This window comes from Cygnus olor, chromosome 3 (genome assembly GCF_009769625.2).
Source record: "Cygnus olor isolate bCygOlo1 chromosome 3, bCygOlo1.pri.v2, whole genome shotgun sequence".
NCBI lineage: Eukaryota > Metazoa > Chordata > Aves > Anseriformes > Anatidae > Cygnus > Cygnus olor.
The window spans coordinates 46,901,062-47,189,419 of NC_049171.1; the positions used below are offsets into that span (position 1 = coordinate 46,901,062).

The window sequence follows — 288,358 nt, forward strand, 5'->3', positions numbered from 1 at the left end:
TCCTGTGCCAGAAGTTTTGTGTTTGAGCAGCTGGAGTAAAACAAAGACCTGAGGAGATGATTGACGTAGCTGTGCCCAAGGCATTGCAATTCAAGGCACCACCACAATTCAGCTCAGTTTCAATGTCCAAGGAATGTGCTTTTCTACACACCCTGTCCTGCAAAGCTCGTCTTGGAGAGAAAGTTCTGTCCTCTTAATGATACTGTAACATTCAATAAGAGGCCAGATGCTGCAACCCTTAGGTGTTACCATCAGAGATGACATTGCTCATGTCCTTTGTTCCTGCCATTACAGTGCAGCTGTTAAAAATTCCATAATGATCTTAGAAGATAGTTCCCATGCCTATGGGAAAAGGGTGGGGAAGAGGGGCTGAGCTGAACTTGAAGCCTGTTTTCACAACCTGGAGGGAAAAAAAATCCTTGACCCCTGTTTGTCTGATTGTTTAATACAGTGCTGTGATCAGAATACATCAGTCCATAATGTATCTGGCAAAAGTGTAATACCCACAAACAAGCCCCAGATGACATACAGGGTTTTGCAGTATGGTATTTCATAGCAAAGCAGACTTTTTTTTTCCCCCTCAATAAAATCAAATTATGTATTATAAAGGCCTTGGAGGCATGATCCTTCCTGGGCTGCAGATGGAATCAGGAGAATCCTGAGAGCGTGAGAGAAACAGCGTGAATCTGGTGCGAATAAATGGCAGCCTACTCCACTTTTAAACACCACTCCGTCTTCTTCCTGGGCTGAGACATCATTTGTTTAGAGATAAAACTCTTAAGCCCACAGTTAAAATACCTGCCTTAGGGTCCAAGCACGAATATGACAACAAGCATGATTCTGGAAGAGTATATTAGTTCATCCAAAACTGGAAAGCGGCAGTATTTTCTGGAGGGACAAGACGACTAATAATTGGTAGAATACCTTTTTGCTCCCCCAGATCAAAACCTAATTTGCTGCAGCGCATCAGAATTTAGACAGCTAGCAGGGAACATCTACTCACATCTGCTTAATCGCTCTACAGCCTAAATCAAAGTCAGGAAATGGCAGCTCAAATACTATGTGTGTCAAACCATTAAGGAGTCTGCCTACGTGCTTTTGTTGTTCTGCAGCCAGGACTAGATTATATGTGTATCTTCAGATTTTGGCTCCTAAGAGAATATTCTGTCAGATGCATCTGGAAAACTTAAATTTGAACAATCTGAACAAATGAGTGTCTGGTCTACTGTTAAGAAATAGTTAAAGAGCTAACAGCAGACAGGGAACACTGTGAAGTGTATATGCGTACCTGGACTGAGCTTAGAATGAGAATCTAAGAATTCTTCAAGTTTTTCTCTTCTATGTGGAAATAAATGACGGAAGAGAAAATCAGTGATAGTTTGAAGTCTTTTTAGAAAGAAAAAAAAATTAGCAACACTGATATCATAGACTGTAACACAGTTACAAACAGCATGAAATATAAGGTTTTTAATAATATTTCGGTAATTAATTACCCAGATTACCATCTCTTCAGTATTTCATGATTATTAAAGAACACTTTCAATTTCCATTCTTAAATAAGTTACTGTGTAAATAAAGTATGCTCAGAGTTCTTGTATGTGGACAGTACTTACATTTAATTACAGTTGACCTGGATATGCTTATTGGTGCAAAATACATTAAAATTGTTTACATGAAATCAGCTCAACTAGCACTAACTCTGGAATCTAAATGCTCACGATAGCACTGACAGTAGCTCAGCTATTTATCTGAACATGCTACTTAAAACGTACTCTGAAACGCAGTAGAAAAGAAATTCAAAGAAACACTAAAAAAAGGGAAGCACAGAAGATCAAAATTCCATAGCAGGTTGGATCAATAAAATATTAAACTGCAGTTCTTAAATGTAAGTACTACACCAAGTAGTAGTCTGGTTGGTCTTAAATGGTGTTAAAGCCCTTTTTTCTAAAGGAGACAGTAATAAACATTTTGCCTATTCAATCCAATCAAGACTTAGGCATCGTGCTATAAAAGCAAACATATCTGACACTTCTTCTATAACTTTAGCAGTTGGCTTTCCCGCTCCATGCCCAGCTTTGGTGTCAACGTGGATGAGAAGTGGATTGGTTTGTTTACGGCTTCGGCCCACAATGTACTGCAGAGTAGCAATGAACTTCAGCGAATGTAAAGGGACCACACGATCATCGTGGTCTGCTGTGAGGAGCAGCGTAGAGGGATACTGGATGCCATCATCTTCTGGTAGTCTGACATTGTGAAGCGGAGAGTACCTGAGGAAAGCACACAAATGTTTACATATTTTTTCCTCAAGACCCAACAAGACAGTCTTCTCCTGTTGAAATAGTCACAGCGGCATTTGATAGCACTCATAATGCTACAATTCTCAGTTGTAAAGGTCAGAATTATACCACTGGCAAACGATACGTCATAGATCTCTGGCTCTCAAATGTGAAGTACATCGTTTAATTTCAGAGAGGCATATGCATACATCTTATAGAAATATAAAAAAAATCAGGAATGGGTAACAGGGAAACTTCAGCAAAAGCTGTAAAGTTCATTGCAGGATCCATCCTGCAGGGAAAATCAAGACTTTTCCCCAGCACATATGTAGTCCAGGTCTGCATGTGAATAGCTTTTTTCCATGCAAATTTGGAAACAGATTCTGATAATAAGCCACAAGTGCTGTAGGCTTACGAAATTTGCTTCCTCTAATATTTACACCACTTTTGAACATGCATAAGGGAATACCATGCAGGAAACTGAAAGGAAACTGTAGGTTTTCCTGATTTCAAAGGAAGACTGATTCCTATTTTTTGACCAAGGAATAATCTGACTTACAAAAACTTGTTTTCATTGCAGCAGAATTTACTTTTTTTTTTTTTAAACTACTGCAGCATAATATTAAAAATATATTTGCATATCTCAACACGAGATACTCAAGATACTCTCAGATTTTAGAAATTAAACGTAATAGTAAGTCACACAGTATTCCACCTAACCATTTCACACTTCATTTAGACAAAGCTACAGCTAGAAAGAACGTTACATTTCTTAAATCAAGAGTCGGTTCGTAGTTTTCTTTTTTTTCCTATTTCATCACAGGAAATACAAAGAGAATTTTGCTTTACTTTTTAATCAATTTCACACGTGGATGAGTATTTGTACAGTAAACCCAAACTATTTTTAAGAACACATGACAACACTTGAATGTCTAACCCAACAGATTCCTAGCGTTATTTTTTAGGAATGAAGAAATCAGTGAATTTGTAGATGATTTGTTTTGAAAAAAAGCTAAATAATGGCCAGCACATAGCAAACTATTTGCCTTAAGTATTTTTTCAGTATCTGTAAGGACGACATCTATGCAACACTACTTATCTTGATGCTTTGATACTTTGACAGTTGAACACGAAACAAAGCAGCTGAACTTTTCCCATCAAGAAATAAGTATTTAATGTATTGTCATGGAAGATGTTTTTAAAATTATACATTTGAATTTTGTGAGTTAAGTATAATGAATATAAGTAGGTACAGAATGACCGCTTTCTACGTATGCGTTTCTCCTAATCACAGGCTGAATTTAAAAACTTTGCTTCCACTTTACCTTTTCAGAGTATCTGAATTCACACATGTTCTGGCAAACTTTATTGTTCAAAATCATCAAGATTATCTGGATCATTTTAAATAATCTTGTTTTGAAAGCTACTAATAAGATGAATTATGAGATTTGTTAATTGTTTTGTGCACTATATTTACAAAAACGTGTTTGCCACTGAAACCTTAAATGGAACAGCAGGAGGCCTTGAAACAAACTAATTACAGTGGGCCCAACTGACTCTAGCATTTGGATATGACTTTTTTTTTCTAAACTAAAAAATGTATCTAAACACTATTACATTTCAGACTAGCCAAATTGTTTAGTATGTCTGAGGCATTTTCCTGTAATGTCAATCTTCATTACTAAAGGTATAATAAATACAATAACAGGAGATGAGATGCCAGAAAAATATTTTAAAATGATGGCACTCTCGGTCATTATTTACCATACAAATACTTAGACCATTTCTGTTTGCACACAGTGTTTCTTTGATTTTTTTTCTTCTAAATAATCTTTCCAGACCTTCTCAGCAAGAGGCTGAGAACTGAATTAATATCCTGTGTTGTGGTCTACTGCCATTCAATTCCTACAAATAAACCCTATCCACTTTGTATAATATAATTCATAATGGTGATAATCTATCCCCCATCATAAAAAGTACAATTTATGTAGTGGCTCACTTGAGTAAATTCTGTTGTTACAGCCTAAAGTAGTCATTATTCAGAAAGAGTATCTTATAAATCATTAAAGCTGATAGTAGAATATGGTCTTTGAAACTATGACCAGTTGAATCAACAGGGTTTCGAAGACAGTTGTTCAAGCAAAGCTGACTTCTAAGGCAATTCTAAACTCCCTAAATCCAGTGTGGGAAAGGAGGAAATAATTCTTTGCAAGGATGAAATAATTCTTCGAATAGCTATTGATCATGACAACCTGAAACTGTTGAGCAAGTTTGCATTTTAACAACCACAGAAATATTTAAAAGACACTTACTTGCACAGCCATTCAAACTGCTCTTTACAGTCAGAGCAACCATAGTCAGTAGTCCAAGCGTGGCCAATGGTGTACTTGTGGAACTTGAGCATATCCATCACTCCCACTTGGGCAATAACACAACCAAAGAGGTCGGGGCGCTGATTAGCACAGGCAGCTTTGACAGGAAAACAACTCTGTTAGTATTCTTATCTTAAAGAATTAGGCTCAGCAGTGAAAGGTCCACTGCCAACAAGTTCATGTCAGACCAACTTCTGCATAGCTGTCTTTTATAAATGTGGAGTTTCTTTTCAAAAGAAAAAAAAACAACATAGAACTGTTAAGTCAAAACAACAAGAGAAGAAATATAGGTTCCCATACAATATCTGAAGCCGAAGAACTTGAATACAATATAAAACCAATTACACAGAGAAGCCTGCCGGTGTCTAAGAAATCAAATAGTCTTTTAAGCAAAACAGAAAGCAAATATACAAATGGATAAATACCTCCCAAAGATGGCATTTTCAAAAAAGCTTAAGCGCTACTTCCCTCCTCCAAACATACTGTTCTTAAAAAACTGCCTTCCAAAGACAACACGTACTTTTTAAATATGTGAGCTTTCAGATTACTGAAATTGAAGTTTAGTAAACCATTCACTTTCTGAACTTCTAATAACACTGTCAATAAAGAAAAGACATTAAGGAGAAAAATACTCCATTTACTGATGAAAGTTTTCCTCTATAATTACTATGTAAATCCATATGAAAAGAGTTCTAATAAAAGCAAATTATTAAAAATCAGAGGAACAACCTCATTTTAATAAAGCAAATTAGTTTTTTTTAATGATTTCCATCTTCCTGCTACTGGAATAGGTAATTTCTTTAAGAATAATGCTTGCCTCATATTATAAAAATAAGCAGAGTATTTCTCCATCTAGCTCAGCGTTCAATTTACAAGAGTGGCAACTGGCAGATGCTGTGGGAAAAGCTGTAAGAAATAAAGCAAATACTGAGAGATTTCCTGTACATTACCAGTTTTTGCAACTAGTTGGTTAGGTTTACCCTCAGTTAGAGATTATCTGCAGGCATCAAAACAAATATCCTCCATAAATACAATTTTTTCCTTTCTGAATGTTTATGTATCTAGTGTTGTGATAACCTGTAGCAATGAGTTCTTCAATCCAACTTCTGTTGCCTGATTTAAATCTATCGCCTGAGGATTTTACATATTCCCCTACTTATCTGTAGCATAAGAAATAATATCACTGAGATTTTCACCAAACTACAATGGATCTCAGAATTCCTTCCTTAATTCAGAGCTAACCACCGTGCATCCACATCTAGGCACAGTTGTTCCCAAATTCTTTATCTTCTCATTTTTGTCCATTGTGAAAATGGATTGACTCCCATTTCTTTGCTTTCTGCTAAGCAGGCTATTGCTGTAACATGACCTTCCTTCCAGCTCAGCAAGAACTTTCTTGCATAGCCTTGCGCAAGGGATTTTGTCAAAAGCCTCTGAAAATCCAAGAATAACTAGACCACTGTTACAAGCACCACATGCTCCCTGACTCCTTCAAGTAGCTTTAAGATTTGCAAGCTGCAACTTCAGCCTGAAAAATTCTTCCCTAGGCGTGTCAACTATTACTTATTGGTTTCAATTAGCTTGCCTGTTACAGAAGTCAGATTTACTGATCTGCTGTTTGTGGACTGCCACTTTAAAAATTGGCATTACACTCATCCCCTTCTGTTCCTCAGATATTCAGACTTAGTAGTCTGCAATTTCACACTGGAGTTCACTTCAGATCTTGTGTGTGCACCATCTGGTCCTGGCAAGATGCTGCTTTTCAGTTGATTGATTTATTCCAAAACCTCTTCTGCTGATGCTTCAGCTTGAGTCAGCTCCTCAGAGTATTCCCCACAAAGACAGACTCCGGTGCAGGGAACTCCCCGTGCTCCCCAGGAGGGAACATCAACATAAATGGAGCATTTAGTTGTTCTGCTCTGCCATTATCTTTCTTTAGTGCTCCTTTTATACCTCATGACCCCACAGATTCTCTGGCCAGCCTCTTGCTTTGATGTGCACAGAAAGTTTTTATTGCCAATCTTTTTGATGAGCAAATTGCTAACAACAATCTCCTGTGCTCCATCAGTCCCTGTCAGTTTACCTCTATCCTATTTTCTTCATTTCCATGTGATTTCTGCTTTCTGGAAGATGTTATTTTACTTCTGGTCATCTCTGACGTATAACCACATGACTCTTCCTGGGTCCTTTCTGTGCCGTCTCCACAAGGTACGTATGGTGTCTTAAATAGCTGCTGCCTAAAAGGTCGTCATCCTTTTATCTGTATCTTTTGATCAAACCCCTCCTTTTAATGTTATTTCCTTTTTTGAACAGAAATGCTGTTCTGGTAGGAAAAAAAAAAGCCAAAATACCTATTGTAAGACTGAATTTTAGTACCCTTCATTGCAGAATCTCTTGAAGCACCATGTATTGGTTGGGACTGTATCAAAACTGCTGCTCTTAGCTCTCTGAATTGTTACTTCAGTAAGAAAACACTTATGGAGACTCATCAGTTCCCACTGCACCCCTTTAATTAGCCATAATTACATGCATTAATGAACTGTTACCTCGGACAAGAATTTACTCGTGAGTTTTACCCCTCTACACATTGAGCTTTAAAATTTGGTACTAAAATAAGATTTCAGAACCTCGGAACTGTTTGTCCAAGCAAACACGAGAGGTCGAACACTGCATTTGCATGAAGGAGGTTTTCAGCTCACAGCTGTGCTACTCTGCTAAGCTTTGGGATGACACTCTGCAGGACAAGGAAGTCTTGTTTTGCAGCTGAATGAGGCAAGAGCTCAGAGCCCTGCACTCCTCAGAGGCACCTCCTGTTAGTTAAGCCTAAAAAGGAAACAGTATTTTGGAAGAATAACAGTACTCTTCCTTGTCAGTTTTTTCCTCAATAAATGAAAACTAAGAAAATCTAGCACTGTGTCCTTGCACCTAAAATATCTGTTATGTTCTCTAGTGTTGCAGGAACAGCTATTGCAAAATTTAGGTTTTCTTTGATGAAAAAACTCTTACGAGTATTTCCTAAATTCACCTAATTTTACCCAGTCAAGAAAAATCCCTATCTGGCTCAGTAAGAGCAAGAAAACCCGGCTGGATTGTAATCAGCCTGCAATCGCAACTGAACGTTTCTAACACTAGGCTTTTCACAGCAGAGAGGTTTAGACTCACAGCACCTGTCTCACACTGGCATGCTGTGCACTCTGCAGATGTCACTTGCTTCCCCTAACCAAAACAAGGAGCCCAGCTGACTTTTTCAGGCAGAAACACAGATTTTTTGATGGCTAAAGCTGGGTAGGATGAATCCCATCCTGAGTGAAACTGAAGTCCAAGCAAGCTTCTGAAAATACTATTTTAAACTTCCAACATGTTACACAGCATAACTGAATGTTCAGATAAATATTTGTGCTCACATAAAATGGACTTGTGCAGTGCTTGCACTCCCAATGGTGTGCAAACCATTTTTCCTTTTCTATTTTCATCCATTTCTACTAATGTTCTTACTTACAATGCACAAACACCTCTTGCCATCTGTAACTTAGAAGGATATATGCAGAAAGCAAAAATATAACTTTACATGTATACTTAAGATGTTATTTAAAGAATTGACTTTTTTTTTTTTTAAATAAGAAAGCAGGAATGGCCAACATGGCTTGGACCAAAGACTTGTGTAACTCCAAATCTTGTTTCTTAGAGAGGATACCAGCTTACTCAAAAACAAACAAAAATCAATAGAGCCAGTATTCAGCAGCAGATAAATAGGGAGGAGTATAAAAAACAGAGCATGCAAAGGGTGGTCCTACTAAATCTGCTCTTTTTCTATAAACCAGATGTTTATGAACTTGAAATATGCTTTTTTTCCTTCTCATGAGTAGCTCATCTCTGTCATACTGTCATATGTATTTCATGTTGTTTAAAGAAATCCAAACAAACCTCAACATTATTCCTTTGCACTTCCTTCTCCTTTCAAGACTGAATAAAATCATATCTTTTTCTTCTACCACTTTTAGACACTGGGATATAACCAGAAATAAATTCTGTAGCTCTTTAAACTACTTAGACTATGGGATTTTTGTGAAAGCTTTTCTGAGAACGCTATTAATTTTCTTGAATTTAAGAACACAGTAGTATATTATGTGTGAACAAGATGCCTTTGTAACAATGGTATTACGTTTACATAGGCTGTCAAAAGACCATGACTTTTTCACGTAACTGTACTTGCATTTTGCATTTCATTTTGCATGGTTTTATTTGTGGTCCTGTTTTAACTCTACACAATTAGAGTACAGTCAAGCAGTCAATGTGTTTCTGTACAGAGACCTTAAATGCAGAACTGTCATGTTTTCATTTTCCCTCTAAGAATTGGAATGCACGACTACAGAAAGACTGAATGAGAAACTGATGAAGGACTGCAGAACATGGGATTCTGGTTTATGCAACATACAAAGTTTCCTGATGCTATATAACAGATTTTCTGTTTGTTCTGTTATTGATTCATACTAATTAGCCTTAAGAAATAAATTAAAATAACTAACCTTTTTTTAAAGCATTCTTACTCTCTGATTTTACCATAGGGTTTGCTCTAGCACATAAAGTAATCGTAAGCATGGCTTTTAACAGTCAGCATTTGTTAGACTGCACAGTTCCAATGTTCTTTGGGAACGTCAAATGAAGTGGAACTGAAGTGGAATTTAATGCTTGGTATATATTATTGCGCTGACATTCTGGCAATCCTTGAAGAAGAAGATCTGATACATTTTAGTCTGGTTACTTTGATAAACCCCCGGAAAGCACCAAACCCGGGAAATATACAAGCCATTCTTACCAACTAATAGGCCCCCATTTGAGCCTCCATTAATAGTCAACTTCTTTGGAGATGTGTAGCCTTCTTTGATGAGGTATTTGGCAGCACACTGAAAGTCATCAAAGCAATTTTGTTTGTTGGCCAAGATACCACCTAGCACACAAATAAAACAAATCAGTTGATTCCAATTCCATAAAATCCACTTAATACCACCTATTCAGAAAAACATGTGTGCAAAAATACCTGGGAACAGTTCCAGTTTCATGAACATTTTAATAATTGATACAGGTCAGAAAGACAGCAAAAATGAAAGATTCTTTCAACACAGAGAGTATAAAATGGTTCTGTCGATAACTCTTAATGCTTTCAGAAACTCTGAATAATACATACCTATACCGTGGAGTGAGTGCCAGGTAACATTCCAAACCAGAAAAATTAAAGCTAAAAGCTTTGTGTTGCAAAATATAAACAAAATGACCACATACAATCCACTTGAGGTTTGATTTAATGGGACTTTAACAGCATTAAACACAGTGGCACTTTCTTAAGGGAATAAAACTTCAAATTTGCTCCTATATAAAATAAGGACTTCTAATTTCCTGGGCATAGAATATGTGGCTGGCAATTTACCTTTTTTTTCTATTATGCTTTCAAATCAGGTGATATATGGCTGTGGTCAAATAAGGACTTCACTCTAAAATAAGTGGAATGAGCTATCATCTGGAGGTGTCACTATCTCCACTGTCTATCCAATGATCCCACACACTCAGCTTACCCTGGATGCTTCATTTCTCTGTTGCAAAAAGTCAGGTAAGAAAACTCTAGCTTTTAGTCATATAGATCTCCTTGTAGGATTGGAGTCAGTAATTTATTTTTTTAAAACAAACATCATTCTCACATTAACAAGACTGTAGAAGAGAGAGACGTTGGGACAATGAAAACGTTCTTCAAAAGTGTGGCAACAAAGGAGAAATAAATCTTACTACTCTGCTTAAAGTTCTGGTGTAAGGTCAGAATCCTGTCTATACAGTTAAACAGTCTTCTGTAATTGCTTTTAGAGTTAACAAAGAACAGATGCATATCTAATTTCGCAACTGCAATAAAAGACTTGGGTCAAAACTAAGCAGGAAATAGGTGGACTAAAAAAAGCATTATCATATTAAGATAAATTTTATTAAAACCTATTACAAATCAATTGGCAAATTAAAATTAATGAAGGATACTTCACCTTTAGCAACAGTATCCTGCATCTGCAAGCTTATATAGCTTCTATTTATAAAACCATTACATCTTTAACTCAATTGTGAGGAAATGACCCAGACAAAAAGTTACCACAGATGAAATGAAAATAGACAGATGTAATGATCTGGGAATACCATTTTGTTTGATGCAAAGTTATTATGGATTACTCCCAATGCAAACTGTTGCACCATAAATATCACTGTTCTGGTCCATTTGCCTAACTGACATCATCTCCAGCAACTTATCCATCACATTCTTGGGATATTAATAAGGCATCATCACTGAATAATGACTGTGTATGTTATGCAGCTGAGTGTGACTTTCTTCAGCTTTTTCCTCTAGTGAAGGGATGCAGAAAATTGTCAACAATCAGACAAGCTGACAAAGGCAATCAAAGGATTTAAACAAGGACCGTACTGCAAAAATATGGAGTAATACATCAAAGGTACTAAGAAAAAGGGAAAGAGATTGACGTAGTTCTGTAGTGAGTGACCTGGCTTCCCTGCAGCATTGAAGGCAGCTTAAAGAATGCCTGTCTACAAGAAGCTGGACCTCCTAAGAGTACAGAGTGTGTGATATGCCACTGCATTTGTGGAGCTGACTGAAGTTTGTATGAAAATCTCATTCTCTAAATAAAAAATGAAACCTGGCCTATTCATAAATTGTGCAAAACCAATCTGTTGACGTCTGTTTTCTAACATGCAAAGCTGGAATAGATGCATTTTGAACTCCACAGTTCACACCTTCTGTAAGGTTCTGCAAATGGCTAACTTCTTTCTGTGATACCAAGAAAGACTAAGCAGTCAGTTGGTGTTGCCTTGGGGATCTAGAACTGTGGGGTCACGTGCAACTATACATAACATAAAAGGTATGTGAAAGTGAGGCGAATCTCTTGCAACACAGACATTTTTGGAAGATAGTTCAGATAAATAGCTAGATTTCCAGATGCTGTGAGTCTAGGAAGGTCATCTTATTTAAAAAAAAATGTAAGAATTTTCTTGGAATATATTGTTTTTCTACAAAAATATTTTAAAGTAGGTTGCAAAAATTCACTGGAAATATCAGATAACACTGGACAAGCTACATGCCATATGAATAAGAAAAAAAATGTACATATATATATTTGAATAAGAAAAAAAAGACTTTTTCTATGGAATAATTACAAGCCAGAAGGTGATATGAGTATGGAAGAGGGAAAGAAAGAATGTTGTCATCTTCATGGCTAAGCCTGCAGTTTTGTTCCTCTGCTTGGACTGATTTACCTTTGTGCCAGGTCTCTCCATATTCACCACCACCCCTGATGTTTGCCACTGCTAGAACACCTCCTAGGTGTCGCACAAAAATAAGTCTGGACACACTGAAAAAGCAAACAAAGGATTATTTTCAGATTTCCAACCGCTTACATTCCTAACACTTTTATAAAAATACTTTTAGGAAAAGATCTCTCCCAAGATCAATGATGAAATCATGAGCAAAGTCCTGCCCTGACAGCAAACCTGAGTAGCCAGGCTTTCTTCAATGGTTTTCTGTGGAAATGAAACACTCTGCAGCCTCTCAAAAGGAACCTGCACTGCTACTTTAGTTCTGCACTTTGGAGGAGAGCAGCCAGTGATTCTGCCTAGAAGACAACCCTCCAAGACATGTCACCATTTTTTGATCATCTTTGAAGCCTTCAGTGTGGAGACAAAAGCTGTACAGTACCACTGGATCCCCATGGCTTTCTAACTGCTCCTCTGTGGAGGGCCCTTCGCTTTTTCAGGGTTTAGCCCAATGAAGAAAGCAAAGAATTAAGACTTATGATCAGCACATGACCTTTGCTTATGGGCTGGTATTTTCAGCTTCTGCTTAACACTTTTTCTTTGACCTTTATAAAATTGCGTTTGCAAAGAAAAGTTCTGCAGGGTCTGCAGTCAAGTTCTGGTCAATCCCCTTCCCTCATTACTTTCTACTTGCATTGTTAAATGCATAACAAATAGTAAAAACTGAAATTACAAGTTCTGCCTTCCCTGATATCTTTCAAACCTGTCTGAAAGGTAACCTAACATGAATTTTTAGAAAAATGTTAAATTGCAAAAGTACCAAAGTTATTACTATATTTTTAAAAGGGATTGAAGTAACTCAGATTATATTTAACAATTAAGAAGAAAAATAGATCTCTGACCTGTTGAGGCAGTAGCTTAACATAGCAAAAGCTCCAGATGGCAAACCATGCATATGCCAAAGGGAACAGTAATATATTCAAACTTAATCCCAACAATTTTTTTTTCCTAGTAGGTTAAAATTTCTTATCTTCTTGAAATCTTTGCTCTTGCAAGAAACCATTGCCTGCAAAAATTAATCCTATTCAACGACAAGAGCAAGGGTTGGGCCTTCTTATTTTTAAGTCCCCCTACTGCTTATCAGAAATGTCCTGAAAGACAGTAGTCTTACAGCGTCTCACACGTGGATGTAGTATCAAAATATGTATGTTTCATACCTCCCAAAGCAATTATCTATGTACTGGCATTGGTCTTGACAGGATATACCAAGGATTAAGAAAACAAAGAGAAAAGCAAAAGGATGACTGGTAAGAGATTTTTGTACTCCCATAACCCAAAGGAAAAATTTTCAGCCTGGGCTGGTTATCTGTGGCCATCAGATGGCTCAGGAGGCATGAATTCTCTCTGCTTCTGTGAAGATCAATTCTTAACTCCATCACTATGAATCATATTTTTCCTTAGATCACTAGGACATGCTGATCAGATTTAAGATTTATATTCTTTAAGCATATTGTGCACAGGTCAGAGAGCATTATTCTGTCAAACTCCAGGATGCCTGATTTCTACAAGTTGATACATTGCTAATGTGGACACAGAGTAACCTGATAGTGGCCTAACCCATTAGATGATGGCTTCTTAGTTTTTGATATGGTAAAGTCACAAAACCTCCCAGAATATTCTGCACTACTTTTCCTTGTCTCTGTCCCAAACAAAATCAATAGAAATTTTGGTCCAACTTACTTATCTTCTAATAATCAAAGGTAAAAGAACAGGAATTGAAGGTAAGGTATGAATTTGTTACGCAAATATATTGCCTGAGAATATTTAAGAAACAAAACATTCCAGAACAGAGTCCATCTTTCCCATTTGCTGAAAGAAACCGTGCCTATCTGAGGAATCAGCATATTTAACCAACAAAGAATCTGAGCAATGCAAAACCAAATTCTTGAGTGCATCCTGTCCACAGAGACTCCTCTAGCAGAGATGCTAACTTGAAGGTAATTTGCAGAGGGGCCTCAGTGACTTGTGATCTCATAAGATACTTAATTTCAGAAGAGTTCCTAATGCAGTCAGTCACTGTTATTATAGGAAGGTAGTCCCCATTTCCCTGAGCAAAGGCTCTTTCTACCACACAGATCCTCAGTGGGATGAATTCCAGGGTTTGGGAACAACCATTATATTGCCAAAGTAAGGCTTAGTACATCTGTGTTCAATCTCAGCAATACTACTGTGATTTAGGCACTTCTGATAATATTACTGCCATACCCCACAACTTACATATCTACTAACGTCGTTGCAAAAACCAATTAATACCCACTTGGGTATAGTTAGTGGTAAAGTGAGTCGGGAGTCTTAACTTGACCAACACTTTGAGGTAGATGTGCCTAAAGCTTATAACAAGCTTTCTCAAAGCAGCTTTTAAATTCAAGGAATCAGGTTTTATTAGTATATAATCAGGACTCACTAACTTTTAAGTGAAAATCCGAAGCAATCAGCGCAAAAATAAATTTTCAACCAAACCCTGCTATTGCCTCCTGCGTTATTCCAGGTAGGTTTTTGCTTCCAGATTCAATTTCAAGTCAACTTGCTGCTTGAGTCATAGCTAACTGCCCAGTAGCCCTGGATGTCCAGAAAATGCCTCGTTACATGGCTCCCTGACCTTCTTAACAGTCTCTGTAGCCTTTTTCTCATCAGCCCTCTTTGTCTTCTCCTGGAAGCAGGGTAAAGAAAAAATAAAGGAAAGATTGACAAGGTCAGCAGAGGGAGGAGAGGGTAGTTCTTTCCCTGGAGAGCTCCCTCCTATCCTTGTTATCTTTTTTAAGAAGTATAACAAAAAAAAAATAAAAGAAAAAAAAAGTACTTTTTGCAGTATAGAAGGACATGAGGAGCTGTGCTTCAAGGAACAAGAATGCTTTCCCAGAACTAATGGTGTACTGTTGGGTATTACAGCTGATCGCTGCAGCTTTCTTTGGAGGAATGCAGGCTGATGGTGGTAGGGAAAAATATCCTGTGTCACTTAACTTTGTTGCTTTCTTGGCTTTTGTGAAGCTGAAGGGAGTGGTAACAGAGGAGTAATCTTGCACTCTGCACTGGTCTATGCTGTGTTGCTTGACCTTTTTGTGGGCTTACGGACTTCCCCTGCACTCTTTCCTTAAAGGCTTGCTCAAATCTGGCCCTGTAGCAGTGAAATAGAATTTCAGTCTGCTTCACAATCAGATGTATTTCTGGATACATTAGAAATTGCTTCTACTGCACCTACAGAGGTACATACAGAACAACACAGCGAAACACGTTGATTCCTGCAGTGTAATTAGCAGAACCTGTGGCATTATTGGTGGGTTTGCAACACCATTTCCACAGCTGCTCTGTGAACCCACAGGTGCTGATTCCATCAATTTTAACTTTCACTTGCCACACAAGCTGTATAATTAATGACAGTGCTCTAGTGTGCACCATATTAGAAATGCTACCAAATACAGCTCTTCAGTCCAAAGGAACATAAAAGATGCATGCTTGTATTCAAAAATAAAACACTGCTGTAACTGACTTAATGACTTCAGCCTCGTAGTTATTTTTGGATCCTCTAACTTGTTGATTTGTTTCTCTTACTTTCAGGGGAAAAAAAAGAAGTGTATGTGTTAAAGAATAAGTGAAAAGCAATATCTGTTTCTGAATAGAGCAAAAATTAGTTTCTCAAGCTCAAGAGCTGGCTCCTGTTAATGGGTACATTTTGTGAAAAGTTACAAGAGCCTTAAGTTCAAATAAAAATCAGGAATATTTACCCAGAAACAGTGTTTTATTGTTGGTGGTGTCTGACAGGTAGGCTGTTATTCAGTTGCATTTCCATAACTATCTTGGCTCAGCATCAGATGAACTCTGTGGCAGGCCTCAGCCTTGACCATACTGTGGCTCTTTTCTAGCACTTGTGCCTGAGTTCATCTACAAAAAAAGACTGGTGTAGGGCTGTGGTGGGAACAGCACTTCAAGCTGGGAACTACTCCTGAATACTGCAGTATATAGTAACATGGACATAGTCACATGTTACTTGAATCCCCCAAGTAAATGGGGAGCTAGAAAGAAGTCTCACCTTTCCGGCATAGGTTCTCTATTACAATTTCTTTCCCTGATCTTGTCTGCTTACTTTTGGAACATGCTTCCTCATCAAGTATGCAATTCTGAGTTTACTAAAGATAAAGACGCATTCCAAGGCTTTGGCTTTTCTTATTTTTCTTTTAGAAAGAGAAAGGTTGAGGAGGGATGTGTTGCTGTTATGGGGAGAGAATGAGGAGGGAGGTGCAGCACATCTGTGTTTTCTTTACACTGTTAGTGGAATAATGGATGTTGATCTGGAGGTGACTGATAGTTCACTGTGTGTTTACTTTTAAGGGACTGTTGCAGGTTCATATTCTTATTTAAATCAACTGTATAACAAGAGTACAGTTTCATGGGGCTCAGGAAGATCTGGGTCACTGCTCCCTTCTGTCAGCTACACCTTCCTGCTGCCTGCTCATGTTTGCTGGACTCCTGTGAGTCAATTCTTAACTTGCCAAAATGGCAGAAAACCACCCATTCTTTTTGTTAGCAGAGTTTTCTGCCATCCTTGTGAGGGAAATGAGCAAAGGTTCCAGCAAGCATCCGGGCTAATGGAAGGGAGACAGAACAACATACTGTGAGATACTTATTCCTGCTTTTGCCAGCAACCAACTCATGTCTGCTCTACAGTATGTGAAATTTTAACCCAAATCAATAAATACATTATATTTACTTTAGAAAAGAAAACATGGTAGGTTTTATCACAGTTTTCAGCATCTACAATAAACTGTAATAAATCAATGCTCAAGTCTAATCTAAAAAGGAATTTAAAACCTATTCTGGTTATATAATTGTGTCTCACAAGAACTACAGGAAATTAAAAAAGAAGTTTTACAAGGCATATAAAAAACTTTCAAACAATCACACATTGCAAGATGTGAGGTCCATTCTTAGACAAGGTATTTGCTATAGAGGACCAGAATTTGTAAATGCTATTTAGAAATACAGTCACAGTGACCTGGAAGAACAAGCAGTACAAAGGATTTATTTAAATGTGCTGACTCTAAAGCAAGACTGGTAGCACACAAATTTAATAGGACAGTTTAATAATACATTACTTTTGTGTTAGCGAGCTGCTCTTCTACTGTCTGAAAAACTGCTCTCCATTCAGTCCTTTGCATTTCTTTTTGCCTCTTACCTAGGAGCACTTGTTATGTATTAAAAGCTCTAAGACAATCAGTGCCACTTTTGCTAAGTCTATTCAAATTCCCTGGCTGAGGAAATAAGCGTTTTCTTTAAAGAGATGATCTATTCAATAAAGTTTATGGCTTTTGAGGGCTACAAATCCTGTTTTGCAAACAGCATTTTTGGTTTACAATGCATTGCTTTGCATATGCAGAGCCTGCATCATACAAACCTCGAGACAGAATCATCTTTTCTCTTTCCTGATTATAAAGGAACAGCATATGATTTTGCTTCTGACAATTTCATCAGAAGTATAGCGTGAAAACACAACTATTTTCATAATTTACATTGAATACATATTTTCTTTAATATTTAGTCATAAGTAATTGTATAAATTGATAAAAGGGTAAAAAGGAAAATTCCTACGTTATTAGTTCAGCAGAAGGCTCAAAAACTTGTTTAATTCATTATGTCCATATGCTTTTCTGTTAGTGACAAAGGAGGAAGAGGCTAAGCTATAACCAAAAGAGTAGGGTGCTTGCTGTAAACCTCTGAAAAGCACGGCACTTCTCTAGTCTGACACAAATTTCTTCTGTGACCCTTGAATTCAGAACTAGCAAAGCAGATAAACGCTGCCTGAACACTGATGTACAGTCCTTGTGGCCCCATCTTACTTTTCAAGGACCTGAAATCTTTAACTCTATCAGATCCATAATCCATCCAGCTCTCAGTCCTGTCTGACTGTTGTTAACATCAGATACTTTGGAAGAAGGCATAAATTATCCCGCTTACCTGTAGCTTGGTGTAATTGATATGTTGAAGCCTCCGTATCCATACAAGAAGGCAGGATGAGAACCATCCAATTTAATTCCTTTCTTGTGAATAATAAACATTGGGATCTTAGTACCATCTTTACTAGGGTAGAAAACCTAAGACAAGACAAGAAGAAATGTGAAATGCTGTTATTGTTGTAACTCTACGTAACTGCTGTAAATGAGAAGTAGAGGTTATCCCTTCCTTGCTGTACAGTGGGTAAAACTTCCTCAGCAATCTGCACCAATTGCTACAGCCTTTTCCCTCGCGTTTTATACTCAACCTGGTCATGTTAAGTAATGGCCATCACCAGCTTGGTTGTTTAACAGCTCTGGAAAACATCAAAATGAGACAGTACAAAGGGTATGGCTGTATCATTTTTACACATCCTATACCCTGACTGAGCTGGCAAGGAGAATGAACAGAATTAAAGCCAGATTTTTAATCTAAAATTTTAATTTCTAAATTTATTTCATTTTAAAAAATTCTAAATTTCTGACACTAGAGAATAGTGTATAGAGAAAAAACAACCCACGGTAGGGTAGTGACTTAGTGACACCCAACTAAACTTTACACTGCTTTGGATAACAAAGAGCTATGTGACTCCCAGACAAATATATAAAAACTCCCTGAAGACTTGTTCTTGTACTGCTAAAATCACAGAGAATTATTTTATTGCAGTTGATGCAGTGGTCTTTGCTTGTAAAAATACAAATTTAATCACAAGCTGAAGGCGATCCAGCAAACATGGATCAAGCACCAGCCAGTCTTTCCAAGCTGTCTCAACAACCACTTCACCTCATCACGGTGGTAACAACCAATGGCAGATACTTTTGTAGTATTTGGTGTATTTTCAGGCATTTCCCAGCAGTTAGAATCAGGACTGCTAGCACTGCAGAACCCCCAAAACCATACAGTGAGACAACACAGCTATCTGCTGGTTTTCAGGAAACCAACTCCCCAAATACCAAGCATCCACACACAGCATATGCTTTCACATATGCCTTTCTACTACTGTCACAGCACTGTAGTAAGATAGAAGCTCAATTCCATGTACAGAAATATCCACTGCAATTGCTTAGCATAATTCCCATGTCTTCTTGTTTTGATGCATGTATCTGCGTGCATGTTCTAATTTAGGATCCAGCACATCTCATTTTGACAGTCAACAAAACGTGGGTGTGAATGGAGCTTACTGCTCATCCTCAAGTTCTGGTTGACTACTTCTCATTGCTTTCATTTTGGTATCAGTATTTGCAGCTTCTAGTCTAACTAGAACATAGAAGTAACAGAGGATTACATTCATACTTCACTGCATATTTACAACCTCTGTGCTTTTAAAGGAAACAGACCTATCGTATTTTATAAAGCATACATGATCAACGGGATCTATTTTTATAACTAATGAAACCCAACAGTAATATGATCCTGTGCAACACGTTTATTCTGAGCGCTGCCTGTAATGTGAAACACGGAAATCCACATAGCATGGCCAAAAAAAAGCCCATTTGATTTTAATTTGATCATGGCTAAGGAAACATGAGAAATTTCATACGAAACTATTTCTATGTCTGAAGGCTTCACCAAATCATGTAGGATTATTATAGGTAAAATTCAGTATTTTAGTTCTCATTAGATGGAAACATTCAGAACAAAACACTGAAGGCATTTTCACACAGATTTCCAGCTACTGCCACAAACATATCTTACCTAAAGTGGTTATCAGAACTCACTACAAGAGAACATATTTTAAGTATTTAACTAGACGCCACAAACAAACTGAACACTATAACCAAATAAAACAGCTGATGGACAAGAGAACTGTTGAGGCAGAGATGAGGCATTCTGGAGAGACTCCTCTCTGAAATGCTATCCATCAGCTCCAGTTCTTGCTGGCAATTTACACAAAGTGAGCACCTGGCCCTTCTGTGTTTCCAGTAACACTCAATGTTGTTGGCCAGTCATTGCCTGATGATTAAAGGACACCACTAATTTTCTTGTTTCTCTCTGACCAAGAGACTTTTTTTTTTCTTTAAACAACTCTGAAAACTGACTTCCGTAGGGCTTTCATCATCATCAGTTAAGGTTAAATAACACACCATTAAATGAAAACTCAACAAAAAAGATGCACGTCAAGGTGACATTTGCAATTTAAGAGTTTTCATTCCTGTCTTTGCTAAAATAATGATTACCTCTCCCGCCAAGATGAACAAATGGGAGGGGGAAAAAATCAATTCAGTGAGACACCGAGATATACGAAGCTATTTAAGCTTCTCCAAATAGACTATTTTCAACAACTGATTCAATCTCACCTTTAAATTAGGTGTTATCTCTGAAGCAAGTCCAATGGTTTATTCATGTAGCCAATAAAGGGACGTGCTTCTATCTCAAAGATTAAGGTAAACTGGAAAGGGCAAGCCCTAAAGAATTTCCCATGATGACATTTCATGCCTAATTTTAGAAGATGACAGCTTTTACAAGAGTAAATGCTCATAAAAGGGTACTAGTGTTTTCTGCTTTATCACAGTTAGGAGTGATCCACTTGTGCTAGCCACATTATATTACTCATTGCTCACATATTTTCAAATAAAGACTCTCATTTCACTACAGCTATTAGCACATATAGAAAGCAAAGCAATGTCCCTATCTGTCACATGGCAGAGAGGTCTCAGTGCTAGAAAGAATCACTCTCAATTCAGCCACTGGAACCAGAAGCATTAATTTAGAGCCCTTATTCTTATTAGTACGATCCAGAGAGAAAGCAACGCTGCTTGCACAGCTACATTACTACAGAGTAGTTGAGGATTAAACTACAAACAAAAATCCTTGTCATTCTTCTTTCGTACATACATACATATATATATATATTTAAATAAACAAGTTTTAGCATTTGAAAACAACGTATGCACAATTTCCATCTAACAAAGACACTGGAAGTTTAACTCTGCAGAGTAAGGTCTACAAGTAAATGCAGTTAACAGCTGTGTGATATGATTTGTAACTTTACTTACTGGTTAAGTAGGATAAAAAAATGTTCTGTACCTTTACTCCTATGAAGGTCTTTGCCCTCCTAACTATTGCTTGTTTTAAAAATTCAGAATTTGTTATGTGATCTTTACTTAGGAAGCAGGAAAACCACCACCTAGCATCATAGTCACAGACCTAAATTCAGAAAGATGCTAAGTTTGTCCATTTCTGCCTCTGCACTGACAAGCGTCCTCTCCTTCACATAGTAGTTTAGCTTTTGAAAAGTTAACAGGGTTTGAATGAGAGAGGTTGAAAACAAAGTTTTTCCTTTTATTTTTATTAAGATAATATAGCTAGATATCGAGACTTACACACTGAATAAAAAATAATTTTGGCAGCCATCCACTATGTGCTTCTCCTGTGAGTAAATATGAAATCAATATCTTTTTATACAAAAGGAAGCGATATGATCATCACAACAAACAAAATGAAACTGCCCAAATACTCACACTGCATCACACGGCTAAAAGTACTTTAAGCTGCTGAAATTAAATACAAACATCCACTTTTAAAAATAGTCAGCAATTTGCAAATATTTGGTTTCACTTTTTCTCACTTTTAAAAATCTTTTGTCCATTTACAGAATAGAGAGATGGAAGGATGAATGTAATCACAGTTGTTCAAGGAAAAAAGGACACGTACATCTGAAACCCCTTTACTTTTATAAAACTGAAAATCATCCTAAGCAAAAAACCTGCCCCCTACAGTTGTACAGATTTTAAATTAACCTTAGAAAGGTAAGATTCAACACAGGTTTTGAAATATTGCTGTGAAACGCAAAATAATTTAAAAAATCTTATCCAAATAGGTCTAATGTGTATATTTTTAAGCTGCAAACAATATCTGAATGTCTAGAAACATTTTAATTTTTCTGGCTCATTAATAGTGAAGAGAATTAAAATCCAATTAAGAAGTGATTAGTTCGGCTTTTCAGAAAGAATTATTCCTTGCATATACATGAATTTTACATATGAAAAGAAACTTTGACTTCTGGGATTTGCAAACACCCTTTAAATCACAGTAGGCTAATCATTCTTAGAAAGACACTAGTGATTCTAAAAATGTCTCTCTCAACCTCTCTTTCAAGATTAGTTGCCACATACCACAGATATCAATTCTTTCCATGTCTGCGTGTGCTTGATCCAAACCAGGTAAGATTTGTCACTGCACTGACATTCATTGTGCTAAAATGCCAAAGAATTTTACAAAAACTAAGGCGGCATACAAATCACGAGTGAACAGTCCTCATTAAAATCGTGTGTTCAGTAACTTAAATATGGGAATAACAAGACAATGCCTTCAAAATGACTTTTGTTCCCATGTCTTCTACTACAGTTCTACTGAGATAATTTCTTTTCTTTTGAAACAAATACAGCACATAGCAGTCTTGTGAAATTTAGCTGTTTTGTGCTGCTAGATAGGAATGTCTGCCCTTTCAGAAGGCTGCTGTGACTCCACTTGTGGCCACCACGAAGATGCACGCAGTGCTAGGGAAGCACAGGACTACACAGATGGCAGCATCCGGGTGTTTGAACCTGTATTTAGGTACACAGCACCCAAGGCTGAACGATGCTATGTAGCAACACCTCCCACTGACAAACCCTAGCAGCTGCTACCCAGCACTTCAGGGAGGTAAGTCACAAAGACTCTGCCTTCACATCAGCAAGTCTGAAAACATCAGCACCAGCAGGCAGGGGGAAAATCCTCTCCTCGCTTGAGATGTCGGGGCAGAAATCTCAGATTCACACAGAACCAGTCTGCACCCCAGTCTGGACCCACGCTTGAAGTCCAGTGGCCCAATGGGCAGTTCTGGCAGCCAGCCAGTGGCAATCTGTATGAGAAGCTATTGCTAGCCACCATTTTGTGTTCTCACATACACAGGATGAGCTAGAAGTCAGGAGAATTAACAGGGAGCTATTACCACTACACAGCAAATCCACAGCATCTGAGGCTTCCCTTCTTCAGAGGGGAATCCTCATCAATCTTCTTTAAGTCCCTTAAATTAGCTTTGAAGCAATTCTGTGCTGGTTGCAAAACTTGCTTAATACAGAACTGGACAAAGGCCAAAGTAACTCAGTACAGCCAGAATTAATGCAGGTACAACCCAGGAAGAAGAGCACTCGCTAAAGACATTTGCAAAAGCACTATGAAAATAATCAAGAAACCTTTTAGGAGAAATTGTTTCGCTACCCACCTGCTGGGACAAAAAGCAGCCTCATGCTGACAGAGGCGAAGTGCCAGGAGATGGTCTTTTAGAAGAAATGCCTTCTTGCTAAGTTCAGCTGCCTAACTGCAAACGACTGCAGGGAGGTAGCTCACAGGGTGGCGGTGGGGAAAGGCAAGAGAAAAATGCAGTCAAAAGTTCAGAAATCCTGCAGGGCAGGCATGGCAGAAAATGTTTTTAAATCACATTTTTCTTGATTAGTTAAGAGGCAGCATTCCTATTACATAAACCCTTAGTGGTGAATTGGATCCAAGGAATCCCCTCTACTCCACTTCTGCAACCTGACCAACTTGTTGGCTTCTCTTTCAATGTTAATCTTTGCTCCTTTCAAAGTGATCGCAGAGCTCCCTACAACAGAATAATTAGCATCTGCCACTGGAATATAGCTATTCCTTTTCTTTCTCAATTTGCTGGAAAGAAAACTGAGTGTACAGTGGAGAGACATATCAGGTCGATATACTTTACCTTCTGAGTTAAATATATACTGCAGTCACGTTAAACAGAAAAACATCTCACAGGCCTACAAAAGTTACGGTTTCTTTCCTGCATTACCTCTGTACTTAGGCATTCAAGAAATGTATTACTGTGTGAAGTAGTACAGCATGAAGTAAGTTAAAGGATGTCTCAGTGGAAGTAACACTAAAATGTGTAAGTAACAAGCTGCTGGCTAGTGCAATTTCTTTCATTAAATCAAGATTTACTTCATTGAGAAATCTGCTCTGACAGGAGACAATTCACTGTAACACCGTGTAGGCATTTGAAAGCAAACATCATTTGTCTGTACCATGCTGGAAATTCAGGTTGTAATGATAAATACTTTTATTCTTCAAGTGTAGAGGCAACTTACCCTGGGGTAAGCAAGGGAGAGAACTTACGTTACGTAGGCTATTCCACAGTAACTATTCTGATTTATGCTTTTATACCGTGATAGAAACACACATCTAATTGGATGTGCTGAGAAAGAGGTACATTCACTCAAACAGTAACCAGCTAATTCAGCTTTTCCTGATTCTATTTTGTTCAGAACTTGCTTGGTTCTCTCAACACAGCTCTGCTGTTGATCTCTTGCAGGCTTCAAAAAGATAACCCAAACCTTGTTGTTTCTTCTTCCTAATGCAAGGGCATCTAGAGTATTCAAAGTATTCAAATTTTGCCCATAAACTTGTTTCCAGAAGTTCTCACACAGAACAAATTCAGTCTTGACACTGGTGATGTAAAGTACCCAGCTTGTGTCGAAGCCCGCCAGAGGACCCTCACTTAAACTGCCAAGAAGCTTGATTTATGACTTCCAATAGCTGGACAGTTTCAGTGATCTGCTCTTTCTTCCTTAGAAAATAATCTCTAAAACAGGATATGTCACTGGCTACCCAAAAACAGAGGCACTCTAAATCACTACACACCTACAGAAGCTCTGCATGTGGCTAGTGCAGTATTGAAAAAATAGGTCATACTCTTCATTTCTACTCTTTGGTTCGAAAACAAACAGGGATTACCTACACTGGACAATGCATGTTACAGAATCCTCAAGAACTTACAGAAAAACAGGTCACTTAAAAGTACAGTGAAACATTTCTACATGACGTTTCTCAAAGTATAGCTAAAAATTTAGTATCTGAGATTTAAGCTTGAATTTAAAGTTCCCCATTTCCATGCCTACATGCTTAAATCAAACAAAAGGGCAGCAGAATGAAAAAACACCAACACTCGAAAATGGTCAAGGACAAATTAAAGTCCTAGAAAATACCTAGGGAGCCTGTTTAGAAGAAGAAAATTCTAAGGATCAGATCCTGTTGATTTTAACAGTTGTATCTTGGTGCCTGCCTCTTCACTTGTGGAGATGGGACACTTCAGGCTCATCTATTGTTTTCAGATTTACAATACTCGTTCTATGATGAGGAAAAAAATCACCCAGTGAGTAGCAGGAAGCAGAAAAGAATGATGGGAATGAGTTTGTGATATTGCTGTAACAACGGGGAAGAAATACACTAAATGAGTATAACACAACCCTGCAAAAATTTCACTTTATGATGCAACTTCCAGACACCAACAAATGGAAGGAAAGTGTTAGGGATATTCCTATTGGTAAAAGATTCTCTAATTTCAGGTATTGTACCGTTATATATTTTGAATCTTTTCTGTAGGTTATCTATTTTCAGGCATTACCAGTGATCACTGTGCATTAGTACTTTCAAAAGTAATTGTTAAACTGTCTGAAAAGCAAGCAGATATCATTCACCTGCACAGTTTGAAAACTAGTTGTTATGAAAAACGATGATGCTTCTAGGAGGCTTCCCTTATCCCATAAATTCTAGAACATGTCTCAAGGACAGAGCAGAAATAATTAATCTACGGAAAGATGATACTCTATTGGTACCTCCGGGCGGTGTTGATAAAATCAAATCAACTGCTAAATGAAGATGCAAACTAGATTACCCTTAATAAAATCGTGCACTGATGAATTTGCATCAGATCACATGCAGACAAATACCCAAAGAAAAAAACCTCTTAAAACTAGTTACTGAACTGTTTCTGAGTGGAAAGCAAAGTGCTAGCTTCCTTCCTTTTCTTTGGGAAAAACATTCTTTCAGAATATGCCAAGATATTGTCATCTAAAGATTTTTAATATTTCTGATCTTACACTGAGGACAGGTAAGAGAGAAGTCTCCTGAACAATCCCACACAATAAGAGTGCTCCACATACAGAAGCTGACAACTACCTCAGATACTTATCAAAGCACTTTAATTTTGTCCCATCTTTTCACTAGCAAATGACAATTTAAAGAAAAAGAAAACCAACCACCAGACCTCTCCAGATTGAAGAAAAAAACAGAGTATTGATGAAGAAGCTTTTTTAGCTCTGCCTTACCTACAAGCACAAATTTCTGTGCTTAGTAAAAAAATGAAGACTATATTGTTGAGAGTCTAGCAACACCAACATAATATTAAGAGGCTTGATTGTGCCATTTTGATCTCTGCCAAAAAAAAAACACTGACAGAAGATAAACCCTGAAGAGGTTCTCCAAATACCTCTCACTTCTATTTAGTAAGAATTGTTTTTTCAGCACAAACTGAACTACTCATAACTACTGTATGGCCATCTTACTTAAATTGCATCCTTTACTAAGGTAATCACATTCACAGTGGAAGCAAGAGTCATCACTTCAGTTTAAAAATATGCTAGTATTTGCTTCCCTTTTTCCTTTCAATTGCCAAGTCTGCTTTAAGCAGTAGTCACAAAGCTTCATTTACTTTCCAGAGGACTCCCAGGTTATGAACAACTTAGTTACCCTATTTGAAGCACATCTATTTAAGATCTCTCCACCATTTGAAATTGTTATTTACTGTTAATATTCACCACTCAACTCTATCCATCCATCTTTTACCATGGTGATGAATGTTAATTAACAACAACAATCACCTTAATCCACCACCCAGCTTCGGGCCTAGGTGAAAAGCACAAGTAGAACTCTATCAGGCTGCTGTAATATATATATATATATAAAGTTTATGGGCACTTTTCATTACTTTTAGATATCACTAATTATAATTTTTGACACCTCAATGTAGTTAATACATAGTTAGCATATTAATCTTCCAGACACAATTTATTGCTCTGCCTTGCTTTCAAGCTGTGGTTGGTAAGGGCCCTGCTACGGCCTACGTTTGTATAGCTCTTCAGGATGCTGCTAAACATGGTCCATGACTAAACCTCCAAAGTGCTACAATAAAACAAGTTGATAAAGAAGCAATAACATCCTGGTTTGTTCTCTGTAGGCTGCTGTACTATGTTAAATGTCTTTTCATCAGTTGTATCATGTCAAGCTTAATATATGATTGCATAAACTAGCTACTAACTTGTGTGTACTTAGAGGCCTGCAGCCCTGAAACACAAATCTCCTAGCTCTGCCAGAGCCGTTTCTGTTCTGAAAACACCCCAGTTCCTCGGTAGCCTGCAGGGACATCATTCAGAAAGAGATTCATTCACTGTGAGGTATCTAAACGGAATACGGAACTGCAGGGAAGCTTCACTGCTAACACAAAGCACCAAGACTGCACCAAAGAGGGGACAAGGGAGTGCTTTTTGGATAGAGAAATAAATGTAAGACAAAACTACATGAAAAAGTAAAATACAATCCAATAAGGCCAGAAATTCAACACATTATACTCAGACAGGTGCAATCACCTATAGGGTGGGGAACAACTGACTGAAAAAGTAATTCAGAGAAGCGTCTTGGAAATATTCAAACATGCCAAATTGAACCTGAGCAAACAATGATTTTTGAGACAAGAGAGAAAACCCTCTACTGGCACAAATAGGCAGAAGTCTCACATGCAATATGAGTATGACATATGAAGCAATCCTTTCTGCTGTATTTAACATTTACAAAGCCTCAGCTACAGTATGGTGATTCAATTTAAAACATGGCACATCATGTGCTGGCCATTTAAAGAGATTCTAGGGAAAAGGAAGAAGAGCGTTAAGAGTGATAGGAGGCGGGGAGGACAATCCACGAGAAAAACTGAACAGACTACAGTTTTCTCCAGTTTAAAGAAAAAAACAACAAGGGACACATGGTAACGGTCTCTAAATATACAGAAGTTTGCTGTAACTAGGAAGAAAATTGGCTGTCTTCCTTGTCTGAGAGGGATGCACAGCAATGCATTGCAAGTGTAGTAAGGGAATTTAGGTGAGACCTACTGGTGGACACTTCACTCCCCTGTAACAGAAGTTTTTTTTTTTTTTTTTTTTTTTTTTTTTTACAATAAATACAGTGAGACGCTGGGACAGATTGTCTAGGGAAGCTGAAGGTTTTTATCCGCAAAGTAGATAAAAGCCAGTCAGTCTGTAATGGTGCAGGCAGAAATGACCTGCAACAGATCCCAGCACACTAGCCTTGGAAGCCACAATGGCTAGCTCCAGTACATGGGTATATGACCATGTTGCTACCACATGCCACGACACATTCAGGCACTGCAGTTTCTTCTCTTTCCCGGTTTTAATGTCCTTCAGTTATTACAGCAGCTCTGCCACAGGTTTTTCTCTTCACAGCTGCAATATCACCTGCCAGGCAGTAACAGCTGGCTCTTGCAGGAAAAGCCAGTATCTTAACTCTTGGACCTCGATGGATTCAATGATTTTTTGAGGTAATTTTTACTAACATTTTATATGATTTCAAGAAGCGAGCCTTCAGAACTAGAACAGAAGTGGAGAAAACAAGGGGATTGAAAAAGAATAAGTGTCTACCTTCTGCCTTTCACAAAGCCATAATATAATAATATGTTCAGGAAGAGCTGATGAGAATAGAAGTTCAAAAATCCACCAACAGCATTGAAAATTTGTATTAGTTACATTCCAGAGAGTCTTTTAAATAATTAAATGAAAATTGTAATGTTATAAAACATCCCTATACTTATTTTGCAGTTGCATAGACACCTATAAAAATGGAGTGCTCAATATTTTATTCACAAGTATCAGGGGCTTCCCCAACAAGTAAACAACTACAATTACCATTGTTCAGCAAATCTGCTCCAATTTCAAAATCATCCTGTGGCAGAAACAGAGAAATACCTGTCCATACAACTTATTAAATATGAGTCCTCTTCTTTGGAAACCCAATGACTATTCAACAGACCTACATGACACTACTAGCACAACACTTAAAAAAAAAAAAAAAGTATTTAACTTGCCAGCAGCCCTCTAAAGAGTCTGGCTGTCTCAGTGGCCTAGTAATGGAACTCAGTGTATTCCCCTGCTAGATCAATGGCTTGAATGCTTGCCCACATTAGTGAGGACTGACAACTGCAATCATTTAATGACCTTCTGCCAGCTAAGTGAATAAAACCAGTAATTGTAGTCCCAAAGAGATCTGTCTTCAACGTAGCACTATCATCACCATTTAACACCCTACTGGGTAGGTGCAGTAAGGCAAAGTACTGAGTGGACAGGATGGATTAAAAAAAAAAAAAGATCCCATACTTGCAGAGGAACACTCTTGTTATGAACAATGCTGGCATGTCAGCAATGTCCAACATTTAGCCCCAAGAAAGGGATAGAGAAAGAAAACTGGCAGTTACCACTACTTTCTTTCAGAGGAGAACTATACATGTAATCCCTAGTGTGGTAAAATTTTCCATTTTTATGACTACTTGCATCCAAACAAGAACTGAAGAACAACAAACAAGGTTTGGGTGCAGTTTTTTTGTGGAAGTATCCCATGTGTTCGACCCTCCACCACGTATGGAACATGACTCTTCAATCTGTACTATATACAACACACAAATACTATAGTGATCAAAAGACTGTTTTTTGTCATGATATAATACGGTTGGAGATATTGGGAGTTGTTTTTTGTTGTTGTTTTTAATTGGTGTTAAAGTTCTCTGAACTGTTGTTTAAGACTAAAAACTTAAGTTTTCTAACCAGATCTGAAAGGCCAGCTCAGGATCAGCAAAAAGAGTAGCAGTGAACCACTGGCATTAGAATAGCACACTGTACCCAAACATATCCCTAGTGCAACACCTCATCAGTATGTAGCCATGGACAAGTCTCATTCTGAACGCTTCTGCTCCTGTAAAATGAAGTTAATAATACTCACTACCTTTGAGAAATAACACTGATAGGCTTATACAAAGGGGAGAATAAAAGCTGAGAGAATATACCCACTGAGAATCATTAAAGGGAATTCTTTCTTATCTTGTAAGGAAGTTAATTAAAATAGTAATGTGTTCATGGTTAATTACTGGAGGTGAGATCAATCACAGCAGTGAATATGAAAGCTGGAAAAAAAGCGAAGGGAAAAATCTTCAGTGATTTGTTTACAAAGATGACAAGAAATAAGCATTTTCCCTGCGACAGCATTCTCATTTTAATTTCCCTATATTGGCAAAGAATCTACCTACCTGAGGGCTTAAACAGACATGTTCTTTTAAGGTGCTCAAGTAAACAATGTTTTCAATCTTTTTTTTCTTGATGGCGAAATGCATTTAGCCATTTACTGGAGAAATCTAAACTGTTTTTATTCACCAGTAATGATGCAGTAATTTAAGACACGGGAGGCTGTAAAACAATCCTTTAAGTTCCCTTACATTTGTTTAAAGCTCGTGTATTTAAAAATGGATTATGCACACTAGATTCAATGATTATAGCTCTGTTTTAATCCATGTTATTCCACCTTGTGTTTTAAGAAATTCTGAGAAAGAAATGGAGCACAGCAATGCAGCTCAGGATCAAGCAAGCCGGCTAACATCTCTACTCATTAGAAAAGATGAAAACAAAACCACTGCAAGTTCAATCAAAAGTTCTACTGAATAAAGCATAAGAAGAATGTTTTGAAACGAATTTTAGTTAAGCTACTGAGTAATCACTTCTCTTGTATATTTAAAACCAATTAACACTTTTATAATGCTTTGAATATGAAGGTTCTACAGACTAACGTTTTAAAGAAGTTCTTCAATTCCCTGCACATTTAGCAGAAAAAGAAACCATCTCATATTAAAAAGTTTGGAAATAGTGAATCACAAAGCCTATAAGCTGATCCAAATGAATGAGAATGGTATTTTAGTATTATTCCCCCCCCCACCATGGTCTGGTATAGTGCTAATTCTTCCTAAGAACAGTTCTGTACTCCTCCATCCCAAACCACATTTCTATTGTTCTGCATTCTGCTGAACAAAAGCTCCCAACATCCTAAACTGTGCAGCAATCCTCTGTGGTATGTAAGAAGGGGATAGAGCGATCTTGGACATTTAGACTTTAAATCGGGATTTGAGCTGGATTTACAAAGAAAGCAATGCAGTCTCCTATCACTTCATCCTCTTACTTGGAATAGGGATCCCTGGTTCCTGCTCCTGCACCTCCAGACACTTAGGGAATATCATGCTTCACCAGAATTACTGGTGTGAATTATCTGAAGTGCATTGGATGGGGCTGCTTAAATATACTGGGTGTAGAGTGAACCGCTACTCCTCTACTCAGGCAGAAGGACTTCAAAGTTCAAGAGCACGCAAGGTCATTATGGGAAATCCTTCACTTGATGCTCTTCTAGACAAAATATCCTTCATACTGATAATTTTCACCTTAAATGGAGTGCACTACAGCTGCAACTACGAATCATTTTTAATATACAATCTCTTGGCTGTAAAGAAATACAGAGCCTAAAAGCTAGAAGACTGTTCTCAGGTAGTGTTTCTTCACTGACCTGGAATTAGAAAAGGTAATGGCAGATTAAAGTGTTGTTTGTAACAATCACATGCCAAGGGTGTAAGAAGCTAAATTCACACAGGCATACTGCCAATACTGCCACAGTTGTCACTGTGATTTTGTTGATGCCCTCCAGAGTAAGGCTGTTGCCTTGGTGCCAAAACCACAGCTATTACCAAAACACTGGCAGAGCTCAGAACTGAAGACTTCAGCCTTCTTCCTGGGAATCCTGATAGAAAGTGGAGCTTCTAAAAGCTCCTTTTCTCCCGGGAAGATGGCAGGTGTCTGCTACTCTGCGGCAAGCATTAAAACCGATATGCTTCTTCACATTCCGTCCTCCACCACAGTATTACTTCATTTTCTTCCCCACTGCAACATGAAACCACAAGGAAATAAAATCCAAACAAGCAACAGTAAGCAACTTGTTTCCCCCAAGTATTAACTCTATTCCCCCACCCCATCCCATGAGATCAGAGCAGGAGGCAAATTCCAAATATTGTTAAAAACAAGAACGTCCAGCTCCTCAAAAATCAATCAGTTCTCGGGAGGGGATGGAAAAGGATGCCAAAACAACTTTTTTTCCCTAAAGCAAAGGGAAGAATTGTCTCTGCATTAGATTCAGTGTAAAAAGTACATGCCCTTCTCTGCCAGGGGAATGTTTTTTTCTTAACACAGGTGACAGAGCTACCGAATTTCTTTCCAAACTCCAGTGATCTCTTCATACCTATTAGACAAGAGACAGAAACAATATTAAAATAATCTCTTTATAAACACTGAAAAAGCAGTAATAATGTCAGCTCTTGTATCGCTAAGCAGGTTGAGCTCACTACAGCTTTCATAGGACACCGCTTTCTTCTGCTGCCATCTCTTCTCTTACTCTTTATTTCAATGAGTGCATTTAATGCTCGTGGAATGACACTAACAGCAAGGGCAAGATCCAGGAATAGCGTGGGCAGGTGCCGTGCACAAGTTTCTCCCACAGCTCTGCCAATCAACCTCAAGCCTGACTCATCTTCCCGGTGTTTTATTTTCCTGAAACAGAGACTAACAACTGTGCCAAACTGTACGGTGTCAAGTTCCACCAGGAATTAGAATGACTGGAGGTTAATTTTCCCTACCAGTGACTCAAATAACGAGATCAGCGCTTCAAGGGGTTGAAGATGGGGGTGAAAGGAGGAGCAACAGAACAAACTTTTTATGACAATCACTTCACCTATAGAAATAATTTTTGCAAAAGAGGAAATGATTCATCCCAGCCACAAGAAAACAAATATCCTTTTTAAGACTTGTCCCAACCACCAACTGCTTTCAAACCAAACTAAGTAGTACTACAAATTTCACAGTTCTTCTACAAGACCTAATCCAAAGTGCATCTGTCAATAGCATCAACTATTTTTGGTTCATCTCAAACTATTTTAAGTATAGCACTGGAAGGTATTCAAAGAATGGCAAAAGGAGCCAAACAACATTTCAATTGTTGCAGTTTCAACACTGACAATCACACGTATCAGCCTAAAAGTAGGTGAGTTCTGAGCCAGGACAGAGCGCTGCTTATCCATGCCTAGGTGTCACAGTGAGGTGTTAATGCGGAGAGGCACATAAGTGCTTTGTTTGTAAAAATAAAATAAAGGCCTTTATTTAAAGCAGCAGTTATTTATGCAGTGAACAGCTAATGCCAACTGCCATTTGTAAGTTCCTGCAGAAGTGTTTCTCCTCTCCCGTAAAACCCACCCATGGATTTCAGCTACTTCCTGAAAAAGTCTGTCACGGTGACGGATGAAAGCATTCAGGGATGCAAAGACAAATTTTGCAAAGCATCTGGTAGAAAAAAGTTATTAACGCTACTTAATATGTCATTTAACAAACACAGTCAGGATACAATTTTGATGTGTGATAAGCATTTCACACAGCCTGATCCTTAACGAAGGTCACACATGAGTCTTTCAAGGTAAGTTACACTAGGTGCTTGCAGTGTGTCCCACAGAGCCAACAACCTGTGGGCACGCTCATACCCTGGTGTAAATGTCAGGTACAGTGAAACAGCTCTCCCTTCGGTGCAAGATGAGTTGGCTAATTTGTTCTTACTTTGGGCTGCCAAAGAGTAATAACATAACCTCAGGTACTACAAAGCAGCTGCTCTGCCATAAATTTACATACTGTAGTAAACTTTACTGCTGGTTCATACTTTCGAAGACTGCAAGGAGTCCATGAAATGCTTTAAAATGGATCCAAAAGAGCAAAAAAAAAAAAAGCACAGTGGCATTTTCCAACTGCCATAATTCAGATTTCATACACACAGAATCACAGAATGGTTTGGGTTGGAAGGGACCTTAAAGCCCATCCAGCTCCAACCCCCTGCCATGGGCAGGGACACCTCCCACCAGAGCAGGCTGCCCAAAGCCCCATCCAGCCTGGCCTTGAACACCTCCAGGGGTGGGGCATCCACAACTTCTCTGGGCAGCCTGTGCCAGTGCCACGCCACCCTCTGAGAAAGGTCTAATTTATCTATTAGATTAAATTAGATATCTAAAATATCTAATTTAAATCTCTCCTTTTTTAGTTTAAAGCCATTCCGCCTTGTCCTGTCTCCATTTGCCTGTGTAAAAAGTCACTCTCCGCTTTACGACACCTCCACCACTATGACACCTTACAACTTCAGTTCAAGTCTTCTTAACTCAGTTATGTTCAAAGACTGCTAAAGAACAACTCATTAAAATTTCATATATGCTACACAAACGAAACTAGGGAGATTGCTAAGCTTAATGGATATTTCTTCAGGTATATGAGAATAAAGGAAGAACCTTTGCAGGGGACCTGCCTTTCATTAAGGGCATGGATCTGAATAGTGCCAACATTTTCCTTTACTACTTTAATAATTCAGATGGAAATTAATATTCTGAAATACATACCACCGTGTTGTTTATTCTTCTGTAATTAACAATCTTTGTCTATCCTCATAATTTTTCTTTTATTCTTAATTTTGAATTTCTTTCACAATTCCCTGAACTGTTGCCTGAGTTTTGAAATGGCTATGCAAGGCTGAGTGTTATTTATAAATTGCTTTGATGAGCTACCACCTCTCTTTCCCTCCTCCAACACCAATTTAGCAGAAAGACCACCAAGCCACCTAGGACCCCACAAATGGGATGAGGACTGGGGCCTGGCTGAAGCATGCAAAACTATCAGGCTGGGTTACTATGATGTAGTACAAGGTAGTTCTAGCCTTGGCCTTGACAAACAGCCTCCTCCATGGCTCATCTGAAAGTTCCCCATGGATCCAAACGATATGGGAAACTAATTTCTAAGACGTTGCCACCTTGAAATCATTTGTTGATAAAAGGCAAAACAGAAAAGGTGGTGATCCAAGAGTGCTCTTTATGAACACAGATCTCAGCGTAACTACACAGCTCACATTTACCTAGAGGTGGCACTGAGGAGGAATAAGGAGAAAACCAGAAACAGTAATATTGACTTTACCTCGTCACAACTTAGCAGTGAACCTCTGCCAGTGATTCCCAGAGTAAAAGTTTCCAAGGGCATAGCACAGAATGCTTCCCCCTTGAAATAAGGTGTATTACTACTCCGCTTTACCCTAATTTAGCATGTAACTGATTTAAATGTAAAATGAGATTTTATTTTTCCATTTATTACATTAAATGCTAGAAAAAATGCATTATTTCTAGTTTATTGCAACCCCTTCTAAATCCTTTTTTTAATTATAAGGGTATTTGTGTTCCATTATTATCCTTGAGTTTGACGGCAGTATTATAACTGTACCAAATTCTTCCCTAAAGAGAATGCTCTTTTCTTTCCCTTTTTCAGCTCACTATGCCCTCAAGTTATTCTGTGGAAGTCTCTGTCATGAATTTGAGTGAAACACACTCTGTGAGTACATTTTCAGCAAACTGTCATCTGCAAAACTCTTATTTCTGTCTGCAGATGCACGGACAAACAGATGGGGTTGTTTACAACAGCCTTAGGCGCACACACTACTGTCATTCTGCTTTTACAGAATCTGTCCTGTATATGTAGCAGGGGCAAAATTAGAAATAAGAAATTAAGAAAAATACCAAATCTCCTTTCAAAGATTTCAAGCCATGGTGTCACACTGTTGCTTAACTATACTATCTCTACACATCTGTAAGATACATACTCTGTAAGATATATAGATGTATTGAGTATAAGATATATTCTCTATCTATAAGATATATATATATATATCTTAACTATACTATCTATACTAGGTAATTTCACCTTTTTCCACACTAGGTATATTTAAATTCCGCTTTCAGGCATTGGTTTTTATACCTTTGTCCACAGAAACAAAAATCCTCTATTCCATTCTGACTCTATTGCAAAATCTTACATATAAAGAAACTAAACCACCCTCCAAATGTTCTTCTATAAGTTGCAGGAATTAAATATGCTACACCTCATAATGTAATGACTATATTCTAATTCTTTAACAAATTTATATGAGCGCTCTCTAGAAGCTCCATATCTTTCTTAAGGTCTAGGGTAGAGTATCTTACTGGGGGCTTACCAAAGCTGTGCTTAGTGGCAAGATCACTTTCTAATTAAAATGTACATTTTACATAATCTTTTTAGCCACAATATTTGTTATGAGCTCAAAGCACGTGTCTACAAAGAGCTCTGCATTTTCCTTGGCCTCTCATCCATAGCTTGATGTTTTCATAGGAGTAATTTCACTTAACTTTATAAGCCTTAAACTTAGCTAAGTCTTATACGTGAGAAACAGGCGCCTCCAACGAAGTCTCTATGTTACTCAACTGAGATACCACTCTGAGCCTTTAGAGACTATTTTGTGAACCTACCATAACATTTCAGTTCAACACAAGTGTGGTTTTAAGTAAGTCTCCCCACCACTCTGCTCGTGTTTTGGTTCACACAGTAGAGAGGTTTATTGCATGCAGACTGGATTCCTTCTGGATGAAGCTCAAGTAGCAGATACACTGCATGAGTACACCAGAAGTGTTTCAATCAGTTCACAACACAGGTCTACAGCTAGTTCTAAGTAAAACTCACAAAAACGTGTACTGGATCATCAGCACAAGCTGTTTTACTCTACAGATCTGCTCCTGTTATGCCATCCTGCTTATTATTATAGATGTAGCTGATGGCCTTCCAGGGATTGTAAAGAGACCTCTGGGTAACCAACTGACACAACGCACATGATTTCAGATTGTGAAGTGCAATAAATCTCTCTCTGGTGTCCAGATATCTTACCTTCACTTGGCTATATACACTGAGTGACAGATTGTCATAATGGGATCATTTAGTAAAAGTTTACATCATTAAAAATCAGTAACCTGTTGTCCTTGTTATTGCTATCTGCCAATCTTTGTTGACGCCAAATACTTCATTAGCAAAGATTTTATTCTCTAGATTGCTGTGAAATTTACTGAATGGCATTAGACTTTGCTAGGAAAGATATTACTCATCTCTCCCCATGGAGAAATGGTTTGTAGACTATCCACACACATCTTTTTGACACTACTCTGCAAACTTTTAAATCCAGAGGCCTTTCTTTTATCAAGGCAGAAAGTCTTTTAAGAAATTTGATCCTTTGATAGTTTTATAAAGCACCCATGCAACCTTCCGCTTCCAAAAGGCAGCAGGCATGTTTGCCATGAAACAATTCCACAGAGGACAACTACGTTTCCCTTTTAACTCTTTATTCCTGGAGTCCCAATGAATCATTACAATGGTAGGGAACAAGTAAAACAGAATTATGCAGTTCTAACCTACTACTTACTAAGTACTGCAGCAACATCCCATGGTCCCAGTCCCCTATGGTAGCAGGCAGCGTACAGATAGAATGAAAAGATCCCTGTCCAAAATAATTTAAACTTCTAATATCAAAAGATGTTAGACCTGTACAGTAATTGCTTCATGGTGTTTTACATTGGGAATGTTACTTACATATACGTATGCATGTATTTTAAGTTACTCTTATCTTTTGTTCCTTGTTCTAGTTGCGCCAGCACTTCAGGCAAAGGGTCTAATCCTGTTTTTATGGAAATCAAAGTGAAATGTTTCAAGTGTAACTGCACTGATACATTAACAAACATAACATACTACATCACTTCTTGGAAAGGTGGACAGAGTAGGGAATTCTTATATAACGTGAATGAAAGTCATTTTTCTGTTCACATCACTAGATATTTTCCTTTTGTCCCAAATCATCACAGTTAAGACATTTCATACTTCTCTGGCAGACTTCACATATTTGATGCTAGCTCTGAATGAACAAATGCATTTCCTTCTTTCCTCCCACTGTCTTCTTGAGGTCTTAGAGGTCCACAATAGAACTCTGTGGCAAAAAACATCACTGTTTTCATATAAGAATGGTGGGAGGAGAGAGAGTTTTATCTATTATTGCTACTTCCCACTGTGGGCCCTGGCATACTGTGCAAGTGCTGGAAAGAAGACTGGTTATTCCATCTTTCCTCTATTTCTTCACTGTGTCTTAAACCTTGCCCTATTACACCCTTATTAGAGCCATGGCAAGTTGCCCTGCTGAAAGAAATAAACAAACATATGAAAAAGAAGCAGCTTGATGTTAAAACAAATATCAAAGAATAACATAACGCACACCAAAAAAGAAAATTATAGAACACAGTGCCTTTTATCAGTAGACACCTGCTTGGTTACTTGTAGGATCATCTTCCAATCTCTAACAAAACGTAATGCAATGCCTTCAGAGCACTATGCTTCCCACACAGACCTGCAACCCAGCAGGTAATGAAAGCACTCTCACCCTCAGCCAAGCACAATTTTGTTAAACTCTCATGTAAGTGATTAAAAGAAGACAGAAGGTTTCACATTTATTACCTGAATTGTCTGGTAAACCGAAGGATCAAATCCTTTCACAGTCACCTCCCGGAAAACTCTTGGCTCCAGTTCCTCTTTGGTCAGATCACAGTGATAAATAATACCTATAACAGAGTGCAGCTTTGTCAGCTTAGTGTACGGGCATCATTAAAAGGATGCTGGCTGAGGCACTGTGATGGAGTAATGAAAGCAAAGGTAACTCAGCAGGGTGAAAAACAGTAGCTCCTGATACGTTCTTTCAGTTGATATACATTAACATATACATATATGCACTTCATCTAAGAGGGCTGCAAAGGCTTTCCATAAAGACAGAATAATTCTGGCTGCCCAAAGTCAGTATTCAAAGTGGGTTAAACTGAAAAAAAAAATGTTTTAATGAAGTTACATAACCTTTCTTGAAAATGATAAAATTAGAAGAAAGAATTACAAAGTCCACTTTAAAACATCTACTCCATAGCCAACAGCCTGAGAATAAATACACCAAGACTTTTATTCAAATCAACATTTTTCTCTCTATAATACGGTGTTTTTAAATTACAATTCAAACAGAACCCTAGATAATGGAAAGAGCTGGGCATCTCCTTGAAATTGTGGCAGAGTAGCAGAGGTTACCTATGAGACTGAACAGAATTTGGGTCTACAACAATTTATTTTACATCCTGATCCTGAAGGCTTGAAGGCAATTTGGCTTGCTTGAGCTGCACCTATGATTTCCAAATGACTGTGCACATGAGAAAACTTCTCTCTATGAGCAGTATAAAACTTCTACGCTTTAAGGTACTTTTTCAGATTGCAACAGAGGCAGAATCACAGAGACTGTAGCAGTCTAGACACTACGCATATGTGTAATTGGCCAAGAATAATTTTGTATTTAGACCAAGTCACCTATTCTGTCAATCAATCCTGGTAACACTTGAACACGTGCCATACAGGGTAAGACCTTTAGGAAAGGGGCTCAGGCTAACGTTGTGTTTGCAAACTAGTTAACATACTACAAAATCCTACGATTCATGCATACAGTGCAGATACATATGATATATAAAACTACCCGCAATGTTAATTATTCTGGTTTTCTGCTTTAAAACCAGATGGTCTCTGCAGAATTTTAAATGTGTACTAAGGAAAAGAACACTAAAAGTTGAAGGCAACAAGCCCTCTATAGAAATTCTCACTGTAATAAAATTAACCAAGGTGGACAAGACTTGATTGAAATAATGCTGTATTGTGTATCTTTTAGATAATTACTTCTGTTTTCCTGAAAGTATTACAGAGGTTATGGCTATAAAAATTATATTGAAAAATGAAATAGTGAGGACACATCTGATACAAGTTAATTGCCTCATTAAATCATTTTTATGGACTGTGGAAAATCAAAGATACAGATTGGCAAAGAAACACTGACAAAAAGCATTGCTTCTAATAACTGATAAAGCCTTTTTCCATAATGGTCAATTAATAGGGGGATAAAAGGAGGACCACTCTAATCTGCTAGGAATACTTTTCCTTCATCGCGTGTGTTACAAAGTGCCTAGCAAACTTAACTAATGCGGGGTGACAGATACAAATAGGCATTAAAGAAGCATTTCCCTTATGCATAAGGATCCAGAAAGTGATGTGAAAACGGAAAACACACCAGCTGGTCACAGGCAGGGCAGTTGTTTTATTGCTGCCCAGAGGAGGCAGAATAGCTAACAATGTTTTTCAGGGAGTGGCAAAGACGATTTTTATGGTGTCAAAATCTAAAGTTTTAGAAGTCCTTTATTCATTATTTCAAATATTTCACTATAAGTATTAAGCATCAGTATGTCAGATTTATTTGTTTCTCATTAGAAAAAAACGTTAACTTTATGCAAGTGCAAATAACACCGCATTCTAGCAGAAATGTAGGAAGATTTAGGTTAACCAAGGACCAGTCCTATAACTTTCATCTGATTATTCTACTGATAAAGGTTTTAGGCAATTAAAAAAAATTATATCTATCTATCTATCTATCCGTATCTCCACACATTTACCTAAAAATTACCTCCCTGGTCTGCTTTCCTCACCCCTTCCTTATTGCCATACATTTTACCTCCATTTGTTCCCTTCCTCTTTCTTCAAGATTCCAGGTGCCTCTGCCACACAACGCAAAGCTACTTCATGGTGAATTTTCTGTACATGCTAAGCACTTGGGGAAAAGGAGAAAAAAATCTGCCTAACTGATCAGTCAGAGCAGCCATTGCTGGCTGGCTGGGAAGCCAGGAGCTAAAACAGATCTTGGGGCTCTTCCCCTCCACATGTTTAGCAGCTGCAGAGACTGCTAAGATGAATGGCACAGGCTTGTAAGACCAGCGACTTCTGGCCCACAGAGTGGGATGTGAATAAGTGAACTATCTAAACCATCAAGTTGGGATGAAGTTAGGTGTAAAAGCAAGAGTAAGAGTGTCCTCAAGCTCCTCTCCAACTGATTGTAATGATCTGAGTGCTGTTCAAAAGGTATTTTTTTTTTTTAAGGAACTGGAAACATCTTCTTTCTGGTTGTACAAACAATGAGATAATAGGAAAATCACCACGCTTCTTTTCTGCTATGCTTGATACATAATTTTGATAATTTGACACAATCCTTTCTAGAAAAACCACCAAATCTATCAAAACTAGCGTACAGCCATTTTGTACTGCGGCTGTGCTCTGACGACTGAGACAGAGCAAAACTATACAACAGATGCTCTAAGAACATTTTTGATCATCTTATCACTCATGATTACTGATAACTCTGGAAGAGGCTAGAGATTCTGGCTAAAGATTCTCCTCTCCCCATGTGAATCCTGTCCTTTATTAACTATTGAATGTTTGGGAGACAGAGCAAAAAAGAAAAAAAAAATCAAAACCCACCAAACAAAACAAAACCCAGAAGTAAATACATTTTTCTTATCATATACTGACTTCAACTTGACAACTGTGTAGGAAGTCCTTTCATTTTTCATAATCCAGCAATATTTATTAAGTGTGCTATACACGTACTATGAAATGCTTTGGGCAGCTCTTGCCTCATAGGATTGTACAAAGGGGATTCTTACAGCACCCAAAAACTAAGGTGTTGTAAGGACAGCTAGTAAGGATGCTCTAATGATGTTATGCATAAATGGCATCACAAAGCTATCAGAGGAAGAATTTTTGTGATTTTTACTAATGTTCTTCAAAATTGTGATGAAGATCACATTAAATCCCAATTCAAGCAATAATTATGCAATACTTCACAAGCCTTTCCAGGCTAAAGCTTTTGTGAGTATCATCCCCTTAATTACAGTTTTATACTACCATCTACTACCATCTATGCCATTTTTATGCAATATTCTTCATGACACAGCAGTGTTGCAGTGTCTTTCAATGCACAATGTACTTTCTTCATGGTTTTGGTCCTTCTGAAAATGAAGTGACAAATACGACTGTCATTCAGCACATCCTAACACACATCTATTAAGCAGTCCTAAGATGCGGTAGATGTGACCTGTTTCTTCTCCACCTGTAGGAAACAATCAGTTTTAGCTGGAAAAATTAGACTTGAAAACTTTCCAAGTGTTAACAGACTTTGGCTTTGCCTCTACTCCAGAGAAATGCCTTTTCATAGCTTATAGCTGATGTGTACCCATTCCAATGGGTGGGCACCCAGGTACTTTGGCAAAAAACAGATATTAACTCAATGCTTTGTCAGTAATACTGACATTAATTTATGAAAACTAGAAAAGTTTCCCAGTTCTTTCTCCACATCAAGTTGAAGAGAAAAAGGAAAAAAATAAAGCTGTTTTTCTCTTGAAATCTTTTACAAAACAGATTCCATAAAAGATCAAGGCATCTTCTTTTCTTTAGAAGACACACTTCTGAGACAACAATCATAACTGTCCTGGTGTCTTAATTAAAAGTGACATGATATATGCTCTCTGATCTTATGTGAAGTATTCCCTATGTCAAATGAATCATCTGATGCATTACTTTCAAACCTGAAAACTGAAATTAATACTCAAAAGTCATTATGAGACACTCACCTTAGTCTTTTATCAAACCATAGAATTTGTACAACAACTTTTAGGTTCTTTTAAAAACTACAAAGGATGGATTTCAAAATAACTTATCAGTATGGAATTATAAAAGCAGCAGCAAGTGAGCATTGCTATGAAGCTTTACCATCTAGTTTACCCGACTGTTACTGTTAAGAATGTATGTCAGGTTCAAAGAAATCGTTCAAAAAGTCCAAGCAGATTCCAAAATAACCTAGCACACAGGGGGTTTAGCTTTGTATCTCTTGTTAATGCAGTGACATCATTACATGACTGGGAATCCCAGCATTAAATCCCCGTGTTTGCTCTGAAGATGACCCTTTTAAAGTTCAAAGTAGTACACCAGCGACAGTGGCCTTTTTTCCTTCAAGTCATTTGTACCTGACTGCAGCAATAGAAGGACTTCTCTGTTGGGAATAAACACCACTCGGTAACGTGGCTTTCCTGAACAGTACACAATCAATACTGCTCTTGGAAGATAAAGTGTTTCTTTACTGTTATTGTTAAACACAATACAAGGAACATTGCAAGAAAACTTTATTTTAGTTTTCACTATTGTAAGTTAATTCTAATTCCTGCATTATATATTATCTCCTGATTTATTTCAAGTTCATAATGAAAGTATGAGTTAAAATTCAAAATTTTTATTTGAATTCCCAGTAGCTAATATTAGTTCTCATTCTACCTTCCAAGAAAGTTCTTGATTTGTTTGCATTTCTTCATAATGTCAAGCAATCAAAGGCTTGGTTATATATAAGTTTTGCACATCTGTAAACATGCCAGAGTCACAAACGTAACTACTGGATTCTAAATATGGATGGTGCAAGAGATCTAAAGTTGATTCCATCTTGCAACTAACACTACCACATTTTGTGCTTTGCTCTGTACTGAGGTCAAACCTCTCATTACAGTCATGCCAAACCTACCTATTTCTATATTCAGTGAGCGGAATGATACCGCTTTGGAAAAACGGAATGTAACAGTAGGGGAACGAATACCACTTTGATGAGGGAAACTCTCAATACAGGCCTATGCTATCTTAATTAAGATGGCCTTCAGGATATATTCCTATTTGCAATGGACTTTAGTTCTCCTTCTTCCCTCTCTGTAATTAGAATCCATGTATTAACCTCAACAAAACAATACCTATCTAGCTATATTATCTTATGCTATTTTGAAGACTCTAAGCTTTTAATTAGTTTTGCTTTGACCTCTTTACACCCTCATTTTTCTCTCTAAATGATAGTAATCATGTGAGAATCTCTGAAAACATGAACTACGAAATACAGCGAGAAATATGCCTCAAAATTGTTTTTAGAAAAAGTCCTTTCCAGTTGGTTGTTCATTTTTGTAAGTAAGATGCAACCCAAATTGCCATCCTTAAAGCTAGTGGGAGCTTAAACAAGTAGAAGAAGAACAAGTAGTAGAAACAAGGATATAGACAAGACTGGGAAATTTGTAAGTTTCCTTAGATCCAACTAAAGCTGTTGTTCAATTTAACATGTATTTTCTGGAAGAAGAAAGAGGAACCTTTGGTTTAGGACATGAAATAGCTTTAAAAAGGATTCACTGTCTGCACAACTAACTTGCTTTTTTCAGGTGAGAAGTGCTTCTGTGGCAGCAGTTACACTAAGCATACACTGCAACACCATTTGTAAACTTTTATTTTGCTGTATGAAGCAATGACAATGCTAGAACTTCATCTCTAGCACAAGACAGTCTTTTGTGGTTTCTGAATACAGATCTCAAATGTTAGCTGGCATATTATTTAGGCTTCACAGATCATGCACTTCTCCACTGGTACATGCTGAAGTGCTCAGGTTGCCCATAGGGTGAGGGAAAGCAATTTTATCTGCATCTTAGATGTACCTAATACGTACTAAACAACAGAAAGCAAATCCCCAGGAAAAGGAACAATACATAAGAGGAAAAAAAAATCTTACCTGGAGATAAAAAGGAAGTAAACTGATAGAATATTTCACTATCCTTCTTTTGACCACTATATCCCACAATACTGCCAACCTCTAGTGGGAAAGTCTTGAGATGTGCACCAGTAGCTAGATCATGAAGTTGCAGGACATTCTTCACATCATGCAGATAGCACAAAACCAGGAAGTTGGACCTCACACAGGCAACCCATTCTGCACAGCGTGGAAAAGAAAAACAAAGACGTAATAAATACAGATAAATTGCACAAAAGAAAAACAAATCAGGTAAGAGCTGACTCAAATTGTTTAACATACCTAAAAAAAAAAAAGCACCAACCCTTCTGACACTGACCAAATTTAACTCTTAAAGCCTCAAACGCCTTCTGAAACCAAAAAAATGAATCCAAATGTAAAAGCTGACATCCTTTGGACACGCACTAATCACGTAGATTTACATTTATGCAGACGCAGATATAAAGAATTATTTAACCCAGAGTTTTCTGCGTTTTTAGTTTATGCATCAGTATCGTTCTTAAATATCATATATTTCAATGAAAGAAAGACCAAACAAAATGACCACCAAAAAATTGTTTTAATTTTCATGTATTTCCATAAGTATTGCTGGCAGAATTCAAATCATCATGATGTAGACTTAAGCTAAACTAATAACAAAAGAGAGACATGTTATCCTGTACTTCACAGTAAGTATAGAACCTAGAGGCTACCATTCATCCTCGTTTTACCGTCAGTATTCAGGAGACTATTCTTGTAATCAAGCTTTGCTCAGTATAAGGAAAGGGCTGTTCTGAGCCCTGTGATGTTCTCAAACACGCCATTTTCAAAAACCAAACAAAACAATGACCCTCCCCATCCACCCCCCAGAAAACCGTAACGGAACACCAAACCAACACCTGCTTATTCAAGAAATCCACGTTTTCAAACAGGGTTTTTGAGACTATATAGGAGGGACAGGACGCAGCATAGTGACCTCAGCCTGGCATACAGACCCAGGAACAAATGGCACTGCAGAACCTCCTTTCCTTTATGCCTCTCCTGACAGTCCCAAGCCCCTGCAGAGCTGTGGACCTCAGATGCATAGCTGTGCAGGAACGAGAGCTGCTGCTTCACCAAACTTTCCGCGTGCTGATTTTTTCCCCAAAAGAATTACAGAAAAAAACCCAAACCATAGAAATGGGAACTTTTTCATGTAATGCCAATTTTTTAAATTCTACTTTGGAAAATCCAAGCTAGGGTTAAAAACAAAAGTTTGGCCAGGCAGTTTCTATAAGACTCCCTGCAATTCTCCTGGTCATTTCACTTCAGTCCCCATCTTTCTATCCTGTTAAGTGTATGAATTCTTAAGGGCTTCAATTCTCCCAGACCATACCTTGCCACATCATCTTTCCTGTCTCCTGAACCACTGGATTTGGATCCTTAATATGGCACGACACTATCTATTTACGCACACACATAGGAGAGAGACTGAAACCTCTTCCTCCCTCCTAGCCTTTCTGTCATTTAAGAAACTAGTTACCCTACTTTGTAATAAAGTATTTCAAATTCTTCTCATTAATTTGCAAATCAAATACAAATAAGGCAAAATACAAATAAGGGTAAAAGTCAAGAACAAAAAAGGATAGAAGGAGGGACTTTTGTTTGTTTGTAGCACAAAGTGAGGCTGTGGTTATTGCCTTCTTCCAAACACATATATGCTACTTTTGCCCTGAAAAGTGCAACCGGAAAACCAAATCATAGACAGGGTTCCAGCATTAGACAACATCTTATCTACTGGAATCAAAACCAAAAAAGATGGACTCAAATAAGCAAGAAAAATGAGGCAGGACTGACTGGAGCACACTGCAGTGTCGAAGTAGCACTGCCAGGCGGAGAGTTTAAAGTACCAACACAGGAAGAAAAGACAAAATAAAACAGAAGCAAGAAAAAAATGACTCGTTTTCTGTCTTATACTATTTTATATTATTCACATTTTAACAGTTCTTTCCATTTTTCTCAAAGCCTTATAAAACCAAGTGGTCTGAGTTCACAGAGTTGTACTGACTACAGCCTTATTAAAAGCATCTTCAAGCATTCAGGTTTCAGAACAAAGTTCAAAGACATATCCTGTGCCCTTTCCTTCAAGGATAACAAGCTCTTTCTGAATTGTAGGTCAAAACTCATTACTCTGCAAAGCACAGCATCTTGAACTGTCTCTGCTTTTATATACAGTTCAGGTCCATCACGATCCCCAAGAGTTCAAAGACCTTCAAATCCTAATAGGTCCAGGGAGTCTGCTTTCCTCTCAGCTCGTTCCTGAAGAACCAGCAAAATTTAACTATTCTGACTTTCTAGCCATATGAATTTGTGACAAACACTACTCCCCAAAGACCACCAATGAAATTACTTTTTTTTTTTTCCAGGCTTTCCAACTCCCTCATGAGTTTGTAGCCTAAATCTGTAAATTTTTGAGACAAAGCCCCAGAGTACAACGCTAATTGAAATTTCAGCCATGAAGCCATGACCTGAAATAATAAGATACAGCACAACATAAGACTGTCTATAAATTTTATTGCTGTGTAATTTTTGCTCTGGAGCGAGTTAAACCTCTTAAGTGAGACTGGAGAAGACAATAAACTTCATAACTTTGTTATATCCAATTACAGGTTTTGAAATATAGAACCATTCCTGGCTGTACACACAAGGAGAATGTGCAGTCATTTCAAATATTCATTACGTTGTTGTTGCACAAATCTGCCAACAGTCACATGTGTAACTGGTTTATTAATAAAAATCTGAATTAAAAAAATAACATCCCTACAGTAACATCATGCAGTAAGAATCTGGTCTTGTGAATTTGTTAGTATTATCAGTAACGTCTGTGACTAAAATGTCCAGTTTTACACTGAAAATTTCCTGATAAAGTTTCACAAAATGGATTGAGATACTGTCAGATCTACCTCAAATATATATAACTTGTAGCTCTGATTCAGCAAAAAATACCTTTCATGCAGTCTTTATTTTAAAATTAAATTGTGATGAACCTTAATTCCTCACTCATTTTTTTTAACAAAGCATTGCAATTTAGTGGATGTTTTCATTAAGCTGAAGTACATGAGATATTACTCTTTTCTTAAAAACGATTCAATTGCTCAGGGGTAAGGCTCCTGGCTTACCTGAGGATTTCTGCTATGGAACTTGCCCAGGAAGCAGCAATATTAACTTCATCACCACCCCTTTCATTTACAATTTGAATGCTTTCAGCAAGGTGAAAACAGCAGATGAGAATACAGTGGGAAATGTTTTTTGTCTCTGAGATTTAGGAATACAGCTTCTTTGGCATACCTGTGTTAGGACTGGTTTGGTGCCTTGCTAACTGACTCCAGAACTTCCAGTAAGGGAATCTACATAGAAATGTGTAAATCAAAACATAACAAAACAATCGAAGCAGACAAAAGAGCAGAAGAAAAGACGACACCTTAAGAACCAACATTTATATACATAGCAAGCAAAAACAACGCTAAATTATTAACAAGAGCTATTTCTGACTGCAAGCTGAGTCTGTTACTCCCATGATCAGCACTGAGAACTGCAAATACCCTGGAGTTTGTTTTGCTAGTCAGCCTCTCCGGTTTTGCTCATGCTCTGAGAAAAGCATCCTGCATGCCTCTGCACTTTCTTGAAGCTTTTAAGATTGTGTGCATGCAGCTTCGCATGTCTAGAAGTTAAGGCTGACATCATTGCTGTAGGCTCCCTTTACAGACAATGGGCAGAAATAAGCACCTTTAGGATGCAATTCACCCAACTATATTGCCTACCCTGTTCCTGGACGCTGTGAATTGCTTACTGAGTAATTTCTCTACAGACTCACAGGATTTTTTTTTTTTTACAGGTTTACCATCTGAAAACTCTCCAACACATAGGGTCAGTTTATTTTCAGTTAATACCAATGGACAGATTGGTTGTTCTCACATTTTTTTTCAAGCTCAGGTACACCTAAATTCGTTAATTGTTCTCCAGCATACCTACAATCCACATCGGGCAAGGCATTTATTTTACTAAATAACAAACATGTGGATGGTTGCCTTTTCCAACCTGACCCTTTTGGCTTCAGCATCAGAGATGGATGGACACATTTGGAAGCACTGGTCAGGGCTAAAAGCAAGCGTAAAGGATTATCATTGGCACTGCCCAGTTCTCTTAGAAGATGACGATGTCCACCTTGATGACTACATTGTTAAACAAAATTCTTCAACTGCTAAATTTGGGCTATAGAAGCTGTTTGTTAATGCTTTGAGCCCAACCATCTCTCTTTAATAGAAGTGGTCTAGTTCAACCTTTTAGAAATCCATATGCTGATACCTTCCAAAAGCTAGCTTACTTTGGCAGCTTTCACAGCAACACTGCGAGAGCCAAACTAGTGCCATGCATATTAAAAACTTATGAAATAGTTTTAGGAAAAAAACACTGAATCCTCACAGAAATGTTGAGCCCTCTGTGCCACTAACCTTAATTACTTATACCAGTTCTGACCTTTCATTTCTGCAGCAGTAGCTACAGCATGCTAAGTGTCCCAGTGTACAAACATGTTTTGACAGACGCAGGTTGAAATGTTGATGGTGGAGGATATGCCAGGACAGAACTATGTATTCATAAGAAGAAACAGTTGAGTTAGTTTCTGTACAATATGCACCCACTTAATAAATAAGAACACATTTGAACGGACTACCAAAGCTTTAGCTGAAAAATAGACCTGCAAGGCCATTTTCGGTTTCTTTCATCATCACAGATGGCAACCATAAGTTTCAGTGCCCTGCATATTAACAGGTATGCATGTTGATCTCAAATAAAGTGACCCATAACCACCACTCAAGGCTATCTACAGGCAGACTTGAAAGTAAAGCATTAGCAATTTACAAAATAAAGCATGAATCATTCTGAAACATGTGAGTAAAAACTCATGAGCCCTCAGAGCATATGCCTTTTCTCTGAGACACCACCCTCAGCCCACCATGTTTAAGTTAAGGGCAAGGCTCCAACCAACTTCAACACAACAAGGATTTTATACTCCACCTTCTCTTGGTACAAGACATAAACAAGAAAGAGCAGGAAGGCCCAGCTCTTCTGAAGCTACAAGGTCTTCTGAAAGCTTCTTCAAGTAACTGGCAGGCTTTAGTCATCTGGGACTGATAGAGGTTTTTCCATGGTAAACTGAGTTAAATTGAGCCACAAAAGCCCTAGCAGAGGAGCAGAATAAAACTCTCAGTGGGACACACATCTGGACTTCATCCTCTCCCCACGTCCCATAGTGACTGAGGGACTGTATCTAGCTTGGCCAGATCTCAGAGGGTAGTTTTTGTTGCTAGGAAACATGGGAGCTAACCCACATTTTTTAAAAAATTAAAAAACAAAACACACATTTCACAGTAGAAGCTTATCAATCTGGTCCTTTGCACTGCAGCAGATTTCTTCCTCTCTGCCATACCTCTGTGCTAGCTGTCTTCCTCAGCGTACTTCCTCAGGGCCCTAAGACATAAGTTCTCACACCTGTTCCTCAGAACATCCATGCAAGCCTTCATTTGCTTTACTTTGAACACAAAAATCCCCAATGAGGAATACAGGTATCTTAAAAGACTACACGGGGTAATGGAATGCACAAGTCTCCCAACAGAGATAAACACAAGGGATTGCTCACACCTATACACATCCTTGTCATTCAGGATTAGCGATTTTGTGACAACTCAGTTCAGACTCTCTCTCCTGGTTTTGCTACAGCACCAAAAGATAGTTGTCTCCAAATACGTATGATCATTCTGGGTGTTTGTTCATCATTTCCCAGTACAACCTATATCCAGAAGAATTAAATATAATCTGAAAGATTGCCTGTTGTGCACAATGCCGTACGTCGTATTTGTGATGAAAATAGGGGTGATAATGTGGGGATGTTTCAGTCACTGCAGAGCGGTGCTCGCACAGAGCCAAGGACTCTCCTGCTCCTGGTGCTGCCTGGCCAGCGAGGAGGCTGGGGGTGCCCCAGGAGCTGGGAGGGGACACGGCCAGGACAGCTGGCCCAGGCTGCCCACAGGGATGTCCCACACCCTGTGGTGCCACGCTCAGCAACAGCAGCTGGGGGAAAGGAGGAAGCAGGGGGGACATTGGGGTGATGGCGTTTGTCTTCCCAAGGAGCCATGCCGCGGGGTGAGCCCTGCTCTCCTGGAGGTGGCTGAACCCCTGCCTGCCGACAGGGAGCAGTGAGTGGATTCCTTGTTCTGCTGTGCTCATGCGTGGCTTTTGCCATGCCTAGCGAGCTGTCTTGGTCTTGATCCATGAGGTCTTGCGCTTTCTACCTTTTTGATTCTCTCCCCCATCCCACCCAGGGATAGCGAGTAAGTGGCTGTGTGGGGCCGAGCTGCCTGCTGGGGTTAAACCACAATAGAAGGGAAGCATCTCGCATGCACTGTTTTAGGTATGCAGATGTCTGCAAGGTACAAGAACATTGCTAGCTTTACCCATGTTTGTTAAATGGCTGAGATTCAAGGAAGTGGTTGAGGTCACTTACCTGATCTATGACACATTCCAGAACACTTAGTTTTCTTAGCCCTCCCTACTCAGGAGATCTACTGTATTTTTAACTGTCACAGCTACATACATATCCAGATATAATTGGATAAAGCTGCATGTTACTGCTACTTTCAAGATGCCCTGCTCCACAGGTACTGGGAACTTTTGAGGTGATCATCTCACTCTCAAAAAAAACTATTAAACTTTCTGAAGACCACAGGTTTGTCCTGTACCTGAGGACCAGGGTCCAAGTGCCCATAATGATCATGGTGCAGTCACGGCTTGATAGCTGCCTTTTAACTAACTGAGCACACCCAGTTGCAGCTCTGCGGTCATTTAAACCACTAGCTCAACATTAGACATGAACCTCACCTACGGTTCAATTTTAGACTCCCTGAAAATTAAAACACTTTATAAACAAACTCCAAAGGTGGGGGGAAAATGAGTCTCATTGTACACCAAGATGTCCTCAGGCTCTTCTTTAAATTTCATTTAAAATAGGTACCATTTATTTCTTCCCCTCAGCTCTCAGAGTAGAGAACTAAATTTACCTCAACTCTGTGTGAAGTCCCTGCTGAGAGTTGTAAAATGAGGTGTACGATCAGCCTCATTGTAGGAAAGTGTTTCCCCCTCCCTGTATTTCCCAAATTAGCTCATTTCTAAACAGTCCTGAAAACAAAACTGTCGAAGTCAATATAAAAAAAATATATATTTAGAAGAATATGTTGATGAAACCAAACGACCTTCACACTGCCTCGTAAGCAAGTATATTTATTTATTGGTTAAATCACATTAGCTATAGCATGTTCCCTAAGAATGCATTTTAACACTTTGTGGAATTTATTTTCACCATTAATGGAAACTATAAGAGTTTTATCACTCATAGTTCCTAATTTATTAATCATAAACAAAATTGATTGCTGTATGTGCATGGTGCAGCTTTTCTGAAACTGAATCCATTAACACATAGAAACGAAGATCATGCTAGAATAGGAGGCTTTGAGCAGAGTAACTATATTTTCCAGTAAAAGTACAAAGATACATTTGTGACCTAGAGGATCACTGACTGTAACATTTAGAATGAAATTCAAATACAGCTAGATATATCTGGGTAAACAATCGTCCCCACATACGGAAAACTGGACAAGCAGCAATACATTTACCCTTTGAATCACTGCTGTCCTAGCTTTTGCAGAAGGATTTTCATTACAGTCATCTCTGGATCACACAAAATCAAATTCCCTTGACTGCAAGGCTTTCAAGACAATGAATTATTAACTGCCTTCTGCTATAATTATGTCTTTCCAAACTAAATCTTAGAAAGATTAAAACAAAATGACAGAGACTGGTTTGCTTGTTGACTTTGAGTGTGAACGCACATTATTTTTTGTTGTTGGTTTTTGTGTGTTCTAATTTATTCAGGCGATAACCTCCTGAAAATGATAAAACTCCCTTACCTTGGAGCAGAGAATACAACATTGATTTGCAACTGTGAGCCACAAAAAAGCAAGTAAACAGATCAAGTTTACTGTAGCACTAACTCTGAGATTTACTTATAACTCATCTTCTTATAAAGATGTTTTCATTTGCTCATTTAACACAACTCCTTTATGTGCCACCCCAAAATGCTGAAGAGAAACACATGCATATGATTGCCTACTCTGGCTCCAAATTCAAATACAGGAGAAGCCTGATGATAACATAATAGACTCCTGAAAGTCACTGGGATGTTTTCATGTGACAGATTATGTTTGCCTTCAAGTATGTAAGAGCGGAATGACTGTTGTGTTTATAGTCTGAAGGCCAGTGCCCTCAGTAAATCCATTTATCTGAACTTTTGATTCTCTAACAGCAGCACTTGTTATGTTTATACAGTCAAGACTGCCATGTATAATCCATTAGAGGAGTGTCGCATACATTCTATACACATACATACATACATGTGCACAAATGTGAACTCAATATGACTTGGTCTTTAGAATGAAAACAAAATGGAGTTAAGCTAGATATCACATTGTGGTTAAGAAGAGATATGTTTCTAGGAAGAAACATATAGCTAGTGCCTATATAGCCACTGTTTAATGTTCCTAGGCTGCCTAGACCACATCTCAGTTAAATCCATACCCAGTAAACATTTCATGCCTATCACATTTCCTTCTGATTTTATTTGGAAGTGCCATCCCCAAGCCAATTCTTCAACTTTGTCCCTTTTTATAAATTGCTGTATAAACCTAAAAATGGCTTCATGGACTGTCAGCAAATTTGTATGCAATCAGAAACTAGACTTGGAAGTAATTTTTCGCTTTTACTTATTCTTTATGATCTGCCTACGGCTTCAAAGGTACTTCATTTAAAATCCAGATTGTTCCTGATTCAAAGGGTTCACAATCTTAAGAAGATGATTTGTTTTCCATTAAGTTCTGCTTGCTACTTTTGTGTTTAGCAAAAATTTGGCTGCACTCAAAACCCCATCTGTTTGCAACATCACTACAGTTCTGGATGTAGAATAGAATCACAGAATATCCAGAGTTGGAAGGGACCCACGAGGATCATTGAGTCCAAACCCCTGGCTCCACAAAGGACCACCCAAAAAACAGACCATGTGTCTAAGAGTGTTGTTCAAACACTTCTTGAACTCTGTCAGGCTCGGTGCCGTGACCACTGCCCTGGGGAGCCTGTCCCAGTGCCCGACCACCCTCTGGGTGCAGAACCTTTTTCTAACACCCAGCCTGACCCTCCCCTGTCCCAGCTCCATGCCTTTCCCTCAGGTACTGTCGCTGTCCCCAGAGAGCAGAGCTCAGCACCTGCCCCTCCGCTCCCCTCGTGAGGGAGCTGCAGGCCGCCATGAGGCCTTCCTTCAGCTTCCTCTGCTCTGGGCTGAACAAACAAAGGGACCTCGGCCACTCCCCATACATCTTGCTCTCTAGACCCTTCACCATCTTTGTTACTCTCCTCTGGATGCACTCCAATAGTTTTTATATCCTCTTTATATTGTGGCGCCCCAAAATGCACTCAGTACTTGAGGTGAGGCCGCCCCAGCACAGAGTAGAGTAGGACGTGCTCTATAGGTGCCTAATTTTCCCTCCCAAATCTGTTATATGAGACAGATGGGACAGGGGCTGGCCAGACAGCTTTTGGTCATCTGAAGAACCTACCAAACATTGTGTTATAATAGCTTTAGTCTTCATTTATATCATACTGGAGATGCAGCCTGCCTAGTCTGTGGCAGAAATCAGAGGACACATTGCAGAAAATGAATTATTTTTAGAGGTCCTGGAAAGATCTTCAGAGGAATTTGAAATAGTAGCCAAATAGATTTGTCTTAGTGAGAAAAGACAGAAGTTACTGCATATACACTTATCAATCATATACACAGAGAATTCTGCTCATTCTAAAAAACAGCTCTTCACTGGAGAAGTAACAGACAATGAATGAGTGGAGCTGTATAAAGAAGGATTAATAAAAAATAAACGCTGAGTCTTTCTGCATAGCTGTAATTATGCTACTCAGATAAATCATAGTTATATCTTGCACTGTCTGGAGAATAGACTACATAACTGTACAAAAAGCATTTGTTAAAAAAAATGGCTCAAGGGAGGTTTTTCTGTATTATCTGAAACTAATTCAAGTACTAAGTTTTAATATAATTTTCCCCAAAATGAGGAGATTAAGAAACACCCTAATGCTGAAACTTATTTCAGAAAATTTATCACAACACATCCTTTATTTTTATCAAAATCTAACTTTTATGTTTTGAATGTTTTCAACTTGCTTTTACACTCAAAAAATTCCATGCACTTTGACTTTCCTAAGGCTTTTTTCAAGTGGTGCCTATTCCTCTTATTTTAGGAACAATAGATAAACCTGCTTCTGACCAGTTCTGTTCAATGTGCTACACTTCTAGGCTTGCTGTTTTCCTTCTTCCTGATTACAAAGCACCCCTTGCTGTAATTCCTGGCTGTCTAGTAAACATTTACTACATTGACACAAAGCAGGAAAATACTTTCCCCCCATTTCCTACAAACACAAGGACAGATGAAGTGACTTCACTATGGCCACACAGGATGTTAAGAGAGTAAGAAACAGAATTTGGATCTCTCATGTCTCGGGCAAGCCTTAATTGCAAGCAAACATATCAAATCCTAAACAAAGTTTAAACACAATAAAAAAAGTAACGAGGTCTGTACAGGATCATTCAAGAGACTAATGACTGAATTAGTTTGAAAAAAACTGAAGAGTCTTACTTGACATAAACTCTTACCTAGAACATCTCTTTCATGTTCAGGGATGAGAACTTTCCATTTGGATTCCTCTGGGTCACTGAAGTCAATGTTGATTAACCGATAATTTGGAGAATGACGATTTGTCTTGAAGGTGAAAACTGTTCCTTCATTGGTGACATACTCATACTCAGCCTCGAAGTTATCTATCAGCTTCACCCAATGAAGAATTCCTGCAAGATCAAACACACAGAGCAAATTCTTCACCTCCAGAAACAAAGATTTTTATTTTATTTTTTAACACCTGAGAGCAAAGTCTTCCCAACAATTGCTGTAGGCTCTTTCTCCAGCAAGAGCACTGACCAGAAGGGGTTCAGCTATGGGAAGGGCTGAATATATACTAAATATTAGGAGCTTATGAAGAATTGGCCAGTTTAATAGGCTGCAGAGGAAAAATGCCAGATCATGGACATGTTAACATATTGGTTTTGAGGAATTTCTAGTTAAACTCATGCACAATACTGACAGAACCATGCCCGACTTTTCATCAGCTTTCTTAAGGGGCTGCTGGAAAGCTCAGATATTCACTGTGCAGACACTTCTACCACACTGTCTGCCCTGGAGCCAACAATGCTGAGTGCATGAGGGTCTTGGCAACAGACCTCACCAGCCCCCACTTACATGGATTTCTTGGAATTGAGAGTTACGGCTGAGCCAAAGAACTCTGCAATAAGCTTTCAAGCTTGATTCTACTAAATAGCTTTTTTTTTTTTTTATATATAGTACTTAACCATAAAAGAAGTTCTTTGTTTTCTTTCTGAAAAAAAAAAAGTTATTTTTTCTTGAAGCATAAGGTTTTCCATCTTCCCTGAAAGCACAGAATTTCCCACAGAATAGAAATGATGATAATTGAATTGAGTATAATAAATTTAAATATAAAGCCTTTCCCTGTCAATTCAGGGATGACATTTCTGGAATGTTATTCTACAGAAGCTTGTCACCACCACCAAGAACGACTACACACAGTTAGCTAAAATGTTAACTTGCAGGTTTGTCAAGAATGATATTGCATTTTTCCCTATCAACCTTCTACAGTATCACACCCATTAATAGACATGCACACCTCTCAAATATGAATTGCTTCAACTTATTTGCTCTCTGTCACAGTCTTAGTATTGACTAAACCTAGAGTTAGGAGTGAAAGACTACACTATTTATTCACATTTCACTGTTTTGAAATAGGTTTAGAGGGTAGCAGAAAGAAAAAGAAGCAAGGCTAGATCAGGTATGTAATATGCTTGTTACAGCTACAACTCAAGCTATCAGCCAAATGTACTATCATAAAAACTGTGTATTAGCTATGCCAAAAAAAAATCATCCTTACTGATGAGAGAAACTGAAGCCTTAATATCTGAAAACAGATGCCCACTCCCTACCTCATCCCTAAAGCTAAAGGTTGGGTCCTTGCTTTTAAGTCGAAACAAACAAACTGTGCATAAGCCTGCTGTTGAAAGTCCACAATATAACGTTTGCTTCCATAAAACAACATGACTTATTTTATAATATTAAAAGCTGAGCAAAAAAATAGAATTAGATCATAGCTGAGCTATAACTGCTCTAAGGAATAATTGAGGAAGGAGTGAGATGGCATTTTAAACCCATTAAATGCAATAAGATCTAGTACATTCACAAAGTTCAGGTCTCTTAATTGCTGTTTCAGTTTAAGGAAAATTTCCCTGCCTCTTCATGTAAACTAAGGAATTAGCCAATTAAATTCTACTTTTTAATACTACTGCAATACAAACTTTTCAGATAATCCTGTCAACATAGCATTCTGTCTGAGTGGACCAATTTCATGTGAAATTTTGATTTTTCACTGAGGTCCAAAGCTTCATTTTTCTCAAGAGATTTCATGCTAAAGAAAAATACTGCTAAGTTCCTCAAGTTCCACAGAAAATGTGTGCTTTGATGCCCATGAAACAGAAAATCCAGACTACATCCAAGTCTGATGTACACCTGCAAAACTGTTCAAAGATCTCAAATCAATGCACAAGTGTTTTGGTAAATAAAAAGTTAATGGCAGAGTAACACTCTTAAAATATTGGTACATTTGTATTTTAGTATCTGACAGAATGGAACCATTCTACTAAGGAAGAACAAAACTTCATAAAAAGGAATCCCAAGACTGTTGAAAAAAATCATTTTTTATGGTAAATACACACAGTAGCTGTAGTCTGCACAGTCACAACAAAAAATATATTCCATAGAGAAAAAGGACAACACTGTTACATTAGCGATTTACATCGCTGCCTTGCAACTCATTCATACACTCCCAAATGAACAGTCAGCACACAGCGAGAGGGTTGATATTCTACAGGGAGACACTAAAATGTTATTACAAAAATGAAGAGCATTCATCTTGTTAAAGTGGATGTTATATAGTCCTTAGAAGACAAATACTGCAGATGAATTACCTCTAAACCATTGTCTCACTGAAGTGGTTAATTACATCAATATCTGCTCTGAGTTAAGAGCCAGTAACGAGACAACTACAAGAAGCTGAAAGGGAAAGTTACATCCAGTACATTGGCTACTGTACAAATTAGTACTTGTACTTTCTCAGTGAGAGGAAGAAACCCTTTGCACTGAGATACGTCAGCCATAGAAGTGTATCTTCATGGCTGGCTGCAGCTGATCCAGATGAGGCTTACAACTGAAATGCACATCCTAGGATTGCCTTGGATTGCTCTGTCTTGCTCTCCTTTCAGCTAGGAATAACAGCTTTCTGACCGGCATAGGCAGCTTACTGGGCACTAACATGACTGAAGAATGACTTGGGGTGGGGGAACATTTATAAGGTGGCTGAACTCCTGACTGCTGATCTCCAGATCTCACCAATGCCAGCACAAGGGAGGGGGCAGCTGTAGCCGCATGGTCTGCAGCATGGCACCACACCGTGGTGAGCAGCCCGACCACGCAGCTGAGTTTATCTAGCATCTCTTCAGTACCTGAGAGGAGCTGTCCTTCACCCTACTGCTGTTTTTAGCCTACACCTGTTTCACTCATCTGCCCTAGTAGCAAGCTGGCTCAAGTAATTAAATGACCAAAAACACCTGTGCTACCAAATAAAGTTTCTCTCTTTCCTTGCCTGAACCAGCTCACTGTTAGAGCAGAGGAGCACTAGTATTTACAAGGCAGCCAATATGCACAAAGGCAGCAGCAAAGAGGCAGAAGATCACAAACATTTTTCATTACCAATGAGCCATAAGATAAGCTTGACTGCAGAACACTGCTCCTTCCCATCTCGCCCTCCTCCTCCATCAGCATGTCTCCACTTTCACACTTGGTTTGGCATTTGCCTGAGTGAATAGTAAAGCTCATTAAATTAGTTACCCTAGAAGAAAATTAATTTTTCTGTTCTACAGGAGACAGTTTTTTCCCCCTGACAGATTAGCAAATGCAATCACCTGCTCATAGGGTGAGACAGAAGATGCTGATTGACTTGAATGGAGGGGACAGCGGTAGGTAATGCCCGTGCATGTGGAGATAGATGGGACATCTCTCTTCCAGGGCAGCAACTGCTTAGTCTGGCTCTGTCTCAAACTGCTCTCTCCAGTACCCAAAGCACCCAGGGGAACAGACAAAGTACACTGTTATTGAAGACAGGATGCTACACCAGGAGGCGAGTTTGTTTGAATGAACATAACTTGAAGTGTGAAGCATACCTTGGCAAAGATTTTTTGTTATTGTCAAGAATAAATCTACAGGTCTGCCTAGACAGGGAGACATGCATTTCTGATTTAAACTCAGTGCAAGTAAATTAAGCGCAACTCTTCTGTTTTTTTGTGTGTCTTTTGTTTACACGTGTGACTGTTTACAGGTGTGACTATGGAAAGCATCTGCATGCAGCTTTTACCTGGCTTGAATTCAGGATGATTCTGCAGTAACTGGTCAAACACTCAAAGGCATGGCCAAATTTGTACTGCAGACCTTAAGCAGCACACACTTCCTTACAGCATATTCACTATCCGCAGGTTATAACAGAGCACGCTCCTACAGGAGCTGAACAAGCTGGGCTGACAGCTGTTATCCTAAGCACCATCAGAAGGGGATGTTCCAGTGATCAGAGGTAACCAGAAAGGCAGTTTTGCATGTTGTGCAGATATAGGAAAGCATGCTTGATCGTGGAGGACCCACATTATAACTATTGCTGGAAGAAGAACAAAGATGACTACACCAGAAGAGATGGGAAACAAAGCCTCCCAAGTCACTTGTTGCAGCACAAAGTCACATGTACCCATTCCCAAGGGACCTGAGAAAGTCAGTGACGATATCGATGAACATGCAGCTGTAGCCAAAAAAGCATATGCCTTACTGAAGGGCATAAGGCTAAGGAAACAGGGAGATGAACTACATAGTTTCTCTAAAACAAGGCACCCCGGTCTAGAGGCAGCTGAAGGACCCTTGTTTCAGATTCAAACCCAGAACAAACAGCCTTTAAGCAAGAGAAACAATAGCACATCTGTAAGTTATGAGTTTAAAAAGCCCTCCAAAAGCAACTTTTATCAAAACCTGTAACTAAAAAACAAGGTTTTGATAAAGATTTGCAGTTTTAATTAGCAACCTTCTGAGAACAAGCCTTTGAGGAGAGCCATTGAGAAGTGGCATTTGTAGTCCAGGCTCCCTTATCCTTAACACCAAAGCCATTGAAGACCCAAGACCTTAATCTACATGAGCATGCAGTGGAGACAGATTTATTACGTATGGAAAAAGCATAAGGCTGAAGCTCTTGATAGTTCTCTGTATACTGTTGCTATAACCTAATCCTTTTCTCTGCCAGTCCTTCCAGTAAAACACATTGCTGAAGAGCTATAGATGCTTTTGCATACATACTTTACCAGACTGCTATCCATCATAAGTAACTGCATCACAATAGGAAGTAGGGGGGACACAGGATTTATGATCTTTAGATGATGGTCAGTAAAAGATGTGCCACATTGCAGAAAGTCATAATCCTATATAGCTGAGCCCTCTTCAGCAATATTTAGAACAATAACAACCTAGAGTGTACAGGCAGGATTTTTAAGCAAAATTTTCAGATCAATGAACACAAAAGGGAAATGATATCAGTAAGCAGCACAGATTCAATCCTCAGCAGGCTTCCAAACACAGCAAAATGTTCAGTGGTCTGCTAAGGGCTCTCTGTATGATGAAGCAGTTTTGTGGCTGACTGATGAAAACTACAGTGGAAGGAAAAACTAATTTGAACAAACTGTGATTATAATAGCATGGATGATCACAGAGAGCCTGCTGTCAACCCTCTTTGAGAAAGACAGAGAGCTTGAGAGTCACTGTTCATCAGTTAGCAAATGTTCTCAATAATTCCTTCTGTATTTCCTGGTTCATGGAAAGGCCAAACAATCCATTTGCAGCAAATAACCTCTTGGCTGTGCTGGCTGTAGAGACAGGGTTTACTGATCAGCTAATGGTAATTTTTCATCTGCTGTTATAAAAATCCCTCTCATTCAGCTCTTTTCATGTACGCTAGCAGTCAAAGTTATCAGGTAAAGATATAAATGCTAATTTCCATTAAATTATACTCCATCCCACATTATGTCAGTTACATTTTTTGTAAGACAGACAGTTTTTCTGGAAACAGGGGAGTGCTGAGAATGAATGATCAGGGGACCAGGTGAACCATGAGCTTTGGTTCAGAATGAAGGGATAGGCATTTTATCTGAAAGAGTTATGCCAAATTTCATTATGGCATACACATTATGTAGGCAAACTTCTACTCAAGGAAAGATCATGATTTTTCAACTCTTATATTTTATTCTTAATTGATTTTTCAGGGAGACACTGGAGGATAAGCATGTAATATGCTCGTCTCCGAACGATAACTGTAAAGTTAAAAAGATCTGAAAACAACAAAAACAACAACCACCACCAAACAAACCCAGACAGTTACCTTCAGCCTCTAAAACAGAGCCTCCAACGTAGCTACAGGTCTGAATTTTTAAACTGAAATAATTTTGATAATATTCACCAGTTGTTTGGAATGCATTTCACTTTTCATCCTAAAGATCAAAATTTGTTTGATCATTTCAATAGGAAGACTTTTAAACAGAAGAAAATTTCAAAACAAAGCAAAAATGCCTCTAAATCTAAACTGTTTACAGAGAAGCCTTAAATACATATATATGTCATTGCCAGACTGAAAGTACACACACATACAGATAGTAAGATCCACCATGAGCATCTACATGCTATACTGTAACTTTAGAGCACGCGGTTTATAAGTATGCTTTACATAAAAATTATAACGCATCTACTTCCTAAACTTGAATGATCAATGTATTCAGTACTACCAGACTTGGAGGCAGAGGAGGGAGAAACACGCTGTTTTAATTCAATACTTTGCTACTGACAGATTAATCAACATACACATCTATATAACACCACATCCTAGTAGGACACAAGAGAACATTAAATTCATGGCCTTAACACATTGAATTTCAAAACCTGGACACTGCGATATGTAATGTTGAACTACTGCATGCAACATGGCCCTAATTTACCATGAGCACTTATTGAACGTTTTCTTCCTACATTTCTCGTTATATCATAGAGCATACTGTATCACATGCTGATAGCAGCTGGATATTTAGGATGTAACAGCAAATCCATTGCGAGGTTGCTGTAATCTTTTAGACCAAGTTAAAACAATCTGGTTTTGCTTTTGGATAGCTACTGTACACAGCTTTCAAATACAGACAACAGCACCTTCCTACGTGAAACAAGAGCAGAGCAGATCAGATCATGGCTATACACGGATGTATTTTGTGCCTATCCCTCCGGCCTGTCTCAGAGGCTCTATTCCGAATGGGCGAACATACCCAAGAAGCTTACTGCATAGCGTATTTCTATCAGCTAGTGTACCTCAACTGAAATGGTTTTACTTCATCTGCAAAACCCAAGCCATCACACTGATGTTAATCTCTTGCTTCCTACTTCTTATGTCAGTAGCTGGGATCAGCTGTGCATCTTCACTTGATTTGTGCTTTCCATCTGCTGGAGACTTCTTCAGAAACACTGTGAAATGATAAGCCAGCTCCCTAGCTCTACACTGTGGTTCTGAGACCTTAGGCTTTGCTCTACCAGTAGCTTTCTTACAAAAAGCAAACAGAATAATTAAACAAACACAACCAATCTAGTATAAGACATAAGAGGGTGGCAGATCATGCTTGTGTGTAGCTAGCTATTCCTATTTACCAAGTACAGAGAAAAAATGCATCTAGTGGAGAACATCTACTGAATTAGTTAATCATTAAAGTACCACACAAGCTTTTAAGAACACCACCATATTGTTTCTGATGTTTTCAATGTAAAAAATGTCCTTGTTACCTCAATTTCTGAGCTTGTTACTGTGGGTGCCAAAGAAAGCTGAATTTATTAAAAATAATATGAAAAGATTTATCCCTACTATAAAATTTCAAGCCATTTGTTACCAGAGAAGGTATCTGTGAAGACAAAAAACACATGATGTTTAGGATGATAGTTTATATAGCCATCATCTTTTTCTGGTGTCTAACATAGGCACAAAAACCAAACCAAAACAAAAAAAATGGTGCTAGTGAATACGTTGCTTGGAAAAGTAATCATGTTGACTAGCAGATGAAGTTTATCTTTTAATTTTCACCATAGCCACTTATACCAGCCAACAGCTTAACTGCACAAAGCCAGCATGGTTTAGGATGCAGTCACTATATAAGAAGTATCTGAGTTTTCATGCAGAAGCACGTTTTCATTGCAGAATACCAGCAAATCAGATCCATCAGGCTTTTAAGACACTTTTCAGACCCTGAAAATACATATATTCAGAGGCTTCTAAATTTCAAGTACCCTCTAGGAGAAGAGGTTTTGAAAACCAGTCATTTACTCCAGCATTTGTCACAGTATTAATAAGTTTTGTTCAACCCATGATAGATAATCTCATGGTACATACTGTGATTCAAACTGGAAATGACTGTTTCATGGTGGTATGACCACAACATATCCTGGAAAATGAATGACAGCATGCAGCCCTTCACTTGGGCATCAAAATGTAATTGCATTTTGAATCATGCAATACCTGGCTTGCTTTTAAGCTCTCACTCAGAGCTAGGCAGCTACAGAAAAGAACTCAGGGTTGGTGGTTTTTTTTTTTTTTCCTCTTTCTTCTTCACTGCCACAAGCCTTTAATTGTGTCATTCCGGTCTCCAAAGGTAAGAGAGCATCCAAGAAACTTGGACTCTTAGACTATTTTTGAAGTTAACATCTCAATCTCTTGGGACCAGACTTCACTTAGGAACATCTGAGGGAGAGGAGGTATTAAGGGTTCCTGAAAGCAATGCAACTTTGTGTTTGTACTGAGAGGGCTCTCAGTATCACTCATGCGGTGGATGATGGCTACTCACTCATCATCAAAATACAATGCATTATTCCTCTGAGTTAAAAAGTTCAGACGTGTCAAGATATATCAAATACTAGCCCAGAAGAAAGAAAACTTTTATGAGCAGAGATTTCTCCATCAGTTTCAAGTCTTCTATTTTACTTCCATTTGGATGATTACTCAAAGGACAGGAGAGAATATATATATGCTTTGTTTTGAGAGTTATAGCTTATGTCTTCATGCAGCAGAACAGAACAGAAAAACAGGAACCATGTGACCTCTCTCACACCTCGCCTTCTCTAATGCACAAATACATAGTCTAAAAAATAACCTCACTGTGAGTACTACTTATAAATGTTATGCCCAGTCAGGCTGAAGCCTCACAGCCCGATGTTGTTTGAGTAAAGCTGAGAAAGCAACCTGTCTCTGGACCAAATGTTGGCCTCACCCACTCCTCCTTTTTTCTTCTTGACCAAACCACACAGCAAGCCTTGCTGAGAGCCAATCGGCACACAATTAGCGTCTCAGCCCCACCTTGCCAAAAGTGTAGATCTGGTATTCAGAAACCTGTTTTGTGGATGAGAACTCCAACTATTGGACAGGTCGATGGGCCTGGACCTCTCTCCTTCCCAAGCAGGACACCTCTTTGGTAAGAGGCTTGTCTCCAACTCTGTCTGATGTTACCTGGGAAAATATGGATGACTAAAGCACTGAACTATTAACTCAAGCTCAATCCTTGCAGTAAGAGAATTTATCAACGACAATTCTGAATCTGTTGTATCTGTTGCCTTAATAAGCTACCCATCTTTTCAACTTTGCCAAACTCAGTGAAAGCCCTTGGCAGGGCTCTGAAAAAGGCAGATACTGACTCTAATAAGAGGCTGTATACATAACCCTTTAGACATAAACCATTGAGCAAGTCTGGGACCAGGACTGGATCCAGCCGCACCTAGGCTCCCCTCTGAGAAGGGGTTTGAAAAGCAGGGGGATCCTTTCTGAGCCTTGTGACTCAACAGGAGGGCCTCCCTCAGCCACGTACCCTTAACACGACATGAGGCTTCCACATATTTTCCAAGACTCGATTGTTTCTTTACTCTCTGTTTGCTAGGGAACGAGGATGTAGTGGCCTAGTTTCAATATTGATTTTAGAATATATATTTTTTCTTAAGTTACTTGAATCACAGAAAAGACTTTCAAAAAAGAGTATGCTCCCCACCACCATGCTCAGCTTTCTGGCTGATGACTACTGTCTCCTGTCTTTTCTCTTGTTCATTTTCCTTACAAAGGTTTTGATCCACATTTTCAGGCTACACAGCAATCACATACTGAGTCATCCTTTTGATGTTACTGTATATAGATAGTACTGTTCATTCCTTTTTATTTGTTTATTTTAAAGATGACCTTATAAACTGCAAGGCTGAGCTAAAATACAAAAGGTCAGATAAATGGATTTTCAACAGGAAGTTGAGAAACATCACCTTTGTTTTTCTACCTGCCCTCAAAGCACATGTACACTTTCTTTAGTGTGCCTAGGAAAAACAGAACTTCCTTCCAAACAAAAGAACAAAATAAAAATTCTTATAGCTGATAACCCTGCTCTTAAAATTCCTTCTTGCAACCTATCCCTACCAGCCTAGTACAAAGCAATTTCATCTGACGACTAAGCAACTAGCAAACTCTGAACTTCAGCTTTTGCTCAATTTTTCTTGCCTCTTCCAAGCCAGTAGTTTTCAAATACTTTAGACTAGCTTCTCTTCCTGTTCCCATGTCCTCCTCCTACCTCTCTCTGTTCCCACCAGCCAAACTACCAGACTCCAAGCAGCCCCAAGTCTCCAGTTCCCATTACCCAAGCATAAGACCTCTCACCATCGTGTCCTTCCTTTCTCACTCTGTTCTCATGCTTTAGCTCCCCCCAGGAAAAGGAAAGATCCATCCAGAGCTCTGAGGCAGTGACTCGTAAATCAGCTCTATGGTGCTACAACCAGAGGATCCCGTTTCTTTATTAGGCTTCCTAACTGCCACAATACAAAATAAAGAAAAAGGTCAGTATTAAGAACTTCGAAAAGACCAATTGGCCATGTCACCTTGGTTTAAGTTTTTAGCCAAGGATGATTAAAGAGCTTTCATTTGCTTCTCTTTGCACACCTACAGATTTGTGCTAAATCCCCTTCTACCTTCACCAAGCCACACATTCAAAAGAATAAATAATCAAGGCTGACAACTTAATCAAAAAACATTTTCTAGAAGGGAAAAAAATTATTACCAGACACAGAAACAATAAGAGACATGTCAGGAGAAAAAAAAAAGTTACTTTTTTGTAAGGTGTACAACAAGGTTTGCTAATATCTAAGTGCTTGATTGCTATGTATTCAGCTGTTTGGCTAATATGATGTAGGCATACTGAGAACACCAGTTAAGCAAGGTGACGAATGAGAAAAGTTTTTTTGTTTGACTGGTTCAATATGCAAACTCCAGAATGTTGCCAGCATTGTGGAAGACAAGTTTGATCAAACAGCTATTAAAAATTGTGCCTTACAGTTCTCAGCTACTGGGCAACTGTGGTTTTTAAAATAAATATTCACCATTAAATCATTTTAAAAAGTGTTATAGAAGTCTGTGCTTGAGAAACCTATGTTCAGTTTGGCAAGACAAGTAAAGAAATGTGGAGTCTTGAATGAGGGATAACCTTTGGAACATGAACCCACAGTGCTAGCCTTCCTGATAAAAGGCGCAGCTGCCGCACCTCTGCTACTAAAATCTCATAAAACAAAATTAAACTTCATTAGTCTGTTCAGTGGCTGACAAACAGCAGTGGAAAACCAGCAAGACTTCTGACACATTAATTTTCCCTGATCTTTCTAAACCCAATCCCATAAGCACCCAAAGAGGCATACCTCCTTCAGGTTGAATACGGCAAGAAAGTTTTTCCACAAGCTTAAATAATAGCCCAGCTGTCTTCCACTGGTGTCTGACTTCTCATAGTATTGTGAATTAAGAGCACAAGTATCTAGTCTTGAAGAATGAAGAATTTGCAAAGCACATTAGAATTAAATAATATAAAGCTTTTTTTTTTTTTAAGGTGCATTTGGTTAAATTGGCTGTAAGCATGAAACTCTGGTTAATAAGCCTGGCCATTCATAACATTAAGAGTTCTGTGGTAAAAATTAAGCCACGAACAGGGTTAACTTGGTGGGATTTGTGAGGTTACACATGGTAGAAGGGGAGGAGGGAAAACAGTATTCCCCCAAACGTCTATGCAGCCTAAATCAAAACTCTCATTAAAAAGTAGCACTGCATTTGTCAGAAGTTACTTACACAGTGATTTTCTATTCTAAAAAGGAGCGTTCATGGCACAAATAGATCACAATGGCGCAGTTAAAAACCCTAGCAAACTGAATATTTGAAGAGCAAGATGACTTAGTCTGTATATAGTACGAGGGATTGTGAAGGAGGGAAAGGAAGTGTGAAGAACATTTTACCTAACCTGAGAAGCAGAAAAGATGCTTCCTTTAATGTTATTAGAAGGAAACAGAAGGACTGTTTTATAGGTTATCTTCTAGGGAAAACACATCAACAAGGATTATTATAGAAGATTGCACTGCAAATTCAATTAACCCGTGGCTGTTGACAAAGTATCATGAGTACTCCCATGCAAAAGATTGGAAAGGGCTAGATGACACTTAAATTTTCAAATGTAGAAATAAGCAAATGAAATCTATTGTGTTTCTTAAACATCTAGAAGTAGCCCTTTCTTGTTTGTTAGATGTGATCTCTACTCAGAGTCAAGATCATTTCCTAACCAACACAGAGCAAGTTGACTTCCACAGGTCCACATCCACTGAAATAAAGAATCAATGGATACACAAGACAACTACCCTCACAGCAGCAAAACTAATACAATGTCATGCTTGCAAAGAGTCTTTAATGATATCATTATCTCCTCACTTGTAAATTAAACGGAGTACCTACAAAGAGAAGCCACAACTCATACTGTGCTGGAAGTTAATGAAATGCATTAACTCAAGATTAATGCAGCAATAATGAAATGGCAAGTATTGGGAAAACCATGTTTCATAAAGAGATGACTTGTGAGACAGTTAAGCCAGAGGTTCCCTCTACATCAACGTGGTTTAGTTGGACTGTCTGACATCTAGAATGCTGTACTGAAACGTACAGCAGATGATTTCCACAAGTAACATTTTCCCCATAGTACTTAAAATAGCAGTTTTCAGATTTTGACTTGATTAAAATGCATATAGCATCTAAGTTAAGAGGCTAAGTTGAAGACAAAGTATGGAGTGAATACAGAATCTCTTCTCAAAAAACATCTGCAGTCACAGCAAAGACAACAGTATGTGTTCTCCATACTATGCCCGTCCTGTGAGGAATAAGTTTTTGTTGAGGTACATGATTGTAAGCCTTTTGGAAATCCAACATAACTGTACAAATTCACATCACCTACATACAAAAGCCTGCTGTTCCCTTCAAAGAACACCAACTGGTTTATAAGACAAGGTTTTCCTTTACAAAACCCAGGCAGACTCTTACTTATTCAGGTGCCTACAACTCTATTCCTATACTTTCTACCAGTTTATCTTGTACAGACATCAGACTTCCTAAAAGTCTCTTACAGATTTTTGCATCCCTTTCCTACCTTTCATTTGCTACCCTGCACACTACCTCAATAGTTGGGCTATTTTACCTCGAGTTCTTCTAGAACTCATGGGTGAGTTCCTGCAGCCTTATCTATCTGTTCTGCTAAGTGGATTGCTGTTTTGTCAATTTCTTTTCCAAAACCTCTTCTGTAATCCACCAGCAAACTCAGACCACGCTCACTTCAATTTTAGATAGATCTTCTGATAAGTTCCCTGAAAAAAGTAATTCCAGCATTGTATTAGCCACATTTCCATCACTAGTCCCCCCACACAGTGATCAAAGAAACACTTAAGACATGTGTTGTTTAATTCTTATCTACAAGTAATTCACAAACTAGCTTTGGATGTTGTACAGACTAGCTGGTATTACCATATGCCAAGTGAATCCCACTTGGTATTCCCAAGAAGGTAGCTATCCTGCTACATAAACATTAGTCCTACCAAGCCATGATGGATAATTTACCTGAGATTAAAAAAAAGACTGTTCTACAGAAAAAGCATGATCCAAAAGAATTCATTGCTCAGTAGTTTGAGCAAGATACCCCTCTCCAGACTTAAAGATATATATATATATATATATATTTAACAGGAAAGATATAACATGCATCTGTGTTAATGGTATTTGAGAACTATTTAAGACTAGCAAAGAGACAGGACAAAGTTCACAAATCAAAAGTCCTGTTCTTAAATTTGGTAACTCACTGCAAGTATATTTGGTTCTTACATAATATGACTGTTTATCTCCACCATGCTGTATTTTGGAATGCATTTAACAGAGAATTCTTCTAGCCTGAAGAAACAGCACGAATACAAACAATGCCATACCCACTAAAAGAAAAACAGATTGATTCAATTTTACAGGATTATACTGCTAACAAAGTCAGCTCCTTCAAGGTACAAAGGATAGGCAAGATAAATTTAGCTCCTAGCAAAACACTTATCTGGCAAGAGCACCTGTACAGAATTCATTTTTAAAACCAGGACTGCACACTGAGAAGGTATATTCTAACTTCTAAACCAAAACTAACACAGAAGTTAGTGAGATGCTTAAACTACATGGTCACACCAGCCATTTTGAACCTCTATAAACCATTGAAAACTTATTTCATAATAAGGAAGAGGGGTAGTAAAGAACACATCTATTCAAAACAGGACAAAACGTGGAAATGTACTTTATGTTCCGTATTTGTAATTCTTCTTCACTAGCAAGATTACCTAAGATGATGCCCACTCTTGCAAGTGAAAGCATCACATTCCATAGGAAAAAAAATGGAAATTATTGTAACTAAAGACAGCTAAAGATACGTGAGCTATGTCAGGCACCTTGAGACGACAAAGCACTAAAATTGTCACTGCCCACCGGATTCCCTTAGGAAAACAGATGAGTGGAGTAAAGAAAAGCTTAAAGGAGCTGAAAAAGAATAAAGCAAAATCACTGTCAGGAATAAGAGACAAAGGAACAGCTAGAATGCTGTTCTGCTGCTTTGGAAAGTAAGCCATTGTTCCTACTACTAATAGATTGTTAACAAAAAAGGGGTGACCTTTTTATTCAATTGTTCCATTCCTGCTGATTCTCGCGGGATGATCTTGATCTTCCATTTCAGCCTCTCATATGGAAAAGCTGATGATTCACTTATTTGTATTGTCTAGATATCCAATGAAAAACAGAATGAGCATGTAATTAACCATAAACAGGAAAAGAGTTTGTAATTTAAGGAAGCAAAAAAGGTTTTACAGCTTTACTTTTCAATTGGATATTCTTTTCCTGTTGTACTCATCTTTTCAAAACAGCCAGAAACAAATTAATTCAATTTGCAGTTAAAAATGAAATCCTTTTCTTGTTATAAAAACATGCTGTATGTAAACAAAGGTAAAAAGGGAATACTACACATTCCTTCCATCTGCTGGGGAAAGAAATATCTGAACTCCTGTAATCCTGCTATGGGTTACATTGTGTTGCACAGTAGTTCCCACAGTAGCTGACTCATCCTTGAATTCACAATCATCTTGAGTTCTCTCAGACAGATTTCTGGAAAGTGTTTTTCATTTCCACATATGAAACAAACTGTTTCATCATTTTGCATTTCTATTTCTTTTTTCTTTTCCCAAGATGTAATTTTTTTACCCACTTCTTCAAACTCTCCTGCAAGGGTAAGCCAAATAATTCAACTGGATACTGTATTGTTCAAAGGACAATTATTTATTATTTTTAGTTTTTGTCTTTCAGACTAAAAATAAAACTTTATTCTGAGCTTTCTAAATAGATAGCTCACGTGTTTTTTTCTTAATCGCACATTTCTAACGTATGCTAAGTCAGAAACACAAATAGCAAGAATGAAACACCTTAACTATCCAACAGTAATTTTAACATCCCTTCATAATAGTGTATTTACTGCTGCAATGTAGCTTTCTAAACTTTAAAATATAAATTCAGAACTACGTGAAATTAGTTGATATCAGACTTGAAATATTCAAAGAATGTAACTCCTGTATCTGTGCACTGAATTAAGACTAGCACAGCTAAAATCAACAGAAAAAGATTAATAGTGGAAGACACTATCTAAACCTGACAGAGATAACCAAGTTTCATACACGTGTATAAAGTCTGCCACCTACCAACCTCCAAGTAGTACTGTCATACTGCGTGACCCCACACACACACACTTTTTTTGAAGGCCCTTTTAAAATGAGAATAAGAAACAGCAATTGCTTTAAACTTTAAGCTTCACAGCACAATATCACAGGGATCCAAGCTATGAAGCACTTCACGGCAACACAAGTGTCTTCCACTAAATAGAAGAACATCATACTAGACATCAAAACATTGCTATGCTGTACGAGAAGGGCTATCAACACGTATTATAACTACAAAATACCTGGGACAACAATAAATGGTATTAGTTTATTAACCTGATCCCTCTAGTTAAGGGAAGCCCCACATTTGTTTTGCCCCATCTAGACACGAGTAGTAAGATCTGCCCCCATGTATCTTTCCGCCTTGCTGCCACAGCCATTATGCTGCTGTGGAGAGACACGATCAGTACAATCAGCACGTGAGCTTCTACAATGCAAGGGTAGCTTTAGTCCTTACGTATACTCACATGTACTTATTATTTTGACCTGCTGCTCAAAACAGTATTTAAATTATGATGCGTCTCAAGGAAATTAAACAGGATGAAGGACATTCTTGTAAGTTAAGAGAATTTTGGCCCTGTCAGATCTTAAAGTACATGTCCAAAGACTGTAGGGGACAGGGATGTCAAAGGCCTCTAACAGAACAAGGAAGGAGAAGAAAAAAAGATAACCCAAGCATAGAATTCCTATAAAACCATTTATAATACCAGAAACCTAGTCATGACCCTTCAATTTTAAGGTACAATCCATGTTTTAGATCCTTTCTTTTAAATTATCAGCTGTTCTTTCCTCATTACAAAACCAGAGTACTATCTCTGGCATATGTGACAGAAGCTTTCTTTAGTCAATCACCTTCCACAATCCAATACTTAGTTTAATTGATTTTACCTTAGCATGGTGTTAAAAAAAAAAAAAAAAAGTGTTCATTTTCTCAGCTTCCAGTTGCGAAGTCAGACTACTGGCACATGTCTACAGACAGTAGTCTGTCAGACTACTGGCACATGGCACATGTCACAGCAAGCTTCTACAGGATGTAAAGGTATTTTGATTGAAGCAACCAAAGCCCCTCCTATTTCTAATTTGATGCTATTTCATCTCTTCTTTAAGGTCACTAAATTGGAGTTACACTGTCAAAGCACTTTCTCCTTACAACACGTAGGAAGCACCTGTATCAGATGTGTTATCTGGTAGATCTGGGGCTGTCCTGATTTTGGTTGCGATAAGAGTTAATACCTGTAATATCCTGACATTTTCTTTCATTTTTCAATATCCCTCGTTCCCTCTTTGCCTGTCTGTACAATTTCTGAAATAACTAATGCTCATTTAAATAGTCCTGCAACTAGTTCTCTGAGATCTTTGTGAACAGCTGCATCTTAATTGCCTCATTTTCTCCCTCACTTCTGCTGTGTACTTTTTTCAAATACCACAGGAGGAATTTTTGCCTTTTAATTTCTGAGAGTGGTCTTTAGTTTTGTGGTCTCGCCCATTTCTTTCTCTCCCTTTTTATTTAATGAGTATGGGAGATAACAGCCTCACTGCCATGGGTACCCCTTGCATTCAGCACAGAAGTCTAGGCCCATACAGAGGCCACGCGTAATTATCCTGAGGATTTGGATTTCACAGGGCCTTTTTCTGCCTAATAGCTACAGGGAGAGGGCAGGAATGCAGGAGCCTCAGCAAATGGCTTACACAGGTCAACTTTGTCCATCCCCTCCTCTAAGACATCTAGGTTCTGGAAGTTGGAAGTGACTCTCACATTACCTCTTATGCAGAATTCAGCAGTGACTGCATTTTTGCCGTACAGCATAACGTAACGAAGTTCATTACCCATGCTAGCCAAATGGGATCTCACTGCAGTGAATAATGCAACTAGCTGTAGGATTAGCTTAATGAACACATGAAATCAGAAGAGACTTAAAACAACTTAACCCCATTAGTACATACGCAACCTACATCTCAGTTATTAGCCAGTTCAAGAAAAAGGACATACAAATTTAAAACCAACCACTACCTTATATTTGTTCACCATATATGTCCTTTAAATAATATACCACATTGTCTAATCTTCCTTCACAAAGGTATTCTGGTACATTTCTCCAGTTATAACAGTTAAACTGTATTTCGACTCTGAGAATACAGTTGTAAAACACTATGAATTGATTTCTGACTTAGTTGTCATCCCCAGGAACAGTCAGAAAACAACTTAAGGAGCTCCCTAGAAACACAGCTGTTTCTTACTGCTCCTTCCAGTCCATGGATCAGTTCTGGAACTGTACCATCTCAGGTCACAATAAAACCAGCGATGACATAACCCTGATGAAGATGACAATAGTTCAAGTAAACAAATAGACTGGAAGCCTTTCTGCATCTACTTTCTAGCTGAGGACTTATATTAAAATAGCAAGTGGCATCCTCCAGGAAAGTATGCAAGTTCTGTAGAAAACAAATCTATACCAGAAGTCCATCAAGCCCACGCAGTATTTTAGTCATGAGATCAATCATCCCCTCATCAGGGACAGGAGCCACTGCAATTTTCCAACATCTTTTCATTCCTTTCCTCTCATTATTTTGTGGTAGTGAAAGAAATTTTTAATCTAAGTCACATATTCTGAAACTTGGTGTACAGACTTGTAGGAAGTCATTTGTTGACATTTTAACTCAATTTGTATTAAGATTCAGCATAAGCAAGATGCCATCTTACTATTCATCAGAGAATTCACAGAGAAGAGCACTGTTATTAATGTCACAACTGAAGGACAAACTTCATTGATTTTCGTGTCTCAGGTAATCCATAGGGGATAAAAGCTGAACTTAAAGTGTCTCAATCTACTAAGGCAAAAATGTCTTCTGAAGCTTTCTCCATACCTCAGGCATCCATAATGTTACTCATCTGAGTGAATCATCAAGGTATAACAAGATCAAGTTTATGTTGCAGTCCCTCAGGCAACAGGTTCTTGCTTCTCCCTGGCTACTTGACCTTCCATGCATTATTGCGAAGGTTGCACCGTTTGGACCTATTCATCACAAGTAGATTGAATGTAGGAGCCAATGGTTCAAAATGCAAAGTGGGATTAAGTACCTCTTATTTCCATAAAAAAATAAGTTAAGGAATAGAAAACATCCATACACAAAGATCCATTAGAGAAACTAAGGATATAGCAGCTATAATGTATTATCTCACTCTGTGCTACTATTCTGTTATCCACCTGACTAAGCAGGGCAAAGAGTATCCTTGCAACTGGCTGGCCAACCTAATAAGGAGAGCTTTAAACTAGAAATGACAGGGGAAAGTACAGAAGCTGTGATTGGGTAGGCAAGCCAAAGGCCTGGGTGACAGGAACAGAAGGGATGCAGTAATCAACACAGCAGAACTGAAGTGGAATCACTCCAAGTGTAAGCACATGAAGAAGAAAGTGCCTGCTGAACAGCCTCATTGGGAGGTTCTCAAACCTGCACTGGGGAATCGGCTTGGTCGGGTGCCTCTCTGAAATGCCTTTACATTAATGTACACAACATGACGAACAAACATGAGGAGTTATAAGTCTGTGTGCCATTACAGGGCTATGAAGCTCACTGGGATCATGGAGTCGTGGTGGGCTTGGGATATATCAGGAGCCAGACCAACATGGGGGCTACTGTAGTGGATATCTACTACAGACCTTCCTGATCAGGAAGAATAAGAAGAGGTGGTCTGAAGACAACTGGAAGAAGCCTTATCTTTACTTTTTCTTATGGGGAACTTTAACCATTGTGATATCTGCTGGAAGGACAATACAGCAGGGTTCAAGCAATCTAAGAGATTTCTAGAGTGTCTTGATGATCTGAGACAGGTGATGAAGACAAAGAAAGAAAGGTGCTCTGCTTGACCCAATACTTACAAACAAGGAAGAATTAGTTGTGGATGTGAAACTCTGAGGCAGCTTTGGCTGCTGTCTGGTTGAAGACAAGTCACTAACGGTGTTTCCCAGCAGTTAATACTGGAGCTGATATTCTTTAACACCTTCACTGACGATCTGAATGCTGGGACAGCATGCTCAAGGTTTGCGGAAGATACAAAACCGGAGGGAGTGACTAATAAACCAGATGGTTACGGCGTCATTCATAGGGACCAGGACGGGTTGGTGAATTGAGCTGTAAGGAATCTCCCGTGATTCAACAAGGGAAAGAATAACCCCATGCACCAATACGCACCAAGGTCCAGCTGGCTGGAAAGCAGCTCTGCAGAAAAGTACCTTGGAGTCCTGCTGGACAGCAACCTGAGCGTGAGCCACCAGTGTGCCACCTAGCATCAAAGAAGGCCAACAGCATCAAGAAGAACATTGCCAGCAAGTCACAGGAGGTAAAGCCTCCTTTCTACTCAACACTGGTGAGGCCACATCCTGAGTACCTGTCTCCACTTCTGGGCTCCCCAGTAGAAGATGGATATGGACTTATTGGAGGCAGCCCAGCACAGGACAACAAATATGATTAAGCATCTCATACATGACAAGAGGCTGAAACAGCTCTGACTTTCCAGTCTGGACAAGAGAAGGCTTGGGGATGGTAGGAAATGTATCTTATCGATGTGTATAAATACCTCATAGGAGAGACTAAAGAAGAGGGAGACAGACTTTTCTGAGTAGCACACGCTGACAGGACAAGAGGCAATGGGCACAGATTAAATACAGGAAACTAAATCTGAATACAAGAAAACACTTTCTATGGGGTGATCAAACACTGGAACAGGTTGCCCAGAAATGTTGTGGAATCTTCATCTGCTGAGATATTCAAAACTCAGTTGGACACTGTCTTAGAAAACCTGTTCTAGCTGACCCTATTAGAGCAGGCAAAATTGGACAAGTTAATCTCAAGAGGTCCCTTCCAGCCTAAACAATTCTGTACCTGACAAATTAGCGCTTGGACAAATATAACAGACATACGTATAGAGAAAGAAGAAGATGAAAATCATCTCTTAAGGAAACAGAGAGGTTTCTATAAGTTTCTATAAGTCAGCTTTTTGGTAGAAGTGATATATTACAGTCATTACCATCATTTACCATCCCTGTTTTGTGACAATTGCTCCTTAAAGGCATGTAACTTTCATTCAGGCAGACTGCAACTGTATTGCTTTTTTTTCCTCACTTCTATCACCCAGTGCTGCCATCTCCTCAGCTCTTGAATTGCTCATCTGGAAACATGCCACCTAGATAAAAGTCTATACTCAATGCCAGGTAATTCACAACCCCAGCTGTAGAAGAAACCAACACAAAACAGGCTGCTGTGTCAAATCAACCAGGTTATATATACACATGAGTATGTGAGAGAGCTGGGACACAGGCTTGAGGTGCTGCTCCATGACTTCTGTGCTGTTTAACTGTTAGTATGACCCCTTGTCACATTTTTGGTCTGTGCCAATTATCAGACAATATGTGGTCACAGTATGGGAGACGGTGTTTGCCAAAACCATTCCCAGTAGACAACTTGGCCACAGTCACAATGCCTGGGAGTGAAGAGAGCTCTGGCAGGTGGAGGACAGCTGGCCTGCACCTCTTGGCTTCAGTGTAACAGCACAAGTTAGTTTTGTGTTAAGAGCATAAACAAAGCTCAAGTTACACAGGCAGACTATCCCATCCCTAAGATGAAGCAGTGGGAAGCCTCAACACGAGCTTCAATCAGCCAGAAGATCTGAAGGGCTCAGGACTTCCAGCAGGAGGGTAGTACTGAGAACACACAAAACCTATGGACGCATTGCTGCCTCCCCTGTTTTGGTTGCAAATTCTGTGCAAGGTCTCTGTTTCAGCAAGAGGAAAAGGTAGTAGAGGGTATATTGACTGGGACCATCGCTAAGGGGTGCCAAAATACCTCAGACTTGTCTTCTTTTCAGGAAATACAACAAAAAAATGGTACAGATTATACACTGATAGATGGGAACTGCCTTTTAGCTACCTTCAGTTCATTCTTGAACCTGTGAGGACAGTAATAATTAATTATACTGCTTCATTGTAAAATTTTATCTAGGTAATCTGTTAATTGCATTTAGAAGTGTTATTAGGACAATTAGAGCCCAGCTGCCTTGGAAACTGGATTTTTGTCAGTTTTGGAGATTGCTACCGATTAAGAGGTACACTATGAAAATGCACCATGATTTTTCTGAAGAGGCCAAATATATTTTCTTCTGTTCTCTCACTTCTCCCTAAGGTGAGGTTTTTCAGCCTGTATTTTCATCCCCTATAAAACAAAAATGAAAAGACTTTGTGACTGGACAAGGTTAAATTATAATTACAAGCTTTCAAAACACTGTAGTCTGGAAAAGTAGATCATTTGAGTATACTTTTGGAAGACACTAATTACCACTTTTTTCACTGTGTTAATGAATGACACTACTGGATAAAGTATGAAATAAAGAATACTAATAAATTCTATCACTATACACGCTACACAACTAATAACCATCCAGGCTCAAGAGAAGGAAAAAAAAATCTCATTTCATTCAGGGAATGGTGTTATCCAGGGAATGTGGTGTGTTATTGCTAAGAGAAATTTCTTCATGCAGCCTTCACCGAATAGAGCAACATGGTTCTTTTTGGGTAAGAACGGATTGTTTTCAAGAAATTACCTTTTTCAATTTATCATACTCCTACTGACTTATTCAAGGCTACAGCAGATCCTGATGTTGTGAAATCTCTGGAGTATTTGTTCAGTACCACTGACGCAAGTTTTAATCTTGATGACTGAGGTGTAAGACAATCCAAGTTAAAAGAACAAAAAAAATACTACTCCTGTTACCCTTAGACATTAACTCTGTCTAGAAATCAAGATAGCCACAGGTAGAGTAACAGATGAATGCTGAAATGTGACACTAAATATGACAACTGAAAAGCTGTGAAACATGCCTCACCATATAAACATAAGCAGGCAAGAAGTTAGCCATTTGCGGTTTCAATAACATCAGCGAAAGAGACTAACAGATATTACTACCATCACCACAAAAAGATTCAGTAATTAAAAGATCTGATGCATATTAGATAATAAACTACCAATTTTTCAATAATAACACGCCAAACCTAGGTCTGATGCAACTTTTAGGTTGTATGTTATCTTGTCCTCACATCCTTCCTACTGAAAAAGACATTACACAGAATATTCTAATACAGACTTTGCCACAAGTATAAAAGAAGAGAAGGCTGTTAAGGGAACGTGCATGCTCACATGTATGTACACACTCTTCTAATACACCCTGCCATTTTCAACCCTCTCTCTAAGAATTTACCTCTAACCTACAGATATGGGAGCTTTCTCCTCTCCCTCTAGGTGTTGGCTATTTTAATTCTTAACATGAAAGACACTTTTGCAGCTCCCATCCACCAAGACATTCTTTCTAACTTTCCAGAGGCAGAAACTGTTAATAACAGTATGTATTTTGGGGTTTCAGAATTCATCTTCTTTGCTTTTGAACCATCAAAAACATTCATACAAATAAACAATTGCACTATTTAAAACAAAACAAACTATCACATTTTTCTTGAATCATGAAATATGGAATTTATCTCCTAGTAAAAAGATAAATTTCCCTGCCTTGGGAATAAACTACGGGTCTTGAACCACAATTAATCTAATTTCACAGACACCCCTGCAATTTTCCAACAGCCAACAACCTGGCATTTTTTAAAATTCAGTACTGAGGTCGCAACACTGAACTTCGTGACTTCTTCACAACTATTTGTGAGCAAGTGGGCCAAATAAGTCGCCTTTTTCATTGCAACCATCGTCTCAAAGAAATAGTAACAGAACTACAATTAACTCCACAAGGCCCTCAGTACATCAGAGGGAAAAGAAATTCAATCTTCAGCGGTCATATTTCTTGACTATGAAAACACCTTTTTAAGAAAACTCTTTAAACAACTAAGAAATTTGATTACCTCCTGTCAAAAGGAAAGACTGCACTGCTAGCAATCAAAAGCAAGAAAGGTGTGCCTAAGTCAGTTAACCTGACATTCAGAAATAGGTTTTTCAGGTAATAAATCACAGATCAGAATCAGCTCTGTGTATTTTTGTGCAATTCTAAGCAATAGAAAATTCTTTAACTCATGACTTTACACAGGGGCATTTCAAATTATGCAGTGGTATGTTGACCTTGAGAAAAAGCATTTTAAAAAGAAATTCATGATAATATAATTGAAATGGTATTTATAACCAATATTTGCTACAGAATAGCTTTAAAAACAATCTGTTAAAATGTGTCATTCTATAACTAGGGTTTTGTTACAGGCTTCATAAGAATTCGAATCTCATCCATTACCTTCTGATTAGCATTTGCTTTTATTTCCTCACCAAAAAAAAAAAAAAAAAAACTTGGTACCTTCTAAAGACTTCACTGCCTTTTGTGTTCAACACCCTCTGAATAAGTCTAAGGAAGTATAATACTTGAAAAATCTAAAGCATAAAGAAAAAAATAGAAAGAATGACTGCATCCTTGGACAACCTGGATTAAAAGAGCAAGGAAGGAAGAGAAATGTCTGAGAAACTAATTTTTTCTCAATCTCAAGTACCATCATTTAAGAGGAGTTATTCTGAACACTAGAATGCATTTTTGAACAAACAGACCGTCGTAAACAGGACAAGTAAAAAGGCACAGATTAAACTGTCAATAGTTCTGAGAAAGGAAAACCATAAGAAGTATCTTAGATGTAACCAAAGGTATGAATTCTTCTCATTATAAATAAATTCTATTCTAAAAGATAGAAGGATAATGTAATATTTTTTAAAGTACAGATATTTTTAAAGTAAGACTTGATTCCCCTGGTTTTGTCTTCAAGGTTATCCAGTGTATCTATAAATGAGAGGGTGAATAGAGGAGGAGAACTACACTTTTTATGCATTCTATCTCTAGCTGGAAGATGTCATCTTGAATGACAATACAATTTATCATTTACAAAACCCCTTCACTATACTAAACGGTTTTACCTCCTCAGTTGTAATAATGTCCCAAGGAAAGCATCTGTGATAATTTACATTAGGTCTGCCATTTTCTACATTCAAGAGGACATTAAACAACTACTTAAATTGCCTAAGACAAATTTAGAAGTAATTAAGAAATATTTTTAAAGGGTAGAGTTACGTGCCTATAAACAAACAAACAAAAAATCAATCTCCCTGGAAAATAATTTGAAAGTATAAATTATCATCACTAACACTTACCTCACCAAAATTCAAACTACTGTACTAAGTCTTGTTGATCAACTAATTGAAAAAAGACCATGCAAGCAACCATGTAGTATAATAAAGGCACTGACAGGGAGAAAAAAAATACACCCCCTACTGCAGAGCTGCTATCAGTTCTAATCACTCTCATAAGCCTTGAATATTCTGTTTATGGCCAAGAGAACAAGTTTCTTAAGATCCAATATTAAACAAGGAGCTACTGCATTATTTATTGTCCCTGAAGTTTTTGAAAATAGAAACAGCAAAGAATCAAAAAGAACTAAGTTGTTTCCTTCTGCGTAAAACATAAATTAAGGAAGAGATTTCAACAATGCAATAATTTGAGAGTACAAAAACCACCAATCATTAGAAAAATTAACTATGCCAACCATCAACCATAGCACCTTACTTTCTGCCCACAGTATTGAAGCTAATACAACAAATACACAAATGCCAAAAGGTAGTCAACTATCCAAGCAAGTAAATGACAGTTCATAAATGTGTTTGAATCCTTCGTAGATATTTCTACTGTAAGAATAACAGTACTACAAAACAAAGTTTTTAGTAATAAAACATTATAGTATTTTGTTCATGTCCTGGTACTATGCAAACAACAAAAAAAAGCATAGAAATTTTTTTGGGGGGGGGGTTAGGTTTTGTTTTGTTTTAAAGGGCTGAGCAGTTCTTTAAGAGACATGCATTTTTGAAATGTGAAAAAAATTAAAATACTACTGGTGTAGAAAAACCTAAAAAAAGCCTAAGACTGCCTATATTATTTCAATTTTCCCTTGTGACCTTTTAAACAAACTACAAAACTAAGAATGGATTTTTCCATCTACTGTTATATAACAAAGAAAAGCAAGTTCTAAAACTGCTACCTTCTCATACTCTTAGAAAAAAGACATTAAGCAATACATATTTCAATATATATGTTCAAACAAATATTTAAAACTGTCTTAAAATGAAGAAAAAGCTGCAAAGCAAGAAAACACATACCTGATATACCCTGAGACTCCCTCTGTAGGTCACAGTACCACAGCCTGTTCACTGGATCACACCCTTCTCGAATAGACAGCAGGACATATCGACCATCATCTGATACCTATAAATTATAGAAAATCAAAGCCAATTCATCCTCTGGAAAAAAAAAATCTAATTTGAAAAGTTAGTCCCTAAAACCCTTGCAAAAAAAAATGAACTGATGCTACATTTAGCTGAATTAACAGATGTATATGGAATATGAGAACTCACCAGGAACCCTCATTCACCATTTATATCAACAAACAACATCAGTATAATCTGCTGACATTTCGGGAGATAAAAATCAAACAGCTTTATCTGTTTATTCCCAGCTTTAATTAAAAAAAAGTTTATTATTAAAAGTATTTGAACAAAAGGAGTCTATGTGTGAAACAAATATTCTTGCTATATCAATTTATTTTTACTAGAAAAAGCTGTACACTCCCCTAACTTAATACTATTATTCATAGTGCCACACAGAACAGAAGGATTTAACCACGTGGTAGAGGATAGCTTTGGATTTTTGGTTTGCCTCATTACAATGAGCTTCCAAGGTACCTGTTAAAGTCTCTGCCTTCCTTGGAGGTGCAAAGAGGCTAGCAGCTTTGTCTCCCAGTGACCGTCTGAATGACAGTCACTTCTTTCACAGCAGAATTTGTCCCCTCAGTTTTTGAAGTGACAATTAGTTAGCTGTGTTTTGCGTCACAAAGCAGTACACAACGTCCTAGAAGTCATCCAAGATCCTAATTTTAAGCATATATGCACTTACTGTGGCAAATTAAACAATGCTTACAAAATTTTAATTTTTGTCCTTTTCATTAAGTTTACATAAAAATCCAATGCTGTTCAAGTAATATCAAATTACAAACACATCATGAATTTTCAGATGAAGCTTCTGGTTTATGCCTTTGGAGAAACACATACACATGACAAAATTTCCAAAATGGAGTCTGTTGGTACATAAACTCATCAATGAAGCCTTCTTCCTACTCAAGCTTTGCAAACATACCCTGCTTCCTTGCAAATCTTTTGAAAGTGCAAGTTCATGAATGGAAGGCAGGAAGTAACAGGAAGTCATCAATTTAAAGTTTCCCTCTCCTTGCAGGGTTGTTTTGAGTGCGTTCCAAAATTACCAGGTTTAGATGTGTTATTAACAGCTGATGTAGAATGTTGGTTCCTGTCCACATTCTTACATAACAGCGTGTAATGGAAAAATCAAATCTTTAGTCACAAAGTATGAGTCCAAATTCTGGAAGCTTTCCATTTGGCCCTAAGCATCTTCAAAAATTTTTACTCATAGATTGCAATAACTTAGACTTACTTTGGTTAACATCCCTAACTTTAGTTGTGCATTGTATTTGTAGACTTAGTTATGCAAAATAAATTTCAGAAGAATTAGCCTGTAACTATACTGCTTCTCAAACACATCCATGGTTTTGAAGGACACAAAGGAACTTAAAATACAGCATCAAATCTCAATATAAGGAAGCTGACTAAAAAAAAAGACACCAACAAAACAAAACCCAACAAATGAGTGTTTCCAAGTTATCTTTTTGACAAGCATTTTTATCAACAATGTATTATACCACTAAAGATGTCCATACATCTGAAAGTTTACAAGATTAACAGAACTGAACACCTAAGAATCCTACTGGACCAAGAAAAACAGCTACGACAGGTTCAGCGGGACAGTCTGCAAAATTTAGACATTTTGCCTCCCCCTTTCCGAGATGGATTATATCCAGAAATGAAAACCAAGATCAGGTGACCTCTTTTGAGAGAAGCACCTTTAGTGTTTTTAGACAAAAATTAAGTTTTAATTAAACCAGTTACTGCAATATGCTGCTTAAACAACTGTTCATACTTGTAAAAGCACCAAGTTTCTTTCTTTTCCTCACTAAGTCATAAAACGTGCTAAGAAATAGCAAGTGCCATACACAAATATAAATTTCAGTTTAGCTCAACATTATGATGAACAAAAGTCTTTCAGTCACAGCCAGAACCCACACAAATCTGTTCTTTGATGCTGTGAGTTAACAGTTAACAGAAGACTGCTCACTTTACCCAAGAAAGAAAACTTATTTGCAAATTTCTGATGTTGTTGTAGCGAGGGCAATTCAGAACCTCTGACGATGGCAAATTTGAGCACATCTAATGAGTTTTTCCTTCCACATTCCCAGCTGGACGAGTGAAGAGTTGATAGCAGTTTATGTTTAATTTGAGGCAGGAATTCCCAAAGCATATTGCTGGTGGGATGCCAAATGGGTCTGTCCCTATCACTGAAGCTGTTCTTACATCAGTGAGTTCTGTAATCCAAAGGAATGTGACAGAAACAGGACGAGACACTGTTGACTGCAGCATGCTCAAGTGTTCAGTATTATAGCACAAATTTAGACACTGGCATTCCAAAATTACAGCTTGATGAGCAAATTTGGGCAGCAGTACCAGCTTATGCAGTCTCCACCTCTAGCTCTTCTTTCCGCTATGGTTGCTTGTATCCATACAAGTTCATTTCCCTAGTCACACCAGTGCAGGCATCTACCATTTGGGTAGCAAACTAGACTAGGGAACTGATCCAGCTGTTAAAATACCATGTCCAAAAACAGCCCTCACTGCCCCTTGCAAAGAAAGAAAAACCCAGGGGGAAGGAAAAAAGGAAAAAAAGGAAAATCCAGAAAAAAAGGAAAAAAAGAATAAAAGGGAAAGCCCCTCTGCCAGAGTAGCATCTCAGTCAGTTCACTGTGCAGCTGCTCAAATGGCTGAGCTAACAGTGCACCGAGCAACCAGAAACATGAGTAATAGGGGCAGAGATTGCTTTGAAGGCAGCTCAGATGGTAGCACTGATGAATGTGTAATCACGGCCTGAATGCCCCTGACTTCTCTATACTGTAAACAGACAAGAGTCTTGCTTTCAAAGTGACAAAGGAAATAGGATTTCCCAACTATCATTTGGTTATCCTTACACAGATACATCATCATGAGGTCAACTGCAATCCTTGCTCTTGGCCCACAAACTTATGAATTGAAATCCCATACCAGCATTTCACTCAAATCTTAGAATAGATTCATGGTTCAACAGCTGTAATGTCAGAATTGACAGCTTGAATCAGAAGTAAATTCTTCTGTTTTCCCACATCCAAGCTGAAAGAGAAACATATCTCAAGAATTTCTCTGAGAGACGCACAACACTCAGTTCACATTTCTCTCACTAATATAATTTCTATCATTTCAGACAACACCTGCTGATAAAAGGTAAGGAGGTTATAAAGCAAATAAACATCTTAAGGTGACACTTAGGTCTTGGCAAAATAGGCCAGAAGTAGTCCTGTAGCCTTTCAACTGGAGCTGAGCTCCTGAGTCTGCTTAACGCTTTTCAAAGCCTTCAGCTTAACAATGGCTTTATTGGCATAACACAGCAAGAAACCCTAACTCAGCACTGGTAAAGGAAGGATTATTTCAAAGAGCAGCTGTTGGTATATAGCTTGTAGTTTTGCTGTTGCTGTTCAGTCAAATGACAGTTTTGAATGGATTAGATCTGCTACTTCTGGCATATTTTTTCTGTCTTTACTTCTTTGTGTCTACGTAGTGTATCACTACAATAGCGTAGCTCACAAGTAATGCTCTATTTAAACTCTCAGCGATCACACCCTCTAAATCAAACCTCCTCTACATTTTACTTTCTAGGGGATAATTTTTGGTTTTACTAGCAATGTTGTTTCAGTGTTACCTGTTCTCTCCATTTCCATGGAAAGTAAACATTGCTTAGAAAAATATTGAGAGGAAGCAGTTTACTTGTGGCCTGGATAAGTTAACTGATATACGTTTATTTATTTAAAGCCTAAGCAGTGCATACATGTAAAAAGCTTTCCAACTACTAACATTGTTCCTTCTTTTACAAAATGTAGTTAACTCATAGTACAAGTCATGTAAGGAACCCCAAAGAGTCGCATCTTCTGCATTTAAAATAGCAATAACAGTCTATGAGGATCCACAGCAAAGGCGAAGTTTCAGGCTGGCAATCAGGAAAAGGTTCTGCACCCAGAGGGTGGTCGGGCACTGGGACAGGCTCCCCAGAGCAGCGGTCACGGCAAAAAGTTTAAAAAGTGTTTGGACCGTGCTCTCAGACACATGGTCTGATTGTTTTGGGGAAGGGGAGGTAGTCATTTGGGGATCCATGAACTGGGCTCGATGATCTTTGTGGGTCCCTTCCAACTTGGATATTCTGTGATTCTATTTTGTCTAACAAAACTGTGATTCTATTTTGTCTAACAGCAACACATTTCAGACCAGAAAGCCATACATAATTAAACAAATAAACAAGAACGAACAGAAGGCTGTAAGGTTTTCAGACTTCCTGGCTTTATGTATTGCTGCTCAACTAAAAAGTCAATAGGAGAGACATTAAAGTGCTTTGCTTCCAAATAAAGTGACTTGACAGCAACCCCAGTGAATATTAATGCTAGTTTTGAGTACTACCTGGGTAGTCACCACTGCAGGATTTAGGATAGGGAAGAGCCTTCTATTTTCAGTTCACGAATACAATCCCTTCAAATGCATATTATTATATTAAGGCCATTTTAAGCTAATCAATTATAAGTTTTTACCACTTTTGCCCTTTTTATTATCAAGGTGGAAAATTGGGATGGGGAAGAGAATAAAATAAATCAATCACAGGTTGAGATAAAGACAGTTAATCTCAGAAAAGGAAGGGAACTTACTATTAATAATAATAAAAAAGAATATACAAAACAAGTGATGCATGATGGAATTGCTCACCACCTGCTGACCGATGCCCATCCCATCCCCAATCAGTGGCTGAACCCCAGCTGCTATCGCTGAGCATGGTGCCACAGGGTGTGGGACATCCCTTTGGCTATCCAACGCCAGCTGTCCTGGCCGTGTCCCCTCCCAGCTCCTGGGACACCCCCAGCCTCCTCGCTGGCCGGGCAGCACCAGGAGCAGGAGAGGCCTTGGCTCTGTGCGAGCACCGCTCTGCAGTGACTGAAACATCCCTCTGGTATCAGCATTATTCTCATCCTAAATCCAAAACACAGCACCGTAGCAGCTACTAGGAAGAAAATTAACTCTATCCCAACTGAAACCAGGACAGCTCGTTTGTTTTTAACGAAAGGAACATATAATTTCGGAACAGTTTTCTTTTCAGTGGTTCCAAAACACATAGCTCCTATCATATTTTATGCTGTATCATTTTTTGAGATGAAAACTGGAAGGAGAACTTCCTTTTACCAAGCAGCCTCTTCTGACCGTCTGCACAATCCAAGCCCACTGAGAAGGCTGCAAATGTGTGTTTTGTTTTCTATTTGTATCACGCTGGTTTAATCAACTACATTTCAAAAGAACTAATAGTGGGTGATCACAGCAATAGTTGATTTCAAGATCAGGTCTAACAGAATCCCACTTTCTACATCAAGGAACTAGCTGGATATACTCTAGGCAGCACACGGCCTTATTATATGTAAACATGTCAATGTGCTCTCCCCATCCATTGCCCAGCCTAGAAAAATTATTTTGAGCATTAACTCAATTTCCCTATTCCTTCTATTTCCTACACAAGACAGCCTCGTTCCAAAGGGAACACAGCAACAGGCACATGGGTATTTACAGACATTCTCCTTCTTAAGTCTAGTACAGAGTAAGATTAGTAGCCTTCTGAGGTAACAGACTAACATTGAATCTGATTTTTTCTGTGGTCATTAACTTGCTTTTGAGTGCAGTGAAAGCCCCATAGCATCAGGAACTTGGCTCTGTAAGAGATTGCCATCCCTGTTTACAGCCAGAAAGTTTGCTTGGCTGTTTCACTTGAGCAAACTGACAATGTTTTGAGCCCTTCCTGTTCATTCTCCCCCTGTGGATGCTGCACTTTCACGTTCTTGCAGTGAAAACATGCCCTAGCACACATCTGAATTTCATTTGCAAGTTCACCTCCCTGGCTGGGAACCGCTGATGTAAACTGACAGCTCTGAACCTTAAAAAAAGAATATATTTTCATCAGGTTATGGATTGCACACAGTGTGTGTCAGACAACAAACTGTACTTGTTTTACTGCTGGCAGAATTAGGACAGGAGGGTTCCCCAACCCTCTCCTTTCACTCCTGTTTACATTCCTGCCTCTACAGCAGCGACTTTTAACACCACCAACTGTGAAAGGCTCTTATATAATTTACTGTTTAACTTTGAGAATAACAGTCTGGCTGTGAAAGACAGTTATGATATATGAGTCTGGAGAAGAAACAAGAACACGCCACAGAGATAGAAGCCTGGGAAGCTCCTCTACTTTCAGAGTACCGATGACACTGCAAAGGTTTTGAAAATCTTCATACCAGACTGCCATCTACTGGGATGTTACTCGAGCTCCATCCCTGCTTCTTCCCAACTCCTCCACCATCCTAAAATCTGTACCAGAAAAGTTAAATGTTTTCTCAACTAATGAAAAGATTTGATAGCATCTTCAAAACTGACATAGATATAAAGTATGACTAGCAATGAACAGATTTTTCTCAAAGGCAATCCATTCAAGTGAGGAGATGGAAATGTATCTGTCTTTCTATCCCAACACCATTTTCAGCACCACAGACTTTGTTTAAAAATCACGCATACTTTGCGCGGGTTCTGAATGAGTAACAAGTTAAGAAGCTGAAGATATTTTCTTGCATGTTGCCCTGCAAATACAGTAAGCTCACAAAATTTTACTCGACCCTCTTCTGTCCTAATCAGTCACCTAGCTTCTTCTCTCCATTGAAGCATACGCCACACCAACTCCTTACAGTGCACCCAAGATTACTTATTTTTCCAAGTATGATGGCAACATTAGAACTTTTGCAGTCTCTGAAGGATCTCCTTGCCAGGCACTTTTTGCTGGCAAGTAAGGTATTTTTCTCCTTCTACCTTATGGTTGCAAAACCTGCAATTTCTGCTCAAAACCTGAGTACAAAACTTCAGGTTCTATCCCTGCTATAAAGAAAGGTTGAGTGAGTTCATACTTAAACCACCCACACCATAATCCAACTGTCTTCCCTGGAGCTCATGTAAAACAGAAGAAAATCCAACTGTCTATGCCTATTTGGCCAGCAAGGCCCTGTAATAAACAAATGTTTTTATTTTAATCTGACAGGAATGCAAGTAAGCAGACTTTCATAAAATGCTGAGCTGTGCAAAGCTGCATTCTAAAATCCCTGGCAGCATATTAGTACCAGGTAAGAATATTTATATTTAGGGTAGCACCAATAAGCTGTATCATTTGAGTTTTACTAAAGCTACTTTAATTTTTCCCTATTATTTTGTGGTCTTCCACTTTCTCAAAGACATGCTTTAAAAAAATTGACCAGAAAACTTGTTTGAATGGTCTGAAAAGGAGATTTTTTGACCTATTCCATAAAGATGAAACCACATTTTGCAATCACAGTGGTATACTTTAATTGCAGAATATTTGTTTTCTCCTGACAATTAAAAACCATCTTTCATTAATATCAGGAAGACAGAGCCACATTTAACAGCTAGAGCTCACAGCACAACCCTAGAAAATCATTTGTTTTATATAGTACCATCACTTAGATAAGTAAGAAAAGCTCATGGTTATTTACTGAGGCGGATCTCTGCTTTACCACACCTTAAAATAGCATTTCTTCTTAAATATCAGTATCTCCAGAAGATTATGCCTCCTACAGATTAAGAGAAGTTATAAGCAGCCACATTCATTTATTAAACAAGAATGCACAATAGTGATGCGTGTTCTCTATTCACCACCTTCCCCTTTTTCCCAGTATTCAGGGGGATGTTTCAATCCCAGTGATTTCAGAACTAGCACCTGCAATAGGTTCTATTACGCTCATATTCTATAGCGAGAACTACTACTACCGGTACACTCTTCCTATCCCTTATATTAAATGCTCAAAAGTCTGTGGGATGTATATTCTCATCTATCACAAATATTACCCAAGCATTTGGCATCAGAGAAAAAGAAACTTTTTATGTTTAAGCTTACCTTAACCTTTTTACTCACAACAGAAGAGCCAGAAGATGCAGGATGGCTACTTCTCCACAGCCTGGCCTGGAAAACCTTTTGCTACCCACTACAAGCACTGTGCTATGAGTTCTCTTCCATGGTCCTCCTAATATTCAGTTCTATATTTCTGATCTTGAAATGCTCCAGCACTGTTTGTTCAACTCAGGTGAGAAAAGGCTCTGTTACTGCGCTATTATCTCCAAGATGGTTTCGCTAAACAAGACCTCACCTGTAAGAAGAGTACCTCTACACCGAATACAGAAGATAGCATTAAATTACATGGAAATTATATCTGAGTCTGCAAACTTTCGCTACCTTAATAAGCAGTATATGCTAATGAATCAAGACTGCAATACCACTCCCCCAAGGAAAAGGAATTTGCATCACAACAACATGTGTAGTTTTGCTCATGACACTGCAAAGCAATAATAATCACTTGATGCATCACTTGTGTGAGTCAGTGGATACATCACTACAAGACATCTGTCGCCAACAGAAAGAAACCCATTTATTTATGGAACTAGGGAAAAATAAGGATAATGATTTCCAAATTCCATCCTATTGCTAGTTTAACTCAACAAAACAGACTAACTTTTGAACTGTAAAAAAGTTTCAAAGCCCCATTTGCACGTTTATACTGATATTCAGGTCAGATGGTAATGAACATGATGACAGACTTCATGAATAGATGACATTATGTAAAAAGGTTCTGTTTATCTGTAGGTTCTGTGAAAAAAATTGATTTGTATAGACAAAGTTCAATGTGGTCACTTGGTGAAGAACCTGTCACATGCACATTCGCCATCTCATTTTGAATCTCAGAGCTCAAATTCTTTGAGAGAAGCTTTGTTTGCTGGCAGCCCACAGAAAAGATCCCCCCAACATTTTCACGTGTTGATATATTGAACGGCGAGGATAAATTGATGATCAAATCTTTAAAAGGAGGTACTCTTAGGGAAAAGTAGATCCTGGAACTGAGTACCGAGTACCCCAGTCAGGGTAAGTGCCTTCCATATTCTGTCAAAAGTGTTAGACCAAACGAGACCTTCCATAGAAGCAAAACCTACAGATTAAGCATGGTAGCCAGAAAAGTACAAAGAATTGCAACAGGATGTTATCCACCGGTAAAAAATGTAAGTTCCCTGACTAACAGAATGATCTCTATGTTCCAACAGCACTTCAACAGTGCTTAAGTGACTGTGTAATTCTAATACAAACAATAAAACACACCAATGACAAAACTTACAGTCTTTTGAAGCATTCAAGTAAGGAAGAAAAGAGCATGGCTACCTACAACTATGGGTAACTGGGACTTTGAACAATGTAGATGTAGCTCAACAAAATAAACTTAAGAAGGCATTTTCAGCAGTCACTCTTTCCATCTCCAGTAACACTGTCCACAGCATATTTGTGTTGATAAAGTTTGTTGAAGGGGAAAATTAAAACTCTCCATCTGTGCACATGGTAATAACAGAAAGTTTAATCTATATGTCTCCACTCTTCAAGTAAAAGAGACAGACTTGTTTTCAGGAAAGACACCAAGAAAACAAAAGCAAAATAAGTACGTGGCAGGGAATATCCAGACATGATGCTTATTGGAATAAGCTTTTTGTGCAAGAAATGAAGGCTGGGGCTTGACACTGAGCAAACAGAAAAGTGACAGATTTTCCATCAAATGATCCTTGTGTATCCTGGAATTTACATCAGACTGAATGTCCTCAAAGAATTATTAAAAAAAAAGTACATGATGGTGTCATTACAGACTTGAGGACTGATTTAAAGCAGACCAGTCTTACTTTCAGCAATTCTTAGTCAATAATTCTCAGCTCTGCAACACTAATAAAAAGCTTTCTTTTAACAAACTGTTTTCCACTCTGCAGCTGCTACCAGCTGTTAGAACCTGAAAAGCCAGACTTGATGATAAGCTTCACAGTGTTTACCATACCTCAGCTCCACCCATCCATTTTGGTTCATCAGGGAATTCAGCGCATAGGATATCTTCTGACTGGTTAGTTCCTAATACATGATAATGCAGCTTTTGGTGCAGATTAGTGGAGGTCTCAGTGCCTAGTGAAATGTAGATATTTAAACCAATTAGTTGTCAAAGAAATCCAACAACACCCATATAAAACCCTCAGGACCTTCAATAACCCTCTACATTTAAAAAAAAGAGAACCATTCAGGAGAAAGAACTAGGAACAATTCAAGTCTACAAACCACTCCCCTCCAAACAAGCAATGTTATATACAATAAAGACTGAACAGGTCTGCCACAGGGTTTGAAGTTACCCTTTCCTTTTATTGCAGATACTTTCATCAAATGTCAGTTCATCATTTCAGGCTTCACTTTCTAGAAATACTAAACAAGCAAAGAAAAACAACAGTCTCTGCCACATCATTCAATGATGTGTTTGCTCCCAACTCACCTTGAGCAATTAAGGGGAGATCTACTACTAATCCTAGAAATTTTCTTATTTCCATCTGCTGAAAATAAAAAGCATTCTAAAGAGCTGCAGGAAGTGCTATTTGTCCCTTCCTTTTAATATTGTTCTTGCAGCATTTTCCAATGCAACACTTCAGCTTCTGAACTACAAACATGCTTAAAAGTAAAGAAAACACATGGTGTGTACTTAACTTGCAAGTTTGGCGAAGTTATAGGCTGCATATATAAATATAGACAAAACTTAGGTGCTCTCTCTAAGGTTTAATAAAGAGCATAGCTCCAGAAGAAATTTTTCAGTAGTACTGCCTTACAGTAACAGCTGCTAAATTCCTTTCTTGTGCTACTCCTCGAGTTTTGCTAGCTTAAACTGGGCAGTGAAATGCAGACGAATTAACCTGATTGAATAACAAAAACCTTATGCCCCAGTTTGTTCTTCACCAAGTCAACTTCCCAAGTCAGTTCACCTATGCCCATAAAAATGCATAAGGGGCAGTAAACTAAGTAAACTAAACAAACGGTTACGAGACATCGTATTCCAGCCAACAACACCCTGTATGAAAGCAAAGAAAAATCAGCGCAGAGAAAAAGAAAAGGACCAGCAAACTTCCAAAAGAAAGACAGGGCCTAGCAGATAAGAGTGTCCTTATGAAAGGAAGGGACACTAATTAAATATAGGTTTTGGTCATACAAGACAATCTGATATCTAATTGTACAAAGTAGTATAGCTAACTATTTGTTGCACCAGTTTACTGAAAAGGTCCTTTTGTTTCCTCATAGCACACAATTAGTGCAGCCATACTTACCATCACTTTTCCCATCTTGTTTTGGATAGCAGTTATAGAACATTCCTTTTCCATCATGGGTCCACGCCATGCAACTGAATTTAACTCTCTCCAGCGTATCCGGAAGTTCCTCAGGACCTTCCACCTTCATAAACTTGATAGTAACCCAGTCAGAACCACTGGAACTCAGGCCGTATGCAAAGTATTCGCCGTCTTCACTGAACGCGTAGCCTAGGAAAGTGGAACCAAACAAGATGCGGTAAGAACCAGTACAACGAATCAGTATTTTCAACAGTGTTTATTTTGCCACACAGCTTTTTACTACTTACTACACGATGGTCAAATCCCAACAAAAGGGAAGTGAAACTGTGAAAGCAGGTAAAAGAACTGTGTTTACTCAACACCAAGAGGAGAGGATTTATTTTCTAAAAGACAGTGGAAGCAGCTACATGTTATTATTTGGGACGTGCAGCACTTTTCCTGTCTCTGTGGACTTCTCATATAATTCATAGATCCATGTTTAGGCATGCATGCTCAAAAAATAGGTTCAGTAACATCACTTATGTCCAACATCTGATAGATAATTTGAGTAATAACTCTTCTGTTTCCCTGAGGTTGGGGTTAGGGGTGAAGACTGAAAATGCACATAGCTAGAATCTCATTTTATGGTCTGTAAGACAGTAACAGCACCAGAGAACTCAACATGAATTGAAATGCAAACAATACAACCTGATATAAAGCAGCTACCACTTCAACATTGGAATAACTGAAAACTAACCCCTGCAAAACTATGAAAACTGAAGTAACTGGAAAAATTCCCCACCAGCAAGCAAATGGGTTCTTTGCTGGTATTCTCAGATAAGATCCGAGATATATGTAGTTCTCTCTGAAGTGTGAAGAAAAACTGATTGTGAAAAAAATTCAGAAAAGTTTCCACTGTGGTTGCCAAGGATCAAATTCACTTCTGCAAATCAACTCAAGTGAAGAGGCTGAATTACTGCAGGCCTATCAACACCTGAAAGTTACAACTGGAAAAAACAAACAAACAAAAAATTGCAGAAATTTTAGGTTTGAGAGACGCCATTGTAGCACCCTAACGTTCTCCCCTCCAAGAACATATGAATGGCTGTTCTGATTTAGAACAAGATTCTGTCTAGCTGTCTTTAGAAGTAAGTACAAGGAAGTGCCTGGAAGAGCAAGAAGGCAAGCACATATAATATTTCCCATAAGTGTTCTTCCAGCCTCTGACTATTTTTAGCTTAAAAGACTTCTTTCCCATGAAGTAGGCTGTTAATTATCATCAATGTTTCCCTCCTCCTTGACCTTCTCCAGCTTCCCTTTAAACTCACAGTAAGCTGTCTGCATCAATGACATCCAACGTTGCCGTCTAAATCTGCTACTTCCAGCATGAACAACCACCTTCTTGAGTCAGTCGGTCTTGACTCCCACTGCCTTCATTTCATAATCCCTCATTCTTGTAATAGAAAAAATGATGAATAATGACTCCCTTTTCACCTTCTCCACGCTTCTTCATGTCGTAGAGGATTTTGTAGACTGCTACCATACCCTACTAAATTCTCTCTTCCCCAAACTGATGGGTCTGGGCACATTCAGCTGTTCCTGATCATTGCTCCACACCTGTGATTGTTCCTATTGCCCTCCTCTGAACTAGATTTCAGAGCCCCTGTTGAGCTGAGGGGACCAGAACTGTATTTAATATTCAAATGCTACTGTATAACCCCTGGGTTACTAATGTTATGGCCTTTTCTGTTCTGTTCTCCATTTCCTTCTCAATCACTTCTGACATTTTCTATGTTTTTTTTGGCCACTACGGAGAACTATGGTGACATTTTCATAGAACTATCTATTGATTACAACATAAGAATTCTTCCGAAATAGTCATGGTCAGCACAGAATCCCATCCATCCTTTCCAAATGAGGTCAGGATTCTTTGTCCCCTGTGCATCACTTAGTTTATCTACATGGACTTTTAATTGCCAATTTATTGCTCACTTACTATCACTAAGGTCTTCCTGCAGCTCTTCACTCTTCAGTCATTCTTCAGCCTTTACCTGGGCTAATCTTATATTAGCAAACTCTGCCAGCTCTCTGTTCACTCTTTCTTCTATATATATGAACATACCAAACAGTTTAAGTCCTAGCATAGTCCCTGACAGAACTCCACTGGAGATTTCCATTTTGAGAGCTGGTCAGTTATTCCTGTCCTTGCCTTTAAGTCAATTATTTATCAATGCCAGGGCTTTCACCTCTTGTTCTGTGGTTGTTTCCCTCTAAAAAGCAGTCTCTTTCAAATATACGTCTCTTTCCAAATGCATTTAGAAATACAGCACAATTATACGTACACGACCTGTAATATCCACACTTTAAGGCAGGACTTCTCCTTAAGAAAACCATATTGATTCTCTTCAACTGTATCATTCTTAAAGAAGCATCCCCTAATTCTGTCTCTGCATAGTTTTTATTAATTGATCTTGTACAGACTTCAATGACTTTGTAGAAGCAAGGCTCTTGAACTTAGAAAAGCCAATGGCAAGTGGGAAAATGGACAGATAACATGAGTTAATACCCTAGTGAACACAAGTCATTTCGTGATTCCCACAGAAGTTAATGCCGTGCTCCTTCAAAGCATCTTACATCAGCTTGCTGGCTTTAAAATGTTAAGAGAATTAGTTGATACAAATGCATCAACTTTTCTTTCTTAGCTATGGACAGCATCAAGATCAGTTCATATTTCAGTGAAATACATTCCAGAATTGTGAGCAAAAAAAACTTTGTTCATTTTTGCAGTATTTTGTGAAAAAAATGTAGATTTAGAAGTGTTCTTCTGAAAGGCTATACAAATCCACATATGGCTACTGTGACTGCTTTCATGCAAACACACCACTCTAGCCATACTTCTACACATGAAGAGCTGTAAACCATTTCCAACTTCTGCCGGAAAGATAAAATCCGGATTTGTTCAGCAGGAACTGCTGTTTCACCAACCTCGTAAAGCCACAGTGCCATCATCAGAAAGCTTATTTGGATCGAGAAAAACTTTGGCATCAGCATCCAAGGAGTCTTGTACATATAAAACTCGCTGATTCTGTAGTCCAGTATTGTAAAAGTGAAAATACCTAAAAGAACAAAAGAGGGTAAAATCAGTATGAAGAACTCAGATTTTCAATTAGGCTAGCAAGATAAATTTGTGTAAGATTGTCAAGAAATAAAAGGCAGATAAAAATATATAGAAAAACAAGCTTTGCAGTAGAGCAAGAACCATGGCTTCCTTTTGGCAATCAGAGAGTCATTCATCCTCTGTAGGTGCCTTGCCCCACCCTTGGCACAGAGGAGGCCCAGACACTAATTTCTGTGAAGATCAGAGGAATCTCAGCTCAACAAGATATAAAGATTATACAAAGGAGACTGTAGAATGCACATAGAATACCTTTTAGCAATAAAAACTGCATTTACTACAGTGCATTTCAAACAAAGCAAAACATTCTATAAATTCCAAGTAACTGTCTGCTAAAAAGCTCTGGCAGTCTTAGCGTTTCTGTTACAAGTGTTGGCAAAGGTTCCCACCTCCTATGATCTATGCTTTGTCATTCACTTATCTGCTTTCAAGCTGCACTGGGCGGTAGACAAATGTTCAAATGAAACAGAACTGAAATTGTTTCATCTGTATTTCCCAAGATCCATAACAGGGTGTGCATTTTGAAACAGCTGTAGGAACAGAGTTACATAATTCTCTTCAGTGAGAGATACTGTTCACATTAGAAGACACTAGAGAAGACAAAAATTAGTAACTGTATTTTATGTAATTCACAGGTACTACAGTTTCCTTCCTTCAAAGAACTTGTCTGAGTTCTACTACAAAAACCTGCAACTTAAACCAAATAACAGCTTCACCCAGGGGAGCAGGGAAAGCTATGAGGTAATGTTCAAGCCTGAACATAAGTTTACCCATTCCCTAAGAATGTCTAAGACTTGGACACAGGCATGGGAACCTGGTAAACCCAGAATGGGGAACTACACTTGCAAAGGCCTAGCTAACAATCTGCACATTGAACATGTTCAAACACTAAACGTATGTTCAGTGAGCAAGAAAACAGAAATATTCAAAGCAACAAAAGAAAAATATGTCATCTTCTATTTGACCATGCATTTTCTAGCCAATTGTATCTCTGCAATGCTAAGCAATAAGCTGAGAAGCAAAGGTCAAACAATACGACTGTGACAGCAGAACACTCTTCCTTTTTGCAGAACATCTTTTACAGAAAGATGTTTTTACATCCTTTTACAGAACATCTCTTCAGACACTGTCCTTCAGCAACTGTTCTTCAGCAGAAAATTGGTATATATTCAATTTAGGATTTTAGAAGCTGTTTTGAAAAAAGGAATTCCTAGTGCTTTTCACTGGCTGTGACTAAATAAAAGTCCGACCAGCTGCTCAAAGTAGGACCAACATGTTTTAGAAAATATTTAGAACAACGTGCACCTGACAGACTTGTGCTTTTTCTAGGATGAAGTGCCTCTACCTGAGGGACCTGGAAAGGAACTCCTCAGAGTTTTACTTTTACTTGTTCTACAATGTAGTTTTGATAAATTCATTATTCCTGTTACAAAAAGATGACAAAAGCACAGGACGATAATATGACTGGGAATTAGAGACAATCAAGCATCTTATGCTCTGCATCATGCAACATATTAATACTGGCTTGAACACATTTTTCCTAGGTCCCAACAATAAAGGAATAAATGCAAACATGATTTCCAATTTATCTTGTAGTTGCTTTTGACTTGCTCCACATTCATCATCATCTACAAAGACATTCCTCACATACCTCTTTCCTTTCTTGAAGTGGCAACTGTACTTAGGATAATCGTACAGTTCAGTCATTCGTTCTTTGAATAGTCCTCTGACGGGACACTGCTCAAGAAAGGGTACTGTAAGCTTGTTCTGAGCCTCCACAAATGCCTGTAAGAAAAAAATCCCCCCCAGAATACATGAGTTCAAGCAGAAATTTACATTTCCCACAGGAAACACTTTTTTTGATGCAATGCATTGCCAACATCTTTCCCCCATATAGGGTGTGTAGAGTCACACCTGAACAGCCTCACATACTTGTCTGCATTATTAAATGCTGCAATGTTCTAACTAGATTGATTCTATATCTTGAATAATCTATTGCACACATTAGGGTAAGCAGTGGTCAGGACAAAGACAAGCTTGATTCCTGCCACTCCCCTTTAAAAAGAGGGCACCAAAGCCTTTTTTTTTTTTTTTTTAAAAAAAAAAACTCTCCCTGTATTTATCTAAATGGTATAGATAAAGCTAAGTTACAGAAAACACCTAGGAAAAGTCACCTCTTACTTCATCACAAATATACAATACTCCAATACTGTAGAGCAGATCAATTAGAAAATTGGTAACGAATCCTTTTGCCCATATCTATGACTATCATTTCAGGAACCGTGAAGAGCTGGAAAATGATACAAAATGTCATGTGTACCATCTGGTCATCCTATTAACAAAACACTTAGGATTAGTCCCAGCCAGTATTTCTTGGAAGGGCCAAAGTACTGTCCTTCACAAGTACAGATGAGGCATTTTTTCCCACCCCATCCACAGATCAGTTCTTAGTTACAAAAGACAAGAATATGTAACATCCAAGAAGCTAACTTCAAGGGGTCTGTTTTCTTTAAAACACTACCTCAAAGATGCAAACATGTAACTACAGTGGCCAAAACCATTACCACTCCAGCTGCTTGTTAGAGGCTACCACTCCCATGACAGAGATGGAAAAACTGGTGCTATGTAGGTGTTTCACCATCCCTACTTACAGCACAGTGCATTAACATAAAATTAATACCTAAGCATCTCAAGGTGACAGGGTGTGAACCACAGCTGTTAAGAAGCAGACACACAGGCTCTTCTGTTAAGATGGAGTAGAAAGGACAGGGCACAGCACACGAGCTCTAAGTCACAGCCAGGCTTTGCAATGCCGGCATTTTGCAGCACCACGCAGAAGCCACCCTCTGTCACCGCAATGTAGCAAGGACTCCAGCCTGAAATCCCAGACCCCACCTCTTGCTTACACGGGTTTCTTCCCCAGTTCCTTTGAATGAGGTTATTGTTTCTACCTGTCCCGATTCTGTCACGCAGCAAGCAGATCAGTGCATGGTAATGCCTGAGCTGCATTCCACAGCAGGGTATGAACTACAGGAGCAGGTGGGCTACAAACCACTTTCTATAACCTGCATTTCACGACTCTTCAGAAATGCCACCTGCTCTACAGAGCACCCGACACACATTTACCAACTGCCGTCAATGTTTACCCATTTATCAGTTCTTCAGGTAAAAAAGCGGAAAGAATAGAACATGAAATTCTTTCAGTGGCATTTTACAGACATTTCACACAGCGAAAAGTGACTCCACGAAGCAAGGAGAATGACAGATTCCCTCTCTCATTCACCTTGCTGCCACAGCAGTACATGGCCAACAGCTGCAATGCATGCCAAGCTTTGTTTTCAGAGACTTGTCAGGCTACAAGGTAAGGAAGAAAGTGCATTAATTAGGGTCACTCTCCACTTGAGAGGTATTTGTTCATGTCCAACAAAGCATACAGAAAGCGATAAGCTTTAAATACAAGTGCAGAATTAGTAATGCTCTAAGAACACTTGGCAAAGTGCTGAAATACATTAGTTTAAGAACACGTGGGCTGGTTACATGTAAGTCACCGCTCAAGGATGACAAAAAAAATAAAAATGACCAGCACAACACTGAAAAGGGAAAGGTACAGAGGGCTAACGGTTATGACTTCCGGACCTTTACTCGAGTTAGACTCCATGCATTGGTGAGGACAGAGTCAGGAAATTATCTCCTGAGAAAGAAGAAGGAAAGAGGTGAATACATTGCTGAGGAAAAGCTGATCTTTTACGTCTGATTTCTCTTTGAGGATGGTACTGGCATAGGCAGTTTTAGCATCCAGCACGGCAGCACAGCACATCCCAGTGGTATGTCAAAACATTTCTCTGCTCAGAACAGCTGCAGCCACCACCTTGTACCACTCTAACACTGTTCCCCACCTCCATCAGACGACAAAATAACTTAACCAAATCTACCCAAGAATTACATATATCTGAATCTGTTTTCTCTAAATGGAAGCACATGAATTTCAAAGAGCACAGACATGAAAATCCAGACAGCACATACCACACTACCTACTCTAAGTGCTGTGACACCCTCAGAGCAAACCTGTCTTATTACGAAGATGTATAAAACTATCCATTAGACAGGCAAAAGCACTTTACACTTGTATTTAGTGGACAGAAATCAGCACACATCTTTGTTTCCTAGATCAATAATGTGACCAAAACGGCAGCATTGCCACAGGGGTATAATGGGACCGTGGGTTACTCACTTTGAACTATGGCCACCCTTTTACCACATTTGCTTTCATCACTGGTATTCAAGGAGAGAAACTTTTCCTTGCAAGTGTTCATTGCACAAGAACATGCTTGCAAATCAACTGTTGCACTCAACTGAATTACTAGTAACCTTGCTTTTACAGCAGTTTCGCACACTTTTCCCTACTTCCACTTAGATTCATCTTTGCACCAAAGATGACCAGACTATAAACGGGAATATCATTGCTATCTAAAAAATGAGGTAGGAATTACAGGTTTTTGAAAGAGATCCTGTGCAATTTGGGATATGTTCTTACATATTTGATCACGAGGTTGCACTCATATTCAAAAGTCACTATATATTTTAAATATCAACTCAGTATCAACCGTGCTGAGTTAAACAGATGCCACCCATGGTATAGGACTAACAACAGCTGTCCATACACCTTCATGAACCTCCAGAGAAAAGATTTTACCTGTTGAAATCCACATCTGATAAACTATCATCAGCCTTGACCCAGCACTGAATTTACTACTAGAAGAACAGAATAAGGGTCAGTGTAAGGCGTATGCTTACGCACGCCTCAGAAAATAACGTAACTTTGAAAGGACGATTTCTAAAGCGTGGCAGTAGGAGCAGAGACGTTCTACTTAAGGCTGAAGTGTTTGGCTATCACTTCAGCATGTCAATTGTTATTTTTAAAAATTTTAAATTTTATCTGAACAACAAGTGACAATTTTTTTAACCATGCTTTGTTACAAAGTATCAGCTTTCCACATGCTACCACGCTATTCTCTCAACAAGATAACGGTATCTACCCAAGAAGAAAATTGCCAAAGGCACTCACAGTATACTTTCCAAGGAGAATTCTTAGGATAGAAATTGTATTTAAAACATTACCAGTCTTTGTCATTAATCTGTAAAGAATTTACAGTTTATTAGTTACCTCCGAAGTCTCCATATGTATCTTCTCAGTGCACTTCTGAATACAAGAGGGCACATACGTTGTATCAAACATTACAAAACTAGGACAAGAGGGAATGGCCTCAAGTTGCGCCAGGGGAGGTTCATGTTGGAAATTAGGAGACATTTCTTCTTAGAATGAGTGGTTATGCATTGGAACAGGTTGTCCAGGGAGGTGGTGGAGTCACTGTCCCTGGGGGTGTTTAAGTGGTGCTGGATGTGGTGCTTAGGGACATGGTTTAGTGGGTGACATTGGTGGTAGGGGGATGGTTGGACAAGATGATCTAGAGGTCTTTTCTGACCTTAATGATTCTATGAAAATAAAACTACACAGATTTCTGGTGGCTTGCCCCTTAGCATTTACTTTTAGTATTACCTCAGGATTTATCAAAGCAAAATTCAAAATGCAATTGCAAAACTATCAAAAAAGTAAATAAAAGTCTGTTCTCTTACAATTACAAGTCCATCTAGTTTTGAGGGTTTCAATTCTAGTCTCAGCCCAAACACACACCTGTTCATAATACCACAGGTCAACTGTCTGCTACATGATCCCTGCTTTTTCATCCCTTGTCCACACCTCATGTCTGAAACAAGCTACACATTCCTGTCTACACAGCTGTTTCAGGGAGGTACGATGTTGTATATGACTGACTTACAGAAGCAAAAGACTTTCCTAGACTAAAGCAGAGCTTATATCCCACAAAGTGTAAAACAAGCCAAGAAGCTGGAAAGTCCAACCAAACCAAACCCAAGACACTAGCAAAGTGTGGTTTTGCAGTTGTGGCCTATGTCACCACCAGAAGTGTTTTACCAGAGTAGCAGAACACTGCAACTGAGCCAGGGAAGTTTCCTCAGTTTGTCTGAAAGGTCAATGAACAGTAGAGCAAGAACCCACCATCTGCCCTCTTTTCTCCAAAGTAAGATAGGAATTTCCTCCTCGGATTGGTGCTTCCGTTTCTATTTACGTATCTGCAGAAGGGATTTTTAGTTGCTTATAACTGTGCATAACTACATGCAGCATTCACACACAATAAAAATAGTACTACGGTAAGCACACAGATCATGGACATGGAAGTGTGCATTTCTTGAACAACGGCTTCTCAAGAGACTGAGGATGTGACTTGATTATTGGCTTCATCAGCTCTAGAACTGCTCACCTGACGAGAAACAGTCCTGGTTACGTACCTGCAGATTTCAAAAATTTCTTGTATAGATGTCTTTTTACAGATTTTCAATAATTTCTTTTAAGTGATGTTTCACTGACACCTGTCAACACAGAAAAAAAGCAAGCCTACCCTTTTATTTTCTATGACCACACCAATGCCTGACATGACTATTTCTGCAAAGTCTAGAGTTCAAATGTAGAATTCTAAACGTATTTGTCCAGCTATTCAACAGCAAACACTAAACACTATTTTTGTGTGAGGAAATATTCCTAACCACATAACTGAAGTTCACCCTTCACTTTTAGCATAAACCAGAATTTTCCCTGTTATACATACACAAATCAAGCGTGTTGTAAACAGGAACTGAATAGGAGCTTTTTCACTGCAGATAAGCATGAATGCCACAGGAATTCTTCTAGTTCTGTCTTTAATATGTAGCAAATTAAAAGGTAGCCTATTGGACGGGGTGGACACCAGACATTTGACTTTTCCCCAAAACAGATGGAAGTGTGGGACACTAAGGAGCACATAAAGAAAGAGCGGGACTTGGAAGAGGAGTAGGGAAGGACACAGATCTCAAGATCAGTGACTTGAAGTCTTGAAAAGTCTACAGAGTATGCTCCGAATTCTCTCTGAAGCCTGCTCCTATACCAGCGTCTGGTTATTATTTGATCTGGTGGGTACAGAACAGCTACTCTTCATGAGTCCTGTAGAATAATCTCAAGAACATGGAGATAAAACTACTGAGAAGGGCTAGCAAGAAAGAGTGGTTGTCAGCAACCTCTGCTGCAGAGCACGAGAAAGCAAGCAATAAAGCAGATGAAAGGCTTAGCACTTCAAGACTTCTTTCTGACCTCTTCTGTGAAAGAAGTAGGAAAGCAAAATTCCCTGTTGCTTACTAACTCCTGGAACATAGGAAAAAGAGGACCTACACAAATACAAACAGGAACTCTCTCCACTGTTTGCATCATGCTACTGCAGCACTGCAAAATTCTGCCAAGGCGTATGTTTTCTGGAGTACAGGCAAGTAAGATTTAACAGCATTTTCATTCCACCAAAATGACACCTTGTGTCTGGGCAGCTACATTTTTCACAAAGATGTTGCAATTCCCCATTCCTTATTTTGTCTGCTATAAGCTACAACCTCTAGAGGAGATTCACCCTCCTTTAACTTTTCTTCCCCAATCTGTTCACAATATGTGGGAAAAGCATTGAACATGGGGGCTCAAGAAGTCATGTACTGTCATTTTCTCAATCCTACCTCTCTTCCACAGGATTCTGAAACCACCTGAATGGGTATTTATATGGTTGCTATAAGAGAAAGACAGAACCGTAACTCCCAACAAATATATCCCCCTGAATTTCACATAAAACGATCCTATATGTACCATTTCTTAAGGATACCAGAATCAAAAGATGAAAATACTCCAAACTTACTACCAATCTAATTTCCCTTGTTAATGTCCCCAGCTGAGTTTTTCATTAAAATCCTAGTTTTTCACTAAAATACGAAACCTTTTTAACGCAGGTGAATATTTATAAATCCTGACAGCCTCCTATTTCTTACTTTTAAATCTGTGTACATTTTATTTTACTCTAACTGTTGCAGTAAATTATATTCAGCCATCCTCTAGCTCATCAAAATGTTATCGTGTAAGCATATACATGAGAAAACCTGGAAGAAATCTCATGAATGGAAAGATACTTTGCAGGATTTTTTTTTTTTTAAACAAAGAACCTGCCCTCTGTCTTCTTTCTCACACAGACAAGCACAGCATATAGAACCCAGAGCTGCAGCTCTGGAACTACAGCTGTCACAAAGTTATTAGCCATTCTAAGGGGGAATCACACACTTGTCACTGTACCAAGAAGGAAAGGCAAAGGAAAAGTTTTTTTTCTACCCTTTCTTACCTGTTTCAGTCTGGCAATTTTAAATGTACTTACGACGGAAGTATAGTGCTCTAAAATCAGAGCATTTCTCTTCAATATGCCAATATAACCTTGAACATTTGAATTGCCTAAGAAAAATGGGTGCAAGTCAAGTAGGGCCTCTGTTTTCCAAAATGTTTGACCGACCTAGGTTACACCAAGTGTCTCAGTCTTTCCCCCACCATAACATAAAGGTGCAAAATAACAGCACTACTCCGTTAGCCCTTTAAGTATCAGGTGTACTACATTACACCTACATTCACAATGGGAAGTTTTAAAAAATTACGGAATACCCATGTACTTAGCCTGTAAGAAAGATCTAAGTTGAAATGGACATTCCTGAACAAAGAAAGGTTACCTTTGTCTGCTCGCTGTCGGGATCTTCAAGCCAGCAGTATGGGTCGCTGATTTTATGTCCATGGTAATCCAACACCTGAATTTATAAGAGACAATGCTTTATAAAAAGAGACATGCATACAAGCAAACTCCATTAATCAGAGGAACAAGCTGCATCAAAATGAAGTGTATTTGGAAATTCACACAAGTACATAGGACTAAGAAGCAAAAGATGAGAAAAGCAGCACCTTGCTGTCAGGTGAGTTGCTAATTTTATCATTTTTGGTGGAAGAAATGAGGTAGCAGATTTATCCTCAGAAAAAACACAGGGCACCTGAGACATGTGGAACACAAACATCAATTCCTTCCACAAGCTAGACGAGAAGAATGACTTAAAAAACAAACAAACAAACACAACCCCTCTTCCAAATCCAGATGCTCAAGTGCAATCACAAAACCTGATTATGGGATACACCCAAAATGTAATTTCTGGTTATGTCTCTGGTTTTTAGGTGATTAACTGCCTCCTCCTGCTAATGTTCCTTGCAAATATTCGAGCAAAGTGCGCACAACAATATGGAAGTAAAACCACATGTTTTACCACGCAGGTTAAGTCTTTTATCTGCTTGCTTTCTCCAGTATACAAAAAATAAAACAAAACAAGATACCTGCTGTTAGGAGTTGCACAGTTCTGCCTTTCACTCAACTACTACAGGAAACACTGAAGCTTTTCCACTGCTGGCTCATCTCGGCAAACATTTTGGTTTAAAAGTGAGGTTAGCTGTGTAAATAATTCCTGGACCGGTGCCTGAGGCACGGCACTTTGTGGAAGCAGACGAAAACTGGCACAATTTTAGCCGAGACGACACGGTAACCCCCGTGTGCACCAAGTCATGGCCGCGACACGCGGAGAGAGGTCTATTTCACCTCCGAAAACAGATCCCTGGCTCTGCCGCAGCCCCGCTCCCCCCGGGGGAGGCCTGGCTTTCCCGGGGACACCCAGGCGGTTCGGGAAGCGCTGGGCTCGGCCCTGCCGGCCCGACACGAGCGGCAGGAGGCTGAGCGCCGGCCGGGAGCCCCCCGGCCCTGCCCCTGCCCTCGGCCAAGCGGCCGCCACCCGCGCCCGGGGCGGCTCCCCGCGGCCCAGCGAGGCGCCGGGAGGCCGCGTACTCACGGCGGTCTCGTCGCGGTACACCTCGGGGTACTGGAAGGCCTGCATGGCGACAGGCGGAGGGCAGCGGCGGGGAGAGGAGGAGGACGACGAGGAGGAGGAACCGAGGCGCGGAGGCGGCCGCAGGGCTGAGGCGGAGGCCGGGGCGGCAGCGGCCAGCAGCAGGCGTGCGGTGCGGCCCAGGCGGAGCGCGGCCGCCATAGGACCCGCCCCGCGCCGCCGCCATAGGGCCGGGGCCCGCCCCAGCCGGGGGAGGCCAGCGGCGGGCACGGGAGCTCGGCTCCCCCTGCTGGGAGCCGCCGCCCTTGGCGCAGCCTCTCCCCCTCTGCGGGGACTCTTTCCTCTTCGCCACCCCGCCGATGGCTTTCGGCTTCCTTAGAGTGAACGCTTTGGTTAAAAAATGAAATAAAATTGCGTTTTGATGCTTGGGTTTTGGGTGGTTTTTTCCTCAGCTCGCGCACCTTGATGCTGTCGGTGGGGAGAGGCTCGGGCTCTGCTCTCTCACACTGCCTGGAAGCTGCTGGAGATGAGGTTTCACTCTAAAAGCAAAGTCCTAGCTGGCCACCGATTCCCTGTGAGACCCATGGCTCCAGCACACCAACCTGGCCAGCTGGTGTTTGTCCCAGTCCCTCTGGTGTCCCAGCTCTGGTCCCACACAGAGGCAGGCTCTGACCTGCACGACTGGCCTGGGTGGAAGTTCATCCAGTGAAGGTGTTTTGGATGGATGACTTTGGGGCTCGTCAGCCAGGTGTTTATTTTACAATAGGGCTTCTCATATTGTACAGCTTATAAACCCTTTTCCTTTGAAGTAAGCAACCCACTGGACTCTCATGTCATAAAAATAGTGGAAACATGCAGCAGACAGTCTCTTGGTTCGTTGTCCAGCAGCATGGCTAAGCTGCTTTCCTTCCAAACTGCTGTTGCTTCAAAGTTTCCTCTCATAGCCCTCACAAAATCATTCTGTTACTGTGGGGAGGGTTTAACTGAACTTCCCCAAGGTAAACTCATGTGTACGTGTGGTACGTGATGGGAAGCTGGAGGCAATTATGTTTACACGTAGTGGTGTCTAAAGGCTAGAGCAGCCCAAGGAGTGTTCACAGTCCCCAGTAAAGACACAGTTTGGAATGACAATGACATAAAATATCCCAGAAATTGAATCAAACATTGATAGTTGCTGGCTCAGAAATGTGTCTTGATTGGTTTCTCTTAATGAAAAGAGTTACCATCTCTAATTGGGCATACTTTGGGGAAGGATTGTGTACATTCAATGAAATAAGGCAACGCAATAATGATCATTGTCACTAATTGACATAACTATGTTCATCAGCTTCATTTACATCCTAAACAACACCCGTATGGCTTCTTGTCTCTCATCCCTTCTCTTTTGGTCATTTTTCCTTCTTACCTTGTTGCTCTATTAATCTTCTTCTTGTGTAAGGCTGTAGCATAGCTGTCAACTACACCTTTTGTTCTACCACTCACAACATGCAGCCAGCAAGGTGGTTAATGGCAATGCCTTGATGATCCCAATGCTGCCAAAAGTTTGCTAGTTTTCTGGGTGATTTGCTCAGATAAATACTGAAAAGGAAAGGCTGAGCTTCCCAGGCAGAATATATATGCACATGAATTGCTATCATATAGAGAATTAGCTCAATACTTCTGTAAAGCTTGCCTGTGTGCTACACAAATATGCTGTATGTGTATTGTATATCGGAATCACAGGACAGTTTAGGTTGGAAGGGACCTCCAGAGGCCATCTGGTCTCGCTCAAGCAGGGACACCCAGAACTGCTTGACCAGGACCATGTCTAGATATTTTTGAAGATCTCCAAGGAGGGAGACTTCACAACCTCTCTGGGCAACCTGTGCCTGTGCTTGGTCACCCACACAGTAAAGAAGTGCTGGTGTTCACATGGAATCTCTTGTGTTTCAGTTCATTCGCTTTGCCTCTGGTCCTGGCACTGGGCACAACTGAAAGGAGCTTGGTTCTGTCCTCTTTGCACCCTCCCTTCAGGCATTTGTATTCATTGATACACATTGATGAGATCTCCCTGAGCTTTCTCTTCTCCAAGCTGGACAGTCCCAGCTCTCTCAGGCTTTCCCCATAGGAAAGGTATTCCAGTCCTTTGATCATGTTTGTGGCCCTCTTGGACTCTCTCTGGTATGTCCAGGTCTCTCTTGCACTGGGGGCCCAGAACTGGGCACAGTGATCCAGATGCAGCCTCACCAATGCTGAGTAGAGCAGAAGGACCACGTCTATTGACCTGCTGGTGATAATTTGCCTAACGCAGCCAAGGATACCATTAGCTTTCCTAGCAGCAAGGGCACACTGCTGGCTCTTGTTCAGCTTGACGTCCATCAGGAGCTGCAGAGCTGCTTTCCAGCTGGCTGGTCCCCAGCATGTCCTGGTGCCCAGGGTTGTTCCTCTCCACATGCAGCACTTCTCCTTGCTGAACTCCATGAGGTTCCTGTCAGCCCATTTCTCCAGCCTGCCAGGGTCCCTCCAGGTGGTTGCATAGCCCTCTGGTGAGTCAGCCATTCCCCCCAATTTCGTGTCACCCACAAATTTACTGAGGGTGCACTCTACCCCATCATCCAGATCATTAATAAAGATGTTAAAGAGGACTTGAACCAGTACTGACCCCTGGTTGTTACTGGCCTCCAGCTAGACTTTGCACCATTGACCACTGCCCTCCAGGCCCAGCTGCGCAGCCAAGAGAGTTTTGAGTAGGCTCAAAATTTTTGAGTAGCTGAGAATTTTGAGTTATCTCAACTGCAAATTCACTTTGTACCTAGCAAAGGCCTAGCATCTGATTCATATTTTCTGATTTCAGTTTTCTTGCAGATGTCTTCTTTTTCAGACTTAAAATGTTGTCCAGAATGAATGTATTTCACAGGAAATGTCCAGGATTTCTGGATGTTTAGCAGCTTGGTCAGACTTGCAGGTAGCTCTGACTGAGCAGCCATACATCCAAGCAGCCCAGACATTCCCACAATGTATCTGTAGACCAGCATCCTGCAGTAATAGTATCCCAGCAGACACGTACTGAAGTTTTGGACAAATGTACCTTAGGCACATGAAGAAATCTGACCTGCCAGGAGAGGGCAGGCTGACTGCATGCCACCATACAGCTGACCCAGAGGAGTGCCCATATGTTTCAGACTTGAGCAACCCTCTCAAACCAGTGCACAGCAATTACTGCATGGGCTGGCGAGCATCCAGTAATCACAGTAATTATCCATTATAATACCTTCCAATTCATCCTGGATACAGAGAAGGCGGGAATGTACAAAGAAACCCAAGTACATGGTTGTCCGAGATAAGATCGTTGGGCCTGTATTTTACAAGCAGTAATTTTCTTTCAAAGGTGAGCACCAGGGACAGGCAGAGAGTGAATTTTTTCTTTAATGTAAATTTCTCTTTTGTTTCTTGGGGTGTGGGGGGTGGGGGAAGAGATTGCATGTGAACAATAGCTGAAGGAGAAAATCTACACTGTCTGAACTTTTCTTATCAGAAAAGCAGTTATTACAGGTTACACAGTGTCTAAAACACTGCCCCAGACATGTTTTTCTTACCGGTGAGCTTGTACTCCCTGTACAAATGAAAGGGAGTGCAGTGTGCACTCTGTTAACAGAGGTACTTATTACAGAAGATGTAGCAATCTTCTCCCTTTTTCCGTATGTTTGTTTAACACAAAGTTAAAAGGGATTAATGTTGAGATTGTATCATAACTCTGAAGCCTAGTTTAATTGTTTAGTGTTGCAGCAGCAGGTAAAAATTTTAGTAAAATTTTACCTTTTCTTGGGCCTAAAAAAACCAAGCAGAATTCAGATATGATATTTGCTGAGTTTTGAGGATACGCTTCTGAGTAAGCAATAATTCTCTTCCTGTTCTTTAAAAGAAAAAAAAAGGAAATCTCTCAGTAGTCTTTATCATCTTATCACACTCCCATGTTAGCATGAATTTGATCATTTGAGAAACACATTCTCATCTCTGCTGATATTAATTACACTTCTGCTGATCATCCAGTCATTAGTAAATTTCTTTCGCCTTAGTCAGCAGATCCACAATGACTCACTGCAAGTTGTGTATTGACTCAGTAGGAAGTGACCTCATTATCCTTGTCAGGAAAGATCTTTTTTTTTTTTAAAAAAAAAGGCAAATTTTCTTTTCACCTTTCCTTTTCATTCTTTTCCCCAACCTCACTCTACCACTATGACTTGACAATGACTTGAAATTTTTCTGCTATAGCAAAAAGCCAGGCTTGTACCTTTGCTCTCGTTTTCTTAGTTTTTAAGATGTCATTTACTTGATTGTAAGGCACCAGTTCTGCTGTTCAGACATTTATCAACAGGTGTCAGCAGAACCTCAGTCTTTCATTAACGGGAAGGTGCTGAGGTGTACAAATAATTCAAGTTTCAGAGGAATGTGATTCTAAAAGTGTCGGCCCTGCTGGTTTTCTGTTTTGAAAGCACTGATTCAAGGGACTAAATCCTGTTGATTTCCAGTGAATCATAGATGTCTAAATATTGTTCCCCTACTATACACTTTAAATATGAAAATTCAGTATAATTTACAGTTAATTGAAGGTTTCCTTATTTTTTGAGCTGATTTATAAAGTACCTTACGTAACACAGAATATGTTTTTACTATTTAAGTTACAGAAACTACTACATGATGTAGGACTGGTCAACATTTGAAAGTGCAGTCAAGCAAAGCACTATTTCATTGTCGTTTACTGCTCTGCACTCTAAGGGACAGGATGGGTGCATTAAAGTCAGTGGCATGCTACAGGATCGTACTCTACCCTGGTGTTCTGGGCTGGTATGCTTACGCTCTGGTGCTATGAAGTCAGTTAAGTAATGTAGGGATATTCACATGGGGAGTTAGCATGGAATAGCAATTACAGAGAAGCTATTTCAAAGTATCTCGGGCAAATCTATCATGATTATAGTGTGATAAACCATATCTAAACTGGTGTATGAGTATCAACATAAATATCATCTTAGAATAACTACCTTCAATTAAAATATATTTTCTTAAACTGCAGGAGTCTTTTCAGACAGGTAAGAGTTAGTGTTTTAGGCTTACCTTTTCCTTCCACAGTGACCTTCCTTGTGAAGTGAAGAATGAACAAAATTCTAATCCTAAAAGAGGTCAATGACCAAATTTTTCTTAATTGGCCCTTTGTTTTTATTCCCCAATTGTTATCTGATAACAATTGGCCATTAAAAGAAGGATTTACCAAACATCAGAGACAACATAGGAAAATCTACTCTTGTATCCCTGAGTAGGGACTTTTACTGAATTTGGTGTCTCTGGGTCTTTTTATAGTTATCAGGTAGTCCTCCCGAGATTGTAAGGTTAGGTAACTATCTACTTATCCACCAGATCATGGTGTATTCCTGACACTTAGATTATATATACTTCCTTCAGCATTTCTGGAAGTGCATCCTAATCTTTTACAATTCAGCTGGGACTCCAAGGTTCATGTGTTTTGCTGTTCTTCTGAAGAAGGCTTTTTCAGAAAAGTTAGAAGGGTTTGACCTTTTGTTGCTACACACCATTTAACAGATGAGAAAGACTGTGACATAAAGCTCCACACAGTCAACGGAAGTTTTTCTACCTACTTTTTTCACCCCACAGATTTCACCGCTCAACCTTTCCTCCCTCCCACCAAACACAATTCTGCAAAACGAACTCTACCTTTATAAGCATCATCTTCTGTCTAATGAAATTATATTCATTCTTTTGTGTGGGAAGATAGCAAATCCATATTAATAAAAGGTACTTTTTTTTTTTTTTTTGTCTTTCTGTCTTTTATTTTTGGTGTTTTATGCTGTAAAAAAAATTATAAGCTAATTCCTGTTTTCAGGTCTTAAAACCAACTCAGATAACTTCCATATTGTTAAGAAAGACAGTATAAATAATTGTTACATGGCAGTATCTGAAAAAAAAATAGAGAGAGATATAAATATGAATTGGAAGGAGGCTTTTTATTCCTTCCAGTGCTGAAAATATGAGAAAGTATTGTTTTCTTGCTCTGGATGAAACATTCTCCCCACTGAAGTCAAAGCAAGTTTTGTCATTAATTTTAAGAGGGTAGGAATGTCACCCCTAATCTTGGCAGCAAGCAAAACAGAAGGCAGCTTCCTGTTAACAGCTTATGACTTGTTGACAGAATTTGAAATACACTAAACATAGGAAAACTGATATATTTTTCTTGGAAGAGAAAAGAGTTTTAGCTCCTTCTAAAAGACTCCACATTTAGAAATATCTTCTTCTGAACTCATCATCTATCCATGCTTAATACATTTCGAATACATGTGTTCAAATACCTTAGAAAAAGAGCTTTCCGTTGTGCCTCAGAAAACATTTGGTTTGGGTTATAATGCTATAGAAACTATAGATCCCTGAAGAAAAAATAAAATTTAGAGCACCAGAAATGTGATTCCAAACAAGACTTGAACATACCTTTGAGAAGAACTTCTCAATATGTGGGAAAAAGAAGGAAATAAGACTGTCTGCAATTTAGTGACCACTGAACTGGAAATGCAAACGACATTGGACAACGTACTAGGTTATCACTTACTGTAGTGCTCTGGCCACCCCATATAACAAATGATTTAAAATACTGTAACTACAATTCAATAATGGAGACAAAAATTAAAAGAAAGATGTAATTTTAGTTCCAGAAGTGCCTTCTAAGAAAGGCACTACATTTTGGTAGACACTAAATACTTATATTTGTTAAGGATCCAATTTTATTTTTATTCTTTTTACATTTAGAGGTGATTTTAGTATCACCTCTTTTAAAAGAGTATGAATTAAACCTAGTTCTGTATCTGAAGAACACATTCCAACATTTGTATAGCTGCATGTGAAATCTCTGTATTTCTAGTATTGCAGTGTCTATGCAATTCAGACACGGACCAGGGCTTCACCGTGCACTGTGTATTATTTTTTTTTCACAGATTGCTCCTCCCAGACTGGAAGGACAGTGTAGAAAAAGTAATGGTGTAAAAGGTGTGATGACTGCTGGCACACCTCTGGATTATCAGAGATGACAGTAGGGCTGGAATCTGCACGGAGGAAAATTATGTTGTGCTTGGTAATGGGGAAGATGGTATGATGAAGCAAGGAGAGAGGAAATCTGTTTACAATTGTGAGTAAAGAGGAAAGAGTGGGAAAGCACTCTGTCAAAACTGGGGAGGACCGTCTTGTGGGAACAGACATGCAAAAGGATGAAACATGGACTGATAATTTTAGCTGTGTGGAAGTATGTGGGAGGTCATAGCTTTGAAGTCTTATGTATCAAGATTTACACGGAGCCTTGATATGAGAAGCTGAGGCAGATAAAGATCTAGTCTAAGGGTGCTGACAAATTCAAGGACTAAGCAGCAGACGGGACGGTGATGTTAGCCATAGCAACTGCAAAAAGCAGCAGCAAAGAAAGCTTAGAAGAAAGATTAAGTGCTCTGGTGAGCCGTACTAAGCTTGAGCCGATGGCTAGACATTCAGAGAGAAGCAAGCTGAGATCTGGGCTTGGACAGAAGGGAGCATGAGTGGATTTGAGTCACCAGCATGAGCGGTCGGGCTTGTGTTTACAGACGAGCTTACCCAGAGAGGAGGTGCCCTCAACAGAGGGGGGACACGTTATTCACCTATTTTAGCATGAGATTTATTGATAATAAATGCTTTTAATAACTATGTGATTTTAAATCCTACCACCAAAACTTTTTAATACATAGATTCTAATCTAGTGCAGAGCTGGTACAGAAACCCTTTGTTGTTTACTGAGAAAATAGTCACTTTAGGAGATGAATTTTAAGTTTCTCAGGTTAAAACAACATTATTGAAAACAAATGCCTTGAATATATTTTATTTCCTACTCATGGTAAAGTGTGCAGTGATTTCAAAGGAACAGGACTTCCAAAGACTCAGTAGATATTCAAATAAGTATAACTTTTTTTTTCTTTTCACTTGGAAATTTTCATGATTTTTCAAGCTTTCATATCTTTTTAATTTTTTATGTTTATAGGGCTTGGAATTCTGACAGAAAGTGAGAGGAATAAGAAACTAAGACCAAGTTTGTGAAAATAAATTCCTTCTCTGAACATTTTAATTAGATGTTCTTCTTTTGCCTTCATTCTAGACAGAGGAGGCATCCTCTTTACTGACTGGAACAGGTTCCCAAGTACTGCCAGAAAACATAGAGCAAGTCAAGGAAATTGCAGAAATACGTATGACACATTTTGATGGAAGAAAATTGCACAAAAAAAATCCTCACAAACATCTAGTTCATATAATTCATCAAATTCTGGCAGGAGTCCTATTCTAAATCCTGCAAATGCCTGAGTCATCTAAAGACAAAGGACAAGGTGAATGTATAACCTTTGGTTATAGGGCAGACCTACTATTCCAAAGCTCTGCTGAAATTACCCAGAAGGACCCTTTATGCATCTTGGGAAAAAAAAAAGATAGCTTATGTGCTAAATAACAGTGACATGTCCTGCTTCCCATTGCACTTTCATAGGTACCCTGTGGTACCCTGAAGTCAATATTCAGCAGTCATTGCAGAACAGTCGACTGCTGCAGGTCATTTGATTCCTTACAAAAATTATTTAATTACCAACGGTTAAGTGTTCTAGATGAAATAAAAGTACTTGGGAAAGTAACTTAAAGGAGAGTAATGCAAGAACTAAGGACTGGGAGACCACATCTTCTACTGCAAGAAGGGTCTTGTTTGCCTAGTAGAATTTCTTTGATCTCTAATTATGTTAGATGTTAGTGTTGTAGTAGGCTTTTTTTGATCCCTAATAATGTTAGATGTAATGTCATTGATGTTAGTGCTGTAAATAGCCTCTCTCTGAATTCACTAATTAAATCTTTTAGTATTATTCATTCCCTCCTACCAAAACGTACTTCAGTAATCAAAAATATGATGGTAATTTATTCTGGCAATGTGACTATTTTGTTTAGATATTTACTTAAATAACTGTATTTTAGTAGAACCTCACAAAAGTTCATCCTCATCATTTAATTAGGTATGTATGTGAAAAGCCAGGAGGTATTTGGAGCTCGGCTGTGTTTGTTAGCTTTATTTATGCCCTTACTCTTGCGGACGTCAGGGTATTTACAAAGGTATAAAGGGTAATAGTGGTTACCACACCAAGTAAAACTTGCAAAATATCTCCATTTGCTTCATGATAAGCATGTTATCTAAATCTTGTAAGCACTAAAGAGATCGGAGAAAGAAATGTACCTTTCTCTTGTGTAATGCTACCTGGATTTTCTTTTTGTCTTGCAGGAGACTGGCACATTGCTGTTAGCTGGCCCTCACTGCCCCAGACTGATACACCACTGTGCCCGGTATCATACAGACCCAGCCACAGGCACGTGGCAATAGGCACATTTCTACACAGCTCATAGGATTTCCTTTTTTACCAGAAATAACTGAAGGTTGCTGCCTTTGTAAGGGCTTTCTCATGCTGGCAGGTCACGATCTGAGGCGGCAGGTTTGGCCAAAGACACGTGGAGGCACCAGGTAATTAGTGGGAATAGCAGACTTGCTCCAAGGCTCAGCCTTTGGAAAAAGCATAGTAAATTTAGTAACTGTGCCCCTACACCTACTTAAGAAACTGATCTGGCCTTCCAGCTTCAGGATAATAAATGTAACAGCCTCATTTCCTGGAGGGTGCTGAAAATAAACGAAGCCAGCCCCTTCATTCCAAGGAGTGGAAAAGTTGGCAATCCATCTTCTCCATGAGAAAACAAACAGAAGCAGTCCCTCAGTCCCAAACACTGGACAGCCCCCCCAGTTCTCCTTGCAGAAGAGCACAGAGCTGCAACCACACTTGACTGAGTTAAAATAACCTTTTTCTCTACCCTGGGGGCTGCCTGATGCACAAGTGAGACACTGGGCCAGGCACCAGGCTGGAGCAGGCAGTTTCCCTGCTGAGCCATCCACTTCCCTCAGCCCACTGTGGTGTGGGGAGGTTGAGCTCCTTCATTTACTCCTGCTAACTTCTCCTTTTTGGGAGCATTTGCTTGCCAGCTGGGAGAGGGACTCAGTGATCACAGGGAGTGCTACACCTGTGTCTGACGCTTCCTAGGTCATGTGAAAAGGGAATTCTCTCTGTCTTCCCCGATGCCATCCAACAGCTCCAGGCCCACTCATAATCCATTCCTGCACAGGCAGGATCAGGTTTGGAAGGCCAGTGTGGAAGTGGTGAGGGGAGCCTTCATCCCCCAGCACCCTGGGGCTCTGCCTTAGCACCCAGGCAGCCAGCTCATGGCTCTCCCAGCTGCGCTGGTCCAACGACTGGGCTCATGCCTATGGGCAGCTCTCCTGTGGTGCCTCATGGCTCTGTCACTCCACCAGGCCCTCGCCTTTCCTCATGTACATCTGAAGGACATCCCCACCATACGTGAACAGAAACAATTGGCTGTGGTTTTCCACACCTGGGTCAAATCTACTTTGGGTGAGAACAGCCATTCTGCAATACCTGCGTCAGTTCCTCAGTCACTGGTTTTTGCAAATCTCATGATCATTCCCCAGAGAGGAGCCCACCCATTCGAGGGAAACAGGCAATTCTGGAATGGCACTGTGGGAGGACATTCAGCAGGTCCGTGGTCCAGCCTGCAGCTCCACTACAAAGCAGGTGATGAGCTTCTAGCAGGAGTGAAAGCTGAACCAGGTTTCCAGCCCTAAGCCCTTCTGTCAAGATTCAGGTCAACTCTGCATCTTGCAATATTTTGCTGCTAATCTTACAGAATCCCATATTCACACAAGTGCATGCACTGACAGCCCATGTACCAGTACATACCACACCACCCAGTATGGTAAAAAATGCCCACTCCATGGGCTCAGGCTCCCTCCTCCCTTTTCCCTGCCCTTGCATACCTGCACACTCAGCGCTTCCCTCATACACAGCATGAAGATCTTCCTCTGGGTTTGCTTTGCTTGCTTATCATAGTCTCAAGAGTTAGTACTATGCAAAGTTAAAATCTGTTGAGCACAAGGGCATTTGACCCTGACCACAACCTGCTGTTCCTTTAACAAACAATTAAGACATTCCATGTGTGACTGAATTTGAAAGCAAACCCAAGAATTAATCTGCTTGTTTTAAATAGGGATATAAATAAGAACCAGCCCAGCCATTGCCCAAGAGATAAGCCAAAACTTTGAGGTTCAATAAAAGTTCAGTCACTTCCGTAGCTTCTTAGGCAGGTTTTGTTGGGTCTTTATTTAGGGAAAAGGTCTTTATTTAGGGTTTATTAGGGAACACAATGTCCCCCTGAAGCTTGAAGTATGTGCTCCCATTTCTATTTGAGTAACAATTTCCTCTGGGTATGGATCATACTAAAGGAAAATAGTGTAGCCAAATCCATTCCTACCTAGCACAAATGGTATTTCTCTGAGACTTCTACTTTTAGTGTGCAGTAGCAGCAGACAACATAGTTATAAAGGTGTCTGCATAATTCTGCACTACATGTATCTATCCCATGGTTTGTGAGAAGTGAATGTCTTACAAGAATCTCTGTATTTAAATCATGTTTGGCTAGCAAAGTACAGCATAGCTTTTAAAAAAGATATTAACAAAAACACTATCAAGTTTTAAAACTAGTGGCACCTTGTTTTATCAATTTTTTAAAAAAACATAAGGATTTTATATAAGATGGTATATTAGACTCTTGAATGACCTAAGTAAAATACATCTTCCAGATACTCATAAATTTCTGTTACATTTTTAGATCATATAATATAAAAAAATTATAATAGTTTCAGTGTTTTATATAAGTAAAAATGCTATAATAAAACTGCATTTAGCAGGAGAACTACTGAAGTAGCTTTTTAGCATGAAAAGTTTCTGTGTGGCAGAAAAATAGATGGAAGTAGAGTTTTTGTTCAGCTTAATACTGTGAAGTTAACAAAATCAGCGATAAAATTATGAGATCATGGAAAGTGACTATACCCACACATTTTTTGAGGTGATATGGAGTGCGGAGAGTTCATTTTTCAGGGTTTGTAGATTGAAGATTACATATTAACCACTAACCTAACTGATAACTCCATGGACAGAGTCCATTTTTCTGTGTAATATGGCCTCACTTGTCCCGTGCATAATGTTTTATGAGCGCTCTAAAATTTATGCTCACGGTGGTTTCTAGCAAATTATTTTGCGTGTAGGTTATAGTAAGTAAATAGGGCCTTTCCTAGAGGATTCAGCAAAATATCTGTGGATTTTCATGTAGATAAAATGAAACCTTACATGAAAACTGTATTGAACGGGATTTTTACTTTTGAAAACTAAAGTGAGCAAGTATTCCTAATAGTATTGAAAAGGAATTTGGAAGAGCATGGCTTTCTGCCTAAGAATTGCCCACTGCAACCTAACGTTGCAGTGTAAAGCTTAAATATTACAGGGTATTTAAGTGCCTAAGAAGTGTCATGATCTCAGAGGGTCTAGATGCATGAATATCTTTGAAGTCTTACATGCCCTCTACATAAAATCAATAGCAGAAGCAAGGGCACAAGGGGATTTCATGATGCCTTGGGCACTTCTCATTTTTAAGAGGTATTTTTTCAGGGTAGTGGGGAAACTGTTAATTTCTCTGTAGTTGCTAATTTAATACTTTTTTATTTTATTTTTTTATTAGCAGAAGATATGTATGCTGTTGGAGAAATTCTTATAATAGTAAGATTTATTTTTTTTTGAAAAGAAAGAAGTTTTCATACAATGTTTTAAAGAGAAGTTTTATGGCAGTATCAGGTATGTCCAAAGAAAATCAGAAGAACCATTTGTTCTGCAAAACACACAAAAAATATAAGCATATAATGGTATAATTTTCTTTCAAGTTGAAAGCTTCCTGTTTTTAAAGCTTTTTTAAACTTTTTTTTGAAGTCTTACTCTGCAAGTGAACTAAAGTCATGTAGCCATTAAAATAGGCTATTACTCAAACACAACACTGCAGGATCAATACTGAATTCTATTGCTCTGAAAATTCTTTTGGATGGTTTTTTTGCAACCTTCTGCAAATCAGCTATGCACATGCTATTCATTATCAAGAGCTTAATTTTACTTTTTCAGTTGAAACATTAATGAAACATGTTTCCAACTTCATCATTTTTTATGTTTCTTTGTTATAATACTACAGAAGTGTTCCAGGCACCATGAAGTGGACATTTTTCTATTATTGATGAAAAAGAATATATATACATATTTTTTAAAGCAAAATGATTCAAAGGTAATTTTCCTTTAGAGCAATCTTAAAATGCATTTCTTCTCTGCAAGATATAAGAGATATGTTACCTTTTCACTCAACAAAGGCAACAGCTGCCTTTTTGAAAGGCTTCAAAAAAGAAACCGTTTTGAATAATTTCAAAGAAATCACGTCTTTTTGTTTTCCTGAGGACTCGCTTGAAAAGGCAGAGTTATTGTTTGATTTTTGCCTGTTTTGAGGAGGTTCCTAAAGATCAGAAAGTTTAGAGGTCAAAGAGACGATCTGACCCTTAGCAAGTGAACCCCTAATTATTCCAAATGACCTCGGCACCAGGGATCTGGGATCTTCATTCTTCTCTGAAGCACCGTGGTCCCACTGAGCTCTGTTGAGAGATCCCTCCCCTCAATCAGCTCCTTGCCTGCCCAGCAATTCTATACTTTACATTCTTTCTCTACAGATAGTTCAAAATCTGTCAGATGAAATCTAAATTTGATATTTGTTATCATGTTACATGTTATCATGATGCGGCGCACATTATATGATTTTAAAATAGCACCAGAAATTGTTGGATACCATTTCTGAAAGTGGGACTGTTTGAAGCCCTCAGACACTGGGGATGTCTTTTCTAAACCTTCTTGAGCCAAAGCCAGTTAGAACTGACGAGACATTTTCCACTGACTTAAAAGGTGTGATTCCTCAGGGTGCAATAGGTGTTGTATGTTATAATCAATAAATAAATAAATAAATAAATAAATTTTAATGACTAATATTACAATGATGCAAAGGCTCCATCTCTACACCCTCATTTCTTTGGCTCTTGCTTGGACAAAATGATTCTGGTGCAGATTCTGAGAGATACCAATTATGTTAAGGAATTTTATTATGGGTGTACCAAGTCAAAAATGAATCAAACCCGAGGATTTTATTAGTAAAATTAGTGACTGACCATTGAGGGAGCTCTGGCCTGGAGCTCTACCTGAGCTAAATACAATGCTATTCTATTTCTGTATTGCTGCACCCCTCAATGAAATAGCTTAGCCTTTTTGTAACGAAACAGCCAGGTTTCTGTCTTTCACCCATTTTTACTACAGGTTCCTGTCTTCTAATTTCAGTTTGTACGGCTGCACTGTCTGCAGCCCGCTGCTGTCCCCACAGAACCCTTTGTTTCCTACCTTTGAAAACATTCAAAACAAACAAGACCCTTTCTCTTCCCATAGATGGCACACGTAATATTAATGGTTATCTACCTGCGATAAGCAAAGCAGTATCATTTTACATGACTTGAAAGGGCCATCCATATCGTCAGGCACAATTAACTTGTCTTACTCTCACAAAACAGGCTGGGGGAGGTAACTAAGAGGCTGTACTTCTTCAAATAACTCAGAAAACAGTTCCAGGACAAGGGGATGGCCAAAAGATACAGAAAACTTGCAAACAACAAACACAACATCCTTTTTTTGTTAGGACACAAGAAGTTGTGCTGAACCTTCTTGATGCGGTACCTTCTGCGGTGCATGTGGGAGTATTCAGTGGAAATGATCAGTTGTGTACAAGTTTGAATGATTCTCCTTGCACGACTTACCTTACTACTTATCCCACTTTTAAAAGAAGAAAACTCTGTGAAATTTTTCTGGAAAAGAGAATGGATTTCAGTGAAAGTTGCTTTGAGGATCTATCCACATTACAGCAAAGATTGTGCTGAAAGCTTGCAGAACTTGCACTGTTTTTCTATATTCTTTTTGTTTTGCCAGCATACATAGATCAGAATAGAAAACTAAGAGTGAGCAGCATCTCTAATTCCCTAAAGGAAGCTTCCACGCCCTATATGCTAGCTCTTCTTCAGCCCTCAAAACTACTACTTTTAAGAAGGACCCTGCTTTGAGCAAAAAACATCCAGGAAACATGTTGTGTAGAGAATGGTGTTTGAAACACTTTGGCAGGTTAGCGTAGCCCTTCTGAGTCCCAGGTGATGTTTCGAGCAGTACTTGGCTCTTGAGGATGCCGTCATTCAGACAAAATGATGTTGACCACTTGGGTTGCGGAGAATTGCATGGCACTTGTCACAATAACATTGCTATTAAATGTGTGACGTGACCAAATACCAAATCAAAGTATTACTCTAGCCACACATATCATTCCTGCAATTAAGTGAAACATATTTCACTTCCTGTCTTAAATAACCAGGTAGTGTTGCTGCTGACAAGGTGCTGAGTTTCAGCAGACGAACGACTGAATGTCAGTAATATATCATGGAACCCCTTAGAGTATTTATCTAGAATGTTTTAGGATACTTTGGAAGGAAACATCCTGGCCAATGTACATTTTTTTTACTATTAATAACACAAGTCTGAATGTGCCATTTTCTTTCTATGACTAATTTGAAAATTTTTACAGATATATGTAGAGCGAGAGATGGCCAGAAGAAAGTCAATCTTTTTTATTTAGGTAAATTTTTAAACAGAGAAATGACAGAGAAATGTCTACTTTTGCCTATTCTTGCAAAGAGAATAATATTAAGTCTGTAGGATTATTTTCTTCAGTAGAAACAAATGTTTTGAAAAGGAAAAGACAGTCTTCCTACATAACTTCTGTTTCTTTAAAAATTATTTCCTGATGATGGAATCACTCTTATGTGTATTTTCCCCTCAAAAAGAGGAAAGTTGGAAGTGCTTCAGAGTTCCTCTTGGATTTCTTTCACAGGGATTAAAGATAAACCGCGTGTTTTGGTGGAGAAATCAAAATCTCCTTTCCTCCCGAAATCCTGCGATGTCAAACTTTTCCCAGCTGTGTGCCGAATGAAGGCAGCCTGCCTGAGCAGTGGGGAGGTTCACGGGGGTTAAAAATAAGAAATTGTGGAAAGCGAGCACTGCCCGTGGCAGATGGACGAGTGGCTGCGGTGCAGTGTGGGGTGTCTCAGGGTACCGCTGGAGACGGACCAGCTCTGTCGCGGCTGCCGCCGAGGGCTGCTGTAACATGAAGCTCCCCAAAGGTCAGCGGCCGCGCTCTGCAGCCTGCTCTCTGCCTATCTGTGCCATCTCTTGAAATAACAGGGGCTTCCAGGGCTCCTTCAACTTCTTCCCTGCCTGACCCCTGCATCCCCTCCCTCCACTGCTCCCCGGTCCCTCTCTGGCACACGTCCTTCAGCACCACTCTCTTTTCCTTCTTGAGCTTTTCCTGTTGTCATCACAAAGACCTCTATGTCCTTTATTGTGGCGTGTCCTCGCCTTGCCTGGCTCAAAGGCTATCTCTGGCTCCAGAGATAAAACCCTTCTTTAAGAAAAGGATGGAGATTTAATTTAGAAAAACAAAACAAACAAACAAACAAACAAAGGATTAAAAAAAGAGGAACACTGGTGTCCTGTCTGAGGGGCAAGTTACCTAGTCAGATAGCACATTTGAACTTTAATCAACTACTTTCTCATTATCATACCCAAACTTTGTGAATTTCCTGAACAATCTATTTATGACCAGTTCCCTTGAAACTTGGAAGCAGTTCATTTAAGAGAAGCTTCCATATTGCTCTGCCAAGAGCATTACCAAAATAGACCTGCAGCATTGTTATTTTTAAGGATTCGTGACCCTTCATTAGTTTGTTTGTTTGTTTTAGAGGGACTTTTTGTTTGAAGCCATTTTGTCTTGGTGACAATGAAAGTTGAAAGAGGTGTTTTAAGTAATAAAAAGTGACTGTTTATGTTTGCAGTGCACATTATTTCAGAAGGACCTGCACAGCTGATAGAACAGGAGCTCACACATTACTGCTCTAACATACTGCTAAGTGGTGTAGAAGGTACTAGAAAATATGTACCATATGGAGAGTCTTCACTAACCTGGAACTAACTTCTAAGGTAGAAAAGCAATTTGCTCCATGCTTTTAGCACATAAAGCTCAGTTCAAATTCCCTTCCAAAACCAGGGCACTGTCCCCAGTGCAGGAGCTCTGGCCAGGGCTGAGTGTTGGGTTCCTTGTTTCGGCTGTGCATGCAGCAGGGGAAGGTGTTGTGTGCACCCTCACATCTCCACCCAGAACAGTTTGAGGTGTCCTGCTCACCTCTTTCCTCCCATGCTTTGCTAAATCATTTTCCTGCAATGCAGTGCAAACAGAGGGAAAAATCTGCAGCATCCAAAACATATGCCTACCCAAAGAATAGTTCACATGAAAGAAAGCAAGTAAAACAGGTAAAATTATTAATGTAAAAGAAATGTGATGAGCGGTGCACATAATTCTGCAGATTTTGTCATTAACTGTTCCTCAGTTCCTGCTGAAAATATTTAATCAGGTTGTTGAGGGAAATTTAGTTACGATTATTTTAAATAAAGAAGACAGTAGAGACTATTCAAAAGGAAAGTATTTGTAGTAGCATAGCTGGAAAATATTTGCAGGACTGACATAGATTGCTTTTAAAAACTGTCATGCACTTTACCACAATGCTGTTTACAGATCCAAAAAGACACGTTGGCTTGTACAGACAGATGAATCACAATAAACTCTCAAAAATCTATGCCGGAGTTATGTTACACTTTAGGAGTATCCTTATATCTACTCTACAGAAGATACCAAATCTTATTCAAGTATCTTCTTCAACTCTGAGCATCTGCAGTCTACTTCAGGACAGAGCATTTAGGGAGGAGTCTGAACATATTTTATGCCTTTGTAAAAAATACCATACCTATGCAAGTCGCCTTCAGCGACTTGCATGGTACCTATCTTCAAGCGACAGCATGGTACCTATCAATCAGCAGTTCATTTGCACAGCTTGTTCTTTAATTTACTTTTGAAGCTCCTAGCACCCAAGACAAATCTAGCCCAAGACTTACAGGACTTACAGTCCTTCCTGACTTGTGAAGGAAAGTTCCACTGTGGGACCTCTGAACTGAAATTGCCGATCTCTCTCTCAGAGAATGAGTATCCCTTGCCCTTATTAAATGCATAGTTTGCTTCTTAGCACTGAAGACATCTGACCATACCATAGATGAATACCATTAGATAAACCCCCCATTTGTAAATATGGAGGAGTTATATGCAATTTACAGGCTCATCTACTTGAAACTAATATTTTAGATCCAGGAAAAAAATATTCTTTAATATTAAGGATTATTTCCTAGTTCCAATGAGTAGGTGTGCTTATAAGGATATGCCTGCATTTCCAGACCCCGTGTTTAGTATTTTAAAATGATGACCATGACATTGTTGTCTCCACTGAGAGAACTGGTAGGGTTTCAGATCAATGAATGAAACCACCATCTCCCTGGAGAGAGTCCTAGTCTTTACATCTCTTCTGTCTTTCTTTTACTGCACTATTACTGCCAGAATAACCCTTTTATTGGACAGATCAAATTATGAGCAAAGATTCACAGATCTGAAATAAAGCCATGACAGAAATTGTGTGAGTGGGTGATGGAAAGTAATTTGATGATCCTGTGGCCAAAGTGAATAGTTTTCTTGTCTTTAATTCAACCTGTGTATAGAAATATTGTTGAAGTCCTGCTCATCCTAAATGACAATGCAGCTGCTTTTCTGTCATCTGTAGCTAGTGAAGAATTTCCATTTCATCCTAGTACATGATGATGTGTCTTTGCTCATTTATGTCCTTTAGCTAGGCTACAGCAACATGATGTTCACAGGCTTTCAGCACAGAAGAAACTGCAAAGGGTGCAGGACACTACTGTACATAGATTATCTGAAGGTATTGAAATCTTTTTCTTTTCCAGCTTCTGCAAAGCATTATGTGCATAACCCAAGAGCTCCTCATGCTCCTCAGCAAAAACTTTCTTCTGCTGTAGTAAAGCTGTGTGTAATAAGGATAACAATCTTTGCAGAAGACAAATAGTCAGACTCAAGAATGAACTCCTGGGGAGTTTGAGGGTTACCATAAATTCCATCAACCTCATTTCCAAGGGCCCGGCACATGGGGGCCCATTTCTTGGACCTGGCCTGCCCTACAGTAATCACTTGTGTTTAGAACAGGAATTAGGAAACATTTTCCAACCTTTGAGACAGCGGGTTCTGAAATGGTCTTTCTACTGAATTGTGGGGGAAAGAATCCAAAAGTATTTTAAAGATAACTTTATGGATGGGATTATATGAAAAGATAAAACAAACCCAGAATACAGATTAATGTTTAAGACATCAGTATTTGGCTGCTTCATTTTTGGACCTCTTGATCATTACTGAAAGTAGATGTGATCTCTTTTGTTAATGAGTTATGTCATATTAATGTAAGGTTTCATATTTCTGCTGGCCACCTGCAGAGACCAAAGATTTTTTCTGTCTTCCTTGATTTAAACTTTGCTCCTAGTTCACTTTGTTCTCGAAATCATTTCTTCTTGCTTCCCCCTGCAGCAATAAACACTGACCACAGTAAGACCAAGGATGTCTTGCAGGATGTGCTGGGGCTCCAACTTTAGTACATAAAGCAATCACCAGATTTGAGATCAGGTACACTTTTCCCTCACACCATATTGCCAAGGCCAATGGGTGTTTTGGAGGCAGTGGGGACTTCTTTACAACAGGGAAAATAAATCATTTTCCATGATCATGTGAGCAAGACGAATGGCAAATATACAGAGGACAATGTCATCGATCTTGATTTCACTTGCTCCCTTCTTGTGGCACTACACAGTTCCGCAAAAATCTTCACAAATCTTTTTTCTGTGGCATGCCAGAAATATATGGCTTGTGGTACATGGAGACATGTGGAATACATGTGCTTGGCATCCTTTTAGGCCTGTTCTCAGTATCCCAGTCTGTGGGATAGTCTTAGATTCCTACATAGTAATGTGTATATTGAAAAAACAAATGGAAGGCAAAAAAGAATTTTAAAAAAGGCCAGAACTTTGTACCAAACCCAAAGCGTTTTCACTGCATGCCTCTCCTCTTGGGGAATGGTTGAGAAAACAAACAGCTTATGATAGACACTAACCATGCAGCTTAATACATTCATAGCAATTACTTACCAACTTCTGATGATCAAGCTGTAAGACTGCAAAGCACAGGCTGGAGTTGTGTAAGACAAATTAATAGGGACAAGTAGAGATTTCACTGTGTAACACCATAAATATTTTTAGAATGCTAAACGTAAATTTCCTTTGATTGTATAGATAGGGGAACTCAAAGTTAAATAGAATTGCTACTATTCAGTGTGCATACGTAAGTTTTGTTATTTATTGAACATTTACACTACGAACAAATGTACTTAAAGACACTTGGTGGAAAGTGTTACTGTCTGCTAAAGATCTCTTCACGTAATGTTTGTAGAGTCCTGAGTGGTTTGCAAGGCAATTAAACACTGATGTAACAGAGATAAACACTTCCTACTGAGAAATGTCACATCAGTCTTTCTGCTTCATTTCATTGTGTCATTTAATGCACTGAAGGGCGTTCAAGTGACACGGCACCAGCTTTAATATCATAGCAAAGGCCGTGGAACATGCTGAGCCATGTGCAGATGGGTAAACAGTACTGTAATTGCAGAAGCTTGCACAGAGAGCATGCAGAAGCTGTCATGTATTTACTTTTAGGGCAAACTAACATGCAACCAGAGTCTTGATAAATGGATTTTCTCTCATGCATTACTCTCCAAGCAGCAGCATGCAGGCATGTGCAAGTTAACACCCAGTAGCTCTCCCTTCCTTGAAAATTAAAACGTCTGGCAGCCAGCACTGTCAGGATCCTTTTAGGATTAGGTTTCCTCTTGTTTTCTACAAATGGGAATATTAGCAATCTCTGTCACTCCACTCTACATAGCGCATCACTCACATTACTCAGGGTAATAGACAAAGCACTGGACTTTGAGGAGCGCCTGAAGAACTGCAGTCCAGTTCATGCTTACAGCTTTTCAAATGGCTGAAATTTCCACCTACTATCAGTTCTCTTTCTGAAGAGCTCGAGAGGCCTCTTTTTCTTAAGAGCCGTGCTGTTACAATGAAGGTAAAAGCACGCCTGGTGAGCAGAGAAACCATATGTCCCGATTTTAATATGAGGCCTCACAAACTTGGTTTCAAAATACTTGAAAGCTTCCAGATTTTTATTTCATTGTTTTGATGCTCCGCTATTGTTGCTAGTGCTTTGTTTGACAACAGCAAAATCTATGTTCAGAGTTGACTCACAATTCATTAGTATATTGTGTGCGATGTTTCATTCATGTATAAATACTTGGAAGAAGTTTGCAGTAGTATTAAGAAGTATTTTTGTGAGATAAACACTGAACAAAGACAAGAAGAAAACTGAATGCATTTGGGAACTATTAGACTTAGTCTTGCACTTCAAGTAAATGCTGGTGTCATATGATTCATACTTTATGATAAATTAATGCAGCACCCTGAAATAGAAATAAATAAGTCTCCAGTTCTCAGAAATGTGCATACATTACTGTTGAATCAGAGCTTGGCAATGATACCACTGGCACACACGAAGAAGTGTCCTTTTGTCTTCTAAGGGGATATTTTTGGAACTGTGTTTTGAAAATACTGTAGAGCTTGTAGCTGCAGCAAACCAAAGAGTGCTAGCTAGCATATATAGGCATGAATGAATCTTGCTGCATTTCCTAACTGAAGCTGTGACACAATTTTTTCTCTGTTCCCATTGCCAGCTAGTGCTAGGCATCCTTCCCACTGCCACGGTTCACCGTGCTTCTGGCAGGAGGTGCATTAGGTAGGAGAGACATGGGTCCCTCAACTGCATCCATGCCTTTGCTCACAGAGAACACCTTAAGTTGACCTAGACTCTTTTTATGCATTCATAGACATTTATCATGTTACTTTTTAAATATAAAAATAGAAATTGTGTCCAGCTCTGGGCTCCCCAGTACAAGAGGGACATGGACCTACTGGATTGAGTCCAGAGGAGGGTTACTAAGATGATTAGAGGACTGGAGCACCTGTTGTATGAGGACAGGCTGAGAGAGCTGGGCCTGTTTAGCCTGGAAAAGAGAAGACTGAGGGAAGACATCATCAATGTGTACAAATATCTGAGGGGAGGGTGTCGAGAGGATGGAGCCAGTTTCTTTTCTGTTGTGCCCAGCGAGACGATGAGAGGCAACGGGCACAAACTGAAGCACAGGGGGTTCCAGCTGAATATGAGGGGACACTTTACTGTGAGGGTGACAGAGCACTGGCACAGGTTGCCCAGAGATGTTGTGAAGTCTCCTTCTCTGGAGATATTCAAAACCTGCCTGGATGACATTCTGCGCAATGTGCTCTGAGTGATCCTGCTTGGCAGGGTGGTTGGACTAGGTGATCTTCAGAGGTCCTTTCCAACCTCACCCAGTCTGTGACTCTGTGAAATTAAACTGGAACTAGGAAAACGCTATTGAAAAGAACTGAAGACTTCAGCTTGCTTTCTGGTTTCAGGAAAGAAACAAAACATGAAGAGATAAAAAGAGAAATATGTATAGAAAACCAAAGGCAAGGTTTTGTATGTATTTCTTGTCACTCTACTGTATACAAGGGAAAGTCATTAAGGTTACGAGTCATGACAGTTCTTCTTGATGATAAAATTGCTTTGTCAACAAAAGGGCTGAGTATATAAATATATCATATATCATCTCTTTCTGTCTGTACATTATATGCTTGCTGCTTTAAGTATAATAACCCCCAAAATACACAGCTTATTCCAGGCTTTTTATGTAAAGCTAACTGAAAACAGATTTTACTTGGAAAAAGAAAACAAAATCCACTACAGTATTTGCAACCGAAATGCTTCAGCCTTGGAGTCAGTTCTGTGAATGCAGAAGGAAGGCTCTCGGTGAGCTGTCACTACCCGAGGCTCCCTGCTGCAGGTCCCTCTGGCAGAGGGGAATTCCCCATCTCCCTTGCTGCATGCCCTCCTCAAGAGAGCACGACATCAGGTGCTTTCTTATTTACTCTCCTTCTGGACCTTTGGCTTGCCCTGTGTGTAACTCACCCTGACTCATCTCCAGCAGGAAGGGTGGAGGTTTATCTCTCCCAGAAGAATCAGTCTCCTTGTAGTTACAGGGCTTTTCTGGCATGTGGGAATTGTGGAGTCAAGCCCTCTGAGGCTGAGGAGACAAGCCAGATTTCCTGCTTCCTGGACGAGGGGGCTACGGCATCATGCCCAGGGTGAGCACAGGTACTTTCTTCTTCATCCAGGTTTAAGGAAACACAGGGCATAATATTGCTAGCCTGAGTACAGAAAAGCATTTAAGGCTCTGAAGCCCACTTTCACAAGGCCACCAAATCCAAGCAAGAGAAAAGTATTCCTGACGCCTCTTTCTTCAGCACTTCCTTAGGCTGATTCAGAAGTCCTGTCATGCTGTGTGCTTGGTGCTGTGAATTCCTTCTTGTGTGCTCACCTCTCTCCATTCAGCCACCTGGGGGTGTAGGTACCTCACCCAGCATCGTGAAGTCCCCCTCCACAGCCAGGAGGAGCCCTGTGGTGCAGGTTATCACAAGAGCAAAATTCCTTTGGGGACCTTGGTCACAACACTGCTCTGCTTAAGCAATAGGTGCTTAGCATTGGTGTGAGCCAGCTGCTTCAGTTCATCCTTGCTCTGTAGTGAACAACACATGCCATCAAGTGCTGAAGGTCTCTGGGATGTCACTGGAGGGGAGTCTGGGTATGGAGTAGTCCAGGTATGGATGAGTCCAGGTGTGGACATATATGGCCACAGCACTTTAGAGAGAGACTATCAGATCTTCAGTAACCAGGGCACTGTCCAAAGTCTATAGGAGTCAAAGACAGAAATTGCTGCCAGTTCAAGTGAAGGAAAAGCTCTGTTGTCCTCTTGGAAAAAAATGAGCTTTTCTTCCAGCACAGGCCAGCTATTAGAAAGCAACATTAAGTTAGTACACTGTTAAAACTAACATTAGCTAGTAGACTGTTAAAATAGACTAAGGTGAAGCTTGTTGGGAAATAACATGAAATTCTTTTGAAATGGTTTGGGGTGGAGACGCTACACTCTTCCCAAACAGGCAGATAAGAACACATATTAAGGAAAATTATCGGAGAGCTTAGATCCAAATATTAAGTAATATAACCTCCTAAGAATTTTACCAAAAATCCTAAATTTTACCAAAAGCCTGGAATTTTTGTTTTGGGGAAAACCAGACCTGTGAAATAAAACCAAAGACATCTGTGATAAAATGCTTCAACAATCCGGTTCTTGGGCAGCATCTCACTCTGCGGCTCGTAAGCCCAGACTTGCTGTCCCACAGTGCACGCAATGTGAGTGAGCAATGTACAGGATGAGCTGCCCTTTCATATCTTAAATCCCGGCCAGACTAACCTTCTAAATTGCCGCTTTGGTGGTATCACAGCTTAAAATATATCTTTCACAGTTCCTTATGTGCATTAGCCTGAGAGTTACTCTTGAGGCTACGGAAGGCAGGAAGTTAGGTGCTGTTATTTTTTTCCATGTGTTTGTAAAGCTTTATAGACTAAACTAGCAGGGTCAACAATAGGCAAAATTAAAGCAGTTCTAAAAATGAACTAGACAAGAGGAAACAATTACAGGGCTGCTATTTGGAGGAAACAAGCACTGGGTGGTTCAGTTGCTAACACAATGAAGGAGACAGCCCACGATGGTGCTTCTAAACCCTTCCTGGTCTGGTATTCCCAAACTGTCCAGTGTTGTTTACTTGCCTGGAACGATGCCACAGACACATCCTGATAGGTTAGATATGATGCTTGGTGATTTCTATGAGAAATAGGAAGTGGGCAGAGAGGGCAGCACTAAGTGACGTCTGCTCGTTTGAGGAGCAGAGCAGCGACAGCTTTTGTGTCCCTCGGCTGTCTGAGGCAATGCCTTTGGTCAAAAAATAGATCCAGGAGGTGTCACGGGCTGGAGGAAGCATCGTCAGATAGACCTTCTCAGGTCTACCTTGAAGATGTCAAGGTATTTGGTATTGTCATACGCCCAAATCATTAACAGGATAGTAATTAATGAAAAAAAAAGGAGATGCAACCTTAAGCCAACTGCACTGATCAGGAACTCAGAGGGCTTGTCCTGGCTTTTGTGCTGACACACACCCACACAGTATCCTTGGAGGTCTCAGCTTCCCGCCTGTGCTAGCATTGCTTCCTTTCTCCTCATCCTTTGAATGACACATTTCAAATGCAAAGGTTTTTCAGCAGGGACTGTGTCACACTGGGTGTCTGTGCTGCACACTGGATGGCAATGGCAGGTTTCAGGCTACCATAACAATAATGAAGAGACACTGCTAAGTCCATCTGCCTCAGTGCTAGCTCATGAATTTGTTTATCAAATTATATATCTGTACAATAATTGTTGTTTCATTTTCAGTGATAGACATTAGCCAGGCTCTCAGATGTCTACTTAAAGGTTAGTGATTAACAGAAAAAAAAAAAAGCTGTTCTTCCCTTGTTGAAGAAACAGCAATGTCAGAAATGGAAAGCCCAACAGATATATCATGCCAATACCCATTAATCAAGCAAAACAAAGAAAAGGGAGAGTTTCTCTGCAGTGTCATTTTTGTCTGCCTTCCCAAAAGTTTCTGGTAAGTGAATGTATTTTAACAACTATCATTCAAAACACTAAATAAATAAAAAAAAATATAAATCCTCCAGACCTCTGCTCTGGAGAAATTGTGGAAGGCATCCTGTGCAGATCCTCCTGTCTGTCAGGTTTTATCTTGTGAGGTGAGAGTGGTGGGTTTTTTTGGATCCAGAGAACAATGCAGACCACAAGCATGTCATCAACAACTTACCACATACTTATTCTTTTTTTTTTTTCTGTGAACATTTTAATTGCAGCTGCAAGAGACTGAAAAATCATGCCTGATAAGCGTGCTTTTCTGCTTCAAAAATACAATCAAAAGCATTCTGCTAGCAAGCCTACACAAAAGCTCATTAAATTAAATGCCAGGAATTATCTCTGAAGGTAAGTGAATATAGAAGGCAGGCGGAGATAACGAAAGTAGGATATTATCCCATTAACCTTTGTTCTGTTCCTGCACCCATTTGCTGTCAGTTCTCATTAGTATCCCACCAGAAAGCCTCAGACTATCTGGTAAGGAGAGCACAAAAGGAGTAACCTGCCCCTCCTGCGAGGCGAGGGAAGGTGGTGATGACTTGATGTCAGTCAGGGCGGTAACATGCCGAGGAAAAGTGCAAGCTGCAGGCGAGGCTACAGAGCAGCGAGGTGCCTGATCCTCCCTTCTCAGCAGAGCCAAATGCTGTCAGTGATGCAAGAGCAGTGCTCTCCGCGCGCCAAAAAAGTGTATGCTCTTTCAATGTTTCGTTACCTCACACCACCCGCTCAGCTGCTGATGGCACTCCTTCTGCGGAAAAGTGATCGAGCACGATGCACGTGTCCCGCAGCACACACAACACCTCCAGGCCCTTCTTTCATAGCCAAGAACTAGGTGTACTCTTGACAGGCAGGCTGGCTAGGAGGGTGGTGCGGAGCCACGCTGTCCCCGGGGCACCCGCAGCACAGGAGAGCCTCCCACCGTGCCTGGGCAGTGGGAGCGGGATGGGGGTGACAAGGGTGGAGAGCCTGAGTCCTGGTGGAGGGGGAAGGAGAGCCACTGGGAGCTAGGATCATTCAGGAGAGTCCCTTATGATGCCTCCCAGCCAGACAACACTTGTACGCGAGAGCGGAGTTTGCAGGAGACTCGCCACAGCTCCTTTCAGCTGATGCTCTCCCTAATTTTCCTTTCCCTCCTTTTCTGCTCCCCTTCTTTCCCTTGCCACCAGAGGTCCTCCTGTAATTCCTCTCCCTTCCCTGCCTTGCTGTGTAACTAATCTCCTCCTAATTAAATCCCATCCCCAAAACCAAACTCCCAACTCAATAAATCACGACTCTCCCCATTTTTATGTTTTCGTTTTCCTTACCCCATCTCTAGTTTGTTTACATACACTAAAAAAAGATCTGTTGAGGTGTGGAAAGCCCATTATTCCATGTTCTTTCCCCTCTTTTCTTCCCCTCTCTTACCCCCTAACTTGCCCTAAGGCCCTGAGTTTTATAAACGTAAATACAATTGCGTTTGGCTTTCAAGCACAATCAATCCCATAGAGCAAGGTGCCCTACAGAGGATAACGATAAGCCACGCTTCATTTGTTTTTAACTGTTTTCTTCCCTCCGCTCCTGTTTCCATTGTCTCTCTGTTTTTGTTTGTCTCCTCTGCCCCATTTTTCATCCAGGACCTCTCTCTGCCTCACCCCACCCTTGCAGCCTCACCTCAGTGGAATGCAAACCAAATAACCATTCAAGGCTGATGAACTTTAAAACGCATGACATTCAAGTGGGCTGGAAAATAGACAAAACAATTTCACCCATCCCTTGTTTAGGGCCCTGACAAACAGCCTGCTGCGGCTCTCGGGTTAGTGTGCATGAGGATGTGCTGCTGCATGTCTCCCTTTCATAAGGGAAATGCAGGAATGTGGCTGTGTATCAAAAAGCCTGTTGGAACACGGTTTGTTAGAAGGACACCCTGGATCCCCCACAAGCATCTCACATAGGGCGCTTTTCAGCTCACCTCCTTTGATAGCGAGCTCATGGAAATAGCAGGCTGAGTCTTGTTGGTTGCTGAAGCAGAATAATTGTTTAGGGTAGTGAACAGACTAGTCAGCAAATCCGCTTGGCCCAAGCTGAAGATCTGTCCCAAACAACCAAACAGAGTTTTGTTTGCTTGAGCAAGAACATGAGATTGAAAGGAGTGCCCCATTTTCACTTTCGTGCTTTTTATAAACCATTTCTCAAGAACGCCTAAAAAAGGCAGTGCCTTCATTTTCTTCACAAATCACTTCCAGGATGGGTCAGAACGACATTTTATTTACTTAGCAAATCATTTAAGCAGGGTAACTAAGAGCAGAACCTGGGTACCCAGGCCTGAGATGCAAGCTGGGGGCTGTTCTCCTGTGCCGCTCGAGCAGCAGGGCAGTAGGCAGCAGCAAGAGCCCTTTGATGCAGGGCCGGGGGCTAGTGCCAGTGCCTTGATGGTGCTCATAAAAGCAACAAAAATCGGTGCCCTATTTATTGTGTTCTCAGCCCACTCACTCACTCTTTTCACAGACAAAAACAAGCTTGCTATTATCACAATAACAAAGTAGGAATTGAATTTTTTTTCTGGAAAACCATTATTAGCAGTTCTTGTTTTGGCTCTTACAGGACTGAGCTATTCTTTTTACAGGAAGGGGCTGAGATTATTTCTTGAAAATGAGCTAACAAAGTGAAAATGAAGTATTTTAAAATACAAGAGAAAGAAAGTGCTTGAATCCAGATTCCATCTGATCTCTAGAGGCATAAATCTAATTTTCCATGCAATTAGTTTCAAATCATGATAAGTGACAGATGTTTCATTTATTTGGCTGAATTGCGACAACATTCTCTCCTCCCACCCCTTCCTTTTTTTTTTCTTTTTTTTTTCTTTTTTCTTCTTTCTCTCTCTCTCTTTCTCTCTCTCTTTCTCTCTCTCTTTCTCTTTCTTTCTTTCTTTCTTTCTTTCTTTCTTTCTTTCTTTCTTTCTTTCTTTCTTTCTTTCTTTCTTTCTTTCTTTCTTTCTTTCTTTCTTTCTTTCTTTCTTTTTTCCTGTGGCCCTCAAAGCCTAATCCAAAATCTACTAAAGCCAATGGAAAGACTCCCACTGTCTTCATATGGGTTTTGGATCAGGACCTAATTAGCATTGGGCAAACCAATAAACTCAAATACTTAAACTGTTGTATGTTGAGTCTCAAACCATACTTTGTTTTCATTCTAAGTTTACTAGAAAAGCTATGAATAGCTTACCTCTCTTAATTTAGGAAAAAAAATAACTAAATTAGGTTGTATAAAAAGCCCCCAACAAGTTAAAAACCTACTCTGGGAACATTATACCTATATCCTGTTAAGAAAGAATGGGAAAAGTGTACATCTTTCCATAGACACAATGTGAATTTCAATCACAGCAAAGATCATACCCAGCAATCTTCCTCCAGCTTTCTTTGTATTCACTAATGATAGTCTGCTGTATGTCTACTTATACCGTAGCTGCTGGTGTATGTATTATATGTATATATAAAGATTGTCTGCATACACAAAGGTGCATATTAAATATAGCTATAAGCAACTATAATTTTTATTGACGTAAATAAACTACACTAGCTGAAGGATATTTTTGCAGATATAATTATACCTACATTAGAGTTCTTCTGGCATGACTACGTGCTTCAGGTGAATTTTTCACACTTCATAGCAATGCTGGCAAGACTTTTAAGAGTTATTAAGTCGTAGGCTGGATAACATTTTAGTTGGCAAGGTGTAAGCATCTTAACTTGCTCTGCGCTGATGTGATACACCAGAATTTACCTAATGAGCACATTGGAGAATGCACTTGATTCAGGTGCTTAAATCAGAATCCTGAATCCAGAAGAGATCCAGTGCCAATCACAATGTTTATAAAGACTAAACAATGCAGAAAGGGTACAAAAACAAGTGCAGACAGCTGCCTTTTCACTCTGTTTATAATGAGAGTAGGCTGTACCTGCCTAGCCTACTCCCTTCCAGAAGTCAGGTAGCCACATTATTATTGCCACATACTCCTCCAGCAATGTGGTTTATTAGTGTGGGCTTGCTGCCATGATAGCACAGCTACATGACTTTCAGAATGGACCTGGCTTATGTCTGGCTTGCTCAGAATGGAGCCGTGGAAGAATCTGTTTTGTTGTTATACTGGGTGGGACTTACGGTCCAAAATTAGACATTTACCATGTAGGTGTCCTATGTCTGAGTTACATGTCAAGGCTCTTTTTAGAAGCAGTGAAGGGAAAGAGCTATCATCTGGGGGTTCAACTCATCTCATTTGGAGGTACGTGTCTAAATTAGACCAGAGGAGTTACATGTGCAGGTGTGTAAATTTAGCTGAGGTGATTTCCAACCACCTTTGCAAACGACTGCAGCTTGGGCTTGATAATACACAGAAGATGCACTGGTTTAAGTAAAAGTGAGATGCTATAGCATGCTAATGAAATGAATGCCGCATATAGTCATGGCCAAGATATGAAGCGGAGATGTGTTTCCTATGGATAGGAAAGCCTAATAATTTCAAGGACACTACTGCAAAATCCTGCTTTGGAGACAGATGAAATCAGCTATGTTGTCTAGTAAAGTAATTGCTGTATGCCTCTACTGTGCTTATTTATTTGGAGCTGCTGGAAGAATGACCAGAAAGGTAATGCAATGCCTCCCCAGATAAGACTATCTCAGAAACAACTTGATAAAGAATGAATCATAGAATCATAGAATGGTTTGGGTTGGAAGGGACCTTTAAAGATCACCCAGTTCCAACCCTCTGCCATGGGCAGGGACACCTTCCACTACATCAGGTTGCCCAAAGCCCCACCCAATGTGGCCTTGAACACTTCCAGGGATGGGGCATCCACAGCTTCTCTGGGCAACTTGTGCCAGTGCCTCACCACCCTCTGAGCGAAGAATTTCTTCCTTATTTTTGATCTAAGTCTATCCTCTTTCAGTTTAAAACCATTACCCCTTGTCCTGTCACTACATGCCTTTTTACTTTGTAAAATGTCTCTCGCCATCCTATAAACCTCCTTTAAGTATTGGAAGGCTGCTAAAAGGTCTCCCTGGAATCTTCTCTTCTCTGGAGTAAACAACCCCAGCTCTCTCAGTTTTTCTTCATAGGAGAGGTGCTCCATGAAGGAGGTGTTAAGTGGTCTAAGTGGTCTTTGAAAGATACTGGGAAGATGGAGAGTGAGATGGATTTTGAATTTAGGGAAGGGACTGTTAGCATCCAATAAGTCTTATTAAATCAGATAATTTGCATGAAAATGGCCAGCCCAGCCTTAGGTTAGAAAACTGATGCAAGCTATCAGCAGCCATCCAGCATGAGACCTAAATATTTGAAATGAATAAGCTGATTGTTGTGCGCCAGACATTTCTTTTTGAGTTTGAAAGAAAAACATCAGAAAAACCTGTTCACACAGCATAGTTCCATATGTTCAATCCAGTAATTAGCCCAACTCTTCTGTGAAACACCCTGTAAGTAAACATATTTGATCTGCAGCAATTTTCATCAATGATTCAGAGAAGTTAGCCCAGTGCATTTTTAAGGAGTAAATCTGCTGAAAGAGGTATTTATTTTATTTTATTTTGAAGAAATACTTTTAACAGATCTCAGCTGCACAGTAACGAGCAAATAGTTGGGTTTAGAAATTTCCACTAGCAGTCATATAGCTTCTGCTATGTATTTTATTTTCAGATAAATGTTCATGTCATAAAGGCACATCCTATCTCCCTTTACATGGAAAGCAGAGCTTTTGCATTTAATCCTTCATGCTTGCTGATGACCAGATAATTATAATATTCATGATATTTCAATGAGTCTTTTCTCTGACAGTGTTATAGTCGGCTTAACAAATTTCTCTCATTACAAACGTATAGAGGTCAAAGAGGCATATCCATATACATTTGAATGAGGTGTATTTTTCTACACTCTCTCTAGTCTTCCTTGGCTTCCTGGTTTACCATTACCAGAGTATGTGCACACAGAAGTAATTGAATCCAAATCAACAGCCTTCTTCCATCTGTGATTTATTTCATTCATCTGCTGAAGGACAAAACTCTCTCAAGATCAGTCTTTCAGTGAAAACTACAGATTATTTTCCTTCTGAAGAGGGATAACATTATTTAAAACCCCAGGCTTTTCAGGCTGGAAATACATACCAAGAAGTACATGAAGTATGAGACACAACATCTAGTCCTTGACTGAAGACACCTGTGAGAAAGGATTTATTCTTCTGTACAGGAGATACTTTTCCCCTTCATTGATTCTTCCTCTTAAGGCCACTAAACATATGTACCTAGACACACCTAACTTTTTCATATCATAGTTTAAGGCTTGCAGTTGTTGAAAAACTTTGAAGAGAGTAGTGAGTAAATGTCAAAGGGATCACTAAAAATAGGGATACATAAGTCAAGTAGTACAATGTAGTGTCATTTAAGATGCTATAACTGTCCATACTGCTCTTCAGACTGTCATAACCTCCCAATTCTTAAGCTATACAGGCAATTTCTAGCTGTCAGACATTTGTTCACTGTGCTTTGAAAGAAAAGTTAGCAACTTAGTCCTGGGGCTAAGCTAGAAAACCATTGACCCAACTAATAAATAAGCTAGTGTTTACTTTTTTTTTTTTTACAAGAGTGGTTGGCAGCAAATTTCACCAATGATTTGCCAAAATCCTTCAGAAGAGTTCACATTTATACTGGCACTTGTTTTTTGCCAGGTATAGTATGTCCTAACAGATGAAATCAAAGTTTCTTTGAGTACATGAACTCTGTAAGGTGAGACACAGGTCAGGGGATGATTAAAGGCTGCATGTCTGTCCCTGGGATGCCAACATGTGGGTGTAACGTACCCATGTTGTTCTTGGGGCAGCTCAGAATCAATGTGCCCTGCCTTTCCCAGAGGATCTGGCTGCCTATGACATGGGTCTTTTCAGCAAGGAGCATGCACTGGCTCGCTTGCCTGAGTGTGGTTATTTGACAGTGCTGTAAGGCACTCTGGGATAAACTCTGGAAACACATGTTGAGCCTGCTTGGCCTCTTGTGCTGCAACTGCCCTAGCTGCAAGGAGGGCATGTGGACACGGACTAGGCCAGGCAGCATGCCCCAGCTTCCCCCTCTCTCCGAGCTTGGGTTTGCTCAAGGCTCTCACTGGAACCGCTGGCTTTCATCAAAACATTTTGGTGAGCTTGGGCACTGATGTGGACTTAGTCCCTTGTTCAAGAGAACTAAAATCAGAGTAGGCCAATGTGATGCATTATCAGCCAAGTATGCCAAGATTTTTCTGTCCAGAGTTCTGGAAACCATTTGGTTTTGATCAAAGGCCAGACTGGGCTCAGCTTTGGCAAAGAGAGGTAGTGGGGAGGTCTGGTAGATGCACAGTAGATTTCCTGACCTCAGTGCACCCACATGAAAATGAAACTGCATTGCTGTGCTTGGATTTTCTGTTTTCAGAATCTAATCTCAGTGGGCAATTTGTCAGTGGAGAACAGGATAAATGCTTGCCTAGAAAAAGTATTTCATGAGGTGAGTCAGTTGTCAGCCTCTGCTCTCTGCCCTACTAGGCAAGTCCTTACTCAAATGCTAGTCAACAAAGCAATTAGAGAATTATATTAGCTGGTCATCCAGGCAGAAGTTCTATAATGGTGTGAAGAAAGGAAGGATATTCCTAAGCATTTACCGATACACTTATCCCCACCATGAGGAATTAAATTCCAGCTCTCCAACAGGTACATGGCAAAGTTCACTTCATACAATGTTTATGTTCAATAATTGTATTCACAAATTAAACTTACAGCACATTTCTTCCTAGAATTTAAAAGAATGAATAAAATAATTTTTTCCCCATGGAAATTTCTTGGCAGAAGTTCTTTAGTACTTTCAAACATTATTTTTGAAATGTCTTTCTAAAAAGCAGAAATTAGTGCATATTTACTTGGCCTTAGATAGGTTTTCAGCCTCTGGTTTGCTGTTGCATAGCCTAGAAAAACAAAACAAAACAAATAATAATAATAAAAAGTCCCTCTCCCTCAAATGAAAGAAGTTTTATTTGTTGTGAGCCCAGGGCCAAGATGCTATTGAGCTCATGCCCACCATTGACTACTTTAATCTGTGTTGTCCATGGGGTCCTTTTACAGGGTACCTGTCAGCACTCCAGAAACCACTGCCACCCCAACAGCCCCACTGCCTTCTCACACCCCCAGGCTCGCTAATGGCAGGGCATCCCAAGGGTAATCCTATAGCTATGGTAGGGGCAGGGCTCTCCTCGCTCCCACTGCCATTCAGCGGGACCTGCACAGTCGCAGACCCCGCTCCACTCCTGGACCATGCTTTGCAAAGACACCATGCCACTCTTTTGCACCCGTGCCAGGCTCCCTGTGTTTGTTGAATGACTGACCACAGCCAGACAGAGATGAGGGCAGCTCCTAGCAGGGCTTCCCCATGTTGGTGCAGCCACACCATCACGGGCTGCTCAGACAGCCTCCTCCATCTGCCAGAAGAAGCTGATCCCATCAGATGGGTGTTTTGAATGGGCAAAAGCACTGCCTACAGCCAATGTGCACACGCGGGCAGGCAACAACAACAAAAAACATGAACAGGTGTGGTCTTTTTTTTGGATGCAAAACATTCCCCACGAGGCATGGATTTTGGGACGTGTGGTGTCCTGACTCGCTGGTTGCCTTCCCTCCAGCTCACCCCCAGAGCAGCAGGCAGGGGGGTGAGACAACGTGCGGCCACACACGTGCTCTGGGCTGACTGTCTGGCTCCTGGGGGTCACACATTCAGCACAAACACACACCAGCAGCCTGGCCTGGCAACATCACTCCCTGCACAGGACCTTTGCACTCCTTCTTGTCAATCATAAATAGGTTAGTGTGTTGCTGAAGTTTCCGGAGAGGCCTGTGAGGCTGCCAGGGCTGAAGAAGGCATGAGGCTTACCTCTGAGAGGCGCACTCTGGACATGGTGGGGCTGCTCTCAGCTCCTCCTAGAAACTCGCAGGCCTAGCATGCTGGGGCACAGGCCTGGTGTGCAGAGGGTGGGGAGGGTCTGAACCAACAGAGAAATAGTCTTCAGAAGTGCTGTGACCTTTGCAGGCAGTTGGTCTGGGCCTATTTTTCGCTCTCTCACTGGCCTCACCTTTCTCCCCACTTCTTCCACTTCTTAAAGTTGCAGCCGAAACACTGCCCAGATCCCTGTTACTAATCTTCATCTGAACTGCCCACTCCCAGGACCTCTCGGCTCCGCGCCGCTCAGGCTGCTGAGCTGGCAAGAGAAGGAGAGATACTTCTGTGCTGGAGAGACACTTCTGTGCCTTCCTGGTTTCTAACTAATGCTTCTTGAAAGACATCCTGTGAGATGCCTTGGGAAGTTGTCTTAGGGAGATCCTGGGCCCAGGGAACAGTCTGGGGATCACATCCTTTGTACCACTGATTCCTCAATTTGGAACGAATAGCATTCAGAGAGTCTTGGGAATAATTTAAGTGATTACTAATTTTATTCCACAATGTGTCTGAGATGCTCCCAGAGCTGCCGCAGACCATCTGCAAAGCAAATTTCTTTGCAGACACAGTTCTTCGATGGGCTAGGAACTCGAGCTGGTCAGGACAGCCAGCCAAACAACAAAATCCTTAGGGAGGGTATGGGGACACTGTTTTTTGAAGAGCCTTTTCTTATTCAAAGCTGCATTGCCCAATGCATTTTTTTTCCAGGTCTGTTGGCTAAGTTGTCTGATTTGAAGCTTGGCCTGAAAGGAAAGAGTGAGCGTCAGTGCTGAATGAAATGATGTTGACACACTTGGCATGTTGCAGCATGGCAGAATGGTTTCCCTTGCAAATGCCTGTCCTCTCCGGAGCTCTCTTGTGAGGGTCCTGGGAGCTGATGTTTTTTTCCCCGCTTCTGAGTATTTTTGTGAATCCTGGAGGGTGCAAGGCATAGCTCATACATGTCCTCTCCCATGGGGGCAGGCTGGAAAGCCAGTCCCTCACTCACAGCCTGCGATGATTTGGGAGAATGTGTGTGTTTTATTCCAGGCAGTATTAACAGCCTTTCCCTCCCAGTAGTAATAAGGCTTTGTCACATTACTGACCTGTGTCTCATCTGGCTTGGTAATGTGGGAAAGGACAAGTCCTAAGTCCTCTCACGCCAACATGTGCGCAGTCCCAGCAAGGGTTAGCACCACCACTTGGCAATGGCAAAAGAGAGCCCACACCTCATTCATTGTATATGCCCTGTGTCCTGGCTCCAAAATCCCAGAGGGAAGAAAGGGGAGAAGCCTCCTCTGTGCATGTAAGCAACCAGACAGGCCAACTTTGTGTAGGTGGAGTCTGGCTGCTGTGTCCTCCGCTGGCTGCTGGGCAGAGGCGCAGACAGCCCTGGGGAAAGGGTGCAGAAGGTGGCCAGTCCAGAGCTCTGTTGTCTGGCCCACAATTTTCCCTATCCCTGTCTTTTGCTAGGACATACTGGTGGATAACGTGAGTCATGCAGTGCTTATGTGGTCTGCTGCATTTCTCCTGTGGACTGTAGGTGTTTTGATTTTGTGGTTTGAGGTTGTTTGTTTTTTTTTTCTTTTTTCCCCCTCTGTCAATAGTTGAAATGAAAGGTCAGGAGGAACAAGCAGAAAGAAGGGGAATGGAAGTGCTTATAAACTGAAGTAAGATCCTGTGTGGGCATCTTGTCTGACATCTATGTTTTGCACAGAATACGCTGGTAGCTTTTGCTGTTAGAGATGATCAGAGCAGTACAAGCTCCAGCAGAAGAGCCTCTTCTGACCACTTGCTGGCCCATGATGTAGGTGCAGGGAGGAGACAACAATGCCATCAGCAAAATTTAAAGCTGCTACAGGTTCTCCTTGGAAATCTCCCAGCCTGTGACTGACACCTAAAATACCAAAACCAAGGCAGGGCTGAACCAACTTCATTCACCAGATTGAGAGGCAGGTTCTGGAGAGGATAATGGGAATCAACACTCTCAATGTGAGTTTTAAGAGACAACCTAATTCAACTAATTCAAGAGACAACCTATATTGAACTCAGCATGTCCAAAGAATATTTGCTTTGTATCTCAGTTGTATACCTGGGGCTTAATTGCAAAGGTATGAATCTGTCACTGGCTGAAGTAGGTCTCAAGGCAGTGTTGGCTTTATCCTGCTTCATAAAGCAGGCCAGCATTGTTTTTGCTTGCTTCTGCATCAGCTTTTTATCATCCTGATAACATACCTATCTTGTTTCTTGCCAATTTGGACAGAAACCAGTCATTTCCAGGTAGCACTAAGTAAATTTTTCACACTTACAAATTAGCTTTTCAGTTCCCCAGCATCTTGCTAGTGGTGGCAGCTGTTTATTTTAACAAGTCTTGTGGATGCATTTTGGGAAGTTGGAAATAGGCCAAGGCGAATGTCAAGAAGATCCAAAAGGAGAGGACTGTAGTAGCTAGGAAGAAAAGTAGTCTGGTTTTCTTAATGATCATCTGAATATTCCATCTGAATATGAGAGGGCACTTCTTTACTGTGAGGGTGACAGAGCACTGTCACAGGTTGCCCAGAGACGTTGTGAAGTCTCCTTCTCTGGAGATATTCAAAACCTGCCTGGATGCCATCCTGTGCAATGTGCTCTAGGTGATCTTGCTTGGCAGGGGGATTGGACTAGATTATCTTCAGAGGTCCTTCCCAACCTCAGCCATTCTGTGTGATTTTGTGTGATCATGGAGAACAATAAATTAGTTTTAAAGAGGCTGTAGAGGTGAAATTGATTGGGTTTAGTAACTACATCTATGAGGAAAAAGTCTTCTAGACCATGTCCCTCTGAAATAAGTAGGGACAACGACACTACAAATAAGTCATTCAACAAATTTTCTTCTATTTCTAGCTTTTCTTCTTCTCCAGTTCACTGTAAAAATAAAGTAAGAAATTGAAAGGAGAAGAGATGAAAGGAAGAAAATCCTAGTCTAAAATTCACTCTGGGATGAAAAAAGCTGAGAAATGAATCAGTACATCTTCCCTAAAGTTGCCATGAAGCATTATTACCATTTTTGTTCAGCTCTTATGAACAAAATGTTAGATGTGATTTTGCAACAATAGGGTCACAAGAAAGGGCCAACGTAATTCTTGGCTGCTGGGCACAGACAGATGTCATTAAAATAGTTCTTTTCTATGCTAACTAAAAACACATACTGCAGTCGGATTAAACTACAGGAAAAATGATGAGGGGTCTTGAAAGAATTAATTTTTGAGAGAGGATTTACAGATCAGAGGTGTTAAATGCATTTTTTAAAGGAGGACCATTTCTAATAACTGAGAACTTTAGGCCATACAGATATGTATGTCAAAAATGGGAAGAAATAGGCAGGAAAATTTAATCAGAGTAAGTTCTACGATTCCACGTGGATTTGTCTCCCACAGGAGCTGGTGGAAAAGCATGTTTATTTTGATTAGATCTGACAAAACACCAGACGCTAGGACAACACTGCATCTTCATAAGATTGATCCTCATGATCAACCTGATTTACTTCTTTCACGAAATTTCCTCTCATAAAGAGCTCATTCTGTTTTCAAAGTTAAGCAAGAGAACCAGCACTGCAAATCTGATACTTACAAATAGGTGAAAACAAAGGCAGGAGGTGCTATCAGGATCTTTCCTAAACTGCTGCTGTGGCAGCCTGACAGGTAGCATTAGCAATTCTGACATCTCTGCAGGAATTATTGCACTTTGTTATGCAAGAACAGAAAATACTCTGATCACCTGGTTCCTTTTCACTCATCTGCTGCATAGAGGTTAGACTGCAGTGAACCACTAGATCTTATCAAAGCATTGGGAGTAAAAAGAAATGAGTAGGTCTGTGAACAGAAGAGCTGATAGAGGCTGGTCCACGAGGAATTGCGTCTTGTGGTTGGGTTCTCTGATGTCTGCTAAGGTGTGAGTTTTGCTTGAAGTTTTCCATGCAAGATGAGCTTTCATTCACCATTTCTGTCTCCCATATGAATCTTCTGATGCTTCATGAGGGGTGTACTCATGCCACATTGATTTCTTGGATCTGGCACAACTTGGCTCTCATTTCTGTAATCTCTCCTCTGTTTCTTTGACACCTATAGACACACACACATCCTTTGTGACTTGTCTATTTCTAACAAATGTTGTTTAGTTCAGTTGCGTGTACGCCCCAGCCACTCCTTCCCACCTCATCCACCCACCTTCCTGGAGGCTTTTGTTTGACCAGAGTGAGGAGCTGAGTTGCCCAGAAAAAAATAATTGTATAAAGCTCTTTGAGTGGGCCAGATCAACTACGTGTGATCCAGTTCCCTGAACTACATTCTTCCATTGGGCTTCAGAAATGCTGGTGCTAACACAAGGAAGGGGGCAGGCCCAGGGCATGAATGGGGAGCTGGGGCAGGAAGGGAGCTGGGTGTCTCCTTCCAGCAGCTGCAGCAGCGATGAACCTGCAGTATAAAGATCATGTCTGGAAGAGTTAAAATGTAGTCCCTGAAGAAAGTTCACTGGCTGAAGACAGGCAATATGTGATCACATGTATTCACGGGCAAGCCATCAGCAACCCATTAGGTACTAGGATCGGGCTGGGGCAGGCGTTGTTTCTCTGGTAGAAATCACCTCCTCACCAAAGCTGAAACACAGCAGGCACAGAGATGTCTCCTTATGGACACCTAAAGCATTGCTTTCTTCTCAGATAAAGGCAGCTTCAACCAAGTGGAAATCTAAATGGCAAAAGTTACAAAAAGGAGAGTGAGTGTTGTAAAGGAGCCATCTTTCCGGGACACTGTGTTTCTCACCAGCTGCTATTCCCATTCCACCTTCAATGCCATACACTTCATCCTAGAGGCAGGCTGTAAAGCCTGGTGGCTGCAGCAAAATGTTGGGAACTGGGAGAATTTCAGGGTGCAGTCCCACCTTAACAGGTATGACTCAGTGTGTGACTGTCTAAATCACTTGACCTCTTTTTGCCTTGGCCCACCAACATCACTGTCTGGGCAAGACGTGGAAGTGAAAAAGAAACAGATGCTGACATAAGCCTATCTGAGTCAGTATGTCAGAAATAAGTAGCTGGTGGTGAGCATTTGTAGATTAAACTTTACACTGTTTATGTTATGTTATGTATGATGCTCTGGTCCGAAATGATATGGCCGTCACAGAGAAACAATAAACACAGTAAAATCTTGGCAAGTTAAGGAAACCCATGGTAAACCATCTATTTAGATGAGTATCATTCATATACGCAGCAGCTGTTTTAGTTCCCATGGCTTCTGGTAAACTGAAATGCTGTTTTATGGTAAATCTCATTGCTTTAAACATCTTATTTTCAGTGCTACTTCCTATAGACTTCCTATCAGCCATCATTTTAAGTGATTCTCTGATATTGCCCTGGTAAGGTAAATTTAACTGCTTTGTGTTTTGATGCATTATTTTGAAGCTCTTCCACTCTTTGTTTGCTGTTGTAGATGTGTCAAACATGCCCTGACTGATTTAGCTTTGTCTGCCTGTCTAGTCACTGAGGACTGGAAAATTTACATTCATGCAGAAACACCGAGTTAATAATGATGAGGTGCTGAAAAAGTTTTGGGTCACATCCAAGTCTGTGTTTCTGAAAATGAGACCCAAGGCAAGAACTACATACTCAGAAAAATATAAAATTCAGATTCACTTTTCAACCTTACAAGGGTTTTTGTCTTGATTTCAAAGGAAGTTCAGTTCGGCTACACACATGAAACTTCAACAATTTGAGGATGTAATCCTGTAATTCTTTGTCAGGCAAGTCTCTCATTGACTCAGTGATTTCAAAAGCACTGTTGCTTGTCTATGAATGGCAGGATATGGTGTAAATTTATGATCATGGAGAGCTCTGCTGTGTCTTACTTTCACATATTATTTTTTTTAATTCACTTTATGGGAACATCATGGGAAAAGATCGTGGCCTCAATTCATTCAACTGGAGCTCTGCCACTCCACTCACTTCCGCGGAGCCAGGCTTCCACCCATTATGCTTTTTAGTAGACAAATAAATCGTGGTACCTCTGAAAACAGCATCTCTAGAGTGAGCATTGAAATAGCATCCAAACATTGCCAGGCGGAACGTGATTAATTTTAAGCAAAACAGATTTTTTTTTTAGTCGATGGTGAATCAAGGGTGCATGACTTAAGGCACTGTAGCAAGAATGTGCACTCTGAAGCAAAAATCTTGGGGCACAGTGACTGTAGCTTTGACAAAAAAACTGCTTATGTCTAATGTGCTAACTTGCTTATCCTCCCAACCTCCCTTTTTAATATGAACTGTCACGATAGAAGGTGAAGGATAAAATGGATTAATAGAATAGCTGTTCTCCACACCTAAATCGTGTACAAAGTATGATCTATGGCACAGCTGGTGTCATAAAATAGAGATGTGATATCATTACCTTGACATTATCTCCCTTGCTACCCTTGAACTCCAGAGACTTAATGTCCTTCAAATAAATGGTATTTAAACAAACCACTTTTCAAATGATCTTGTAGAGCCTTTTTAATCATTACCAGGAATAAATGGTCATTGCTAAGAACTGGATTTTCCTGGCTGCACAAGTAATTGTCAGTGTGCTCAATCCCTTGTGATCAGAAGTTGGTTTAACAACTGTTTTGAGCACAACTGCATTATTTAATGAATTTGAAAAATGATTCTAGAGATTTACCAGCCTCCAATCACAGCTTAATCATTAGGAGCATTCTGCTGAGCTTAATATATGAGCTCCTATGGGTTAAGTGTACATCTTCTCCACCTTTCTTCGTGTCTCTGTCTTTCTCTCTCCATAGGTAATACCTAGATATATATCTTATTAGCCCTGAATTTCTTAATTTTCACATTAGGGCCAACAAGAACATGACTTAATCCAGGACTGGGACTGAATTCAGCAACGGCTAATCCTTACGCTTCATATGCTAGAAATAAGATTCCCCATTCCTTATCCAAATATGCAATTAGTCATAGTGGTTACTGTAAAAACAGAGTGAATCTGAGAAGATGCATCTGCTTAGAGAGAGACAGAGAAAGAAAGAAAGAAAAAAAAAAAAAAAGCCCCAAGCAACTGGAAGTACTTTCTTTCTGGTGTAATTTCACTAGTGTAGCAACAGCAAAGTTCTTCAAGCATGAGCTTCTTTCTTTAAGCATACCCATGGAATGCAGTGGTGGATGCATGTACGTGTTATATCAACCTTTTGACAAGTATAACGATAGTTCCCATCTATTCTCATTTTTATACGGTATGTTTTAGCCTATTTCAGCTTTATGCCATCATTCATCTGAATGGGTAGCTGTGGATCTTAAACGCTGGCATTTATGTGTGAGATGTAGTAAACTGGGAAGTTAGATGGATCATTGTAGACAAAAAGAAAAAAGCTGTTATCTAACAAAATCCAGTGCTCCATATGTTGTCTTGCAGGTGTCCCTTTATGTTCTCGAGCTGGGTATTAATGGCTCTACTTTGTGCATAAGCACTGTCAGATTTTCTTTACCTGTTTATATCGTCATGTCCACCACTCCACACAAGTATTTCCTGCCAGAGAATTGCTCTTCATGCCAGTTCGATGAGAGCTATTTCTCAGCGAAGCCATCCTTGCTATGTATGAACTTTCCCCCCATCCTGAAACATTTTTCAAAACGCTGAGCTGTTCTGTGAGACAAGATACGCATCTTCCTTGGTATGTAAGTGCAATGTCACAGATTTTTTGAAGGTCGGTGGAACAGCCTCAGTTCAATGGAGCAAAGCAAGCTTTTCTCCTCATTGCGAATTACTTTGCCTGAAGATAGTGATGTTTACTTTAGCTCCGCAGAGCCTCAGCCCAGGCTCTGCCCTGCTGTACTTCTCCTCTTCCAGCACTAGTTGGGGCTCACTGCAAAGAGAACAACCCTCGTCCGTACCGGGTGGCTGGAAGCGGCGCTTTCTTCGTGGAAAGCTCGACTCGGTGCCATTCCTCTACTCCTTAGCACGGTCCTTCTTGCTTTTATATCAGCGATTTACAGATACTGCATCTCAAGTGACTGTGGAAGTACCTAACGCTTCTGGAAAGCCTCTGCTTTGAGGAGCTCAAAGGCTATGTATGCTTCCACCAAAAAGCGAATGTAGGAGCTAGCTAGCCATTACCATCCCCATTTTACAGGTAAGGAAAACTAAAAGGCAGGTAGAGTATGCAGCTTTCTCAAAGGCAGAAAATAAGACTGTTTTGGGATCCAGAACAGGATCTAGGTAGACCCTTTGCCAACCTTTTGTTTTAATACTGAATAATTTGCCATCTAAAAAGGTCCTAAAATCCGTGCATGGTTTTAAGGATGTAAGTAATACCACTGACTTCACTAGAATTACTCATATTACATCGTCTAAAATATTTAGCCCTGACTTGGTTTTATTAATGTATCAGTTGTTTCACATTCAGGGAGATGGCTTTGCCAGCCCTGAAGAGGAAACCTAAAATAGAATAAGCTGCAGTATCTATGGTTCTGGGTGAAGTTTCAGTTTTAATCCTAAATAGCCCTAAATCCATTCTTAGTAAGACATGAATCATCATGTTTATAGTCAGAGCTACAGAGATAAAACTCGGCACAGTCTGTAAAAACAATTTCGTATTAAAATATGAAACTACAGCTCCTCTTCAAGTCCTAAAACCTGACACCTGATACTAAAAAATAACAACCTCTTAGCAGAGGTGCCAACTCTGTTCAGACAGGAAAACCTGCCACAAGGCTTGTCTCCACTTTCCAGTCTCTGCAAGAAATGGCCTTTCATGGTCAAATCGTTCAAGCTACACAACAGATTTTCTTTCATATTTGATTCTTTTCAGGTTTGTTTGTTCTATCCCCTCCTCACAGCCCACGTTCCTCTGGTACAACTGATAAACAACGTCTTTTATTGCTATAGGCAGCCAGTCCTGCCTAATACAATAGCAGACAAGACTTGGCGGGACTGCAAAGTGCAGGTGTTTGGAGTATTGTGGTCATCCAAACCAGATGCTGAGGAGATGGAGCACCTGTTTCCCTTCTTTTCGGCACTGGAGAATACAGCACTGTGCAGGCTACAGAAACAGCCTGAAATTAATAGCGCTGCTGCAGTTTTCCCCTGACAGGGGAACAGAGATGTACCATCTACAGCTTTTGTGAGCACTCCTGTGAGTGCTCATACACATCTGCTGGATTTTTATTTTATTTTATTTTTTTTTCAGAGCAACAGAAGGGAGTCAGAGATGGGTCTGTAACTTCATTTCTCTCCACAGGATTTTATTTGTCGTTAACCATGCCCTGGCATTAAAGAAAAAAGTTGATGGTTTTTATAGCCCTGACAGCAGTGAAGTTAAACCAAAGCCCGTCATATTAATGTACATTTTATATCCATTTTTATAGGTTCTCTGAGTGTCTCTTTTGGACAGGGAAATGTGGCTACAGTACCGTGTTCAGGATAGTTGTCTCACTGCTACTGCCTCTGCAGGCAGTGGGAAGCCCGCTATTGATGTGAAAAGAGTCAGGATCCCACCAATACCGAAAGGTAGTAGCAATCCTACAAGAAAGGCCCTCAAAAATAATAATAAGCTTTCTTTTCTCTGTCTGATAGCCCCTGTGGATTGCATGGCTGGGAGGCAGGAGCTGGGCCGGGAAGCCAGGCCTCAGCAGGGTGCAGTGAGACCTCCCTGGCCTAGGCCCTTGTTCCCCTGCCCCTTCCCGCCTCCCCTTTCCCCAAAGCAGCCGCTTCAGAGAGGAAGAAAAGAGCAAACATTGATTTGCAGCCTCTGCTGGGTCCAGGGGGGTGATAAAACATATGGAAAAGACCATTTTTTTGCAGGCTGGAGGACCGTGTCCAACACAGCAGGCATAGCCCTTGTTTGTGCTATGCCATGGGTTGCAGTCATTCTTTAAATGAAGAAACACAACAGGTTTTAAAACAATGGAGAAGGCAAAAATGCCAACTGCTTTACAGGTTTTTTTTTTTTTTTTTTTTTTTTTTTTTTTTTTTTTTTTAATGTAGGGAAATTTGGGTTGTTGGCAATATTTCCCAGTTTCTGGAAGTGCTGTTCACAGAAGTGTTTGTGTTAAGAAAATGTGAGTTTTTGCGAAAGAAAACTGCCAGAAAGGTAAAATCTGAAAAACTTGAAAGAACTATGTTTTAGGCCATGTCACTTTTTAAAATGGACCTTCTCAAACCTACTACTAAAAAAGAAATCTTCCTTATGGAAAGACAAGAAAATGTCATTTCAGTTTTACCACAATATAATCACACTAAGATCCAACTTCCACAGGTAAAAGAAACTCCTGGTGCTGTGGTAATATCACAGCAAAATGAAAACTGTGATTTTTGGCTCAGGATGGCTCACAGATATCAGCAGGTAAAAGATGCAACCATTTTTATGCAGTCAAGATGACTGTGCAAGTACTGCCTTTTCTGTCTTTCCTCTCTCTATCAGACAGTATGCATGCCACACACACAAACACAGAGTAAATATGCAAGCAAAGCTCGTGCTGGAAATGAGAACAGCTCCAGCTCCTCAGCAATTAAAGCAGCTTTCCGGATGTTTTAGTTTCACAGGGATTTGACTGAAAGTGTGCAAAGCACAGAGGCAGCAGCTCACGTGTATCATTACATGTGTGCCCACCTCGGAGCAGGGCTGAAATTGCTCCTGGTTTCCTCAGTGCTTAGCCAGACCCACCAGTAAGGTACAAGTCAGTCAGAACAGATTGGGAGCTTTTCCTTGATTCCTTACAATCCACTGCACAGAAAGACTTATAAAGAGAGCTTGTCATTGCTACCAGTTGGTATTTCTGAAACTTTCTCTTATTTCTCCCTGGACAAGGTACACTTTTTTGCTGTACCCATTTAGAGCTACCCAAGGAATTCTACCTCCCCCAGGAACTTTAATTTTTACAGGTTCTGGCATATCCTTCATTTTAGCCCCAAACTGCTCTTGAACTACAGATAAACCACGTCTTAACTAAGACTAGAAGTATTAAAACCCTGCTACATCTCTCCCGCCTCCCCCCCCCCCAAAAAAAAAGGAAAGAAAGAAAAAAAAAAAGACTGTGTTAAAGAGCCAGAAAAGGTTTTCAATCAGGAAAAAGGGAATTTTGGCAACTAGTGTTGTATTTCTGTAAGGATTCAAAAACAGAATTAGAAGAAAAATGTTACAAAGAAGCCATTTAAGCTGGAATCACAAGAGAGAGGGAAATTACCCAAACTGGGAGACAGGCAGAAGAATGCCAAGTTGGAAGACAGATATGCTGGGTAGACTTCAAGGTCTACAAAAGATTGGTTGTCTCTTTTGGGGTTTACACTCTTATTGTCTAATTAGACTAATAGGGGTAGAATAGAACAGGGGGAGATTAAAATCCATGATAAACAAGGCATCTTTTATTTGATATTATTGGAACTGGTTTCACTTATCTTCAGAGATCTTTCTTTTTGTGCTCCTTAATTTGTCCTTGAAGTCCTGTATCTAATCATTAGTTGAGCAACCAATAATCCTCTCCCAGCCCCTCCACCCCTTTTTATGACCAACTTTAATCTTTCAACTCAGTGAAAAACATGTTTCCCCTATCATAACTAGTTTAACAAAAATTCCCTTTCAAGTTTAGATTGTGCAGATACAATGGCTTTCCTGCAGCTTCATGCTGGAGAAAGGAATTTACATTAGAAAAAAAAAAAAAAGAGATTTATGATAGCATTGTATTTCCATTTGAATATGGAGAGTTAATAACATGCATATGTTTTTTTTATTATTATTATTTTAAGGTTTAAGTTATGCCATAGGCAAAAGGAAACCTGGAAACTGTGGGACTGGCAGGGCTCAATGAATAACCTAATCTGGATTTCATTCACAAACAGCAGCTCACACACAGGGAAAGGGCTGGTGTGTTTCGCCAAATCGGAACTGGAGTAAGTGCCAGGATTTCCTGATTTGTTTACATTTCTCAAAAAACTTTTTTCCCCTGGATGAGGCTAGAATTAGACTTCCTTTTCCACTTTTGGCCCTTTCCAAACTATTCTTGCTTGACATATTCTCTCCTTTTCCCTGTATTCTCCTTTGTTCCAGTCTCAGCTGGCTCTTTTGTCTTGGAAAACAGAAAAGGCAATGAAAGATGTCAGTCTATGATAATCATGATAATGTGGCCAGGTTTGCATGACAGCAAAACAATGCCGCAGGCTTTTCCAACACACTTGGATCCACCGTTCTTTCTGCAATGATTCAGAGGGGAGAGAGTGTGATCTCTCTGAGGCTGTATACTGGAACAGCAGTGTCACAAGGCAAATGAGAGAAAAAATCCCAACAAAACCCTGCCACTGAGTTAATCAGAAAGTGGAGGGGGCCTGTGCACAACTAAATCACCTCTTCATCATCTGACTGGTCTTGCTGAGCCTCTGAAAATGTCATTTTCCCTACCAGTCATTTTTCACTTTCACTAACTTTACTGTACGTTACCCATTGTCTGCAACCTCAGTGCAATCACTGCAGAAACTTGTTTTGGAGACCTTCTGTGAGCCTTTGTTTATAGCCCTTTGATCATCCCACAGAAAGAAAAACACTGCAGCTTGGACCGAAGCCATTGTTTTCTTTACATGACAAGAAAGCCAGCCTGCAATCAGTGTTTGATGCGCATGTGTAAAAGCGCTGGTAAGGACTTCCTACAATTCTGGGAAGACCAGCAGAAATGCCTAGGGCTTGGGCACCTTGCTGAGTACCAGAGAGGGTTTTAAATCCTTGATGCAGCTCCTCTGCCATGGCAGAACAGCAGCCTGCGGTGTTGTTTCCAGTAGCAGTGCTACAGCAGCACAGTTACTCTTCTTAGGATGTCACCTCAGTATTGCCCTAACTGTTGTGGCCAGAGAGCTCTGGCCAGAGAGTTCACGTTTCAACTGGATGAGGTGGTGGGGAGGGGCTGAAGGAGGTACAGGGATTCAGTGCCGAGGCAAAGCGTTCAAAGCAAGGAGAGGCAGGGGTGCAAGACTGACTTTCTGCATTTCAAACAAGTGTTGTCAGCCAGGATTTTAGCTGACATCACTCTGCTGAGATCAGTGTACCAATGCTGAATACGCGTCTGGGAGAACAGGATGATAGGATGGAGGTGCAGAAGAGTTAGTCGAATAGGAAAAGGAAGCAAGGGGGAGAAAGATGGAGATAAAAGGGGGAGAAGAGACATGATCGTGGGACTCAGGAAACATCAGTTGCAATATATGGCTGTGGGAAAATGATTAGAAGAAATTGCATCAGACTGGACACCAATTTTGCAATTCCTGCAGCACCTTTTCAAGATCCCATACGGAGATACTGAGCTGAATGTGTGTGGCTGGATATTTGGAACAAGTCCAACCAACAGGCCAAACGCGATCAGTCATCTGTGTTTGCTAGTGCTGTGTACTGATGTTTCCTGTGCAGTCATTGGAGTATATGTCTGCTTTGGTTGCTCTGAATTCTATTTTTCACCTTTAATGTCTGCTTTGTTTGCTCTGAATTCTGTTTTTTGTCTTCAAGTATTTGTTTTGTATTTAATTACTTACACTGTGTATAAGCACCCATTTTTAGAACATCGTCTGATACGGGGTTATATGGACCAGAAAACACTGTTCCACTGTTACTCACCAGATGGAGGGCTGAAAGAGAGAGAGATGGGGTAAAGCTACATGAAAGAGAAAGGGCTAACTTTGGAAAAGGGGAGTAAGCTACAATAAGGGGTATTAGAGAACAGTTTTACACATGAAATCACTAGCCAGCTTCTTTCACTTTAGGAAATCTCTGCAGAGAAGCAAGAGGTCAAAAGCTGTTTTGCTTACTTGACTGACTTAGCTGATCTCAGTAGGGCTACTTGTGTGAGTAAGGTGAGCAGGAAATGGATTAATGTCAGCAAGCAGCCTTCTCTAGAAACCCACACCTACCCTTTCTGCTTCATCAGTTGTCTGAGCCCGCAGTTTCACTATTAGGTTTTGGTGGTACATTTTTAGATTTCCAGTTACAGCTTGCATGACAACAGCCAGTAGTTGACATCTGACCATTTACTGCCATTTAACTTTATGAGAACCATAAAGGAAGCATTCTTGCAGGAGAAATCATAGAGGAAGGCACGAGTGTATTTCTAGTGCTTTCAAATAATTATGATTCATGGCTTGTGACAGTTAGAGTTCTCACTGACAAGTGTCAGTAAGAAAGTTTTGCTTTAAGTAAACACTTCTGCTTTTTTTTTGCATTACTGATAGCTAATACAGATGAAACCACAAACCTGAAGAATGCGGACTTCACCAAATGTTAGTCATGCATCATTTGGGATAACTCAGTACTTGATGTTAATTGTTAATTTGGATGTTACTTTTTCCTTTTCTTGCAACCCCAAATAAATTTTCATTTTTCATATTACTGCTTAAGTGGCAAGAATAACCTGATTATTTGAACATAAAATTAAGCCAAGATTCCTAAATCAGTATCTCATATGAGAGATCATGCAGTAACTTGCAGGGGAGATCACATGAAGGAGCCTGAAGAGGTGACTTAATGCACCCCCTTGGACCACCCAGACTTCTAGCGACAACTTAAATGACAAATTGCATTTGAGTTACTTAGTTTCACAAAAAAAAAAAAAAGTTTTTGTTTTTGTTTTTTTGCATGCCTCCACATCCTATCTCCAGGAAAAGAGCAGCTGAAAACTACAGATGCATCATGCCGCAGCCCCTTTCCTCTGCCCAAGGCCACAAGCTGGTGATCTCTGCACTGTTCTGCTGTAGCCCTCTTACTCCTGACCTGAGCTTCAGGGTACACTGAGAATATTGTAAGTCCTCCCACCAGTGTCACACACTAGCACGACAGTGGACTACTTGCCTCAGGCAAGGCTCATCCTTTGGCAACAGGATGTCTCTGGAAGCTCATGAATTCCATCCGGTGGAGAAACAGTGGCAGCCAAACAAATGGTGTAGGTGGCTTCCAGTGATCTCCATCCTCTGCGGGAATGAGCTATTGCCGAACAACAGGATTAAGTTTATGGTCAGCAGGATGTGACTACTAATTCAGGATGATATTTGCAATTAGATAACTATGGCTGCTGTGCAGCCTGTGGGTCCACAGGATGGCGGTACAGTAGGCGAGTGGAGCTGGACAGTCGTGGGCAGGGTCTGAGGGAAAGTGATGCTGAATATTTGCTTGAAATTTTTTGGTAGGGGTTAGCCAAGAACTGAATCCAGAAAAGCCCTTCAATTTGTAATGAAAATCATACTCGAAAGCACAAGTTACTTTTTACTATCCTCAGACTACAGTATAGGAAACATGACTGACCCAGAAGAAATCTCAGAAATCTCTGTGTTCCCCACACAGACAGGGAATTCCTTTTCTGTTAGAGCTACAAGAAATAGCGTAATCTTTTATTTTTATTTTTTCTTTAATGAAGAATTGTTTTTGAAATGCAACATTTTTGAGAGCATTTGCAACAACTCCTGAAGTGAGTCCAAGACATAGTTCTTCTGTTTCTCTTGATGGTATTCATATTTTCTAAATTCATGCAGAATTTATGTAAAATGACAGTCCTTTTCCCTGCAAGATTCCTCTTCCCAGCCCAGACCCTTAAGCTTTCCTCTGTCCTTTCATGATAACAGTGAAAGTAGGACACAACTGACAGAGGTGAGATATGTGGAACCTTTGCAAAACTCAACTTCTTAAAACATTTTTTTAAGGGAAAGACCATGATGGGACCAACAAAATCCATGTAGCTCAGTAGCCTTTTTTTAACCTCAGCCAGCTGAAGGTGGCTAAGCAAAGAAGAGAAGAAAACAGGCAAACTGAGGAGAAACTTCCTTGGGCAAACCATGTAACTGCCAGCAATCAGCAGTTCAGAGAATTTTTGAGCCAGAGGTTGCATCTGGGCCATTGTTTTTGATGTTCATCAATGGGCCTATTCTTTGTAAAATTCTGTATTCTTATTTTGAATCCATTTATATCTCTTGGCTTCCACGACATCCTGTGACAATGAGTTAATTATGCTTTGGGTGAAAAAATTACTTTTTTTTTTTTTTCTCAAACACTATGTCTCATAATTTCATTTAGCATTCCCTCTTGCACAGTAAGAAATAGTGAATAACTGGTGCCCATTCACCTTCCCTATATAATTCAGTATAGCAGATTTGCTGTATTAGTCATGTCTTTTACAAGCTGAATAATTGTATTTTGTTGTTCCTGTTGATTCTCTAACCCTCATCGTCTTTATCAACATTTTGTCTGTATCTTTTCCACCTCTACTGTATCCTTTGGAGATGAGGTGAACAGAACTGCTGTGGACTGTGACAGCTATGGAAATAATCTTGGAGAATCTAATGAGCCATAATGTCAACTCACAGGTATTGTGAATTTCCTTAAATGCCATGCCTTCTATTTAAGCTCCATTTGTTATAACGGACAAGAGAAAAAAATAAAAATAAAAAAATAAAGCCTGAAGTTTCTGTTTCTCTATTTCTAAAGCATACCACTCTCAGGACCATCTCTGGGTTTTGCTTTTATTTAGTTATTTTTATATGGGAGACTGATTCATGATTTTGGGGACCAGCAATAATTCGCATATGTACTTCCCAGGACTTTCTTAGGTTTCTGGCTCATCTCTCTTTCTCACACTTCTGGCAACATGATATCCAAGTGAACTCAATCATAAACATATCCCATTTTTGGTGTTATGCTGCATTAGTCTCTAAGGAAAGCTCTCACTATTTACAATTTCATAGCATGTTTATGTTTTAGATCTGAGCCGACACAACCCATTCAAAGATAAAGACATCAATTAATTAAGCAGTTGTTGAGACCAGAAATCTGACACCCATATGGTGTCAAATTAAGGTCTGAAAGCAGTTAACTGCTAAGAGAAGCACATGCATCTGTTGCAAGAGATTAAAATGAAGTATCTATTAATTACTACGAGTTTCTTGATTGACTTTAAAATTATACTGCTGAACCAATTCTTTTTGTGTTATTCATCTCCAATGTCATCACTTGCAAGTAAAGACTTACTTCAAAAATATCAAGTTCCAAGCAAATAGTAAGTACCCTCTAAAAAGCAAGGAAAGGAAACTCAACTGTGAAGAGATGCCACAAAGCATGTGCGATGTGTTTTTCCACAAAACCAGATGTATGCAGGATAGAAATGTCGCCTGATGTAACAATGAGTAATAAAGAGTATCTCACAATCATAGGATGCAGGAGACAATAATGAATTGTATATTACATGCTTGAAAAACACAATTAAAACTGTCAATTTCTTTCCAGTGGAAGTTCATTGGCAGAATTGTGATATAACAAAAATTCCACCTCAGGTCTTTCATGCTATTTTCCTGTTTTCATGTACTCATGAGTAAGAAAAAGTGCAGATGTTGGAAGCGCACACACTGTCTCTGTATCCAAGGAAATAATTGTTTTAAAATACACAGTTATCCGGTTATCAATGGCTTATTTTTAACATCCTAAAGTCAAAACTACATCTGCTTTGATTACATTGAATCGCAAGTCAGACGTGTCTTAGTCAGGCCTCTTGATGCAGAAGGAAATATTCCTGCAAACTCAAATGGTGACAATCTTTCTTCTGAACCAGTGACTTAGTATTATTTTTATGAGGATATATATTCTGTTTCTTTAAACATGTAACAGGAAACCAGGCAGGATGAGGATGGGGAAAGTCTACAACAGCATCTCTACAGTGAGGAGAGAGCGAGCACGAGCATACGTGCTTTTTAAAGAAAACACTCCTTATTATAATAAATATCCTTCTACAGGCTTTCAGAAAAAAAAAAAATAAGTGATGGTTACATTACATGGGGAATACTGCTGCTTGTGCATTGAGGTGACAGAAAGTAACCACTGATCATTAAAGCTCTCAGAGAACTGGTGTTAATCTGACTGTGTTGTACAAGTCCATCACCAGCAAACAGATCCTGGCTACCTGTGTTCTTGGGTAACTGCATCCCCATACATTTAGAGGTTTATGGATAAAAAGCAACACTTTGACTCCACCTGGCCACATGCTGGGGATCAACACCAATCCCTGAGACCCAGTGCAGTGTGCTTCTGAGGTAGATTCCCACCTGGTAAAATCGCCCTATCCTGTGCAAACCTTGGTGGCAGGGGGCTCTGTGCAGGTACACCGAGTGCTCCTGGCCCTAATCCTGCCCCAGGGGACAGGCGACTGTGGCAAGGTCAGGCAGCTGCACCTTGACCAGGACAGAAAGCCCCTCACTGTCAAGACTGGGGAGCCCATTCTGATCTTGGAGGGGAAATGGAAGTGGGGCATTCACTTCTGGACATAAAGGTCTTCCCTTACTACTAAAGACTGAGTGTAAATAATTCTCAACCAAGCAACCTGCTTTCTACCTGCCCTATCACCAGATAAAATATGTGGAAAAACTTAATTGGAGGTTATCAGCAAAATGACTACTTTAGAAACTTTATCCCCTACTCATTTGTTCTTGCAGTGATCTTCTGCACATGCTGTGTAAGAAAGCTAAGAAACAGCTGCCTGAAGTACCCTGTCCCTGCAACGAGACTGCAGCTTTCTGGTCATTTCCTTAGAGAAAACAGGAACTAAGCTGCTTAACACCAACGAACTTCTCTACTTGTAGCATAGGCAGATCAATAAATCTTCAAACCACTGATATCAAAGGTTAGCAACAAATCTAAGGAGCTTTGCAGACATTGTGGTCTCCTGCACACAGATAATGATCGATGACACCTTTGTCTAATAGTCAAACTTGTAAGCTAAATCTACAGATTTAAGGAAATTAATATTTCAAGGGAATAGCTATCCTGCCACAAGCTTCCTATTGGCTTTACTCCAAAAGGGAAACTGAAACAGCAAGATTATCAAGCACATAATTTTAAAAGCCTCTTTTTGTGAGGAAATATTTTGTTACACAGTTTTCTGGTTTATTACTGAAAACTAAACCTCTTAGGTGTTGTTTCTTTTGTTGTTTTTTGTTTGTTTGTTTGCTTGCTTTGTTTTCATTTCCTCTTTCTAGTTTTTCTTCTCATTTTAATCTTTAAGGAAAGTCATCTCTTTTCTCATGTAGAGAAGCATCCATGGAGTTACTAAATAAGATAGATATTCTAGGTGTAACATTTGGGATGCTACCCTCCTGTTTTGTCTTCATTATCTGCAGGTAACCCTTCAGTGAAGTACAGTGGCTTTATTTTACCCTAGCTAGAATATTTCTGTATGCTTTCTCCTTCTGCCCATTTTTACACAGTCCTATTTCCTTCTAAACATGGTTACATTTCAAGCACATGTGATACAATCCTTCACGTTTGGGGAATGTAGCTGATTAAAGCCATTAGACACTCTGCAACTTCTGGATTACTGAAGTTACAGAAATGCAAAACAACGATACCAGCTTTCTGTGGCATTTAGAGAGAGCTTCAGTTACAACTGGTGAGCAATCTTCACCAAACTTCTGAGTTACGCTGGTCTGATAGATTTTGTCTTCATTATACGTTTCCAGAGATGTGTCAACTGGGCTGAAGAATGAAAGAAAATGCGCAAAAATGTTGTTCTGGCTAAGGCATGTGCTAAATCAGACTGCTCTTAACAAATTTGTTTTTAAAAAAAAGGCTTGCAAGAAAAAGATTTTATCATTTTCCATCATCAGTGTTTCTCTATCAACACTGGAAATTTACCGCTCTTCAGTTAAAAAATAATAATAAAATACTCTGAATATAACATTTCTTTTTATGTGATGCCCAAAATAATTATTTTTATGTTAATGTTTAAGGTGAGTTTGGTCAATGAGTTTCAAACACTGTTCCTTCCTCTTGAAGTACCATATCTTCCCCATCATCAGCTAGAAGCTGGAGGAAGAATGCAAGGTCTCCTTATTAAAATTATGCCACTGACATGAAGAAAGCTTTGTGATGAGCCCTTTGCATCTGATGATTCCCCACTGCCCAAACCTAGCCATCTCCCTGCAATGCTTCTTGAAATCTCATCTCTTGGCAAAAGATTTTCTGAATATACCACAGGGCAGATAAGCTAAACTGAGTGAGAAATTGCAAATTTGGTGTCTGAATTCCAAATCCCAAGACTGAGTTCTCTCTGCCCAGTCCCTTACCCATCATCTAATTTGCCCACACCAGACTGAGTCATGCTGAAGAGCTGCAATGCCAAAGTCGCCCCTCGAAAATGATTCTTTGTGTAGGCTTTTGAAAGACATCCCTGAGGTTGCCTCCTGTGGGCTTCATCTCTTGCTTTAGTATCTGCAGCAGACCAAGTTCATACTCTTGGTAGAGGCATCTGGGGGTGGGGTTGGGGGCACAGAGCAGCCCGGCAGTGCCTGAGGAAGCACTGATCTAGAACAGCTCATGGTTGGGAAAGCACCATGGGAATTCAAATGTTGGGAACATCATCTCATCCTTGGCTTTTATGTTCTGGTTTGCAGTTCTTAAAAGTTGCTGCACTGAATTTCACCCTAATGCTGCTTCTCTTTGAAGACTCATGTAAATTGCTGTTTACTTGAGAGCTGATTTACTTTGACCAGACCAAGGAAGAAAGCGAAACATTCACTACACATTGGGGAAACCTCAAGAGATGCTGCCGGCTTTAGGGTATAAATTCAATATTTCTGTATGTAGGTGTCATGACACAGCAGTCCAGATTATAGAGTCATTTTGGTAATAAAATATTTGTTCTACCCAGATGTTTCCAGATGAATGATACATGATACAAAGAATAGTAATTCTGGTCCATATCGAGTAACATCAAATGTTCTGGAAAGAGTTGTCAAGCTACAGCCATCTGATTTTATGAACAGACAGATAACCTTCTTACACAGTCTTCTAACACCTTTAGCTATCCATGAAGAGCACAGTGGGTTGTCCTCATGCAGACTTTGCACTTCTAAAATGTCCTTACTCCCTTATGCCTGGTTTTAATATAACCATGCTTTACGAGGGTCAGCATCTGTACTATAGCAAAATAAATTTTAAATCTGCTTGCTTGCAGCTTTAGGGGGATAGTACAAGTGCGTTACTTTATAAGCCCAAACATATCCTAAGTGGTACATACTTTTGTCTTGACAGTATTAGAAATGCTGCTCAAGGAGTCTCGGACAGATTGACCATGCGGTTTAAGATCCATACTTGTATACATATTGGCACCCTGAAAAATGTGTTGATAGTTTGCTGAAAAAGAGGCAAGCTGTTTTTAAAGACTAGAAATTTATTTACGAACACATGCACTAACTGAATAAAAATCACCAACACAAAGCATCAGAAATTCACAAAATTACAGTGCTTGATCATCTTTGTTGACTGATATTCATTTACTGGATTCTTAGTAGATAAGGGGATTCATTGAGACCTAGCCTAAAACCATTCTCTGTTGGAGTATAGTGAGATTTGGATCAAGTACGACAACCAGTAATTTTAACCTTCTTTTTATCACTTCTTTTTATCACTTTTATCACTACAAGCTTCTATTCTATGATGAGCCTGGGATGGGCCCCTAGAGTTATGCAGAGCTTTTAGCTGCATGAGTGGGGCTCTTGTCTGCAGCTTGTTGCCAGCCTGAAGTGGAGAGATTTTGGTATAAAAAATGTTACCTGCTGTGTGACTACTGGAATTTCTTTCTGCATCTATGCAATGAACTGAAGCCATGAGCGACTTGAATTCTCTTGGATACCATGAAGTTTTGTCAGGTCTCTCTGAACCCAGCACAACTCTGTTTAAATCACCAGGAAGACTTAATGATAGGTTAATCAGGTCCTAAAAGAGTAGGTTGCTCTGGATATACCTGAGATCTTATAGGCACACACAAAGAGGATTAATCATGATTCCCATTTGTATAAAACCATGAAGGTTGAGGAAAAGCCTCTAGGTTTTCTCACCACCTTAAGTTGTTATAAGGTTATTATCTTGGTCTTAACAACACATGAAGAGGCATCCATTTATCTCTCTGAGGGGAGAATACCGAAAAGCCAAGAATATTTCAATACCATCTAGCTTGTTTTGACACTCAAAAATCTTAACAGAGTAAAGCCTTCTTGAATTTGTAGATCCAGGCATTCAAACAAATTCACCCATTCAGAAGTTATTTGGCTTTAACATTACCTTTATGAGGTTCCAACCAAAAGAAGGCTCTGTAGAGCTTGACTCTGTACAAGGAAAGGGAAAGGGTCCAATAGAAAAAGCTAAAAAAGGAATTATAATTCCCATTTTGTTGTATTACTACAGGCTCACAGCCCACTGGAGGAGTTTAATTTACAGAGCACACGTCTTTCCCCTGAGTCCAGACAAAAGCTGGTGGCTGATAACCTTAAGGCTGTGGACAAATGGATTGCTCATCCACCTCTTTATGCAGCCTGCCAAAGCAACAGCAACAGCTTTGGTTAAACACCCACAGCAAGTAATCCTAGCAAAGCAGCATCCATTCCAACTTTGATTCAGACAACAAAACAAAAGTAGGAACAACTTCAGGCCCAAGACTGATTTTGTCTGAACTCCACTCTTCTGTGGATTTGGACATTTCTCCTTTGTTTGTATTCCAATTTCTGATATTCAAATAAGTTGGAAAAATTGTATGTCAATATCTTATGTAGCAGGATGAGATAAGGACATTTAAACTGACTTTCTTTTAATCATTTTCTGTGTGGTTCTCTTAATTGGCTTGGTTTCTTTTTTCTGGCTTTGTTCTCCAACACTGATTCATTCATTTCCTGAAGTTTCACTTCACCTTGTCTGGTTTTTCTGTCTGCAGCATGTTGTTATACGCATTTGGTGATGAGAATTAGCTTAAAATAATCTGTACCATAATTACTGACTTCAGACTTGTTTGTGTCTATAGGGAGATGTCCACGACAAAACAAAATAACAACAAAGAGGGAAAACTACCATGTTCTTCCATATTTGGACAGCCCAGATGTTATTTACAGCATTGTTTATGAAGCTTTTTCTTTGCCTTGCTGGCTTTGATCCACACACGTTGTCAGTTTAGAGCACACACGTCCTGTCACATGGTGACTGTGTGCCCCTGACAAGTAAACATGCGGGAATGCAATTTATAAAGACAGGCTAGAGCAGCAATTAAGGAGAAAAAGAACTACAAACAAGACAAAGGAAATTATGCAGGAAGATGAGCTAAATCTGGTCAGAATACAGGATATCAAGGCAACTGCGCTGCATGTCATTTATGCTTTAGTCACTAGTGAGTGTCAACATTAGTACGTGATGTTTTCCCTCGTGAAACTTTTATCATTAGTCTGCAAGAGAACTGCTCAGAGGGACTTGTTGCTGCAGAACCCCATGTGTGTGATCTCTAAGGGGTGATGTAGTTCATTACCACATTTGGCACTTACTCAGAGTGATGAAGTTTTTCAAGCACATTTGGCACAATGAACAAACAGAATATTGTAACATCTCCTTTTCCTATAAAGTTGAAGAGGGAGCAGCTTCTAGTAAGGCTCCATAGGATGTGCTGGATGAGGGAAGTATCTGACATGCACTACATTTTCTTGCTAAAGCAAAGTAATGCCATGAAAATAAAACAAAACAAAACAAAACCACTACCACCAACGACAAAAACACCATTCAACAAATGCTTCAGGCAATAAAATTCAGTCATGTGAATATTTGGGTGACAGCAGTGAAGGGTTATGTACAGGATCCATAGGGCCTGGGAAGGGAACATAGGCTATTGACTATGTCCCCATTTACTAACAAACAAACTCCAGGCAGATGCTGGGATTTGGGAAATTCATTTTAAGATACTGCGGGCCGAGCAGCTGAATCTTGGGATGCTTGCATGAAGAGTCCTCTGCTCTGTGAAAATGTGCTTTATTATAAAGGTCATGATATCGGCTGGGGGAACTGGTAGATTTTATCCCTATGTCTGGCAGGACAATATTCCGGTAGGAATCTTTCTTCCAGCTTTACCTGTACGAGTCTATAGCTCAGAGCACTCTGAAGAAGGCTCCTTCTCTGGGAATTCACTTAGCTCCTTAACTGCTCTTCTCCTTTCAGCCATCTGCCATCTGCTTCTCCTCTTAATCATTGCCCTAACAGTTAATGTCCTCACAGAGCAGATCCTTGATTTTTCAGTCCTTCTTCGACAACCCTTCACACACTACACGGGATGGTACTTTACTACTAATATCACTTACTAAGGAAAAGGCTGGAACTGACTCACATGGGAACCAGGTGTGTAGCTCCAAACCTTCAGTTATTTGTGACCTGGGTCTTGGATCTAGTGCTTAGATCTTTTATGTAAAAGCACTTGCACTCTCTGTAGTGGTTTCATGGTTGCTATATCTGCATAATAAGGAGAGTAAAACAGTACATGGTCTATATGGTCACTTTGAAATACCTGTGCAAAGGGTTTTTTTTGTTTGATGTTTAGTTCATCCATTGGTGGTGCTTTCCACTAAGGATTCTTTGCTAATATTTAAGTATGCCAAGTCCAGTATTTAGATTTACCTACGAAAAAGTACCCATCTGTTCAAGCAAAGTGTTTAGATAATCTGAAAGTAAGGATGTTTCCTGAGTGCTGGATCCAGTCCTGCAGTTATCCTTTCCAAAAAGATGTGGAGCAAGTGCGGTGAGTTCCTTGGCCACAAGAATAACTGGAGCATCTTCTATACAAGGGAGGCTGAGAGAGCTGGGGTTCTTCAGCCTGGAGAAGAGGAGGCTCAGGGGGATCTGATCAATGTGTATAAATACCTGAAGGGAGGGTGTAAAGAAGACAGAGCTAAACTCTGTAGTATCCAATGACAGGACAAGAGGCAATGGGCATGAATTCAAGTACAGGAAATCCCATATAAGAATAAGGAAAAACATTTTTTACGACAAGACTGGTCTGACATTGGAACAGGTTGCCTAGAGAGGTTTTGGAGTCTCCATTCTTGAAGATATTCACAGTCCTGAGCAATCTGCTTTTGTAGACACTGCCCTGAGCAAGAAGGTTGGACTAGACCATCTCTAGAGGTCCCTTCAAACCTCAGCTGTACTGTGATGCTGTAAAAGATACTGTAAATCAGACACACGTCCAGAGAACATGTCCAGATACACATCCAAGCAAAAAGTATGAATTCCAAGCCTCGTCAACTCAAAAAAAATGTCATTTGCAGGACAAGCTAGAAACTAAATGGATACAACAGATGAAAATGATGAAGGAACTGCAGACACCTGGAGGCAGCAAGACATGAAAAGAAGAGCTTTGATTTGTTTTCCCTAGCAAACACTGAAGGGAATTTGTGGTAGGTTAAGGAGAGTTCTTATTTGTATGTTAACATTCCTCTCCATGTACAGGATTAAAGAGGATAGCTAAACCAGCTATGTAAAGTACAGTTCAGTCATATTGGACCAACAAGTAAAGTTGCACCTAGAAAGAATGTGGCTAACCTAAGACTGTAAAATAGAGCAAGAAATGCTTGTTTTTTTCTTTCCTCAACTTCAAGATTGTCAGATGCTTGAGGATGACACAGAAGCAACTAGTACTACTGCTAAGAAGAAAGGCTGAAATTAGGTATATTAAAGCAATGAAACAAAATTAAAAGCCACAGAGGGCTGCCAAGGAACGTGTGACCTGACACATTCTGACACATGGAGAGCTGCAGGTGGCACAGGCACCATGACATTACTCAGTCCATCCATCTTCTCAGTAGTAAAGCTGACAGAGAGGGTTTCACTCTCTTCCCATCATTCTCTAGAAACCTATTTAGTGGAGAGAACTACAGATTTGAAGAAGTGGTTTGAATATAGCTGACAGTAGCTATGTCTTTGGGTCAGGTCCCTCCTGGAAATGACAGCAGCACTTGCAGGTCCAGATCCAGGGGGCTATGGCAAAGACAAAACAAAACCTCAAGCCATGGCAGTTTTACTGCCTCAGGTAGTCCATAACCACGTCTGAGCCCTCAAATAGCTGAAAATAGGATTGAGATTCTTAGGGGCCTGTGAACTCTACAGATGACTGTGGTATACAGATTTCATATTGCTCGAGAGCTATATATTAAGATTACTTAATTTCTTTAGTGTTCACTTTCCCCACCACTCTCCATCTGATATCGTGTCATCCTTCCCACTTGAAACAGAAGAAAACAGCTACTAAGGACACGGTCAGCAAACTTTATTTTTTCCACTATTCTTCAGAGAACTGATTTATTTGTATGTTAATATTCTTATCCATATACAAAAAATGTGTACCGTAAATAGTTTTATAAGGGAAAATCAGCCAACTGGAAATGCTTCCTTCATTTTAAAGATAATGGCTCCATTTGTTTATTGCTTCTGTTGTTGATTTTTTCAAAGCAAAACGGCAAATCTGCTCCCAGTTAGAGGAGCACAACCCTTCTGTGCTCAGGAGGCTCAGACCAGAGTTCAGGACATATTCCAGAGTATCTCTCCATGGTGAACCGTGCTGCCTACTTCAGTGAAGCTGCTCACAATTAATTCTTCTGGATGTGGAGATCAAAGTAACACAGCCTTTTGCTGGTAGCCTTAGGGCTACATTCAGACAGCCTAAGTTCCACCTAAGTTACTGTGCTTGCTCCGCAAGGAGAGTTTATTGCAACTGGCGGGGAACCTGGGAGAAACCACAGGGGCTCTGGTGGAACATGCAAGGTTCCCTTGGACAATGATAGAGGCCAACTACTGCTGTGTGAGTAAGCCTGTTTTTGATTCAGCTGGACAATCAAGGGAGAAAGATTTTTATTTTTATTTTTTTCCAGTGAGTGATATTTACATAATCCACTTCCTTAAACCTATTTTTTTTTAGAAATGTCTTACTTTTTCCATATGCTTGTGAGCCAGAGTGGAGCAGATGTCCAGAGCGATCAGCATCAACAAGTTTTTTCATTTAATAATTACATTTGACAACTGTTAAAACATGAAGTGTAGTGAAATCATCACTACCAACTTATTTTGGTAAACTACTCAATTATTTTTTTTCAGTGGTTTGAGGGAAGCACTCCAAAAGTCCATAAAAATTGATTGCAACAGGACACAAACTAAAACCAACATAATGTGTACACTCAATGCAGTATGCTTCTGCATAGGAAATTAATGCAAGAGAGCCACGGCACTAATGACATAATTATTGCCTTGGCAGTCATCATGATGACACCAAAGCATCAGACAAACTTAATCTTTCTCCCCAGATGGGCTAAACGCTCTTTTAGTTTCCTGTGCAGGGCATAATTTTTCTCATAGTTGGTTTATGTTTATGTTTTTACAGATTTACAACAGAGAATTGCCTTGTGGCCTAAGCTGCTGTTCCCAAAGTGTCCTGTATTGGACTGTAGCATCCTGAATCCTTTTTCCAAATGTGTTTTTGTTCTGAGTAGGCTATTCAGGAAGAATCAGCTCATATATCCCAGAAAGGAAGCTCTGGGATGTATTCAGGGCTGTGAGCCTGGAAAAAGGAAGGATGCTGGAGAGGTCTTATCCCTCTGCTGTCACCAAGGAAGAGCACATGGCCTTGCAAATCTTCTGAACAAGAGTACGTCATTGAAATTATGTGGCTGGGTAGATCCTTTGACCAGACTCTACAGCTGATGGATGAGGTATTCACCGAGGCTAGTGAGAGCATCCAGGACATGCAGTGAGAAGGGGTAATGGCATTTGTCACCAGTAAAGTGGAGAGGTTGGGTATTCACCCCATCGAGTAACAGTGGGAGGAAGTGAGAGACTTGCTAGCAATAACTCTTTAAAGGGAGCATATTGCTATTTACACTATAATTTGCATCCCATGTTCCTAAAACATCTGACAGTTAGCAAACCCAGCATGTTAATAAAGCAGGTCTGGCTCTTGCCAGACTTCTTTCTGAGTCCCTGCACCATCATGCCCTCCCTCTCCTAGCAGCTGCATGCCATAGCCATCACACCTTTGCTGCTGTGAGCTATACACATCACCAAGACCCAAGCCTGGAGTAGGAAATGCTCAGGCTTTTCCAAAGAAATATTGCTTAACTGGAGCCAGTCATTACAGCTTCCTCCTCATTATACAGCATACAGGAATGAGATCAAGCAAACACAATCAAAAGCATGACTGCTCAAATACAAGATCCAGGAGCATACTTAACTAATGCGCATCCAGAAATCTATTGTCAAGGGTTTAATATGACTCAGTGTGTTCTCGGTTTTCCTTGTAAAACATCCTCCTTAAACAATAAAGTGGTTTAAACAGGGTTTTTGTTCCCCAGCATGTGGACGCAAAGAGAAAGTGCCAGGTGACTGCAGCAAATTACTCATTCAGTTGATTTGGAGAAGGACATTCATTCTTTTCTTCACAGCTTATCTGATGCAATTCGCATTTTAAAGTTGATCTCTCAGAATACCAAAGCAAGTTGCTTCATGCACCTCCCAAATCATTTTCTTCTGAGAAGGTGTTGATCAGAGATACCTGAATATCAAAAAGCTGAGTGGTTCAGTCAGGATAAGGTCCCTTCTCCAAAGATCAGAAGCTTATCCATACCTGAGCCACATAAGCCCTACTGCTTAGGCCTAGGAGCATTATAGCCTTAGGGTCAGAAAACAAATGAAAGTTAACATGGAACCGGTCAAGAGGGGACAGTAAATCAATTATTAATACATCCCTAATACAAAGCTTCAGGCTTTCCTGAAGTCTGGGTTTTCCCTCATTTCCTCTGGGGATTTTTTAACAGCTGGATGAGTGGGATAACTTGGCTTAAGGATGCTTTTCCTGTACCGACTCCTATGTTTGCAATCAAAAAGGATTCAAGATCACAAAGAGCGTTCCGGTCTGAAGAACAATGATCTCCCCCAGGTATCAAGAAATACGATACATTCAACAGGCCAAATTCACCGGTATGCCTGGGATGCTCTGCATTGTCTTGGTGATACAAAACAGTCATTAACCTGGACTGTCTGTGGAATAGTGTAAAGCAGCCAGAACAGATCTGATCCACAGTCCTCAACATTATATATTGCACTGGAAGCCCCCAAAGAACTGTTCTTTTATATGGCTCTCTGGACCTTAGTGAAACACTGCCTGATACCATAGCTTTTATCATTGTAATCACAGAAATCAGTACAAAACGGAGCATCTTTGAGCCAAGTTATTCAGCTGATCCAGCTGTTGTAAAATTCCCCAGAGGAAATGAGGGAAGGCTCAGAATGTCAAAAAATAAAATAAAATGAAAAATCCGTGCTTTACAAGAGAGGCTGCAGCAGCGCTAGGGACACTTTGCATTACCAGGACGGGACAAGTCTGCAGAAGCTGGCGCAGAATCAAAGTCAGAGATTGCTACTTCCTGACTGCTGGTTCAGGCAAAAGTCACCGAGAGGGTGAGCAGAGCAGTCAGGGGAGGCACAATGGCTTCTCTATCAGCACTGGAGATCTTTGCCACTAGCTGGGCTAGGTCAGAAGAGAGCCTTGCAAATGTGCTACCTATTCCCTGGAGAGTCTTGTGGTTCAGGCTCTAATCCACTGTACTACTGTCTGCCAAAGAAACTTCCCTAGATGATGTTAGGTATTGGAAGAGATTACATGCACACAGACCCATTTTTAACCCTCTAAACCACGCCATGCAGCTTAGTGCGGGAGCCCTTTAGCTCCATCTGTACTAGCAAATAAAGTTGGAAATGTTCCCAAGCACTGGGAATTGAACCTCTGCTAAATGGCCTCTTCTATGGTGTTGGCTCATGCGAAACAGCCCCTGGGCACAGCTGGAACTTCAACAGGGCCAGAGACAAGTGCTGATGGGCAGTATGCATGCAGCTGTCCCATTCTGGATGCGGGCCTCACTGTGCTGGTGGCCTCCCTGGCAGACAACCGTCCAGGTCACGCTCAGTTTGCTCCTATGAATGACCTGCTGGGACTCCTTGAGATGCACTGGGCACTGGGCACCCGGCACCCAAGAGAGCCCATAATTCTGGTTTTACAGATACTACACCTGTAGGAAGGAAACGTTTTGCTTGTTAGCTTATTTAGAGTCATCTTTAGCGGAAGACTTCAACCTGGAATAATGGGTTTACTTGAGGCATATGCTCCTGTAATAATGGAATAAAGTCACAAAAATTAAAATCAAATCACATCATTAAGACTAAACTTAACAGTAAGAAGTCTCCACAGCTGTTCCAGTCCCTTAGACAGCTTGGTAGGAAGACCAGTTAGCTGCCACCACTGACCTCAGGTAGGCTGCAAGCATCCTTTCTTGCTCTCACTGCTCAGGATGGCTCCTGAAGCCACCCCGGGCAGCACTTACGGTGCTCCTTTCACCCTGTTCTGGGGAATGACCTACTTCTTCTTCTCTCTTCCTGTTTACCTGCCTCATTCCCCGTGATTGGATGCTGAGACATTGCACGGTAACGTAGGGAATTAAGTCATTTCCTCTCTTCATCCCTTCAGTCTCTGAAGTCATTTCCTTCCCCCACCCACTCAGCGTTTCTCAACAGTTCTGCAGCATATGTACCGCTTTCTTGGCTTTACATTGTTCTCTCTTGTTATAGCCAAATAACGACATTTTGGTAAAATAGTACACATCAGATCATGAGAAACATGATTCCAGTAAGAATGCTGTATGTTTAAAAAATATTCTTTCACAGAAACTTGCATATAAAGAGAAAACATGGCATAACAGTGGGTACCTGCATTACTAATGCATCCTTCCCATCTATACTGGTGGTTGGAAAGGGCACAAGGGTGAGTGGAGCTGGGTGGTAAAGTAACCTTAACTGGTTTACAGCTATAATGGAAAGCTGGCCATCTAGGAGTTCTAAAAGCCCCATCTTGTCTAAAGTTGCCCATGAGAAATAGCATCAACATACCAAAATTTCTCCTTTCCTCCATAGAAGAGTCAATCAACCAATTCAAAAAATAAATAAATAAAATAAAATAAACATTTCTCACCTACTGCCAGGAACCTTGTCCTGCAGAAGCCAGGGTGGATTCCCAATGGGAGCAAATTTCAGAGCTAGGGACCTTGGGGTCGAGCAGTCGTGGCACCAGAGTTCATCCCTAAGGGCACATCAGAAAATATTTCTATTTGGTCAGTGCTGTCTCTAGAGACTACTGGTAAGTTGCCGTGATATATCCCACCAGGAGACCCCACTGCACTGTGGTATCCCAAAACTATGACTGGCTACAACCAGAGACTATATAACATGCAGCTCAGGTGTACTTGGATCACAGCGAACTGCTTCTGGTACTACCTTCTTCCACAACCGTGTCATCCATTCATATTTTAATCTGGGGTATAGTAGAAAAATTACACATAAAACCAAGAATTCACACCGCGTCTGTGGCTGCTGCTGCAGCTACAATAAAGCTCTATGCCCAGGCACAGTAGTACAAGATACGCCTGAGAATACATCTTGCTGCCTGATTGACTTCACTTGGGAATTCAGGAATCCCATTTCAAACAAAAGTACATAGCTGGAACTAATTCAAACCACAAGAGAATAAAGGAAAGAAATCAAATCAAACTAATAAATCAAGATTACAGCTCTCTCAAAAAGATATGTTCTAATTCAGCCACAGGTTATGAGACTTGATGCAGGAATAACTCCAGGTAATTCTATAGTCTGTGATTGCTGTTGGTCCTATGAAATGGTCCTGTTAGTCGCTTTTGTGCCTGTGAGCTCTGCGAATATATTTATGTGAATGATGGCAAAGTAACTTCTTTCCCCCAAGTAATGGCTGGTTACCGATTACATTCAGGCTGCCAGCAGTAAAATAGCTGAGGTATCTGCAGGTGGAGATAGGAACATCCCACACGATGAAGCAACTCCTGAAGCCACAGCTGGAGTCCGTAGCCAAAGAATCACACTCCGCAAGTATATTTGCATTTCCAATTAACCTGTCTGTTATGGAGGAATAATTTAATGAAAAATGAGTGCTGCAAAATACAATCTTTAAATTACCTGGAACAATATGACATATAATTTCTTATTAAAATATTTGTGTTATAAATGTTAAATGCATAAATGTTAAAAAAAGAGAGAGGGGTAAAGTGTGATTTCCTCACTTCTCTTTGTAATCCCTTAATTAATGTTATTATATTCATCCCTAGCACTTAATCCCTTTATTTTCCAGGGGAACAGGTTCGAAATTTTGGTAAAAAGTTGTGCCATTACCGTATTTTAAAAACAACAAAAGACCTCCAAGAAGATTGAGGCACTTTTTTTATATCAATGACAAACGAATATGTAGTGCAAAGAAAAATCCATACTTTTTGCAGCCACTGTGACTTCATGGGAATGCGTATTCTGTGTATGTTCACAGCTTTGCTGCCACCAAAGATAATAACAGTTTTTAATTATTCCATCAAAACAGTGGGGAGAAAACATTTTATGATTTTTGAACTATCATAACAGAATTCAACAGAAGTTGAAAACATAATATATTTTCTGTTCATATATGAATACTTTGCTGAGAAAACAAGTCATGCCCATGTCTCAATCCACAGTAACTGCCTGTAATTCAAAACAATGATTCAGCACTGGAGTATGAGAAGTTGTGAATATTTTAATGATTTTTTTTTTCCACAGAACTTTTGGCGCTCTGCCTCAGACACTTTTGGTACACAGCAAAAGTTTAAGCATGTTTTCCAAAAGAAAAAAAAAGTCTTTTTTTTCAATTCATACTTGAATACTTGAATAACTGTTTAAAGGACACCAACTAAAAGGCTATCCATTGCAAACACAGTTTGTTTTCTCAGAGGAGGTTTTCCAGAGCTGTGTGTGCAAATGCATTGTAAGAGAGAAGCTCCAAATGCTCTTTTTTTCTCAGATGAGTAGCCATCGCTCCTGTACCTACTCTCTAATCCCCTGGGGTGGACTCACGTCTCTGCGCAAAGGCCTTCCAGATTTATTACTAAGGATTTTCCCCTCCAGCTCTGACTCCTGACTCAGGTCCATATTATTTTGTGAAAGGCTAGCTTTCCCCAGGGTGACAGTACGGTTGCAGCAGACCGGGTTATACGGGCTGGGTTATAGCACGCTTATAGACAGACAGACAGATGGCCTGTAATGATCTGACCCAGCTGTAGGATCCCATGACTCACACCTGCCTTCTGCCCTTGGGAAAGGCTGCGGGGAGTTTCCTTTCGTCACCTTCCTGGAAAACTGGTAGGAGTGAGTGCAGTGCCAGCCGCTCCTGCAGGGCTGCCAGGTACGAATCACCTGGCTTCCAGACAAGTGATGAAATGGTTTCAAGATGGAAACTCCGTCTCCCTTCCTGGAGGGCTTCACACAGGTGGCTTTTTGTTGTTGGGCCCCAGCAAGGAGCAGGGGAACCCCAGGGAACAGCCTTGCCTGGCACTGTTTGGACTCTGCAGTCCTGATAACATTTCCCGGCCATCCAGCGACCTCAGTCAAACCCTCTCACCATGCTTAGCTTCCAAAAAGAGAGGAAGAAGGGAGAACATCAGCATTTTTCCTGGTGCCAGGTTCCTGATCGCACATTTGAGAATGGTGTGGACCCTTCCAGCCCTGCAGTGGAGAGGGCAGCTACCCATCACCTGCACCTTAGGCTATACATCAGGTGATTTTCAAGCTTAATCAATGGGGTAACCTCTAAATCTCCCAATGGAAGCACAGATTCTTGGCTGGCCAACACAGTTGGCTGAGCCTTTTCACCTAGTATCTTAGTTGTCTGAGGATCATGGATCAGAGATTTAAAAACCTGGTAGATGAAGATACCCAACATAATCTCCCAGGAGGCAGTGCAACCACATTTTCAAGTAAAAATATTTAATTTTCTAATTTTATGCTAAAATCTTTTGCCTTTCAGAGTGATAACAGATCCAAATATTCTCTGAGAAGTGCACCAGGAAAAATGTTTATATTTTTCTGCATTTGTTTAATTTTTCTTTTGTGTTGTCATTTTCCAGATAAAATGCCCATTTCTGGGCCAGATCTGCAGGACATCAGAAGTAGGAGAGGGAATCAAGAGTTTCTGCACCAACTTTTGGGTTAACACAGAACAGAAAATTTTTCAAGAAGAGCTTAAACTAGTGGGATACCTGGTAGGGTCTAAATATATGCAAGGTATAAAATGAAAAGAAAATGTCCAAAGTTGTTAAGAAGGTGACAGCAATACTAAAAGAAGAAACTGGGTAGAAAAGAAGCTGATTCTAACTGATAAAAAAGCTCAGCTGAGATGCAGTAACCTCTGAATTCCTTCTTCCTGACTATTAAAGGACTGTGCAGGTTTACAAAGTACAGATCTTGCAAGACAAAAATAGTTGTTTCTAAACAATCTTAGAAAATTCAGGGATTAACGTTAAACCATAAATATATGGGTTGGTTCACTACTCTGACTCCAACTGTAGAACACTGCAACACCACGTTTTCTCAGTGGAGCTATTCCAAGCTGAAGTAATGTACCAATGGCATAGTATATAGATTTAAAAAAATAAAATTTTAAAAATATCATGAAATCTACCACTCTACAGCCTGATTTTTGGGCACAAAAGGAGAATATTAAGGATGAAGGTTATTTTTCTTTTCTTATAAACTAGTTTTATTTCTGGAGAAAACATTTTTTTTTTCTCTCTGAAATAACTCAGTGACAATTTACATGTAAAAATGGAATATTGAAATTCAGTGCTTGGGAGAACAGTGGTACTAAGAACAATTGCAATCTTGCAACTCACTGCTTGGGAAAACAGTTTTTACAATTCCTTCTGATTAGAAACCTTCGATTTATTTTAATCCTTCAAATACTTGAGGCAAAAACTTGCTGTGTGATTACTATGTTTCCTTCCCTTAAGGGAAGGACAGCAAAGGACCAGGGAAGACAGCAAAAATATTATTATGCTTGATGAAAAATATAATTTAATAAACATTCACCGTGAAAGATCTCCCTTCCCTTATCAGTTTCTTTTTCTTACATTTGTCTATTTATCCTTCTAAGAAGACAGGTTACAGACAAACTATTTGATTAGAATTCTGTTTAAAAAAAATTGTAATCCAGTATCTGTGGAAGGAAAAATAATCTCAAAAAGACTTGTATTAATTTTCCTTTACATTGGTAGTTGATTTTCCTCTTCACTCTTCTTTTTAAATAGTTATGGGAAGTATTTTTATTTATTTTTTTAAGAATCAGAAGTTTTAATCAGAAGGTGAAGGATTGTTTCCATCCAACTCATGTTCAGTATGAGGAATCTGCATTTGTTTCCTGTGAGCAAGTATGGATTTTCCACTTATAGCTACTCAGACCCTGAACATAACAGAACTGTGTCAGCAGCTTTACAAGAGATCACATGTTTTTTACAAGATCTGGTGACGGAAAATCTGGAAAGCAATATTTCATGTCTCTAAGAAGTCTGTTTATTCTCAAAAATACTCAGTTATTTAGCCTCATAGCAATTACCCATTCCTAATTTGAAGAGCATTCATCCAGGAGGTAAACCATTGAGCTGTGAGGAATTATTTGTCTCTTTTATGGAGATTAAGTGCATTACTAAGCAAAGAGTAAACTGCATGTTTTTTTATTAGTTTTTTTTTTTTTAAGCAAAAAAGAAGAAAGTGACAGAGGAATGAGGAATATAGATTTTTTTTTGCTGCTTGTTTGTTGTTGGATTGCTTTTTTTGGAGACTCCATTTCAGGCACTGCCAGTACTACCAGCAGAGCCCGCTATGAGACCACTCAAATTTGGAGAAGAAAGGTGGACATTCACGGCCAGGTTTCTAAAGTTTCACAGTTTCCATAAATCACTGGAACTAGAGTCCATAAAGTGCCACTATCCTTCAGGACAGGAGTCTATGTAACCACAGAAAAGGAGACACCAAGTTCCACCCAGCCAATGTTACCCTGGGCACATCAGCCATCATCTGAGAGATAGCACCAAGTCCAACCAAGCTCATCCTTCTTGACTCTTTGCAATGACATTTGCCCATATATATAGTTAATTAAACTTCCCAGCTGGTCTAAGAGATGAGGCATCAAATGGGTGTAATGTATTCAGCAGCAAAGGGACAAGGAGTATTTAGGTTGATTGTTAAGCAACAACGCTACGTGCTGTGGGCAAGAAGGACACAATGCCAGCTCTGGAAATTTCACAACACTTGTTTTTTTTCAAGACTTTGTAATTGAGGCTTGCGGGGTTAATAAACAACAACCACCACCAAAAGTAACAATTAGGACAGGACAGAAGAAAAGGACAAGAAGAACATTTTGGACTGCTTATGGCTGTTATTCTGTTAATACTCCAGTAAGAAAGTGAGAGGTCTTTTGTGTCGTTTTTAGTCCGACAGCACATCTGTAAATAAATCCCAGAGGGGACACGTTTTTGAACACCAAGATGAAAGTGGAGGGTAAGGCAGGCAGGGGAAAAGGTGGTTTTGGCTCAGCCTGCGCAGCTGTATTTTGCATGTCCAAAACCAAAACCACACTTCATCTTTGTACACAAGGCCTCGCCGCACTCGGAGCGGCGGTACGCAGGCCGCAGCCCTGCATGGCCTGGTGCAGCGCTGTGCAAGCTGCCTGAGGAAGGGCAGAAGACAACCAGGTGGCAAAGGGCAGAACAGAAACAAGACAACCAGGTGGCAGAGGGCGGGACAGGCACAGCATCATGCCAGGAGATGTCCCGAGTTAGTGAAGAGAGGGTCCACGGCAGCGGGTGGTTTGTGCTGCTCCTGCTGAGCAGTGCCCGGAGTGCGGCTGGGGCTGTGGAGGGTCTTCAGCCCAGATTATGGTCCCCAGCTGTGGACCCCATCTGCTTGCTAAGGATGCACAGTGCTTCCTCAGGAGATTTATCTCAAAGGTGGACAGACATTTTAATTACCTCCATGCAGAGTCCTGGAATGAGTTACTTGCCTTATCTCGAGACTGAAGGAAAACCAAGAGAAAGTATCCCATGGTCACTGCTAGCTGCAGCAGCTGCAGCAATAAATATGTGCTGAGGCGAGCCTACCCCAGCCAGGCTCACACACTCACAAATAGCAGCCCAGGCTGTGGTTGCTTAATATCCCAAATGAGTGTCTAATTACTTCATGAGCTAATTTGGAGTGCATAGGCTCTGCCTATGTGGCTTGGTAAAAATAGGTCTTGTGCACTCAAAAACAGGTCAGACACAAAGCAATGCAAAAGAAATGGTCTATAGAAGTGTGTGTGACACATGTCTCAGGCTCTGCCATGTGCCCTGGATAACCGCTGTCACAGTCACCAAGAGAACAACGTATCTAAAACTGGACATGCAAATGCTCAGGGAATCAGGAAACTGGATATGAGTGTTCAAGAAGCCGAATGTAAAAACGAGAGCGGTGCAGAACTTAGATATTGCCTCGTGCTCCTGATGAATCCCCATCTAGATAATGCTGAAAATCCGGCCAGACCAGGCTTTTGCATAGGTGAAACGTTTCTCACTGCTATGCAGAAAGTGCAAACCACAGCGAGGCTGTAAAAATATACTTTCCTGTGTCCGAAAACTAGGGTCATGGCCACACGAGGGATCCATATGCTGAAATTTATTGTGCTGAAGTCAGTTGCAGAAATTAAAGCAAGTTCTTTGGGCCACCGGAAAGCCAAACAGTGTCTCCCTGTAAAAGTAATTGCTTCTTCTTGTCGCAGTTACTGCTAGCTGCTGTGAAATGGGCAGCGTGGCACAACCTGAGAGAGGCCTCTCACAACAAGAGGCAGGAGGGAAACGGAGGAAGAGGGACTATTCTAGGGAAGGTAACTCAGTGTGCCTTGCTTAGCATGCCCAACTCACAACTGTGGAATGATGGAGAGAAGGAGGATGGCAGCATTAGTTTTTTTTCTAAGGTGAATTGCTGTGTTGGCCTATAAGCATGAAAATATCATGCATTAGTACTACTATAATACAACTTTAATATTTTGGTATGTTATGTATATTATGTCTCTAATATTTTACTGCAATGTACAAGTCCCTGCAAATTAGCTGTAAGACACTAACAAAATGCTTCTGTGGTTGCAAATTGAAATTTTTAGAATTTTTGCTTTGCAGGAGATGTGGCTTTTTAGTCCACCCAAGACCAAGAAAAAATCCAACTCTGAAATATATCTTTCCCACAAATCCTTAGGGATTTCAGTTCAACAGAGAAGCTATGGGGAAGATTCCCCATTGTAAGATTTTGCAATTATTTGAAGTTGTCCAAAATAGCAGGTCATCTGAGAGCTGGGCTATTTATGTCCCGGATTTAGACACACTTCCACTGACTTAGCTGTCTTTTATCAGCCTTTGGATTATTGTTTTTTTACTTTCCTGGTAATATATTGTCTCATGTTCCCTTTAAACAAAGACCCGTCTGACACCATAAATGTACCTCAGGAGCTACCATTTACCAGTGGTTGTAAAATGTTGACATAGTCCAAGAGATAGGAAGGCAACACATCCGAAGGTAGGCACTTGCTTAATGTGACATTATGTATGAATGCACGCTGTAATTTTAGATTCTAATTCACTGCTTTTACTTCTATCTGATGAGCATAAGGATGAATGCTTTTGTTGTTTAAGACCACAACCTTTTATCAAAACCTCTGCATCTTTCCAAAGCAATTTCCATTTCTGGTTAATGTTCGCTTCCCTTCTCAGCTCTTCAGATGCAAAGCCAGATAAATACCACTTGCCTATGGTCTGGAGACGCCGCCGCAGCTCAGTTAATTGCTCTGGAGGGTAAAGTGCCTCCTGAAGCAAGACCTGCTCTTTCCCTATTGACTCACTCCTTATACACACACTCGGCGCTTGCAGCTGCCTGCCTCCCTGCACCAGGAATTAATCCAGCTCTCACTGATAGCAACCGTCAGCGGAAATGTTGGTTTAAGCCAAAATGAGCGGAAAGAAAGAGAGAGGGTGTGACTTCACTCTGAAGGCAGAATTGTCCTTTCCGACATAGCTTTTTGTTTCTTAAAATGCTTAAACCTGCCTTTGACAACAATGTATTCTTGACATGCCAGCAAGTGCTCACATACAAGCGAGAGCCCTGATATTTACCAAGCAACAACAGAGATGCTGCTGGAACCAGACACCTTTTTTGGGTGAAAAGGACTGGTGCAGGGTGGGGAGAAGCACAGGAAGGGAAAGCAAACAGCACGACTGTAGTGGTCCCCACATAGCATCAGTGTAGGGGAGGGCTAAAGCTCCCCTCTTGTCCTCCTTTCTTTCTCCAAATGTAATGACACTTGGTTTTGGAACCATCTTCTGGCAATAGGTCACCACTTTTACTCTGCTGAAAACAGCATTACCACCATTCTCTATATTTTCTTTTTTTTTTTTTTTTTTGTGTGTGTGTGTGTGTCTGTGTCTGTGTTTGCTTGCTTGCTTGTTTGTTTTTAAACTGCTGATTGCTTGCTCATCAGCTGTGGGAGACTCTCCTGCATCAGCAAATGCCCTTAGCACCCTCTGTGGTGGCCCTGTGACTCCCCCCTTGCCAAGCAAGGCAAAGCCATGCCAAAGTGTGCATTGTGGGGAAGGAGGAGAGAATGGAAAAATCCCCAGAGCAGCTGAACAGGATGGCTGTAAACAGGAGACCCTTTTGTTTCATCTTGCCCGCCGAAGGCAGCACTAGGAGAGCCATGCTCCTTGCTGGAGCGTGGCCTTGCCTTGCCAGAACAGATACTCATTTGGCATTGCAAAACCCAACAGAGGTTATCCGGTCAAGGTGGCTGTGTCTGGAACAGTCTAAACAAATTCTGTATTTCTGGGAATTATCACTCCGTTGGTCAGAGTACTGGTCGTGTGGCTACTGACATACCAGCTCTACAAACAGAGAAAAAAGTGTCAGAACTATTTTAATAAAGGATTCCAATGGGAGTCAAAAGCATGTTGATGATTTCTTTCATGTGTTAATGCCATTAGCTACCTCAGGCATTAAGCGTGGGGAGTACCAGTAACTGACAGTGCACTGAGTGGGGAATGAATCATTTTATTTTTTTTAAATAACTTTGTTGTTCTCATGAAATTTGGCCTCGGCAACATTGTCAGGTTTCAATTAGTGTTGGTAACTCTGGTTCAGAAAAAAAAAATTAAACTTGATCCATGATGTGTTACTAGAAATTTGACAAAGAGTGCCTTCCAGCCCCCTTTAAAGTGGTCCGCGTCATGAAGGACATTAAGGAAAAACAGGCCCATGGCCGAGGGACTGCTGTTGTGTCCTGCTTTTTTATGGAGGATGCAAGCAGAGAAAGTTTCCTTGCACTTCTTCTTCTCCAACCCATCTAAGTGATAGGAATCTCTTGAGTGAAAATGCGTAACTTTAGTACAAATGAAGTTTTAGTGTTACTTCCTTAACAAAGATCATTGAGAATAGTCAGATTCATAGTGTAAAGCACATCACAGCTGGAGATGGGGACTTCTGAAAGACAGAGGAACAAATACACGAGCAGCTTTGCAACCAGAGCAAGATTTTCTTTTGTGCTGAACCTGACCGGCTACAAAATACTTTTCTATTTGAAAGGTGAAATAAGAGTTAAGGGCTCTGGAGCATGAAGGGTAAAATTCCAAAGGTTACACCTTTTAGGTTACCCTAAAAGTATGATCTCCAAAACCCCATGTACCCATTAGCACTGCCCACCCCCAACTTCCATGCGCCTGAAGGTCCAGACACAGAGCAAGTCGGTCCTAGTGAGGACCTGTAAGTGTCCTGCCCCAGCTGCCCATTCCCACTCCCTCCCCACCACGAGCCCAGACAGGAGCCCAGCTGGATGGAAATGCAGTTTTTCTTTGCGGAGTTAGTCTTTACCTAGTCCAGCCCTGAGAGCTGGCTCCCTGCCCAGACGGGCTGGGGAAGGGGAAAACGGCAGCAGTGCTGACTAAGCTTGGCTTTGGCTTCCAGGGAACTGATCTTTCCCCTCTGCCAGAAGCGCTCCAGCCACCATGGCCTTGAGCTCTGCATTGCCTAATTTGTTTTGCTGGGAAGACCTAGAAGTGCCAGTCACTTCCATGAAGAGTGGAAAGCATTTTGAGAGTAATATGAAATCTTCTTGAATAAATCTTAACGGGCAGAAGCCCGTTCCTTGGTATGGACCTAATTACTGAGCCACTTAGTAAACAGAGGAGTAATGCTATTAGCTCGGCATGCAGAGCTGACCCTCTTTAATCTTTATAAAGAGTCTGGGGACTTGTATCAGAGCTTTAGGGACTGCAGGGCAGCACACACCTAAAAAGAGCAAAACACAGAGCTTTTATAGGTCAAGCCCAAACTCTCTAAGCAATGTATGAGAGGGAGAAAGACAACAGTACCACGGATGTGCTCATGCAGAGCAGTCAATGTGCTTAAGCCAGTCAAGCCCGCAGGAACCTTCCCAGGAAGTCGGAGGATATTTTATTATTACTCCTGGGCTTCTCTGCTGGGGCTGCCAGTGGGTGTGCCAATTAATTTCAATGCTGAGTTTTATCAAGTGGCCACCTAAGCACTTAGGCAATGACCACCAAATAACTCCATGTATTTCTTCCGCTGCAAATGTAAATGTACAAGCTACCAATTAAATGAATCTCTTTTTTAGCATGTAAAACTAATGTGTCTGTTTTGGTGTTGTTATAGTTTGTCTGTTTTTCTGAACAATGAGATACAATACAATCTCTTGAAAAAAATGCCATTACCTATCATGGAATTGTCATTAAAGGTGGTGATGAAACATTGAGGACTGGGTATGCAAATACTATGTATCTCTGGAGGACTTATGAGCACTTTATGTGACTGACAGTCACAGATTCACCTTTCCTGTGTGCTATGTTGTCATTTCACTAGTGAGTTCTCAGCTGATGTAGGAAGAAGAGCAGGAGAGCTGTTAAGAAGCATTACAAGGGTCTTAAAATGCACTGAACCCGTTTGACCTGGTATGACAAGGGGTTATGCCTTAAAATGACTGAACCTTGTTCCCACTCCTCCTCACTTCTCATTCATGTCTAGACCAAACACTGAATCTGAGATGCTTTTACCACAGCTTGATTGCTTGGGAATTTCACTGGCCATCTTGATCACTCTGACTTTTTAATGTCTGAAATGTGGTCACTGGATCAGCTGCTGCAGCTCCCAGTTGCTTTGCTCGTATGCATTGTGCTTTCTCTTGACTCATAAAAATCCTGGCTCATAAAGTAAGCTTCTGATGATTGGTCTATGGTGTCTACCCATTGCATACATATGTTTAAATCCATTTTCATCTACATTCATATCCAACTAGTGCATAGCATTCGCTTTGTAGTTCTGGCATAATAGCCACAAACTCTCTGATGCATTATGAAATCATATGTTTGTAGCCCTTTCTTTTCCTTGATGAATTTGAGTGTAATCAGATACCTCACAGTCTCAGAAAAAAAAATAAAAAAGGAAGAGAAAGGAAGGAAGGAAGGAAGGAAGGAAGGAAGGAGAAAGGAAAAGGAAAAGGAAAAGGAAAAGGAAAAGGAAAAGGAAAAGGAAAAGGAAAAGGAAAAGGAAAAGGAAAAGGAAAAATGAAAAAAAAAAAAGAAAAAGAAAAAGGAAAAGGAAAAGGAAAATGAAAAGGAAAAGGAAAAGAAAAAGGAAAAGAGAAAGAAATAAAAGATGTCAAATGCTTAGAAGTCAGGACACATTTCATCTGAAATAAAATCCCATGAGTGGCAGCATTGGCATAAGTGGTTTGTGGTTATCTATTTCACACACACAAAACGATATGATTCACTTAAAATGCTCAGCCTTTTTTCTTCTTGCACAAAACAATTCCTCTTGACTTTATACAGATGAATGAAGAAACTAAGCTATCGGAAGGGCAAGGAATGAATGATTGTAATGAGATTAGAAACATCAGGACTTTAAGCTAATATTGTAAGTTAACTAATGGTCAGTAACTAGTGGAGCAGGAAAAGATCAAAAAAATCAAATCAGGTTCTTCCTTCCCTTGATGTAATCAATACCCATCAGGATTTTTAACTTATTTTTATGAAGATACCATTTGAATGCTTTCTTTCTGCCTCTATTCACAGTCATGTCAGTATGAAGAAGAGCTCAGGACTGTCAGCACAGGAGGAAGTTTTCTGTTGGCTGCCAAAGAGCTGAGAGCATAGGGAGAAGATAGAGGAGAGCTCATTCTGGCATACAGGGCTCTTCTTAAGAAAAAAAAAAAAAAAAAAAAAAAAACAGATGGGATAAAGCATCAAAGTATCTTTGTTATCTAGAGAGGAGATTGGTGGGAAACCCATGAGACCAAGTTGGACAGGGATAGCCTGCCAGCCCGCACACTTCAGACGAATTCTTAGGAGGGAAGTGAATATAAAATTTCAGGATTCATCGTCTCTTACCCCGAAGTAAGAGGTTAACAGAATTTCATGTTAAACCATATGTCTCAGTAAAAGATTTCACTTTTATTTAGGTGGGTTTTTTCTCCTCATTCTGGTAGATAAGAGAATGAATCACTGGAATTTCTGTACTTTCCATTTCTAAACAGTGGGAAGGGAGAGCTTGTTATTTCTAGTAGGATCAGCGTTTGCAGTGGTTTCGCTCTGCATATTCCCCTTCTGCAAAATCAGCTGCTCTTTGCCAAAGTTCAGAAAGCAAAACTGTCTTACCTAGAAGAGGACAGACACACTTCTGAGAACTACTGGACCTCCTGGTACAAGCCACCACCTAGCCTGCTGGGATCATGGGCACAAAATGCAGCCTTCTGTTGGAGACCTAATTTCTCTGCTACTTCCCAGCAAATAAGAAAGTCTGTCACCCAGACCACATCGATAGTGAAAACAAGAACTCCACACACGTGTCTTTGGGTTCTCCAGAAAAATCACTCAGGTTGGGCTTGAATGATTACCACCAATACCACTGACTTGAGTGAAAAGCCAGCCTTTGGCATGCAGAATATCATTGTGGTTCGTGTAGCTTTTCCTAATAACATGTTCCAGTGCTTAAGCAGTATGAATTGCAGAATGCATTTTTTATGATTTTGACAAGGCAGCAGAGGGGTGCTTTTCTGTCATGGGCTAAATGAAAACTTTTCAAAGGATTTGTTACCAGCCCACAACCTTGCTCAAGGTATGATCCAAGACTGAAGCAAAGGGAAGTCTGTTGGCTGATTACAGCAGCTTTGAATCAGGCTCCTGCTCTTTCTTACCCCTCTGTTCCATGAGAACAATGAGTAAAATCTACAGAAATTAAAATAGAAATAAAAATAAATAAAATAAATAAAACAAAATAAACTAAAATGAATCAAAATCAATATAAGAGCATGCAGTGAATATTGAGCTGCTTATATGGTAACAGTGAAGGGCAAAATCATTAATTTAACTGTGCATCTATTTGAATATACCCCACCTTGGCAAACTACCCTGCTATATGGTGGATAACAGAAGTGTGCTTTTAAAATACAGGTGAAATGAGGTGCATGAGACTACTAACTAACTGCAAAGTCTAAACACTCAAACTGCATATGATTTCTTGCTGTTCTGCTTAAAGTAGATCCTGTTCCCACCAAAATCAAGGATCTCATTGCCATTAGCTTTAGAAGAGTGGTCTCAGACTGATTTTTCAGATATTCAGAGGAAATATTTTGTCTGTAAATTAGCGTGTCTCTCTGTATGTGGTGAATAGAGAAGGCAAGATCTCAGGATCCTCTGCAATGGAGTGGCAGAATTACTCTGGTTGCAAACAGCTTTGACCTCAACCATGAAGCATGGATCTAGACCAGAAGTGATAAGGAATATGTGCCTTCATCATAAAGGTGGGATGACGGTTTAGACCCAAGGGAAGTACCTAGCTCTAAAGAATAATCAGAAATATAGTGGCTTTTGATAGAGTCTTGAGTATTTACTGACAGACCAACCATAAAAGCAACAGTAAAAGCTCAGTGTTAAAATGGTTGTCCCAGAGGGGCTATATAAGGGCTTTTACACACAACCATCCTGTGATTGCTTAACCTTTTGTTGATGACACTGAGGGATTTTCCCCTCTTTCTACGGGTATACGTTTTTTTCTGATGCAGGAGGAATTTACCTGGGAAGGCAGGGAAGGGATGAAGTTCTCTTACACAGAAGCTGACACATTAGCACTGCAAAAAACCACTTTACCACTCACAAAGAAAGTATTAGTGTTATTTCCTTATTCAGAGCTATAGGGATTCACATCCTTATTTTATCGAGAGACACTTTCAGATCTCAGCTGAGCACAAGGCATTCCTGCCTTTTGAGTTTATAGCCCATAGATGCACTTTAATTGCTAAGCCACTTTACCTTAAGAATCAGCATATTTATACTCAAAGCTGGAGACTGATATTCCAAGGAGAGGAAAAAGGAACAAGTCAGGTCTCAGGATTCCAGGTCTTGCCTCTGTCACAAGCTCCTGGATGACCTCCAGAAAGTTACGTGTTATCTTTGGTCCTTCTTCCCATAAAATGAGGAATATGTTAATTCTTTTCTTTTACCATGTTTATGTGAATTGAAAAAATCTTGAGCACAGACACCTTCTTGCATATGCCTCAGTGCTATAAAGCTGTTTGCACTCTCTTTGGAGCCAGAGAGACCTCCCTTGACCATCCAGGTGAGGATGACTAACAACTTTACACTGCCTGTATCTCCAGTGTGCATAAGGCCCAGCATAAGACAAAATGTAAGGCAGTTGGCATAATCTGTAGCTGCCCAAGGTTTTTTTGGTGGCTTTTTTTTTTTTTTTTTTCGCTCACAGAGGGTATAATTCCCTTGCTGTGAGTGCAAGAACCTGGCTGTCATGTAACAGTCCTTTCCACTGCTTATAGGTAATTCCCTAACTATGTCTCCTAATGCAAAAAGGAAGGCTTGGCTCAAGCCTGTAATGACTCAGGTCACTCTGTTATGTCAAAATACAACACTTACCTCAGATGTTGTCTTGCTCTCTACATACATCTGTGCTCAAGTCGGGCAGTGTGTTGCTAAAAAAAATGTCTTTCTCTCTATGACTCAGAGGTAAATAGTGTGGGCCATTTCTATGGATTTTACCCGAGATTTCAGGTGCTTTTCCTCATCCGTGCTAAATCTCTTCAGTATGGTCTAGGGCATTTTCCACTGTTCAAATTAAAGCTGTGCTGCAGTGCAAAAGGGAGCTAATAGGACCAAAGAGGGGCAGAAGAAGAGACATGGCTGTGTAATCCAGTGGTGGTAACAGTCAAGTCAGGTGGAACAAAGGTGTTTTGGCTTCTGGTCCTTGCTCCCAGGCCTTTGTAGTTTACCCAGTACCTATAATCCACCCAGCCGACATACAACAAAAAAATCACATCAGTCCCGTACTTAGCTCCACTTGGAATAAGGACTGAGGCTCACCTGGAACTGTTATGGAGTGGAAACCTCTTCTACCTCTTCTTTCTGCAAGTCTGGTGCTGTAGCATGCCCTTACTGCCTTGCATGTACAAAACCTAGGCTCCTTCAGTACCTGGATGGTTGTGCAAGATAATGGCAATAATTACATGCTGCACACTTGTAACTCCTTTCATGGATGGCTTACAGAACTCCTTAAAAACATCCATTCATTCTCACAACGTGCCTGGCAGGTAGATAAGGGTTGTTATGCACACAAGACATTATTTATTGTGAACTGAGAGGCAGTACTCTATTGCTGGTACACCAAAGATAAATTACTTGCCCAGGCAGAGCCTGGAAGGGAACTTAGGGTTGCTCCAAACCATGTGTTTCAGTCCCTGGGCCAAAGCAGTTCTTTTAAAGTTGTTCAACCTGGCAGAAGTTAAAGCACTTGCTTATGCCGATGCGATAAATCTTGGACTCCTGGTTTACCACGGTGCGGGTGAGAGAAGAAGTGGAGCCTAGAGAAGGGCTGATAAGGCCCTCGGTGCTCCCTGAGCTGCTCCCGGGTGCGCGCATGTGGTTCAGCTCCTGCCCCCCCGGGGGGAACACTTCTTCTAGACTGTGTGATGAGTCAAGGTATTGTGGCCGAGACTACAAGCATTGGCTCTGTCACCGAGCAGACAGACAGACATTCAAAGAAACCACAGCCCTCTGGTTTCTTTGCCCTTGTTTGCTTAATCAAATTCAGGTTGTGTGCGCGCACAGGCATTTTTCACCCACAGCACAAACAAATGCTGCTCAACACCTGAGGGTGGCTGGCTCTCAGAAATGCCTCTGGAAATGTGATTCACGGAAGAAGTAGCGGGAGGCTCCTATGGCATTCACTCTAACGCGGGAAAGATCATTCCCTCTTACTGTAAGTGAGCTAATTATATTACTGTAAATCTCACTCTCACATTTTCAGCTACCTCCGCATCAGCTCACAGGCTTCACTTATGTAATTGTGGAAAACTTTCTACCAAAGAGAAGATTCCTTCTGAATGCCACGTTGTTTGCAGAAGGTTTGAGTGTGCACGTAGGCGGGGACGGAGGCTTCAGTGCAAGTCGTAGAATGCACTTCTTTGACTGAAAGTGATACCTTTTCTAAAGGTCAGGAGGACACAGATTTGTGCATTAAATTGCACCACGAACCTATAAGAATAACAACAAAAATGAGCAAGCTAAGAAAGGAATTATTTTTTCTTTTCTGTGGGATAAATCCAGTTTACATCCAAGTTGTGGATGCCCCATGTCTTGAAGTGTTTAAGGCCAGGCTGGATGGGGCTTTGAGCAAGCTGGTCTGGTGGGTGGCATCTCTACTCATGGCAGAACATTGGAGGTAGATGGTCTTTATGGTCCCTTACAACCCAACCCATTCTGTGATTCTATGATACACAAATAAGCCAAGTTTTTGACCCCTAACTTTCAATCGAACACAATATTCCCTTCTACGTCCTGCCTCAGTCTTGCCTACTGCCCCTGACCTTATCATCAGGCAGTTGATAGAGTCTTGGCTACATTTCAGGGGTTCACGTCTTACCACCTACAGGTGTATCCCAAAAGCCAGCTCTTCTCACATAGCCCCCCACTAACATGGTGAGAGGACCTGGGACTTCGGTCAGAAGCATTTGATACACAAGGATGCAAACGATGAGCTGGGGTTAGTGAGCACTTTGGGGATAAAGGGTACACCATAGCTGTGTCAGCTGTGATCACTACAGTGAGCTGGGTTAGGCCTCGTTAAGGCTGGTGGGTGTAGAAGCAACTCTTCCATTCGGGCTAACGAGGCAGCAGGTAATGGCTGCTCTGCTTGGAGACAGGGAAGGAAGGAGAGCAGTGTCTGCAAGCCCTGCTTACTGAGGCTCATAGACACCACTGTACCTTGAAGGGTTTCTGGGAACACAACACTGGCACTGATGGATGCAGCTGTGTGTGCCCACTCCTGCTGGAGCAGCCAAGGGGAGTATCAGAGGGACAGAAGTACCACAGACACAGTCAGAACAACACTATGAGCATGTCCTGAGAACATCTGAGAGAGTGCCTGGGGCAAAAGGCTGACTGGAAAACAAACCTGCACGGCAGGAGAAGACTCAGGGCACGATTACACAGCCCGGTGCCCTTGGCTGGTGCCTTTCCACTTGTGCACCCAGCTGGCCTGGAAGGAAAGCCTGACCTCTTCTGTGCTGCCCCTCTGAGGATGCAGTTGTGCTCAGCTGGCCTGGGTCCAGCCACCTCGCAGCCCATGTGCAGCAGCCTGTCCGCACCTGATCGAAGGCATGTCTCCACAGCCACTGAGTTGCTCACTTCTTATTTTTCATTTTAATCCCTGCTGTGTTCAGAAACTAAAAGGAAAAAGGAACATTCCTTGTAAATAAGGTAGAAAAGCTCAAGCAATTGACACCACCGTAATCCCCATCTGACTGCAGCAGCCCACTGAGCTATGCATTTGACATAGATGGCTGTTGTGTAGAAGGGACAATGTTATTTGAAAAATATGGTTTCTAACAGAGCACAGAACTTGATCCATTGCCTAGGAATCCAAATGGCAATAGGCCATAAAAAAGGGAGGGAAAGGGTCACTCTAGCCCATTCTTCTAAATTAAAAACAAGCAAAGAAAAAAAATGTTGCAGAACATCAACTGAGGAACTAATACCCGAGTCCAGGAAATTGTCAGACAAAGCAACTACAATTTATATGTACCCCTTGCTGCTTGTTAGGATTGTGTCCCTACACTTGCACCTCTGAACAGTGTCCACATGCAGACACTGGTCAAACTAAGGAGGGTTGAAGAAGTCATTTTCTGAGGCTGGCACCAAATGGAGGCATAAACAGGGGATTTGTGCCAATGCTGTGCCACAGGAAGAGGGAATAGAAAGCTCTCATGACAGCACAAGCAAGAAGAGTCTGAAAGCAACCTGAAAGGCACACAGAGTATGTGTTTAAGCTCTAAGTAAAGCCTTTTTCCTGTAGCTTTTATTGTCTCTATAAATGCCTGATGAAGAATGTTACATTATGCTGTTTATAAACTGTAACACAGTTCATATTCTAAAGAAATGAGTTTTTTTTTTTTTTTAAACAACAATAGTTGATTATTTCATCCTGTGAATACTTCAAAAAGGACATACATAAGCTTTCCTTATATTGTGATACTGAATTCATATACACAGGTATTCTAATTCATCCATCAAAACATACATTTTGGATTTGATCTGCCTTACACTTTATAATTCACACATGAAACTGAGGGGCCAAACAACATAGATAGAAGAGGGCGCTACTTAGGGCCCAGTCCTTCTCCAGTTGAGTTGAACTACGGTGTTTTCTTTTTTTTATATCTTCGTAACCTTTAAAGTATAGCTAGGCTCAGGATGCTTTTTGCTACCTGAAGAGCTAGTGTTACTTCTTTAAAAAAGAATAATACTTTGTCGATCACAGTCAAGATTTACTGCTCTTCTTTTGCAAGCTACATATGACAGGAGTCATCACCTCTGCATCTGCAAATGACGCAGAAGAATGCATCTGAAGAAGTGGGACATTTGATGTTTTCTGATATTCTCTCCTCCCACACCAAACTCCCATCCGTTGGTGAGGTGAATAACTGGAGCTCTCAGATGGCCTTTAAGAATTAAGTTCAAAGATCAGAAAGCAGAAGAAGGACCTGACATTCATCGTTTTTTGTGAGCCAGAAGTTTTTAACACCCCCCACCCCCCTTCATGATTTTGAGGGACTAACTGGACAGGCCTGAAAGTTGTTGATGTGTTGGCACTGGGCCAGCAGGAGTGGTTGAAGGAGAGGCCGTCCCTTGTGATGATGGCACCTCCTCTCTCAGGGAGTTGGACATATCTGTTCTGCCTACAAGGCACTGGCAATATGTCTCTACTAAAGCCAGGTTTCTAGGTTCCTATGAGTCACGCTACTGTCTTATTAAAGGAGCAGATATTTTTAGAAATTTAACAGGATCAAACAAATGGTGCTACTCTTTGTTTTAGGTCCACAATATGCTTTAACGTCTTTGATCCCCTAGTTTTTCAACACCCTTTTAGATGTGCGAATGTGTTGTAAGTCAACACACAGTTCTGGATTTTTTAATTGTTCAAGAGGGAGGTATTGAGATTGTGGCTAGAAAAGTATAAATATGGAAAAATCTCTGTAAGGCCTGAGCATTGATAACAAACTGAGTGTTTAATCCTTTTATTTATTTGTGACAGACCTATGCTCTCTGTGCTTTACCAGGCTTAGAACATCAAGTGATGAAAAGAAAATAAGAGCACTAAGGACATACAATGAGGACAAAATATTTTATTATCAAATTAAAAAAAAATAAATGACCATGTTTAATTCAGCACATTCTTATTCAGCTGGGATGAACCTAACAAGAAGTTTAGTTTTCTTGCTGAAGCAAGGCCGTATCTAAAAACATTACTCAAAATATATTAAGATCTACTACTTATCTTCATTTCAGAGTTAACAAGCATAAAATCTGTCTGACCGGTTTAAAATCTGTACAAGAATACTATGACAAATCACAATCAGCTGTCACATTTGCCTGTTTTATGTTTTCATTGTTCATTATCTGTGACCATTTATTCAAGCCAAGTGTTGTTGTATGAATGTTGGTTTTCATTTAACCAAGAAAATTGCTAGGATCAAATAACTATCTAAACACTTGTTGCAAAGATTGATGGATAAAGTGTATCTCCAATAAATTCAAAGCTGTAATATAGCCCTAACTAATGCTGTGAAACAAGAAATTTCTGTTTCCATAGGAGTTCTATGAAATTAACATTTACTTTGGTTTAAACCAGAATGAAAACAAATGAATTGCCATGACTGAAAAAAAAAGTCCTTCTATCACAATACTTTTCTTTCTGTGACAGAAAGCAAATTACAGTTTGAAACTAAAAGTAGCTTTGCAAAACACCTCCTCCCCCATAGCTTCCATTCCAGAAATGTTGAAATGGAATATTTTGACCTTCTCACAATACTTCTTCCCAATTTTTTTCCCCCAAACAAAAGGTTGTGAAAATCAACATGCCTCAGAGAGCAGTTTTGGTTTGACAAAATGGCATTTTCTGATGGAAAAAAAACATTCCATTGGAAAAATTTTTAACCAGCTCTAGCAATAACTCTGGATTTCACACTCTGGGCTAAATTCACAACCCTTCACCCTCTGAAATGAGCTGGAACATTTGAGAAGTAAGGAACTAATCAGGGGAAAGAAGCACCCTCCCAGTATGGTCTGGAGACTACAGGGGGGCCTACTGGAATGGATCCGCACAGGCAGGCTGCTGTACGGGTTCCCATGGTGTCTGGTCCCACCAGCCCAATTACAGAATCAGAGGCAGATTTGTAAGAGTCAGATTTTTTATTATTTTTTTTTCTGAGGAAATAGCTTCATTTTGTTTTGTTTCTTGCTGTTCTTGGCATGAAATTCATGTTTTATTGGTATGAAATACAAGTCTGTTTTGACACTTGCGGAGACAACGCAGACAGAGAGAAACATCTTTCTAGCTATAAACTGAAGTTTGTATGCCTTGTAAATAGTTTTTTATTGCCCATATAATATAAGAGAAAAAAAAGAAAATTTGCTACAAACACAGATAAGTTATCTATGTCTTGCTTTCTTCTGTCTTTCAAAACAGGAACCTGGTTCACTGAGAGCATCTGATCCTTTCGTGTACTTCGGCACATGAGGCAATAAGCAAATCCCTGAAATCTGAGCACGGCTTCAGTGCATAGCTGTGAAATGTTGCCTCCCATCAGGTTGGGGAGGAAGTTCCTTCTCCCCATGCCTGCCAACAGCAGAGACAAGACGGTCTCGGTGTCTCTTTGACCTGAAGTGGCTCAAAACCATGGGACTAATAAAAAGAGTCTGGAGGTTTGATCTGCACTGTCAGAAAGCCATCGCCCCTACTTTAAGTTACTTTTGATCTACCGTAAGAGCTACAATGTACAGGGCTGAAGCCAGCACATTTTTGTCTTGGAAGAGACACAGATCTCTTATCTGCATGTTGCTTCCATATCTAATACAGCATAAATGCAACTTTCATCCTATAAGGACTTGAGGCTAAAGCAGGCAGGAAACAATGTTTTCTATCTCTGAAAACTTTTCTTCTCTTTTTTTTTTTCCCCAGTAAATCTGTGCCTCATTAAGATGAATCAAATGTCTTTAAACCCTTTTCTCACACACACACTGCAGACTTAGCACCCAAGAGAAGGGAGATGCAGAAGCCTCAAGAAATCACATCGGAGGACTGAACAGCTACATCTGAACCCAAGAGCGGAGTGGTGCCTGAGCACTCTCCAGCTCTGTGGCACCTTCTGGCCACAGCCACCCTGCTGCATGTCCCCATCCTCTGGAGCATGGCCTGAGGCCCTAGGGCTCTGACCCATTCTGACTCCTGAGCAACACTAGCAGACCTGGGCTAAAATTGTGCCAGGGACCTTCGTAATGTTTTAATAGCATGACCAAGTCCCAGCACCCCAGTCCACAGCACTGAGGCTGTGTAATTTACTACTATAGTTGTACTGGATCAGTCCAGGGGATGCTCTGAAATCTCCCACCTAAGCTTTGTGTCTCCAAGCTATTGGTGCTTCTGCTTTAAGTTGTGTTTCAAAACTTGATGACATTGGTTGATCCAAAGTTATAACAGGAGGACACTTTGTGCCATGACATGTTGAGGGCTCAACATACAGTCAGCTATTGTTATTTAGGGTAATGGGAAGCAGAGTTTTGCCTAGGTAATAGAAAATCTTGTATGGGCTCCGTGGGATAGAGTGGAAAACCAGCTGGCTATGACTAATCTGCTCAGGTCTACCAGGTTGGTTCCAGCTCTGTGGAATTCTGGTAGTTTGCTGCAATGTACTTTAAATATCACTGTGGTATACTCACTTTTCCTTTAGGTTATGGGAGAGTTTTTTAATTAGTATTCAAATGCTCTATTTATTTGCAAGAGGTAGCCATTACAAACAAACTCTTAAGAGTATTTTTTCAGAGCTGGGGCTCCAGAAATACTCATTTCTTTGTGAAACTCAAAGGGAACCTTGCAGAACTTTGCACTTCACCCACACATTGTGGATTTACCTTCTTTCTCACCAAAAGGGCATGGGAGTACTGTCTTTTCTTCCCAGAAAATAGTAGTACAGTTTTGCCTCCTCTCCCACACATACAACAATGAACCTATCTTTGCCTTGAGCTCTTGAGCTTAAAAAGTTCTTGTTCAAGTTTATCCTGATGAAATCCTCTGGTATATTCCCGAGGCTTTTCTGCCTCCTTGCCAAATGTTAATTGGTACCTGTTCCTGTACATTTTAATACTCTCTCCCATAGCTGTAGAGATTAGCCTCAGTATGCTTCCTAGCTCCCAGCCCTTTCTCTTAGACTTTGACTTTTCTTCAGAAACCTGACTGTGACCTTTCTTCCAAGGCTGTGTGATCTTGGATGGCTTCCCTTGCTGCAAAATATTTAACTGATAAGGGCATGGATTGCTATATGGTTCCTACAGGTCTTGGAATGAGCTCACTGAGAGCTCACCTAACTGAGAGTTCACCTAACTTGCTTTTTTTCAGAGAAGCCACCCGTCTCTGGTCTATGAGAAGTAACCCTGGGTGACTTATAAGCACCTGACTGATGCAAAAATGGTCTGTGCCGAATCTGTGTGTGCCTGTCCCCAAGTCTTCAGAAGAAATATAACCACATCATCAATTATCTATCCCCTTCCAATGACAAGTAGAGAAGACCAGTTATTTGACACTCTATCGGCCTGAAAGTTGATGCAGAATTGATTACCAAACTGTTTACTGCCTTTCTATAGTATAATTTGTATGCTTTCTAATGTATAGTCTCTCCCTGTGCATTTTGGCTTGCAATCTTAAACAAAAGCTCCCAGTCTACAATAATGAGAATGTGTATACATGCTATTTATCTATATCTTTATAGCTTTTATTTGGACAACTCATGAGATTATTGTCTGATGAGTTTAGAGCCTGACCATTATCTCTTAAAAGACTGTGCCTGGTCAAGCATGTGGACCTGAGCTGCCAATCTAAAGCTGAAGCAATGCTAGTAAAAATTGTACTTTGCTGGATGTCAGTGATTCACTCCCAAAATATGAAGCATGGTAAACTAAGATGAAAAATAAGTAAAACATCTTTCAGGTAGAAATTGTAGAAATCACATTTAAGAAGAGACAACTCAGCACCAGTTTTAAACGTTTACTATGTGGAAATCAGAGCTGTATCTCAAACACCCGTGCTGGATTTAGCCCTTTCACTGAGGCAGAAACCTGTATCAAATGGACATTTCCCAACATTTCATTGGAATGTTGTACCTCTCTGAAGGCTTGAGTACAACATCTTGGCCTCCAGCTGCAACCACAGCTCCAAGGATTATTCCCGTGGCACGGAGGTGGGCTGGCACAGTGACTCAGGAATGAGCAGTGGTGGTGTTCACTGGCATAATGCGGGAGATTCACTAATGTCATCACCAAAGACTTGTTTATACTTAAAAATTGACAGAGGTGTAATTAGATTTACTTAAAGCCAGTGTAGTTACATCGCTATGAAACTTTGGTTTAATAGTATTTAGGATTGTTGAAACCACAGTTACATCAGTTTACTTTAATTGTGATTACAATATAAATGAGGTTGAAAACTGATAGCTATTACTGGTACTTCTATTTTGTGGTACATCAGGATAAAAATACTCATTCTAGCATGGTTGCTTTCTTCCCCTCCCCCAAACAAAAGTCAAATCTTCTACATTGCTCATGTTTTCAATATCAAAAAATAATCTTTCTCTTACATTAATATGGGAGATGTTTGTTCTTTGGAGAATTCACCATTGCATGAAGATGCAAAAAAAGCCCAAGATGTTTCTGTTAAGAGAAGGTGATAGATGGAACAAGATGAATAGGAGTTGGACTCAATGATCCTTGTGGGTCCCTTCCAACTCTGGATATTCTATGATTCTATGAATATTTTAAAACTCTCAGTAGCCAAGTAATAAAGTTATTTTGGTGATAGAAGTGGTTTTATTTCAGTAGCATATCAAACAGGAATTCCTTGTGCTGAGCTCTTTATGTGCATGATCTAGATATGCTTCATTTGATGGATTTCATGATTCATTTGTTCTGCTTTGTAGGAAAGTGTTTCTTAATATATGTGGTGTTTAAATTGTATGTATGTAGAACAAATACTTCAGCCTTGGGAAGAAGTGTGATTGAATTCATTTATGAGACAGTACTGGTGGTTCCAGTCCGTACATATAGTATTACTGTTGTATTTGTTTTGGAAATGAATTGGCCAAAAACTAAACATAGAAAATCACACCTACTGGGGCCTATTTTAGTTGTTGTTCTTTTAACTTGTTTGGCAAAGGTCATCCATGCAATGCACAATCCAAGCCCCAGCAAATTGGCCTGCAAATCTTCTGATGTAAAATAACAGTTGGGGACATGGGACAGGGGATTTCCTGAGCTGTTCTTGCTGCATCTTTACTGATAAACAACGTGAGTCTTTTCCAGCCCCCTCTCCCTTTCATTTATACACATCCCTGTAAATTTGTGTTTGCCACCTCTCAAGAAAGAAAGACACAGGCCCCAAGAGAAAAGTCACAACATGATTTGAATTTTAAAAATGTCTAGCTTTTATATCTGGACTGTATTTTGTCATCCGAAAAGCTGCTAATCTAAGGAATAGGTCTTACTTGCTTGGAACTCCATGGGAAAAGTGACATGCAAGATGGACTCCAGACTTTCTGTAATGTTGCAAATACCCCATTATATTTTGAGTCATAAAAAAGAAAGGTTGCATGCACTCCTCTGTGACTCAAAGCTGCATGTCTGAAAGTGAATTGTATTTGCTTATCATTCATGCATGATTGTGTTCTTTTTTTGTTGGTCAGGTTTTTGCTTCCTGGAAAGCACTTTTGATTTTCAGTGACCTGCAAGAATTTGTTCTTTCCCCAGGCAATGCTGACATCACACCACTCCTCCATAAGACTGCTCTGGGCATGGCCCTCTATGTTTTTCCCAAGTGCACCCAACACTTGGCCCAACTCTATATCCCCAGACACCCAAATTGCAACTGACTCACTGGATGTTCTGGATATTCAGAGTATGCAAGAGGGGACCTTTGTATAGGGACCGAGAGGTCATTTTATATTGAATTTTCTCCCTTATTATCTGAGTTCAGTCTAAGACCATCGTAAAAATATTTTTAACATTTTAAATATTTTTTTTTGCCTACCATCTTTTTTCTAGTCTGCAGTGCCTTGGAACTTCTGTCTCAAACCCTCTGTTTCCTCATCACTCTGTTTTTCTGGTTCTGGAGTTTTGCTCTGTTGATATTTCTGTCTATTTTGTCTGTTTTCTGTCTTCTTGTTCTTCAATTTGTCTAAGTTCTTTTGCCTAATTCCATGATCATTTACTTGACTTACCTCTCTCCGCCTTTTTTTCTTTTTTTTTTTTTTTAGCTAGGAGCGCTTTTTTCATTTTTCTTCTCAGTTATCCTGATTTTTTTCTACCCTTTTCTTGTTTGTTTCTTCATTCTGCTATTTGTATTGTAGTTGCTAGAGATCCCTCATTTGTCATGATGAATACATAATATGCAATTAGATACATTCCCAGTTTCAAGAAGCTTCCATTCCAAATAGAAAAGAAAGGCAAAAAAGATGTTGGAAAGAAGGAAAATATTGTTATCTCCATTTTACAGAGGGGAAATTGTGATAACAAGAAAATCTTCACTGTTTTTTAGGTCCCACAGACAGCCTGTGGATGAACCAGAAGTAAATACTAAACCTCTCAGGTTTCATTCAGTGTCTTACTCATAACTTCTTACCATTTTTTTCAAGCATCTGCAGTGTATTGATTTGCAGTGTGATGAAGATAATAATGGCACTGTCCACAAAGAAATGCATTTTCTGATGTTACTATGGATTTTTTACCACAAAACTTTCTGATTACTTGGTATACACTGCATTACAAAACAATAATTATTTTAAGAAGAACAGTTTTATTGGGTGGTTGTTTTTTTTTTCCATGACCAATTCACATCTTATTATGAAAGCCCATTAGATAGCCAGCCCTGTAAGTTCTGACATCTGCATTTAGACAACAAATTCTCTGAAGACAATTTGAATGATCCAGTTTTCCTAGTTTGTCAGTTCCATTAAGATGAACTATGAAACTAATTCTAATAAACCCATAAATTCACCTTAGTCTGTGCTCAAAAACTGTATGTTAACTGAAATGGGAGTCATTATTAACAATTAATGATTGTTTCTGTGAGCATTTAATGCTTGGCACTAACTGCAGTATCAGCTGACAATTCTAGTGTTTGTTCTCATGAAGGAGTTGTGGGTACCCAGGTATATGTCTCTGGGGTTAGCTGACATTTGTCACCAATTACTGCTTGCTCCTCGCTGTTTTCATCTGCTACAGAAAGGCCATTTCTCTCTGTATTCATTCATTTGGGGAGATTGTGTGTAAATATGTAAGGGGGAGAAGTCCAGAAAGAGCACAGAGCTTCTGAGCTTCCCTATGTATTACAGAGCTACACAGTCTGGGAGCATTCACCTTCCTAGGCCCCTAATTATACGTATGCCTCTGCAACAACTGTGAGGGCCAAATGGGCTCCAGGTATATGACTATTCACCTTTCCTCATCTAAAAGTGGAGGATTAAAGCAGTGATTTGGTAGGTGCTGGTTGCATTCAGAGCTTCAGCATGTGCTGATCTCAGAATAGTCACCCTGCCCAGGACATTGGGCTTCCAGACACCTTCTCCCAGCTGACACAGCTGCATGCTTGTCTCCTGGTGGTGCATAACCAGAAGCAAATCAACCCTGCATTCAGATGTGCCAGCTGTCTGGCAGAAGGGCATTGCTGTGACAGAGTAAATCCCTCTGGGGCTGCTAACATCACCTAGTGCAGAGCCAAGCTTTCCCCACCTGCACTGTGGCCTTGGCCTTTCACAAGACATAGCCACCATGGGGCACGTGTCTTTGGTGTAAGTCCATTAGCCTGGGTGAGCTTGTAGCAGAGGAACATGTGTATGCACAGCAAGACATGTCTCAGTTCAGCTGTGCTTAAATTTTCATCTTTCCCCTAGTGCATCTGTTACTCCTGAGAGTAGACTGGGAGAACTAGTCATGCTATTTATAAATATAGCCATGTAGTACAGCATAAATATGATTTAAACATATTTATGCCACTGAGGCGATTTCAGGATTAGTGTAATTGCTCTGCAGTTGCCTCAGTAAATGTGATGTGATGAATTTATACTGGTGCTGCACTGAGGCATGCGGATGGGAAGCGAAAGCAAAGTGCACAGTCTGCTGAGGCTGCCCCCACTGATGGAGAAGCTTCTCAGATGTCTCAAAGAAGCCAATGCTCACATCCATTCAAACCGAAAACTAAAAAAATGAGTGCACTGACATTAAAACAAAAACCAAACCCACCAGCAGCCTTCTGATGAAGACTGAGAGGTGCCAGAGTGAAGATGAACGCTACGCCAAATTTTGATCTCCCAAGCACTGATGTAAATACAGAGCAAGAAATCTATTAAGTGGGTTTGAAATGGGCCTAGAGGGGCTTATTTACATCACATTAATGTAGACACTGACTCAAATCCACAACTTATGAGGCTACATGATCCCTCTACAGTTAGGAGGTACCTCAGAGGGATTCAGAGGTACACAAGGAAAACTAGTTCTCTAAACTGTTCTAGAAGAACCAGTCTGTCTCTCCGTTAATGGTAAAGATAGTCTGGGGAGATAGTTTTGTCAAGTTGGTGACTAAATTAGATGCACAAAATTAGGCAGAGTGAAAATGCCCTGAAGTATCCAGATGCAGAATCCCAGAAAGAAAAACTGACCTCTTTAAAAAAGCTGTGGCTAATGCAAAAAATGTTGGGTGTCACCGTTATATTCCACATCCCCACAAAGGCTGCAATCTGCTCCCAGGCTTTGATTATCATTAAGACAATCTTCTCTTTCAGTAGAAAATTTGCAGCTGTTAATCCAGTTTCTCTCCTTCCCTTGTCATTGGTAATCTCACTGGAGCATTACAGTGAACTTAAGTTAGAAGAATACTTGCTGTAGATGCCACACCTAAAACCCTTGAGGCCTGGCTCCAAATGGATGTCAGCTAAATGCTGTGCTGTTTAGCACTCTCTGGTTGTACTGGGATAAGAGGTGCACCTGCAAGGATGGCCTTTTATATTCTCCATCTCATATTAGCTTCTTGACTTGTACTCGCACGTGTAAAGCCAAGCATAAGTGCATGTAAAGGAGCATGGTCAACAGAGCAGAGCAAGACTCCAGTCCTACAGCTAAGCACACACCTCTATGACACTCAGACATGCTATTCATTCAACTTGACTTACCAGCTATAACCACTTCTACCCTCTTTAAGACAAAGTAACCATCTAAGCTGAAGGTGGCTTACCTAACCAGCGGGCCTCCACCCTGTAATGCCCAAATCAGGCAATGGCAACTCGCGTCGGAGAGATGGCAGCTTTGTCTCTCAGCCCTCAATTGCAGTGGGCCAGGTGGCTCCCATGGCCAGCTACCACAGGCGAGGAGCATTTAAGAAAGTTGCTCCTTGTGAATGCTCAGCGGTTAGTTACCACCTCAGTGTTGAGAGAGAAACCTGGCTGAAACAATGCAGACAGGCTTAATGTGCATGGTGTGCACTGTCACACTAGATTTGGCACATCGGCAGGCGTGCCACCACACCTCTGGTCAAGAGCACAGTCACTTCACCCGGTGACACGCACCCAAGGTGCTGGGATCAAGGAAAGGACAGGCTTACAGGCAGCACTGGGCATGAGGGCAGCCTGCATCGTGCTGGGTTCAAGACAGCATCGTCACAGCCTGAATTTCTGCAGGTGTGAGTAGACACCTTTGTAGATTGACACACTATTGTCAACCACACACTGGGCTTTCCTCATCAAAGAAAAAAGAGATGGGAATTCCCAAAGGCCTTAATGTGGACACATTTCCAGAACAACCAGCCATAACATTAATACATCTGCTACAGCAGTGAACAGGCCTCGTTACCCAAAAGAGAGATCTCCCCTTGCTTTTATCCCAGTGGCCTCACAGGCAACCTGCCCAAACTGACCTGGTTAGAAGTAGGTAGGATGGTACACGCTTTTGAAGAGATAAGAGAGTTTTTCTATTACTGTACTGCCTCTGCATTGCCTCTGCAGCTCAGTGCTGTGCTTCCTGCAGATTTCCTGGAAGGTGGCCCGTGTCATCCTGACCTGCTGCAGTGACGGTTTGTCATCCTGCATCTGGAACACAATCTTTTGCCATCAACTGAGGTTTCTTCCCTCAGCTTGCACCTTTCTCAAGTTCAGCAAGTTGTGTTTTTCAAGCTTCAGAAAAGTCCCTTTCTGAAACAGCTTCTCAACCTAGTTGTCTTCCTTAACCTTGTTTACCTCCTTGCTCTCTGCAGCTTCTGCAGCTGTTTTGTGCAGGTGGAGGCAAAGCTGGGGAGATGCCAGCTGCTGAAAAACCCACAGCTGTGACTGCTTGGGTGAGGCTGGGGCAAAACTGTTGCTGACCAAAGGTAAAAATACTTTCATCAGCATCTCAGCAGCCCTTCTGGAGCCCTTGGGGATGAGCCTCAGGGTGCAGAGACCTGCCTGCTCGTGACAGCCTCAGGTGTTTGAGTCAGTTAATCCAAGAGACCTTGATCCTGACACAGGGAAAGAAAAATCGTGTGATTTTGCCTGTGAAGTGCAGTTAGAGTTAGCATTAAATTCTCCTGGGCATCCTCCTGTGCACATCAGAAGCTATCTCACAGTGCACAGGGGCCTTGAGAACCCCACAGCTCTGAGCAAATATCTTAGGGGAAAATCCCTCCACGTCGAAATAAATAGTAAAGTAGAAGTTGGCTGTCTGCTTAAACAAGGCTGGGGCAACAGGGCTAAACAGACATCCATCTCCTTCACACTCAGCCTCTGACTCTTCAGCTTTTTCTTTTTGACATGTGACTGGTACCTGGGGCCTCCAGCTGCTTTCCCCTCCAAGGACCAGACAGATCCAAGCTGCTTAATCTGCAAGACTGAGTAAGGCTGAGTGCAGTCAGGTCAGGGCAGCCAAAGCCTAGAACAGAAGAATTACAGAGAAAGCTCCATGAGAAATACCAAATTTTCTCCAATGATTCATCCGTCTCCTGTGGGATAACACAGGTCTTCTGCAAAGCCTGTTCCTCCTCAGGTTGAAGTTTCAGGCACATCAGTTTTGGGGAATGACATCTCAATTTGTTCTCCATTGGGCCAGGAGCCATTCACTGAACCTTTTAATATCCTGCGTTTCCTGAGCATCATCTCTGCTGCAGATGAAGTATGGGACTATATGAAGACAAAAGCTGATTTAGCTCTCTCCTCCTAGCTTGAAAGCCTTAGGCTTCATCCTGCTTTCTTCCCATTGATACTATAACACCCTGGAATCATATTTCTGTTTGGCGCAATGACTACAAATATGGCAAAATGAATTCTGTTGTCAGGCAATAATTCCTGATAGCTGATGGTGGACTTGCAGTGGTGTAATCACGCATAGAGTTTGCTCCAATGTGTTTTTAATACAACTAGGGAGACTCAGGCTATTTATTATGGGAGTCATATAAACAAGTCATTCAAACAAAATCCTTCTAATTTTACAGCAGTCTAGACATGTAGCATATTGCAAAGCCATGTCTAAGGACAGTGTCATTAAAGTTTTTATCCTTATTGCCAGTTCAGAGGAGAACTGAGGATAAATGTGGCAGTCTGGCACCTAACATATTATCCCACAGTACCTAAAAGGAGTGTCAGAGTCATCTGAAAAGCCCTTTGATTATTACACGATAAGAAAGGTTTGTTTCATGTTTGCTCTGCTGGGATAACATTGGCTTTACTGTGTTTTGCCAAGTTTGCACACTTTCTGTGGGAAACCTCCTCATTCCAATAAAATGGGATGATAGGAAGCATTTTATTAGAGCTTACTGGAAAAATGTGCCATAAGTGCCAAGGAGCTGGGACTGTTGTCCAGCTGGCTGCAGACAGACACTGTGTAAGTTATAAAAAATTGCAGGATTTCTAGGCCACATGGAAATTCCCATCTCAGCTGGTGCCTGGTCTTCCCAAACACATACACCTTCCATAAAACACATGCAAACCTTCACACGCAAATCCTAAACAATGTCTAGGAAATACAGTGCAAGGGTTGCTTTAGGTCAGCAGTATTTGGAGGAGCTGGGGTTGTGTGGAGTCGACCTCTCTGCTGGAAGCCCCCTGTGCTCCCTGGAACATGGTGGCAGCACAATGCTCCCACATACCTTCAGAGTGCCTCCCCTCTTTTTCTTTTTTTTTTTATTTTCTTTTTGTATGACGGAAGGTCATCCTGCAAAGTAAAGCTCAGCACAGAGCTCTCTTTGCAGACTCAGTGACATCTGGAAGTAGAAATTGCCTCCCAAACGTTTATAAGATGTCAGCAATTGCCAGATTACTAGTTTTCATCTAACCTGAAACTTCCTTACTGCATTTTTAGCTTATTGTTTATTGTTTATTCATGAAGATATTGTAGTAATTAGAGTTGATGGCTAACCTTCTAAATGAGGGAATAAAATGAAGTTCAAGGGACTGCAGACCGAAAGAGAGAAGTCCTGAGGATGTTTGGAAGAGGAGACTAGGTCTGAGCTGCCCTTTCCTGGCACAGGAAATACCACGGGGTGAAGGAAGGCAGAAATTGGTTGTGGGAAGAGGCAAAGGAAACTGCAGCCACTACTGAATGAGCGGCAAGAGTGAGAAGCATAGTATTAACAGAAGCCTCATGCTACATCTGGGTATGATGCATTATTGGACACAACATCAGTGGAAAGGCAAACTGAGGTAGAGAGGGATATGGCTTCTTAAGCTATTGTAAAAAAGTTTTAGCTCATTGCCATCACATAAATATTTTGAATGAAGTTCAGGCTCCACTAAAGTCTTTGAGAATTTCACCATCAACTTCATCAGGGATAAAATTTCAGTCTTTGCATTTTATTGTTTTTGTGATTTTTTAAAAATGTTTTGTTTGTTGGTTTGTGGTATCATCCCCCTCCCCGCCACCCCCCAAAAAAAATGCCAAAATACAGAGAGATTGGTATTAAAGCTCTGAATCCATATGTAGATCTACATTCCTACCTTAACCAACTCAGAAGAACAGAGGCAAAACACAGAGTAGTAATGGACTGAACATTCAGATCTAATGCTAAAATCCTTCAGATGGAAGTAGTCCAGTCCAGGAGTGCTGGTGTAGCCTGAGACTGAGATATGAGACACAGGTCACCACTCTAAGTGCGGATCAGAACTTATTAAAAATAGTTGAGGTCAAAAATACCTGAAGAAAGATAGCTAGAAAAAATAGCAATTGTCTTTCCTTGGTCTTTCTTTTTATATCTGGTCACTCCCATTTTCATATCAATACAAAGTAATGATACAATATCAGCTATCACATGTATTTCAGTTTAAATTTAAAATTTTATTTTCTCCTATATATTATCATTTTAATAAAAATGATACATAAAAGTAATGATTCAGTGAACTCCCAAAGTGCTTCCCCTTCTATTAGTATATGAAATATATATTTGTGTGAATGGAAAATATTTTATAATATGACTGAGCTGGAAAAAATGAGGGATGGAATTTTGGGAGAAGGTAACAAAAATAGAAAACCTATAATATTTAATTTTTCTTTGATATGAAATGTTTTATCTGAAATAATTTAGTGTTGAACTTATTTAGCTCTTAAAAAAAAATTAAATAAAGTTAATTCTGAAACACAAGCACTGTTTCAAAATGAGAGACTGACCTTTCTGTACAATTGTCCTCTCCTTTTTTTTTTTTCTGAATGCAACTGCTATCTTCAACAAAACATCAATTAGCCTCGCTGCCATGTAAATGACCTTACACTATTCATGTGATTAGAAGTTGGGCAACTTAATGTATTTTGCAATATTAAGGTGAAACAAGAGCAAAAGAAAGTCTCTGCATTGAGACAGAAAAATAAACTTTGGGAATACACATCAATGTGTGCAAAGAACATATTCTAGCATGTAAACTGTCTGCAAAAGTTTAGCTAGCATACAAACAGTCTTACAATGTGTTTGCATTTTGCAGGCCAACAAACACTCATCGTTAAATCAGTGAGGCCAGTCAAGATGTCTGTAACACAGCAAGACACACAGCAAAAACAGCAGCAATAGCAGCAACAAACTCGTCTCTCCCTGCCTGCAAACATCACGAACAGTGATCAAGCCTAGTAGGCTGTTGGGAAGCGCATTATCTTCTGACCTTAATATCGTAGCAGAGAGAAATTGTCTTCTCAAAGGCTGGTACTTTGATCACACTCAGAAACAAAGATCAGAGGATGACTACGAGTCTTGGGAATTGGGTTCTTGCTCTCTGTCTTGCTCATGCAGGCAGGCACACAAAAATTCACACGAAGGCACATTTTCATGTATTTGTTATTGACGCAGACACACATCAGTGAGGTATCCTTACAGTGCACGTACTTAGCTGACACATTACACAAATGTTTGCTGTGTACAGAATAATCAAGGAAACAGACTCATGTTTATTATTACTGAATCAGCAGCAGTCTAATGGATTAAAAACATCCTCTTTTTTTTTTTCCTCTCTCCTGTTGTGAAAGTGCCAGTGTTGTAAACTCTCCCTGCAAGAGAAGTGGGTGGAGATGAGGCGACTCATGACCTCCACGATCTGTATGCTCCCAGTCTCTCAGGTTAGGTCTTCTGGCCATAACCCAAAATCCCAGAAAATCAGCCACAGATACTTGGAGCGAATTGGATTGGGAAAGAAGACAGTAAATGTCTGTTTCCGGTTCACAGGGCCCTTAGCGTCACCACATATTTTGGAAGTCTGTCTGGCTTCCTGACTTTGAGAGTCTCTTGATTTAAACTTCAGGGAACGGTAGTGAAAGGGGGGAAAACAAGGCTTACCTAAAACCTCTTGAATAGTCGGAACATTCTATTTTCTCTTTTTCTTTGAAAATTTTTAAAGCTTTTATTTTTTATATTATTTATTTATTTATTGGTAGGGATATTTCTACTAACTCCTGGTACTAGAATGAATTGTGGTTCTTTGCATATATACTCTTCAGATTGGAAGAGATGTCCAGAAATGAGTCTGAACCTTTCCTTACCAGCTGAGATTTTCACTGATTTCCCTGGTATCAGGGCTGGAACTTAAGGCCACTGTGACCCAGTACAAGAAGGCACTTGGTCTACACTGAAACAGTAATTTCTTAAACCTGACACTACTTCCAGTCTCATTTAAACACATATGCAAATTGGTCCTTGTGAAGCTTGTATGCATCTAAATTAACTCAATAAATTTGCTGAATCTGATTCAGTCTGTCTGAGCATCTGCTTTTAATATGGGAAGAACGGGACTTAGCACTGCTTTGCATATTGTTATAAAACTATTTTTAATCTCACTGTGATGAGCAGCACAGCACAGAGGCTTGGCTACCATTCAGACTGGGGAAGTGTCATGTAATTATGACGGACTGTACCTGTTCTGGCCCATTCAAATAGCTCATAATAGGAGCTCTAAGGCACAAGAGCAAGAGCTGAGGTCCTACAATGGGCTGAAGAGGGAGAAAGATGATGTGAGAATAGGCAGAAAGGTAGCCTTGCCCAAACTGGAAGCAGTAGCTAGTAAAAAGGAGAAGCTGAAAGTAAGGGCAAAAGCAGGAAGAGCCCTTTTACCTTTCTAATGGCAATTCCCAGCTTGGCCATTCCTATCACTATTTGACAACATCTGTGTTGGTGGAGGGGGCTGGGTTTCAGGGTTTTGCATCCGGTTGGGTGCACGTGATGGGGCTGTAATTTCTGAAGCCTCATGCTCAATACTGGGTTTTCTTTCATTGTCGTAATCAGAGTACAGACTGTTCCTTCCAGAGCAAGGACAGCATTCCTCATGGGCTCCTCACCACCCTGGCACTATTACCCCACCTCAGCAAGCAACTCCTACCCACATGTCCATTATTTTCAACATTCTTGCAAAAGTGACTCTGGAAGGGTCACATTTCTATGACCGGGCCTACTGATACATTTACTTTCCCTTAGTCAGAGAGCTGAACTGCTTACACCTGGCAGCCTGCCTGGGCAAGCACACAAAGCGCAGCATTGCCTTTCCATCCCAAGTGTTTAAGGGATGCAGAAGTCTTCCTCATCTCTCCTCGGGCTCCTGTTCGTCCTGTGCCGAACGCCTCTTCCAAGCCTGTCACAGTTCTGCCTGCTGGTAGCAAACGTGCAGCAGGCAGTGGTGGAGGGCAACCTGCGGCCATGGAAACAAATGAAACAAGCTAATTCAAATAGCCTACTGCCTGCTTTGAAAATGGTTTCCTGAAGGAAAGGCACTGTAATTTTTAAGGACTGGCTTTTTTCATTTAATACTGTGAAAACTGCTTGAAGGAAACTACACTAGCAATTGGTCACATAAATCCACCTCGCAAGTGTCCACGGTGCTTTCTTTTCTTCAGTGTTTAGTGTGCTTGTGAAGGCAGCTGGCAGAGGCTGGTCTCCTCGGGGCAGCCTCCTGCAGGCACAGATCGACCACAGGCCCAGGGGACATTTAGGCCTCCCCAGGCCCAAGATGGCAGATGCGTCTACCCAGTGTGATGCAGCCATGGGTGTAGGGCTGCACAGGGACCTGCACGTCCTCACCCTACAAAGGGCAAGGGTTGTGTACATGGCAAAACTGACCTTAGGAGACAAGATTGCAACAGAAGTGCGAGGCGGAAATACCTCGTTACACTTGTTCTTGGGCAATTTCTGGTCCACCTGCTGCAGAGATGTGTCTGCTCCTTGCTCATCAAAGTGCAATGCCGCCAGCAGGAAAAGGGAAGAGGGCGTTTTGTCCGAGGAGGTGTGGGGCACCGAAACACTCTTCCAGACGAACTCTGTCACCACAGGTATGTTCGGGCCAAGCCATCACTTGGCCCTGGCTGCTCCCCAGAGGCAGAACCTGTTGTGCATGTTTGTCATACTTAGCTTTACTGTGAACTACATGCAACAGAAATAGGGGGGAAACACTCGGATGGGCCAGGTGGCATCACCTTCAGCACTTCCACTGAAAATCCTTAGAGAAAGGCAGGGCAAGTGATGGGAAGTGTTCCTATTGCCACAGGCAGTTCACGCCCCAAAGCTGCTTGTGAAATGTTTTGCTACTCCAACAGCTTGGATGCTAAGTCTCTGAAAATGGATCTGTTCTTTCTAACTTTTCCAACTCCACATCATCAAAGGTAGATTCTAGCAAGTGAAAAATTTGCCATCAAAAATTTTTACCAAATATACGTTTCAGGCTTTTTTTGTGTGTGACAAACAGGTTCTTGCCATAGAAAATCATTCCTTAACCCTGAAGAGCTAAATCCCTGGCCTTGTGTAATCATTCCTGATAGACGCCAAGCTTCTCTGTTTAGCTCCATTTCCCAGAGGCTCATTGGCAATATTACAGCCTGTGCTGGAAAATCCTGCAGGAAGCTTGTCCTGGCAGCTGGTGACAGACCTGAGCAGCAGCTGCCATCAGGTATTGGTTTTAAATTCTGGAAGACACCTATGTGGCCTATCAAGTTATGCAGTAACACAAACATAAACAGCACTAAAGATATCAATCTCTCCACGTTAAGTCTCTTGCACTTTTTGCTTTTCTTGTGTCTGTTGGTTACGCTGGTGAGGACAATGTCTTATTCTGCAGTTCACATGTGAAATTCAGAGAGTGAATGGAACTGCTTGAAAAAAAATCTCAGGTATGCTTATGCCCAGGGGAAGATAGCACCTTGTCACCATCGTCATTTATATACATTAATCTGTCATTCACCTCCCCTCTGCTCTCCTTGGAGGTATGTCAGTGATTAGATTATGCTTTATGAAGGAGCCTAGTATGGGCCTAACTCTGTCCTAAGTCAATAAAAAATCTGCTTGTGTGAGGACTTCAGTGGAGGTAGAGAATACTTCTAAGCTCCTTCCTTCCTCACCTCTGGTTTACCTCTTTGTTGTGCATGCTCTGTCTTTCTGATTACTTGTCCTCCTTTTCTACCAAATATGCTTAACTGCGACACTGAAATTATTGATGACAGTGAAATATCCTTTGGACCACTTTACCAAGGTTTTGAATTTTTTTCTATTCTCATTTATATTAGTGTGAATCTGCATTTATTAGTGGAAGTAATATCCAAAGAGAGGTTTGGGGGCCTCACGTCATTTCAGGTACCTTGCTGTCTATTGACGTCATCTAACAAGGAACACAGAGCTGAAACAACTTGTAGATCTCTCCAGATTTACAATGGGGATAACAGAAATTGCCTTTTGTAGCTCTGTCATTTATTTTAGAGGACTGTGTTGCATGTTTGCTCCTTGGCAGGATGAGAGCTACGGAGTGAATAAATATACTTCAACCACAAATGAGCAAGCAAATGGAAGGAAGTGCTATTTGAAAAAACGCTTTCAGTGACTTATTCAAGTTACAAGAATGGCAAGAGGCATTTTCTAGGAAGGAAGAGAGTTTCTAAATTGTTTTATGCAAGATGGCCTGATTTATGACTTCATTCTGAAAAAGAAGTTAGAGGTAACGACTGTGAACGGAATAGCTCTGGCAATACATAAGCACTCTGGAGTTTGGTTTCTTTCAGAAATAATACGTTATATCACCATGATCATTATTTGTTGCAACATCACAAAATATGATACCGAGATTATATTGCTGTACTCTGTAAGTCCACTTAGTAGTCTCTCTCTCTCTTTTTTTTTTTTTTTTCCCAGTCTGACCTCATTCTAGTGAGAGAGAGCCAACTGCTTTTCCCCACCGTTGTGGCCAATAACTAGCTCCATGTATGACTTATTTGTTTTCTCATCAGTCTTACAGATGTTGGACATTTCTCTAGTTGGCAATATGTCTGATGCCAGAAGGTGAGCTGAATAAAGACCTCTTACTGTGAACTAGCAAGTCACTCACAGTCATTAGTCACTGAGTACCTTCTTCTGGATTAAATAAATACAGAATGTTACCTAATCAAATTATCTCTATTATCTCAAAGCAAAAGCTGAAGATGGGCCTGATTTCAAACTACAACCATCTCCAGTTCTGGATTTGCATATTAATCAGGCTCCAGATTTACCTCTATTAACAGGCACAACTTAATGTACTGTAGATTTTGAACCCCACAATTAAAAGCACTTATCATCCAAAGCCTTAGTTCTCAGTATTTTACAATGACCATATTTGGTTCAAATTCAGGGTTCTGTTCCATCTCTCTAAATTACCTAATATATACATTTCCTTTATAAACATTAACTTCTACTGAACAAAAAACCACTACAGAATAGCTGGGTTTGACTATTATCACACATAATAACTAAACCTCTTTATCATCCTCGCTGTTGTATGCTTGGGTTAAGCTAACTAGGAAACTGTTCTTGCTTTAAAGTCTCATCTAGAGATGAGCCAGCTTATTACCCGTAATAGCTGTGTATAGAGGACTGAGCCATGCCATGAGGGATAGTCCCTGACAATTCTGGCTTCAGTGGTAAAGTAGGTAGGTAGGTAGATTAAACTGAGATTGTTTTTGCTATCTATTGCAAGGTACCAGCAAGACTAACAAAGAGACTTTCTCCAGCAGTGGTGGAGGACAGCTGAAATGAAATGCTGGAATGTGGTCGTCTACAGACACAAAATCAGGTAAGTAATCTTTTTGATATTTCTAACAGCTGATACATTTAATTACATCCATAAGACAAGCTACGATCTAGTTTTAAACAGATTTCACCACTTCATTGCTAGTCTGAAACACATATGTATTCCATTCCTGAGTCAGTTTGCAATGTTCTGTGGCCATCATCTCCTAGTCTAGAAAACAATTAATCAGGAGGGAAAAGGAAAAAAAAAAAAAAGAAAAGAAAAAAAATGTTTTCACTTGTGAGTGCAAAAAGGTGAGGGGAAAAAAAAAAAAAAAAAAAAAAAACAGTTCCCTGCAAGAGCTGAAACACACTATGTAAATGTATAGAAAATACAATTTACTTTTCTACTTCCAACATAGTATGTGTTGCTTACAGACAGGATTGTATTTTGTCACTGTTCCTTCTAACAGCTGCATATATGTGGTAAAATGTATGCTCTTAAAAGCACTTCTTATTCTCATGGAGGTTGAACTTTCTCTGATGAGGCAAGTCATCCTTATTTTTGGATTGAACAAAAGGAACAAAAATTGAAGATAACTCAGTGTAGGAATGTACTTAAGGGAGCATTGTGGAGTAACAGTGTGAAGTGCCTCATGTCAGCAGTATGCTCCTGGAGGACAGATCCCTGCTCCCTCCATGGAGTAATCTCTTGCATTATTCAGTATTGGTAGAGCTTCTTCCCGCTTCTTCACACAAACACTGTACTTTCTCTGTCACTGAAAAACTTTTCAAATGCCTTTTTTGTTGTTGTTTCTGTTTCCAATCTTTTCTTGGATTACTGAATGTACAGTGAAACTTCTTATCTTGTGCAGGAATTATGTTTATAACAGAAAAGGAACTCAGGGACTGAATGTCTCAGGGAGTTAGTTGGATGATGGGATGTAGAGACTTTTATCTTAAGGTTGCTTTCTTGAATTAGACCAAAGTTGGTAGTGACCTAAAATTGCCTCAGCCTAATGACTTTTTGGGTCTCCACTGTGAAATGTGTTTGGTGGTGTCAGTTTAATTCCTGGTAAATAGTTGCTTGCGTACTAAATTGCTTCCATAACTGGTATCCTTGTTGGCAGTCTCACAGAGAGGTCAAGGGTTTGATGGGAACAGGGACTGAGCTATTCTTTCATGCTGCATGCTGGCCCCTTGTAGCCATGCGAACTGAAGACCAATGCAGTTTACAGTGGGTCGAGGTTTGTTAAGGCTTGTTAATCTGTTTCCTTTCACGAACATAAATTGCGATATGCTAACTCTGAAAAATTACTTATGATTTAAAATAAAGCTTCATTCATCCAGGGTTCTTTTAGCATTCTGAAGGCCAAGGTATCTCCAGAAGCTTCAGACAAGAAAGGAAGATTTCTTCAGACAAGAAAGGAAGATTTAGCCCATTTCAGGTCATAGTCTGATTAGCGTAGTTGATGATATATATCTGAATATAGATACAGTGCACAAACAGTATAATTCACATAAATAGTATGTCAGCACTCCCCTCTCTTTTTCTCTTCCACCAACTGCTCATTTCTGTTTTCTCTATTTTACTGGCATTTGTATTCATGTGAATATGTAAGGTACCAGATCAGGAAGATCTACAGGTTACAGAAAAGGAACCAGCAAAAATAAATACATGATGAAGTAAACAAAATCATATTGTTTGCCACATTTATCTAGTCCAAAAAAAAATTTTGTATTAATTGAAAAGCCTTATGTTATTGCACACATCTACAGATTTAAGATCCTGCAGAGTGTTGTGAACAGAAAGAGAAACGAAAACAAAAGGAGTATTTCATCGATGATTTGCACACATTTTCACAAGTATTTTCAGGATATGTTTGTGCAAGTGTGCATTGGAAATTGATATGAGTCAGAGGTCAGTAGAAAATTCAGCTGTTAGATGGTAACAGATACATGCAAAAAATCAGTAGGATCCTCTTTTCAGACTGCACTGCCAGAACTTACAGCAAAGCTTGTTTTATCTGTCAAAAATGGCATAATAAAATGCAGTCATTGGCACTGTCAGCGTGCATGCCAAGAAGGTCCAAAATGAGTGTTAGTACTGAAAATAACATCTGCTACCTGCATGGACATAGCGTGTTATAAGATGTAAAGTACAGACAGAAATACAGATCGCTTGCTGTCACGCAGATACAGTTACGTTCCAGACCTGAAAGTGAGGTTTGACCACAGCTCTAGCCTACGCATGCAAGTTCTTCAACAACTATTAGTGTAAATTGTATTAAATGCACTCCTACCAGCTGTTTAGGATTTTCAGGACAAGTCTCTTACTGTGTAGTTACATCATTTACCATTGTAATTTTTAATTACAGGCTCTCATATTAACTGGAGCCACATGATATTATCATGGTGGAAGGGAATAACAACAGTGCTGTTGGAAATCTGTAAGGCTATATGCCACCATCTGAAGGTACTGAGCAGTAATTCATTTTACAGCAAGGTAGGTAGGATCAGTATTTTCTTATAGTATATACTGTCATATTTGTACATATATTCTATCTAAATGTTCTGCAACATACATGTAAATTATCTGGAATTATTCTTCCAAACATGCTATCTTTCTGAATTTTGAAAATATAATCTGAAGTAGATTTTGCAAGTAATTAAGAAACCACAATGTGTAGTATAAGCATACATACACATATGATAAAAGGACAACATTTACAATACTATGCCCTTTATTTTCTTAACGGATGAACTAGAAACCAATGTTTGCCTTGCATTTTTCTTTTCCTGAGATGAGACCTGGAGTAATTTCCTTTAAATTGAAGAACTAAGAATGATACAAAATGTGTTAGCGCATGAATATCTAAAAACATCATAAACTTGGCATCACCACAAACACTCAAATGAGCAGAAAATGCTTGTGGAATAATGAAACAAAGGAGACATGAATGCAGCTGGCCATATCATAAACCAAATTTTATGAATGCACTTGTTTGCATCTAAGATGTGGTCTGCCTTGAATTTTGACTGTTTTTCACCCATTTGTGTAATAAACGGTATTACCTTTCCCCACCAATTTTCCTTGCTTTATTTGTAAAAGCATATTCCATTATTGAAATGACCAGAGTGAAATGAAGTCTATGTGATCTTAGTATGTAATATCTTCTCAACTGGTGTTTTTCAGAACAGATTCCTCACCAATCCGCTGCTTTTCAGAAAAAGCCTGCAGGTGAAAAACCAAGCCTATGGCACAGTTGCACCTGGATGCAGCACAGCTGTCAGCCAGGGAAGGTGAGAAATTATTTTCGGTCTCCAAAGGGAAAAGCATGATTTCTTCCCCTTTCTGTACCTCTGAGAAAGTGTAAGAATGATCTTACACCACCCTTGCTTCTTTCAGGCAAATCTACATGATTTCAGTGAGAGCTGTATACATGAACTGCAAGGACCACATGGCCCAGCACGGCAATTATCTTTTTAACTTACAGAAGTCACTGCCAAGTAACTGGTAGTGATTACACATTTCTCCACTCCATGCATGCAGCTTCACTGGAAAGGAAGATCACAGCAGCTCTGCCTTAGTTTGCACAGAGGCGGCCTGTTCCTGCATTTTCTAAGCCCCAAAAACTCTGGGGTACCAATCCACTGTACACTGACTTACAAATAGCAGCAGCGGGAGGGGGAGCAGGTCCTAGATCATCAAAATTTTAGAAAGCAATTTTCAAGCTGCTGCCAGAGCAAGCTGAAATGTCTTAATAAAAGTTTCATCTGTGCATAGTAGCTGAGAACAAAACCAATCTGTTTCCCAGCATTGTTTTGCTTTGCTGCTGTGCTCATATAATGCAAACCCATCAGTACCGCTCTACTGGCAATTTCCATGAAGCTGATTTTCAATAAATCTGCGTATATACTGTGCTAAATTGTTCCTTCTCTTGCATTGCCTTGCAGAGCAGTATTACTCAACACTGTATAAAATTCTTAGTCACCGCTATCACTGGGCTTTCTGTGGCACAGACACAGTTGTTTTTTTTTTTTTTGTGCTGCATTCCTCATTTTACAGAACAAACTGGAGCTTGTTTTTGTTTGAAGAGCATTGGCCAACATCCCGAACACTACCCATTAGGGTCCAACATGGAGCGTTTTGCCACCTCCCATTTCTTGGGCTACGCTGTTCGGTATCATTAAATTTGTACTTGGCAGGAAACTGAGTCATCCATTCTTTCCTTCTTTGATACACCACAGTCAATGGCCATTCAAAGTGGGGATCAGAGCCCAGCAGTTCAGCCCTGCGATATGCTAGTTTCTCCAGAGGAAAGAGAGTGAGCTTCAAGCTCAGGTTTATTACGGTGTTAAATTTATACCCTCCACTTAAGCTAATGATAGACAGTTCTGCTGTCTGATCTGACTGGTCCTCGCTGCCCAACCACTAAAGCACTTTCTGTCATTATCAATTAAAGTGAGGACTGGCAATTAGGGGAAGAAGAAAAGAGAGCAGAAAAACCAGCCAAGATTTCAGTGATATATGGAAAACAAGAACATCCCTGCACACTCATCCAAACGCCCAAAGACCGTCAGGCAGAACAGCCTGGGAAGCTGTTGTAACATCTGGTAGATATACAGAGACAGGAGGAAGGGTGGGTTGGAGAAGGGTCTTTGGTAAAACTGAAGAGAGGACCAACGCAACTCACTGCATAGGACCACTTCCTAGAAATAAAGGTTCAGGAGGACTTTATTATCCCCAAAAATCTTGTATCTCAGAGAAGAAGGTGGGGGGGAGATTGCACATTTGCTGTCAGTGAATTGTAGCACCAGTTGCCAGCACACAACCAGAACAAGCAGGGCATTTTAGGCACCAGGTGACTCTGGAAGGAGCGTACCCCTTGTGATAGGAGTATTGGGGTACCTTACCTCCTCCTCTTCCCATAAAGACAGGCCTCAATGTGTGAGACTTCTGCACCTGATGACTTAACATTTTGATAGACTTCAGACACTGCAGTAAAGATACACTCCAGATTGTTCTTCCTACTGGCTTAATCTGTGACTTAATTAAGCATGGCAGAGTTATTATAGCAAACTACCTGAAACCGTTCATGCTCTCATCGTGATGTATTGGGCTTGGCACAGCTACACCACCCACGCTGAAAACATGCTATTGATGACAAAACCTGAAAGTCACCACAGGCCTTTCATAATCTAAATTACAGAGACGGTGTCTGAGTAGTAATCACATGGCAAAGATTCTCTCTCTGCATGTTCAAAAACAGTTGGCCTGTGCAATCAGGCAGAAAGGTCAGGAGATGGACAAGGTTATATCTCCCACAAATCTGCCAGGTTTTAGTCCTCTCATTAACGTGGGCTGAGAAGTTTGCACTCCCATAACATGTGAAATGGCTCTGGTCATGTGATCAGAGGCCTATGAAGATTTCCCCTTCAAACTACACCCTTGTCTTCCTTCATATAGCTCCATAGGCTAAGATTTGCATTGTGTTATCACATTGATACCCACAAATATAGGTGGCAGCGAACTCAGCTGATCACTGTGAGCCAGCATGTGAAGGTTTACCTGTTAAGCTGAAGTGAGACGTCCCCACAACTGCCCTGATTCTTATGCTGTCTTGTGAGCCTGACTCCATCGCACACAGAATTTCCCACCCCTCCACCCACTCCCTTCTTGCCTGGTTGGTTGAAAATTAGAAGCTGTTTCTCCTCGTAACTTCCTGGTAATTTGAAAAGAAACAAAAGCTCCCGGGGCACCAGGGAGCACAAGTGGGCATGAGTGTGCATGTCCACAAGGTCCCCCTTGCTCTTTCCATGGTGCAGTCCGGATGCCTCTTGTGGCCAATGGTGTACTCGCTCTGCCTGAAGTCAGACCTGGGATGCAGTTGCCCTGTTAATGATTTAGTTGAGGGCAATTCTAGAAAGAACAAACAGAACAAGAGTTACTTACAGGACTCCAAAGTTCTGCAATCAGCTAAAGAACCGGAGACATGTTTCGTTAGTCGCTAATAACCGAGTGAAATGCAAGCAGGAAATGTCATTTTCTTCAGATAAGGTGCTGAGGATCAAAAGAATTCGGACTTGTTTCCACTGACCATACAGCAATAAACGTGGTAACTTCTGAAAAGGCAGAATTGTTTAATATTTGTTGTATCCCGCAGGTGAGGGTTAACAGGTCAGATTTCTTTAGCCAATTTAAATGATTCAGAAGGATGAAATATTCTGTCTTCATTCAAAAGGAAAGTCTCACATCTACGAATGCCAAGCATGCTCAGTCCAAGGGCTAAACTCCATATCTGATCTTTATGGAGCCAAAATTCAGAGTAAAGATGCACATTTATTTACTGAAAATTTGGTATCTGATTCTTAAAACTGGGTTGGGGGTCCTCTCTAATAAAACTAGTTTCTCTGGTTAAATGGCTTTTAATTATAAGTTGACTTGCTTTGCAATTATAGAATATCCTGACTTAACAGGCTGAACAATTTGGTGTTCTTCTCTACTAGTGAAACTCTCTTCCTTGTCTGCCTTTTTTAATGGGAAATAAATAAAAAAAAAAAAAGCAGTGATGGCAATTGTTGGGGAACTGGAGTAAGGAAAATGTGAAATAGCAGCAGAGGAATTTTAATATTTGTCACGTTGACTTATTTCAGTATTATCTGTAAACCGGGTTTTTTTATTTAGACAAATAAATTAGTGCTGGCTGAAAACAACAGAACTTTGTGGATTTCTATGGCAAATACTAGATTTTTTCATCAAAACATACATTTTCCTTCAATACCTTTCATTTGTTAGCAGTTCTGAAGTATTTCTTTAAAAAATTGAAAATCAGAATGATTGTTCTTCTATTTTGCTAGAAAGAAAAAGCAAATCTTTAAATGAAATGTAGTGAACCTTTATTTAATTCACATGTGTTTTCTTCTTATTCACTTAATATTAATTGGATATTTATGAAGAAAACTACCTTCTTCAATACTCTATTTATAGCATATTTACGTCTTTATTAGAAATTCCTAATTCAAAACTAGTTTAAGTACAAAGTCATCTCATTGCTTTTTAAACCCACTAAAGCTGTAGATTACCTTAAGTTCATCTTAAAGCAATCTAGGCTTTTTGCTATTAAAAAAAAAAAAAAAACAAGACTTCTACAAACTGAAAATTATCTGTGTTTATTTGTGTTGTAAAAATTCTTAAGACAACATTGCTGGTAAATCTACCTTGTTTTTATCCCTGGAGATGGTATTTCTAATGACTTGAAAAAAGACTCTAGCAAACTTCTTTTTTTCACCCAGTCTATGTATTTTCTTCCTCCATGCAGCACCCATCTTTAAACGGGGCAGGTATATACATGCAGGAATACTGCAAAAGACATGGAGTGTACTTGTAACTATATGGGGCTGAGGGCAGGCAGCTGACCCATAGCAGCATCCCTGGCCAAAACCCCCTCTTTGCAGAAGCTGGAAATGGCTCCTGCAGAGCCTCTGTTTGGGATCGGAGACACTTCAGTCTGTACCAGCAGTAGCAGAGCGATGACGTCTGCATGGCTATGGCCAGTTTCACTTTGAGTTTTCAGGTTCACACAATACTGAAACTCAAAGTACAAATAGTAGAGGGGATGCCCCACAGTACAGCAAAGTGAGCACACCAGCTCCATTTTCCAAAACCTATGCAAATTGAAGTTGGGTTTTGCACAGCCTTACCAGGTAAATCATGCTACAAAGCCAGCTAGCACATTTTACTGTTATGAGCTCAAGCTTCCCTCAGGGTTGCAAGAAGTGACTGGTCATCTAGCCTCAAAAACTCCACCTTGCACTCCTCTGAAGCAGGAGGCAAAACTAATAAAGTGCTCATTAAACTCTCCAGAGAACCCTCAGCAGAGACTTATGCTGCCTGCTTGCCATATAGAGCTCACTGAAGCAGAGTAGGATTTAGGTGACAGCTTTTATACTGGTTTAAGCCATGGAATGAATTTCACTGCAAAGCAAGACAAAAAGACCGCACAACTGGCTTCATCTAAAGCTGCGTGTAGATTGTGACCCTCTGTAGCTACTGCCAGCTTGATTTAGACATCAGAGTGTTTTGTGAGGTTTGTGCATCATGGTCTTATTTGAATATGCAGCAGTCACAATTTTTGAAGGAAAAGGTTTCCTGAAAAACACGTTGCAGAAATGTCACTTTTGAGGAAAGTTGAAAAGTTGAAAGATGAAAGTGTTTTCAAAGGACAAATGTAAAATTAAATGCTAGTGCAGGCTGAGAGTGTGAAACATAGAAGATCCCTAACTTGTGATAATGGCATTTAATAAAAGTGTTCTGATTCAGTTGCAAATGTTGACATTTTCTCACACTGGAATGAAGTGTTCCTTGGAAATTTTGACGAATAGGAGCTTATTGGAATTTATATTAACTTGGATCCTCACTTGAAAAGGAAACTTATGGAGATACCATTTCACAGAGAATCACCTATGTAGACATTAATGAGCACAAGATAGAACAGGATTTAATGAATCACTGACTTGTGATTCTATTCCACTAAAAATGTCTGTATTCCTTCCTCTTCTCATTTCAGGAAAAGTGCAAGATATCATGTGAGTTTTCAATTGCACGGAGAATATGGTTTTGACTGTCATATGCTTGCAGGTCCACAGTCTATTACTGGCTACCACTGCAAAGTTATATTATGGAAGCTACATTAAATAGTGCCAAAGCACTAATCTGAAGTCAATTAACAAGTGTTACTAAGGGGTATTTCACTCTAATCCTTAAATAATTCACCTTCCTTTGATGTTAATAAAGTGGCTTAGAGAAGTAAGACTTGATGGAAAAAAGCCACAGATGCCAGAAATAACAGTTCTTAATAATTTAAAGCAGTTAACAGCTGCAAAGCTAAGTGTAACACTAAAATGTATTAGTTAAAGAGATGTATATTTATTTAAGTGTGCTTACATTTTATTACTAAAATGTATGATGTGATACACTGCAAGATTTAAGTGGTAGAACTTTTTATTACCATTTAAAGTGCTCAGACAGAAAGCAGCGGAGAATGAGGGATAATTCACTGCATTTTTGTGGGCAGCACCCACATGTTCACATTTCCCAATGTTTTATTCTTTATGGGAAAAAAAGCGTGCGCTGGGCAACAACATGTTTTTTTCCCATGTAAAAATCATGTGCCAGTGATTCACTAATTCCTATTTTTCCTTGTGCTCATAAATAGGCAGAGGGATGACTGTCAATGAAACTATTAAAGGATGGAGAATACCTCAGAGAGTCGACATTCCAAATGATATATTTAAGATAAGACAGATTCTAACAGGTCACTGGTTTGCAGTTGCACAACTGTCTGGATTTTTTGGATATAGTTCATTTCAGGGTAGTCTCCTGAAATTCTGACTTACGCACTGTTAGAAGCAAAACAGTTTGATGAGCTGATGTTACAGTCACTCCCAAATGTTAAAAAAACATGAGTCAGGGAAATCTAGGGAATGACTTTAAGAAAGACTTACATTCTTTGATATGCTTTCTGATTTCTGAGCCATTAGAGTGCACTCCCTCCACACTTTCTGGCTTTGCTCTGCCCCAACGCAGACTAGAAATGCAAATTCATGATCAAAAATACAAACCAGGAATCCCATGGAACTAGTCGCCATTGGGATCTGGATTCACAACAAACTGGCAGTGTATCCTGCTTAGTTGTATAGAAAAATCTATTCCCTCCATCTGTATTTTTATGTATTTTCTTCATTTCGCTTCAAACTTATGAGTGATCAAGTTTTATTTGTATGTGTCTTCACAGAAAATCAATGGTAAGCTTATACCCTTGAGTATCATCAGTGGGAATTAGAGAAAGTCATAGTCTCAGAGAGAAGAAAAGCTGCTAGGCATTTTAAGAGATCATTCCCTCCAGTAAAACACCAACAGCTTCAGAGCTGCGACTTCTGTATTTAGGCAATATTTCTTACCAAAAACATTTGTTTTTTTCTAATTTCAGTACCATTGTGGTAAAAAAAAAAGTAAAGATGGAAAAAAGTGAAGAAACTTAATTTTTTGCCCTGAAATATATATTTTTGTTATATGTTTAAATAACCAGGGATTTCCTCATCCTGTTTATAAATTTTATTTTTTATTTTTTTAATTGTAACAATAGTGCTAAAACTATGTGGGAACAGAAATGAATCCTTGTGATTTATATAGCTAGTTACAACCAAGCCAGGTAAAACTTCCAATAGCAATATCGAATATTGCACTTTTTCATCCCTGCAGTCCAAGAAAAGCTGGTGGAAAATCTCTTTATAAAGGGAAAAGAAAGACAAGGACAATATAAATTATGAACTCCGCAAAGTCATCACTTCTGGTCAAACTAGACATAAAACACAAATAAAAAGCAGTTAAGACCATCTTAAGGCAGCTAGCAAATTGTTAGGTGTTGCATATGGCTTATGCACTGATTAGAAGCAGCTCACATGAGGAAGAGCTGAACCTCACTTGTTCTTCTGCATGAGTTCAATCCTGCAGTTATATCTGACATTAGAAGAAGCTTTACTCATGGAAGCTTAGAGCTTCTTCCCCACAAGAAAATGATCAAGAATGGCCATATTTACTGAGCAGCACCTTAATATTTTCTCTTTCCTGTGCAATTCTTTAGGAGATCTACAAATGAAAGTTACATTAACTTCTGACATTTGTGTGATGCACATTGAATCTCTATAATTTTCCAAAAGGCTAATTTAATTCAATAATCAGTTCAAGAAATTACTGATACTATAGAGTGGCAACAGTAGAAAATGAGGAGGTAAAACATTATAAAGTGGTCTGTTAAGAATAAATTAAACCCAGAAAATCTGAACCACAAGGTCTAATCTGAACAGAGGCCTGCAGGGGCTGTGACAGGTGTGAACACTTTTTGATGGTCTACTCCTTTCACATAGTAGGGAAACAATTTTCTGTGAAATGGGCTTTGGTAAAGAGCAACTGTTATGATATTTGGCAGGGTGCTTGGGAGCAGAGAAAGAAAAAGTACTGTAAATTAAATGAGAACATGCTGAGTGATGGAAGGAAGAATACAGAAACTAAGCAGAGGGCAAGAACGGGTGCAGTGATGGTTATGGGTAAGCTGTTACGGTTTCTCACAGGGCAACAAATCAAGCATTGAGCTTGCCATAGATGTACTTTGTGATTTTGTGAGGGCCAGGTAAATCTTTGTGTTTGTTTCTCCATCTGTCAATCATGGATGAAGAGGTACTCGTGTTAACAGATTGTTACAGGATTCCCCCTACTCTCCCTTCGCCCGGTGTTCAAATACCATGGTACTGAGACTTGTAGGAAAAGATAATCCTGACTGTATCAATAGATTAGAGAAAGATGGGAAGGAAGACTAATGATAAGTTAGAAAAAGCATCATTTTTTTGGAAAGCTTTCAGATTTCCTATTATGCATTATATGATACCCATCACTATGCCCTATCTCAACACAGACTATTGGCATAATCAGGATTTACTCTTGTTACAGCAACCAACACTACTTTTTTTCAGACAGTGGGACTCTACTCATAACACTCTCTAACATGAATGAAGATCACACTTCCTTTATTACATGAAATGTGTTTCTATGGAGAAGTATCTCCAGTCAGTATTGCACATGTTGTCCTTTGTCCGTGGGCACTACTGTGTTTATGGAGGAGATGGATAGGACAAAACTGTGGGTGCAGTACATGCATTCTGTAACCAGAACTTCTAAGAGAGAAAAAAAGAGAAAAGAGCAATAAGATATACTAAGAATATTTCATAGACTTGCTCCACTTCTGTTTGGTTTGACTGGATTGAATGCTTTGTTTTAAATCTCTGTATGCTTGGCACTGGATGCAAGGTTTGGACCAAAAATGTGGTCCAAAGAGTATTTGAAAGGATTAACAATCAGTTCTGGGTATGATGCTACTGCCTCCCCTCAGGTCACTATTAACAATACATTATCTTAAAATATATCCTAGTAGAGTGGCTTTCTGTTTTTCATACAATGTGTAGGTAACTGAGGTATCCAAGATGAAGGAGAAGGGAAGCTAGTAGGAAAGGAAGTGCTCAGAGAGCCAGGTTGACTCTCCCATCTCTGCGTTTTGTTTCTAATGTGATCCAGTCCCCAGTTAAAATCTTCTTCTTCTTCCAAATAAGTTTTTATTAAGAAAAATAAAGCCACCAAAGAGGATGTTGTGCAAGCTATCTGGAGCTCCAGAAAAGCAATGATTTACATGCATACGTAGTGGACAGTTGCAGAGGTTTTACTCACCCATCTTCTGGTACGTCCCAATGCATGCTGACTTTCCCTTGGGGAATGGTTGTTTCCCATTGGCAAAATTGGGGTTGAGAAAACAAAACGTTTCCAGAAATAGACATTCCAGCATGTCATGCAATCTTTTGGGCTTTCTTGCGAAGTTTTTAAGAGAACAGAATATGGAGGATGTGTTCCAGTAGGTAGTTGTTACTGACTAAGATCTTTTATTCTTTTTATAGCATATTTTAATGAATGTTCAAACTGATATACCATTCCCTATCTTGCTATTGTCTCTACTGAGATTAATACATTGATCTTAGGACAAATATTTTACTACAAAATTTTTAAGTCCAAAAATTAAAAAAGAATAATGAAGATCCTCTTTTTTCCTTTTTTTTCTTTTTTTTTTTTTTTTTTTCTGGAGTAACCAGGGCATTGTTCTTTCTTTGTGTATAATGCATTTGCTCCATCTGGATCCTGGTGCAAAGGGAAAGGGACAACGAGGTCCCCTTCCAAATCCCTTTCTCTAGTTCATAGTACAATGTCTTCCAGTGTCTAGAGGACAGAGTTGGCCTACCTCTTCAGCACCCATGAGCAGGGATCCTACAATGACTGATGTCTGAAGTCATCTTCACAATGAATTGTAGCTTCAGCTCGGTTTAGCTCTTCTCCATCACAGGAGGGGAAAAAATATAAGTCTCCTGTTTATGATTTTGTTCCTGCATCCCTTTACTCTGTGGAAGAGAGTAACTAGCCACAGAGTAACACAATGTTGGTATTTTAAGACTAACGTGGACATATCTGTCACAAGACTACTTCTTAAAACCAGTAGGTTCTTTGGGACTATAGGTAGCCCTTTCTACATCTTCTGTAAAACAGTAAATATAGTGTTGGCATTGAATAAGTACTAACAGCAAAGTAGGAGTGAGATATGATGACATGCTGACTGGCTCTGTTTAGATCAAGCCTGATAAGCTAGATTCAGACTTCAGTGATACACTAATGTTTCCAAATGAAGCCCTCTGCACTCAGTGGAATTACAAGAAAGAATTTATTCATGTATTCTTCAGAGCAAAATCTATCCTATGACATTTATATCTCTAGCTTGGTGCAGATGAAAGGAATCCTAGCAGCCAAATATTCGGTAGTCTTTCTAAAAATGAGCTACCTACTCACTTCAGTGAACAAAACTGATGTCTTTCTCAGACTGAAAAATGAGAAATGTCGTTATCTCTTGCCACCTCCCATGACAAACATTTCCACTGGTATTGTTATGTATGAACTATACATAGACTCTGTACCCATTTCAGAGCTGGCCACTCAGAGGGACCACAGAATCTTGCTGGAAAGATGACTGTTCTCCATCCCCAGTTATGTTTTAATTTTATGTGTGAGATACCAGCACTTCCTCCTATGCAAGCACTTCCTACAGATGCAGTCCCCTTGACTGCATGGACCAGTAAGATCTATTTTAACATAATGAAGAAGAAATAAACGATTGTTCAGTATTAATTTACTACCCAGCTCTAAAAGTTGATTCTGAAAGCAGTAAAACTGCAGGTACTATGGATAGATTTATAGGATACTCCAAATACTCCTCAGCTGTTGATGATTCAGGTAACAAATCTTATGCAGCCAAGGAGTCTTTTCCTGCAGAATCAGTAATGCTATGTTACTGTATTTTCTCTGTTTGTGTATTTAATCCTGAGTGCTCATCATCCTAGCTAACAAAACAGGCCAGATCACTTATATGAGTTGTTAACAAAAAACCCAGGCATGTTTACCCCAAAGATACTGTGATAGTATAACATGTACACTTACAAGTTTGTTAAAAGTGAACACAGGGTCTTTAGTGGCTTATTTGATCTAGCAAAGCTAACTTCTTATTAGAAGGTTCGAAGTTATATAGAGTTTGTTTTATGATTTAAGAGTGTCTAAAGCCCAAGTGTAATCAGATACCCATTTGCTGCTACCAACAGAGAACTAACTTCCTTTTTCCACTGGTCCTGGGTGGGGGGTGATTAGTATGCTTTGTATCACAGTTTCAACAGAGAAAAGCAAAACTATCTATTAGGAGTCTGTTTAGTCAGTATGGAAATGACTGCTGCTGCGTGCCATGAGGGGTGCCTAGCTGACTTGAACTAACTCACTGGTTAGAACTGGCTTAGCAATTCCTTACTTACACTGCCACTCCTCCAGACAGATGATAACTAATTCTGTCTTTGACTAATATCTGCAGTTCACAGAGTCCAAATGGAGTTGAATTTACACTGATTCTACCAGGCCAGTTTGAAGTAAATCTCTGAGAGTTCAAATGGAAAATGGAATGGATACCGTATATTCAAAGTACCCTGTGCAAGCATTACACTGACATTGGTAGGCTAGAATGTGGCCAGCACCTTTTTCTGTCTTTACAGACATTATTTGAGTTGAAGATGAATAAATATTCCATCACACTTCAGGAAAACATATTAATATTTTTTTAAAGAAAATATTTTGAGATGTTCAGAGGTCTTGTGTGAAACTAATTTTCTTGCCATATGTATTTTCAAGGAACTAAAACATGATACAGGTTGATATGACAAGACCTGCTGCAAACACCATTCTTATTGTAGTTCAGCCTGTTTCACTCCTCTGTTATAGGCTGCAAAAGAAATTGCACTAATCCTTATAAACTCCAGGGTGAGGCATCCATAAGCTTCCCCCAAGTCCGTTATAGCTGTGCACAGACACCTAGATTTAACAAGCTCTAGAATTTGCTGCAAAGTAAAGGCAGGAAAGAGTTTAAATAAAACATGGAAAGTTCAAGCAAATTAGAAGAGACAGTAATAATTACAGTGGACTAAATTGTCATACATCAGTGACATGTATCATTGTAGCTTCTCTGAAGACCATGGGATCCTGACCTTAGAATACAGGATGAAATCCAATTGCAAATTAAGGAAGATTAGTCAGTTTTCCTCATTTGCTTGCTTGCTTGCCTTGAGAAAAACACATGCTATTAATTTTGCCTTCCATCTGTACAAGAAGGTACCAAGTATGCAGGCCATCTCCCTGGACAGAAGTAAAAGGAAAATGGGATCAGTTGCTTTCCAATGGAAAGAAACATGGAGCAAGCAGTTGCTGTTTGTGAAATGGCCACCCAGGTGTGAAGCTGCTTGTCTGATTTAAAGGACCAGCAAAAAAAGACAGACAGAAAGGAGTTCCTATAGGGGTTAGTCCTACTAGGAGCTGGGAGAAGGAAAAGGCAGTTTTGGTGCTGTATTTCCCACTGTTGTATCACAGTGGAAGAACTCCTTTGCCAGCTTGTTGCCTTAGATTTATAGGCAAATTTGGAAGTTATATGCTTCCTCAGTAATGACCACCATCAGTGGGAGATGAAGAGCACTCAGCAGCATGCACAATGCACTTAGTCATCTTTCAAGTTGTATAGCATCTTGGAATATCTTTTGAGAAGCACCGAGTAGCAAAACAAAATAAATGTGTAGAACTGTTTCCCCTGACGGCATGACTCATGCCGATCATCCTCCTTTTCAGTTAACCTTCTAACACCATAATGATTGTCATCTTTATCAGATGTGGTTTATTCTTACAGAAAGTCACAGATACTTGCCACAGTCACAACCTATTTCAAACTACAATAACACGAAGGATAATCTTGTGGCTTTATTTTTCATGACGTTTGCCCTCAACATACAGAAATTCAGATAAAATCCTCAGATGGTAATTCACCTATCCCCCTAGAGACCAACCATGATACAGCAGCTGCCTCAGTGAGAACAAATAAATAGCAAATAAATAAATAACAGTGCTGATTAAATAAATGGGGAGTTAGATATACCTGTAATAGTACAGGATGATAGGCATCAACACAGATGTAGTTTCACAGTTTTCACAGTAAATGCAGTGGTTCAAGACAGAGAAAAAGATAGCTAGGATAACCCATGCTGCCCGCATGCCCTGTGTTCTCCAGCTCTGCTGGAGAAATGACATTTTGGGATGATCTTGAATGGTTTGAAGCAAAAGCCCAGAACCGATTTCATAGTCAGTTGAAAATTTTTCCCTACCACCTGAACGCTTTCCTAACACCTAGACTTACCTATAAACTTGAAGATGATACAGTTCAATCTTAATCCTGTGGCAGGAAATCCAAAGAAGGATTTTTATGTTGTCTGGTGGTCAGAAATGTCATTCTGAGATGTCAGAGCACACACATATCCCTTAACAGCTTGGCACTTGTAATGAATTTGGTGGCCTGATCAGTATAGCTCTGCTGTGATGATTGTACTCTGCTGGGATAAGACCCAGCATTGTACTACACAGGAGCAGCACGCTGTGTGCTGGAGGCACATCCTTGTGTTTCTTACAGATTAGTGTCCCAGTCTCTTATAGACAAATGTCTTCACATTAGGCAGCTGAGTGCCCGTTCCTTCTTTTCTTTGGGTGGAATATCTTATTTGATCTTAAATTTCAGGAGTTTAAACATTTGTTGATGGGAGCAGGGTAAGGATGTACTGCACTGGTGTCATCCCACTATGAAGAGGGGATGCTAGCAGCTCTCAGACTCAGAAGAGGGCCAAATACTCCCTTGTGAAATAACAGGGATGTTGTCAAGGCTGACTATGCATCTGATTATCCAAACCAACTTAGTGTTTCTTATCAAGAATCTTCTATTCTCTTAAGCTAATAGGGAGTGTTGCTTGTGCTAAACTCTCTTGATTAACCATTTATGTTGCTTATCCAACTCAGTTGACACCTTATGAGTCTCACAATAGTCTGTACTGTGAATCACAGAGACCATTCATGTTTCTGGATGAACCGTTCAGGTCATGGGAGGTCCCAAAGAGAGAAGCACAAGGCATTTTCCTGTCCTCCAAGTCACGGCCCTGTAGAGAATTAATTTGAGGTTTTTAACTACATTCGTGACCCTGTAGCATCCCAATATGCATAGCATACAGAATCCCAACAATACAATTAAACCAGCTTTTCTGTACTGAGAAGCCTCACCTTTATTTTGACACTAGATGGTTTTAGGCAGGTTCAGAATGGTGATTCAGGGTAGTATCACCAGGCTCAGGTGGAGTCCAGCAGCTTTAAACCCTTCCTTTCCTCCTCTTTACAACTGAGCTTTCTCTAGTCTTTACTAAGAAGGGTACTCCCTTCCCCCACTCCCTTATTAACAGAATCATAGAAATGTTAGTTGGTTGGAAGGGACTTCTGAAGACGTCAAGTCCAGCCTCCCACTCAGTGCAAGACTACCTCCTACTCAGAATCAAGTCACCCATGTTTTTTCTTTCCAGGTCTTGAACACGTCATGGAAGGATGGAGATTTTCTGCTGACCTACTCAAGTGCTGCACCACCTTCCTAATGAAAGAAAGCATTTTTCCTAATACTTGCTCTGAATTTCAAAAACTGCAACCTGGGGCTTTTGCCTCTTTTTTAAGTGTGAAAATACCAAGATGAGTTTGTCTCTATTGTAATGTCCCTGTAGGCAATTGTAGGCTACTACTAGATTGCCCCTTAGCTTCCTCTTCACCAGGGTAAACCAGTTCAGCTCTTTCAGTTTCTCCTTGCAGGTCTTTGTGCTCCTAACTCTCTTGGTAACCTCCTATTGTCACCTCTTTAGTTTATCAACAGCTGTGCCCTGAATTTGCAGGAACTTCTGCAGCATGCCTATAGTTTTGTCAAAATGTGCTCTCTACAGCAAACACACTCTGCAACAGCTATCTGTAGAGAAGTGCTCCTGGGATCATAAGATGCTTTAGTGATTTTCAGCATCTACCTGATTTGCAGTAATCATGAGATTGTCATTTATCTTGCAGGTTGTAAAGGCAGGGAAACCCAAAATCCTATACAAAAAGATTTGTCAGAGATCCTCAAATCTTTTCATTGAGCTATCCAGCTTTGTAGCAAGAGAGAGAGGATGCAAAGGAAACACTCCAGAGCTCATTGATGATGGAGCTGTGAGCATGTGGGAGAAGCAGGTTCAAATCCTTGATGTAGAATGGAAAATCCTTGTTTTCAATCAGGTATAACAGGAAGCTGCACATGGGTCTTCCACATGCTTGCCCCATCCCTTCACCACTCAGTTATTAGTGACACATTTATCCTACCAGTACACACAACTGATGGAACATTTCTGTTTTCATTTCAGCACGGAACAAAACCAAATTCTTAAACCTCAAAGTAGTCATGTAGCAGAACTGCTGTCCCTTGGCCAGCTAATATTTGCTGATATCTTTCCTGACCACAGTTACTTGAGTTATTGCTTGCCATAATTGTCTCTTGCCCATTACACAATGAAAAAGAGAAAAAGGTAAGAGGAAGAAACTATTACAAGGGTCTTCCCACTTCCAGCAGGAAGTGCATGCTTGTAAGCAAGTCTTTCATTCCATGTAGTATGAGTTGACAGTTTCTGGTCAGCCCACACTGAGGAAGGGTCTCCATCAGAATACCACTGGAATCCAGTTAATGATACTTCTGAGGGCAAACTTCTGGAAAATGCTTGTTCCTGTGTTTTCATCTGAACCACACTAGGCTAGCATCGTCTTGCTATATCTTCACACTTTATTTACCCTTGACCATGACTATCTAAACTGGTCTTTAAGCTCTTTACTAGTCTGAACTTTGCTGGGTGCTACAGTACGTTCAGAGTTATTGGTAGCAACAGTAGAAGCTAGTTAGTAATGATAGTAGATGTAGCTATCTGCAAATATTTCAGCTACATGAGGCTGATTTGCTGAATCACAATGGACCTCTAGGTAACAGTGAGAAGGGGCACTAAAAGAAAATTCTCAAATTACTTCAGAAATCCTGAGTACAATGCACACTTCTTGTTTGTTTGTTTATTTCTGTTTTTATTTGTTTATTTAACTGAGGTTTTCAAAATAGTAATGAGCAAATCCTGTTGTCCTTGTACCTGAAGGGAGTCAGGGTGTTCAGCCAAGCCTCATCTTCTAAATCAAGGGAGGATGATCAGCCTGCAATGGTTTCAATCATTATCCTGGAGAAAGGGATTTATATACATTATCTAAACAATGAATGAACATTTCACTCTGCTTAACGGTCCTGGTTTTTAAAATGATAAAATTGATGGAAGAACATGAAGAAAATACACAGAAAGCAGGGTAAGAATATGGAATTATGGTTTACAAACTTTAATCAGCTTTAATTAAGAATCATAACCTTTGTTTCCAATTACATGTGACTCACTTTGTTTATTTGTTCCTGTTTATCAAGGACATGTCTCTGATCCTCAGGAAAGAAATTCTGTGGATGCTTAAATATGAACCATGACTGGGGAGAACCTCTGAAACTTTTCACTTGTCAACACGTAGGAAAAGAACTATGTAACTTTTCTCTTGTTCTTTCTAACATGTGGCATGATCAGCCCAATAATAAATAGAAATAAAGTTTCTGGTAAACAAGAAAGAATTAATTCCCTCCACAGCAGGAATTATTGCATCAAATTCTACAATTTATTTGAGACTAAGTGATAGTTTGTGGTGTGACTGAATCTACCAGTAAGTTTTATTGCTACATGCTTTTAGTCATAAGTATGCTTATTAGAATGTGAAGAAGATAGGTATCACTTGAGTAGCTCTCCACATCTGCAGAGTGCCATGAGTCAAATTAGTTGCACACATTTAGTATCAGGAAATATGAATGCTCCAGTAAGACTTACAGTTTTGTGCAGTTATTACCAAAAATATTTGTCATGTTGTTGCCCCCGTAAAGAACTGAGCTGTGCCAATACTGCCATAAGAGTGCCAGAAAGAGAGCATAAGTGTGATAAAATAGCAGAATCTCTTCAGTTTCTTCACTCCCTGGGTTACATTGCAGAGAACATAGGAGAGGTGCTCCAGTCTTCTGATCATCCTCATGACCCTCCTCTGGACTCGTTCTAATATGTCCATCTTCTGCTGGGGGCCCCAGAGCTGAGCGCAGGGTTCCAGGTGGGGTCTCACAAGAGCAGAGCAGAAGGGGACAATCATCTCCCTTGACCTGCTGGCCACTCTTCTTTTGATGCAGCCCAGGATACAGTTGGCTTTCTGGTCTGCAAGAGCACATTGCCAGCTCATTGCCTTTCATCCACCAGCACCCCCAAGTCCTTCTCTGCAGGGCTCCTCTCAGTCCACTCATCACCTACCCTGTATTTGTGCTTGGGATTGGCCAGTCCCATGTCCAGGAGCTTGCACTTGGCCTTGTTGATCTTCATGAGGTTCACACAAGCCCACTTCTTGAGCCTGTGAAGGTCCCTCTGGATGGCAGGGTTTTCTACCCTCCAGCATGTTGACCACTCCACACAGCCTGGTGTTGACCACAGATCTGAAGGCACTTCTCTTCTCTGAAGATAGAGTGGCCTGATGAGCTCGGGGAATCTCTCTGAATCATCCAGCTAAGGAAAGTGTATAATCTCTGGGGTTGCATGCTGTATTAGAAATAGTAATTCATCTCCTGTTCCCTAACAGACAAATTTTAAGATGCATTTTTTCAAAACTGGGCTTTAGTGAAGAGGTACTGCAGTTCTGTGAGAGTCTCTGGGCAAAAGAGAAGAAGGATTGGAATGAACTTCTTCAGGAGTGCTGAATTCAGAAAGTAAAGGGAAGTCACTTCCTATGACTTTGAAAAATAGCCTTGCCTCTGGCCTAGCTGTTTAGTATTTTTTAACATTAATAACACCTTGTGAGTCTTAATGATTAATATGAATAATGGCTAAAAAGACCCAAGGAAGAGGAGAGATGTTACAGTTATGATTTAGCCATCAAATGAGCACTTTTGTTGCATAACATAATATGGTGAAAGGCAGGGTCATAAAATATAATTTTCCTTTGTATTTCTTTTTATGGAAAAAAACATATGCAGTGGTTTGAACAATTGTGTATGGTTTGCCACAATAATTGTCATGTAATTAGACCAGTGGTTACTTGCAGAGCACATCTTCATATGCATTCATGCATGGTTTTGTAACCTGGCTAAGTGACTAATCATCTAAGATGTTAATCTCCATATATATATGACTTGAATATTCACTTAGAATCCAACCAAAAGCCTATCTACATCAAGAAATTGTTAATAACAAGGTGGGCTCACCAGGAGCTGGCATACTTTGTACAACAACATGAAGTCTGGCTGGTTCAAGATTACTGGCTATTTTTGTACAAAAATCTTTTTATTATGCATATCTCACATCATGGATGGTGGGTCACTTTCTCTTGCACACACGTTACTGCTACATTTTTATTTCTAATCAAGATGGCCACATCTGTGTCAAATTTCTAAAAGAAAAAAGAGAAAGACACCCTCAAGACACACATTGTAAAAACAATAGAGGCAAAGATGATAGAATACAATGCTCTTAAAATATACAAGGAGCAAATGAAGACTACATGAAAAAAAGGTTCTAAAATGTATAACATTTCTTTCAAAGTTGAACTACTTGAAGAATACTTAGCATGCCACAGGAAAGGGGAGAAAAAGTATGCACCAACTTGTCTATAATTCATATTACCCTTAGCTACTCCCCAATTGCAGTTTTCTGTGACTGCACAACAGACAGGTTGTCACATCCTTATCCTTCTGTCAGTCAGATTTGCTTAGCTTTGTAGTTTTTGTATATGTGTAGGTTTCTGCTTGATCTGCTACTATAAAAACTCCACTACTGTGTCTATTCTGCTTCTCTCCCTTTCTCAGTGAGTTTTTATTGCTAACCTTAAACAGATTACGAGCATACTCCCGGAAAGATTTATTAATAGAATAGATACTGAAATACATCAACTTGAAAGTAAACATGTCTGCATGAACAAGTCCAACAGAGAACATTTCTAGAGAGCCCCACCTCCACAACTGCTGCCATAATGGAAAGTCCAAACTGCAGTTTTTGGTTCTTTGATGTCACTGCTGCTGTTTCTGTTAGTCCTCCCACAGATAAAAATGATTTGGAGGTACAGGAGTTGTTGTTAAACTCCTCTGCTCTTTAGTATGTTATATTGCATCAAGATATTGGTAAGCCAGTTGTAGAAGTTGAAAACGTTCTTGAAACTATTGGGTCATTGGTGAAAATACTTGCAGAAATGTTTTGAGGGCCTAATTTATACATGATTATGTTGTTTTAAAGCAGAAGGTGATTATACATTATTTGTTTTCTTTCTTGGGAGCTGTGGGTTGGACTCTGGAAGATAACGTTGGCAAAGAAAATATTGGTAACTGATTTTAATTTTTTTTTTTCAAGAAAGGGGTTTGGATTGAGTTTTGGCTTGAGGTTAGGATATGTTCTTAGTTTAACAGAGCTACTTCAAACATTGCTAATTAGAGAAGCATTAACATCAGAACAACATTTCAAATTCATTGATGTCATCTTGTTAACAGATTTGGATACATGGGCCATAATCCCATTGGAAAGCCAGGAGATGTTTTTTCCCAGAATGGGGAAGACCCACTTGTGCAGGTCTGTTTTCATGGTCAGAGGGAGTGGGAGAAAGAAGAGCTGTGGGATCTGTTCTCAATGGTCAATTTTCTTCCCAGGAGCTGTCAGCAATAATGGACTACACAGAGCATATTTGGATCTGGCATCAGACTGGATTGGTTTGTGACTTTTTTTTTTTTTTTTTTTGGTCAGAATTAGAGCTTAATGTAAGATCTCAAAAGCTTTCATATGGCATGTGACATTGACCTGAGTGTGCTGTCCTAGCATATAAATATTGTTCCAGCAAGAGTGCCCATAAAGACCAACAGAGAAAACAGGCTCCCATAGCCCCACTTGCATTTAGAAGGTTTTAGACATACCTCCCCAGTTTCCACCAGGAGTCAACTATACAGTGTGTTACATTTTTCTCGTATGAATACACATCAAAATGCATCTTTTCTTTTTAAATCAGTGCCCTTGATATTAATTTGTCCAGGCTGGTAATAGGGTTCTAGGATAAGCAGGGTATTTCCATTTGCTTTAGTTCAGATGTATAACATTCAGATGTATAGTGCCTGCACAGCAAATGTCACATTGGCAAGACTGAAAGAACATGATGCATCAAGATGGTTTATTACCAACTCATATGGTCCCAGCCCTCCAGCAATCCAGTACCTAATAAAATTATTAATACCTAATAAAAAGGCTTATTGCAGCTCTGAAGCTAGTGATTGCTTTTTAATTACATATTTCTTTTGATTTAATAAGGTAGTAAATATTTTCTTCATCTCTCTTTAAAGAAAAATATGCATTTTATGTATTAGTACCCTTTATATAGGTTATTTATATTCCACACATAATCATCACCATATTTACCCTGGGTCACATCAACCTTTTAGCCACCTTTTTACATTATTTTTGCTATCTTTACAAAACATAAGTTATTTTACAAGTTATCAAAAGAATTCCTTAAAGGATAAAAAATACATAAATTCTTCCTTGGTGTGAATATACTGCAGAGTAAAGAGGACCCTTACATAAGTCATGGCATATTTGCGTTAGCTCCAGCTCATTCTTAAAATGGAGTGATGGGATCAGAGGCTGTGGGAACACTCACATTTAAGACAGGTCTGTAGCTTGCCTACATATATGGAATGTTTGAAGACAAAAAAAGTCCATCTTCCTTGGGATAGGATTCAGCACAGACTAAACCCCCTTCAGGGGACCAGACCACGCAGATATCCAGTCTGCTGCATCCTCACTGCTGCAGGCTTGCTTCCAGATAGATCACTAGTTAAGCCAGGCATATGTAGGTATGTCTAGACTCACACACCTAGTCACAGCACATCTTGAGAAGGTCTCCCTGCCCAAACTGGCCTTGTACCTTGCTTTATTTCTTCTATTCTGTATATTTCCTGCAGGGTTACTTTTGCACAGCAAAATTAAGAGTCATCTGAAACATAAATTTGAGAGAGTGGCTATCTTAGAAACCTGTGTGTTTCCTAGTCACATTGGTTGGTTTAATGTGAGAATGAGGTCTAATGCAAAGCATTAGCTTTGTGGTTATGTAGAACCAAATTCAGCAACTGTAAATGTACCATTGATTATGCTTCTCTCATCCGTCTCGATGCTGTCAGTGAGAACGAGAACCTCTACTAAAATGTCAGCTTGTTCAGGCTCTCTGTAGGCAAAGATGTCTGCAATTTTGCCTGATTCCACTCCTGGGAACACAATGGCTGGAGTATTTAATTTTTTAACCATCGTCATTGCTATGATTCCCTCTCCAGCATGGGCCCACAGAAAGTTGCATCAGCACTTTCATTGCCAATTGGCACTCAGGAGACACCAAAGAGCAGCACAAGGACAGGAACAAACAGGTGGGGTAGGAGAAAAGTGTGGAAATTTCCTGTCCTGGGCAGAATGTTATAAATATATATATTTATGTAACTGCATTCTGAAAAATAGTCAAGAGCCCTTAGTAGGCCTTGGCTTGAGAACCAGCTGAGATTTTCTTTTAGCTGACATAACCTGGGAATCTACTATGGCCTGTTCTGTCTTGGTTAAATCAGCAGCTTTGAATTCAACCTTTCCCATTACAAACCTCCCTAAAAGAAAGAAATCTGTTAAGCAACAAAACGTGCAGTATGTTATTTCAAAGGAAGAGCTGTAACTGCAGCGCGTCCCTAGGCATTACTAGAAAAGCCTAGCATGCACTAAGTAGACAATTTGCTATGCTATAGGCTGTAAGCATAGCTCTTATATTATCCTCTTCACATTTTCTTAGGAGAGCAAAAATTACGTAGCAGAACAGCTTATTTAATTGTGGCACACACATGACAGGAACATACACCAGGGCATAGAATACATTCGCAACAGCACAAAATGCATAGTTGGAGCAACACCTAACCTATTTTCTACTGGTATAGAATCTCTCTGTATGCAGCTTTGGTCCTCTACTCAATGAGTCACATTAGTGGTTATATTTGCTGAGGTGTAACACTGAAAGGGAGTAATTTTGTGAGTCTGAGGCCACCTTGAAGCTGAGGGCTGCAAGCCCAACAGCACATCCTGCCTGCAAAGGTCATTCCGAGCCCAAAGTCCCAGGCAGATGGTGCTGCCTTCCCATTGCTTCTAGCTGTCAGCTGCTCAGATAGCTTCTTTTTACTCTAGGCCTGTGCAGCTGACATGTTTAGCATGGGAGAAACCAGTCTCTTTCTCTCTGCTTTTCCATCACCAAGCTGTATGGGTGGAAAATGGGGACAGAAATGGATCATGGCAAAGTGATGGAGTGCACGATGTCCAGTTAATCCTTGTGGCAGAAAACAAAATAAAAGCCTTCAATCTTTATTTGGGAGTTAAGAAAAACCCTTCTCATTGAAACTAATGGGGTCTTACCTCATTCAGCTTACAGGCTTTGATCCTAAAGTAATATGGAGAAAAGAATACATAGACAGAGAGGAATAGACTATAATGAAGCCACAAGTCACATTTTTCATGATCCTTTCTTTAAATACAAAACTGTTCTCTGGTGGGCCATGTGCGAAGGAAGAACATTCTGGTTGGAAGGGCAATCCTGGGATGTGTCACTGAGCAGCGTACCTCTCTGGGCTACAGTGACATAATATGAGCCACAGATTTTGCTCCATCCCGTAAGGAGTCTGTTGTTTTCCCTCTGCTATTTGGTCTAGAAACAGCACATGAAGGGAGAATGCCCTCGTGGCTTCAGCATGGCTGTGTCCATCAGCAGTGCCGGGTCTTCTCCGTGGTCAGCTGCAGACCTGCTGCCTAAGTTGAGCTGTAGAGCTGTGATCTTTGCCTTTTGCTACTAATTACCTAAATGGTACAAAAACCTCTCTCTATCTTTGAAAAAAACCCTATCTATCTTAGTGATAGCTTTGAAGCTACATTACTAGGGGGACGTAAAGAATTTAAAAAATCCCTCTGTTAAAATCCCTAATTAGTGCCAATGTATTATAAGAAGAGGCTTTCTCCAGGCCACTTTTTCACTGTCACTTGGTCAATTAGGGTAAATGAAAAGACAATGGCTGTGATTTTCCACTCCATCCCTCTAGTTTCACATTAATGTAATAGAGCAATTAACACTTGAGGCTTCAGCCTCTACAGCTGCTAGGCTGGAGTAAGCAGTTGTGGCTGGGCCACAGGGAAGTCTGAGCTGGGCAAACCTCAGGGAGTGAAGGAGGCAGAGCTGTGGGCCAACCACCTGGCTGCACAGCCCATGCATAAAGTCCTTTTGATGTACACCTAGATGCAAACAAGAGGCTGAGCCCTCAGTAATAAATAGCAGCACTACATAATAATAGCTGAGAATTAGTAAGTGCTTTACGCTTATATAATGCCAGTTGTATGAGACACCCCCAGCATTTTGCAAACGTTAACCTCTGCTATTAAGTGTGCGTACCATGAGCTTATTAATTAGTTTATTTTTTCTGGGTTATTTTTAACCTGAAGCAGTTCCTTGATCCAGCTCACAACATAGCCCCACACATAGTTACATGAGCGTTAGTAGCTAGACTTTGATGGTGTTGATAACAGAGGAAGGGGAAGGGAGGTCTTTGCACCAGTGTAGTCCCTGAAGCCTTCATGCTGTTAAACCACAGGTTTAAGCCAAATTATTTTTAATTCCTAACTCCAGCAATGTAGCTGTGATTAACATTTTACTGCCTTTCATTACAGCCTCATTCCCCAGAGGTGTAAGAACAATTGAAAGGTCTTTTTTTTCAGTGCCCTTGACATGACCCTTTCAAAAGTAGGTTAGGGCTCACCTTTCGCCTTCTCCTGCCTCACTGCTATTAAAGACAGGATTGAATTTTACAGCTAGTACATCTACTTAGAGTTACATTATGATTCATAAATTCCCTGAGGCATATACTGGAGCCAGATCTTTTGCTGGTATAAACTGGCACAGCTCCACTGCTTTTGACACTAATGTGCACCACCTCACCTATGTATGTTTTCAAAGGCACCATGATGCTATTCAAGCAATAATAAAATGAATGGGTCATTATCATGCATGCTGCACTTCTGCTGGCTACAACAAAGGTACATGAGGCATGAATTTGACTCAATATATCTTTGGCTGATGGGGAAATCATGGTCCTGCAGATAAACAATATGTTTTCTGTTTGTTCTTTTATCAATATCTGGATAGAACATATGGAGGAGTTTTTGAAAGCTTTCTTCTGAGCAAGGTTGTTTTCCACTTCTGAACTGCCAATTTACCATGAGAAATCTGTTCACTGGAATGACAGAATGGGCAAGATGTACAGCAGAAATAGTATGGTCTGTTGCAATAAATTACAGGTTTCTTTTTCATGTGCAGCAGTAGAGGCGGCACTGATGCAATTAGCTACAGCTGGTTATAGAAAGAAAACATGCATCTGTGGATGGCTCAGACTGGAGGGAACCGACATGTATTTTCTGGTATTTATCACTGTAGAGAGAGTGGGAAATAAAAAGGACTGCAATTTTCATTCTGGGGTGCAACAAACTTTAATAACCTTTATTTCCCCTCTGTTAAATGAACTTAACCTAATAAACATATTCAGTCCATTACACAGCAATTAGCAAATGCATCTAGATCTTCACAGATGCTCCAAAGGAAGGATTAGAAAGGTCCATTTTCTGGAGTAAAGGATCTGAAGTAATTATTTGCTGAAATAAGGAACTGAAGTGTGCAGTATGCTGTATGTCCTATTACCTCTAGGCTTCAGATATCCCATTTAATTTCATTACAGCAAAGGCTTGGGGCTAACAAGGAGAGAGGTAGCAAACATCTTGCTGCTGGTGGTTCAGAGTTTCCCTGTATCCCGGATATCACAGTCTGGGTTTTCCAGAAATATAGCTGCAGAGGATGTGGATATGGCTCACATTAAATGATTTTCAGCACCAGCCTCATGGTGCAGCATCATCTTTTTTTTTTTTTTTTTTTTTTTCCTGAATGTCCTGTTCACAGACTTATTTTTTCTCTGCCTGTTTCAGCTGCCTTTTTTAACCTCAGTGCATTCACCATCTCCCACCACGTTCTTCCAACAAAACAGGTAAAATCTTTAAATTAACTCTTTGAGAATGAAACTAAAATTTTCCTAAGAAACTTTCTGTGTCAAGAGTTCTCCTCAGTCTCGTGTTTCTTTTCCCTCTCTCTTTGTTCTGGCCCTCATCCTTTATGTAATACTCCTGTCTGCCGAGGCCAGGTCTGGCAGACAGGAGTGAGAGGGCTGGCAGACCAATGCTTTCTGCTGTTTCTTGCAAGAGACTATGATATGACTTTGTTGCAAGCATTGAATATTTTCTTTAGATCAAAGTACGCTTGTCACTACACCCCAATTTCTCATTATCTGGCAGTCCAACAGTTCGTCTGCTTCTATGGAAACATCTACAATGGGTGCTTGGCTTTGCGTTGTACTTAAATTAGTGGGTTGGATCTTTTCCATTTCTTTATGCATGGGACACTAGCGACTGGGGAGTGTAATAGAGTGATAACTGTGAGCATGGATATTTCCCAATGAAGCACCATGTTTTCATTCTCCAGCTCCACCAAAACACTTCCATGCTGTGTTTGAATCATGTAATGTATTTCATGGTTTCAGTATCATAGAAGCAGCTAATCAGCTATTTTCACTCTTGTTTTGGGTCAAAATAACTTGGCAGTGGCTATTTTGTCCTTTCCTAGAGTAGACTCAGAACTTGGGCTGAAAACATCACAGAGTGGGAAAGGAGAGATGAGCTTGGACATGGGCATTCAAGCCCAAAATTCAAAAGGGACTTCTGGGCTTTTGTCCCATGCACAGTCCATGTCTAAGCTGACAGTCCAGCAGAAAATCACAAAGGCAGTTACAGCAATGCAGCACAATCACTTGACTTGCCACTTATTTTCAAAGCTGTGTTTAAAAGTAAAATGCCACTTCTTAGACTTCCTCCCTTGTTACACAGCCTGCTTTAATGTTCCATCAAAACAAAGAAAACAACTGTTCCCACATTAGGCATACATTAGCTATGGGGAAAAAAAGAAAAACAAATCATTATTACATGCTTTGGAAAAGGAAAGGAGCCAGGGTGTGTGCCTAGACGACAAATTTCTATAATCTCGAAACCTATAATTTACTTCAGAAATGTGTGGTTACCTTGAAGAAGAGAGGGATCTTCCCAGCTTGCCAGTATAATGAATGATTCAGGTGTGAATGGAAACACATGAAGGGAAAAGTAAAGATCTAAGGAAGACAAAGTTTCAAAACTGTAACGCAAAACAATGTCTCCTCAGACCTCACCCACTCAAATTCCTGCCCCACAACTCAGCAAAAGGAGACAAGCCGTCTTGATACTGGCACCCTACTGCAGTCAGAGGAAAAACAAGCACTGAAACCCACAGAATAGATGGCAAAGGCGGCATTTCAAGTACCCTCAGATCATCCTGTGAGTTGAAAACAGATCTTGACTACAAGTTATTGAAAATGGAAGAGCAAGAGCTGAGGTTGCTGCCAATTTCTCTCTTAATAACAATCAATTTCTGCTGTATGCTCACCAGAATAACAAAAAAAAAGTGTGTATATTGGAAATTGGGATGTACAACCTGTACTCATACTTTTCGTTTGTGATGCCGAATATAGATGTTCGGAACACAGAGGAACAGTGGCTACTTAATTTGCTCAGGAACAGAATAATTCATGTCAACTGCTCCCACAAGGGATACTGGCAAGGACTGTTTTCCTCATTACTTGCTTTGGAAACAATCTTTACAAATCCCACCAGTAACAGGAGACTGAAAATGAGTCCAAATACATCATTTAAAGTGAAAAAAAAAATCTTTCCATATCAGGAGGGCAGTGCATGCTGATGTATTTGGTTATGATAGTCTTCAAGAGTTGCCCAAGAATCTGGTAGCAATGAAAAGCAAATGCATTGAGCCTGGTATAAAGACTGCCCTGCAATCTACTGCTTTTGTTTAGCGTTTCAGGGGACCCCATCTCAGCTGGCTTAAACTGTCTGTAAGTTGGTTGTCTCAGGCCGCACTAATCAGACGGGGGCTTCTTTGTAAATAACAGCAAAGAGGCACCTTCCAGAGATGTTTTAGCTCCTTTTCGTCATGAACCTCTCTCAGGATGAGAACAGCTTTCCAGAAATGCGTTTTTTTGCCTGCTGAATGAGCAGGAAGCTTGTGGTGTTCAGGTTAGGCTTAGGCCATAGTTCAGCACTAAATACAGCTTCAGGGTGCCAGCCTAAACCTGGTAACATTTTTTGATGGCTCAACTTTTTATCAGCAGGCCTTGCCACAGACTTGGCATCATCTGTGCTCTCTCAGCCAGCAGAAAGCCAGCTTAATCACCTAAAATGGCATTGACATGATACTCTATGCCCTGGCTAACTTGGTGGGAATGCTGCATGGAATGAGGCTCAGGTTTGGGCACTTTGTATGGGTGCAGTGTTTGTGATGGCAAAATGCCTCTGGGGAGAGCCAGCCTGCAGGCAGCACCCAGACTGGTGATCTCCATCTTGTGTGCCCCACGCTCCTGGCAGGAAGCTGCCTCAGGGCATCACTCCGCTGGCTGGCGGCTGGAAACCACTCCAGGCCAACTTTATTCATGGGTGGTTTGCAACCTGCTCGTTCCTGGTTCCTGAGCCAGCACCATCTTCCAGACTGAAAAGCTCCCCTCTTCCCTACTCCTTAACCCTTTGGAGAAACCTGCTCTCGTCTCCGTGGCCACTGTTCCCAGCCTGACCCACCCTGCTCCTCAGTTTCTGCCTTCTCCATGTGAGAGAAGGGGAAAAAAAAAGAAAAAAAAAAAAAAAAAGGAACAATCAGCTCTTTTTAAGATTTTGGGCCCACAAGCGATTGACTCATGTCAGCCAGCCCTTTGAAGTACTGGGGCTGTTTGTGGAGACAGAGCATCAGAGCTCAGCCCTGGACAAGCTGATTGTTTCAATCAAAGATTTAAACAACTGCCACATGCAAATACATGGAAAAAAAAAGAAAAAAAAAAAAAGGCTAAGCTCCCGACAGACTGCATCCTCCTAGGGACCCCTTGAGCACCCAGTGGTATGGAGATGCTGCAAGAGCAGGAAAGGCTGCTCGGGGTTACAGCTGACTTCCTGTTTCACCTTGATCCGCACTTTTTCAGAATTGTAGGAACTGAGGTCTTACGCCTTAAAACATTTTTCTCAAGTTTCTGTAGCAGCTTGGAGTCTGTCTTCAGCAGGACGGTGCTGGGGTGGGACTGCAAAGTCACCCTGTGCTTCCTATGGGGCAGCGCTCCTGAGCTACTTGCTCACTGTGCAGGTGGGTCTCAAACTCACCCCAGTGCACCCTCATGTAGGGTGCCTGGAGGTCTGGACCACACCTCGAATAGCCTCCCGACTCCAGCCTTGCGTGTGTGCACGTAAGTGGAGGCAGTGCTCGCCGCCGGCAGTAGCAGGAGTCACGAATACAGTAAGACATCTGTGAAAGTGCTGTGAAATAGCTTGGTAAATGAGCAGGGGAACTGCCACTTGCGCATCCAAAACTCTGGTTAACTTATTAATACGATATGGTAATGCCCAGAATTGCAGATTTCAGTTCACTTCCCTGTTTAGTTCTAGAAGAAGTTGGTACTTGCACATAATTGCTTTCTTTGTCCTTCCTCTTGACCCCAAGTACTTCATATCTATTTGAATGCCATGACAGTGTCCAAATAACAAATATAAGGGGAATGCAAAAAAAAAAAAAAGACACGCTCTTTGTCTGAAAGTAGGCAGCTCTGCCTGGTGAGAGTTTATGTCTCTTATGTTTCCAATAAATGAAATGAGCTTGAGAGCCATCTGTGTTGCTACCAAGTTGCTACTCCTCACCTGAGCAGGTCCAGAGTTGATTCATCTTTTAAAATGTATTTTTCATGTTCGCAATATCCAAAGATGAGTTGCCAGCTAATTTAGGTGGAAAGTTTTGCACTGCTTTTAGGAATGTGAAGCTAAATCTTTTAATCCTGGTCTGGCCTTCATAAACTTGGAGAAGGAAAAAACACACATGACAAGAATAAGCATTATACAAAACCCAGTTTAGTTTATTCCAGTATTTCCCAAACATCAAGCACTCCCTCTGTAGAAAATATGAAAGACCGGAGGCATAGGAATAAGTGGAGGTAAGGGGAAAGATGCAGGAGGCTGCAGAGGTACATATGTGAAGACTTTTTATTGTAATATAGCAAGGATATGATTAATTTGATGTGAAGAGAAAATGGGCTGAACTTAAGCAAGTTGCTCTTGTTCAGGACTCTGTCTTAAGAATTGATTATGCCAGACTCAGGCTTGTTTTTGAGTGGTTTTCTCCCTTTTACTGCTCAATAAAACACTTTGGAGATGTGAGCAGCCTATGTTTGATGTAGATGTACTTTCCTGAGTCATCAGATAGCCTGAAAGAATTATTCCAGCGCTGCAACTCAGTCCCTCTGTCTCTAGGAGGTATTTACTCTGAGTTGTACTGTCCTGAGATGTTGCTGACACAGCCTACACTGGGAACATTGTGTGGGACAGAGGAAGAAAGAAATTATGATGGCTTGTCTTTCCTAGGCAAGTAGAGCCTCACCTGCTACCGGCCACTCCAGATGGGCTGCCAGACTGCCTCCTGAGAGGGAAGATGACTATATTGAAGCTTCTGGGAAAGGAGAAGTACCCTAAACCACTTCTTCCATTTCTCCCCTAAAAAAGCCTGGCCACTATCACACCATCTTGTGGGAGTCCTGGTGTGCTGGTCCATGGATTGCCAAACACAGTTCTCTGGGAAAGAGAACAACAAACAAATGTTTGTGAAATTGTAATCGGAAATGTAAGCTCATCCTTGCAGTGCCACTTGTGTAAGACCTCTAGCCTGCATCATGTTTTGCCCCAGCACAGGGGTCTGCCCATCTTGAGTAGACCACAGGGTCAGGGCCTACTTATGACAATAGCACTGGGCAGATTAATGTCCCACAGTTTCTTCAGCACCTCCGTTCGCAGCATAACAATTTCACAATAGTGTGCATGTAAATAAACATCAGATCCGAACTGAGCTGGCTGAGCAAACCTCCAGCCAGAAACACCACACTTTGTTGGGGGGAGCCACTTGGGCTGTCTTGCTAATGATATGAAAACAAACACAGAACTGTGAGGCTTAATATTGGTAAGCACTTGTTATTGCTCCGCTGAGCATGGGTGGGTCTGGTATGAAAAAATGACACCTAGCGATTATTTTTAATCATCTTTTTTTTTTTTTTTTTCTCTCCCTCAGTTTTACCCTCCTCACATCTGGAAGTTAATATTGAACCATTGGCATGTTGTAATTTCTTTTCACCTGCCTTCTCTGACTTCTTAGCACATAAACTATTGGTGCAGGGACTGTATGCATGCTATCACTTCCTTCGTACTCTTCAGAAGTACACAGCAATACGTGTCTGGCTTCTCAGGGAATTCATGGTCACAGCAGACTGAGGCAAGGGAGGCAAAATGCAAGAACTCTGTATGGAAGAGAGGCACAGCAGTATGCCAAACCTTAAACTACAATCCCTAGATCTGTGAATCGAAGGCAGAAGGGAGATAAGCTTATAAGTGCAATGTCATGGCTTGTGGAGGGGTGAAACATAGCTCCAAAGGCTGCACACCCACACATGCTGAGCTCTAAGGCTGGCAGCTAGGGAGTTGCTCCATCTTCTTCTGCTGTAAAATGTCTGTCCTACATGAACCTCCACACCCACAGCATTTGTATCACAAGCCCTTGTGGGAGGTGGGAGCCAGGCATCATGCATGTACAGAAATCCAATCAACACCACTACTGCTATTAAGACATTCATCTGCAACTTTTGAGCTTCACAGTGGTTATAAACTTGTGGAATTGGTGAGGAGCAACAGCGGATAGTAACGTGGAATTGCTCAGGATAATTTTTCTTTATATTGAGGCAGATTCACTGCATGCAAAATGAGATATTTGCAGTGTAGTGAGTTCTCCACAGCCAGTGAAGTGGAAATAGATACTTCTAGGGCATGGGTAATCTTGTCCTCACATAGACATCTAAAATAGGTCAGATGAATCATCGCCTGTGAGTATTTTTTTCCACTGACTATAAAGGGAGTCTGGGCTTAGATGCAGACTTCTATATTACGAATGTCTAGAGTTAGGTGTACTGAGTTCTTCACAAAGCGATTCACTCCAGACATGTGCAGAAGCAGCCTCTAAGTTTATACTTTAATATTTTATGCATACAACAGAAGGGAAATGTAAATATGTCCTCAAGGCTGAACAATGGATATTAACAAATTTCCATTGCTCTCTCTGGGAGAACAGACATCTAGGAAATCAGCAGGAAACAGCTAAGAGATCTTAGTATTAGCATGTAGTTCACAGTGGCTCTCATCACATATGTCTAATGCTGATTAATTTTATTTATTTAAATATTTATTAGGCCCTGATGGGGGACTTTATGTGAGACCCAGCCCTTGGCTTTCTTGGGAAGAAGAGTGCTTTCGCTCATGGCTCTGGGGAGCTTTCCATTCATTGCAAGACAGTAACAGATTACATGCTGTGGCTGTCTTATCTGTCCCATAGGGTGCTGACAGAGGAGGTAGGGGACAGGTGTGCCACATTCTGGCAATGTCCCATGTCAGAGTGTTCAGCTGTAACACACAAGAGAAACAACAGTGGAGGAGCAACTACCTGCCATTGCCTTGGCAGTCCCAGCCTCCTTGCCCTCCCTACCATTCCCTTTCTCACCCATATGCTTGTCCGTAAGCCTGGACTGCTGCAGCCCTTTTTATACCTGTACAGGACTAGCCGTGTCACCAACTCCCTGTGACACTGCCACCACCAGCATTCTGCCTGCTGTGACAAAGTCAGGACTTCACCGGGGTAAAGCCAGAAGCTGGTGTCCACCTGCTGTGGTGTGACCTTGATATCACCAGGGCTGGTGACACAGCTATTACCTTCCACCACTCAAGCGAGAAGAAGCAAACAAAGAAAAAAAACAAACCCAACAACTGATAGTGCTGTGGAGGGAAATTAATACCTGTAGTAACAACATAAAGAAAAGCAGCTCGGCAAAGGTTAAAAGAGAACTAAAACAGCAGGTCCTATCCACTGCCTAATTTTAAAGATTTGCATGATATTGCTGCTATTTGTGGGTTTGAAGGCTAAATTCTGGAGAGAAAATGCTTGTTGAGTTGCCTGAAGGTAATATTTCACACCTTTGGAATTAAAGGCATCTCCAGAGCAAAAGCCTGCAACCATGAGTGTCTGACAGTGGTGAGGATGTTTCAGCATGAACTGTCAGACTTGCATCTTTCTTTCCCTGAAATGAACCAAAGATTTTGCCAGGGACTGTCCTGTGCTACACACTCTGAAGTTGAACACCAGAACAAAATACATAAATTAGCTTCCACCTACTTGGTACACTGCAGATTGTTACACCCTCTTTAGCTGACAGAGCAAGAGGCAATGGGCACAGACTGAAACACAGGAGGCTCCATCTGAACATCAGGAAACATTTTGTCATTGAGCATGGCTGAAAACTGGCACAGGTTGCTCAGAGAGGCTGTGGAGTGTCCCCCCCTTGGAGATCCTCAAAAGCCTCCTGGACATGGTCCTGGGCAAGCAGCTCTGGGTGTCCCTGCTTGAGCAGGGGTTTGGACCAGATTGCCTCCAGAGGTCCCTTTCCACCTCAGCCATTCTGTGATTCTGTTACATGTACCTCCTGCTACCTTGTGCAGTCTCTGTCATGGTGTTCTTTCAGCTCCAGAACAAAATTTAGTGGCCAATTGCTCCTCAAATATTTGCATAGAAAATCCAGTAAGGACAATGCAGCATAGAGAAATGTGCCGCTTGACAATAATTAAATTTTAATTATTTCTGAAAAATTGAGGCTTGTACTTTTTTATGTGGGTCCAGACCCTACAGTAAGAGTGGAGGTTGCAAAGTGGACCTTCTTTGCTAATGTGGAGAGAGGAAATTGGAGGCCACCCTCTCTGAAGAAGGGCAAACAGATGTTTCATGAATGGAAGGAAACAAAACTGAATCCCCAGGAGAGACATGGTGGTAACCCTCCTAACTTCATCAGGTTCTCAACCAGTTCCTCCTCATCTGGGCTTACATCCACCAGCTCCCAGCCCCTCCCATCCACCACCACTGCCTCTGAATGGTATGAACACGTTTTTCTGAAAACGGAAGAAAAAACTTTTGCTCTGAAAGTCCTTGAGCCTGGCTCCCAAGGGATCTTGTTATTGAAAATGCAGTGTTGGGCTTCTTGGGTTTACGTTTCTTGTTGTCTGCCTCTGCAAACTGTTTATTAAGTAATCAAATAACAGCATAGTACCTAAATAATGCTTTGGCTCATGAATGCTCAAGTATGCAATAAGTAAGGAAGAGTTGTTATATTTTTCAAATAAGTAATAAGTAAAAAAAAAAAAAAAAAAGACAAGATACATGGTGACTAACCCCTTGGGTGAAAATACTTTAGGATAAAGCACGTTGGAAATTGGAATGGTTTGCTTCCTGTTATGTACAAAGATGGCTGCAAAGGAGCTATTAAAGTCCTTCAAACAAATACAGTGCTTTGTGTGTTTGTTTGTTTCTAGTTAGAGGTACACAGTCATTCAAAAGACCATGTGCTGTATAGCCTCCACAGCGTTTGCTTTGTAGTACAGATAATGCCTAACCACTACTTTCCTCTCTCTTGATCGCTAACGAAAACAGACCATATAGAGATGAAAGTGTTCTAAATCAGTGCTCTGTGTCATTTCCCACTTACTTTGCACTTTTTTGACAGCTGAAAAGCTGCAATAAATTGAGTACATGCACACCCACAGAGAATGACAGTACTACCATAACCTAGCCTCTCAGGACATGTATTTTCTTCCCCAAGGGACTATATTGAAAAATTATTAAAGTGCTTTTTTCGTGTGTGTCAGTTTTCTACTGTGATTTTAACATTCAAATTTTATCAACATTACATCTCTATTACTTGAATTTTGCTACTACTTTTCAGTAAATCACAGCAACATTTTTAACAAAACTAATTGAAAATAAAATCTGATAATATAGCTATATAATAGTTACATACTAACACACAAATGTATAAAAAAATCAAGCACATAGCACCAGCAAATAATTTTCTCTTTTTCTCTGTCCTTCTTCTCTCTTTCATTTCCTTCCTCTTGTTTTTTCTTTTTTTCCTCCCTCCTTCTCATTTTCTCTTCCTTTCTTTTCTTTTTCTTTTTTCTTTTTTTTCCTTTTTTTGCTTTTTCTCTTTCTTTTTCTCTTTTTCTCTCTCTTTCTTTTTCTTTTTCTTTCTTTCTTTCTTTCTTTCTTTCTTTCTTTCTTTCTTTCTTTCTTTCTTTCTTTCTTTCTTTCATCCTTCCTTCTACTCTCCCAGCTTCCTTCCTTCCCTTCCTGCCTCTGTTTTCATCTTGCTCCCTTTTTTTCTGCCTCTCTCTCTTTCCTCCTTCACTTCTAATTTTGTTTTGTAGGTAGTTGGAGATCTGGTTTATTTTAAAACAATGAAGAAGGCAGAATCCCCTGAGGTAAATTCATTGAGTACTGGGAGGTCTTGGTAACACAATTGAACTGGCACCAAATCAATAAAAACAGAACAGAAGAAAAAACAATAATTAAAACATTCTGTCAAAAAAATGGAGCAGTAATTAAAAGATGCAAACTATTGTTTTGCTACACTAATTACATTTTAATTTTCAATAGCTTGCTGAATAGTATAAAAGCCCATGCCTATAAAATGTCCCAGTGACAGTGCTCTTTCTGCAACTAGCGTGATAACAGTGTTTATGTGCTGTAACAGAGTGGTATGTGCTTTCAACTCTGTGTGGGTGAAACTAGCTTCCTTGTAAGATAGCATGACAACAAAGTTTTCGTTTTTTTGTTGTTGTTGTTTGTTTTGTTTGTTTTGTTTTGTTTTTCTGGTGTGGAAAATTATTACTCAACACACACACACACACAGACACACTCATATACACGCACACAAAAACAGGCTCAGTCCAAGAGCTAAGCTCAGGGCACTTCCACTGACCTCAATGGGAATTTTTTTTGTGGCGCAATAGCGGGTTGTTGGCCAGCATGAATACTGTACTTAGGTTTAGACCATGTTGTTTTCTTCACGTGTTATTCAAGGATGAAGAGAAAAACAAATTTAATTTTCCTATTAATATACACCATTTGCAACCCTAAAACATGCAACTTTTTGGGCAGGGTCCTGAGGACTTTTCTCACAGAAGGATCCTCATAGATCTCAGTGGTAGATACATAAAAGCAACATAATAAAGCCCATATTCCGTACCAGTATGAATCATAGTTGTCCTGAAAAAAACTACGTAATTCATTTTGCTGCTTTTGAGAAGACATTGGGGGACAATTTTCCATGGGCAGATTTAAGAAATACTCCATATCAAGGGTACATGGAGAGGAGCTTGTTGTCATTACTTTATTGCAGCAGCTCAACACAAAGTCAAGTTATCCAGATGAATCCTGGCAAAGTCTGGATCCATTAGATATGACCTGCTTTTCCACAGCCATAGTGGACAAACTTTGCCTTTCATATCTCATTTGAATGGTAGAGTTCTCCCAGAAATGGGTATGCCATATGTTCAGACGTCCCCAAAACAATAGGCCCCTTCTATCACAGTGAGAGCTGTGGGGAAACATTTTCTCAGAAACTAATCCCTGGATTTCAGATGTATGAAATCAATGAAATGCCTCAATCTATGAAAATGGTCAGGATTGCCAAACAATGTTTCACAACTGGATAGTTTTTCTACATTTGAACAGTAATTTGAAATTACTTTTTAAACAATATGTATATTAGAAAGAATGACCACATCAAATGATAGAATAAAATCAATATCCTTCATACCACTGCAGCAAGAAGCACAAACAAAGAAAGCAATGTTTTTTAAAGAGAAAACATTGAGAAAATGTTACCTGTGTTTTCACCAGTTTGCAGTCCCCTTCATATCCTCCCAAATTCATCTCTAAGACACATATATTCGTTCCCCTTCAGCTGGGAAGAGTTAGCAAGGTATAACTCTGGACAGTGTCTGCCTACTATCTGGAAATACATAAAAAGTAAACTCAAAAGGGAAGCCAAGGCAAGAATATTACAAAAAACAGACTCACTTAAGCTATATACAATGTCTGTGTGTTTTTCTAGCGAGTGATAAGGTGATAGTGATCATACCAGCAGTACTGGTACCTTGGGGAGCTAGAAGCTAACTAGATACACCTCCCTGGAGGTTAGGAATGCTAACTACTATAAATAGTACCACTCAAATCTAGTGGAAAACTGCAATTACATATTTTTACACACCAAAGTTGCAAAACAAAATAGATATAAAACCCAGAGCAAAATCTGGATTTAAAACAAACAAACAAACAAACCTCTAGTTTAGAGAGCTAGTCCCTTGTCTTCTGGGAATAGCCCAAAGTGAAGGTTTTTGGTTTTGTTTTGTTTTTTTGCCATGATGCAAGATTAAATTGTTTCAAGAATTATTTCATGGACACACAGTATTCCCCAAATCCCTGTTAGTATGGTGCTAGTGAACTGTCCTGATTTACTAAAATGAAACAAAGACAGATATTTATTTAGAATTCCTGTAACTGCTACAGCCAGTAAATGTGTTTCATCACTCTGATTGCAAAAACAAATACCTACCAGAGAAATGCAGTTCACAACAAAGAACTGAATGGAAATAGAAATTTTATTAATGTTACACTAGTGTTCATGGCAGAAATATTTAACCAAAGGGAGAATAAATCAGAACGGCTGACTGAGGCTGAGCCATGGATGAGTCTCCAGCAGCAGAGGGCTGGGCAGCCCCTGTGCAGTGACATTACTGTGACAGCTTCTGCCGGGGCATAGGGAGGTGCTGGCCAGCTCAAGAGGAAAAGGTGGCCTCACTGCAGGATGTGAACAGTGTGGCTGCATGCCTGGGGTCACAGTGAGGGGGAATGCAGGGATGTCCTTACAGCCTCACTAGACTGGGGCAGCTCCGGGAGCCCAGGGCAAGGTCACCTCCTGTGGTCCTTGGTGCTCCAGATGGATATGGGCACCAGCATATCCTCTCACTACTGAGCCTCTGCCACCCTATCAGCTTCTGGAAATGTCTCACCAGCCTGACTTCCAGTGCAGCTTTGCAGACTGGCTACTGTAGGTACAGTCTTTTCATTTTCTTAGCATACACCTGTCCTAAGGAAGAGTGTTGCAGCATCAACAAATTCATAATTCTCTCATCACTCCAACATGCTGGGACTGCCCCAGGGCCAGAGGGAAAGAAAACACTTTCCTCGTAGCCAACAGGGTATATGTGGCCAACCCGATATGGATGGGAGTAGAAATCACCCTTTGGCTGTTATTTGTGGTGCAGTCATAAAAAGCCCATAATACTAGTAGTGCTGTTTGTTCTTGATAGATCATTGGATCCTTCCTTTCATGGATCCTTGGATACTCCTTTCACTTCCTGAGGAGACAGAAGAAAAAAGCGACATGAAGACACAGAGTTTGTATTTTCATGTTCCTTCTGTACTTGATTGTTTGGGCTGCGGTTTCATGGCTTGGCAGAACAGGGCTATAATCGTTATAACCTGGCACACACCCTAAAGGCAGAGACAGGTTGCTCCATAGTTGAAACCTGGTCCCAACCAGACAAATTTCTCTACATTAGCAACAAATGCCCATGGCTGATGTAATCCTCTCAGCTGGGATGGGAGAGCTCTCCATTGGCAGTGGGAGAGGAGAGAGGTGAGCCAAGGTAGAGTTGCTGTCAGGTTATGTGAAAGCCAGCTGCTTCAGTTGTGTGGTCAAGGGTCCAAGTGTTTTTAAATTAAGTTTCTTTCAGACCCTCTGACCGAGTGACTCTTCCGGTTGGGGATGATGAGGTGAGATAACCACAAACAGCTATTCAAAGTACTTTCAGAGCATTTTTCTTCCTGAGGCTCTTTCTATTAAAGGAGATGACCAAAGCAGCAGAAAATATGTGAATGAAACTCAGCCATTACTACAACTTGGAACTTGGAAGCTTGGTCAGAGCACCCCCCTCCTCTCATTTGGTTGGTTGTCTAACACTAAAGCCATGAGTTGGCTTTTACACTGTGAGCACACAATTGTATCAGTTTGCACTGGTTGTAAGAAATAATGACTGATTAAATTAATGATTCTCTATTGGAAGTCTAACAGTTTGAATATACAGTAAAATACTAATTAAGCTAAAACCAAGGTTAAAAAGTACATCTCATCTTTTTGTCTATGAAAATACACTAATCAAAATACTAGATTTCCCACTTATTTTTAGTACCCTCCCTAAGCATACCTACCTTTTAATCATTTACTATTTTTGCCGCATATGGGAGAATGCGATTGTCGCTGCTGTGACAAATCAAGAGTCCTTCCTGAAAGATGTCTGGACGGAAGTAAAACAGGGTAGCATGTGTAATATTGCATTCTGCTACAATTTTATTTTTCACCGGAGCCCACAGAACTGGGAAAATCTGCTCTTCAGTCTCTATGGTAGAGTTATTATATGCGTCTATAACAGATACAGGTTTGTAATGAACAAAATTTTTTCTTGAAGCATTCTGTTCTCTGAAGTGCAGCATGCCCCAAGCTGAGGACAAGAAACACCAAGGTGTCACCAATGTCCAAAGATCCTTGGGATCCTAGGAAACAGCCTGTGCCACATGACAACAGGGAAGATGAAAAGTCTTGCAACCCTTGCCCCTCTGTTACAGGAGAAGAAATCCCTTCCTTCCTCCAAAGAGTGAGAAAAATTTGAATCTTGCTCCTGTAGAGTTAGAAGTCTGTGATTCGAGCATCATTATCAGTGTATAATCAGATGATAGGGCTATCCCAGTTTATTTTCGTTCCCCTCCAGCTCATAAGGGCAGAGAGATGAACTGAGGGACTGATAGATTTAGCAGTGCTGTGCAGGACTTTGATGCGGCATGGAAATTAAATGACTCTGAGACACCTCAATTCTTTCTGTCTTTCTTATCCAGTTATGAAGCAATGTTCTAATTCTACCCTTATGTTTATATTCTTATCCATTTCTTAATCCTTCCTGACATTTGTTACAGGAGCAAAACTCAATGCAAAGTCCAACATTCAGCAGTACCTAGATCATACAGTAGGCTAGTTTCATACAGGGCACTGCATTTTGTTCTGGGCACCACATTTGAAAGAAATATATGCAGGCTAATTAGGAAGGATTCAGAGAAGAGTAGAATAATAATAATGTTAATATTATTAATAATAATAACCAAGCCATAGCACAAGGACTATGCTCATCATGGAAAAAAAGTGGGAGGAGGCAGAAGAAGTATTTAAGAGCTGTCTACAGACACAGTACAAATAACAGGTTTCAGCATTCACAATGAAGCTACTGGGTTAAATAAGTATTAGGAACATCACAGTGGATAAATTCCTACTTTGTTTATCCACAATTGCCTTCAAAGACAGAGCCCCACAAAAGTTGTTAGGCAATACAAGTACTTAGGGAGGCAGTAGAGGGTGGAACGATGGTCTTGAGCTGGAAGCAGGTCTTAACAGAGCTCAGTTAAATGTGCAGTCCTGTATTACTGATACAATGGCACCTGTTTGCCTCTGGGACTGCGTGCAGCTGCCCAGGTAGCACTTGTGTTTGGGTGGAGGTTCCAGTCCTGGTGCTCGATGTGAGTGCTTCAGGCCCTGGTCGCTCACCCCTGTTCTCTGAGAGCACTGAGAGGGAAGTGACTTGTGTCAGAAGAAAGACGTGTATGGAGAGGAATTGTGGCTTTGCTGAAGGGTATCTCTTGTCTCCAGTGTACAGACAAGGGCATTAGAAAATACCCCTTAAAGTGACTGCTTTTTGGCTTTATGAAGAGAACACAGTGTTCCCTGTTGAAGAATTTCCAGCCTGACCAGGAATAATAGAAATACTTGGAAAAGATGATGTTTTCTTTGAAAGAGTAAGTCAAATTGCTTCCAAAGAAGAATTAAAATACTAATTTGGACTGTGGCTAACATTTACCACCTCTGTGACAACAACGACAGCATTCTTGTTTGCACTTCTACAGCCCCTTTACAGTTGCATATATTGAGCTGTTTAAATGATGGGGTGATATCCTTTTCACTTTTTGAAGGATGGGACAGAGTGGAATTAGGTGAAGTCAAGGACATATAAAAAGGGGCAATAAGGCTATGCAGAAAGTGCAGACTGCCTGTTTTGCCAGCAGTCCATGTTAATTCCCACAGTTTAACAATAACTAGCATTGGGACTCATTTAACAACAAAAGAAAATGAACTCTGCACGGGGGATCCTCCTGTGGCATTCACTGTAATTAATAACATTAGTGACACTCTATTATTTTATCTTCATCATTTGTGAAGTTGTCTTAATCACTTTTTTAAAAAAAAATCCAAAAGAAAAATAATATTACTATCAACACATAATATTATTTTGTATGTACATTTCACATTTCCTTTGTAAAAACAGAAATAAATAAGAATATGTCTCTGCAACATGAATGCATCAGGTGAGGATGTGAGGTGTTTGAACCAATCTGAAGAGCAAGAGAAAGGTAATTTCAGTATTCAACTCTGGCCGTAAACACCTGAGCCTAAAATTTCCGTCCTTCAGCACCCTGGTAGCCACCACCTAACCCTGAAGGCCTTCCAAATCCCTAGGTTTTCAGCAAGAAATTCCTCCAGATGCCCGTGTACTCAGTGGTAACAGCTGTGAGCTTATCTATGATATGCTTCCTTGATATCGATAGGCAAAGATTTTCCTTTTCTGTCTTCTGTGATCTTCATCCCAGCAGCCTTTAAGAAAATACCTGAAAAGTCTCCCCCTCATAAAAAAATGTGGTCAGCAGAAGCAGGGTTATGCCGTCCCTGCATTGTGTCTAGTCATAAGTGGGCAAAAGTGTAATAGAAGGTTAGGGTGAGTCTTCTTTTATATCTAAGGAAATTCAAGTTAATGCCCCCCACCACTATTCCCAGCTGTTGATACCTACAATCTTCATTATCTTTAGCAAAGGTGATCAACCCTTCCATTCTGTAAAAGGGGAAGGAAAGAAGAGAGAACAAACATATGAGCAAGATTCCCTAGCCTGGAGGTGTGACATTTGGAACAGGAAGGTGGCCTCTGTGCCTGTTTTGTTCATCACACGTTATACAATGATGAGACATTGGTGGAGAAAAGAATGAGCTAAGGGCTCTCAATTTTGCACGTTTGCAATGGGTAATGGAAGTGTGCTTTACTGACCTCTGCCTCAATGGACACTTATTTCAAGGAGGAGCTTCCATAGAAGAAAATGTCAGACTTCTCTGCCACCCCCCATCCCAGTACTCTACCTGGTAGACATGAACCCTGCAAAACTGTTTTAGAGTGCCCTGATGCATAGATGTTACATTCTTACAGGCACTGCTCTGCAGCCAGAGACAAGGTCTCACACGCAAAGAAGAAACCACATGCTTTGCTTTCTGCTATCAATACTGTATTTATTTATTTATTTATTTATTCATCACAAACCTGCCTACCTTATCTAGTATCACTGATTGACAATGACACAAATCTGGAAACAGCACATGAAATTTTGTAGAAGGTAAGGTAGCACAAGAAAAGGAAGTTAACATGTTTATTATAAATCTATTATTTAAAATTCAAAGGGAAATATACCAAAGGTTCTTGCCTGTCTCATTAGAAAAAGAAGTTATTAAGATTCTGATATCTGCCTTTCAACGTACTGGGCACCCCAAAATACGTAGATAATGCAGAAAGCAATGCAGAATGTATGTGAATGAATAATAGATCACATGAAGAAATCAGGGATTACTTTTTTTCCATGCAGATATGACTTGAGTAAATGTACCATGTAGACACTTGCAGGCAGAACGTGGACAGCAATGTCAAAACAGTGGACATTTGTGCCAGTTACCAGATCCAGTATTGTATGGTACTTCTTATCACTAAAAGATGACCTAGATTTTAGAGAATTTATCTGGGGGTTCATCCAGGATGAAGAGTTTTTCTCAGTTATCACATTCATCTCTTTTCCTCTAAGAAAACTACACTTCCTGAAATACGTGGATGTGCTTTCTAACTTCATGTAATCTGCCTGGTTACGTAAGCCTGTACCTTCACTTTTGAAGATTTCAACATATCCCCTGCCATATGGAAGCCACAGGAAATGATTTATTTGACCCCCTTCAATCCTCAAATGCTTTAACTCTGGACTAATGCTGTCACTACAGTTTATTGTCATGATGTCTGTTTTCCTGATTTCATTTGGTAAGTTCCTGAGTTTCACGGTAGAGTTAGTTGTGTCTCTTGTTGTTCTCCTGGCTTCCATTTGCTAGCAGTTGTTCAGCACAGCAGCTCAATGGTGTTCACTGAGCCTCATTTATGCCTTCCTAGTGCAGCTGCACTGTTACAGAGGGAACAGGTAACTAGACCCACCTTAGCTCTGCCCGCTGGCCACCACCCTCCCTTCATACATCCGCTCTTGTTCTGGCAGCTTCTTCAAATGCTGTTGTGTTCAGTCACTTATTTCACTGCAAATAACCTGCAAAAAAAAAAAAAATCTGTGTAAGGTACCTCAGATCACAATGACTGATACGCATTGGGAAGTCTTCACGTCTGTGGCTGGCTTATATGTTTTGGGAAGGCGGTAACCAGTGCTGGCAGGGTGAAAGGTGATGCATAGCTTCTATAGATGGGTTCAAGGCAGTCATTTCTTTAACTGGCACTGCTGGGACTGGAAGACCTGCATCTGCAATGTGTAATTTAGCATCCCAGTGCCATGCCTGGTATTGTCATTGATTCCCTGGGTGACCTCAGTCACATCAGTTAATTTTACAGAGCTTGTCTGGTCTGCATTATGCTCTCTGTAATGGAGTCTATCAGGTGTTTGCACACTAGTTAGTCAGTACGAGACACTCTGGTAGTTAGCATTTCTAGGATGTTGTTATATCAAATACTAACTCAGGGGCATTATTAAAGCAGGTAGAAATGACAAGAAAATATTTTTTCCTCTTTGACTTAGTTGTTTGATGGTTGAAGTTGATGAGACAAGGCTTGGGAGAAAGGCTCAGGAGGTTGAAAGGCAAGAGAAAAGTCTTACCCTAACCAGGTCTACAACCCTACTGCCTTGTTGACTGCTACATGTCACCAGGGGCACAAGCTACAGCTTCTCCAGTGCAGTTTAGTATGTAGTAAGGCCAGGCAACTGCAGCCAGTCTTCATGGTCTCTTCGTCAGAGCAAAACTCAGGCAGAACAGAGAGCTGCACTCCCAGGATTTAAAACAAAGCCATGTCACTTCTTGTGGCACTGCCCTGAACCAATCCTTCATGCAGTGACTTTTACATTTTCCTTCCAGGCCACCAGCTGTCAGATGGTAACAATTTCCATCCACTTGCTGACGTGAGCTGGTTTTGAACTTTAATCCAGTCCATGTCTTAACTGTGGTGGCAAACACTTTTTAACTAAAAAGAGCCTTCAAAACAATTTATAAAAAAAAAAAAAAAAGAAAGAAAGAAACACCAACAATCCCAAAACAGCCCTTGCTAGCAGCACAGCTTTTCTAAAAAGCTTGACAGATGTACGGAGGCAGAGTGATCCCATGAAGGAAGGAAGCAGCCACTGTATGGTTGCAGGAGGTTGGGGTTGCAGTGACCGAGGCACCTGGACATCGCTCCGTACCAACACCGTGCTCAAGGCTGGTGCCTGCCCCAGAAAGCTCGCAGCCTGCAGTCACCACGAGACACAAGATAGATGCCGACTGACGAGGGAACACAAGGAAACAATGAAACAATGCTGGTCAGCATGAGAAGCAGTAGTGTCATCATTAAATCATCTCCATTTACTTTCCTAATATGCTAACATTTTCTGCCACACACAGACCTCTTCCTCCCAGGCAGTACTGAGTGCCTTCAACTCCCAGGGAAGTCCATAAGGATGGAGAGACGTCAGCATCATGCATGAGGTGCTTAGCATTGTGCATGGTAGAGCCTAGAGAGTCAAATCTTGGCTACGCTACAATCTCTGGCTTGGAGCAACAGTCACCTCTGTAATGGAAAATTATTCTAATACAATAATACAGCTGGGAAGAATTTGCCATGTTTCTTGGATGCTGACAATTGTAGTTTCTTAGTCAAATATATATGGGTAATACATAAAATGTTGCTCCTGGTACAGTTCTGAAGATGATTCCTTTCTTAAAGATAGACATTCATCATCATAAGAAAAATGTTGCCATTTTCTGCCCGAATCTTTCTCACTTGGGAAGTGAACAAGTCACTGCAATCTCTGACTATTTCGGACTGCTTTTTGCATGTTTCCCATGTGGCCAATTCCCTTAAATTTTCCTTTCCTGCATGGTGTTTGCTGCTGGGATTCATCTGGTGAGTCCCTTCTCCGTGCTCTCCCTGTTGCCTGGTGGCACCATCATGTTGCAGATGTGCTGGGTTCATCTTCTACCCATGATCTGGATAGTCTCATCTTCCTGCTGGAGAAATTTGGAGCGTTGAACTGTCTGGCAAATCTCAGAATTTGTACTAAACAGATTCCACTTAATACCTCGTATTTCTCTATAGTTGTTGCCATTGTCTGTGCCTTTGGTGGATTTAAGAATAATAAGGCTTAATCAACTATATTAACTCTAGATTCAAAACTAAATGGTTGTAAATTAATTTGAATTACAAAGATTAGCCTTAGGAAGGAAAAATGTGGCAAACACCACAGTCTTCCAAGCTAACCGCACCTTTTGGAAATTCCCAGAGTAGCTGATTCACTGGAATGACAATTACCCCCCCTGCTTCTTTCCCCTCCCCCTTAAAGCACATTGTTTTACAGGAAACTTAATAAGACACAGTTTGTTAACAACAGTCATTAGGACTTTACTCAGATTGCTCACGCTGATGATAATCTTTGAAATGTGATTTTTTTTTTCATTCCAACGGGATTTCTCTGCTTATCCACACCTCCTGATTTCAACGGGAACCTGCCCTGAGTAAGGGCTAGGAACCCAGTCATGTATCACTGACGTCGCTGGGAATTTTCCCATTGAGTTCCGTGGGATCAAAGCATATAGTATCCTGAAAAGTAATTGTAAAACATTAGACACCCCTGCTCTCGTTTGTTGCACATTCAATTTCTAGCAACAACAATAGTTTTAATTCCGGGTTGCTGGGATTTTTATTTTTTATTTTTTTTTCAGTTAAATATATTATGAGTCAAAGGATGTTGGAGCCAACACTCCAAGGAAACAATGGGGACAGATCCTTCATCTTGGCTAAGTGCCTTTTGTGTCCTTGTGTGTGGCTACTTTAATTTGTACCAGAGACTAGCCATACACACACACGTACTCACGTACACACATTAGATCCAGCAAGCCTAAGGATCAAGGGAGAAAAAGAAAAATGTTTTACAACCCCTTTTAGCTTCCTATTTCTAGCTCATATTCACACACACAGAATAGAGAAGGAAAGTTTTCAACATCTGAACAGAAAAGGGACATAAATAGTCACTATTTAAATATTACAGCAGTAGGTAGGTTGGTGATACAAAAAAAAAAAAGGAAAAATAAAGAAAAAAGAAAAAAGTAGGAGGCAAGAAAGTATTTAAGAACATGGCAAGCGAGAATGATCAGCAGTGCAGTACTTTGTCTGCCTGCCTGCCTCTCTGAGTTATTCCCAGTTCACTCACACACATCATCTTCGACTGTACTGACCTTTCCTTTTCACTAGCTTCCACTCTTGTGTTACTTTCTTTCCTGTGTTTATATGTTGGCTCTGTTAAACTGATTAGTTTTCCTGTCTGTTAAGCTACTACATAATGCCTTGTAACACAGTACTATACCCTACATAAATGCCACAAATATGTAAAATACGTATCAGGAAAGCAATATTTTCTACAGGGAATAAAAGCACTATTTTTAGCTCCCTATTTACACACATCACAGAGTCATAGCCTATCACCAGATTTAATCAAATCTATCTTTGAATTCAGGCAAAGAAGTTTGTCCATTTTAGGGAGAAAAGGACTTTTTTTAAGGCTGGAAAAAGCTGGCAGAAACCCTAGCTCAGCTCAGACCACTATTTGGGAATTCCCAGAATGCTGAATCACTGGGGTGGACAATTACCACCCTCTTCAACTGTACAGTCAGAGATTTTAAAGAGCAGAAACGTATGCATGCTTAAAGAAAGGAAATGCAGTGTTAGTGTGACTGCTTCTATTGAGAGCAATTCCTGAGAAATCATTTTCTGTTCATAATGGGGTTTCCTCCTCTCTTAACCTCATTCTCACTAGAAATGTAACTAGCCACAGAGATTTCTAAAAGTTTATCATCGAGAATTTTCATCCTCAGGGCACAGCTGCCAGGCAGGTTTTCTTGTGTGATCCAACTGCCCCATCACGTATTACTGTACTACTTGAGGAGGCCTAGTAAACAGAGACATTCCAATGAAGCCAATTGCTTGAAAGCCAACAGTTCTGGGGCTCTGTGTTCTGGAATTACTTAACATTATATCATGCTGAAAATTGTTGTTTTGTTTTGTTTTGTTTTGTGCATCTACTACATACCTTAAATAAGCAAAAGTTGGCAGTGACTTCCAGAGTGAACCTAATGAAAGGTTTCCCATTGCACTGTTCCTCCGCTGGTGACCTCAATAGTGGAAGCAACCCACACTTCTGACTTGAGTTCAGCAGCCCTCTCCTGTGAGGTGCAAGTGCACATCTGTAATGCAGAATCAAATTACTAGATTTTGACTTTTTTCAGGTCTCAAAAGTCCTAAGAAGGTTGGTGGAGATGTATTCACAATACTCCTCTTTCACCAATCCATCAGCTGTTACAATTTTGATTTTCCTGTGGTCCTCCAAACCCAAGTGATCAGGGCAAACCAACCTCAAGCAATAAGAACCTGCCCAGAGGACAGATCCTATATTTTGATGTTATCCACTGCCAAAGCATCCTTTCCTAGAGGCAGCATTGCTGTAGAGATACTGCTTTAAGGGAAATATATTGCAGTTTCTCAACATACATCCATTGGTTTATCGGGAGAATAATGAATCCCTCTAGCCCTGGCCATTCCACACATTTGGAGTTTTATTAAAATGGAGAGGATGACTGTGTAAAGTATCACACGGAACAAAGTAGAGGGAGAAGTTTAGGAGAATTTACCTCTGTACTTTCCAAACAAAAGCCTGTCCAAGCACAGAAGGTCAAGACTCTAAGGTGATATTTGGACATCAAGTCTCGCTTACGTCTTACTCAGCCAGTTTATTTCATAGGCTTCACTGTAAATTCCTTACCCAATTTTCCTCTAATCGCCACGCCTCCTAGATTAGGGCCTGTGTGCTCAGCACAGAAACCCTTCCCAGATGCCTAGGTGCCGCTGGCTGGGCGTTGGGACGATGTCAGCAGCGAGCTGCTCACCAAGTACCCGCAAGCAAGCCCATTGCACAAACCAGCACTCCCAGGAGGGTGTCTGCACGGCCTGTTGGGCCAGGGCACTTGCTTTCCTGCTGACCAAACAAAGAAAATCAAAGCTGCTTCTGGCAGCGCCCTTATTATTCATTGCTGCTTGGGAGCTGTCAAGAGGTACGTCTCACAGACGTGGTCCCTGTCCGGAGGGGCTGGGAGTGTTGCACCAGCTGAACGGCGCCAGTCCCTCTCTGTGACCAAGCAGTCGGTTGGAAAGCAAGCCAGGCTCTGTTTTTGTCACTTAGTTTGAGATACACGTCTACTAACTTGAGCTGACTGAAGTGATCTGGTTCTGAGCCTCTTGCCCAGGCCTTTTGCCCAGGCCTCTTGCCCTTCAGCTGAGGGAGACACAGGGGATCGTTCAGAGCTCAGTCCATGTAACCCTCCCTAAGACAGATGTCTCACACAGAAAGTGTCAATCTTTCTTCAAAGGTGCTCATTTCCCCCTGTTTATTGGACAACAGGTTCAGGTTAGGTGTTTACACACCTAGGCAAGCTCAGAGAAGGGTTCCGCCTTACCAGACACACGCTGCAATGTGGGTGCAGCCTGGAATGAAAACAGATCTATTTATTTATTTATTTATTTGTTTGTTCTCGGCAGTCTAGTTTTGTTTTGCTTTGAAAGAACCAGTATTGCAATAGCAATAAGGCACCTCAACGTGTGGTAATACAGCAAGATATCCCCACGCCTAGTCAACTGAAAGTACTTGGCACCCGGCCCAGTGACTGGCAACATCCCCTAGGCGTGGTGTTATCTCCCAGTATCGCCCCACCCTGACATGTCTAGCATTTTGTGCACCAGGATTAAGGTCCAGTTCTGCTACCCTTACTCACCGTGAGTAAGGATGGCGGGATCTAGGTCTAAGTGAATGAATACTGCTGTAATGAGGCAGTGCTTGTAACCTTATTATGCCAGTGAAAACTCCACGACCGGAGCTTTGAGAATAAGGAATTAATTGGCTTGAAGGAGTTTCAGTCTAATAACCTCTTACCAAAAGCATTAAGGTTTATACTCGGAGTTGGTTAGATTAGTTTCAATTTCAGGTAGTGGGTATCTATCCAATTACTCTCCTCCTCACTCGGGTAGAGCACATGCCATTCCTTCTGCTACTCGATATGCTAAGCAGCATGTGAGTTGGCAAGTTGGGATGAAAAGCAAATTAGCATTATGCGAACTGCAGGATTCTGGCACTTACATTAGGATCAGTGATCTGACAAGAAATCCTGCCAAGCTACCAAGCCTTCCTGAGCCCAGAGAGAGCTGCAAACCCTAATCCAAGAGACCAGCTGACAACAACAAAGCAAAACAAAACGGGCTGGGGGGGAGGGAACAAACTCTTGCTTTCTGGGACGGGTGCTGGACCAAGCACCGGGGTGGGTTTCCTACTCAGACCTCACTCTCAAATCACAGTGAAGAAAGAAAGAGAAAAAAAAAAGAAAAAAAAAGGAAGGAAAAAAGAGGGGGAAAAAAAGGACAGTAAGGAAGGAAGAAGGAGAAAAAGAGGGAACGAAAGAAAGAATTATGACCAACCAGCACCCCACTCTCTGGCACCCCAGCTGCCTGTCTGGTGGCACTGCTGCCTGACAGTGGGGCAGCGGAGCAAAAGGAGGTAAACCTATTTTGCCATGAAGATGGCCTCAGTTTCTGTGCTGGGGCAGACAGGCTGCAGGTCCTGGTCCCCTTTTGCTGACTCTCTGCAGACGTGGGCAGTTACTGCAAGAGCGGCAGACGACAGCAGGGCAGTAATACCTTAAAGCACTTCAGCCGGATTCACCAGAATTCGTCTGTCTCAGTTTAGGTTGCTTCTAAGGCATCCACAGGTAAAGATTTTTTTTTTTTTTTCAGGTGTTGGAATAAGCTATTCCTGGTATTTTTGTCTGCCGTGTGCAGGCAGGATAAGGCCCATAATCCTTGGTTTGGATGGAAGGGAGAAAGAAACTAGAAGAAAGCGTACAACACTCCCTAAGCCTCAGTGAAAACCCAAGGGTATTGTGCATCCATTTGTGACTGTGTCTTTGAAATCATGTCTGAATTACAGCTTTATTAGGTAAGTTTCTGCAATACCTTAGCCACAGACAGCACCATCTGTTCGTACTAGCACTGTACAAGTACAGCAAAAATGCTGTATGGACTCTCAAATCCTTTTGCAGTTCTTAAGTAGTAGAATATATCTAACGATGTTAGGACCAGATAGGATTTAGTTTTAGTTTTATGCATCAGTTGCAAGAGATTATGTTCCAATTACACTAACGTATGTTGCTTCATGAAGCAATTTCTATATCCTGTTAACAAAGATGGCTTTTTTTGATTGCAAGAGACATGCTTTAGCTGTATAAGTAGCTCTAAAACATTTGGTAATGATTCTTCACTTTAATAGGGGAAAGTATAATTAAATTTCTAGCTTTGTGAAGAGTAAGGCGTAGTCTAAGAAGTTCTTAAATCACAGGGCAGTCAAATACAGCAGGGTGAGAGAAATAGGGGTCTCATTACTGACGTTTTTTACCACTTTAGTGCATTGCTGGATTTTATACACCTGACCTTTGAGAAATGTTGGCTTTTACCTGGCTCACAGTTTCATCAGTCTAAATGTTGCATAAGGATGGCAATAAGTTGAGCTCTCTGATCCCCTGTCTCTCAGTGGTCATCAAATTTTAGTAGTTATCTCTACGCTGAGCTCTATAAACTCTGCTTTTACCTCTCGACCAATGAAAAGTCCTTTATTTTCAGCATTTGTTTTGGAAATGTTTTAGTTCATTGCATTAAAATCGGAACATGAGACAGCTTTTCAGCCTGTGAGTATTTATGAAGACCTGGCCCAGGTGCTGTGAACCCAGTAGACACAATGTACCAGCCATTTGACACTTTTGTGTGGAAGTCATTAAACCAAGGCAGTGGTACTATTAAAATAGAATTATTTTCTTCATGACATTTAGAGCAGGTTGCATTCATTTCCCTCTGAACATTCATTCAAAGGGAAAGAAACTGAGTCAAATTCTAGATTTACATTTCTCATGAAAAAAATCTTCTTGCTTTGATTTTAGGTGGTTACTGGAAGTATACACAGTTCTGCATTGGCTACTCCAGACTCTTTCAAGTGAACTCACAAATAAACTCTAGTTTTAGACAAACTTTTCTGCTCTGTCTCCTTTTGTCTGATCATAGGGCTTCCTAAACAGAATCCAGAAAGTAGGGACTGGTCTTTGATTTCAGTTTTCTGATCAGAACCCAGAACGGGGACCACAGGAAATAAAGTGCACCAATCCACAGCTGCATAGCTGCTGCAGTACCGTTGGAAGAAAGTCGAAGGTCTTGTTCCTTGCATCTAGGTCACAAGGTCAAAATTAATTTGATTATGCTAAGAGGGGAGGCAACCCGAGTGCCTCTGGATAATATGATTTCATGATGGCAGGCAATCCTCCAGATTACATTGAGTTTCTTAAGAAATTCTGGTTGGCATTCAGGTATATATTTCTACACCTTCTTACCGCAAAGCAAGTCACATTTTAAGCTTTTGAAGAACGTAATCCTTTTCATGCAGGTGAAACAACATCTTCATTTGGCTTCTTCCTGTATGAAAAAGGCTCTACAAGCTGGGCAACAGAAGGCTGGGTTTTGACCAACTCTGACTTTTCAGGTGACTACAGGCAAGCTGATTCCCCACTCCCTGTGTCTCTGTTTCCTCTACCCCAAACTGTTTTCTCTATTTACATCATCATCTCTTTGTGCAGTATAATTGTCTAGCACAATGGGGCCCTCAGTGGGAACCTCAAGGTATTTCCATTGTAAGAATAACAAACAACAGAAAGGAAGAAAAACAAATGAAGAAACACCACAAATACAAGAATAGGTTCAGACCTCATCAGACTGAAGAATTTCAGAATTCAAGACTTTTCAAAACTGGAAACAAAAGCAAATGAGGAGGTCCAAACCTGCCTTTTATCCATAGCAGTGATGCGTGCCTACAAAGATGCATTGCTTCTATTGTTAGAACATACTGTGTGACTGTACAATGAAATTCTAGAAATAGTACTACATCAAGCACCGTTGCAGCCACACATGACTTTACATTTTGCATCATGATCTTCTTCCCAATATAAATATTTTAAGTATCCATTTAGGAGCTTTTTCTCCCTTCCTACAAATGATTTATTTTGTTTTCTTGTAACAATAGATCACGTTGTTTTTCTCCTTCGGAGTTTTCACTTTGATGTGTCGACTTTGACTGCTAGAGGAAATGTTGTGGACCAGAAAAGGAGCCTTGCTGTGGTCCAACTTCACTGTAAACAGCAGGTGCAGCAGCTGCTGCAGGAAAGCTGCTGGTTTTCCTGGTCCTTTTCAGGGATGAAAGAGGGGGATGTAACAACTTATTTTTCTGGAAAATCTGAGACATGGGAAACAAAAATAAAGACACAGTTTGAAGTGTTTCCTTTATTTGTCAAAAGTCTCGACATGCAAAATAAAGGATATGTAAATGTTGGACATGAATATGTAAATACTACATGCAAATATGCAAATATTTCATGTGAGTATGATAGTCCTGGTGGTACCTATGAGGCTGAGCATCCCAAGCTGAACACTCAGCTGAGCTGTAATTTGAATTTTCTCCACAGCAGACCCAAACTGATTTCCATCAGCAGTTATGTAGCAACCTCTCCCAGTGACACAGAGAAGTACACCAGTAATTCCTCTTCTATACAAATTAAAAGAAAGGATATAGAAGAAAGTCTGCTGGTAAATATGAGGAATATGTAGTGTGGAGGATATGGGCAGTTATTACAGAATATTTGGCAGGGCTGCTAAAGCTATGGTGCCTCTTTGTTCCTCCAGTGGAGAACTGAAGCCATAGAGAGCAAAGTGGGGATGGAAGTGCTGTCTGACAGTCACACAGGCCCTTCTTCTTGCACTCTTTCTCTCTGGTCTGGACAACCGAAGCCCTGGCTCCAACAGGCATACCAAGAGTACATTTTAAACAGGGATGTTAATCCTGCTCAGAGAAGGATTAGCTGCCCCTGAAGCCTCTGAATGCCAACCAGATGTTACTATGCAGCTGGCAAAACGCCCAAAGCAGCTTTTAAATTCCTTTTTCTCTTTTAAGATGGAGGTCCTTTTTACAAGTAAGCAATATGCTCTAGGAATCCCAGGGGATTACAGGGCCATCACAGAAGATGGCTCATTTTCACCCACTCGTAGTCCACTGATGCGAAACAAAAGACACTCAGGCTATATCTGTATTAGTAAATTGAGGAGGCACACTGGCACAGGGCACACTCCACAGACTGGATCTGGCTCTCCCTGACACTCCATTCAGGCAGCTTTCAGGCATCAGACCCAAAGGATGTCGTTCTCAATGCCATTTTGGTTGCAGCCACCCTGTTTTTCTAGTGGAAGAAGAAAGCTGAGTGATATGGACATAAGCTGTGCCACACCACTCGGCATTAGAGCCAGAGAATAGTCCTTGGCTTATTTTATTTACTATAGTAGGTGCAGCATCATTGCTTTCAACTAGTATTGGATTATACCTAGAGAAATATATACAATACATTTTAAATGGTAAAGACATGCAGACCAGAAAACTGTTTACATTGGAACTAACTGAATACCAATGAAAGCATGCTGTACTCTATACCCATACCAATTTACTTCATCCCCTGAAACCCTGTATCTCCACAGGAAAGACTGATTGTAAGCATAACTAAATGACAGTTCATAAGTAACAGATTGATTTTTCTTCACCTTCCAGGCTTCTTTTCATGGGACTTGGTGGTAGTTGAGTTTTTGCAAGCTAGTTTTTCTTGTCAAATGACTTAGATCATTTACTGATCATGCTACGTGCTACTGAGATCTTGTACTGATCTCAGTAGCATTTGCTAAACAAATTATTTCACAGCACACTTCTGGATGAACTTAGGCCACCTAAGCACAGGTTATATGTGACAGGAAAAAAAGGCAGGATTCCCCCATTTAACCACATGAACACAGAGCCGTATTTCTTCACTAATTACCATAGACCTCACCTTATTTTCCCAAGCTCTCTCAATCACTCAACATACCCTCTTCTATCTTCTTTTATTTCTCCACCTATCACTCATTCATTCATGACATGCTGTCTTTTCCATCCTTTCCAAATTGCTGCTTTTTGCTGACATGGCAGCCTGCTGAGATAATGAAAATCAAATTGCTGTAATAAGATAATGCCATGCTTTTCACTAAGAACAAACAGAAGCAGAACTGAGAAGAAATCTGGAGGATTAGGAGCAGGGACTTTGTTATTGGTTAACTCCAAATGCCTGTGACAATCTGCCAAATCTTCTGAGTGTGTCTCACGTGGTTAAATTACCCAGAGATAGTTTGTGCTCAAAGAAGTTAGCAGAGTAGCCTCAGGTAAAGAAGTATCTTTCAGCACATGTAGAAAAAGCCCTGAAGAGCCCTTGATGTAAGGAGAGAGTGTTGAAACAGCCAACTTGGGCCAAAGAATGTATCTGTAAAGCAGAAACAAATCTAATAATAATTCTATATCTAAGATAGTTGGAGAAGTTTTTACATTATTTTTAGGTGCCTTAAAACCACTGATTTGTACTGAAAGATCACAAATATTTGGAAAGGGTATCTGAGTCCTGCAGTAATCAAGTGCAGACTTTAGAAATCCTTAGCAGTTGTTCAAATTCCTTTGTAGGGCTGGATAGCAGCTCTTGATATGAAGTGGTGTTATCTTTGACTGCTTATGTACCTCTTGTCTATACTTAGTGTGTTCAAGGCTGCAGATGATCCCCCCTCTCAGACATGTTAAGAACCGTGGCCGTGTTCAGGCTCTTGCAGAGTTTTCAAAGCTTTCAATTCTCCTACCCATTTGCAAAAGTAAATCTATGTTGCTGAACTACTGAGGTGATCTCCCATTCTGACTGGCTACTCAACAAGACCAAGGAGAAATGTCTGTCAGGGTCACACTTAAAAGCTCTTGCTGATTTTGCACACATTATTCAAACTTGCCCTGTGCTTGCATTGCTGATGCTTTTGTGTCAGGGAATGAAAATACAGTTGCTGACTAAAGTGCAGTGCTGTTCATTCTGTTCCATTACACAGAGACTTTTGTCTTTTCTAGACACACAGGCTTGTACTCAGACCACTTATCATTTTCAATAAAATGGAGCAATATCACACTTAAATTCCGTAAAGTAATGAGGCACTTCTACAGTAGAGCCTACTACTATGCAGGCACTTCACACAGTCCACAGAAATAAGACAGGACAGTATTCAGACCACTTACTGGAGGGGTGTTATTTGTCTCACTTCAGCTTAAATATCTCAAAGTAAGTTGCTTACTGTAATGTTAGTCTTCTAATAGTCAAAGAGAAGAGAGAGGAGCCTCCAGGGGGCAATTCATCCCAATTATTTTAGATATTGATCTTAGGGTGGGACTATAGAGGCAGCCTGGATAATCACCTCTGAATTAGACGGCTAGAGATGTATAAAGTTGGATGGGGTGACTCCCATCCTAAGGTACCTAGGAGATAGCTGGAATGACTCATCCTCTAGGTGGAAGGATTGACTCTGTGAACACCTCTCCCTGTTGACTGGGCTGGAGAAGCCTGGATGTTTGTCTCCTGAATTTAGACTCCATGGAGGCATGGTGGATACAGGGCTTTTGGGGTAAATCATATTCTTACCTTCTGCCACTATGGAGGGCTCTATCTGCAGGAAAAATACACTTAACCTTGAAAGTTGGCACAAGAATGGACGCCCAAGCCTCCCTCAGCAACCCAGAAAGAGGGGCTCCCTCAAGGCTCTTATTATGCAGAGATAGTTTGCAAGATCAGGAAACAGGTCAGAAGTGGAACAAGGGGGCTGTGCTGCTATAGAAATGTATAAGCTATTGTCCCCCAGAACAGGCACAGGACTCTGGTGAGCAATTATCATCTCTGGGCTTCTGTCAACTGATCCAGGAAACCTGTCTCCAACAGCTTCAGTAGGAAGCCTTACAGCTCAGCCCAGTTACTTTGATATGTCTATTATTTCAAGAATATCTTCATTGCCATAAAGTGAATCCTAACATGCACAAAAGGATAATTTTCTGTCTGCTTCAAATGTGAACCTATCTTTGAATAGGAGGCAGACAGTGTTAATTTTGTAGAGCACACTTTTTCAATGAAATTATTTTAAATCTTTTCATCAACTTGGGTTCTGTTTTTCACTTTCTAGTACACAATTCTAGTAACAGTTACAAAACTCAGTGCACTCTCCCTTCCCCCTAACAGCTAAAAGGGTTGACTATTTTACATCAAATACACCTAATATAACTAACTCTGTTATTCATGCTTATGTGATGAAAAACAAATTGGAACCACAGACGTGTATGAGAAACATATCTGGGGACTCCACAATATCTCAATTCCTTTAAGGGTGGGGGAGTGTTGTAGCTTTGTCACAGGGCCTAACAAATACTGGGGATGAAATACAGACCACACGACCTGTTAGGTTTGCAGGGGGACAATGTAAAGATGGTAAAAATACAACTGTATGGGGGAAAATGCACACAGAACTGCGAAGGAACTGCCGGAGCAAAACGAGAACTCTCCTCTGACTCTGAGGTTGGCTCTCTTGGGTCTCCTTCCTCTGGATGACTCTGTTTCTTTTCACCAACAGAAAATCCTGTCTATTCACTTTCCATGTGCTGCTCTAAGTGTATTACAAGGCAACAGAAATCAGAAAAGGTCCCCATGGTACATGATGGATTTCAGAATTCTCACAGCTGTCACCAGCCAAAGACTGCTTTACAGATTAAGAAAGAAAAGCAAGGTACTTGAAAAAAAATGTTTTGGCTAGGGTCAAAAGTATAAAATCAGTATGACCCACCTCTGTGGCCCTGATCCTGCACAGACTTATGTACATGCTTCATTTCTTGTGCTGAGTGCTCGCATTCACTGTCATACACAAAGAAAAGCACATGAATCAGTGTTTGCAGGGTCATAGTCAATTGTCTACAAAATGCAAGTTCTAGCGAAGTCTAATTAAAATCTTTATGACTCATCTAACATAATCACTAAATAAATACTATATAAAATGTAGGCAATATTGGAGCCTGATATCATGAAGTCTCGAGCATAACAGAGCCCTGCCTAAACACTCCAGCCCATGGCTGCCTCTTGCAGCCTCTCCACCCTCTCTGGAGCCCTCTTCCCAAACTGGAGTTTCAGCAATGGTTCCCTGCTAAAAATACAGTCCAGTAGAAACTAGGTTTTCACAGTATTGTGCTCCAAATTTGCATTGCTTTATTTTTTTTTCCCCAAGGAGAAATAAACACTAAGTTTCAACAAGTGATATTTATCGTGAACCAAGGTACTGAGCTTTGTACATGCCTCGGATACTTAATTAAAAGCCTCTCAAAATTGGCGCATTTGTAGTGCAAAAGTAGTGCATTAGAACTACAGAAGGGCAGGGGAATGACATGCCTCAGGTGAGCTCCTTTGGTGATTAAATCTGTATGCTTGAGTTTATATACATATAAATATCAGCTATGCTGCTATGGTTAGAACCTTTGTGGGTGTTTTATATTATCGCACTGATACCAGCACAAAGCTCAGAGAAACATCAACAATATGCAAGAATTCAAACCAAAACCTGAGAAAATGTTTGAAACTCAGATCCCTCTTTCTTTTCTTTAGTGCAGAAATGCAGTCACGTACTATGTTATTACTCTCTGAATGATGAGGAATCATCAATTTATCATTAATTCATGACAGAAATCATTAATCTATAAAGGGTTGCGTCTTGAAAAGCTGGTTAGTAACACACTCCTGTACATATAAAGAGGCTTTAAGGTATTATTTTTTTTAATAAGTTTAAAATGTTGTCTTTGAAATATAAAGGAGACTAAAACTTTCTGGGTGAAATCCTGACCTTTTGAAGCCAATAGCAAAATTTACATTGATTGAAGCAGGTACAGGATTTCTTTCCATGTACTTTCTGTATGTCAAGATTTTAATAGCTTTTTTTGATATTGTTGTTTTACCAGTGAAATAAAGACATTGTGGTTCCATATCAAATTTCTGCTCTACCCTGCTAAATTGGAACCAAGTCACCTGGCCAAGAGAACCAGGAGGCTTCCATAGAATGATGTCTGCTGGAACATACTGGTGACTGTTTGACAGCTTCACCTATCTGGATCCTTGCAAAGTTTGGTGTGACCTAGCGTTCCTAGCTCTGCTTCTCATCATCAGCTGGTATTTCTCGTCACAATAAGTTTAGAAAACTATGTGGCATTAAAATTTGAACAAATACCCCACAGTAAGTATTGAATTTATGAAACCATATGTCTTATTGTAATGAAGTCAACTGTTCACATCATGAAATCATTACCTGTCCTTGAAAAAGAGAGTGGCTTTATGTACAAGTATATACATACATATTTATGATACATATATATTTACTTATTTCTTAGTCTTACTTAATTTTTGCACATCCAGTATTCTGTCATGGCTTTTTGCACTCAAAAAGTTTATTTCTTTCCATTGTGCTCCTTTTACAAGAAAAGTTCGTTCTCTGCCCAGATTTTTGCTGGTAAGAATAGTATGACAAGTCTTAAAACACAAAAAAAAGGGAGTTTCACCACTGTCAGTCCAAGAAAGTCCAAATTAAGATTTCCCCAAGATAGAAGGTTACTGTAAAAATGTTAATGTCAAGGGATACACTTTTTCTAAGCAGGAGGAATATTATCTATATTATCTATACCAAGACTTTCATGATTGAGTAATTCATTGACATAGATCATACAATAATTCCATGAAGGAAAAACATACAAATATTATTCATAAAGTATATCATAGAATTATGTAATGTAATAAAGAATAACTGGAAAAGGCAAGTGGTATTGAATGTTATGCTTGTATTAAAGGTTGATTTGCAAGGTCTGTTAGACAGCGTACTGGAGGAATTAAAGAGTGTATTAAAGGGAAGGAGACAGAAAACATCATAGCCATTTTGTACAAGAGGAGCAGAATAATTGGCTTACAACCAGGGGTGGGAGGGGAGGTGGGAGACAGAGAACTCTGGATCTTCTCACATGCAGTCATAAGGAAATACTCCTTCAGACCTCCTCTCTAGCACCTTCCTGAGAAAGCATCACATGGGCATGAAGGGCAGCTGCAAGGAATCAGAGAGGAGAGGCATGCCTAAACTTTACAAGCTGAAATGGTGCATTTCCCAATACGTTCCTGTTCGCTGGAACTGTGTGCTGCAGCTCGCCCTGTGGAATGCGGCCAGGGGGGCTGGCGCAGTGTCTTGTCTGCAGTTGCTTCAGAAACAACTAGTTTAACAGTAATGATGATAATAGTGTATCTGAACAGGACGGAGGTTAATTTAACTCTCTGAAGAAGTATATATACCTTAGCACAGTGAAACAATTACAAGAACCTGTTTTCCCCAGATCAAGATAAGAGGAGACTGGAATGAGAACCTTGCAGCCACATGGGTAGGGAAAACAGTCCACTAAAAATGTGGGAATGGGAGGTAACATGCCCCTTTCATCTCCCATTCACTAATTATGTATGACTATAGGCCCAGGCCAGCTTTCACTGCAGGCAATGAAAAGTATCCTGTGAACTTCAGTGGCCTTGGCGCACAACACTTGGAGCAAAGTCATCCATGTGAGAGCTTGAATCTGTTGGTGGCTCTGTCATATATTGGGGTGACTTTAGTGTTTTGAAGCCCACAACTGAGACACAGATTTTCCTTCAGAGAGAAGAAAGGAGGTAGACTAATTTTTCCTCAGTTGGAAGCTATTCCTCACACACAGAAGCAGTAAAAAATGAAATAAAAGAGTTATGAAGGAAGGGGGGGAGAAAGACTCGGACATTACCTGGGTTGTGATTGCTTTGTGGTGGAACTTTTTAACATTACACAGTGCTTTCAGGAGGATGCAGAGATGTGATAAAACAGATGCAGATGCAGGAAATATAGCACTTCTCACAGGACAGACTTTTGGGGGTAATTCAGTTTATTAATGGCATGTATTATGGAATAACAAGTTGCAGATGATCATTAAAACTTATCCTTAACAGACATTCCTTGTGTATTCATCTTTTGCTGTTTCCGTAGCAGGGATGACAGAAATTTGTGTAGCCTGAGACTTTTGAGTTCACAGGGCTCATATTTGCATTTCTGAGTTGTGATTTAAAAGCAGGGATTATTTTTAAGGACAGTTTAATTAAAAATTAATATTAAAAGAATTCTGTCCCAAGAAAAGCTTGTGGTGTGACATATTCCAAGGACAGATGTGTCTCCAAGAACCTCATCCTCATGTTCCCCTCATTCTCTCAAGAGCTCTAGCAAAAGCAATATCAAATTTCCACTCCTGTTAGAGATTCATAATTCTCCTCGGAGCAAACACTTCAGCTTTTAAACTGTCTTCTAGTCCATTGAGCCTCAGCACTGGCTGTTTAGGAGGTGATCCAATAGCTCTCCTGTTGAGTTCACTTGCTCCTTCTGATCTGATCAGGAAGCTTCACAGTGTTTGCAAATAGAGACAGGCAGTGTGCAGATAAAAGCCTACCATGGGAGCAGCGGTAGCTGCAATATGGTATCAAAAGGCAATACTTCATTCCCAATCTGTGTGCAATGCAGTCAGAACCGGGGAACATATGCCATGACCAATGAAAGGACAAACATGAGAGTATGAGATGTATATAACAGGGATAAAGGCTGTGAACTTACAAGCAGCAGGAAAATCCCAGTGATATTCTGGAACAAAGGTGCAAAGGTGACAAGGTAAACGTCTACATCCATTAAACATCATGATCCTAAGCCCTGGAATGCAGGACAGTGTCCTTTGGCAGTGCTTAAGCAAAACTACAGGTTGGAGCTTAAAATGACAGGGAAGGTAGCAAATAAGTGAGGAATTAATTTGGGAAAGGGGGAGAGATATGGATCGTTAAATTTCCTTTTCTGTCAAACTTATCAGCAACTGACTCTAAAGTCACATGCTATGTCTGAAAGGACAAGCTACATTTCTAGCCAAAATTTACAGAAAACATTCTCATTTGCAGAATGAAAAATATTACCTAGGGGGATTTTGGATTTGCCATCACTGAGAGCTTTTAAGAGTAGCTTAGACTCTTTAAAGACTAGATTAGACAAATGTCTGCCCAGACTAGCTTATGTTGTGGATATACTTTGGGCAGGGGGCAAGCTAAGCCATTAGCATGTTCTTCAGATCATTTGGGGTCTCTTACAGGACTGTTCTTCCATTATCCTATGACACACAAGACAAGATGATGTAGGTCCAGGGAGAACTGGGGAAACAGCTTTTGCAAAAAGAATACAAATGATGGAGGGCTGATACGCTAGCTGAATGCCCTGTTGTAAATACCATGTGTGTGTCACCAAGTTGGTAACATTCAGTGCCAGGCATCCCTGATGCTAACTAATGAAATGTGTGCGGCCAAGGAGGTGGTTTAGCAGACAGAATAAACAACAACAACAAATGTGATTGAAGCAAAATGTAAATATAACGGTAACCACTGTCAGTGCCATACTGCATATGTGACAGATGTGAAACACTATAAGTGCTAAATGTACCCAAAATAAAAAGACACAGATGTCCTGACAGCAGGCGATCTGTGTGTTTCTTCTCTGTGCCAATTCCATATAGCACTTTGTAGTCCCCAGCTGTGAGCCCACACAGATAGCTCCAGACTCAAAAGTTAAAACTTAATCAGCCCCAAGCTTCTGTGCCCCAACACGCAGCAACAACGTCACTCTGAGTGACAGTGCCCACTGGCATTTCAGGCTTCATGGGTTGTTGTGACTTGGGGCTGCTAGACCCAGAACAGAAAAAAGGACAAAAATGTGCAGCAACCTCGCTGAGCAACCAAATGTCATATTGCTGATTGTGCTACAGTATGTGATTGCCAAAGCATCTTTCAGAGAAGACAAGAGGAGGCAGTGCAACGATGTGCAGAATTCCTTTATCAGCTCAGTCATCACCTGGCAAAACACCAGAGCAGGGTTAAAGCACAATCTATTAATTAGGGTTGTCAGAACCCTTCTCACTGTGTCAGATACCTTCACCAAAGAGGGCCATACTAACATAGCCATGCACTGTGGTGTTCTGCCTGTTTAACTAGAAGCAGGATTATAAACCTGATTTTCAATACTCACTGGAGGCAAATATTTGCCTTCGCACATGAGAAAAAATAAAGCAAGGAATACAGGATAAACAGTGTGCACCATGCTAACCAGTTATCTGCTTGCAAAGCATTGATCCAGGACAGGAGAACAACCAACACTTCTGCATAATCAAGAGCAGAAGAAACCAGATGTAATCCATGACGGTTACAGGCTTGCTCACGTTTAGTTAATGGCATCACAACACAAAAGTGCAGCGGACAGGTTTCTGAGCAAAAGCAGGGCCGAAGGAAGAATGTCATGACTGCAGGCAAGGCCTCAGACACCATGAGACCATTTGATCTCCAAAGATGCAGTGGGGTCCTGCGTATTCCATACTCACAACATGGTGTATCCAAATGTAGTTGATTAGTATTACAGGCCACAGCACCATGTGTAATAAAAAGGAGTTTGAAGCCTTCTGTGCCTTCAAAGGCCCGGAGGGCACAATCCAATTAATACCAGGTGACAAAGGCCTACACATAAACAGCATAAACATCCTGACAGACATTAGAAATGAACCATTGTCCCACAGAGCCTGAACTGCTGGCACCCAGAGCCAGGAAACCGCTGGCAAGGACAAGTTGGTTTCCAAATGTGAGAGCGCTCTCTTTGAGGACCACTGTCCAGCACGCACATGGAAACAGCCAGGGCCCTGAGGAGTACTTAGAAATGGGCAGCTGATAAAGAGATATGTGAAAAAGCTGTGTGAATATGGTGTTACTGTCACCCAATACAGCATGTAACCACTCTGGTATGTGGTTTATATAGCACTCACGCATAGTACTCGTGTAATATTCCAAGTCCTATGCGTGCTGCTCCAGCAGTACCACACATGCACACAATACCACAATCAAAAACACATCTTCCTGGCAAATTTTGACAACCTATATACCATGTATTGCAACCACCCGCACACATATGACGTGATGATAACAGCTGCCATTGCATCACTAGCAAATACTTCAATGGACTAGCGCACATTTTCTCAGAGAGAGAGAATCTTCACACAGTCTCTGAACAACCTACAAGCAGATGGCAAACTGTGCACATGAGAAAAAACTTGATGAAGCACCCAACACAAAGGCAGTACAAGCAAATATGCTGATGATGAATCTGGCTAATTGAATGTTTCATGAAGTAAACACATCAGTAGATGCTATCCCACCCATTAAAAACAGGCTGCATGGCAAAGATTTTCAGAGCACTTAATAGTTGGTGGGTTGCTACTTGTGGAAATTGCTGGTGGACAGTCCAGTCCAGGCCATGCTGTAAATATGGAAATCCATGGCCCATCAAAATATATAGCATATAGCATGCTTCCTGCCTTCTTTATAGGACTCTTGGATGTGACAGGGGTAAGAAAAAGTTGCCATATCACTAACAGATGTAGCTCAGAGCAAGTCTTGATATGCTGAAAATGGCTCCCACTATTCTGGCAAGTGTACTAGTTCTAGGTGTGATGATTTTGGTCATAGGCTGTGCAGGACTCAGCTTTTGGGGGGAGGCAGGTTCCTGGAGAAGCCAAGCAAATGACTGATTAAGCACAGAATGCTTAACAAAGACAAATGAAATTTTTAAGAGAGTTAAAATAATTGCGATATGGTGGAGGGGCTGAGCTAGAAGCCAGAGGTGACTGCATGGGAACAGATGTAAATATATGAATTTCCAGCTGGTTCAATAACTGCCTATGGCATGTGTGCTGGGGAAGTTCAGTCCATGTCTTGCTGTACAGCACCGTGTACATACAGTTACAACAGTGCTGCCACAAGCCAACCTGCACTCACAGCAAGGCTTTCATCTCATCCCACAATTGTTTCTGTTCTTACATGCCAGGCAGCAGAGCTGCACACCTGTCTTTACTTAGCTGGCTGCATTCTTTCTCATTTTGCCAGAACGCGTCCTAATCTACAGAAGATTTAGCTTGTGAGTGTTGCCTGGACAGCAATGCTCTGAATATTTTCATGTTGTGCTTAGTATGGTAATTCCAGGGATCTGCTGTTTCTGTGCCATTTTGTGCTGTGTTGCAGACTGCTAGCAGCGATGGCTCACAGGACACACAATGCAACCATGGGACCCCTGGAACCATGAAACTCCGTCTCTGTTCCAGGGCATCCCTCTACATCTTTTGGGCATGGGCTCTCTTGCAAGCTCCTGAGTGAGTCCAGCAACTGGCACGCTGCTCTTTGCAGCAGAGATGGGCAGGGCAGCAGTGAGAGACATGAAGTGGGGTGTCAAGCCATCCCCATCAGCTCTGCCCCATCAGCAGGGCCGAGCAGGGCCGGGTTCCTGTTGGCAGTGGTGTGCGGATGGCGGGTAGTGTTAACGAGCCCGGCTGTGCCGTGTGTGCAGCAATTCTGGAATTCTGTTCAGAAACACCATGAGAAACTCAGAGCATGTACTATTTATGCTGGTTATTAGAAGCAGATGCTAATGTTTCTTTGCTGCGATCTCCCAAGTATCCTGTCCTTTTATGATGTGTGGCATGTGTTTGCAGTGTGTATGTCTCTATATCACATGCAAATAAAAGGTTACTTTCACCATTTGTGTTGTGTTCATTGATAATGAGGACCTTACAACCTCTTTCTGTGGTCTTGCCCCTGCAGATGTTGACTGTGGAGCTGAGGTAAGCATCTGTAGCAATGTGTAGGGCTGCTGTATGGTGTACATGTGTGGATGTCTGGCATGAGCAAAAGATGAAGGATAAATCAGGGCAGTAACAGTGCTCTGAGCTGTCTCCTGACAATGGGTAGCACAAGGGCAACAAGAATGTCTTACCTGCATACACAGAATCCTGTGTTTGAGAACAACAGGCCCCAAAAAATGCACCATTCACTTTCGCTTTCTCTCTCTCTCATATATTTGTATATATGTATATTATATGCATATGTGTATGTGTGTGTATATACATATGCATAGAGTTCTTTCCCATCAAACACCTACAAATAGAGTCTACAAATAGTACTCTACGTCCAAAAGCTTATCTGGAAAATGATACTCACATAGGTAAAGCAAATATTATTTGCCTGGGTATTTCTCAGTAAAAGAGCTAACAGCATAGCTGAATTCAGCGCATAACTGAATTATTTAATAACTAGAAGATTTGTTCACATAACTCAAGTGTCCTTTAGTAGCAGATTACCAATAATTCAATGACTGTATCAGACAGGAGGGGCCTAAAGTGATACTGCCATAAATTCAAGTCTTATCAAGCCTTCTTAATCCTGTTCTCCTGGGTTGACAAGGTCCTGTTTTAACGGATCCACATGCTTGCAGTTTCTGTTTCTAATTTCATGTTTTCAAACCTTACCTTTCACATGTAGAAACAAGGCATGCTTGCAAGATTTCTTAGGCTTCCTTTAGAACAATCAGCCCGAATTTGGGAGTTCTCAAGACAGTGAGCATATCTACACTTACCAGGGATTTCCTCTGCAGTCAAATAACAGCTCAGCAGAGGTGTATCCACTTTCATCTGTGTTTGACATTTTGGGTGAGTTTTGACTTTAAAGTAAAATGGACAGTTATGTCATTCCTACCTGCCAGATGGACATCAGTGTAGTATTATGCTATAATGCACAATTTGGGGAAACTTTCATCATAAGCCACAGTATTTTATTTTTGAAGTTATGCCACCCTTGAAATACAAAGCCAAAATACAGTATCCTGAACCCCTCTTGCTATGCTTGTGTCTTGTCTACACATTCACAAATCTCCTAGGAATAGTTAATGGTTTGCTTTTGTAACAAAGACCTAAATCTATGGCACATGAAATACTAGAAGACATAAGCAATCATATGGGAAGACAAGGAGATTGTCTATGCAACTGGCTGTTTTGGATGTGAGCAGGCTTAAACATCGGACTGGTAAGCAATTGGGAAAGAGTTTTGCCATGTCCATCAGGAGAAGAGTCTGGAGACTCACTGCACGTGGTTTTATCCTCCAAGGTCAGTGTGTCTTGTCTTTCTGAAGAAAGAGAAATGCGGATGTGATTGAGAATGAAGGTCCTGCACTTTAGCACGAATCATTTCAGAATAGGATCTAGGCTGTTTAATCTCATGGACGCAACTGTGTGTGAAAGAGAAAGGGGAGCTGCACTGATCTGGGAGCTATTGCTCCCATGTCTTCATATGGGAAGAAGAAATAGGATAGAAGTACAGAGAGTTGACAGTATCTGCTGCTTGTTAGCCAAATACACTCATCTTTGGTCCATCAGGAAAAACTATATAGTTGGACCTGAATGTCTTCTATGGGTAATGGTGTTCCTGAATCATGCTCTAAGAGGATTTATTTCATAGGGAAATGCAGAACAACCATTGCCATCTCTTGGTAATGTAGCTCACAGTTGTATCTGCTTTCTCCTTCTTCTCCATGCTCCTCCAGGAGCTGCTGTTTCCGTCCATTCTCAACTTCTTATCAGGGCAAGGCCTCATCTCAAACATTTTCATCTGACAGTCCTTGTCCCACTGTTTGGAGCTACTCCCACCATGATTTCCATATCAGCCTAGGTGGCCAGTTGGACCCATAACAGCTCCTGGTGGCGGGAGAGGTCTTTACACATTCTCTACCTTTTCATCTTTCCAAAGTGAGAAAGAGAGCTATGCAAAGCCATTACCATTGCCAGATGTGAGAGTAGTTTCTGTCACTGCATACTTGGGTGCATAGCAAGTTGGGAAAACCCTGATTTAAATGAGCTTTCCCTTGTTTTCACATCTGACTTCAGTCATCTGACAATAACTTGGTTCTGGTACAGATGCAGTACTATTACATGTATAGCCTCTTCAAAAAGGTGTGGCTATTTGTCTGATGTCAGTCAGACTAGCCTTATTCCCAATGACTCGTTTTCCTTTCTATTCTAAACTATTGCTTCAGTGACACTTTGAATGTGGAAATCTCCCTTAACATCTTCAAGAATTCCATATAAAATTTCAAAGAATTTAGACCACAGGTGTGTAACTGTGTATTTTAAATCTCCAGTTCGAAAAATATTCATAAGACTATGTAAAATATTTGATATAGCAATCCAGCTATTTTGCACCTTCATGGATTTCTTGCATTTAAAGCTCCATATATAAATGATCATTCAATATATTCAGAATTATTCTTATTAGATGCTAACAACTGGAACAAAAACTACATTTTCAGTCACCAGGCACATTTGTTTATATAAAATTATACATAGATTCCTGTATACTCAAATTTTCAAATGCAAAAGCTATGTGAACATATGAAAAGCAATTTAAACTGAGCCTTGAGAGCATTAAAATGTGCATCTGGAATATGTGGATTTTTATGGCTACAAATTCTTTCATTCAAAAAGTCTAAAAATTTCTATATACAAATTTGTATATGGAAAGAAGATTAACTGGCAAAATAGCCTGTTCACTGGCTATAGCTGATATGCCTAAAAGTTTTTTAAAGATTCCATAAAGGAGATTTTTATAATGTACATGCTCAGTTTTATCTGGCATTGTTTAGAACACATTGCAATCTTGAAAAAGAAATATTTATGTGTCTTTTTGTTTCCCTTTGTACGGTAGAAGGCCAGATATTCTTGTCTTAGGACAGTAGTTCTGTCCTGATTGTTCCTTCTGGAAAGGACCAAAGACTTGGTTTTAACAGAAACTAGAAGAGTCAACCATGTAATACTGCGTGAATCTCTGTAACAGCAAAGTGCTCCTTCAAAGCTCTGCCTACCCTTTATTTGCCAAACAAAGGCCATTCTTTACACCTTAAGCCAGGGTGGAGTAATTAGGGGGAGGGAAAGGCAATTATGGTCTAAGAGGATGGGGAAAAACACACAGCGGACAAGCAAGGTGCAACTTGTAACTATCATTGTTTATAGTATGAAGCAGAACACGAAATGAGGAATGGGGCAGGCGCTTTCCCTGTGATTTGAGTATTAGGACTGACGGGTATTTTTCTTCTTTTTAACACACAGTGTTCCGGTGTGAACAAAATGGATGCAAACATTTCCTTAACATCCCTTAACACCAGTGCCATCATGGATCCTAAGGGAATATTGATCAAATGAAACCTGCTTTCCGTGGCATGGCTGTGATGTGAGCTAAGAAGAAGAAATACATGTTCTCTCCACCTGACACTAAGTTTTGGCAGCTGAGACAGTCCCCTTGACTGGGATCACATTCCTGTGGACATCATATCCACGTTGTTATGGCAGCCATGGGCAGTGCACTTGTCTTTCTGAAACTGACCTGGAAAACCACTGGAGGGTTTGCAGAGATGCTAAGGGGAGTCGTACTGGCATGAGAGCAAAGGGGAAGGCCTAACCGGCTCCAGGGAAAAGCCTCCCTCTAATCCTAGTGCCCGGTGACTCACAGCAGTGTCCATCAGCGCGTCCTTGAGCCGAAGGTAAGCCGCCACTGGCTGCCTGGAAGGCCTGGTGCCAGGCATGAGCCTGGGCCCTACAACCTGCCCTCCTGGTGGAGTGCACTTTTCCGAGACAGGAAAGCAAAAAACAAAAACAAAACTTTCATTCAGGTGCTGGTGACTCAGGCTGTGGTCAGCGACCTGGCCTGGCCCAGCCCACTCCAGGGGATGTTGACGTGCAGGTGCTCCTAATAACACCCCGCTGCAGCTCGGGTGGAGCCGCCCTGCCCCGCTCCACCACGGCATGGGGGCCCTGCGGGTCTGCCTCCAAGTGCTGGCCATTTCTACAGTGACTATCATTAGTCCAGGATGGCAGGAGCTGGGGCAGAGGGCTCCGTCGTTCCTCCCACAAAGCCACCTCCTCGCCCTCTGTGCCGTGGGAGGCACAGTGAGGTCCTCGGCCTGTACATGCAGAACTTTGGAGGAGGGTTCACGGCGGAGCTCATGAAGAGGCAGCCCAGGTGTCATCCAAGAGCACTGTCTCCTTCACGGGGTTGTGTAACGCACCTTTTAATCACCAGACGAGGATCTGAATGCAAATGTGCCCCTTATGCAATGGGGTGAGTAAGATTCTGTGATGCCTGCAGCCTCTCTTCCAGGCAGTGTTGTTGCCTTCTCTGCATGATGAACTTCAATGTCAAATATTAATAACAAAACAAATTATCTCCACCCTATCATCAAGGTGTGTCGCGGCTGATTCCTATTTAACATCAAGGTTTCTACTGCTCAGGAATCCTTCCTGCAATCCTGGGCTCTGGCTGTATCAGTTCTGTGAGTGTTTAAGGAATGACAAAAATCCTGAAAATCTTCATGGCAGCTGAGCTCATCTTGATCCTCTTCCATGGGTTTGCTGGGATAGGAGGAAAAAAAATGGAGCTCCAAAGATAGAATGACGGGAGCAATTCTTGCAAAACTTGCTAAACCCAACCATCAAAGCACTTCCTTTAGGTAAGAATTCGCCCCCACCAAATTCACAGCGCACAAATAAAACTATTTTTCAAAGCAAATGTATTGCATAAAACCAGTGTCTCATACAACAGGATTTTGTGTAGATCATAAATGACACTCCCATTGTCCCAGCCAGAAGCTCTTTTGTGCATTCAGTTATTTAGTCAGATCAAAAAGCATCAGATTTATTTATATATATACATATAATGTGGATCATCTAGAGAATCATGAAGCAACTGAAAACCCATTCATTAATAATGGTTAATTCTGGAACTTTTTGGAGTATGTCACTGTCCTCTGTTGAGGTTGCAACTAATTTATGGTTTGTTTGTTTGTTTGTTTTTTATTTCTCCATTTTATGGTATCTCAGTAATATCAGAGCACCGTGAGTCTGCCTAGAAGACCCCAAAGGATGCTGGACTGGTGGACATTCTGTCTTGCTTACAAGTGCCACAGCCAGTTCCAGATCTCTGCATCAATCTAAACACACGTAGTGCTGACTTACAAGGAGTGGCCTAGGGGGGTTGTTCAGGCTTCAGAAAAGAAAGTGGAGGTTAGATCTTAGAGCTATGTTCAACTACCTCACAGCACAGTAGAGAGAAGAGGAGGCCAGATTTCTTTTTAGAAGTGCATAGGGAAAGGACAAGAGACAACAGACACAAACTGCAACATGGCAGATTTTATTAGATATCTGATTAGATATGAGGAAAAAATATTTCATAATGCGAGAGTCAAAAGACCAGGATAGGTTACCCAGTGAGTTTGTCTCTCAGACATACTCATCAGGACATGACCCTCAACAATGTGACCTAACTTCAAAGCTGGTCTTAACCTGAATCAGGCTGGAGCAGATGCCCTCCAGAGATTCCTACATTATTCTGTGAATCTATGATACTGTGGGAAGGGGTGGTATCTATGAACATGGACAGGCTGTTACCTCATAATTATATATTCAAATACTTGATAAAAGAGGAGTAATGACAGTGAAAAGAAGTTGGTTTTTGTTTTTTTTTTTAATAGAAGAATATGTGAAAAAGAGAAGAAGAGAGTGGAAGCTGAATAAGAGAAAAAGTTAGCATGAAGGAGCACAGAAGTGAATAAAATAAATAAGAGCAGGTGGACATTCCTACCAGAACACCTTCAAAGCATGCTTGTCACTTAAAGAAGAGGCAGATGATAGGTAAACCCACTTCGAAGCATATAGATTCATAGAATATCCCAAGGTGGAAGGGATCCACAAGGATCCCTGATTCCAACTCATGGCTCTACATGTTACTGCATATAATTGAAAAAGAAAACTGTGTCTTAATGTAAACGTAAATTCAGTCTACTGTTTCTAAAGAACTGCAGGGCCAAGGATGAAGGTCCTCCCTCTTAAGAGTGTGTCCTCATTCTCATTTGACTAATGTAAAAGATATCCTTTTGGAAAAAAAATTAAAATTAAAATTAAAAAAAAAAAAACATAATGGAAACTGTAATTAGTACACTAGTAATAATAATTCCTGAACACTTCAGAAGACTAATCATTGGTTGTATAGTGGTTCATCTTACCAGTTCAAAATTCAGCCTCAAGAGATAATTAAAAAATACAGTAAGTGGTCTCTTTTTCTCTTTCTGTAAATTATCCACATGCAGACCATATTCTTGTTCCAACATCTGAGGGTTCCCAAGCTCTTTCTGAACTGCCTACAGGCAAAAGAGTTTCTTTGAGCAATCAGGCTTGAGGACTTTTGTGTCAGATTTCTGTGCTTGGCTACCTGGTCGCTCCATGTAGAATTTCCTTCCTGATGGAGAGGTGAACAAGTTAAGCTGCAGGAAGTGTCACACAGAAATGCCATAAACCAAATGGAAAACAACCATTTGGAAAGGTAAACCAATGACCAAATGAAATGAGAAGCCACTAATCATTCTCCCGCCCTTCACCTATCCTTAATGATAAGTATGAGTAGAAGCTTCGTCATCTGATGTTTGCATGATGCCCTCCGTGACATGGGTTGGATGGTATCCACATTACAAAAAATACCACAAGAACTGGAAATAATTGGTACCTCTCATAACATATGCAGATCCTGCGTGGAACACAATGTCTCAAAGCAAGGTCTTTGATGTTTCTCAGTTATATAACCCCCAGGGAGGAAGGATGTTATTATTTGCAGAACGCATTCTCTCTACTTTCTGTATTGGAAAAGAAAGAAAGAAATAAAAGAAAAAAGAAAAAGAAAAAGAAAAAGAAAAAGAAAAAGAAAAAGAAAAAGAAAAAGAAAAAGAAAAAGAAAAAGAAAAAGAAAAAGAAAAAAGAAGAAAAGAAAGAAAAGAAAAAGAAGAAGAAGAAGAAGAAGAAGAAGAAGAAGAAGAAGAAGAAGAAGAAGAAGAAAAAGAAAAGAAATAAAAGAAAAAGAAAAAGAAAAAGAAAAAGAAAAAGAAAAAGAAAAAGAAAAAGAAAAAGAAAAAGAAAGAAGAAGAAGAAGAAGCAGCAGAAGAAGAACACGAAAACGAAAAAGAAGAAAACAAAAAAGAAAAAGAAAACGAAAAAGAAAACGAAAACGAAAACGAAAAAGAAAAAGAAAAAGAAAAAGAAAAGAAGAAGAAGAAGAAAAGAAAAAGAAAAAGAAAAAGAAAAAGAAAAAGAAAAAGAAAAAGAAAAAGAAAAAGAAGAAGAAGAAAAAGAAGAAGAAAAAGAAAAAGAAAAAGAAAGAAAAAGAAAAAGAAAAAGAAAAAGAAAAAGAAAAAGAAAAAGAAAAAGAAAAAGAAAAAGAAAAAGAAGAAGAAGAAGAAGAAGAAGAAGAAGAAGAAAAAGAAAAAGAAAGAAAGAAAAGGAAAAGGAGAAGGAGAAGGAGAAGGAGAAGGAAAAGGAAAAGGGAAAGGGAAAAGGAAAAAGGAAAAGGAAAAGGAAAAGGAAAAGGGAGAAAGAGAAAGAAAAGAAAGAGAAAGAAAGAGAAAGAAAGAAAGAGAAAGAAAGAAGGAAAGAAAGAAAGAAAGAAAGAAAGAAAGAAAGAAAGAAAGAAAGAAGGAAAAGAAAGAAGGAAAAAAGAAAGAAAGAAAGAAAGAAAGAAAGAAAGAAAGAAAGAAAGAAAGAAGAAAGAAGAAGGAAAAGAAAGAAGGAAAGAAAGAAAGAAAGAAAGAAAGAAAGAAAGAAAGAAAGAAAGAAAGAAAGAAGAAAGAAGAAAGAAAGCTTTCTTTTCACTGAAAGAGCACCTAGAAATCAAACAGTTCTGTTATGGTTCCTTCTGTAATATTTAATTCACTTCCCAGATCAGAAAACAGAGCTGGGTAAATCTAAATCCAACTGTTACTTGAAGATTAATCAGTTACAGTCAGAGAAGTCTATGAAAACTCACGCGTGGTGGTATGGTGGTGGTGGTGGGGTGTTCTTCCCATTTAAAATGCATGAAGATTAGAGATTCCATGAAGTGAAATGGGATGTCCTGGTGGAGGAGAAAAGATTCCTTGTTGGAAAAACTCAGCACTAGAAATGCTTTTAATTATGAAATACTATATTCCCAGACCAGAGTTCAATGGCCTTAGAAAGAAACGGCACAAATTATTTAAAAAGAGAAAAGTGCAGAAGATTTTGGATAAATTACCATTCATCTTACAAGGCCCAAAACTGAAGTACCTGTTTTGTAATTCTTTCTCTGCTCGCTCATAAGGAGGGAGCATGTTAATACCTTGTGACTCTGGTTAACCAGCATAAAAGTACTACAGTAGATTAAATGTATTTGCAAAAGTGAAACCAGCAGCTAATCATCTTGTTCGTACACGTTGATTTTTCCCCCTGACTAATTTCTCTTGTAGTGGGAGTAATTAACTTTATTAGTAACACTGACTACTCTGGTACCTTCGGGCAAGCACTGGTAGAGCTGCTTATTAGCAATCACATAGTTTCACTTACACTGTTATCCTGAGCATTTCCTACGGGGTAAAGTGCCTGTTGAATGTAAGGGGGAACAGATCAACCTCCTAGCTAAAAAAAATGATCAAATGTAATGTTGGAAACAGGGGGAGAAGAGAGGCAGAAATCCTAAACTTTTGCAAGCTTGAATTCATTCTCACTTTCAGTTCACATTTTGCCTTTACGAGGAGAGGAAGACCAGAGCTGAGGTCCTCATTCCCCAGTGTGTCTCCTTAGGTGGGCTCTCCATGACATACTCACTCAGATCTTTCTCGACCCAGGACATGTGTGACTAGGAAACCACCTACACTGCTTTGCCAACAGAACACAGCCAAGACTTCCAGATTTCCCAGAGCCACAGAGGTGGCAGTGATATATTCAAGCACTGGGCAAACTGGCGACCCTGGAGCATGGACGAGCTGGCACTTTGCTGGAGGACAGGATCCAACGTGGTACAATTCTCTGGAAACACACTTGCAGTTGTCAGCTTTTCTGCTTGGAAGAAGCTACCTGGTGAGGTGAGGAACACTGTGCCTGTTCTGCCTTGCTGTTCCCAGGAATACTTTCTCCAAAAAAAGACAAGCAACCTGGCAAGGAGCCGCATTGCTTAGGGGTTGTGAAACAGCTCTAGCGCTGAAAAAAAAGAAGGTCATGTACCCACTCATTAACTGGGCATTGCAGCACGAAGCGTGCAAAGAGGCACTGGCAGCCAGTCCGAGGGCTGTTTTCAGGGGTGGGGCAGCTGGTAGCAAACTATGCTCAAATAAATCTGAATGGTCAGAAAGCAAGGTCACAGGAAGAAAAACATCCAAGAAGAGGGAGAAGAAAGGCTCTTCCTGCTCTGTCAGATCATTCATTGTTGCTTTTTCTTCTATGACCTCAGCTATCCATCCCCATAATGCATAAATGATGCTTACAATGTCTTACTGGGATTAGGACATAGCCCTTTTTCCCCATACCAGCCACAGTCCCTTGTTCAAAGTCCCCTTTGTACCTAAGAGTCAACAAAACACTTCTGTTTTAGCTGTTTGAATCGTTTTTATCCATTCTGTACCTAACATACAAGTATTCCAGGAGACATTGCTTAGAACACAGTTTCACTCTCAGACTTATATACTAGTGCTAGAAATCACGAGCTATGGTTGCTAAAGAAAGTGGTGTACCACTGAGATTGGAAACCACTGAAGTCCATGTTATATAGATCAGATATGCTAATCTTTTTTATTATTGCTCTTTACTTAAGGAAAGGAAGGGAAAGCTTGGGACAGCTAGTTGCTGCACTTGCTGGCCCACCTCCCGGCCCCTGGTGTGTTTGAAGTTTGCTGCTAACATCTGCTCCCAGATCCTGGTGCAGTAGTGTAAAGGAGAGTGGAGTGAGCATGGCTGAACCATCTCTACAGGCTGCAACAACCCAGGGCTGACAGATTGACCTGCATGTTGTGGATGGTTGGCACTCCTGGGCTCCAGTGGGCCACAGGGCCACGGCAACCCTGGTGACCATGTCCTTGCAGCATGTGCTTCACCAAGCACGAGTGAAACAAACCTAATATCATCATGCCAGGTCAAAGAAAGAAGAAAGGAAGAGGTGGAATTCTTGTGTGGGTGGAGTTTATATCATGTAAATAATTGGGAAATTATGAATTTGCATTACTGAATAGATTATTTTTCTCACAGATCTGTTATTTTACAGGAGAGACTCATGTATAGGCAGCCAAACAACACCACTGATCAGATAAAATTCATTTGCGTGCTGAACAACTGGCTCTGGCTCTTCCCGAAGCATGCCTTCTTGACTGACACACTGAATGCCCACAGCACTTAAAAAAATATCCCTGGCTCTGATGAGTTTAAGAAAACAGAACTGCATTTTTAAAACTTTTTTATTGAAGTTTCCCAAACACATCCCTTTCTAGTATGTCCTTCAGTGCCATGTCCATGAAACCTACCATACATTTCTCAAAGAAACAGATTAAACAGCTGCTTGTCAGCAACTACTAGTCATCGTCAAATGTATCCACAGAGGTGCTAATGCCTTTGCATGTAAGAGATGATACACAGAAACTGAACAGCAGAGACCTGCCACTAGGGCTGTCTCAGTCCCTGTGTAAAGTACTCTACTGTCATCAGAAACCAATATAATCATATCTGCAAGGGTATTAAGGTTCAGCTTAAAATGAGCTGCAGTTTTGCACCTATACCTCCAGGTGACAACCTGTTCCAGAACCTCACTCCCCTGATTCTGGATTTCAACCAGAATCTACCCATTCCCTCTTTATTTCCGGTTGTTTGGCACCTTTCTCTGTATTTTCATTTGTAAAGCTCCTTCTTCCCCTGCATTTACCCCCAGCTACAATAAGAGAGAGTAATCATATCCACTGTCAGTCTTCAGTGCAAAGGAGCTAAGATCTGGCTCAGATACAGGTGTGAATGCAACCCATCATTCAGTGGTTAATAAAGATCCAGTCCACCTACACTCACTTATTGCATTTACAGTAGATAGGGCAAATAGGTATTTTCCACCCTATAAAAGTTTAATTATGAAACTAAAAGTACAAGTTATATAATCAGCTTTCAACATCATCTGACGTTCCAGTTCTGCTTACATTCATGTTCAGCTTCCAGTCATTAAAGGACAGATTTACTCTGGTAA

At 40.3% G+C, this 288,358-nt stretch overlaps 1 protein-coding gene and 4 long non-coding RNA genes across 5 annotated transcripts; 2 read left to right on the forward strand and 3 right to left on the reverse strand.

Annotated features, from left to right (window-relative positions):
- Positions 1-1,452: 1,452 nt before the first annotated feature.
- Positions 1,453-105,401, reverse strand: LOC121067483 (prolyl endopeptidase). The gene is made up of 15 exons (XM_040552042.1): positions 105,167-105,401; positions 104,015-104,089; positions 97,032-97,165; positions 95,191-95,321; positions 92,206-92,415; positions 90,906-91,027; positions 80,914-81,019; positions 55,059-55,250; positions 44,258-44,455; positions 38,281-38,384; positions 17,954-18,090; positions 11,948-12,042; positions 9,465-9,596; positions 4,589-4,745; positions 1,453-2,267 (listed from the first exon to the last, which is right to left on the reverse strand). Exons 1-15 carry the CDS (start codon positions 105,362-105,364, stop codon positions 1,973-1,975), a joined length of 2,286 nt encoding a protein of 761 aa, XP_040407976.1. The 5' UTR covers positions 105,365-105,401; the 3' UTR covers positions 1,453-1,972.
- Positions 26,544-30,775, forward strand: LOC121067484. Its single transcript, XR_005818314.1, has 3 exons — positions 26,544-27,324; positions 28,276-28,370; positions 30,411-30,775. It is a non-coding gene; the product is annotated as an uncharacterized LOC121067484 (long non-coding RNA).
- LOC121067485 lies at positions 66,200-69,758 on the reverse strand. The gene is made up of 3 exons (XR_005818315.1): positions 69,645-69,758; positions 68,151-68,316; positions 66,200-66,460 (listed from the first exon to the last, which is right to left on the reverse strand). It is a non-coding gene; the product is annotated as an uncharacterized LOC121067485 (long non-coding RNA).
- A 37,933-nt stretch (positions 105,402-143,334) lies between the features above and the next one.
- LOC121068356 lies at positions 143,335-170,763 on the reverse strand. Its single transcript, XR_005818824.1, has 2 exons — positions 170,683-170,763; positions 143,335-143,947 (listed from the first exon to the last, which is right to left on the reverse strand). It is a non-coding gene; the product is annotated as an uncharacterized LOC121068356 (long non-coding RNA).
- Positions 170,764-262,176: 91,413 nt separating this feature from the next.
- Positions 262,177-263,446, forward strand: LOC121067075. Its single transcript, XR_005818087.1, has 2 exons — positions 262,177-262,371; positions 263,366-263,446. It is a non-coding gene; the product is annotated as an uncharacterized LOC121067075 (long non-coding RNA).
- Positions 263,447-288,358: the final 24,912 nt, after the last annotated feature.

Coding starts and splice junctions, on each gene's coding strand:
- LOC121067483 (XM_040552042.1), bottom strand. CDS start 105,364: ATGGCGGCCGCGCTCCGCCTGGGCCGCACCGCACGCCTGCTGCTGGCC. Junction 104,090..105,166: donor TGTACCGCGACGAGACCGCC/GTGAGTACGCGG, acceptor TTATAAATTCAG/GTGTTGGATTACCATGGACA. Junction 91,028..92,205: donor ACAAGATGGGAAAAGTGATG/GTAAGTATGGCT, acceptor ACATTTCACTAG/GCACTGAGACCTCCACTAAT.